We start from the raw sequence: 271,679 nt of genomic DNA, 5'->3' as shown, positions 1-271,679 counted from the left end.
TTCCCGCTAGACTTTTTTGGACTCGTTTAGCTTTTAGATTTAAGCTTCTTTTCTGGCATTTTTATGGTCGTTTTAGCGATTTTTACCCATTTTTATTTGTCAGAAAAAAACACTAAAAAAAAAGTGAACTCTCTATTTCACTAAAGCCATATTAACTTTATATTAGTTCATAGAATCATTATGTTTGGAAAAAGTTTATTTTAGTCAAATAATTTTTTGCGTATGTTAGTTAAATGAACTAAAAAACGGGAAAAAGTTATACACAAATAAAGCATAAAGATTTCCTAATTTCTTATTTCTTACAAAATAGTTCATTATTTCTTTAAATTTGTAAATTTGACCAAAAATGTGTCCATCGTGAACTTCGTATGTCACTAAAGACATTCTTGCAATTTTGAACTCCAAGATTTCTCTTAAAACTACAAAATTTTCTTTAACTACTGAAAAAATTTAGTTATGTCTAATAAATTTTCTTGAATTTGTCGAAAAATATTTACTTATTTTTGCCATATCGGAGTGATGCCAGCGCTTGTAATACCGTTTAGTTAAAATTTTCTAAAAAAGTTCCAAATTTTCTAAAATTAATCGAAAGTTATCTTTCCTGGTGGGTTCACTGTTTTTTCAGTGAACGTTTTCAAGATATTTCAAAGCTGAATGCAAACATTAATAATAATTCCCGCCTCTACACCCAAAGAAAACATGTAAACAAACGAAATTCTCCGTTTCTCCGTGTGGAACGTTTGACATCAAATATTTTAAAAAATTGGCCATTTTCTAGATATAATATAATAATTTATTCTAGATATAATACAATTTTTATCATTTTATTAATTCTGAATATATTTTTAACCTATTTGAAAGAAAAAAAATTAAAATTTCCATTACAAAGGCGGGCATGTTAACAATTGTATATTGCTACAATAAGGCATTCGCATACATTTCTGCTAACTTTAGCAAAGAGAGAAGTGCACAAACATACCTATTATTGACCAAAGTATAAATAACAGCCTTAGCATTATCTAACAAACAAAAAATGTCATAAAGCAAGGGCTCCTTAACCCCAGAGGAAATTTGGAAAACTGCAAACTCTAATTAAACTGCATTGCTACACTACTAAAGTACTTTTTAAGAAAAATAAAAACACACACATACACAAATTTCTATGCCTGGAACAGAACAGATTTCTCCTATAAAATACATGACAAAAAATAAATAAATATGTAAAGCCATGCATACTAATTATGTAGTAAGTACGGCAGCATGACGTCACAAAAGAAACAAATTGCATTGATGCTTTGGGCCTTAATGAGATCAAACTATTGCACTCTATTTGCAAATACTACAACTACTACTATAATACTACTACTACGATGATTTCTATATGTACACATCAATGCAGTTCAATGAAAAATGTAGCTACGGAAGGGACCGAATACGAGAGAGCCTAATAGAGTTGACACATCACAACTAGGTAGTATCTCACGCCCAAAACAATGCAATGCGCACGTAAACGAGGGCCCGATAGACAGCGAAGCCGGCCGACATTCACATTTATTGGTGAATGTGAATGCTAACGAAGGAAAAAAAACGTTACAGGAATTTCGCAGCATAACAATTCCAAAGTCTTTTGGGGAATACAATCGTGACGACGCCAAAATATAAAGAATCTAGCAGAAACCAAAAACTAGAATAACTGAAGGAATAATATAAAAAAAAAAAACAAAAACAAAAAAACGGAACACACTGAAGTTACAACATTTTACTGCAAAACAGGGATGAGAACCATTTGGAACACGGAACTTTTTTCCGTACTTTTCAAAACACTAAAAAATACACCCAGAAAAAATGAGCCCATCATGAAAGAAAATGTAGGTATATATTAGAAACATTTAACTAAAATATTTGAGTACTTAATTGAGTATTAATACAAAATGATAATTTTTGTGAAATTGAAGAAAATTTATTAAAAATATTAAAACTAATTAATAAATCTTTTGTTTAATAAAAATTATATATTTTTGAAGAAAAAAATGGAATTAAACATTTTGAAAACGTCTTTAGGGCTATATGAAGTTTAAGACACAATCTAATAAAAATTTACTCATTTGAGAAACTCATGAACTCAATTTAATGCTTTTCCTCCGAAAAAAATATATACACACAACAACAAAAAAATGATTCAATAGCGAAATTAATTGATCAAATTAATTTTTTAATTGAAATGTCTTCAATCACAGAAATGATATTATCAATTAAAAATTAATTGAAGGGAAATTTAAAAATTAATTGATACCATTATTTTTGTGATTGATTTTTGTTTCAATTACAAAATTTGTTGATTCAATTAAATTTTTAAATGAGTATTTTTTAAAACTCAATTAAAATTTTAATTTGAAAATTTTTCGCGCAATTTTTTTCTGTGTAATATGCAAAATGGTAAATAATGAAAATCTGCATACCACATTAAAAAAAAATTGTGTGTTTTTAATAGTGTTTGTATCTTAACAAATACGTTGCGAATTAATCTAAGTTTTTATTTGGAAATGGACAATAACAAACTTGATTTCATAGAATTCGGTCAAAATTTTAAGAATTTTTTTCTGGTTGTATCTTAAAAGATACAGTTTGCATTTAAGTTTTGAACTTCACATGAATAAAACATTTTTAGTTCGCTACTTAATCGAAAATTTCTCGAATTCTTCCTAGTAACCTGCTTATTTCAGACTTAGATTCAGCTCATTTAGAGAACATTTCATCAAAAAACTACCAACCAAAAAATCTTATTTTGCAAATTTTTTTTCTATAGAAAATTTTGTCAAAATTTTATTTCTACGCACAAAAAAACAAAATCTGGTTCAATCACGAAATTAATTGATCCAATTATTTTTTTAATTGAAATGTCTTCAATCACAGAAATGATAGTATCAATTAAAAATTAATTGAATGTCAAGAAATTAATTGATACTATTATCTTTTGTGATTGATTTTTCTTTCAATTAAAAAATTTGTTGAATCAATTAAATTTTTAATTGATTTTTTTTAACTTAATTAAAAAAATTCTGTGTATAGAACATTTTGTCAAAATTTTATTTCCATAAAAAATGTTGTCAAAATTTTATTTCTATAGAAAATTTTGTCGAAATTTAATTTCTATAGAAAATTTTGTCAAAATTTAATTTCTTTAGAAAATTTTGTCAAAATTTTATTTCTATAGAAAATTTTGTCAAAAGTTTAATTCTATAGAAAATTTTGTCAAAATTTTATTTCTATAGTTTTGTCAAAACTTTATTTCTATAGAAAATTTTGTCAAAATTTTATTTATATAGAAAATTTTCTCACAATTTTATTTATATAGAAAATTTTCTCAAAATATATGTTTTTTTAGAAACTTTTGTCAAAATTTTATTTCTATAGAAAATATTGTCAAAATGTTATTTTTATAGATAATTTTGCAAAAATTTTATTTCTATAGAAAATTTTGTCAAAATTTTATTTCTATAGAAAATTTTGTCAAAATTTTATTTTTATAGAAAATTTTGTCAAGATTTTATTTCTATACACGGATAAAAAAGACTGTTTTTCATATGTTTGGCTATAAACATTATATGTTTGGAACACTAATTTTTAAACACAATATTTTTGAGTGCAAGCATATAATGTTCATAAACCAGCATAACATGTTTGGGACATATATGTTAATATGTTAGAACATATTATGTTTGGAACATAAAATGTTTGTAAATATAATATGCTTGGATGCAAACATATATTAATTTAGAAATAGCCTATAAACATATATGTATTTAGTAGCTTGGAGCGCTATTTAACAGGGAGCGATATTGAATTAAGTTGGTGGTTGTTGCTTGTTACTACAAAATTAACATTTTATTTTTCCTTGGGCAATTGATCAGCTACTTCTTTGATCCTTACAAACTGTGTGGTCCGCTGTTCGAATCCCCGTCCGGCAAAAGGTAAAATTAAAATAAATAAAAAAATCATACAATTGAATAATTTCTTCTACAATGTTTGTATTACAGAAAAAGGTGCTAAGAACTAAAAAATCTCGTGGAAGTGAGAAAGATGTGGGGGAATATACAATTAGGCAGAAACAAAATTTTGAGCATTCAGGTCGAAAACCTATGTTGTTAGTTCATAATTCATTATAATTGTAAATATATAAATAAATAAATAAAATTTTGAGCACAATATTGTTTGGGAGATTTTTTTAAGCATATAATATTTTTGGGTGCAAAATGCTATATTATATGTTCACATAATAACATATTGTTTTTTGGAAGACAACATTATTGAATTTGGATGCAAAAATACAAAATGTTTGGAACTTAGACTACCCAAACATATATTGTTTAGACCAATATGCTTTCAAACATATTATATACTGGAAGAGATCAAACATATAAATGTTTGGGCAATACCCAAAAATGTATATGCTTGAAGCAAAATATGTTTGGGAGTATATGTTACAGAAGCGATTTTTTGTGAGCGTGTAGACAATTTTCTCAAAATTTTATTTCTATAGAGATTTGTCAAAATTTTATTTCTATAGAAAATTTTGTCAAAATTTTATTTCTATAGAAAATTTTGTCAAAACTTTATTTCTATAGAAAATTTTGTCAAAATTTTATTTCTATAGAAAATTTTGTCAAAATTTTATTTCTATAGAAAATTTTGTCAAAATTTAATTTCTTTAGAAAATTTTTTCAAAATTTTATTTCTATAGAAAGATTTGTCAAAATTTTTTTTTAGAAAATTTTGTCAAAATTTTATTTCTATCGAAAATTTCGTCAAAATTTTATTTTTATAGAAAATTTTGTAAAAATTTTATTTCTATAGTAAATTTTGTCAAAATTGTATTTCTATAGAAATTTTTGTCAAAATTGTATTTCTTAGAAAATTTTGTCAAAATTTTATTTCTATAGAAAATTTTGTCAAAATTTTATTTCTATAGAAAATTTTGTCAAAATTTTATTTCTATAGAAAATTTTGTCAAAATTTTATTTCTATAGAAAATTTTGTCAAAATTTTATTTCTATAGAAAATTTTGTCAAAATTCTATTTCTATAGAAAATTTTGCCAAAATTTTACTTCTATAGAAGATTTTGTAATAATTTTATTTCTATAGAAAATTTTGTCAAAACTTTATTTCTATAGAAAATTTTGTTAAAACTGTATTTCCATAGAAAATTTTGTCAAAATTTTATTTCTATAGAAAATTTTGTCAAAATTTTATTTCTATAGAAAATTTTGTCAAAATCTTACCTCTATCGAAAATTTTGTCAAAATTTTATTTCTATAGAAAATTTTGTCAAAATTTTATTTCTATAGAAAATTTTGTCAAAATTTTACTTCTATAGAAGATTTTGTAATAATTTTATTTCTATAGAAAATTTTGTCAAAACTTTATTTCTATAGAAAATTTTGTTAAAACTGTATTTCCATAGAAAATTTTGTCAAAATTGTATCTCTATAGAAAGTTTTGTCAAAAGTTTATTTCCATAGAAAATTTTGTCAAAATTTTATTTCTATAGAAAATTTTGTCAAAATTTTATTTTTATAGAAAACTTTGTCAAAATTTAATTTCTATAGAAAGTTTTGTCAAAATTTAATTTCTATAGAAAATTTTGTCAAAATTTAATTTCTATAGAAAATTTTGCCAAAATTGTATTTCTATAGAATGTTTTGTCAAAATTTTATTTCCATAGAAAATTTTGTCAAAATTTTATTTCTATAGAAAATTTTTTTCAAAATTTTATTTCTATAGATAATTTTGTCAAAATTTTATTTCTTAGAAAGATTTGTCAAAATGCTATTTCTATAGAAAATTTTGTCAAAATTTTAATTCTATAGAAAATTTTGTTAAAGTTTTATTTCTATAGAAAATTTTGTCAAAATTTTATTTATATAGAAAACCATCTTAGTTGAAGAGGAAGGAATATTTTGCAAAAATACAAAACATCAAGAATTCTACCAATCTACCAAACAGTAAAAAATCTACCATTTTTGTAGAATTCTACCAACTGTGGCACCGTGATTTTAACCTCCAGTTTTTATTAACTTTAATTTTTCCTCTGTTCAGTGCATTGCAGAGCTCTGCTAAAAATCTGTTTATGTTAACAGAGCTATGTTCAGTACGAAGGTAATGTTAACATACATTTTAAATTTAACTTTATTTTCACGGACGTTGAAAAGTGTACATTTAATCCACATGCCACACCAAATAAATTTTGGGAAATTGAGAAATACATCTTGACAAATTTAGGGATGGTTCCGACTAAGAACTTGTTCGAAAACTCAACTTTTTACTAGCATTGTTAAAAATTTTACTTAAATCGAGGTGAATATAATTTCACTATAATTGCTAAAGAAATAAGTACAACTAGCAACTAGGTTTCGAAAAGGCCCTAAGTTGGCTTTTGGTGTTTTTGAAGATCCATTAATCGGTATTTAATGTTGCCAAACAGCCGAACGAAAATTTAAAAAAATTAGATCAAAAATAATTCGTGGATTTTGAAATTGCCTCATCAGCACAAGAAAACATATCACTCATTTTCTGTCTACTCCACACCATCTCATATTTTGAGATGCTTCAGCCATTTCTCAAATCTTCCTAAATCTAATAATTAAGTAGAAGTATAGAGAAATGCATTATTATGAACTAAGAACTTTTCAATCGACCTGTTAAAAGTACAAATTTGCGTTCCATCTCTGTTAATGAAAGTACGAGATGGCAAACGGTTAGCTCATTGGCATGAAACCGGTGACTGTTGCAGCATGCAACACGAAGAGAATACGAGTTGTCTTGTTTTCATACGAATGAACGAATTTCTCTGTATGGCCAGTCTCTCTGCTCTTGCATTCATCGTCTGTCCCATATACATACATATATACGAATGTACAACACATGTGACGCATTCACTCAATGATTGGCGTTATATGAAGGTATGAATGCATGCATACACGCTGTTGTTGTTGTTGCTATTGCTATTACTATGCCATGTTTTTATGTGTGCATGCATGCAATGCATATTTTGTTGCAATGCAATGCAGAGAACCAGAGCATAGTGCAATGTAATGTGCGCAATAAGCTCTGCCATACATTTTTTCGTTTGTGTGTTGCAGATAATGCATTCCATTGTTGGTGATTCGTTGTTATTTTATCTTTTCTGTTGTTGTTGTTGGTTTTAGTTGAAGCAAACATTACTTGCATCAAGTTATGCCTTGTGGTGTTGTGTTCATTCGTTGGTTTTGTCGTCGTTTGGCTAAATATAGAATATGGGATTTTTCACAAAAATTATGCTGCGAGTGGTGAAGTATGAGAAATACCAATGGACACAAAACACAAACATTACGATGGCAATAATATCAGAAATTTCTGTAGCAGGTGATGCCAGAGGGTGGATGATTGTAATATGCAATGGACTTTGCGGTGAGGAAGTAATATGCCACACAGTGATTAAAAAAAAATAAAAATTGCTTCAATGAAATGATAAACGCCCAGAGGTTTTTTATTCCTTTTTAATCAAAATGGGATTTCCTTATTATTTAACATCGATATATATATATATATATATATATATATATATATATATATATATATATATATATATATATATATATATATATATATATATATATATATATATATATATATATATATATATATATATATATATATATATATATATATATATATATATATATATATATTATATATATATATATATATATATATATATATAATATATATATATATATATATATATATATATATATATAATATATATATATATATATATATATATATATATATATATATATATATATATACATATATATATTAAAAACCATCTCCCAAAATTCTATCACAAATCTACCAAATTTTAAAAAAAATCATTTCGAAGTTTTTGATCAAATATTGGAGGATGACTTGTGGAAAATACTTTTCTTCCAAAGAAATATTTTATGAAATCAATAGACATTTCAAAAATTTTAGAATTTTATTAACTTTGAAATTTTAGTATATTAGCAGAAAACTATAATTTCTGCTTAAGATTTTTTCTCCATTAATTTTAAGTTTGGTTTATCAAAAAGGAAAGTTACTATTTCTACAAATGTTACCAAGTGTTATCACAATGGACATTGATAGTCTTTGTTTTTGGTATCAAATGTGAACCAAAATTACCTAGCATCGAAAATTAGGATATTGATTAATATTGCCATAATTCAGGAGATCCCGAATAAAGCACTGCATAAATACAAGACCCACTTTGTAGTCTCAAACAAAAAATATCAATTCTCATGTACCTCCGTTAGGCTTTAACTGACACAGTAAGAAAAATGGAAATATATTTTCTCGGGTTAATTTTAACTGAAAATTTTTCGGCAATTATGTTCGTAACTGACAAATGACGGATTTCACTGTAGTACGGTTTTAATGTTCGTTAGCTAACGTAGCACTAACAAAGCTTCATAAAAATGGGGGTGAGAATTTCAATATTATTTGATTTTTATATTTTTTGTACACATTCTATTGACTTTTCCCAATAAGATTGTTGTAGGCTAAATCATATAAGGAAATATTAACCCATGGTTTGCATGCTCACCTTTCATACACAAGGTCGTGGGTTCGATTCCTGCTTCGACCTAACACCAAAAAGTTTTTCAACGGTGGATTATCCCACCTCAGTAATGCTTGTGACATTTCTGAGTGTTTCAAAGCTTCTCTAAGTGGTTTCACTGAAATGTGGACCGCCATTCGGACTCTGCTATAAAAAGTAGGTCCCTTGTCATTGAGCTTAGCATGGAATCGGGCAGCACTCAGTGATAAGAGAGAAGTTCACCACTGTGGTGTCACAATGGACTGAATAGTCTAAGTGAGCCCATATTGACCCAAACTTCGATTTTTCGAACAATATTTAATACCTAAAATATAATAAAATTGTGCTAAAAAGTCATAGTAATGTGTCTATTACATACTTGGTAAAAATGCTAAATACTTCCAGGTTTCTCGATTATTCTAACAAAGTATATCTCAAAAACTAAAATTTTAAGAAAAAATCTGATGCCAGATTTAAAGATTTTGGACCAAATCACCAGAGTATACGAAAAAATCGAGAAAAAAATTCAGCGCCACAGTACGTAAAAAGTTATGTATGTACGAACACAAACATTTATATGCTATTTAATTTTCCATAGAAATTAGCACAAACGGGAAGACAGAAAAGCCACATATTAACCAAAGATACACTGAAGCGATAGCTTTCGACTGATATAATAAAGAAATGTGGACATTGGGTAGAGGACTAAAAGATGCCTCGACTTTTCCAGGCTCCCAGACTCCCAAATACATTTTGCAATATCCATTTTTTGCCATTGGATAGAGGACGAAAAGATCTATCTTTAACACATAAATCTGAATTTCCATATTTTTCCATTTAGCCACAGTGGACACATTTCTCTTAAGGAGTAGTGTCTCCACATTTTTCCAGGCCATATTTTGGGACTCTCAAACACATTTTGCAATATTCATTTTTACCGTCGGATAGAGTACTAAAAGATCTATATTTAACACGTAAATATGAATCCCTATATTTATCCAATATATTTTCGGTCAAAATTTTATCTCTTTCCATTTGGCCAATTCATGCCAATTTCTATGGATGATCTACAATACTGGTTTGTATTGTATTTACATGGCGCAGAACCGTATGATCGTACCCGCAAGACCAGTGTTGCCAGTATTTTTCTGGCCCTTGGACACTTTTGTCCAAAAATTCCCAGATTGAATTAAAATTCCTCACAAAAATCCCCAATACATTTTGGACAATTTTTATGAAAAAAAAAAGAAATAGGCTCGTAGAAAATCAATAAAAACTTAAAAATTGAAATTGACATTGAATTGAAATAAAATTTGTGTCGTACCAGCTTGCGACACACGACATCAGGAGACCGGTGATCCTTTTCCAAATTTGCTTTTATAGTTTCAAGTAATAAAATTGGGTGGTAGATCAATTTGTAGTAGAAACATTTCACCGTTTCTACATTTGAGGGATATATTGTCCAAAGCAGTACACGTACACTTACACTGATGTGACAGCCGCTAGCCGATGAGTTGGACCCATCGGGTCAATCCGGTACAGAGAACCCGCCGCCGTGGGATTGGTCCAAAGCAGTGATAAACACTGGTGTGGAGGCAACATTTAGGCCCGAGTGCTCACGAAATGACTTCACAATTGTAGAAAAATATCTTAGCCAAACTGAGTAAATAAAATATAAATTAGTGATTGAGTTCCTATAATAAAATCCTGTGTATGTTTTTAGTCCAAACTCTCGATTCATATGGCGTAGACACAAAGTTTTCTTTTCAAAATTGCTTTTAATAATGTAGAAATAAAAATTTCATGTAAACCAATATTGTAAACCTGATTTATTATACTGAAGCGTATTCGAAAAAAATTCCCACAAAAATCCCCAAATTAAGTAAAATTCACCACGAAATCCCTTAGGGGTTATATCTCTCTCTCTCCAATTTTTTATAATTTAAAATTTTATATAAGCCAATAAACTAAAAAGAAAATCCCTATGTCGACTTAGCATACTATGAAATTACCAGGTGGTATCGATATCTAATGTGAACCAATGACGTTGAATATATCAGAGATCGCGCAACCCATTCCACATTTTAGTACTTTTCTTATATTCAGTTCACATACGAGCTAAACAAGCAATGGCAAAACGATTGATATACAAATATTTACTCATACTTTATGTGCGATTTAACGTCTGCAAATGATAAGGCCAACAATCTTCACTGAATACTTTTTGGGCACAATTGCGATGGCAGAATTGCTTGAATAAGTTGTGTTAAAGACAAATAGAGAGATATCAATATGCTTATATAAAAGTTTACTGTGTTCCACATTATCTTGTTGTGTGATTGTCTTAAAACATTTTGTGAAGCCAAATAAATTTATATTAAAATGATCAAATAACATGAGCTTTAATTCGAAAGAATAAAATATTTATCATTTCTTATATTTTATAAAAAAATGGCAACAGTAGTATGAAGAATATGAAGCGTAATTGTTTTTGTGTTCTCTGCCGTTTATTTTTTATTTTGAATATATAAGTCTCAGAGATATGGACTCAATATTCAGATCAAGTTTACATGGGAAGAGAATGTAATGTTACATTCTGTGCTTATATACCTGCTCGGTGCAATGGTTAGCATTAGGAATTGATAATTAAAAAGCCGATTTATCACTTTTCATGTTAGCCTGATACCGAAAGAAGCGATCAACGTCTTAATGGATGATTTAATTTATTTATTATTTAATTTTATTATTATTTTGAGCTATATGGACAATGAATATTAAGGAACTTGCTCAATTGAGTCATGGGAAAGAAAACGCCAGATACTTTTCGCCTTATGCAAACTTACGATAAGTCGAGTTAATTTTTTTTAATTTGTTAAAGTCATCATATTTAGGATTGTTGAGAACGCTACGAAGTAGGCAAAAACTATCCCATCAGTTTAAAAAATGAGAGTTTCCAATTTCTTGGATTGAATTTGATGGAATTGTGATCCACATTGATTTCCTTAACAAGGATAAAACTATTATGGGATCATACTATGACAAATTATTGGACGGATTCATTATTCCATCAGTTTAAAAGATGAGAGTCACCAATTTCTTGGATTTATAAATTGTGATGCACATCGATTTCCTAAAGAAGGATAAAACTATTATAGGACCATACAATGACAAATTAGTGGACGGATTCATTTTCCCATCCGCATTTCAATGTATACTAATGTCTTTAGAACAAGATGCACATCGCCGCCACGGATTTCTGTTTTGGAATTCTCACGAAAGTTGCTGGACATAACGTATCGAGTTAAAAAGGAGACTATTTATAAAAAAATGCTTGTCGAAATTAATATTTCGAAACGGTACAAATGGAGGATGGTATATAAAATTTCCCCTCCGCATTGGATTAGGTTTTAGTGGCAAAACTGTTACCTCATAACATATGTTTCTATTACATATATTGTACATATATATTATATCGTAAGCGATATTTTGAATGTTATCAAAGCTTCTCTAAGTTGTTTCAAAACCGTTCGGTCACGGCTATAAAAAGGTGGTCTTTGAGCTAAACATAAATTCGGGCAGCACTCACCGTTAATAAAGGAATTTCGCCACTTGTGTAATCACAATGGGGTGAATAGCGTAGGTGAGCCTAAAATAAAGTACTGCCACTATGTGTTTAAATCATTTGTCGAAGTACTTTTGCCACTCTGATTGAGGTATCTGCAAAACATGCATTCTGGACCGACCGCTTCTTGTGGTGTTGAGCAGTCGTCTGCTGTTTACTTTGGGGCCCACATCACCTGTCATGATGGCACAGACCGCGATCGTATTTTCGGAGCATTTCTTTTGACCAATCGACTCGAGCCGTTTTTGGAAAGATAGAAAAATTGTGGGAATCAACGGGAATGAATTTTAACGGTCTAATGTTCATGTAATATTGAATGTATGCTATTCCCATTAATGCATAAGATTGTCGCAATCTCACCATAGGTCACATGACGATTTTGTAATATCAGTTGGCGCACAGAATCAATGGTTTCCGTAACAACAACTGATTTTAGGCGACCTTCACAAAGTTCGTCTTGAAGTGACCTAAGCTATCGGTTGAATCTACCATATCATCGATAAACACTGTACTTTGATGGAGTTTCATCGCCAAAATTGAATTAAGTTATTCCATGCATTGTTGTTGAGTTAATCCACGTCCAAAATTGTAAAAAATAAACGCACGAAAATAATGTAATTCCATTTTCTGCGAGATAAATAATTTAAGTTGCTGTACGCTACACAAATAGAGCTCGCATGTCAACACGTCCTGTGTACGTATGTCGTCAAAAATGTCCAGCTTTACGATAGAGCTTGGCAGATTGCAAGCATAGGTTGCCCAATCCCCCAAATTTAAAGGTAACCCTCGTATCTACCGTAATCTTTTGATCGAGACATAGAGGTAGAAATCGAAAAAGTTTGGAAAATTTTCAATTTTTTTTTCGAATAAAATCCGATATACTAATATAGCATAACATCTAAAGAATTAATGAGAAATCAATGCAGAGAAAGCTTAGAAAATTGTTTCTGATCAGGATCCCAAAACAACATTAAGATTGCTTTTTTGGCTACCTTTTTATTGCTGCAAAACCACAGTACCATTTTCCTACCCCTTTCTTCCTTATTGAGCTTTAGCTATAGCCCCGAAAATCATATTTTATGAAACTAAGAGATCGATATGTCTAGGGAAAACAAATACTTGTGTAATGCGCTCTCTATTAGTCTAACCCAAATTGAGTACACATTTTTATTCATTTTTTCCTACCGCCAGCACCTGATGAAAAAAGATTTTTAATAGCTAATTATTCCACTGCTATTTAATGTCCCAAAGGATAATATGCCATCTATTGTTTTATATAAACCCTCACAAATTAGAGCTCTTAGTATTATGGCGCTAGATTAATTGTTCTTTTTACCATCAAGGTCATCATTGCAAATTTTTCCATATAATTCTATGGGGATAGGCAGACAACCGAGAGACAGGCAACGACAACAAATTGTCCTGATTTTCCTTTAAAGTAGTGGTAGGACCAACAACAGCAGCAGAATCAGCAGCAGTATTAAGAGAACAACATAGAATTGTTTACATTGAAACATCTTTTGTATACATGTTTTTATATTGGGTGCGTCCCTACCAGAAAGGCAAAAACAAAAAAAAAAAGGAAAGACAGGAAAAATATACACAAACATTGTTAAGAAGGACACGAAGAAAACCGCACACACTAGAAGCAGATAGAGAGAGCAAATGAGTAAATGAGAATAGCACAGTTTCCAACAAGAAGAAGGAAAAATGTCCTTCAAATTAAGATGTGTACTGCTGCTATGTGGGTGTTGCAAGAGTTATAGATGTCTTGTCTCATACAGACAGGCGTGTAAACATACTACTACTCAATATAGAAACTCGATGATATTATCTCCCAAAGAAAGGAAGTAAGGAAGAGGAAGTTTATGCGATAACAAAACCAAAAATAGCAACAAAAACCAGATGCAAAGTTAACACCAAAATAATACAGCAATCGTTTCAGCCAGAGTAAGAGACACTCTACATTTAAACACTGATATTTGTCAAGGGGGACCAGAAGCATCATCAGCATCATCGACAACACCGCTGCCGTCATCGTCGATGTAGATTCTCCCATAAGCACATTGCAGTGCAATATCATTGGCTTTGTGTAGAATTGCTGCTGCTGATGATGCTGCCGAGGTTGCTGCTTGGCCAAGTTAAAGCAAAACGATAGATTTTTGATCCATACATATGAATATTGTGCATTTGTGTAGCAAAACCCCAACCCTACTCCCCACCAAAAAATCGGCAAAAAGAAATACAACTTGACCATATTTAAATGACCAATTAATAATAACACAAAAAAACACAATTTTGTGTATGAATAAATGAAGCTCACAACACGCAAGCACCATTAGTGTGTCTCCCGGTTATTGACAGGGCGGCAACGGGTGGCTGGCATGTCATAAAATGTCGTTGTGCACAGGTGTAAAAATAAATATTTTATTGCGATAAGCCTGACAAAGCTCAGAATCATAATGAAAGAATGAAGAAAAAGTGGCAGTATTTTCCAATCACTAGTATTCTCATACAAAGAAGATACCTAGAGTTGGCGACAAAAAATACAATCAACCCATACACCTGACATGAGATAGCCTGACATAGATAGCTCTCCTTGCCAGTTGCCCAAGTCATAAAATCTATAAGAAATCAACCATCAAATCAAGAGAAAAGATCCTCTGGTGTTCAATATTTTGGGCAAGGTTGTCGAAATAGTCACTTCCCAAACTCCCCATTCCATTTGCTCCCGCTGCTGTGGGCTGGCTACAGTATTACTTACCTATTGTAATTCACAGTCCTCTTCCTCCTTCTTAATAGTTTGCCATCCGTCTGGTTTGCGCTCTGCTTCCACTTTTTCGTTGTAGTGGTCTTTCCGCCGTTCACTCTATATGGAGATACTTGAATGAATTTGACGATTATGGTGGTGTTCAGATATATTTTTTTTATTTGGTCATATCTTTCTAGACTTTTTTTGTTTTATTTCGCTTTTTTGCGTTTGTTATTATTTTGCAATGAATTCGTATTTTGTTCCCTTGCTTGTTTAGTTCACATGGCTCTTTGTGATTTAATTTGGGGGGAATTTTCAAAAGTGGAATATATTAGCTCCAACAAATATTGTTTTATTTTCGTCGTTTGTTTTCTCGAATTTTTTCACTTTACATGCACACACACTCTCACGCTCACTCACGTTCGTACACACACACACATCTATATAAATACAAAAATTCCTCTTTTTCTTTTGCTTCCTCGCTATTTCTATTCATATGACAAGATTTTTAAATACATTTTTCACATTTTAACTACACAATTTCCACTTTTATTTATGTAAATTTCATTTATATATCATTTGATCTCTTGAATTTTTGTAAAATATTGAAATTTATTATAATAGAAGTGATTATTTTTTAACAAATTACTACAGAGTAGACGTCGCCACACACAGAATAAGTCGACACAAAATTCCTGTGATTACGCCGTCAATACCATTGAAAGATGACGGCTTCGCAAAGCATGGCCCACCCGATATTATATGATGACGGCGTTTAATAATGTGTTTACCTATGTGAACTATACACGAAGGGATTATTAGTAAGCTGTGTTCAATAACACACCGAGAAAAAAAAACTGCTGAATTTATTTGAAAAAAAAAACCATTCCAACGTTTTTCGTTTTCGGATATGGGAACTCAGCTGTAAATCTGATGGGAAGAACGGATTTACACTCATAAATGAAAATGCAGGTTTATATTGGTAAATTTAAACTAAAATATTTTGCTAATTGCAACATAATACAAATAAATTAACATTTTTTTTGTCAAATTGAATTAAACTAAAACTAGGGAGTCACCGTGGTACAATAGTTAGCATGCCTGCCTGGCATACACAGTGTCGTGGGTTCAAACCCATTTTCGACCAAACACCAAACAGTTTTTCAGCGGTGGATTATCCCACCTCAGTAATGCTGGTGGCATTTCTGAGTGTTTCAAAGCTTCTCTAATGCGCTTTACAGACTATCAGTTATTCCCAAAGATTATCTATATGCTTCCTCTTTTTTCCAATAGGCTCATGAGTTTAGGTTCATACATGTATAAAGCTCCGTGAAATTTGTTCCAACATGTATGAATTGGTTGTATTGGACTTCGGCATGATATTTACGAAAGAAGGGAGAAAGGAAATGTTATGATAATTTGTTGAGGAAACAATATAAAAGTAGCTATGTTCCCCACTGTTTGTGGTAAAAACGTTAAGACATCTTTAAAGGAAATGTTTTATAGAATAGTATTCTTTCGTCAGAAATGAGACTGAAAACCACGTTTGGCACGGCTTGTACAATTCTACCAAAAATGGTAGATTTTTTACCGTATTATTTCATACATATCATGATTATATTGTAAACTCAAAATTGTTAAAACTGATTTCCGAAAGAAACACGCAATCGGCTTCAAATTTTGTAGTACTTATTGTTAATGCAAAAATTGGCCAATATCGATTCATAATTATTTAACCCCGATATAAAACTTTCCCCCGATTTCACCTCCGGAAGATGCAAAATAACAAATTTCAAATACAGCCGTGTTGAATTTAGGTTAGGTTAGGTTAGGTTAAGTTAAAGTGGCAGCCCGATTAAATTTCAGGCTCACTTAGACTATTCAGTCCATTGTGATACCACATTTAACTAAAAGTACCTATTACATATGGGCACTTCTAGTCTTAACCACTGAACCTTCTCTATTATTTACTTTTTTGGAACCAACCAGATTGTTCCAATAGTCATTATACTTCGCACATATAGTTTTTGCAAATTCGCCTATCAGGCAGCGACCCGTTATAGCAGATATCAGGAGTGCTATCTGACGCCTTGAGAACACTAGCATATCTAGTGTGCGGTTTAAGTTTAAATGGGGCCATATTTGCTTGGTGTCGTTACAACCCTTGCAATTTTTCCATCGAATATTGGCCATCATAACAGCCTTCTCACGCAGTAAGAGCTTGCAGGTGGCCAGAGGCATACCAACAGATTCTAGTTCCCCTGGAATATGTAAGGTAGTACCTACACGGATGAAAAAGACTGTTTTTCATATGTTTGGCTATAAACATTATATGTTTGGAACACAAATTTTTAAACACAATATTTTTGAGTGCAAGCATATAATGTTCATAAACTAGCATAACATGTTTGGGACATAAAATGTTTGTAAATATAATATGCTTGGATGCAAACATATATTAATTTAGAAATAGCCTATAAACATATATGTGTTTAGTAGCTTGGAGCGCTATTTAACAGGGAGCGATATTGAATTAAGTTGGTGGTTGTTGCTTGTTATTACAAAATTAACATTTTATTTTTCCTTGGGCAATTGATCAGCTACATCTTTGATCCTTACAAACTGTGTGGTCCGCCGTTCGAATCCCCGTCCGGCAAAAGGTAAAATTAAAATAAATAAAAAAATCATACAATTGAATAATTTCTTCTACAATGTTTGTATTACAGAAAAAGGTGCTAAGAACTAAAAAATCTCGTGGAAGTGAGAAAGATGTGGGGGAATATACAATTGGGCAGAAACAAAATTTTGAGCATTCAGGTCGAAAACCTATGTTGTTAGCACCTATATTACCTGTTTATTTTCATAATTCATTATGATTGTAAATATTTAAATAAATAAATAAAATTTTGAGCACAATATTGTTTGGGAGAATTTTTTTTAAGCATATAATATTTTTGGGTGCAAAATGCTTCCAAACATATTATATGTTCACATAATAACATATTGTTTTTGGAAGACAACATTATTGAATTTGGATGCAAAGATTATATATTAAGGAAACAAATAAATATTTTGTAATTATTTATATAATATATACTATATCAATCAGTTATTTAATTCTATAAATATTTTTTTTTATTATGTATAATAATGTTGCCGCTTGCCTCTACAATGCCTACTTGGCGCTGAGGCCATTAAAAGAATGAATTTAAATTTATGTAGAAATAAACTTACAATAAAAAAAAAAAAAAAAATACAAAATGTTTGGAACTTAGACTACCCAAACATATATTGTTTAGACCAATATGCTTTCAAACATATTATATATTGGAAGAGATCAAACATATAAATGTTTGGGCAATACCCAAAAATATATACGCTTGAAGCAAAATATGTTTGGGAGTATATGTTACAGAAGCGATTTTTTGTGAGCGTGTAGCCTTGCTAACACATCAGCTTCGCAGGTCCCCGGTATCTTCCTATGGCCAGTCACCCATATTAGGTGAATATTGTACTGCTCTGCCATCTCGTTGAGAGATTTGCGGCAGTCTATGACCGTTTTTGCGGCAGTCTATGGCCGTTTTCGAGTTGACTGTCTGAGTATATATTAATGCCAATATTTGTTGGAACATTACTTCTCAGCCAATTCACCACCTCTCTTATTGCCAATATTTCAGACTGAAAAACACTACAGTGATTAGGTAATCTTTTCGCTATTCGAATTTCCAGATCTTTAGAATATACTCCGAACCCCACTTGTTCATTAAATTTGGAGCCATCAGTATAGAAATCTATATATCTTTTATTCCCCGGGGTCTGTGTACACCACGCCTCACTGTTGCACGCTCACAAAAAATCGCTTCTGTAACATATACTCCCAAACATATTTTGCTTCAAGCATATATATTTTTGGGTATTGCCCAAACATTTATATGTTTGATCTCTTCCAATATATAATATGTTTGAAAGCATATTGGTCTAAACAATATATGTTTGGGTAGTCTAAGTTCCAAACATTTTGTATTTTTGCATCCAAATTCAATAATGTTGTCTTCCAAAAAACAATATGTTATTATGTGAACATATAATATGTTTGGAAGCATTTTGCACCCAAAAATATTATATGCTTAAAAAAAATTCTCCCAAACAATATTGTGCTCAAAATTTTATTTATTTATTTATATATTTACAATCATAATGAATTACGAAAATAAACAGGTGCTATATATATAACAACATAGGTTTTCGACCTGAATGCTCAAAATTTTGTTTCTGCCTAATTGTATATTCCCCCACATCTTTCTCACTTCCACGAGATTTTTTAGTTCTTAGCACCTTTTTCTGTAATACAAACATTGTAGAAGAAATTATTCAATTTTATGATTTTGTTTATTTTAATTTTACCTTTTGCCGGACGGGGATTCGAACAGCGGACCACACAGTTTGTAAGGATCAAAGAAGTAGCTGATCAATTGCCCAAGGAAAAATGAAATGTTAATTTTGTAATAACAAGCAACAACCACCAACTTAATTCAATATCGCTCCCTGTTAAATAGCGCTCCAAGCTACTAAACACATATATGTTTATAGGCTATTTCTAAATTAATATATGTTTGCACCCAAGCATATTATATTTACAAACATTTTATGTCCCAAACATAATATGTTCTAACATATTAACATATATGTCCCAAACATGTTATGCTAGTTTATGAACATTATATGCTTGCACTCAAAAATATTGTGTTTAAAAATTTGTGTTCCAAACATATAATGTTTATAGCCAAACATATGAAAAACAGTCTTTTTCATCCGTGTGGGAATTAGAGTTTCAAACTTTTTGTCGAAAAGTGGTTTTGCCAGGGTGTAATCCACTACGTTAGTCACATCTGGCATTACTTTGAGGACCGAACTATGACCGTACATTTTTTCCGACCACAGCGATAGCTCGCGCAACCGCACAGCCGTTGTTGCAGCTGACTGTTTGGCCAAAATGTCTAAAGGCAATAGATGCAGTGTGACATTAAGGGAGTTTGTTCCTGTCTTGCTGAATGCACCTGAGATACACAAGCACGCCATACGCTGAACTTTGTCTAAACTTGTCGGCTGGTGAAGTGCCGGCCACCAGACTACAACACCATATAGAATTATAGGTCTAACCACTGCCGTGTATAGTCAATGTACAATTTTTGGTTTTAGTCCCCACTTTTTCCCTATTGCCTTTTTGCACGAGTATAAAGCTACCGTTGCTTTCCTCGCCCTTTCTTCAATATTAAGCTTAAAGTTCAGCTTGCTGTCCAAAATAACGCCAAGGTATTTTGCACACTCCCTAAACGGAATTTCAATACCCCCTAAGGAAATGGGCCTAACCGTGGAAGTTTTGCGATCTTTGCAGTACATGACTAGTTCTGTCTTTGCAGGATTTACCCCAAGACCATTATCTTTCGCCCATTTCTCAGTCATCCGGAGGGCTCTCTGTATAATATCTCTAACTGTTGATGGGAATTTTCCCCTGACTGCTAGCGCCACATCATCTGCGTATGCCACCACTTTTATCCTTTCTTTTTCTAGGGAAACCAGAAGGTTGTTTATAGCAACATTCCAAAGAAGAGGTGATAGAACTCCTCCTTGGGGAGTGCCTCTGTTCACATACCTTTGTATGTTTGCTTGCCCTAGCGTGGCTGAAATACGTCTCTTTATTAGAAGTTCGTCTAACAGCCTAAGTATACCTGGATCAACATTCAGAGTTGTCAGTCCATTTAATATCGAGCTCGGATGGACATTATTGAACGCCCCTTCGATGTCTAGAAACGCCACGATTGTGTATTCTTTGACAGATAGTGAGCTTTCAATAAAGCTGACTAGTTCATGCAATGCGGTCTCAGTAGACCTGCCCTTCGAGTATGCATGCTGTCCTTTCGAGAGCAAACTTGAATCCACGCTAGTTCTAAGATAAATGTCTATCATCCTCTCCAGGGTCTTAAGTAGGAATGATGATAAGCTGATTGGTCGGAAATCCTTCGCATTCGAGTGAGAGGCTTTTCCTGCTTTAGGTATGAAGACGACTTTTGTTTCCCTCCACTTTTCTGGAATATATGCTAAGTTGATACATCCTATATATATCGCCGACAACCAGGGGATAATTCTGCCAGCCACCGCTTGTAACTCCGCCGGAGTAATTCCATCAGGTCCGGGGGATTTGAATGATCCAAAGCTATTTAACGCCCATTTTATTCTAGATTCTGATACAATTTCCTCGAAAGGAAACGAACGCTGAGCCACTGTGGCACTGCCAGTGCATGGTCAACCGTCTGATTTCAGGGAAAATGTGTGTCCAATAGTACCTCCAGCGTCTCCTCACTGGACGTTGTCCAATTGCCCTCCGATGTTTTAATGAAACCTGGAGCGGAGCTCGTGGATGCTAACATCTTCCGTAGTCTGGAAGCCTCGGACGTATTCTCAATGCTGCTGCAGTAATCATTCCAAGAGTTATGCTGAGCTGAGCCTTTCTCAGTTCTCGCTCAGATTCTTCTTGTAGCGTCCCAATCCACAGGAGCTCTGGTGGACTTTGCTTTGTTAAAGAGCTTCCTGCACGATTTCCTCATATTACCTAACTCCGTAGACCACCATGGTGGTCGATTTTTCCCCCTTGGCTTCTCTTTAGGGCATGCAGCTTTCAGTGAAATGTTGAAGGCCTTAGTAATCCTCTCCACTGCGTGTTCGATAACTTGCACAGTGCTCATATTTGTCTCTGGTATTTCCGGTATCATCATATTGAACGATTCCCTATACCTATTCCAGTCAGCTTTCCTAACATTTGGCGGAAATATGGTCTTGGTGGTATGAACATCAAATTTGAAACTGATGTAGCGATGATCTGAGAAGCTGTGTTCACTTAAAACCTGCCACTCAGATATCATTTCATTCAGTTCTTGCGAGGCCAAGGTGATGTCCAAAACCTCTTGCCTGTTTTTAGTGACAAAGGTTGGGGCATCTCCCTTGTTGCAAACTACCAGATTAGTACGCAAAATAAACTCTATTAGCGACTCTCCCCTTGCATTAGTATCACTACTTCCCCATATACTATGATGCGCATTCGCATCGCATCCCATAATGAGTTTCGTCTTTGTTTTCAGTGACTCCTCAACTAAGGTCTTAACGGCACATGGAGTCATCTCCCTGTCATGTCCCATATAGACCGAAGATACCCAATATTTGCATTTGGCTATTTCTAAATTGGCAACGACAGTGTCTGCATTGCACATTGAAGGAAGCAGAAACAAGTTAAGCTCGTTTTTAGCAATTATACAGGATCGAATTGCATCATTACCAGTATACTGCAATAGTTTGAACCCCGGAGTACTTTTTCACATATTTTGTTTCTATAAACATATGGTTCTTGAATAAGAACTATGTCTATGTCCCCTTTCATCAGGAGAACTTTTAAGGCAGCACATGTAGCCTTACAATGATGAAGATTTATCTGGAGGATCCGTAGGACCATCGAGATTTTCAACAACCGTCACATCAGCCGCTTCAATCGAGTCATCAAGAATGTTGTCTTCAGAGATCTCGGCGACTCTCGCAATAACCATAGGTTCAACTTTGGTGAGTTCTGAGGCAATAGAAACCTCCTCTCGCATACGGTGTCTATCCATGTCTTCAACTTTGGTATCTCCCTCGACTTCGCAAGAGGATCCGCTTACTTCTGATTCAGGCAGAGGATTGTCCATTTCTGAATCCTTTAGCTGATCGTTTTTATATATCTTCATTTGGATATAATGAAAACCATAACATACACGGCCCTGAGACTTTGCTAGATGTTGCAAAGACTGATGGTTCAATAAAAACACTCCATGCCGTCTTGGCCCATCCACTTCATCCAAACGGCCAACCTTCCAATCAGCTGTTGGAAGATCTGGATTGCATTGTTTCAGTCTATTTAAAATAGATTCAGGTATCAGAAGGGTTTGCAGGTATCCACGCATGTGCTCTTGGTCTAGCCGGTATGTCTTTCTTCTCGACTAACTCTAGAGCAGCTCCTTCCCAAACTTCACCAATTAGTATCAGAGCAGCTTTAAAACATTCTATAGACCTCTGGTCCTCAAATGCGACTAGCTTAAATCGTCCTTGATACCAACCAGCCTCTTGGTGTCGAGGATCTGGGCCGGGAAACTTTTCCAGCACCTGTGAGTAGACGCCAGACAAAGCATTCTCAATTTCCCCCCATTTTTGCTTTGGAACCATACCGTCCAATGCTCCTTTATTTATGATAGCCATCACAAGGCTGTCTTTAGCAACTGAGGCAAACGATCGTTGATCCCTTTTGGAGGATGGCAGCTCATCCGGTGATCGTTCCCGTGTTCCAGCCTCTAGAATTCCTTGAGCCCATTTTAAGGAATCGCTTTGTTTAGCCGACAGCGTGCTTGGGTCGACTGATCCTAATTTCTTTAGGATAAACAAAGCATATCTGCGTTCCTTGAATCTCTTTCGTGAGGGATTACCTCCTTTTGATGCCGTAACCTTGGAAAAGGTTCGACTTGTCAAATTGTCGCCACCTGTCGACCCGTTTACAGGTCGACTAATTGGGCCTAACTCTTGGTCATTGCCCAAATTTATAACTCCAGTCGATACCCGTCCACTGGGCCCTGAAGTTAGCAACCCAGTGGATGTCTTTGAATTTCTCTGCATGGTGGCCTAATATCCCACCACACTTGAAATTCGTAGTAGGTACTTATTACGATGATTTTATCCGCTATTAAAAAAACACGTCCGTTCCGTTCGACGGTTGAAATATCCGCGTCCTTCCATGAACAGAGCAACCCTTCACGAATTCCTTGAATCCATTTAATTCGCATAACTTATTATTCATACGCGATATTGGCCTCTTCATAGGATTACTATGTCCGAAGGAACTACCATTGCTCAGATCGAATCCGTCATTAAACCGACGTAGAAAATCGGCTGTGGATAGAGCACTTTCTTTAACAGCTGGAATGCTGTCAAAGTTACCTGCTAAATGCATGGTCTCTATCCCCGCACTTGCTGTCCGACTCATCACATGGGCGAATTTTTTTACACTCATTTCATGAAAATGGGGAAGGTATACGTTCTTTGGTTAATTTAGGAGCTAACCGTGAAGAACCGGACTTGGTGATAAAATTCTTTAACCACGTTCCAACTCACATTTCCAAGGGGGGACTGAACATCTCTTACTAGAAGTTCATTCCTAACTCCCTTGAAAATGTGTGGAGGATCGTGAAACATATAAATTCTTTTATCAACATTCATAAAATAATGTTTGCTTGAGGAACCGGATAATTTCACAAACAAACTTTCGTTAAATTTTACTTGATCCCCGATGAGGCACACGATTTGTATGCCACATTGTTCCTAAAGCACACGTATGTTTTCCATAATTATTGGGAGAAACATGCTGGAATTAAATTGTCCGGTTGTGAAATAAAAGCTAAAAACTAATTTCCATGCACGCGAAGCTCCTTTAAACATAAGAACCAGTACCTTACTCGCTAATTTTTTTTGAACGATTTCCACGTCCATCATCTTCTAATCCTACATACGCGTCTAAAGTAATATTATAATCCATTTCGTACTTAATGGACATTTCATCGAATACCAACATGGCATTCCGATCTTTTTTTATCCATTTGATATGCGAGATCTCTTAAGCCTTCAGCTACAATAGGATTTATACCTGGAAGAAGTTGTCTTATGGGGATCCATGATATTATTGTACTTCTTCCAGGTAAATTGCATTTGGACTCATCCCGCAAAAACTCTATAGCTTTAGGACATGCAAAATGTAAATTTAGAAGAAAGTTTTTTTCCTCCTCCAGAAACGTTTTCCCCTTTCGCTGGCAAATTATTTTTGCAAATAATTTTGCCTGCTCTGATGCATCTGTCGCATTCATGCTATATTTATTGATATTCTGGAGTTGGTTCCTCAGCAATGCATAATCTGCTTTAAGTTTTTCCATTTCTTGAAGCAGTAATGAATTTTGCTTTGTACTTTCTTCTAAATCCTTTCGCATGCCCTCCTTTTCTTCCCATCTTATCTTCGATTCATGGATACACTTGTCTATTAAATATCTTTCCCTAACTGTAACTCTGTATTCGCTCGAGGTTCCTAGCCGAACATCTAAATCCTCCATATTTTTTATATCAGCTTCATTTTGAATTTCTTTTACCATGTCCTCCATTTCAACTATTTTTGGCCCCAAAAAATAAATGGGGAAGGCATTGTCTTTTAAAAATTTGTTCCCAATCATTTCTTTTGTGAAATGTCTCGAACATATTGCTAAATTTTTAAAGCACTATTCTTGAATTTGCACACTCCAACCCATTCAGTGCGTTTTTTTTTTTTCATCACTGGGTACCGAAAATATTCTAGTATGTTCAGATGTTGCATCGCACCCCTCTATGCACATTTTGGGTCTTGATTGTTCTTTTTTTCGGAAAAGGACGGATGCTCAATTTCATCCTTATGACCTATACAAATAATGTTCATTTATAGCTTTTGTCAATCAATTTGGTGAGTGTGTGCAGTGTTTTTGTGTTCGTTTGTGTTAGCTATTCAGCTTAACAAAAATTAAATTCAACATAACCTTTTTTCTATTTTATGATAATTGGATTCAGATTGCAATCCCTAATTCTAGTGTAAAGGTGGGTATTAAGTAGGGCTGTCATTCGGAATCAATTTTAGAATCACGGGATTCCGGGATTTTTTTGGGATCCCGAAATTTTCGGGATTCTTTAAATATTTATGTAACAACAATCACAAAAAAAAATTGTACATTAAACTAATTTAGTTTAATTGAATTTTATTAACAAACAAGTAAGGAAAGTCTAAAGTCGGGTGGGCGACTATATTCTACCCTGCACCACTTTGTAGATCTAAATTTTCGATACCATATCACATCCGTCAAATGTGTTGGGGGCTATATACGAGTATAAAGGTTTGTCCCAAATACATACATTTAAATATTACTCGATCTGGACAGAATTTGATAGACTTCTACAAAATCTATAGACTCAAAATTTAAGTCGGCTAATGCACTAGGGTGCAACACAATGTTAGTAAAAAAATATGGGAAACATTTAAATCTGAAGCAATTTTAAGGAAACTTCGAAAAAGTTTATTTATGATTTATCTCTCGATATATATGTATTAGAAGTTTAGGAAAATTAGAGTCATTTTTAAAACTTTTCGACTAAGCAGTGGCGATTTTACAAGGAAAATGTTGGTTTTTGACCATTTTTGTCGAAATCAGAAAAACATATATATGGGAGCTATATCTAAATCTGAACCGATGTCAACCAAATTTTGCACGCATAGTTACAATGCTAATTCTACTCCCTATTCAAAATTTCAACTAAATGAGTGTAAATTGGGCGAAAGCTATATATGGGAGCTATATCTAAATCTGAACCGATTTGGCTGATATTTTGCAAGTTTTTCGAGACTCATAAATTATTCGGATGTACGGAATTTGAGGAAGATCGGTTGATATACACGCCAATTATGACCATATCGGTGAAAAATATATATGACAGATATATCTAAATCTGAACCGATTTTTTCCAAAATCAATAGGGATCGTCTTTGAGACGAAACAGGACTCTATACCAAATTTTAGGACAATCGGACTAAAACTGCGAGCTGTACTTTGCACACAAAAATACATCAACAGACAGACAGACGGACATCGCTAAATCGACTCAGAATTATCCCACCTCAGTAATGCTGGTGGTATTTCGGAGTGTTTCAAAGCTTCTCTAATGCGCTTTACAGACTATCAGTTATTCCGGACCGAACGTCGGTGTTTGTAAAAAATCTTACAGTGTGTCGGATCGATACGACTTGTCGGCGATGACTAAATAATCGGTAAATGTGTTATCGATCCATTAACATGCAGCAGTATCGATTATGCTTTCGGACTTAACTTATAATGTGCACAATATATGGGATATGTTCGACACGAGCACTATCGTCCGGAATAACTGATAGACTATAAGTTGTTCCGGACGACAGTGCTCGTGTCGAAAATATCCCATTATTGTGCACATTATAAGATAAGTCCGAAGGCATAATCGATACTGCTGCATGTTTATGGGATCGATTTACCGATTATTTAGTAATCGCCGACAAGTCGTATCGATCCGACACACTGTAAAATTCTTTACAAACACCGAAATTCCGTCCGGAATAACTGATAATCTGTAAAGCGCATAAGTGAGCCTGACATAAAGGGCCAACGATTATCTGATTTAACAAGATGTGTGTATGCTTCCTCTTTTTTCCAATAGGCTAATGAGTTTAGGTCCATACGAATCTAAAAAAGAAAAGAAAATTAAGAATTTTCAATTTGGTTAATAGGCCTGTTTCTGCACTCTTTTCATTCAACATTTATGCCAAAAGAAATTACTTCAAGTAAATTGTGATTGATTTTATTTTGTTGTGTCTTTATTGGTACCGTATCTTTACAAATTGCATTGCCATACAAGACATAATGACTAATATGGTTTATTTATAATTATATGATGATAAAAATGGCAATTTTAAAGGCTAAACTGGAATTTAATACCCACCTTAAGTCATTACATCATTAAGGATGTCTATTATGTTCCCTGGTGTTCTTTCTGCGTTAAGTTTTGTACAGTTTTTTTTCTGAGAAAATAGGAATTTTTACTTTACAGTTTTAATTTCGGAAACACGCACTTAGTAACGGCCAATTCAAAATGTTTCCCTCTTTTAACTTCTTTATTTGTCAATTGTTGTTTTTTATCTCTTTTTGTTCTGGTTCAAGGCATATTAATTAATTTTTAATATGCCTTGGTTCGTGTTTTTGTCTAAACCAAAAATTTTAGTCACAAATTATTATACATTATTGGTCCCCCGAACAAAGCTATTTACACACATGATTGCTACGAATACCATTTTAGGCTGAGTACTATGTTCACTTTTCAAGCTGAAAACCAGCTTGTTTTCACGGTTACTTTTTTTTAAATTAATTAATTTAGATATATAAAATTATTTGCAAACAATACCTGGATCCTTTCCATCCTATATTTGGCAAGACTTGATCAAAATATAATCGTCTTCATAAATATATGTGTACTTTTAATTTAGTGTTTTGGTGAAAAAGCCGAACATAGTACTCACCTTTAAAGAGGAATTGGAGAAAATGTTGCAAAGAAACCTGCCAATAAGCAAAATAGATAACGAACATGTGTGAACCTAAAGTGCACTTTTATCTATTCAAGAACAAGAGGCAATTTGGACATCTTGTTATAATTACAAAGTCTTTGGATCCTATTGTCGTAACGGCAGTAAAAAATGCCAATGAATTTCATATGGGTAGCAGAAATTTCGCTATAGTTAAGGTCATGCTTACCATGTAGGCGGTAAACATTTTGTTAGAGGCCCCCGGGCTTTCACTATTGATGGAAAACTGTCTTATCGACATTCAAAGACAGTTTTTACTGGAAATGCTTCTGATGCCGTAGCACTGTGCAACGCAGTTACAAAATTTAGTGGCTTTGTGGTCAATATCAGATGGTCGTATACAGAGAATGAAGCCGACCCATTTTTGCCGGCGGCGGCTAACACTAATTTTTTGCCTCCGGCGGCGGCGGCTTGATGGCTAAGCCGATATAAATTCGTCTATTCGGCGGCGGACAATTATCCATTATAAAATCGATTTGAAGTAATCCGAATGGTAATGAGATTAGTTGTACAACCAAACTTACAATCAAATTTTCATTTCATTTACATTTTCTGAGCTAAATGGTTGCAAAGCTATTGTAGAAACATGATACTGATGGATTTTGGGTTGAAAGTTAAACATTTTAACAAAAAATACAACAATTATTAATAAATTTTTCTGATTTAAATCAATATTTTTGATTACTTGGCGGCTAATTATGAGTCGAGATGAGTCGATATATTCGGCGGCGGCTTCGGCTGGAAGAAACTGGTCGGCGGCGGCTAAAATCGGCGGCGCGACTCGGCGGCTTCATTCTCTGGTCGTATATTGTTTATACACGTGCGACATTTTGTTGTAGATTGTTAACAGAATAGAAAATAAAATGCGTAACTTAAAGTTAAAATATTGTCAATCCTTCAAGGAGACAGTTAAAAATCCAAAGTTTCTTTTGCTAAATCAGAATGTACACAAATCGTCAATGGAAGCACAAAATAATGAAATTTACATTGTAACCCAGTCTCAGCTGTTTTCCCATGTCCCAGGATCACAAAAACAGCCACAACTTTTGGCTGAAGTACCCGATATTGTGGGAGCAGAATATTTAGCCTTGGAAAATGGTATATGTTTGGCAACCAGTGTTGGAGAAGTGCTATTGGTTAACCCCGAAACACAGCAAATGAATGAGGGGACATTTTGTGATGTGGGTATAGAATGTATGGCTTGGAGTCCCGATCAGGAAGTTGTTGTATTCGTAACAAAGGAGCATAATGTTGTAGTTATGACCTGTACATTTGACCCCTTAACCGAACATTCATTGGCCGATGAAAATTCCGAGGTAGAAGGAGAATTTGTCAATGTTGGTTGGGGTAAAAAAGAAACGCAATTTCATGGCTCTGAAGGAAAGGAAGCTGCAAAGCGGAAACAAAGTGAAGAGATTGCTGTTAATCTAGATAGTATAGCCAAGGTAAGATGATTATTAGTGCCGTTGGTTGAAATTCGTGTTTGTATTTAGTTTTTTTTCTCTATTTAGGATATCGTCATTAGCTGGCGTGCTGACGGGGCTTACTTTGTTGTGTCCTATGTTAGCCAGTCCCGTGGTAGAACCTTTAAAGTTTTCGATAAAGAAGGCAAATTACAATTCGTGGGAGAGAAACAAGCCAATCTCTTTCATCCTACGGCCTGGAGACCTTCAGGCACCTGGATTGCTATACCCCAGCAATTGCCCAATAAGAGCACAATTGCCTTATTTGAAAAAAATGGACTTAGGCATCGTGAAATTCCATTAACTTTTGATTTACAAACAGAACCTGTAGAGGATATTAAATGGAGTTCAGATTCGGAAATCCTTAGCATAAAAACTGAGAAGAAAATTTACTTGTATACCATAGGAAATTATCATTGGTATTTGAAACAAGTTTTGGATATTGAAAACCAAGGTAAAATAGCCTCGCTCTATTGGGATAATCGTATTGGTGAAGAGAAAACATTGCACATTTTGTTCGAAACTGGCAAATATTTAATATACAAATGGTTTTGGGATATTGATCGCCTAAATCGTACTGGCTTGGTGGGTGTTATCGATGGAAATCGCCTACTCTTCACGGATTTCTCGAAAGCTATAATACCACCACCTATGTGTACAAAAACATTGATAGTGGGTAGCGATGACAACGGAGATTCCTACATAACAACATTGACCATGGCAAAGGCTCAAGATGAAATACATTTGTGTGTTTATGATTCCAAAAATAGGATACATTACTACAGAGCCAATTGTAGCAATCCCACAGCATTTTCAGTCTTAGGATGTTTGCAATTAAATCCCATCATCAATGATCTTATACCTCTACAATATGGCAACTTGCAGTGGTTTGAAAGTTTTGAAGATACCTATTTGGTGACCAGCTATACGGAGGACAACACTAGTCATATCCATTTTATTGCCGTTAATGTTCCAGACACATATAAAGTCATTATAGATGTCCCCATAAAGGGCTGTACTATATCCGCCTTGGTTCCTTCGGGCAAAGAACAACCATGTGAATTGTTTTATCAAACTCTGGAAGATAATCGTATAACTCAACTGGTCTTTGATGTTGATTCGGAGCGTGAAACTTCTAGACGCCTTCATCTGGAACTTAACCAAAACATTGATCAAATGGAGACATTCGTTAAACCTAGTGATGCTGAAACCTATACCATTTGCTTGAGTAATAATCAATGTTTGTTTGTCAACAATGAACGCATCGCCACCGATGTCACCTCATTTTGTATGGCTGGAAATTATTTGGCTTTTACCAAATTAACTTCTTTGCATTTCTTACGATTGGCCGATATGCGTTTAGTCGATGAACGTCGTTTAGAGCGTGGAGCTAAACTGGTAACAACTGTATCTGAATCAGATCGTACTGTATTGCAAATGCCACGTGGAAATCTTGAAGTTATTTCGCCTAGAGTTTTATCTTTGGAATTAGTGGGTGCTTTACTCGAGGCCCAAAAGTACAATGCCGCCTTTTCGATATTGCGTAAACAACGTATAAACCTCAATATTATTTGCGATCATAATATGTGTGATTTTGTCAATAGATTGGATGTCTTTTTACAACAAATAGACAATCCGAATTGGTTGAATTTGTTCCTCAGCGATTTACAAAATGAGGTGAGTATCACAAATCAGTTGTAAAATGTAAATAAAAAACTTTACTGGAAGCGAGGTGCCTCTTCTGGTTGCGTACAGAGTGAAGTAGGTTTGAGGTCTGTCGGATTTGCAGGACATAGATGTCTCGCGATGTAAGGCGAATTACCCACACTTCGGCCATACATTTTGTATTGCTGGAAACTGTTCAGATACCTGGAGCTACCAAATCATAGCACCAATCTGTTCCGTTTAGTACAAAGCTGTACTGGTAGGAAGACATACCATTTTGAAACACTTCTGTGTGCGCCACCTTTAATGTCGCCGATTAGGTGATTGATTGAAATCGAACCTTGTTTTTTTCAGAGTTTGTCCTTTTAGAGGTGGTATGGTGTGAAGTTCTCAGTGTTGACTCACCGAAAGCATTAAGGATTGGTGCTGCAAATGCTCCTTAGCTTTCTTGGAGATATGGAGTGCTAGCCAGTCTGACGTACAGAGGGGTTTCCATTTGGTATCGGCAATACTCGGAGTCCAAATGCGGCCGCATATGGAGACCCCCAATGGACTTGAAATCAAACCTTGGTCCTTTTCCATTGGTTATCGCTAATAGAGTCCACACGGGGCCGCATCGATAATCGATATGGGTACGACCAATGATCTTGGTTCTTTTAGAGGGTCCGCTCTTAGAAGTGGCATGTTCCATTGGTTATCGTGTGGAAGGGGAGTCCACTCTGGGGCCGCATAATCGACCAATGAACTTGAAATTGGTTTTTTAAAAGGGTCCGTTCTCCTATAGTTAGCACGGTGAGGAGTTCACAGTGTTGCCGCGTAGAAAGCATTAAGTATTCGTGCCGTAGTATTGGAGTGGCCGCCAGCCTAAAGGTTTTTCCATTGGGACTCGCTAATACTGGGAGTCAAAACGTGGACCGCTTTCCAGTCCTGAATCTGGAGGATTTTCCATTGGGTTTCGCTAATACAGGGAGTACAAACCGGGCCACATAATCTATGTGAAAATACCCAATGGTCAAGAAATCGTAACTTGGTACTTTTAGACTGTGCTCTTCTAGAGATAGCATCGCGAAGAGTTCACAGTGCTGCCTCACCGAAAACATTCAGAACTTTTGCTGGAGATGCTGTTTTGGTCTATTGGAGTCTGGAGGTTTTTCCATATAGTCTCGCTAATACTGAAAGTCCCAATAGGGACCGCATAATTTTTAAAGCGACAGAGCCACGAACAGATCTCCATGACGCTTTAGCAGTTCCGGTATGGACGGTAAAATTACGCATTAAGAAGTTTGCGCATCTCTTTGGCTCGGTAAAAGTCGAAAGTCGCTAGTATTCCTATTTTTCAATGGTGATATTTCATAGTTTGCTAAATCTGCCTTAACTGTCACGCCATTGGTACTGTTATAAAAATCAAGTCCCTTGTCAGTGATCTGAACATACCGGAGGTTGATCTGCAGTCTGGAGATTTTTCCATAGGGTATCGCTAATACTAAAAGTCCAAACGGCGACCGCGTAATCGATAAGGACAAATCTATGAACGGTAAAATTCCGGATGAAGAAATTGGCGCCCTCTTTGGCTCGATGTTGCACTGATTTTGAGACCTGCCCTAAGTGTCATTTGGGACTCTGGTATAAAAACCAAGTTCCTTGTCAGTGATCTGAACATACCGCATCATTTGATAAGAGAGAAAAAATTCACACTGGTTCCCAATGAGCTAGTTAGTCTCACAACTTACCGATCCCAGAGGTGGTACATTTGTTTCTGACTGACTTGTTATGGCCTTAGTCTGGGATTTTGCTCTATATCGGCTCTTAGGGATCCACCTCCTCCCAACATAAAAATGGGCCAACCCGAACATGCATCTGATGGAGCCAATGTATCCACATCACAGTGATCTCTTGTTCGTTGTTGATGGTCTTGGGTTTCATGTGGTGATCGGAAAGAAAAAAGAAAAGGAATTAAAACGTAAAAACAAATTTTAGAAGTTCGAAGTTGACTGCTTGATTCAACAGTGGAAAAAGTGAGTGTCTAAGTGTAAATGGTATTTTTGGTTTATGTGGTATCATTTGGGAATAAATTAAAATGGGACTCTGGTATAAAAACCAAGTTCCTTGTCAGTGATCTAAACATACCGCATCATTTGATAAGAGAGAAAAAATTCACAATGGTTCCCAATGAGCTAGTTAGTATCACAACTTACCGATCCCCGAGGTGGTACATTTGTTTCTGGTTCTGACCCTAGTCTGGGATTGTGCTCTATATCGGCTCTTAGGGTTCCACCTCCTCCCAACAAAAATAAAAAAATGGACCAACCCGAACACGCATCGGATGGAGCCAATGTAACCACATAACAGTGATCTCTTGTTCGTTGTTGATAGTCTTGGGTTTCATGTGGTGATCGGAAAAAAAAGAAAATAAATTAAAACGTAAAAACAAATTTTAGAAGTTCGAAGGTGACTGCTAGATTCAACAGTGGAAAAAGTGAGTGTCTAAGTGTAAATGGTATTTTTGGTTTATGTGGTATCATTTGGGAATAAATTATTCAAGTTAGCTTGAAATAAAAGCAGGATGCCACATTTTCCTAAATTAACTACATGAAAATTGATCTTGAGAAACTTCTGCAATAGGCGTAGAGGCTAAATACGAACATGGGTCTTCCTGGCAAAAGTGCTATCTTTTGATTTATTATCCTGACCGTCCGCAAAGCGATTTTTGGTCCAATTTGTCTAAAATATATACGCCGCCTTTATATATGACCGTATATTCTATTCCATATTATTCATCTTTTACTTAATCTTTCCTAATTAATCTGTTTTACTTTGTGAAAATTTTCCTAATTAATTTCCTTTATTTTACAGGATTTTACGAAAACCATGTATGCTAGCAATTACAAGGAAGATTCTCAACGTTATCCGGAAAGTTTTAAAATCGAAGAGAAAATCGTTTATGTGTGTAAAGCAATGTGTGTACGCATGGAACAATCGAGTGAAAAACGATTCCGTTTACCCATAATTACAGCCTATGTAAAACTGAAACAATTGGAAAAGGCTTTGGAATTGATATGGGAAGAAAAGAAAAAGGAAAATAATGCACAATCTGCTGGTGCTACGGGAGCTGAAGAAGCTCTAAAATATTTACTCTATTTGGTTGATGTTAATGAATTGTATAATGTAGCGTTGGGAACCTATGATTTCGGATTGGTTCTTTTTGTTGCACAAAAATCACAAAAGGATCCCAAAGAGTTTTTGGCTTTCCTGAACGAATTGAAGGGCTACGAATTGAATTATCGTAAATTCAAAATTGATGAACATTTGAAACGCTACGAAAAAGCTTTGTATCACATTGTGAACTGTGGTAAAGAGAAATTCGAAGAGGCTTTGGATTTTATTAAACGTCATGAATACTATGCAAAGGCTTTGACCGCCTTTAAAGATGACAATGATTGTTATCGTCAAGTGTGCTTGGCATTTGCCGATCACCTTAGGGCAAATGGTAAATTGGAAAATGCCAGTATTCTTTATGAAAGAGGAGGTAACTTACAACAGGCTTTGTTAAGTGCCAAACATACTTTGGATTGGCAGAGGGCTTTAATGTTGGCCAAGCAAAGTGAACAAAATGTGGAACAAGTAGCCATGTAAGTGTGGCATGAGATCATTATAGCATTCAATATATACGTATACTTGATATTTGGTTTTCTTTTTAGGTCTTTGATAATACCTTTGCAAGAACAAGGACGATACGAGGAAGCATATGAGCTATCCAAAAACTATGGCAACAATATCCAAGAATCTTTACAGTGTTTGATTAAAGGCCATTTATTTGTAAAAGCCATATTTGAGGCCCAAATTAGACAGAGTGCACAAGAAGAAAATCTCTTGGAAAATTTAATTATTCCAGAAATAGTTTCATACCAAAATGTCCTAAAGTCTTCAATAGTAGCCGATGAGGAATTGTTTAAGACCCATAAGCAACGTTTGATTCAGGTTCGTCTTAATCGTGCTAAACAATCACAGTTGGTTGATGATCATCAAGCGGATATTGATGAATGTGATTTAATATCGGATACTACAAGTCTACATTCTTCCCGTTATACTGCTAGCTCCAGGGGCACAGGGTAAATATAAATAAAATAATTTTTAGGACTTTCACCACATAATGCATACGTCGTTGTATCACAATCACAGTTGCCACAGTTGGAAGAATTCTACCAAAAATCGTAGATTTTTTTACTGTTTGGTAGATTAGTAGAATTCTTGATGTATTGTTAGATTTTCACAAATAACATTTTGAGAAAATTTTCTATAGAAATAAATTTTTGAAAAAATTTTCCATAGAAATAAAATTTTGACAAAATTTTCTATAGAAAACAAATTTTGAGAAAATTTTCTATAGAAATACATTTTTTGGAAAATTGTCTATAGAAATAAAATTGTGTATAAATTATCTATAGAAATAAAATATTGACAAAATTTTCTATCAATATAAAATTTTGAGAAAATTTTCTACAGAAATAAAATTTTAAGAAAATTTTCTGTAGAAATAAAATTTTGAGAAATTATTATATAGAAATAAAACTCTAAGAAATTTTTCTATAGAAATAAAATTTTGAGAAAATTTTCTACAGAAATAAAATTTTAAGAATATTTTCTGTAGAAATAAAATTTTGAGAAATTATTATATAGAAATAAAACTCTAAGAAATTTTTCTATAGAAATAAAATTTTAGCACCATTTTCTATAGAAATAAAATTTTGCGAAAATTTTCTATGAAAATAAAATTTTGAGAAAAATTTCTATAGAACTAATATTTTGACAAAATTTTCTATAGAAATAAAATTTTGAGAAAATTTTCTATAGAAATAAATTTTTGACAAAATTTCTTAGAAATAAAATTTGTAAGAAAACTGTCTATAGAAATAAAATTTGTAAGAAAACTGTCTATAGAAATAAAATTTTGAGAAATTTTTCTTTAGAAATAAAATTTTGACAAAATTTTCTATAGAAATAAAATTTTGGCAAAATTTTCTATAGAAATAAAATTTTGACAAAATTTTCTATAGAAATAAAATTTTGACAAAATTTTCTATAGAAATAAAATTTTGACAAAATTTTCTATAGAAATAAAATTTTGACAAAATTTTCTATAGAAATAAAATTTTGTGAAAATTTTCATAGAAATAACATTTTGAGAAAATTTTCTATAAAAATAAAATTTTGACAAAATTTTCTATTGAAATAAAATTTTGACAAAGTCTTTTATAGAACAAAATTTTCTATAGAAATAAAATTTTGACAAAATTTTCTATAGAAATAAAGTTTTGACAAATTTTCTATAGAAATAAATAATAGATATAAAATTTTGAGATAATTTTCTATAAAAAGAAAATTTTGACAAAATTTCTATAGAACTAAAACTTTAAAAAAATTTGCCAGAGAAATAAAATGTTGATAAAATTTTCTAAGAAATAAAATTTGTAAGAAAATTTTCTATAGAAATAAAATTTTGACAAAATTTTCTATAGAAATAAAATTTTGACAAAATTTTCTATAGAAATAAAATTTTGTGAAAATTTTCTAGAAATAACATTTTGACAAAATTTTCTATAAAAATATTTTGACAAAATTTTCTATAAAAATAAAATTTTGGCAAAATTTTCAATAGAAATAAAATTTTATATAGAAATAAAATTTTATATAGAAATAAAATTTTGACAAAATTTTCTATAGAAATATAATTTTGACAAATTTTTCTATAGAAAAGTTTTGCTGCAAGAAGAGGATGCTGATGAGGAATGTGGTAATTCCGAAACGTGCGTCCATCCAACCATCTTGCAGTTTATAGGGCTTTGCCCAAATAAATTTGACAAACATTCTTTTCCTCTGTTGGTTAAGCTACACTTGTAGTTTAGTCAATGTATGGTTTTAAGCTGAAATAAAAAAACAACAACAATGCTTAAAGAACAAAATCAACAATAACAAAACAAAACGAATGGAAATAAAATTATGTGAAAATTTTCTATAGAAATAACATTTTGAGAAAATTTTCTAATGAAATACAAATTTTATAAAAATTTCAATATAAATAAAATTTTGATAAAATTTTCTATTAAGCTAAGTTTAATTAAGTTTAAGTTAAAAGAGGAGATTAAGTTTAAAAGAGGACAATTCTTCTTGTCTCATATCAAATGACAAACAACTAAACCCGTATTCATGACGTTTTAAATTTTTTTGTTAATTTTGGGATAGACTTGAGTCATTATTAATTTACAATTCTCGTTTATTTTTTTTCAGCAAAACTTTCCGTTCCAGCAAAAATCGCCGCAAACATGAACGTAAACTTTTAAGCCTTAAACCGGGTAATCCTTTCGAAGATATTGCTCTAATTGATGCCTTATACAACCAAATTATGCGATGCTTTGGTCAACAACAACATATACGTGATACATGCAAAGCTTTACTGCAATCACAACAGGATACCTTCGCTCTCGATTTACAAAATTGCTACAAACATTTGTTGAGAATTATGCAAGAATCGCTGGATGAAATTTGGATTGAAGAGATGTTACAAAGTTGTGCCCAACAATTTTTGCAAGGACCAAATATTGATTACACTCAATTGCAGAATGAACAACGTTATGCTATGATAAGTAAGTAATTGGTGAAAGCAAAAATGCTAGACTCATAAAAAAATTGTGCTGTCGTTGTGTCGTTGTTTGCTGTTATATAGTGCCACTGGGTTGCTTATAATTTCTAAACAGCTCGTCTGACAACTGAAAAATTTATTTCTGTGATAGTTCATCTTATTATTTACAAGCTTGTCACAGCATTTTGATCTAATTGTTTTCTCACCTTCGATTGGACACCTAACCGCTAGGTTAGGTTATACCATTCAGGGCATTGTGATACCACAGGTTGTGAACATCTCTCTTATCAATGCTGTCCGATTCTATGTTGACAAGGCCCTCCTTACCGCGGAGTCCGAACGTCGTTTCACATTAGAGAAGGATTGGTACACTCAGAAATGTCTACCGCTTAAAATATTTGGTGTTCAGTGTTTCTATAGAAATAAAATGTTGACAAAATTTTCTATTGAAATAAAATTTTGACAAAATTTTCACCAGAAATAAAATTTCGATAAAATTTTCTATAGAAATAAAATTTTGACAAAATTTTTTATAGAAATAAAATTTTGACAAAAATTTTTATAGAAATAAAATTTCGACAAAATTTTTTATAGAAATAAAATTTTGACAAAATTTTCTATAGAAATAAAATTTTAAGAAAATGTTCTAAGAAATAAAATGTTGACAGAATTTTCCATAGAAATAAAATTTTGAGCACAATTTCTCTAGGAATAAAATTTTGAGAAAATTTTCTATAGAAATAAAATTTTGACAAAATTTTCTATAGAAATAAAAATTTTGACAGAATTTTCTCTAGAATAAAATTATGACAAAAATATCTATAGAAAACATTTTTGACAGCATTTTTTATAGAAATAAAATTTTGACAAAATTTCTATAGAAATAAAATTCTGAGAAAATTTTCTATAGAAATAAAATTTTTGACAAAATTTTCTCTAGAATAAAATTATGACAAAAATATCTATAGAAAACATTTTTGACAGAATTTTTTATAGAAATAAAATTTTGAGAAAATTTTGTATAAAAATAAAATTTTGACAAAATTTTCTACAGAAATAAAATTTTGAGAACAATTTCTCTAGGAATAAAATTTTGACAAATTTTGCTCTAGGAATAACATTTTGACAAAATTGACAAAATTTCTCTAGGAATAAAATTTTGACAAAATTTTCTCTAGGGATAAAATTTTGAAAAAAAAATTTTTAGAAATACAATTTTTGACAGAATTTTCTATAGAATAAAATTATGACAAAAATTTCTATAGAAAAAAAAATTTGACAGAATTTTCCATAGAATTAAAATTTTGACAAAATATTCTATAGAAATAAAATTTTGACAAAATTTTCTATAGAAATAAAATTTTGACAAAATTTTCTATAGAAATAAAATTTAGACAACATTTTTATATAAATAAAAAAATTGACAAAATTTTCTTTAGAAATAAAATTTTGACAAAATGTTCTCTAGGAATAAAATTTTGAAAAAAAAATTTCTATAGAAATAAAATTTTTGACGGAATTTTCTAGAGAATAAAATTATGACAAAAATTTTTACATAAATAAAAAATATTGACAGAATTTTCCATAGAATTAAAATTTTGACCAAATTCTTTTTGAAATAAAATTTTGACAAAATCTTCTATAGAAATAAAATTTTGACAAAATTTTCTATAGAAATAAAATTTTGATTAAATTTTCTATAGAAATAGAATTTTGACAAAATTTTCTATTGAAATAAAATTTTGTCAAAAGTTTCTATAGAAATTACATTTTGCATATATATTTCAATAAAAATAACGTTTTGACAAATATTTCCATAGAAATAAAAATTTGAGAAAATTTTCTATAGAAAAAATTTTTGACAATTTCTATAAAAATAAAATTTTGACAAAATTTTCTATAAAAATTAAATTTTGACAAAATTTTCTATAAAAATAAAATTTTGACAAAATTTTCTATAGAATTAAAATTTTGAGAAAATTTTCTATAGAAACAAAATTTTGAGAAAATTTTCTATAGAAATAAAGTTTTTGACAGAATTTCTCTAGGAATAAAATTTTGACAAAATTTTCTCTAGGAATAAAATTTTGACAAAATTTTCTATAGAAAAAAAATTTATCAGAATTTTCTATAGAAATAACATTTTGACAAAATTTTCTATAGAAATAACATTTTGACAAACTTTTCCATAGAAATAAAATTTTGACAAAATTTTCCATAGAAATAAAATTTTGGGAAAAATTTTTCTAGGAATAAAATTTTGATAATTTAGCAGGGATGTTTTTCAAAAAAAAAAAAGTTTGCTATTTCGGCAGAGACAACTAACCGCTGATTGTTGCTATTAACAGCAGTCATTTTTCTATGAGTGAATATCATGCATATCTGTTCAATATTTAATAATTTGATTTTTATTATATATTTGATTTCAGGTCCCATAAAACGCTTTAAGCCTCAATTAAATCTTGTGGATTGGGAACATGATATATTGCAGTAACTGCCTTATATATTTATTCTCTTACATTTTAATTATCTGTTAATTTTCTCTCCTTTCAAAAATATGTAATTAATTATGTTTTAATAAACCAACAAAAACAAAAATACATTAATTTATAACAAAACATTTTCTCTAGTATTCAATTAAATATTTTTGCATTCTTGCATTACAGAACTGCATGAAATATTGTTGTTCACTTTCATTTTCATTGTAGATGGTTATTGTTTTTCTTTTCTTTTGTTTTTTTTTTTTTCTATTCAATTATGCAAATACAAAGTGTGCTTATTTAATTATGTATTTGAAATTGGCTGCTCCAACGCACGATTGAATGAATATTTTAATAAGTTTTTCTGCTTTGTTTGCTTTTTGGAATAATATAAATCATCGTCATCGAATCACCCACCACCACACCACAAGTGTAGTATGGTATCAGCCAACTTTAAACTCCCAAGAGTTATTGATCATGCGATGGTGATTTTGGTGTTTTTTTTGTTTGTTTTGAAATTGTATACTTGTTCAATGTAGCGTGTGTTAAGCCACCGATGCTGATCATAATTATCTTTAGGTGAAAAAAATTAAGTTATTTTCTGATCGATTTTGTATTGTTTTTGTTTTTTTTTTACTTTCACTGTATTTGATATTTATGAACAATTAATTTTGTTTAAGTGATTTGCAATTATTTTAACATTTACACACCGTTGCTGCATGATTACATTACAATATGCAACAAATTAAGAAACAATCGAATGATTAATCCTTTTATATAGATTACGAACGTGTATTTGGATCAAAAAGGATATAAGGTGTTTTTATTATATGAGGGCAGGCTGAAAACGATTATACCTAGTGTTGAGAATTGGGAAGGAGGGACGCATACATTTTGGAGACCTGAATATTTATACGGATGGATCAAAACTGGTTGAAGGCACTGGCTGTGGTATTTACTCCAAAGAGTTAGGGATTAGAGATTTATATAAAATGGATGGCGGATGCAGCATTTTTCAGGCGGAGGTATTTGTCATTGCAAAAGCTGCAGAACTACTTACCGTTGATGAGGCCGATATTCAGAAGCAATATCAGCTTCTTCACCGACAGTCAGGAAGCAATAAATGCCTTGGGTAATCCGAGCTAACAGTTTTTATTTATAAACTTGAGAAAGAAATCGAGGAGATTGTACAATGCAGCTTGAAAAAATACAATATAATAGTTATGGAACGAATATATGCCTGAATGAGTATGGGTATATACCAAAGGTTTGACAAAGGGTTAAGGTGATTCTCTTCACAAACACACAGCCAGAATGGGGATTAGAGAGTCATATAAAATGGATGTCGGATGCAGCATTTTTTAGGCGGAGGTATTTGTCATTGCGAAAGCTGCAGAACTATTGTTGATGAGGTCCATATTCATAAATAATATCAGCTTCTTCATCGACAGTCAGGCAGCAATAAAGGCCTTAGGAAATCCGGGGATAACGTCGAAGGTAGACAACCGGAAGGCAGATTTGTTGACTAACATCGTTACGGATGATTTTCGCCGCTATCTTTATATATGGCTTAACGATATCTATAGATGGTGTCTAGACCAGGAGGTAACGAAAGACTCCAACCATTTTCTATGTCAGTGTCATTTAGAAGATAGAAGATACTGGGCTCCTTCTTCTTTCAGGATATTACCGATGTACGGAACCGAATATATTTGCCTTCATCAAGGCTTCTGGATGGAAGATCGAGAAAACTCGTAAACGCAAAAATGATGGGATCAATCCTGATGTTGGAAGATAGATGATGAAGAGGAGAGAAACAACTATCAGGAATCACAATGGACAAATATGGTCTAAGTGGTCTTCTTTTGCTACGCATTGCTGTTATCCTCTATACCTAACCTAACTCTTTCACTACCGAATTAAATCTAATGTTGAAAACTTTTTTTCAATTTTTCTTTTTTTATGTGTACTAATATCTGATAGATATCCCTGCTGGTGACATTTCAAGGCTTCTCTAACCGTAAATGTTTAGTTACATACCATGCGTTAATGCTTCCGTTGGTTGAAGAGTTGAATTTGCTCTTTGAAAACAACAGTTTTGTTAGAGTGCTTCAAACTGGAAAATATCAACCCTTCCATCAACGCACGAATTAACGGATTAACGCATGATATGTAACTCAACCTTTATATGAAAAGCCATTCGAACACGACATTAAAAAAGAGGTCCCTTATCTTTAAGCTAAACTTAGAATCGGGAAACACTCATTGATAAGAGATAAGTTCACCATCTGTTGTACCACAATCCAACGCAACCTAACCTAGAGACTTATCCCATAATAAGAATATAACTTCTAACCCAGAAGAATCAGGGATATGTTGGTCCAACTGTGATCCAAAACATTTTGATCGGTCTAACTCTAGAAGGATTCCAATTTCGGAAGAGTTGCTCTAAGTAGCTGCAGCACTAAACAATTTGTTTGCAGAGTCCTTTTGCGGGAATTGTAGGAGTAGACTCAATTATTCGTTTATCACTCCACTTGGTTTTTTATTCTATAATAAACTGGGTGGGTGTTGAATTATTATGAGTAAAACGAGTAAAATGATAAATGCCAATACAGATACAATAAGAGCATTAAATATGTACTACTTTCCACATCAAAGAAAGAAGGGGCGTTTGTTATTTCTAAATTGAATTATCATAAATAATGTATTAAAATACATTGAATGGTCACTTAACCCCGTAGCAAAGCATACATCGATTCGATTACATTGTCCATACTTTCTAAAACGCCTTCCATTTACAATTCAATGATCATAATAGATAGAATTGAACAGGCAAAGTATGTGTTAATTATCTTCCGGCTATATTACATCACGATATAAATTTACTGTTGCTCTAGGTCCTAGTATTCTGCATAGCATTGATTTGGTGTTGTTGTAGCCGTTGGAGATTGATGTAAACGATCTCCAAGGGCTACAACAGTAGTAATGGGAAAGAACGGAAAGAAGTTACCCCGAACAAAATAACTCTTTACTCCGAAAGGAAATATTAGTACAATGAAGTTTCCTTTTATTGCTAAAGTTGTCTCTTTGAAGGCAAATAATTCATTGTTTATGGTACCCGTGACCATGTTTGTCTCCAATGAACTTTGTTAATCCTGAAGGAAGCAACATCAACAAAATGGAAAACTTCGCTGGTCTAATAATTATTTCGGAACGAGGAAGTAAGGTGGCTCTACTGAATGCCTCCAGAGTGATGTTGATTTCAGCTCTGTTGCGTTTGCGAACTCGAAAATAGATATCTCCCAGCAATGTAAGGCAAGTGGTTGCATTTCAGGTATTTAACCTGAATTGCTTAAATTTGGAGAAGTAGATGCTAAGAAACCTAGATAGAACTTAGATATCATAGACAGTCGTCTATCTTCTCCACTGAAAATGGATGGTGACCTTTTACTCATTTCAATACTCGACAGCGAGGAAGAAAAAGTTCTGAATAGTTTCGTCGATTTATAGTTTAGGTCCAGGGTTGATAAAGTTGACATTTTTGTGCTTTTTTTGATACATTTCTACTGTCAAAAACACCGTGGCACGACGGCGAGCCATTTGGTACTTTTTCATCACAATTACTCTATATAGAGTTATTCTGCCCTAAATTTGAACGTTTCTTAGATATCAACTGAATTCTAAATATTATAAATAGCGGACATTGAAGAAATTTTGGTATATTTTGCAAAGAGGTACCTTTTCATAAATTTTATAAACTTTAGACAAAATTTTCTATATGTTAGAAATTAAATTTTGCCAAAATTTTCCATAGAAATAAAACGTTGACAACATTTTTATTAGAAATTAAATTTTGACAAAATCTTCTATGGGAATAAAATTTTTCCTATAGAAATAAAATTTTGTCAACATTTCCTATAGAATAAAAATTGGACAACATTTTCTATGGAAATACAATTTTGACAAAATTTCCTATAGAATAAAAATTTGACAAAATTTTCTATGGAAATAAAATTTTGACAAAATTTTTAATAGAAATAAAATGTTTACAAAAACGATGGTTTAATTGCCGAACGGCAACATTTACCACCTGTGGAACCTCTTGACAAATGCCCATAGAAGGTTTGCCTTAGCCTTTGACAAAATTTCCTATAGAATAAAAATTTGACAAAATTTTCTATGGAAATAAAATTTTGACAAAATTTTTAATAGAAATAAAATTTTTACAAAAACGATGGTTTAATTGCCGAACGGCAACATTTACCACCTGTGGAACCTCTTGACAAATGCCCATGGAAGGTTTGCCTTAGCCTTCTGCCTGGTGAACCACGAACTGGAGGTACTCGATAATGGGTTCCAGTAGACATTCGCTTAACTTGAATCCTACGGATATTACGCTCCAAAAAAAAAAATCATATGTTTTCTAAACATTTAAGGTCTGCGCATTTCCAAAACTTCGATCACATCTGCCCTTATTCAAAATCGGAATTTCCTAGGTGGTTGTCCCAATTCTCTTCTTCTAATCCCTCTTATCATCACATTTTGATGCTTTTAAGGTTAAGTTCGAACAGTTGTTGTTGTATCTAGAGATTAGAAATAAAATCTTCTATGGAAATAAAATTTTGACAAAATTTTTCCTATAGAAATAAAATTTTGTCAAAATTTCCTATAGAATAAAAATTGGACAACATTTTCTATGGAAATACAATTTTGACAAAATTTCCTATAGAATAAGAATTTGACAAAATTTTCTACGGAAATAAAATTTTGACAACATTTTCTACGGAAATAATATTTTTACAAAATTTTCTATAGAAATAATATTTTGACAAAATTTTCTATAGAAATAAAATTTTGACAAAATTTTCTATAGAAATAAAATTTTGACAAAATTTTCTATAGAAATAAAATTTTGACAAAATTTTCTATAGAAATAAAATTTTGACAAAATTTTCTATAGAAATAAAATTTTGACAAAATTTTCTATAGAAACAAAATTTTGACAAAATTTTCTATAGAAACAAAATTTTGACTAAATTTTCTATAGAAATAAAATTTTGACAAAATTTTCTATAGAATAAAAATTAGAAAAAAAAAATTCTATGGAAATAAAATTTTGACAAAATTTTTTATAGGAATAAAATTTTTACAAGAATTTGTAAAAATATAGAAATAACATTTTGCAAAACAAGATTTTTAGAAAGTCTAAAATAAAATTGATCAAATCGGTCTAGATTAAAATATACGTATACTTTTACAACAGAATTTAAATTGGATATTATGTAATTTTAGCACCTTTTGGCTTCGAAAAGTAAATTTTTAATACATTTTTAGTACTTCTCCGTCAACATCATTTATCATCCCTTGTTTAGGGCAGTTGCTACAAGCCTCCTGGATCTGCTTTCCCTGTGGTTGGCAACCACATCTGACCAACGACGAGGATATTGAGCACCTAGTTCATTTCTTAGCCCAACGTGAATCTCATGTTACGTCCTGATGCCACTGTCGAACAGAGGTCCGCATCTATTTATCAGGTGGCTGATCATGCTGGAACCCTAATCAAAGGATCCAGGAGAAGGAAATTTATTCAATGTTTTTTCTTGGTGGCAACTTTTTTGACGAGAAATCCTAGTTGGAAATCCCACATAGTTAGTAGGGAGCCACAGCGGTGCTGTGGTTACCATGCCCGTCTTGCATACCAATGGGCATGAGTTCTATCGAAGTATATACCACCAAAAAGTTTATCAGCAGCGGTTTATCCCTTCTCTTATACCAATGCTTCTCTAATGTGAAACGCCCTTCGCTGCTCGGTTATAAGAAGGAGGTCCCTTATCAACGAGATTAAGATAGAATTGGACAGCACTCATTGATAAAAAAGAAGTTCGCCACCGTTGGTCTCATTGCTGTAGAACGGATAGAAGATTCCAAAATATTGAAAATAGGGTGGTGCGATTTTCCTTGGCAAGGCTTTTGGGAAAGTACTAAGCGAGGCTACCGTTTAGTATATAGTTCATCAGCTATGTTATTAATTATTCATTCACATAGAGCAGTGTTGGTACAATCGTCCGAACAAAAAAAAAAATGCTTACAAGAATGGTAGAAGAATTGCTTCCATAATTTTCGTCACAAGAAACAGAACAATAACCGGCCAATTGCAGAATCTCAGTATTTCCGATATTCTAGGTGATAACCTTCCCTATTTTCCAAAAATCTGGAATTTCATAAGAGATGAACGATGATTTAATTGCCGAACGGCAACATTTACCACCTGTGGAACCTCTTGACTAATGCCCATGGAAGGTTTGCCTTAGCCTTCTGCCTGGTGAACCACGAACTGGAGGTACTCGGCAATGGGTTCCAGTAGGCATTCGCTTAATTTGAATCCTACGGATATTACGCTCCAACAAAAAAAAATCAGATGTTTTCTAAACGTTTAAGGCCTGCGCATTTCCAAAACTTCGATCACATCTGCCCTTATTCAAAATCGGAATTTTCTAGGTGGTTGCCCCAATTCTCTTCTTCTAATCCCGCTTATCATCACATTTTGATTCTTTTAAGGTTAAGTTCGAACAGTTATTGTTGTATCTAGAGATAAATTATACGCAGAGAAGGAATATGATCACCTCTTAGAGCAAAATATTATTTTTGGATAGGAAAATAACACTTTTGGTGCAAAAATGTTTCCTTCTCTGGGTGTAGTTAGTGAGTTATAGATCTGTGGAGGACATTTAACAATGCTTGCAAAAGAAACGTCAGCCATGAGGGCCTTGGTTACATCTCAGACATACGTCACGCACCTATAAATTCCGAATAAGTAATTAGGAGTCAAGGCAGCCTCCTTGCATGATCTTAGTAGACTGTATCTTCCCGAAACTTATATGAGAAGTTACAAGAATAGGATTAGCATTGTAGTTAGTAGTGAATGCAGTGATTCACCAGAGTAGCCTGATGAATCAAGTTCTGATATGTTGCTTGATCTAGATTCTCTTACTTATAATTCTGGACCTTTAGATAGCGAAATTCGACCTGATTTTCCTGGTGTAATGATAGTGGTTTTAATGTAATCTAGGGGATTAACGATATTTAATTACGTCTTCCCGTAGCGAGGAGTTTGGTCTCTATATGAATATGTTGGGGTGCATTTTCACCAGTGATGCTTATTAGGTACTTTTTGATTTCCATAAAGCACCAAATTGCTTTTTTAGTGACTTTTTAAAAAAATTTCTATAGAAATAAAATTTTGACAAAATTTGCTATAGAAATAAAATTTTGACAAAATTTTCTATAGAAATAAAATTTTAACAAAATGTTCCATAGAAATAAAATTTTGACAAAATTTCCTTAGAAATAAAATTTTGACAAAACTTCCATAGAAATAAAATTTTGACCAAATTTTCTATAGAAATAAAATGTTGACAAAATTTTCTATAGAAATAAAATTTTAACAAAATTTTCTATAGAAATAAAATTTTAAGAAAATTCTCTATAGAAATAACATTTTGACAACATTTTCAAAAGAAATAAAATTTTGACAAAATTTGCTATAGAAATAAAATTTTTACGAAATTTTCTATAAATTCAATATAAAACGTTTGTTTGGAATAAAACATTTTTGTTAATATACTAACCACAAAAATTTGATCAACATCATCAATTTGTTTTTTGGTAGATTTTTGGTAAAATTGTCTTCAAATTTTGGTGGATTATTTTTGGCACGAGTGACAACCGTTATACTAAAGGGTGGTTAAAATTTCAAGGGCCGATGTTGATTTTGAATAAAACACAAACTACTTAGGAAATTATTGTAATTTTATTTTATTATGATATATTGGTATTACTCAATTATGTATGGAACAAAATATCGGCCAAATGGGCGCCGCGACCTCGGTGGCACACCTTCATCCGATGGTCCAAATTTTCGATGACGCTGAGGCATAATGGAGGTTCTATGCCGTTAATGTGCCGAATTATCTCATCCTTTAGCTCTTTAATTGTTGCTGGCTTATCGACGTACACCTTTTCAAATAACCCCAAAGAAAAAAGTCCAACCGTGTCAAATCACATGATCTTGGTGGCCAATTGACATCGCCATTACGTGAGATAACACGGCCATTGAATTTGTTGCGCAAAAGAGCCATTGTTTCGTTAGCTGTGTGGCAACCACATATCGTCCTGCTGAAACCACATATCGTCCACATCCACATCTTCTAATTCGGGCCATAAAAAGTTCGTTATCATCTCACGATAGTGAACACTATTCATAGTAACTGCCTGACCGGCCTCATTTTGGAAAAAATACGGCCCGATGATGCCTCCAGCCCATAAACCGCACCAAACAGTCACTCTTTGTGGGTGCATTGGTTTTTCGACAATCACTCTTGGATTCTCATTCGCCCAAATGCGGCAATTCTGTTTATTGACGAATCCACTGAGGTGAAAATGTGCCTCATCACTGAAGATGATTTTCTTTGGAAATTGATCATCCATTGTTGCCATTTCTTGGAACCATTTAACACGTTGTTGGATTGTGTATCTCTCCATGGTTCGAATTGAGTAAGTCTGAAATAGAGAAATGTCAAATAAAATTCGGAAAAAAACTTGGCGTTTAGGTGTGGTTTACATTCAACATCGGCCCTTACAATTTAACCACCCTTTAATACTGTAGATGTAAAATGTGGTATAGCTCCTACATATATGAAATTTTTAGCAAAAACTCTCTTTTGCTCGAGCTAATATCGTCATTTTGAGGCAAAAATCGGAAAATCAGCGTTTGTTATTTTTTTAGTAAAAAATCGTCAAAATGTCGATAAATCGCCCTGATTGTACTGCTTGTCGCATCATTTGTTATTATATCTCTTTATAAAATCATCATATTAGCTCTCTGCTCTCTTAACATTTTCATACTCTTACAATAGGATTTCTCTTCAATATGCACTTATACAAGATCAATGTGTCGATAATATTCACTATTGGTTTCTCCCCTAAAATGCTCTTTATCATTTGGCATCTCTTTATCATTCTTTGTGGTTAAAAAAAATGGTATTGGTAGAGAGAAAAAATAACATCTGTAATTTATTGCAAATCTTTGAAGTGTTGAAATGCGTAAAACAGACATTTTGATCAATAGCTTTATTTACTCTATCCAATGATTGACTGACTGAATGGCTGCATGGTGAGTGTTTGCCATACGGTGTTTGTTCGATCTCTGTCTCAACGAAACCAATTCAATCTGGCCGTCTGGGCTTCAAATATTTACAGAGGGCAAACAGGTTTTTCTTTTGTATTTGCTGCTGTAAAGCAAATACAATTTATTGACCGGATGTCTGGGAGAGAAGCAAAAGTAAAAAAAGAGAATTATTTTTGAGAGAAGAAAACGATTTTCAAGATCATATATCAAAAAATGATTAATTTAAATCATAAAACGCATCATACGAGTACGATAGCACCCTATATAAAAGATGAATGTCTGAATAGGTGTTAGCTTATTTGAAATTGGTGTTACAGCATTTGAGCTTGCAGCTTTTGTTTAGATAGGAGGTCAGTCCGATAAGAGCGGTCTATGAAAATGAATCATGACACATAGTAAGGAATTTCGATTAACAAAAATGTGAATAAAGTTCACTGTGCAGTATTTATAATGGGAATTCAAAAATTCAATTTTTATGATTTAAAAGAAAGATCGAAAAATGTATAAAGCCTTAAATAATGGTAATAATTTTGCTTACAGGATAAAAAAGGACCACATGATTCATGAATGATTAAAGAATTGATTATATTTTATTCACACAACATGACAATAAAATGGTATAGGTCAGAATTGAATAAATATTTTTCACGCATAACATTTCATGTCAAAGACATCTAAATTAAATACAAACAAATATCATAAGTATATTTTAATCAAAAAATCTAGGATGGGTCCTTAAGCTTTTGCATATAAGCTTCCTATGCTTCTGCAGGTTGTTACCCTTTTATGTCCATTTACGAATTTCTCATTCCACACCCAACATAAATAATAGAATGGATATGAATCTCAATGTTATTAACCCTATTCCAACATAATTAATATCCTTATAACATTTTACATGCAACTATGCTTATTTCACTCAAATACCACTCCTCTTTGTTCACCAACAAATAAGGGAAAATTATATATCATCTATTTCATCTATTCTATTCCATATTCACACAAATAAACGAAATAAATAATAAAGATCCTAATATAGTCTTAGATTTAAAATGGATATGGAACACGGTTGCCATTCAAGCCAAAAATAATCTTCCAAAATTTGTGGAACGTTTTAAAAAAAAATCTTATTTTGTCAAAAATGTTATTTCTATAGAAAATTTTGTCAAAATTTTATTTCTATGGCAAACTTTGTTAAAAATTTTATTTCTATAGAAAATTTTGTTGGATGGTTTCTATAGAAAATTGTTTCAATATTTTATTTTTATAGATAATTTTGTTAAAATTTTATCAAAATTTTATTTCTAAAGCATATTTTATTATAATTTTATTTCTATAGGAAATTTTTTCAAAATTTTATTTCCATAGAAAATGTTTCCAAAATTTTATTTCTATAGCAAATGTTGTCAAAATTTTATTTCTATAGAATATTTTGTCAAAATTGTTATTTCTATATAAATTTTTTTCAAAATTTTATTTCTATTGAAAATTTTATCAAAATTTTATTTCTATAGATAATTTTACTTTTAAAGAAAATGTCAAAATTTTATTTCTGTAGAAAATTTTGTCAAAATTTAATTTCTATAGAAAATTTTGTCAAAATTTTATTTATATAGAAGGTTTTGTCGTAGTTTTATTTTAATAGAAAAATTTGTCAAAATTTTATATCTGTAGAAAATTTTTGCACATTCTCAAAATTTTATTTCTACAGAAAATTTTGTCAAAATTTTATTTCTATAGAAATTTTTGTCAAACTTTTATTTCTACAGAAAATTTTGTCAAAATTCTATTTCTAAAATTTTGTCAAAATTTTTGATAAAGGTGTCAAAATTTTTGTCAAAAATTTATTTCTATAAAAAATGTTGTCAACATTTTATTTCTATAAAATATTTTTTCAAAATTTTTATTTCTATATAAAATTTTATCAAAATTTTATTTCTATTGAAAATTTTATCAAAATGTTATTTCTATAGATAATTTTGTCAAAATTTTACTTTTAACGAAAATGTTGTCAAAATTTAATTTCTATAGAAAATTTTGTTTCTATAGAATATTTTGTCAAAATTGTTATTTCTATATAAATTTTTTTCAAAATTTTATTTCTATTGAAAATTTTATCAAAATTTTATTTCTATAGATAATTTTGTCAAAATTTTACTTTTAAAGAAAATGTTGTCAAAATTTTATTTCTGTAGAAAATTTTGCAAAATTTAATTTCTATAGAAAATTTTGTCAAAATTTTATTTATATAATTTTAATTTTAAATTAATTTTAATTTTATTATTTATATAATTTTATTTATATATTATTTCTATAGAAATTTTTGTCAAACTTTTATTTCTACAGAAAATTTTGTCAAAATTCTATTTCTATAGAAAGTTTTGTTAAAATTGTATTTTTATAGAAAACTTTTTTTTGACAAAATTTTTGATAAAGTTGTCAAAATTTTTGTCAAAAATTTATTTCTATAAAAAATTTTGTCAACATTTTATTTCTATAAAATATTTTGTCAAAATTTTTATTTCTATATAAAATTTTATCAAAATTGTATTTCTATTGAAAATTTTATCAAAATGTTATTTCTATAGATAATTTTGTCAAAATTTTACTTTTAAAGAAAATGTTGTCAAAATTTAATTTCTATAGAAAACTTTGTCAAAAATTTTGTCAAAATTTTATTCCTATAGAAAATTTTGCCAACATTTTATTTCTACCGAAAATTTTGTCGGATGTATTGTTTCAATATTTTATTTTTATAGACAATTTTATTAAAATATAGAAAAGTTTATTAAAATTTTATTTCTATAGCTAATTTTATCATAATTTTATTTCTATAGGAAATTTTGTTAAAATTTTATTTCTATAGAAAATGTTGTCAAAATTTTATTGTTATAGAATATTTTGTCAAAATTTTATTTCTATAGACGATTTTGTCGTAGTTTTATTTCAATAGAAAAATGTGTCAAAATTTTATATCTGTAGAAAATTTTTGCACATTCTCAAAATTTTATTCCTATAGAAAATTTTGTTGGATGTATTGTTTCAATATTTTATTTTTATAGACAATTTTGTTAAAATATAGAAAATTTTATTAAAATTGTATTTCTATAGCAAATTTTATCATAATTTTATTTCTATAGGAAATTTTGTCAAAATTTTATTTCTATAGAATATGTTGACAAAATTTTATTCCTATAGAAAATGTTGTCAAAATTTTATTTTTATAGAATATTTTGTCAAAATTGTATTTTTAAAGAAATTGTTGTCAAAATTTTATTTCTGAAGAAAATTTTGTCAAAATTTAATTTCTATTGAAAATATTGTCAAAATTTAATTTCTATAGAAGATTTTGTCGTAGTTTTATTTCAATATAAAATTTTGTTAAAATTTTATATCTGTAGAAAATTTCTGCACATTCTCAAAATTTTATTTCTATAGAAAGTGTTGTCAAAATTTTATTTTTATAGTTTTTCAAAATTTTATTTCTATAGAAAATGTTGTCAAAATTTTAGTTCTATAGAATATTTTATCAAAATTTTATTTCTATAGAATATTTTCTCAAAATTTTATCATCACTATGGAAATTCGGCTTGGCCAACGATGAAACATGTGTTTAGTCCGGCTTGTGGAGATTGGTATCTGGCATTTTCCAATATCTTAATAATACCAATTCCATAATTTTCTTGTCCAATAAGCTTGTATTGGAATTGTAATAATATGAAAATCAAATAATTTTTGCTGTAATTAAAAACAATTTTTGGTTTATTTAATTAGAAAATTTAAAAAAAGAATATTAATTATTTCAATTAATATTTTAATTTAAAAAATACATATATTTCTAAAAAAATATTGAAAATTTTATTCGGAAATAATTAGTTTCATGCTATTAAATTTTGATTCAAATATGAAGAAAAATCCTACTATTGTTTATAATCGGAAAACACTTAAGAAAGTATAAACTCTTGTAAAATTGCAAGAAAATTATTTCATCTATATGAAAAATATTTATAAATAAATAAAGAAAAAATAATTGATTGCCTCAATTAAAAAATTTATTGAGTTTTTCCATCAAAATCAATTCAATTTTTAATTGAACTAACTAAGCAAATTAATTGAAAGTGCCGGAAGAAATCAATTAATTTTTTAATCAAGTATATTTCTTATTTCTAATTAATTTTGTGATTGATATTATTATTTTCGTGATTGAAACACGAATTATTCTCTGGGTAAATAATTTACTTCAATTATATCGAAACTAAGAGAAGTGAACCCATCAGGACACAAATTCTAAGTTAATTTTGGAAATTTTTCTCTAAGCAGTTTTCGACAAATCCAAGATAATTTATTTAATATAATTATTTTTGTTAAATAAAATTTCATGTCTTGAAGGAATTAAAAAAAGTTGAAACTTTAGTAAAATTTACAAAGTTTTCCTAAACTGATCGATTTAAATACATAGAAACAGGTGATTTCTGGTTATAAGTTCAGCTGTTTGTTTCCATTTCAGTCGATCGAAAGAGCTCGTTCGATATACAGAAACAGGCTGATAATTTTCCATTTTCCTGAACTAAAATAGAGTTAAATTGGCTTTAGCCAGAGAGTCACTTTACAGTCTTCTTATTGCTGTTACTCTCCCATCGCTCCATAAGAGCTTTACACACATTTTCATTGACAATTTTTATTAATAGTATGAACTATTTGACTCAATTTTAATAACACATTTAGTTAATATAACGAAGCTTTCTATGTCAGTGTATTAATGCGAATATTTTTTGAGTTACCCTGTATTTATTTATTGAAAATACCATCATTCCAATTACACTGATCAATATGAAAAATAAAATAATGCACTTAGTTGAGCGATGATGGTTCTCTGCAGGAGTGCTACACTCAGTAGAAAAAGAAAAACAATAACAAATAATATATGAGTGGGTGTAGGCGTTTGCTATGTGTTGGGTAGAAGAAATCAAAGCAAGCCCCAAAACAAGTTATTGGGGATATACATGTGAGTGTGTGCACATTATGCATATGCGATGTTAATAATACAGCATGTGAGAAAGATATATGAATTCACAGCTTCACTAAGGCCCAACTAATTCTCTTTGTTTCATCATTCTCCCATACTCTCTTAAACACTCTTTAGTGAACAAAAGAGTTTCTGGCTATTACTACAGTAACGTGAGTTTATTGGGCTTATTGGGCGGCAAGCGAGCCATGTCAAATGGAATTTCTTCACATTCGAGTAACAACTTTGAAACAGGTTGGTCGTATGGCACGGTGTATTCTGTACGTGGTCGCGTTATATGTGAGTGATTTAAATTCTTTGCTTCTTTTTTGTTTTTGTTGATGTCGAGCCGTTAAATACATTGGGTCGATCGAAACATAAATGACGGATTCGGCAAAAAATAAAAAAAAAAATCCGATCATCACAGAGGAGGTGGTGTTGTATTGTTTTCGTAGTGTGTTAAAAGGGAAAAACAAGTTTTTATTAGTTTCTTTTTTTTTGTTATTGTTTATTATTAAATGTTTAAAATAAAGAGTGAGTGTAAAAATACGAGAAAAAAAATTACAAAAAGAATTTACAGAAATGTTTATAAATAAAAAGAAATTTTGTTTTAGAAAATAATAAAAATAAAATAAATAATAGAGCTAACGAAAGTTATTGAAATATTGCTATTGATGATATACAAAAAATCCATGCATCTTTGCCAATTTGCGGTGTGAATGTTTGCCTTTATTATGGCTAGCTAGTTTGGCTGGCTAACTAGTTTGGGCCTGTTTTATAGCATGCTTTATTGAAAGTGATACGTTTTTTTTGCAATAACAACAACTATAGCAACTACAATAAAATAATTTCCGCAACATGAGAAAAATACTCGATATTTAAAAATATCCATAATATATTTGTTTATCTCTCTATTTATACGCTATTAACATAATTAAATACGGAACTTTTTGGAATCTTATGAACCGGTACCACAAAATATAAAAAATCACCGATTTAAATCAAAATTTTTTTTAAATCTATTATAGCAATAGACACACAGATATAAACTCTGTTAATGCCATAAGTATCCCTTGCATCAGTGATTGTGAGTGATGGTATGTGTGAGAAAGAAAAAGAGAGGAGAAGTACGAGAGAGCATACAAATGAAAAGCGTTCAAATATATTCCCAATATTAACAAATTAACCACAAAACTTGGATTTTGCAACAGTGATACGAAGTATAGCATCCATCAAACATCAAGCAAATAATTCAGCAAAACAACAGTGTGAATAAAAAAAAGAAACCTTCGAAAAACTTTAAAAATCAACAATAACTCATCATAAACAACTAAATGAGGTAAAGGTTTTCCGTTTCATTTTAACATAAATAAATAATAAAACAAAAACTAAAATACCAAAAAATTTTTTGCAATGAATGGCCGTTATACATTTGTATGGTAACGTTAAGCATATTCATTCATTTTTTTGCGCAAAAAATTCGTGCATCTACAGTAGTGGTCAAATTTGTAATGGTTATATTTTGAAACAGTATCACCACAAAATTTAAGAAAATTAGATTTGTAACAGGAAAAATCCATTTGAATGAATTGAATGACCCAGAATAGTAAATACTAAAACTTGAAAGGGGAATATTATTAAATATGACTATTTCTCCCACTGTAGAATATTTTTGAAAATATTATTTCTATAGACAATTTTGCCAAAATTTTATCTCTATAAAAAATTTTGCCAAAATTTTATCTCTATAGAAAAATTGCCAAATTTTTATCTATATAGAAAATTTTGGCAAAATTTTATCTCTATAAAAAATGTTGGCAAAATTTTATCCCAATAGAAAATTTTGGAAAAATTTTATCTCAAGAGAACATTTTGGAAAATTTTTATCTCTATAGAAAATTTTGGCAAAATTTTTATATCTACAGAAAATTTTGGCGAAAATTTATTTCTATAGAAAATTTTGGACAACATTTAAGTTCTATACAAAATTTTGGAAAATGTTAATTCTATATAAAATTTTGGTAAAATGTTATCTCTATGGAAAAATTTGGCAAAATCCTCTCGCTATATTTTTTCAAAAACTGTATATCTGTAGAAACTTTTTTTTCAAAATCTCTATCAAAAATGTTGCAAAATTTTATCTCTATATATTTTTCTTTTGGCAAAATTGTAGTTCTATAGAAAATTTTTTCACAAATATTTTACAAAATTTTGTTTGTATAGAAAATGTTTCTGTAGAAAGTTTTGGCAAAATTTTATCTCTGTAGAAAATTTTGGCAAAATTTTATTTCTGTAGAAAATTTTGACAAAATTTTATTTTTATAGAAAATTTTGACAAAATTTTATTTTTATAGAAAATTTTGACAAAATTTTATCTCTGTAGAAAATTTTGTCAAAATTTTATCTCTGTAGAAAATCTTTGCAAAATTTTTATTTCTATAGAAAATTTTGTCAAAATTTTATCTGTAAAGGAAATTTTGGCTAAATTTTATTTCAACGGAAAATTTTGTCAAAATTTTATTTCTATCGAAAATTTTGTCAAAATTTTATCTCTTAGGAAATTGTGACAAAATTTTGTTCTTTTTAGAAAATTTTGGCAAAATTTTATCTCTGTAGAAAATTTTGACAAAATTTTATTTCTATAGAAAATTTTGTCAAAATTGTATCTCTAAAGGAAATTTTGGCAAAATTTTATTTCTACAGAAAATTTTGTCAAACTTTCATTTCTATAGAAAATTTTGTCAAAATTGTATCTCTTAGAAAATTGTGACCAAATTTTGTTCTTTATAGAAAATTTTGGAAAAAATTTTTTCTTGACAGAAAAATTTGGCAAATTTTTATTTCTGTAGAAAATTTTTTCCAAATATTATTTCTATAGAAAATTTTGTCAAAATTTTATCTCTAAAGAAAATTTTGCCAAGATTTTATTTCCATTGAAAATTTTGTCAACATTTTATCTCTTAGAAAATTGTGACAAAGTTTTGTTCTTTATAGAAAACTTTGTCAAAATTTTATTTATATAGAAAATTTTGCAAAATTTTATATCTAAAGAAAATTTTGTCAAAATTTTATTTCTATAGAGAATTTTGTCAAAATTTTATTTCTATAGAAAATTGTGACAAAATTTTGTTCTTTATAGAAAATCTTGGCAAAATTTTATCTCTGTAGAAAATTTTAGCAAAATTTTATCTCTAAAGAAAATTTTGGTAAAATTTTATTTCTATAGAAAATTTTGTCAACATTTTATCTCTATAGAAAATTGTGACAAAATTTTATTTCTATCAAAAATTTTGTCAAAATTTTATCTCTATAGAAAATTGTGACAAAATTGTGTTCTTTATAGAAAATTTTGTCAAAATTTTATCTCTATAGTAATTTTTGCCAAAATTTTATCTCTTTAGAAAATTTTGTCAAAATTTTATTTCTATAGAAAAATTTTGCTAAAATTTTATTTATATAAAAAGTTTTGCCAAAATTTTATCTCTATGGAAAATTTTGCTAAAATTTTATCTCTATAGAAAATTATGCTAAAATTTCATCTCTATAGAAAATTTTGTCAAAATTTTATTTCTATGGACATTTTTGCAAAATAATCATCAATTAGTAATTTAGTAGTGACAAAGAAATCGGTGTTGAATGCTTCCAATTACTTGTCCAGTAGTGACAATACCCTAAAGGCATTTTCAAATGTGGTAGCAAAAATTGTCATTTATTGCATACAAATAAAACGATTGCGGTCAAATCTCTAATTGTGTTACAATTTAACCTAATTCAGTAATTAGTCACCATATTTTATGATTTTTTTTGTTGGGCTTACAACATTTACCATTATGACCAAGTTAAGTGAATGTTGCTGTATTGTTCATTTTACACCATACACCAAAGTTCGTTCGCGATTTTTTTTATTTAATTAAGGCACATCTATGTTTTGTTTCCCCAACTTTGAAAAAAATAGCAAATTGTTTATGCGAAAACTCAAACGCTGAAAGGAAAAACAGAGCAATTAAGTCAACAGTGAACGAGACCACAGTGAAAAAACGCGATTTCAAAAAAAGTGGCAAAACGACTTTCAACATCGAAGCTAGGTTTTTTTTATAGATATTTTGTCATTGTTTTATGTTTTTTTATTCGGTGTTTTTTTTCGCATATTCACTATATTTCATTAACTGAATTATGTTTTCCTTGGTCTATTCGTGGTTCTTACACTCTAACAATTATAAATACTAAGGCGATTTCTAGAATTTTTATTTTAATTGTTTAGATGGATGGAGTGGATGTGACTTTCAACATTAAGAAAAGATTAAATGTTTTTTTTTTGTATGTTTTAGAATCTGTTTGTTTTTTGATGCTAATTATGAGTTAGTTTTTTGTTCCTAATGGAGGGAGTTGATTAGTCATTCTTCCAACTTTAATAATGTTTATGAGTGGCTTTTTGGAGGAGATGGGAAAAAATTAGTCAGACTTATTAAGATTTATTTAAGGAATGTATTTTCTATTTTCTAACGATGGAGAGTTTTTCTTTGACCTTAAATTAAAATAACTTTTTTTAATGTGGATTGTTAGGTGATGGTGATTAGTTTTTAATTTCCATAAACCCTGCATATGTTGGCCACAACCAAAGACTATTTGAAAATTTTTGGGATTTCAATTATTTTTCTTTTTTCGGATTTTCTAATGAGAAGTTTAGAGAAGACTAATTGCAAAAGTCATTAATATTGAGATTTGAAATGTGTGTGGGAAAATAAATTCGAATTCAAAATTTTATACAGAAATCTACTTAAGATAGAGAGTCATATGAAAAAATAAGAATCTCTCAGGCAATTAGAGGGTTCTTTTTTAATCACTGAAAAGTTATCTGAAAGTAAAGTTAGGTGAGTAATAAATAATGTTCACGAACAGAATCACGCTGAAGCGAAATATTCACCACGTGTCACAATGGACTAAATAGTCTAAGTAAGCCTGAAATAACGGAATACCAATAACGCCGATTACTGCATTATGCTCGCCAGGGAACGTTTTTAACCCTTATTCGCGACATTTATGTACGTTAGTGTTTCTTCTGGTCGTGAGTATGTCATTAAGTTTCATTCAAATATAAATGAAATATAACCGTCATTCAATATAGTTTCCTTAAAAGCTTCATATCTCATAGCGGTTCGGATACTTTTAAACTCTGCTCGTAAGTGTGAGTCTTTAAAACTTTTTATTACTATAGAAAATTTTGTAAAAAATTTATTTTTATAGACAATTTTCTCAAAATTTTATTTCTATAGAAATTTTTCTCCAAATTTGTTAATTCCGAATCGTGCGTCCATCCAACCATCTTGCAGTCTATAGGGCTTTGCCCAAATAAATTTGACAAAAATTATTTTCCTCTGTTGGTTAAGCTACTAAAATTTCTATAGAAATTTTATTTCTACACCGAAAAAAAGTAAACTGTTTTATAGGAAGAATAAACTAACTCGTACGAAAATTGAACTAAATTTTACTCCACATTTTGAGATTTCCATAAAGGGTTGTTAAAACCAGGAAAATGTAATGAAAGTACAACACTATTTAACTGCAGTTCTTGAAATTACACCTTCTCATAGTAGAAGAAATTAACTAAATTAAAGAAGAAAATCATTGGCGCCAACTCAAGACCATTTTAACCATACAGTAGCTCATTCTTACTATTTTTGGGAATCGTACGAAAATTTTCATTTGCTTTAGTTCATATTGAACTTATGTGTACGGTCATTGAACTTTATACTCACGTTTAGTTCTTAAAATGTTTGAGACATACTTAAAATAACGAAATTTTCATTGGGCTGTGGAAAATTTCGCAAAAAATAATATAATTTAACTTCAAACAATTATTTTTTTTTGCAATAAAAATAAGTTTAATTTAACGTTAGTTTAACTACGGACATTTTTTCTGTGTATAGAAAATTTTCTCAAAATTTTATTTCTATAGAAAATTTTGCCAAAATTTTATTTCTAAAGAAAATGTTTTTAAAATTTTATTTCTATAAAAAATATTGACAAATTTTAGTTTTGTCAAAATTTCATTTCTATAGAAAATTTTGTAAAAATTTCATTTTTATAGAAAATTTTGTCAACATTTTATTTCTATAAAAAATTTTGTCCAAATTTTATTTCTATACAATTTTTTAAAAATTTTTTTCTATAGAAAATTTTGTCAAAATTTTATTTCTATTGAAAACTTTGTCAACATTTATTTGTATAGAAAATTTTGTCAACATTTTATTTCTATAGAAAATTTTGTCAACATTTTATACCTATAGAAAATGTTGTCAAAATTTTATTTCTATTGAAAACTTTGTCAACATTTATTTGTATAGAAAATTTTCTCAAAATTTTATTTCTATACAAAATTTTCTGAAAATTTTATTTCTATAGACAATTTTCTCAACATTTTATTTCTATAGTAAATTTTCTCAACATTTTATTTCTATAGAAAATTTTGTAAAAATTTATTTCTATAGAAAATTTTGTCAAAAATTTTATTTCTATAGAAAATTTTGTAAAAATTTTTATTTCTATAGAACTAAAATTTTGTCAAAATTTTAGTTCTATAGAAATTTTGTCAAAATTTTATTTCTATATAAAATTTTATCAAAATGTAATTTCTATAGCAAATTTTGTCAACATTTTATTTCCATAGAAAAATTTGTCAAACATGTTTTTCCATAGTAAATTTTGTAAAAACGTTATTTCTATAGAAAATTTTGTGAAAATTTGTATTTCTAAAGGAAATTTTGTCAAAATTTTATTTCTAAAGGAAATTTTGTCAAAATTTTATTTCTATAGAAAATTTGGTCAGAATTTTAGTGCTATAGAAAATTTTGTCAAAATTTTATTTCTACAGAAAATTTTGTCAACATTTTAATTCTATAAAAAAATTTGTCAAAATTTTATTTCTATACAATTTTTTTCAAATTTTTTTTTTTCTATAGAAAATTGTATCAAAATTTTATTTCTATAGACAATTTTCTCAAAATTTTATTTCTATATTCAATATAATTTCCTTAAATGGAAATTATATCCCCATATCTCATAGAGGTTCGGATACTTTTACACTCTACTTATGAGTGTAAGTTTTTCGTGCGTTGGTATGGATTTTCATTTCGTGATTATGCATGAATCCTAGCAAATATATCTACCCAATTTAAAAACAATGTTATTTTGAAAGAAATTTCCAAATTTTATTTCTATAGAAAATTTTGTGAAAAATTTATTTCTATAGAAAATTGTGTCAAAAATTTGTATTTCTAAATGAAATTTTGTCAACAGTTCATTTGTATAGGACATTTTGTCAAATTTTTATTTCTATAGAAAATTTGGTCAGAATTTTATTGCTATAGAAAATTTTGTCAAAATTTTATTTCTATAGAAAATTTTGTCTAAATTTAATTTCTATAGAAAATTTTGTCAAAATTTTAAAATGTTGTTCAAATTTTATTTCTATAGAATATTTTTTCAAAAATTGTATTTTTATAGAAAATTTTGTGAAAATTTCATTTCTATAGAAAATTTTATATCTACAGAAAATTTTGTTAACATTTTGTTTTTACAGAAAAATTTTTCAAAATTTTATTTTTGTAGAAAATTTTGTGAAAATTTGATTTCTATAGAAATCGATTAATTGTTAATTGAGCAGTTATTCCAATGCAATTAAAATTTAAAATAAAAAAATATTATAGATATATTGTTCTTTATGCGACAAAGAACCACTTCTTACAAGCTTTTGTTAAGTCTAATCATTATATTTGTGATAACATTTTTGAAATATCATTATAATTGTTATAATGAAGATAATATTTATTATTATTTTTTTTCACTACAAACTACCGGTTTTTCTCTTTCTTTGTTATTTTTATTTATCTTTGGGTGGGTTTTTGTTTTTTTCAACGTGTTTTGGACAATTGAAATACGGCACTGGCCGTATTTATTGCAAATGTACGTGATTGGATTCTAAAATTTAACAACATGAGAATTATTTTAGATATAGCCTCCTCCAAATGGAATACCACACTTCGCTTCTATTACACTCTATTACCCATAGACTAACAGAGATCCCAATGGAATTTCGGTATTATTAAATAATTTTTCATTTACAGAATGTTAACAAATCAGGATTGTTTGTGAGGCATAGTAATGGACAACGGATGGATTTTTGGAATCAAACGGCATTTATTTGATATTTATCTCATGAATAATTATAAACAGTTTGATACTTGGTTAATGGTATTTCAACAATGATTATTCACATTTCCGTTCAAAGTTGTAGTTGTTTTTTTTTGTCTTTTAATTCTTTCTTGTGAAGATTCTTAAAGAGTTTGGCTACAGCCACAGAAGAGGTGGAAAAAATTGTTAACTTACCAACGAAAAAAAAAAAAACATTATCGTAAATAACCAGTTTTCCGTCTGTTGTGATATAAGCCCATTATTGTAAGTAGCCATACAGCCATGGTCAAAAGTGTAATACTTCATCAGATATTGTGTGGAGGTTGAGATTGATAACTGAACGATAAGTAGATCTGAAGACTTCTTAAGTCTTAGCTTCCCGAAAGCTATAAAATAACATTAAGATATTTGTAATCTGTAGTGAGGAAGTAACCCCAAAAGAAGAAGTAGATAATCGAAAGGTATTCTTTTCTCAATTACACGCCCAGAAGGAATATGATCACCACCTACTAGACCAAAATGTTATTTTTGCATAGCGTTTTGCCGCAAAATTTTTGTTTTCTCTCCAAACATAAAATGGTTGTCGAAATCATATACATAATGTCCGAGAAAATAACATGGTTGCGACAATCATGTTATATGTAACATTTTGTTCTAGGTGTTGATCATATTCCTTCTCTGTGTGATCCTGTTGCAGCCCAATTATAAGAGGACACTTCTTACAGCCGAGTCAACCAGTATTTCATGCAATATGCGCCTTGACTTTTAAGAAGTTTTTTAAGACGGTAATAGTCTCAGATATAGTGACAGTAGTTTTTGGTACTGTTAGAGTGATGGGTGCCGCCTTTTTTTTACCAGGGAAATAAATCCAACGTTGAAAAGTTGATTTTTGCAAAAGTCTAATAGTTAAATACAGACTTTTTCAAATTTTAAAAATCTAAAAAAAAATTTTTAAATATATATAAAATTCGAAAAGACGAGAAAAGTGAAAAAAGTGATTTCATCAGAAGTCGAATATTCGAATTTTTCAAATTTGGACTTTTGAAAAACTCAAAAATTTTAACCGTCGAAAAGTCTTCAAATTTAAAAAAGTTGGGAAGTCTATTTCGGTATCAGTCGAATACTCGAATGTCAAAAGTTGACCTTTTCAAAATTTGAACAAATCTAATGCCCATATTCCCAAATCCACTTCCAGGTGAATGTGAATCAATTCCACGATTTTCGTGTCCTACAATCCACTTTCACCGGAATTTTCGTGAAATCAATTAACTTGCAAAAGCCTTGGTGAAAGTTGAATTATGTCCAAGTTGGGTGTATTTCCGATTAAAAAAAGTACTCGCCGAGAAAAATTGAAATGTTTTATATTTAATACATGAGTTTTATTAAAACTGCGTCATTTTTAATTAAAAAAAATAATAAATTATAATAAAACTATTGATTCCACTTATTTTGATTTCCGCCTTAGTGAATTTTTGGGTGATTTGTGCATCCCAACTGGTTACAGAAAAGTTCAAAAAAGAGCGTGGAATTAAGAACACCAAATTTTCACGTTCGTGGATTTGACGTGAATAGTGGAAGTGGAATTGAAGTGGATATCGGAACATGGGTTAAAATGTTCGACGTTTTCAAAAAGTTGACTTTTGAAAAAACCTAAAACTGGAAAAGTCAACTTTTTCATATATTTAAAATGCAAAAAAACAACCTTTGACGAAATTTTGTTAGTGGAAAAGTTGACTTGCAAAATTATAATAGTCAAAACCGACTTTTTTTCAAATTAAAAACAAAATTTTTGAAAAAAAAAATCGATTTCGGCAAAAGTCGAGTACTCAGAAGTCAATTTGAATTTGAAAAAATCAAAAATTTGGAGAACAGAATTTTTAAAATTTTGATAAAGTCAAAAATTTGACTTGAAAAAATCTAAAGTCGACTTTTTAAAATTTGAAAAAAAAAAGTCTGAAAGTGGAAAGTTTACTTTTGTAAAAGTGTAATAGTCAAAAGTCGAATTTTTCAAATATTAAAAACTAAAATTATAAAAAAATTTATCGACCATTGACACTTTCAAATTTAAAAAAAAATCGATTTCGGCAGAATACTCGAAAGTCAAAAAGTCGACCTTTTAAAATTTGAAACAAATATAAAATTCGAAAAGTCGACGTTTCACTTTTGGAAAAAGTCTAATAGTTGACCTATGCAAAGACTGATTAGTCAACTTTTTTAAAATTTGAAAAAACTAAAGTCGACATTTTCGATTATGAAAAAAATTAAGTTTTCTACCTTTTCAAATAAGTAAAAAGTAGTTTTTTTGGAAAAAGTCGAAAAGTATACTTTTACAAAAGTTGAAAGTCGACTTTTATAAATTTTGGAAAAACTTAAATTTCGAAAAGTTGATTTTATTTTTAAATTTGGAAAATTTTGATCTGATTTTCTCATCCACATCGATTATCAGGGTAAAACGATAAGTTAACTCCAGGAACCGGATTAACTTTGTAGCCAGTTCCATCCTCAAGAGTCCTTTGTAGACCTGTGTGTTTTTCGAACGATCCCATCGCCCACTTTCCCTGCCCTTCCGGCCGTGAGTATCTCGTCCCCATAACGTAGGGACAGCCTACACTCTAGATAGAGGATGAAAGGACTCTGTCCAGACTGCACAATTGTGGGCTTGTGGGTTAATTTGATGTCGGGATTAATGATACTATTGACGGTATCTAAAAAAGCTGTATCCCACATTCTAAAGAATCGATGGATCGAACCAGACTTTCCTGTCTTTCCCTATGCCTGGAAGATTTGTATATTATTCCACTACGTGTCGCTTGTCCCTTTGGTTAACCCCACTGGCTAAGGTTAGGTTAGCTCAGATGTAGCCTGATTCAGAACATTGTGATACCACAGTTGTGAAATTCTCTCTGTTTTGCTCCTTTTTATAGACGAGTTCGAAGAGCATTTCACAATACGGAGACTGGGATTGAACCCATACAAGACGGACATTCTAACTATGACCTCACGGTGGCCCCCGTGGCATAAAGACATTATTTCTATTAGAGAGCTTATCACCTACACAGAAAAAGATTTCACGAAAATTTTTCCAATTAAAATCTTAATTGATTTTTAAAAAATATTTAATTAAAAATTTAATTGATTCAACAAATTTTTTAATTGAAACAAAAATCAATCACACAAATTAACAGTATCAATTAATTTTTTAATTGGATCAATTAATTTTTTAATTGATACTATAATTTTCGTGATTGAAGACATTTCAATTAAAAAATTAATTGGATCAATTAATTTCGTGATTGAATCATAATTTTTTTTGTGTAGAAATGGTTTGAGCGAAATTAGAATTTTGGGTTAATTTGTGACGCTACCTTCGTACTTCTGCTGATCATGTGGCGAATACTAAAGATGTCGCTTTGGCGACAGATATACTCCAAACATTTCTGTGACGAACTCGGCCGATGAGCTATACCCACAGTGATGCAGTGGTTAGCATGCCCGCCTCGCAGTCGTTTTTTAGCGGTGGAGTAACACCTCTCAGTATTCCTGGCGACATTTCTGAGTTTTTCAAAGCTTCTCTAAGTGGGTTAACTGCGAAACGCGGTTCGGATTCGGCTATAAAAAGGAAGTCCCTCGGCTTGGAATAGTGGGCTGCCACTATACATAATCTATGCTATACCTTAGCCCACGGGACAAAGCGGTCGTTACAAACCTAACGAGGCCAGGATTGTGACGCTTCGCTTCCCTATCCCCTCCATCTTACTCGGGATGCACCTTTTCGCATCAGACACCCTCACATACACCAAAAGTGGCTGAAGTCCAGTATTTTCTTCTGCCGCGTCCCTTCTGCTCCAGAACTTACCTTTACTTGGGCTTGGGTTACATTGCTTCAGATGCTCTAAACATGTGATCCTCTTGTAATCATGAATTTCTATCAATACCGTCTTAACTACCGAATACATGATCTAATGACCGTATCATTGCACGTGACCAAAGACTGTACATACATGGTCATATACCTGACCTATGCGTCCCTGTATTTAGATATTTTTTTTAATGTTTATTTGTTTGTTGTTATTTCTTTCTCTCTTTTGCCAACACTTACTTCATTCCTGTCTACCTACCTGGTAGTTAGATTCATTTTTTGTCTGGTTTTACCCAGTTTTATTTTTTTTTGTTTGTTCATTGGGAGAGTATCGGTTGTTCTTGTTATTTTTTTTCTTACAATGCTTCAAGCCATTGGTCTCTTGATGCCTTAGCAATGTGTGTTGTAATACCACTCCAAGTACCATCGAGGTTATTGTTTAGGCCAGGTTTTGTTGTATTCAGTTTAACTTGGGGTATATATCCCTCTTTGTAATTTGTAATGACTTTGTTCTGTTTAGCGCTTAGCGGTTTTACAATCGCTGTGGTCGTACGTAGCTGATGCAATTAACTTCATTGCTATTGCTGCTAGCTCTCCTCCATGGGGAGGAATCGCAGTCTTTGGGAGGGAAAAAGGTTATGACTTTTGCATCTTTGAATAATTTATTGGCTATTATGGTTAAACAAAAAAGAATAGTTGTGCAAAATTCATGCCATAACATACTGACAAGCAGCAAAAAGCGATCGAGGGCAAATACTGCAAATGCCAATAATAGTTAATGCCAGAGGCATTGACTGCCAAGGTGCTATGGCATGTAGCCTGAGCGTAAAATGAGAAAGGGGAAATAGAAAGGAATGGAGATGGATATTCTAGGCTAGGTTAGGTTAGGTATAGTGGCGGCCAGATATTTCGGGCTCACTTAGACTATTCAGTCCATTGTGATACCACAGCGGTAAACTTCTCTCTTATCACTGAGTTTTGCCTGATTCCATATTAAGCTCAATGACAAGGGACCTCCTTTTTATAGCCGAGTGCGAACGGCGTTCCACATTGCAGTGAACCCACTTAGATCAGCTTTGAAACACTCTGAAATGTCATCAGCATTACTGAGGTGGGATAATCCACTGCTGAAAAACTTTTTGGTGTTTGGTCGAAACTGGGTTTGATACCACATCCCTGTTGGTGTCCTAGATCCAAACCACTTGAGGATTGAGGCCGATCTGGACAACTTCGATCCTAATTCCTAAAGTGGGATGGCCTCATCGGATTCTTACCTCGCCTCCCTGTTTCACTTTTGACTCAGATTTCTTTTATTACCACTAATCTGGACTTATAAGAGGAGTCCTCGCCTATGGAAAGTATTCAGTGGCGAATCGTATAATGATAAATGAAGAAATAGAAAGTAATGGAGTTGAATGGGTAATACAGGAGCTTTTGTAACCAAAATTTGGCCTGACGGCATATTGTGGATCTTTTGGCTCAGATTTCTTCTATTACGACTTATCAGAGGAGTCCTCGCCTAGGAAACATATTCTGTAGCGAATCGTATAATGAAAAATGAGGAAATACGAAGAAATAGGTAATACAGGAGTTTTTGTAAAGACACCGTGGTGCAATGGTTAACATGCCGCCTTGCATACACAAGGTCGTGGGTTCGATTCGTGCTTCGACATTTCTGAGTGTTTCAAAGCTTCCCTAAGTGTTTTCACTGCAATGTGGTACGCTCTTCGGACTCGGCTATTAAAAGGAGGTCCCTTGTCATTGAGCTTAATATGAAATCGGGCAGCACTCATTTACCACTGTGATACCACAGTGGTGAATGTGGTATCACAATGGACTGTATAGTCTAAGTGAGCCTGATACATCGGGCTGCCGCATAACCGAACCTTGTAAACTAAATAGGGTCGAACGGCGGATTGTGGATATTTTGACTCAGATTTCTTCTATCACTAATAAGGTTGACTTATCAGAGGAGTCCTCGCCTGTGGAACTTATACCGTGGTGAATCATATACTGAGAATTGAGGATATAAAAAGAAATGAAATTGAAACTAAATTTGGTTTAACGGCGGATTGTGGCGACTTCAGTAGCCTGATTCAATTCATAAGAGCTTTAACTGCCTAATTGCTCTTCCTCATCTCCCTCTTCCTATTTTTCTCGGATTTTGTTTGACAAGCTGAATATTTGTCCAGGGACTGCCTAGCGGATTTTAGAAATCTGTTTTGTTGCATGTATGGAAAACCCATCATGGTAACCCCAGTTTGCCAGCATGAAAACGTTCGTCCGAGAATACGGGGAACTATTTACGTTCGTCCCTGTAACTCAAACCAACTTGGAAATAAGATAGTCACAATATTAAGTAATAAGTATAAAGTTGATAATGATAGTTCTCAGTGGAAAGGCATTATATTCCATTAGAAAAACCTAAATTGAACTACACACAAAAAAAAATTCACGAAAATTTTTCCAATTAAAATTTTAATTGAGTTTTAAAAAATATTCAATTAAAAATTTAATTGATTCAACAAATTTTTTAATTGAAACAAAAATCAATCACAAAAATAATAGTATCAATTAATTCTTTAATTGGATCAATTAACTTTTTAATTGACCTTCAATTAATTTTTTAATTGATACTATCATTTCTGTGATAAATGTCTTCATTTCAATTAAAAATTAATTGGATCAATTAATTTCGTGATTGAATCAGAACAATTTTTTTTGTGTGTATGAGAAGGCGAGAGAAGGGAGTTTTAATTCAGATTCCCCAAAACATTGTGAAACTTAGACCAAAAACCCAGGAATGGCGTGAAAAATAGATTTTTTGGCTACATTCTTGGAAATCACCGCCTTACATACACAATTAATCCCTGCTTTGACCAAAAACAAAATTTTTTTTCAGCGGTGCATTATCCCCTCTCAGTAATGCTGGTGACATTTTCTGAGCGTCTCAAAGCTTCTCTAAGTGACTTCAATGCAATGTGAAATGCCGTTCTGATTCGGCTTAAAAATTGATTTCCCTGAGGTCATTGAGATAAACATGTAATCTGGCAACACTCAGTGATAAGAGAAAAGTTCACCACTGTGGTATCACGATGGACTGATAGAAGTGAGCCTGAAATATCGGACAGCGACTATATCTAAACCTAAACTAACCTTGAATAGTCTCCTTCGCCAGTTAGGGAACCACCGCGGGGCAGTGGTTAGCATGCCCGCCTTGCATACAAAAGATCGTGGGTTCAATTACTGCTTCGACCGAAAACCAAAAGGGTGTTCAGCGGTGGATTATCCCCTCTCAGTAATGCCAGTGGCATTTCTCAGTGTTTCAAAGCTTCTCTAAGTGGCTTCACTGCAGTGTGGAACGCCGTTCGGATTTGACTTTAAAAATGAGGTCCTGTGTCATTGAGCTAAACATGGAATCGTGCAGCATTCAGTGTGTTCAGAAGTGAGCCTGAAATATCTGGCTGCCACTATATCTAACCCTTAGCTAACCTTCTATAGATTCCTTCACCAGTTTGTTCACCACTGTGGTCTCACAATAGACTGATAGAATTGAGAAATATCAGGCTGCTCTAACCCTAATCTAACCTTGACTAGATTCTTTCATCAGTTTGTTTACGGGCCCCGAGTGTTTGGCGAATAGATGATTTCATTAATTGTCTATCAGACGTTGGTACCTCAGTGAGTATGCTGGGAAAAAATTGTAGTGAATTAGTTGACAAATTGGACATTCGGATCATTCCTATCTCGATCTGGGTTTCCTTAGTATGCAGAACACAAGAACCCTATATTCTTGTACCCTAATTGGGAACAAAACCTACATAATGATACGCGATCTGCCTTTTATTTGGGTATTGGGCAACTCTAGTAATGCAACCTGCCAAGCGACAGCTTGACATTTTTGAGGTTATACGTATTCAGAACGTTTTGACATACAGCAACTTAAGAGATTAATCTTGCCCAAAAATGGAATTAAATCGTGAACATTTTCGTGTGATTCAATTTTGGGCGATGAAACTCTGTCAATGACCAGTGTTTATCGGTGATATGGTGAACCGAGGTCGTAGTTAACTTCAAGACGATTTTCGTCGTCTAAAATCAGTTGTTGTTCTGGAAACCATTGATGCTGTGCGCAGAACAGTCAATTCTGAGTGATGCACAACCATTTGTTTGCTAGTTGTCCTCCAAGAAATCAGGAATCCCAAACACCGAAGACTGATCACTCTTCACCGCGACAATGCCAGCTCTCACACATCGGCTCAAACAACTGAATTTTTGAGCTTAAAACATCGATGGGTCATCCTCCAACTTGGCACCGAAAGACTTCCTTTTATTCCCGTAAGTAAAAAAGGTCAACGTTTTTCGACACCTGAAGAACCCGTTGATGCGTTCAGAATGCATGTTTTAGAGATATCTTACCCCAAGTGACAAAAATTTGTAGATCTTAATATTTGGCATATCCGAAATAAACGTACAAAAGGTGTATGAGGAAATGAAAGGTCGAGCTAAGTTGGCTGCAATGTTGGCATTGGGAGCCACGGTGGTGCAATAGTTAGCATGCCCGCCTTGCATACGCAAGGTCGTGGGTTCGTGGAGGTCCCTTGTCATTGAGCTTAACATGGAATCGGGTAGCACTCAGTGATAAGAGAGAAGTTCCCCACTGTGGTATCACAATGGACTGAATAGTCTAAGTGAGCCTGATACATCGGGCTGCCACATAACCTAACCTAACCTAACCTAACCTAACCTGTATTGACAGATAAAATCGTTCAGAGTGTAGGGCTAACTGAAAGCGTCCCGCGGGGCGTAATATAATGTGCGTACGGATAAATAAGGCAATGTTTTGAGTTCAGTGTTGACGGGATGAGAACTTCGCCCAGGGAAATCTTTGTAGTTAGCCGAACAGGCAAACTGAATGTCGTATAACCGAAGTGTGTTATTGTTATTTCCTCGGTGCTGTAATTTGCTTGTCCTCCCAGAAATCTGCGTTCCTCTTCTTTTCCCACAGGAGTAGAAGGAGTCTTTATCTGTTTTAGCACTTTCAAATACAACTCCTGTATGTTGGACATCCATCTTCCGCAATGTGTGAGATCATATGTTTCTCTATGCTTTCAAACTAAATGACTATAGTTCTTCTATGGACGGTGCCCATAGTTGGCTATCGCTGACGTAAAGTAACATGGATGACGAGGTTTGGAACTTTCACCTATAGATAGATCCAAATATGGCTAAAGCAAAATCAAAACGATAAGAGTGGACGGCTCTTAGCCGACCAAACGCGATTTGGAAGTGGCTGAAGTGTCGGGCTTTCGTCCGGGGCTTGAGATTTTCTCCTATGAAAAAGGTCCAAAGTGGCCTAATTTCTAATTTCCAAGAGATTTGTACTCGCCCTACATTTGGGGACCTGTTTCATTTGGATTTTGGGGCTTATTTTTCTGGGGTCAGTTTTAGTTTTTTAATTTTTGCTATTTTGGGACGAGGAATACGAAGCAGAAGGAATTTATCGGATATTTGTTGCAACTTGCTAATACTTTCGGTATTTTATAATGAAATGTAAATATCAATACTTCTTTGGATACACTTGTTAAAAACTTCCCACCAGTCGGAATTCTCGACATGAAATTAATCCCGTAATAACTCCCATAATGAAAATTTCACACAATTGCTTCATGGGATCCCTCGGGTGATTGCAAATTGAATCAATTGAATCTCTGGATATTCGATGACATGGATGCTAATCTGTCTTCCCATTAACCAGTCTAAAAATAACGAATCACATGCAATTGAAATTTGTCAATTGAAGATAAGCGGACACTTGTCGCACTATTCATGCAGCTAAATCACATCATTGACATATCGCAACAGAAGAATCCAACAGAGAATATCCATTAAAATCTTGAATATTAAGAAAATTATATTTTCCTTCCTTCAACAAAGCGATTATCATGCAGGCAAACAAGTCCATTAAGTATTACATTGATGAAAATTTACATCTATATACTTTTAAAAGGGGGAGAAAAAATATAGAAATTACAAAACCTAAACATTTCTCCTCTTCAAAATGATCTCCTTACCCCAATTGCCTATTGTTCCAGTGCTGAGATTGCCCATGCATTGAGCAGACATGAAAAATTCAACTTCACCCAACGACATCGAGAGACCCAGTTTGGGTCATTTGGTGATGCCCCCTTCGAAGCAGCAGCTGTCATCTGAAAATTCAAAATCAAAACTGAATTGACAAAAAAGAAACGGATTTCTTTTGTTAATTCAATTACATTCAATCAATGCTCAAGTGTTATTCTCTGGTTGATTACAATACAGTCGCGAATAGCACAGAAACTAACTCAGCCTAATTTATTATGTTTTCCCTCTCGAGCTGTGGCCACATCTTCCAATTAAATCTGAAATCTGTTTGCTTTGTCATTTCGTAATTTCGTTTTTTTTTCAGATTTCCCTATTTTTTGTGTATTTTATTTTCTAATTCGGTTTAATAACTGCCATTGGAAATCTCCCAGATGTTTAATGGATGTAAAACGACGGTATTTGATTTTTTTGGGTGGATAAAATTATATCGAAGAAATTTATGTGGTAAAAGTAGGATTGCAGTTTACTTTAACTTTTTCCATATTGAAAATGCCTTTTTTTGGATCCACAATTGATCCAGAGACAATGAAGTTTACATGAGATTGCCAAAGGGCAAAAGTTATCTTTTTAGCATACGCTGCTTTGATTTCTTCAAATGTGATTCTATATCAGAATTTCGGATTCCATTTAGAAAATATGAAAAAAGTAAAAAAAAATAATTTTTATGGCAAATTTCTACACAAAAAAAAAAAAAAAATCACGAAAATTTCTCCAATTAAAGACTAAATTGAGTTTAAGAAAATATTTAATTAAAAATATAATTGATTCAACAAATTTTTAATTGAAATAAAAATCAATCACAAAAATTATTAGTATCAATTAATTTTTTCATTGGATCAATTAATTTTTTAATTGATACTATCATTTCTGTGATTGAAGACATTTCAATTTAAAATACCTTGGATGGTGATTAAACACAAAAAATATTTTTTTTGTGTGTAGGAATGATTCGGTACACTTTTCAAATATTTTTTTTATACCGGGTTTTATACCAAGTAAAATTCAGAAATTTTAAATTATTTCAAAAATGTAAATAAAGTAAATAAATTTGTATATCTTACCTCAAAAGAATTTCTTGTGATGTACATCTTTGGAATAGAATTTGTGGAGGTACATTGAAAGGAAGAACTTTAAATTTTTTTGATGAGCACTGATATGAAGACGCCTGAAAATATGAAAAAGAATTTTTACTGTAATAGATAACCGGATTCTTTCCTTAAATGTTAATGCAATCGCGAGAATTTAGTTTTCTTATAAAGAAAAAAATTGAGATACTATCGGGCTTAAAATCAATTTGTATTTGAGCTTCTTATCAAAAAGAACTATGTTGCCAAAATTTTGCAATTCCGAATATCGGAACATACCCCAATCAGGGATGAAAAATACAGTACTATAGTACTTTTTTCAATACTTTTTCAGTACAGTAGTATCCCCGCGAATGATTTAGTACCTTTGAGCCGATATCAGATTTATGGTACAATAGTTTTGACAAAATATTTTAATATTTTGAGAAAGTCTTTAACAAACTTATTTGGTAATAGTCTTGTACAAATTTGGCAAAACAGACAAGTTCATGCGGGAAGAAAACCTCGATTTCGTAAAAGCCATGGTCAAAAACACGATTTTATTGAATTTCAAGAATGTTTTAGTCGAGAAAAGCAAAATACGCTTCAAGACGAACACTTTCTAGATGAGAAGATATTGATAGCGTACTAAAATAATACAGTCACGGTCGAAAATAAAGACAAAAATACTCTACCAATATTTGCAGAAAATCTTTCCAACAAAATATTATTTTGCAAACATTTATTTTTTCAGAAAACTTTATTTCTAGAGAAAATTTTGTCATTTTTTTCCTTTGGAAAATGTAAAAATTTTATTTTTTGCCAACATTTTGGTTTCTATAGAAAATTTTGTCAACATTTTATTTCGGTAGAAAAGTTCACTTTTATAGAAAATTTTATCAAAATTTCATTTCGGTAGAAAATTTTGTCTGTGGAACAGGGGGGATGAACTTCTCAATGACAATGGACCTCCTTTTTATAGCCAAGTCCGAACGGCGTTCCACATTGCAGTGAAACCATTTAGAGAAGCTTTGAAAAACTCTGAAATGTCACCAGCATCAATGAGGTGGGATAATTCACCGCTGAAAAACTTTTTGGTGTAAACTGTGTTTGAACACACGACCCTGTGTATGCAAGGCGGACATGCTAACCATTGCACCACGTGGCTCCCGTGGCTCAGGGTGATATACGTTAGTGCCTATGCTTGCAACACCCAGAAGGAGACGAGATAGACAAAAGGTGTCTTTGGCAAAAATTATCATGGTGGGGTCCTGAGTCGATCTAGCCATGTCCGTCTGTCTGTCTGCGACCACATTTTTGTGATCAAAGTCTAGGTGGCAGTTTTAGTCCAATCGACTTTAAATTTGGCACAAGTATGTTTTGGGTCAGAATAGAACCCGTTTGATTTTGAAAGAAATCGGTTCAGAGTTAGATATGTACTTATATGGCTCCGAAAGCCAGAGTTTTATCCTAATTGGCCTGAAATTTTGCACAAGGAAACAATTAGTACTTTAGTCAAGTAAGTAAATTTGATTGAAATCGGTTCAGATTTAGATGTAACTCCCATATATATCTTTCGCCCGATGTGCACTAATATGACCACAGGGGCCAAAATTGAACTCTGATTTACGTGAAATTTTGATTTTTTCCCACTTCCGATCCAGTCCTTTTGGACAAGTGCACAAACATTTCTTCTAAAGCGCATCTTGGGATCCCCCAATGATTTTTTTTCTACTTCCGATGCAGTCCTTGTGTACATGTATTAGAAAGAAAGCAATCAGGCTATTTTAAGTTCAAATTTTGGACAATTAAATTTTACAAACAAATAGAAGACTAATAAAAAAATAGAAAATTAATAAAAAGTAAAAAAATAATAATAAAAAACAAATTCCATCCCCGCTGGGATTTGAACCTTTGCCGTTTTACTTTTTCGCTTCCATGGAAGTTCTTTTGAGAAGGTTTTGCAAATTACGAGATTTTTTTTTTTTTTGATTTTTAATGAAAAAAATATATTTATACGAAAATATATGCCGAAAATAAAAAATAAAAACAATGCATAACATAAAAAATATTTTTTTAGAAAAATATTTGATAAAAAGGTTGCCGCTGGTGCGATTTGAGCATGCGTTTTTTATTTTTTCGTTCATACTAATAAAGAACATCTCGAGAAGCAATTAGAATGTTATTCCTTGGTGTCGTATTACGATCATATCACAAACATTTGAATTGACCTTTCAATGCTTTATGTTCAATGGCGTTTGTGGCTGAGTGTGCTAAGGCGTTCTGTTATGGTGCCAGCAAACCCCTGGTCGGAGCGAAAAAGTTTTTCAAATTGTAAAAATTAGATAATAGGAAAATAATTGTGTATTAAAACATATGGTTGAAAAAAAAAAGGTGAATTATGTTGAAAATTTTTTTTTCGCTTTCTAAATTTCTTCATTCAAATTAACTTCCAGGGCACAACTTCTAAAGCAATGCAAAGGATCCAAAAAGGGAGTACTTCCGTCCTATGACAAGCACATGTAAAATTCATTGGAGATGATCCAAGTTTGCACTACTTTCGGGTCACAGATTGGATCCCCAATCTGTGACTGTGATTTGGAAGCTCTTTTTTTTGCTGGGTTCTAATACATATCTATCGACCGATAAATCATAAATAAACTTTTGCGAAGTTCCCTCAAAATTGGTTCAGATTTAAATGTTTCCCATATTTTTTTACTAGCATTGTGTTCCACTCCAGGACATTAGCCGACTTAAATTTAAAATCTATAAATTTTGTAGAACCCCAACAAATTTTGTCCAGATCGGGTCAGATTTAAATATATGTATATGGGAACATAAACCGTTATATATAGAAGCCAACACATTTGACGGATTTGATATGCTATCGAAAATGTGGATCTACAAAGTGGTGCAGGGTATAATATAGTCGGTCCCGCCCGATTTTAGACTTTCCTTACTTGTTTCTTTACAAAAAGTGACACTTTTTGTGCCACCCCTTTTACAGCAAGTGGCACTTTTTGTGCCACTTTATAGAAATTTTTTACCGTATAGCTGTTCACTAACATGAACCGCACCCTTACAAAAAATCGCTTCTGTAACATATACTCCCAAACATATTTTGCTTCAAACATATACATTTTTGGGTATTGCCCAAACATTTATATGTTTGATATCTACCAATATATAATATGTTTGAAAGCATATTGGTCTAAACAATATATGTTTGGGTAGTCTAAGTTCCAAACATTTTGTATTTTTGCATCCAAATTCAATAATGTTGTCTTCCAAAAAACAATATGTTATCATGTGACCATATAATATATTTGGAAGCATTTTGCACCCAAAAATATTATATGCTTAAAAAAAATTCTCCCAAACAATATTGTGCTCAAAATTTTATTTATTTATTTATATATTTACAATCATAATGAATTATGAAAATAAACAGGTAATATAGGTGCTAACAACATAGGTTTTCGACCTGAATGCTCAAAATTTTGTTTCTGCCCAATTGTATATCCCCCGACATCTTTCTCACTTCCACGAGATTTTTTAGTTCTTAGCACATTTTTCTGTAATACAAACATTGTAGAAGAAATTATTCAATTTTATGATTTTTATTTTATTTTAATTGTACCTTTTGCCGGACGGGGATTCGAACAGCGGACCACACAGTTTGTAAGGATCAAAGAAGTAGCTGATCAATTGCCTAAGGAAAAATAAAATGTTAATTTTGTAATAACAAGCAACAACCACCAACTTAATTCAATATCGCTCTCTGTTAAATAGCGCTCCAAGCTACTAAACACATATATGTTTATAGGCTATTTGTAAATTAATATATGTTTGCATTCAAGCATATTATATTTACAAACATTTTATGTCCCAAACATAATATGTTCTAACATATTAACATATATGTCCCAAACATGTTATGCTAGTTTATGAACATTATATGCTTGACCTCAAAAATATTGTGTTTAAAAAATTGTGTTCCAAACATATAATGTTTATAGCCAAACATATGAAAAACAGTCTTTTTCATCCGTGCGGCGACTCTTAATATTTCATACTTTTTGCAAAACTTTTTATTAGAAAATATTTTTATCTTTTCCACTCTACGAAGTCATGAATATGAACTTTATATTAAAACATACCAAGAATTCACAAATAAACTAAAACAAAGCAAAAGAGAATAATGAAAACAACGAAGAATAAAAAACATTAATATAAAACTTAGTCAGAAGATAACTAGCCACCACGACATAACATAACTCTTCCACATCTAAAACAAAAAAACATACCTCTTCTGTTAACTTGGTTTGACTTTATATTCAGACCAACAAACCAATGACGAATGCAAAACAACATTTAGCCATAAGTTGAGCTGCATACCAACTATTTCCAGCCACTGAGAGCTAAGCTTGTTACTGGCTTATGAGTCATCCAAAGGCAAAACAAAAAAATCCATTCGTATGTCTTATAACCACAAACACTCAGCTCTAAGAAGAAATCGAAGACTTTAGGTCTTGCAATTTGTAGGTGTGCTGTTGTTAGAGTTAGTGCTGGAATTATTATGAAATTGGGTTGAAACAAAAAAATCTCAAGAAACCACAACAATACTCGTAACATTTTAAAAATATTAAAAGCTTTTGACATTTTCCATTTGAAACGTACGAAGGATTAGATCACCCTTTAGACGAAAAAAGTCAATAAACTATGTGGAATATATGAAATAGATGGTGTATGGTAAAAAAAAAACTATACAAAATACTGAAAAAATTGTTAAATATTTTTAAATATTTTTTTTTATATATAATTACTATAATTAATAGTTAGTTAAATGCTTTGTTCCACCCTCGCCAATAATGGGTTTTCCACAAAGCGAAGTTAAAATTAGACAGCAGTAAAAGTATCATAAAAATTCAAAAAAATAAATTTCAAAGTTTCAATGCTAACGACCGCAGAATGTCTATTTCCTCTCTCACTCTCTATCTCTCTTATGCATGCCTCTTCTTCTTCTTCTACACAAGATCTTAAGGAAAATGTCGTTACACTCTTTGCCAAATACTTTTACTTTTCTCCACTATTGAAACTTGTTTGCCATAGCCGCATAGATTGAAATTTTCTTCTTCTTCATCTTCTCCAACCCACTCCACTCTAATTGTTTCAACACCCTCTGTTATCTTGAGCTCGTGTTAATTTGCCATTAGCCACTGGCATATGGTTTCATTCATTTTCTGATATAAATGTTGTAAGTTTTCTATTATCGTTTGGGCTTATTTATGGTGGTGATCGTATTCCATTTCGATATATACATATTTTATTTTTAATACACGTGGATAGATGAAGAATGTTTGGTATTTTCTATTAGCAATGCCAATTTGAAAATTCCAATCGAAATCATAACCGGTTGTTAGGATGGCATGCTTTTAAAGGGTGTTGCAATTGGGAAACACAAAATTTAGAAGGTGTTGTAACACAGAAGAATTTTTTTTATCCAATTATGAAATTAATTGATAAAATCAAATCTTTAATTAAAAATGTAAAATCCAATTTTTTAACCTACTCCAGAAATTCCATTCAATTAAGGTAAGTAATACATATGGACTCTTGCTGCTTTAGTAGGTTTTGCAAAATATTTATTTCCACCTAAAAGGTACTTCACAAATTTTCTTTAGAAATAAAATTTTTAAGAAAATTTGCTACAGAAATAAAATCTTGCCAAAAGTTTCTATAGAAATAAAATTTTGACTAAATTTACCATAGAAATAAAATTTTGACAACATTTTCTATAGAAATAAAATTTTGACAAAATTTTCTATAGAAATAAATTTTTTACAATATTTTCTATAAAAATAAAACTTTGAGCAAATTTTCTATAGAAATAAAATTTTGGCAAAATTTTCCATGGAAATAAAATGTTGACAAAATATTCTATAGAAATAAAATTTTGACAAAATTTTCTATAGAAATAAAATTTTGACAAATTATCTATAGAAATAAAATTTTGACAAAGTTTCCTATAGAAAAAAAAATTTTTGATAAAATTTTCTATAGAAATAAAATTTTAACAAAATTTTCTGTAGAAATAAAATTTTCCCAAAATTTTCTATAGACATAAAATTTTGACAAAATTTGCTATAGAAATAAAATTTTGACAAAATTTTCTATAGAAATAAATTTTTGACAAAATTTTTTAGAGAAACAAAATTTGGATAAAATCTTCTAAAGAACTAAAATTTTGACAAAATTTCTATAGAAATAAAATTTTAGCAAAATTTTCTATAGAAATAAAATTTTGACAAAATTTTCTATAGAAATAAAATTTTGACAAAATTTTCTATAGAAATAAAATTTTGACAAAATTTTCTATAGAAATAAAATTTTGACAAAATTTTCTATAGAAATAAAATTTTGAAAAAATTTTCTAGAGAAACAAAATTTGGAAAAAATCTTCTAAAGAAATAAAATTTTAGCAAAATTTTCTATAGAAATAAAATTTTGACAAAATTTTCTATAGAAATAAAACTTTGAGCAAATTTTCTATAGAAATAAAAGTTTGACAAAATTTCTATAGAAATAAGATTTTGACAAAATTTTCTATAGAAATAAAATTTTAGCAAAATTTTCTATAGAAATAAAATTTTTATAAAATTTTCTAGAGAAACAAAATTTGGATAAAATCTTCTAAAGAAATAAAATTTTGACAAAATTTCTATAGAAATAAAATTTTTACAAAATTATCCATAGAAATTAAATTTTGACAAAATTTTCTATAGAAATAAAATTTTGATAAAATTTTCTATAGAAATAAAATTTTGACAAAATTTTCTATAGAAATAAAACTTTGAGCAAATTTTCTATAGAAATAAAACTTTGAGCAAATTTTCTATAGAAATAAAATTTTGACAAAATTTTCTATAGAAATAAAATTTTAGCAAAATTTTCTATAGAAATAAAATTTTGACAAAATTTTCTATAGAAATAAAATTTTGATAAAATTTTCTAGAGAAACAAAATTTGGATAAAATCTTCTAAAGAAATAAAATTTTGACAAAATTTCTATAGAAAAAAATTTACAAAATTTTCTATAGAAATAAAATTTTGATAAAATATTCTATAGAAACAAAATTTTGACAAAATTTTCTAGAGAAACAAAATTTGGATAAAATCTTCTAAAGAAATAAAATTTTGACAAAATTTCTATAGAAAAAAAATTTTACAAAATTTTCTATAGAAATAAAATTTTGATAAAATATTCTATAGAAACAAAATTTTGACAAAATTTTCTAGAGAAACAAAATTTGGATAAAATCTTCTGAAGAAATAAAATTTTGACAAAATTTTCTATAGAAATAAAATTTTGACAACATTTTCTATAGCACAAACTTTTTCAAAAATCTTCTAATGAAATAAAATTTTGACAAAATTTTCTAATATTTTGACATAAGTTTTTATAGAAATGAAATTTTATCAAAATTTTCTATAGACATAAAATGTTGACTAAATTTTCCATAGAAATAAAATGTTGGCAAAATTGTTTACAGAAATAAAATTTTGACAAAATTTTCTATAGAAATAAAATTTTGACAAAAATTTCTAATATTTTGACATAAGTTTCTATAGAAATATAATTTTGAAAAAAAAAAAATTATAGAAATAAAATTTTCTATGGAAATAAAATTTTGTCAAAAATAAAATTTTCTATAGGAATAAAATTTTGACAAAATTTTCTATAGAAATAAAGTTTTGACAAATTTTTCTATATAAAAAAATTTTGCCAAAATTTTCTATAGAAATAAGATTTTGACAAACTTTTCTATATAAAAAAATTTTGACAAAATTTTTTATAGAATTAAAATTTTGACAAAATTTTCTATAGAATAAAATTTTGACAAAATTTTCTATAGAAATAAAATTTGGACAAAATTTTCTATAGAAATAAAATTTGGACAAAATTTTCTATAGAAATAAAATTTTGACAACATTTTCTATAGAAATAAAATTTTGACAAAATTTCTCTAGAAATAAAATTTTGACAACATTTTCTATAGAAATGCAATTTGTACAACATTTTCTATAGAAATAAAATTTTAACAAAATTTGCTATAGAAATAAAATTTTAACAAAATTTGCTATATAAAATTTTGACAAAATTTTCGATAGAAATAAAATTTTGACAAAATTTTCGATAGAAATAAAATTTTGACAACATTTTCGATAGAAATAAAATTTTGACAAAATTTTCGATAGAAATAAAATTTTTTATATAATTACATTTTGTTGCCATAAATTTTTCTTATTTTGTGCAAATTTACCGGAACCTGAGGTGGGTATTTTTTTAGCCGTCTTTTCAGAATCGATTACGTTATTTTATAATTTTCATCGGAAACAAAAATGTACGGAAGAAGTACTTATAACTTCATAGCATTATAGATTTGCCAATTATTCTAACTTTTACATTTTTTTATTAATATGCACAGCAGTTTTGTTAGAATTTCGTAACGAATAAAATGCAAAAAGAAAAATTGAATTTAGGTCGTATTGTTTATAGACACATCAACTCAAAAGTATAAAATATGTGCTCAGTTTTACACGCTACTGTATATGTACTGTAAATGGTAATCCATTACGAGGATATTAAATTGAGGCAATAATTTTTTTTATATTATTATTTCAATTTCAATTATCTTTTTCTTTTATTTTTATATGAGCTCATATGATTTAACACTTTCTTTTGTATTATCCGATTATAATTATAATTGGACTTTCTTGGTATTTGTTTTTAGTCAAAATTTGATGAACCGATGAATAGTATGTTTACAAAAACGACACAGACAAAAATAAACTTCAAGAACGAACTATGTCGTGCGAAAATTGAACTAAATTATACTCCATATTTTTAGATTTCCATAAAGCGTTATATAAACCAAGAAAATTTATGTGTACGGTCATTGAGCTTTATGGGCTATGGAAAATTTCGAAAAAAAACATAAAATTAAACTATATATAATATCTCTTTTTTTTTGCAAAAAAAAAATAAGTTAAATTTGGCGTTAGTTTAACTAGGGAATTTTTTTCGGTGTAATTTCTTCCGAGCAAAATGTTCAATTATATTTTTTTATTTAATTAATTAATTAGTATTTTTATTAAGGCCTCCAATATCCCTTCTCATATGTTACATAAGACATTAGCACACATACCTGTCCATGATTTGATTGTGTTTACGTATGTCAAATTTTTTGTCTAAGCGGCCTGGGAACCCACGATATTCAGAGAGAAATGTGGTAAAATTAATAACAAACGGTGTAAAAAATGCATTTTCATTACAGAGAGTTATGAGGAGGGGGTTGGGAGAGTGTGGCATTTTTCCCCCACACTCTCACTGAGGAACAAAAGTCTAAAGCCATTGGCCGCTGTCGTTGTGCTTTCGCTGTCATCTTCCTTCATCTATGCGGTTGATGTAAATGCTAAATGCTTCTGTGTTGGTGGCTGCATTTAATTTGATTAAGCCTGAGATTTTGTTATCCCACTTAGGTGTTATGTATTTGTTGTGAATTGTTTTATTATTGTTGTTGTGTAGTTTTCTTAAATTATGCAATTATCATGGGATCGTAGATCTTAGATGGTTAGATGGTGTGTGTCTGCAGTGTGGGGTAATATCGTGTGGTGCACCGATATAACATGTGATGAAAGTGAAATTGTTTTTGTACCTATTTTTCCGTAGGTGTTAATGCTATCGTTAATCGCTTTCTACTCGTGTTTGTATGGATATTTGTTAGTGGTAAATTAATTGCAGTCTTTTTCAGGGTCGTCTTGTTTGGAGATATGTGATTAGTAGTTTTTATTTTAAATTTAAATTAAAAAAAAAATAAGTTAAATTAAATTCTCCTTTAATTTATTAAAAATAAAAAGATTTGCGTATTTCATAAATACGTATTAGTAAACAACTTCTTTTATTTTTATTCTACAAACATTGTATTTTTTTTGTATAATAAATTAAGCAAAAATACAAATCTTGTAAACAAAATCACGAGCTTTTTAAAACTTGATATTCTCCAACTTTTTATAATTAAATGTAAATTTTTTATATGTGCATTTCACAGATTGAAACTTGTTTTCACAGTAAGTTTGTACAAAAAAAAAAAAAAAAACAAATATATTAATATTCCTAATTATTATGGCAAGTAAATGCAAGCTCAACTGTTGGAAACGGGTAAACAAATTCTGGGAATTTTGATGGGGAACATGTTTTCAATATAAATCTGAATTCTAATTAATTAATTTGCAATACGATTTTGAGTTTTTTTTTATAGTTATAGGTTTTGTTCATTAAAAATCCATTGAAATTAATATATTTTCAAAGATATTATTTAATGGGGCAATGCTTGCATTAATTTGAATTTATAAAAAAATAAAATTAATTTTTGCAAATCCTTTATTTGTATTAATTTTTTTTTTTATAAAATTTGTAACTTAGACTGTATGTCTTCTGTTTTTTCCAGATTCCTATGCCCACGTGCTGTGATTTAAAACAAAAACTGATGTTATGAAATGTGAAAATTGGTAAGTAAAGCTATCATTTAACACTGTTGCGCTTTTACTAAGGCATGATTGTTTACATTTCTTCCATAACTTTTTGGCATATGGAAGTTTTTGTTTATTTTATAAATTAACAAAGCTCAAATGTAGCGTAAAAAACAATTCATATACAATACATATTTAAAAAAAAATATGTATATAGAAGGTAAACAATATTTTAGAACTATTAAATATTACCTATCTGAGAATAAGCCCACTTCATAGTTTGTTGGCTTTAGTTATTATCGTAAAATATGCTAAAATACAATCTTTTAGCACTATTTTCAATATTCAAAAAATTGGAATAAAATTTTGAAAAATTTTTCCATAGAAATAAAATGTTGACAAAATTTTCTATAGTTATAACATTTTGACAAAATTTTCTATAGAAATAAAATTTTTATTGTTGTTTTTGATCTCAGCTTAAAGCCATGCAAATTTATTTGGGCAAAGCCCTATAGACTGCAAGATGGTTGGATGTACAGCTGTTTCGGAATTACCAGATTCCTCATCAGCATCCTCTACTTGCAGCAAAACTATCAACCAATTATCAGAATAAATTCGGGTAATTCACTCAACCCAACGTGAACTACACTTGAACCTCCCGAAAAAGGGTTTGATAGTCGGCTACTGCCTAAACAAATTTGCCAGCATATCTCTTTTCCTTTGCCAAACTCAAATCATCGATTTGAATGTATTTGGCTGGGTTTGTTTTTGAGCGTGCTTCCTCTATCTTCATTCGTTTTGTTTGTTATTGTTGGCTTCTCTTCAATCGTTATTGTTGTTTTTTTTATCTCAGCTTAAAGCCATGCATTGACTAAACTACAAGTGTCGGGAGGTTCAAGTGTAGTTCACGTTGGGTTGAGTGAATTACCCGAATTTATTCTGATAATTGGTTGATAGTTTTGCTGCAAGTAGAGGATGCTGATGAGGAATGTGGTAATTCCGAAACAGCTGTACATCCAACCATCTTGCAGTCTATACGGCTTTGCCCAAATAAATTTGACAAGCATACTTTTCCTCTGTTGGTTAAGCTACACTTGTAGTTTAGTCAATGCATGGCTTTAAGCTGAGATCAAAAAAAAAAAAAACAACAATAACGAAATAAAATTTTGACAAAATTTTCTATAGAAATAAAATTTTGGCAAAATTTTCTATAGAAATAAAATTTTGACCAAACTTTCTATAGAAATAAAATTTTGACTAAATTTTCTATAGAAATAATATTTTGACAAAATTTTCTATAGAAATAAAATTTTGACAAAATCTTCTATAGAAGTAAAATTTTGACAAAATTTTCTATAGAAATAAAATTTCGGCAAAATTTTCTATAGAAATAACATTTTGACGAAACTTTCTATAGAAATGAAATTTTGACAAAATTTTCTATAGAAATAAAATTTTGATAAAATTTTCTATGGAAATAAAATTGTGACGAAATTTTCCATAGAAATTAAATTTTGACAAAATTTTCAATAAAAATCAAATTTTGAGAACATTTTCTATAGAGATAAAATTTTGACAAAATTTTCTTTCGAAATAAAATTTTCTATAGGAATAAAATTTTGACAAAATTTTCTATAGAAATAACATTTTGACAAAATTTTCTATAGAAATAACATTTTGACAAAATTGTTTATCAAAATAAAAGTTAGACAAAATATTCTATAGAAATAAAGTTTTGACAAAATTTTCTATAGAAATAAAGTTTTGACAAAATTTTCTATAGAAATAAAATTCGGACAAATTTGTTATAGAAATACAATTTTGAGAAAATTTTCTATAGAAATAAAATTTTACAAAACTTTCTATAGAAATAAAATTTTGACAAAATTTTCTATAGAAATTAAATGTTGACAAAATTTTCTATAGAAATAAAGTTTTGACAAAATTTTCTATAGAAACAAAATGTTGATAAAATTTTTTATATAAATAAAATTTGACAAAATTTTCTGTAGAAATAAAATTTTGAGAAAATTTTCTATAGAAATAAAATTTTGACAAAGTTTTCCATGGAAATAAAATTTTCTATAGAAATAAAATTTTGACAAAATATGTTATAGAAATAAAATTTTGTCAACATTTTCTATAGAAATAAAATTTTGACAAAATTTTCTATAGAAATAAAATTTTGACAAAATTTTCTATAGAAATAAAATTTTGACAAAATTTGTTATAGAGATAAAATTTTGACAAAATTTGTTATAGAAATAAAATTTTGACAAAATTTTCTATAGAAATACAATTTTGACAAAATTTTCTATAGAAATACAATTTTGACAAAATTTTCTATAGAAATGAAATTTTGATAAAATTTTCTATAGAAATAAAATTTTGAGAACATTTGCTATAAAAATAAAATTTTGACAAAATTTTCTTTAGAAATAAAATTTTTTATAGGAATAAAATGTTGACAAAATTTTCTATAGAAATAAAATTTTGACAAAATTTTTTATCAAAATAAAAGTTAGACAAAATTGTCTATAGAAATAACATTTTGACAAAGTTTTCTATAGAAATAAAATTTTGACAAAATTTTCTATAGAAATAAAGTTTTGACAAAATTTTCTATAGAAATAAAATTTTGACAAAATTTGTTATAGAAATAATATTTTGAGAAAATTTTCTATAGAAATAAAATTTTGAGAAAATTTTCTATAGAAATAACATTTTGAAAAAAATTTTCTATAGCAATAACATTTGGAAAAAAATTTCTATGGAAATAAAATTTAGAAATAGAAATAAAATTTTGACAAAATTTTCAATAGAAATAAAATTTTGGGAAAATTTTCTATAGAAATAAAATTTTGACAAAATTTTCTATAGAAATAATGACGAAAGGTTTTTTCTTTGGATTTTTTTTTTGGTAAAATTTTCTCTCAATTTTGGGAGATTATTTTTGGCTTGAGTGGCAACCTTGCCTTTGGGTCGTATATACTTGTTTATTTATTTTTTTTTTTTTTGCCAATAGTAAAAAATTCTCTTGTATTTTCTTTTTATAAAATGACCATTGGTGAAACCTTCATTATATTATAGAATATTTACGAATTTTGTTGATACCCACAATTTTTTTTTACCAAGTCAATGACTCCACTTAGCAGTAATGTCGATTTGTTTTTTTGGCAATTGAAGTAATGGCTCCAGACATTAAAAACAAACTCTCTGAACAATTTTTTGCTTGGGGTTTCATTAAAAAGAAAGGAAAAAAGCATGGAATAGGCATTCACATACAGAGGCCATTAAGAAGAAACTACAAAAATTATGAAATTAGGGTATACAATTTCCCATGAAGTTTCACAAAAAAAAAAAAAAAAATATGGAAATATCGAACAGCATAATAAGAAATAAATTGGAAGCAAAAAATTCAATTACAATTTATGCTCATTAACTTTCATTGATTCTAAAAAAAAAAAATAATTTGTCAATGACCTACAGACTAAATCAGATGAGGTAGAGAGGCATGAGTTGAATATCTAAATACCAAACAGTTTTGTTTTTTTTTTTGGGTTTTTATTTAATTGTTATAGTTTATTCACACGGTTGGCAGTGAGACCATATTATGCTGGTTTGGTTTTTTGTTTTATCTTCTATTCAACACCTATTATAAATAATCGAAGTTCGAATTCGAGTATTCGCATTGAGTGAACCAGAATTATTGATGGCCTTGTTTAACAGAGAGTTGAGTGAACTGTTTTCAAAGCAAATAGAAGGAACTAAAAATTTTCTTAAAATTGTATTTTATTATTCAAAACAAATGTGACAGTTAATTTAGAGATAACATGACCTTTTGGAGTACTATGAGTACTATTATTGAGTAAGCTTGAAGCGAGTTTATTGCACTTTGGGTGAACGAGTTCATTTTTTAAAAGGATTATGTTTTATCTATAAATAATTTAGAAATTTAAAATTAAATTTGAATATTATAATAAGGAAACGGAAGTAAAAAATTAGATTTTAAAATCATAGATATATGGGGGTAAAATTTCAGGTTTTTGACAATGATAAATTGCCAGAAATGGAGTAAGTCGAAGAACCAATACGCACGTGTTTTCTAAGCAATTAGTGATACTCATTCTCATATCAAAAATAGCCCCTTTTTTCTTTTAATACAAATGTTTACAACTTGTGTGACTAGCCCATAATACTATAATTAAAATCCATGCACATTTTTAGTTATTCTATTGTACTTCTAATTTTCCTCTTTTTTTATTATTACCAAATTTCTCTTTGTTGAATTACCAATAGCAAGAGCGAAAACAATCACTAGACCATAGATTTTTAATAATTCTAAAATACAAAAAGTGTCATATTTTTAAAAGTAGTTTGACGTTCAATGGATATGCGGACTGTAAATCGGAGAAAAAAACTTCAAGTAAGCCATGAACAAAATGTTGACCCAGAAATAACATCAATTAAAATTAATATAATTGTTTTTTTTTTGTTTTTTCCAAACGTTTCCTAATATTACGAGTACAATAACAAAAACCACAAGCAATAATACTTTGGTTTATACTAAAATGATGTCGGCGTAATTAGGGGGATCTTATGTATTAGGGCCTCATTATAAAAATGTCTATTAACATTTTTTGATGTATTTTTTATACACGGACGAAAAAGACTATTTTTCATATGTTTGGGTGTAAAAATTATATGTTTGGAACTCAAATTTGTTAACACAATATTTTTAAGTGCAAGCATAGAATGTTCATAAACTAGCATAACATGTTTGGGATATATATGTTAATATGTTAGAACATATTATGTTTGGGACATAAAATGCTTGTAAATACAATATGCTTAGATTCAAACATATATTAATTTGGAAATAGTTTATAAACATATATGTGTTTAGAAAGGGAGACCTAGAGAGTATGCTGCAAGTAAAATAATGGGAGTAACCAATTGGCGCCTTAAAAATATAAATTTCATTAAAATTTTTTACTACCAGTGTATGCCTTAATTCTATAGAAAATTCTCTCAAAATTTTATTTCTATAGAATTTTATCTCTATAGAAAATTTTGTCAAAATTTTATCTCTATAGAAAATTTTGTCAAAATTTTATTTCTAGAGAAAATTTTTGAAAATTTAATATTTATAGACAATGCTTGCAAAATTTTATTTCTATAGAAAAGTTTTGCAAAATTTTACTTCTATAGAAAATTTTGTCGAAATTTTATTTATATAGAAAATTTTGTCAAAATTTTATATCTATAGAAAATGTTTGCAAAATTTTATTTCTATAGAAAATATTTTCAAAATTTTATTTCTATAAAACCTGTTTGAAAAATTTTATTTCTTTGGAACATGTTTGAAAATTTTATTTCTATAGCAATTTTTTGCAAAATTTTATATTTATACACCCTCAAAAAAAATCGCCTCTCTAACATATGTTCCAAACATATTTTGCAGGAAGCACATATATTATTGGATACTGCCGAAACATTAATATGTTTGTTTTATGTGAACATATTCTATTTTTGGAAGCATTTTGAGCCAAAAATATTATATGCTTGGAAGAATTTTCCCCAAAGAAGATTGTGCTCATTCCCTAACATAATTTTCACTTCCACGAAATTTTTTAGTTCTTGGCACCTTTTTCTGTAATACAAATAATGTTGAAGAAATTATTCAATTTTATAATTTTTTTTAAATTTTACCTTTCGCCTGGACGGAGAATCGAACCGAGGACCATACAGTTTGTAAGCCAACACACTACCACTGAGCTACGTAGCTGTTATAGTCACCAGAAGACAATTATCGTTATAAGTTACATTTATATAGCATAGTTTGCAGCGCCCACGAGCCCATGCAAACATAACATTATTTAACAGAAACATACATGTGTTGGCAACGTGGAGCAGTGGTTAGCATGTCTGCCGTACATGCAAAGGGTCGTGGGTTCAATCCCTGCTCCGACCAAACACCAATTGTTTTTTTTTTTAATTTACACATTTATATTTATACTATATTAAATTTTTATAATGAAACTTCGAAATGTGGGTTATTAAAGATTTACAGTCAGAAACAGTGCTTGATATAAACGAAATGGACTGAGCTTTTGGAATGAAATATTATTTTTTTGTTGCAAAAATAACAATTTTGTAATAAAAAACTGGTTTTGGTATAAAAGTTTGATATTTTGGAAGGAATTCAAAAACTCTAACAAAGGAAGAACGTGGGGTCGAGTATAAACATACATAAATAATTTTATAATATACACAAATTAAATAATATTTAGACTTAAATTAAATAATATTTAGACTTAAGCGTATAAAATTTTTGGCCTTATCATAAATCAGTTTCCGAAACAACATATAAGCGGTTTCACAGAAATTGCTCTCTTTCGATTCTCTCGCTGTGTTAATTTGATATCTTTCGTCAACCCTCCCGGTTTTTATCTCTATTTCTTTCTCTATACTCTCTCTCTCTCTCTCTCTCTCTCTCTCTCTATCGCTCTCTGAATAAAATATCACAACATATATATGTTTACTCGAAATTTGTAAATTTATATATGTTTACATTCACACATATAATTTTTATGAAACATGCATGCCCCAAACATAATATATTCTAACATATTAACATATGTGTTCCAAACATTTAGTGTTAGTTTGAGAACATTAGATGTTTGCACTTAAATATATTGTGTTTAAAAATTGTGCCCGAAACACATTTTGTTTATATCGAAACATATGAAAAACATATTTTTCTAACAGTGTAGAAAGTTTTATTTCTATAGACAATTTTGTCAAAATTTTATTTTTTGTAGAAAATTTTTTCAAAATTTTATTTCTATAGAAAATTTTATACCCTCATACAAAAGGCCCTTTATTAAAGGGCCTTCCCTCCACTTCTGACTATATGCTGAGAGCAAACCATATTCGGTTGCTGTATACGGTAATGGCGAGGTAATTAAGTATTGCCCAGCGTGTTGTTTTGTTTACTTTTTGTTAGTTCACGAAAAACACCAACATTTGATAGGTTTTTCTGTGTAAACAATCTTTGCTCCTAGTGGTGCAGCTGGTGGTTGCGATGGTGTCAATGATCATCACCATTATCAACATTGAAAATGGATTCTCACTTTAGTGGACAGACACATAGACGGCGGACTGTCATGGATCTACGATTTACCACAATTGAATCAAATTATACGCATAGAGAGAAAAACCGACATCACTCCATGGTACTCCACATTTGAATGAACGACGCAAACAAAAAAAAATAATTTTATGTACTCACAAATATGACAATGCCAACTGGCTAACAAAAGAGGCCATTTAAATATGCTTCAAAGTTTATTTTTAGTTTAATGGACTGAGGTCTAATGTTTTCCTATTAAGTTTAGTGCATAACAAAGACTTCAAGAAAATTATGCAAAATGTTCAAAATTTATTTGTATATACAAGCTTGTACTAAATTTTATTTCTATAGAAAATTTCATCTAAATATTATTTCTGTAGAAAAATTCCTTATATTATATATATTATATTCCTTATATTATATATATATATTTTTTTATATATTATAAATTTTTTTCCACATTTTATTTCTATATCGTCGAAATTTTATTCTGTAGAAAATTTCTTCAAAATTTTATTTCTATAGAAAATTTTGCCGAAATTGTATTTCTATAAAAATATGCGTCATAATTTTATTTCAATAGAAAATTTCATAGAAATTTTATTTATATTGAAAATTTCGTTGAAATTTTATTTCTACAGAAAAATTCCTTTATAGTTTATTTCAATAGAAAATTTCCTCAACATTTTATTTCCATACAAAATTTCTTCGAAATTTTATTTATATAGAAAATTTTGTTAAAATTTCGTCCAACATTTTTTTAAAAGAAAATTTTGTGAAATGTTATTTTCACAGAAATTTTATTGATATAGACAGTTTCGTCAAATTTTATTTCTATAAAAATTATCCTCCAAATTTTGTTTCTATAGGAAATTTTCTTCGGAATTTTATTTCCATACAAAATTTCGTCGAAATTTTATTTATTTATTTCTATAGAAAAAATTTTGTCGAATTTTTTTTTTAGAAAATGTCGCCAAAATTTTATTTCTATGTAATATTTTTTCGACATTTTATTTCTATAAAAAATTTCGTAAAATTTTCGTTCTATATAAAAATTCGTCAAAATCTTATTTATATAGAAAATGTTTACAAAATTTCATTTCTTTCGAAAATTTTGTCGAAATTTTTGTTCTATAGAAAAAGCCATCAAAATTTTATTTCTATAGAAAATGTCGTCGAAATTATATTCCCACAAAGAACGTCTTCTTAATTTTATTTCGATAGAAAATTTCTTCAAAATTTTATTTATATAGAAAATTTTGTAAAAATTTTATTTCTATAGAAAATTTCGTTAACATTTTATTTCTACAGAAAATTTCGTCAACATTTTATTTCTATAGAAAATTTAATAGAAATTTTATTTCTATAGAAAATTTCCTATATAGTTTATTTCTATTGAAAATTTCTTCAAAATTTTAGGTCCATACAAAATTTCGTCGAAATTTTATTTGTATAGAAACTTTTGTAAAAATTTCGTCGACAATTTTTTTAAAAGAAAATTTTGTGAAATGTTATTTTCACAGAAATTTCATTGAAATTTTATTGCTATAGACAGTTTCGTCAAATTTTATTTCTATAAAAACTTTCCTCCAAATTTTCGTCAAAATTTGATTTTCATAGAAAATTTTGTCGAAATTTTATTTATATAGAAAATTTCATCGAAATTTCATTTCTATCGAAAATTTTGTCGAAATTTTTGTTCTATAGAAAATGTAATCGAAATTTTATTTCCATAGAAAATGTCATCGAAATTATATTCCCATAAAGAACGTCTTCTTGATTTTATTTCGATAGAAAATTTCATTGCAATTGTATTTCTATAGAAAATTTTATTTCTGTAGAAAATTTTGCAGAAATTTTATTTCTATAGAAAATTTCGTCAAGATTTTATTTCTATAGAAAATTTCGTCAACATTTTATTTCTATAGAAAATTTCGTCAACATTTTATTTCTATAGAAAATTTTGTCAACATTTCTATAGAAATCTCCCCGAAATTTTATTTCTATAAACAATTTTGTTGATATTGAATTTCATAGACAATTGGTCGAATTTTGATTTCTATAGAACATTGTGTGGAAATTTTATTTATATAGAAATTAATTTGATTAATTATTAATTATTAATTTAAGTTTGATAATCTTAAATTTTATTCATTTACTTAAATTGCCCTTCATCAAATTTTATCATATTTTTTCTACGGAAAATTTCGAATTTCGAAATTTTTTCTCCAATAGAATATTTCGTCGAAATTTTAATTCTATAGAAAATTTCTTGAAAATTTCGTTTTTTAAAGAATGCATTGGAAATTTTATTTCTGTAGAAAACTTTTTAGAAATTTTATTTATATATAAAATTTCTTGGAAATTTTGTTTCTATAGAAAATTTCTTGGAAATTTTGTTTCTATAGAAAATTTTGTCAAAATTTTATTTGTTTAGAAAATTTTATTAAAATTTTATTGCTATAGAAAATTTTGTCAAAATTTTATTTGTTTAGAAAATTTTTATTTAGAAAATTTCGTCGAAAGTTTATTCTGTAGAAAATTTCTTCAAAATTTTATTTCTATAGAAAATTTTGTCGAAATTGTATTTCTATAAAAATATGCGTGATAATTTTATTTCAATAGAAATTTTCATGGAAATTTTATTTCTATTGAAAATTTCATTGAAATTTTATTTCTAGAGAAAAATTCCTTTATAGTTTATTTCTATAGAAAATTTCCTCAACAATTTATTTCCATACAAAATTTCGTCGAAATTTTATTTATATAGAAAATTTTGTTAAAATTTCTTCGAAAAATTTTATTTCTATAGAAAATTTTGTCAAAACTTTATTTCTATAGAAAATTTTGTCAAAATTTTATTTCAATAGAAAAATTTATTAAAATTGTATTGCTATAGAAAATTTTATTAAAATTTTATTTTTATAGAATATTTTATTTCTATAGAAAATTTTATTTCTATAGAAAATGTCGTCGAAATTTTATTTCTGTATCTCTGATAACCCACATTAAAACTTATTTAATAGCAAATGTTCAAATGTTAAATGACTCATACTTGCTTATTTAGTATTGCACTAATAATTTGTGACTTATACTGATTTGCATTTGAAAGTATATGCATTTATTCTAGATATTCTAGTGTATGTAGAGCAAATATGAATATGAGTTGATGTTCTTTGCATATCGTTTTTCCTTTTCTTAAATAGGCAATCAAACCACTTTTATTGCCAGTGAAATTTATAATCAATCAATTTCTTCACTTTTTCTCAATTTCTTTATGTGCCCGGCTATATTGAATATTTTCTGTGTTAGTTGTTGAATATTTATTGTGGTATTCCTCCATCTCAACTATTCGACGTTAGACTTTTCAATGGAAATTCCATCAATCGTTTGAGCTGGTAGTATTTTATGCTGTATTGGACTATAAGTGGATGAAAGCTTTGTTGTTATTAGAATGTAGAAATTAGATTTAATGCGGTATTAGAATTTGTTTTATGGTATGAAGAAAATGAAACTGCCACAATGTGTAAGTTAATAAAGATGGATTTACTGCAAATTCTTTTTGTTTTTAATCCTATAGTTGCTAATAAGCTTAAATTGTCAAGAATTTTAGTAACTATTATTGAATCTGAAGACATTAAATGTTATTCCAGCTCAAACGGATTAAATTTAAACTAAAATTTCATTTAGAACTGTAGTTTTACACTTAAACGATTGGTAGTCTGATGGAAGCCATTTGCTTTTCTAAAACATCAATAGGTGCTCTTAACGCATTATAGGAAATTGCCTTTTGATGTTATGGGAACTAGGACCTAGACTCAAGGTGTAAACTTGATTATCCTTTTGAATGATCCTCTCCAATTTATTTCAAATCAGTTATATGCATATGGGTCTTTTCGGAGGGCATAAAATATGCTCCTAATGTCATATTGCATTTTATTGCTCTTAAAGTAATACTGTATCTGTATCTGCCTTCTAATTATGAGCAAAACATCTTTCTCTGAAATTTCATGTGCATTTTATAATTACCCAAACCCAAAGTGGTCCTCAGAGGATTAAAATTCATTATTCGATTTTTATTAAAGAACATTTAAGTATGCTTTACCTAAAAGATAATGAATTGTTGTCCATAAAGCAAAAACATTTCCAAACGTGCATGACAACATCAACGATTTATGCATTAGCCCACTCAAATGTACGACATAACCGACATTTAATCCATTTGGAAAAAAGGGTCAATTGAATGAGGCTAAGCTCACGACCATAGCCTTAATGTATTAGACTTTGATATCTTTTATGTGAATGCACTTACAACATTGTGCAACTCTAAGCCATAATTGTGTAGTGGAGGGTCATTTGTGGGTTTGTCCGTAATCTACCATATTGGAAAACAATTGGCTTTTGAAAAGTACATCGAGAAAAATATGTTGTAACACTGATATAGATTATACTGATATTTAATAAATTAAATGTTGACGAAATTTTCTATAGATATAAATTTCCAAGAAATTTCCGAAAGAAATAAAATTTCCAAGAAAATTCGTATAGAAATAAAATTTCCAGGAAATTTTTTATAGAAATGAAATTTCGTTGGAATTTTCTATAGAAATAAAATTTCCAGGAAATTTTTTATAGAAATAAAATTTCGTAGGAATTTTCTATAAAATAAAATTTCCAAGAAATTTTCTAGAGAAATAAAATTTCCTAGAAATTATTGAATAGAAAGAAAATTTCCTAGAAATTATTGAATAGAAAGAAAATTTCCTAGAAATTACACTAGTTTACAAAATATTTGTTTTTCATGTACATTTGATGAGATGTGTCTTTTCTTGTGTAGTTTGATCTGCTGAATTCGAAAAAAAATTTAAAAATTTTTTTTATGGAACAGTTTTTGGGATATCCCGTTACTTTTAGTTTTTCGCACTTTTTTATACCCACCACCATAGAATGGTGACGGGGGTATAATAAGTTTGTCATTCCGTTTGTAACGCATCGAAATATCGATTTCCGACTATATAAAGTATATATATTCTTGATCAGGGAGAAATTCTAAGACGATATAACGATGTCCGTCTGTCCGTCTGTCTGTCTGTCTGTCTGTCTGTCTGTCTGTCTGTCTGTTGTAATCACGCTACAGTCTTCAATAATGAAGCAATCATGCTGAAATTTTGCACAAGCTCGTCTTTTGTCTGCAGGCAGGTCAAGTTCGAAGATGGGCTGTATCGGTCCAGGTTTTGATATAGTCCCCATATAAACCGACCTCCCGATTTGGGGTCTTGGGCTTATAGAAACCGCAGTTTTTATTCACTTTACCTGAAAATGGAAATCTAGAGGTATTGTAGGACCACAAATACGTGTGCCAAAAATTGTGAGTATCGGTCCATATTTTGGTATAGCCCCCATAGAGACCCATCTCCCGATTTTACTTCTTTGGCTTATAGAAATCGCAGTTTTTATTCAATTTACCGGAAATTGGAAATCTAGAGGTATTGTAGGACCACAAATACGTGTGCCAAAAATTGTGATTATCGGTCCATGTTTTGGTATGGTCCCCATACAAAACGACCTCCCGATTTGGGGTCTTGGGCTTATAGAAACCTTATTTTTTATCCAATTTGTCTGAAATTGGAAATCTAGAGGTATTTTAGGACCATAAAGAAGTGTGCCGAAAATGGTGAGGATCGGTCCATATTTTGGTATAGCCCCCATATAGACCGATTTCCCGATTTTACTTCTTGGGCTTCTAGAATCCAAAGTTTTTATCCTATTTGCCTGAAATTGGAAATCTAGAGGTATTTTCGGGTCATAAAGAGGTGTGCCGAAAACGGTGAGTATCGGTCCATATTTTAGTATAGCCCCCATAAGAACGATCTCCCGATTTAACTCCTTGGGTTTCTAGAAACCGTAGTTTTTATCTGATTTGCCTGAAATTGTAAATATTCTGGTATTTTAGGCTCACAAAAACGTGTATCGGATTAGGTTTTTATAGGTCCATTTGGTAATGCCTCCATATAGACCGACTTCACTTCTTGAGGGTGTAGAAGGCGCACTGATGATGAAAATTGCTTGAAACTCAATGTAAAATTTCCAGATTTTACTTCTACAGATTTAAGATTTCAAATCAAGACGTTATTTTATAATTTTCTTGCACACTTACAAGAGATGTTAATGATTCCTCTAAAACTCAAACAAAAATGGTTCTTATAAATCCAGAATCTGATATAGTCCGCATGGATGAAATCTTTAAATTTATCTTCGGGAAGTGTCCTCAAGTCCTCAAGCCCTCCTGAAATTTCAAAGGAAACCCTAATATTTGGTTCATGGTGGTGGGTATTTAAGATTCGGCCCGGCCGAACTTACTGCTGTATATACTTGTTCACTAAACAAATTATATCTCGTGTTAGGAATATCCGATTATATCGGATTTGTTCACTCAGTTGCTTATAACTTTGCCATTTTTCGGTCGTTTTTCTCCAAGTTGGTCTTATTACTTACGTTAGAGTATAATCTATACGACCATGGAGAGCAATTTTTTTAATTATATGTACTTTTCCGGCGGAAAAGTGTTACTGTAAAACAAGATTTTTTTGTTGAAAATTTGCACTTTTGGCATCGATATTTTTTGAACCACTTGATTTATCATAGATCGAATTATACACGATTATTTGTCATCTCAATACCTTTCATTTAAGTTCCAAAAACGAGATATAATTTTTTTTAGTAAAGAAAGAGCGAAAAAGTAACAAGTATATACAGTACTAAGTTCGGCCGGGCCGAATCTTAAATACCCACCACCATGAACCATATATTAGGGTTTCCTTTGAAATTTCAGGAGGGCTTGAGGACTTAAGGACACTTCCCGAAGTTAAATTTAAAGATTTCACTTATGAGGACTATATCAGATTCTGGATTTATAAGAACCATTTTTGTTTGAGTTTTAGAGGAATCATTAACATCTCTTGTAAGTGTGCAAGAAAATTATAAAATAACGTCTTGATTTGAAATCTTAAATCTGTAGAAGTAAAATCTGGAAATTTTACATTGAGTTTCAAGCAATTTTCATGATCAGTGCGCCTTCTACACCCTCAAGAAGTGAAGTCGGTCTATATGAAGGCATTACCAAATGGACCGATGAAAACTTAATCCGATACACGTTTTTGTGAGCCTAAAATACCAAAATATTTACAATTTCAGGCAAATCAGATAAAAACTACGATTTCTAGAAACCCAAGGAGTTAAATCGGGAGATCGTTCTTATGGGGGCTATACTAAAATATGGACCGATACTCACCGTTTTCGGCACACCTCTTTATGACCAGAAAATACCTCTAGATTTCCAATTTCAGGCAAATAGGATAAATACTTCGGATTCTAGAAGCCCATGAAGTAAAATCGGGAAATCGGTCTATATGGGGGGCTATACCAAAATATGGACCGATACTCACCATTTTCGGCACACCTCTTTATGGTCCTAAAATACCTCTAGATTTCCAATTTCAGACAAATTGGATAAAAACTACGGTTTCTATAAGCCCAAGACCCCAAATCGGGAGATCGGTCTATATGGGGGCTATACCAAAATATGGGCCGATACTCACAATTTTTGGCACACGTATTTGTGGTCCTACAATACCTCTAGATTTCCAATTTCAGGTAAATTTAATAAAAACTGAGGTTTCTATAAGCCCAAGAAGTAAAATCGGGAGATCGGTCTATATGGGGGCTATACCAAAACATGGACCGATACTCTCCATTTTTGGCACACCTCTTTATGGTCATAAAATACCCCTAGATTTCAAATTTCAGGCAAATTGGATAAAAACTACGATTTCTATAAGCTCAAGACCCCAAATCGGGAGGTTGGTTTATATGGGGACTAAATCAAAACCTGGACCGATATAGCCCATCTTCGAACTTGACCTGCCTGCAGACAAAAGACGAGTTTGTGCAAAATTTCAGCACGATTGCTTCATTATTGAAGACTGTAGCGTGATTACAACAGACAGACAGACAGACAGATAGACAGACGGACAGACGGACATCGTTATATCGTCTTAGAATTTCTCCCTGATCAAGAATATATATACTTTATATAGTCGGAAATCGATATTTCGATGTGTTACAAACGGAATGACAAACTTATTATACCCCCGTCACCATTCTATGGTGGTGGGTATAAAAATAACGGGATATCTCAAAAACTGTTCCATTTTTTTTCGAATTCAGCAGATGAAAATACATAAGAAAAGTAACCTCCCATCAAATGTACATTTTCTGTGTAAACTAGTGTTATTGAATATAAATAAAATACCCTAGAAATTTCATAGAGAAATAAAATTTACTAGAAATTATTGAATAGAAATAAAATTTCCAAAAAGTTTTCTATAGAAATAAAGAAATTTTCTATAGATATAAAATTTCCAAGAAATTTTCTATAGTAAAAAAGTTTCGAAGAAATTTTGGTATAGAAATAATATATCCAAAAAAAATTTATAGAAATACAATTTCCAAAAAGTTTTCTATGGATATAAAATTTTAAAGAAATTTTCTATGGAAATTTAATTAAATTAATTTAAATTCAATCCATTTATTATAAAATTAAATTAGATTGAATTTAACCTAATTATTTAAATAAAATAAAAGGATATTCTAATTCAACTTAAATTTTAATTCAATAAATCCTAAGCTAAGCATTGTGTCAGTCATTACTCATCGCCATACGCAAAGAAATTTTCTATAGAAATAAATTTTCCAAGAAATTTTTCTGTAGAAATAAAACTTTCAAGAAATTTTGTATCGAAATAAATTTCAAAGAAAGTTTTGTATAGAAATAAAATTTCAAAGAAATTTTCTATAGAAATAAAATTTTCAAAAAATTTTCTATAGATTTTTTTTTGTCATGAAATTTTTGTATACAAATAAAATTTTCCAATAATTTTTGTATAGAAATAAAATTTTCCAATAATTTTTGTATAGAAATAAAATTTCGAACAAATTTTTGCCAAGAAATTTTCTATAGAAATAAAATTTCCAAGAAATTTTCTATAGAAATAAGATTTTGACGAAATATTTTATTGGAGAAAACATTTCGACATTAGCAATTTTTCTAAAGAAATAAAACAGAAATAAAATTTCGTCAACATTTTCTGTAGCAATAAAAAATTTAACAAAATTTTCCATAGAAATAAAATTTTTACCAAAATTTCTATAGACATAAAATTTCGACGAAATTTTCTATTGATTTAGAATATCGACAAAATTTTCAATAGAATTAAAGGTGTGACAAAATTTTCTACAAAAATAAAATTTTGACAAAATTTTCTACCGAAATAAAAAAAATATAGAAAACAATTTCGACTAAATTTTCTTAGTTTGTAGACATTTTCTATAGAAATAAAATTTCTATAGAAAATTTCTTTGAAAATTTATTTCCATAGAAATTTTCTATAGAAATAAAATTTCCAAGATTTTTTTTTTTGTAGAAATACAATTTTGAAGAAATTTCCTATAGGAATAAAATTTCCAAGAAAATTTCTATGGAAATAAATTTTCAAAGAAATTTTCTATAGAAATAAAATTTCCAAGATTTTTTTGTGTAGAAATAAAATTTCCAAGAAATTTTCTATAGAAATAAAATTTCCAAGAAAATTTCTATGGAAATAATTTTTCAAAGAAATTTTCTATAGAAATAAAATTTCCAAGATTTTTTGTGTAGAAATAAAATTTCAAAGAAATTTCCTATAGAAATACAATTACCAAGAAATTTTCTATAGAAATAAAATTTCCATGGAAATAATTTTTCAAAGAAATTTTCTATAGAAATAAAATTTCCAAGAATTTTTTGTGTAAAAATAAAATTTTAAACAAATTTTTGTATAGAAATAAAATTTCAAAGTAATTTCCTATAGAATCCAAGAAATTTTCTATAGAAATATAAAATTCCCAAGAAATCTCCATTTCAAAGAAATTTTCTAGGCGGGTTAGCATGCCCGTCGAACCCAGTTTCGACCAAACACCAAAAAGTTTTTCAGTGGTGGGTTATCTACCTCGTTAATGCTGGTGGCATTTCTGAGCGTTTGAAACGTCGTTCGGAATCGGCTATAAAAAAGAGGTCCCTTGTCATTGAGCTTTACATAAAATAGGGAAGCACTTAGTGATAAGAGAGAAGTTCACCACTGTGGTATCACAATGGACTGAATAGTCTAAGTGAGCCTGAAATATCGGGCTGCCACTATACCTAATCTTCTATAAAAAATAAAATTTTCAAGAATAAAATAGAAATAAAATATCGAAAAAAAAGAATTCTATAGAAATAACATTTCCAAAAAAAAAAAATTATAGAAATCAAATTTCCAAGAAATTTTCTATAGAAATAAAATTTCCAAAAAGATCTATGTAAAGAAATAAAATTTCCAACAAAAATTTTCTATAGAAACTTTCCAAGAAATTCTTGTACAGAAATAGAATTTTCAAGAAATAAAATTTCAACATTCGAAATTCTCCACAGAAATAAAATGATAAAATTTGATGAAGATCATTAGAAGTAAATTAATAAAAATTTAACTTAGTTTAAAATTAAATTAATTTCAGTTAATTTCAATTCAGTTAATATAAAATTAAATTATATTAAATTCCCAGTAAAAAAAATTTGGAAGTTCTTCTGAAGGCACGACTTTAAAATCACTTCCAAAAATGTTCTCCCAAGGGTGTTCTTCACTTTAACTACACCGGAAGTTCTTTTAATTCAATTTTTTTTATAACTCGATTTTTTCATATTTTAATGCCCAATTATAACCTTTTTTCTTTTAAATATGTTAAAAACAGACAAAGAATTAATGAAATGGTAGAAATTATTCAAATTATTCAATTATTCAATCGACAAAAATGATAAATCCATTGTAGAAAAATTTCAAATGTTTGAAAATATTTGAGGACAAACGTTTCACACAAGCGTTAAAATGCATTAAAAATTATAAAATATTATAAATTTTTTTTTTGGCAAAATATCACAATATTTTTTTATTTACATACAAAACAGTTAAACCTAATCACATCTTAAGAAGTGATACGAATTCAGTACAACGGCTGTTGAAATGGTGGGCATCCGTCCTATAACAACCCAGTAAAAAAAGCGTCGGCAAAAATGTAATGAAAATGTTATTTTTGGATCCGGAAGTGGTGCAAAATTTACGCACAAGCGATGAATTTAACATGGGCTTATCATAGGACGGAAGTCCTCCATTTCAACATCCGTTGCACTGAATTTGCATCACTTCTTTAGGTTTGATCCGAATTCAATGTTTTGGATGTAAATTAAAAAATTCTGTGATATTTTGTCAAATAAATAATTTTTATAATTTTTAATGGATTCTAACGCTTGTCGGAAACGTTTGACCTCAAATATTTTCAAAAATTCAAAATTTTTTCAGATTGGATTTAACATTTTTTTGGACAAAATTTATTTGAAGCAAAAAACTTAAAATTACCCATTAAAAGTATGAAAAAAAACAAGTTATAAAAAATTGAATTAAAAGAACTTCCTTGGTAGTTAAAATAAAGAACACCATTGGGAGTGCATCTTCCGGAAGTGCTTTTAAAGTTGTGCCTTTGGAAGAACTTCCAAATTTTTTGCTGGGAAGCCCATGTTAAATTTATCGCTTCTGCGTCAATTTTGCACCACTTCCGGATCCAAAAAGAACATTTTCAGTACTTTTTTGCCGACGTTTTTTTGCTGCATTAAATTTAACTTCATTAATGAAATAAATTAAAAGGATATTTTATCGTCATACCCAAAGTCAGATGTTATATCAAGTGTGCTAAGATGAGATAATTTTTGTAGAATTGAATAAAGGGCCCAATGATTAATCCATGCTTATTTACACTTTAAAAGCAAGTCATTATTTAAAAGTGTCATTTTATTTGGTTAATTTCCAACTTTATTGTTGTTGTTGTTTTGTAGTTTAAACAACTGTTTATGGTAGCTAATATGAAACGAAATATTTTTGTTTCAATTTAATTCTATTTGGTTTCTGTTGGTATGACGAACGTTTCGAGTAAAAAGCAAATAAAAAGCAAAAAAGTAAATTCTTTGCTTCCCATTTCTTAAGATCTGTGTTTTGCGATGAAAATCATTCAACCAAGAAACCTAAATAACTGTTCTAAACTACCGAATCAAATATAGCATTTCTTTATGGCTACAGTACACTGAGAAAGGTAAACGAAATAAGACTGAGAGTTAACACGATGGGTTTTTTGATCGGCAATCTCTGTGTGTCATCCAATGTCGTATTCGTAATTCAAACTAAACAATTTTTTATTAAATTTCAGACGTTTGAAGAATACTCTTGGTTATGAATTCAACCAACTGAAGTTTGATTCAAACTACTGAAGCTTTAATCAATCTGCTGAGTGGTGATTCAAACTACTGAAGGGAGCCACCGTGGTGCAATGGTTAGCATGCCCGCCTTGCATACATAAGGTCGTGGGTTCGATTCCTGCCACGACCGAACACCAAAAAGTTTTTCAGCGGTGGATTATCCCACCTCAGTAATGCTGGTGACATTTCTGAGGGTTTCAAAGCTTCTCTAAGTGGTTTCACTGCAATGTGGAACGCCGTTCGGACTTGGCTATAAAAAGGAGGTCCCTTGTCATTGAGCTTAACATGGAATCGGGCAGCACTCAGTGATAAGAGAGAAGTTCACCAATGTGGTATCACAATGGACTGAATAGTCTAAGTGAGCCTGATACATCGGGCTGCCACCTAACCTAACCTAAACTACTGAAGTTTGATTCAAACTACTGAAGTTTTAATCAAACTACTGAAGTTTGATTCAAACCACTGAAGTATTAATCAAACTACTGAAGTTTGATTCAAACCACGAAATTTTTAATCAAACTACTGAAGTTTGAAGCAGTTTTGATAAAAGTGGTGAAAATCAGAAGTTCGGTTCTATATGATCCAAAGCTGTTGAACATGGATGCATTGGCTATTTCAGAGAACATAGAAGGGATTCGGTGTATTTTGTTCTGTTCTTTTTTACTTCGGTGAAGAATGAGCCCCATAGTTTTTTCAAAAAAATCTAAGTGGTATAAACGTTTCTTTCTATGTTGCATTAAATTGACCATATCAGGTGCAGTGTAGTAGTAACATTCACACGCAGCACATTTCTCTGCATATGTGTGGTTACTAGGAGTTTATGTTCTTGAGTAAGAGTAGAGGAAATCACATTCACCCCCATAACGAATAGCATATTTTGCAATTCCATTTATGGGGCATGAAAAATATGTTATCGTTCACAATATTTAATTGTTTAATTCCATAATTTTAATACCTAACATACAATACGCAGAAATGGTAAATAGTTTTCTGTGTTCGTTATGTACCCAATAATATTTGGACATGAGGCAATTATGATTTCTGTTGTAATACATGCAACATGAAAATAATAAAGGAAAAAAAAAAAGAAAACATTATTTGCTGTTACTTCTTTGCATGTATCAATGGAAAAAAAGGAAACTGTATTTTTTTTACCAAGAATGAACTACCTCGTACGAAAATTGAACTAAATTATACTCCACATTTTGAGATTTCCACAAAGCGTTGTTAAAACCAGGAAAATTTAATGCTCTAGTGTACTTATTAACTACAACTCAGGAAATTACACCCTCTCATAGAAGAATTTTTTTTTACTATTTTTGGGAATCGTATGAAAATGTTCTTTTGCGTTAGTTAATATTGAACTTATGTGTACGGTTATTGAACTTTATACCCACGTCGAGTTCATAAAATATTTGAGACATACTTAACAAAAGGAAAATTTCATTGGGCTCTGGAAATTTTCGAAAAAAATAATACAATTTAACTACTAACAAATATTTTTTTTCCAATAATAAAAGTTAAATTCAGAGTTAGTTTAATTACGGATTTTTTTCCGGTGTACAGTGTGGCTGAAATGTATTGCAACCAACTTCAGCTTGCTATCATTCCTAAACCGCTCATCCAACAACTGACTGATTTATTCAATTGACACTTAATTTTATTGTGATGATAAAGTGATTTTATATACACTCAAAAAAAAAGTGAACTCACTATTTCACTAAAGCCAATTTAACTATATTTTAGTTCATGAAATTATTATATTAGGAGAAAGTTTCATTTACTCTAATATTTTTTTGCGAAAGTTAGTTAAATGGGAAAAAATTATACACAAATTAAGCATAGAGATTTACTAAATTCGTATTTCTCACAAAATAGTTCATTATTTCTTAAAATTTGTAAATTTTACTACAAAAGCGTCCATCATGAACTTCGTATGTCACTAAAGACATTCGTGCAATTTTGAACTCCAACTTTTTCCTTCAAACTACAAAATTTTCTTTAAAACGTGAAAAAATTATGTATGTCTAATAAATTTTCTTGAATTTGTCGATAAATATTTACTTATTTTTTGTGATATGGGTGTGATGCCAGAGCTTGTAATACTGTTTAGTTAAAAATTTCTAAAACTATTAAAAATTTTCTGAAATTAATCAAAATATGTCTTCCTGGTGGGTTCACTGTTTTTTCAGTGTATGGTTGCAAATCAACAAGGCGTTGTCGTTAGAGTCTTCCAGTATTCAAATTTGAATAAATCTTGTTCTCTTACTATTGCTATTTACCGTGATAATGGCATTGGTGCATCGCGTCAAAAAAAAACGTTATTTAGCAACATCAGAAATGATCCGAAAAATAAAAACTCGATTTGATCGAAATCCCCGCCGCAGCTGTAGAAAACTGAGCTGAACATACCTCTAGAAGATGGCCAGTTACCGAATTTGGTTTTCTTCATTCCAAATTGAACAGTTTATAAACAAACAAAATGATGGGGTTTAGTTGCCACAAAAGTTAGCTGAAAATTTACACATTCGATTGGTCACCAGAACTCATGGTATGTAATGGATGGTAATGGTGCAGTCCGCCGTAACGGCTGATGGTCGCTCCTCGCTCGTATCCATAGACCGAGGGATAAAAATAAATGGCGAATATTATTGGGAAAATGTCCTAAACCAGTATTGAAAAACCTGTGCCGACAAACATTTTTGCCGTAGACCATGGATATTCTTCAAAAGGAGTTTCTTAGGTTCCTTTCTAATGTTGGACTAGGTCTAAAAATACCAAAGTATCGTCGTCTATGGGCCAAAATAACGCAGATCCATCTTCGTTCAGTGTAAAGGCCATAATTCATGCTACACAAAAAAAAATTTTCCGTAGTTAAACTAACGCTAAATTTAACTTATTTTTATTGCAAAAAAAAAAATATTTGTTTGTAATAAAATTTTATTATTTTTTGCGAAATTATCCATAGCCCAGTGAATTTTTCGTTTTTTTAAGTATGTCTCAAGCATTTTTTGAACTAAACATGGGTATAAAGTGCAATGAGCGTCCACATAAGTTCAATATGAACTAATGCAAAAGAAAATTTACGTACGATTCCCAAAAATAGTAAGAATGGACTACAGTGTGGTTACAATGGTTATGAGTTGGCGCCAATGATTTCGCTCTTTACTTTTAGTTTTTTTTTTTTTTTTTTATATTTTATTCACAATTTTAATAAATTCACAAAAAATAATGGCCTCAGCGCCAACTATAGGCATTGTAGAGGCGAGCTGGCAAAATTAAACTTATGTCTTATGAAAATACATTTCTAGTTGAATATATACCATATAATGTGATTCCAAATATAAATCCAACAGTAAAAGAAAAAAAAAACTACAAAAGGAGCGTTTCAATATTTTCACATAAATACGACTTGCATCTTTTCTTAAAAATTGAAATTCTTCGAGTATTTTTGATTTCGGGGGGCAAGCTATTAAACTTTAATCCTCCAATATAATCAATACGTTGCTTGCACTTTTCAAATCTACATCTACACTGATAGAAAAATATGTTTTTGATATGTTCCGATATAAACAAAATGTGTTTCGGGCACAATTTTAAAACACAATATATTTAAGTGCAAACATGTAATGTTCCTAAACTAACACTAAATGTTTGGGACATCTATGTTAATATGTTAGAATATATTATGTTTGCGGCATGAATGTTTCATAAAAATAATATGTGTGAATGTAAACATATATAAATTTACTAATTTCGACTAAACATACATATGTTGTGATATTTTATTCAAAGCGACAGAGAGAGAGAGAGAGAGTATAGAGAAAGAAATAGAGATGGAAACCGGGAGAGTTGACGAAAGATATCAACATAACATAGCGAAAGAATCAAAAGAGAACAATTTCTGTGAAACCGCTTGAATGTTGTTTCGGAAAACTGTTTTATGATAAGCCCAAAAATTTGATATGCTTAAGTCTAAATATTATTTAATTTGAATAAAGAGAATAGACATTCGGAACCAAGAGAATAGATATTTGAAAAACAAACAGCATATGTTTTCGCCTTGAGAGCAGCATTTTATGTATGTGTGGACATGTGTTTTGTTTATCATTTTGGCATTATGGGCACAATTTTTTTCTCGGTTCGTTAAAAGAAATCAGGGGTCTTCATAAAAATAACGAAAGGGCACTATACTCTTTTTAGAGTTGGGACAGTAAAATGAAATAAGGAGGAAATAGTGAAAAATTACACAGTAAAATGTATAATAACAAAGTTTAGTTCCTCTTTATTAATAAGTAGTCTACGAGGAGTTGACGGACACCTTCAAATATAAAAGCGGGCATTAAGTTCGAGTTTTGCAGCTAAAGCAATTTAAAAACTTCATTTTATTTAAAATGAATTATTAAAGAAAAATAAAAGGCATTTTAGACCGATGGTGTTAAATGCTAGTAAAAAACTGTTCACGCCTAAATAAATGTTTATATTATAAAATTAAAAAAATGTTTATATTATAAAATTATTTATGTATGTTTATACTCGACTCCACGTTCTTCTTTTGTTAGAGTTTTTGAATTCCTTCTAAATTTTAAAGTTTTGTACCAAAAACAGTTTTTTGTTACAAAATTGTTATTTTTGCAATAAAAAAATAATATTTTATCCAAAAATCAGTCAATTTCGTTTATATCAAGCACTGTTACTGACTATAAATCTTTAATAAGCCACATTTCGAAGTGTCATTATAAAAATTTAATATAGTATAAATATAAATGTGTAAATTAAAAAAAGTGATCGGTCGGAGCAGGGATTGAACCCACGACCCTTTGCATGCAAGGCAGACATGCTAACCACTGCTCCACGTGGCAAACAAATGTATGTTTCTGTTAAACAATGTTATGTTTGCATGGGCTCGTGGGCGCTGCAAACTATGCTATATAAATGTAACTTATAACGATAATTATCTGCTGGTGACTATAACAGCTACGTAGCCCAGTGGATAGTGTGTTGGCTTACAAACTGTATGGTCCTCGGTTCGATTCTCCGTGCAGGCGAAAGGTAAAATTTAAAAAATTTATAAAAGCGAATAATTTCTTCAACATTATTTGTATTACAGAAAAAGGTGCCAAGAATTAAAATATTTCGTGGAAGTGAAAGTTACGAGTATGTTAGGGAATGAGCACAATCGTCTTTGGGAAGCAAAGCATATAATATGTTTGGGCTCAAAATGCTTCCAAACATAGAATATGTTCACATAAAACAAACATATTAATGTTTCGGCAGTATCCAATAATATATGTGCTTCCTGCAAAATATGTTTGGAACATATGTTAGAGAAGCGATTTTTTTTGAGGGTGTAGGAATCCTCAGGTTTCCTTGGTTTCTTGTGACAAAGTGAGATTGGTTTTGAACATAATCTATAGTATGATGTCCAATTTTATACAAATTTTTAAAAACAAACGTTAAAACTTGATTGTCATATGTACCGCGTATTGGCAAAATAGTTTTACACACTTCACTATAAAGAGCGATCGAAGGATACGTCAGAGGGAGATTATACACTAGTTTTAATGCCTTATTTTGCATTCGTTGCAAAGATTTTAATACTGCACCATTTCCGTTGCATGCATAGCAAATTGCCATATAATTCAAGTGCGATTGAACAAGTGATTGATATATCAATAATTTTGTCTTACAGCTCAGTCTCCTACTAAACTTGAACAAAATTCCGATCGCCGGAGCTATCTTTTTCTTCACATCCTCAATATGCATATTCCACGATAGGTTACTTTGCAAAGTCAATCCTAAATATCTAACATAATGCGATTCGTGAACACGTTTCCCATCTATATGCACATAAAAATCATTATTTAAGCTCCTAGAGTTAGGCTTAAACCTAATAAGCTTTGTTTTCTGGGGGTTAATTATCAACCTGTTCAGCCTAGCAAACTCAAAAATTAGCGCCGCATCCCTCTCCATGGAAGTCCTAAGAACAATAGCATCCCTGTATGGATAGAATAAGACATTCTTCTTCTATGAGAGATTCATTTCTTCTTCTATGACAGATAATTTTGTGAACTGCTTTAAAAACGTTTTGTGTAAATCTCAAAATGTGGAGTACAATTTAGTTCAATTTTCGCACGAGTTCATTCTTCCTAGAAAACAGTTTACTTTTGTTTGGTTTAGTGATATCCAATTCGAACAAATCTAAAATGTTTGTAAAATGTAATGTTTTTTCCTACATTTTTTGCTTTGAATGATAAAATTAAAAATAAATAAATAAAAACCAGTAAGGAAAGTCTAAAGTCGGGCGGGGCCGACTATATTATACCCTGCACCACTTTGTAGATCTAAATTTTCGATACCATATCACATCCGTCAAATGTGTTTGGGGCTATATATAAAGGTTTGTCCCAAATACATACATTTAAATATCACTCGATCTGGAAGAATTTGATAGACTTCTACAAAATCTATAGACTCAAAATTTAAGTCGGCTAATGCACTAGGATGGAACACAATGTTAGTAAAAAATATGGGAAACATTAAAATATGAAGCAATTTTAAGGAAACTTCGCTAAAGTTTATTAATGATTTATCGCTCGATGTATATGTGATAGAAGTTTAGGAAAATTAGAGTCATTTTTACAACTTTTCGACTAAGCAGTGGCGATTTTACAAGGAAAATTTTGGTATTTTGACCATTTTTGCCGAAATCAGAAAAACATATATATGGGAGCTATATCTAAATCTGAACCGATGTGAACCAAATTTGGCACACATAGCTACAATGGTAATTCTACTCTCTGTGCAAAATTTCAACTAAATCGGAGTTAAAAATTGGCCTCTGTGGTCATATGAGTGTAAATCGGGCGAAAGCTATATATGAGAGCTGTATCTAAATCTGAACCGATTTCAACAAAATTTGGCACGCATAGCTACAATGCTAATTGTACTCCCTGTGCAAAATTTGAATTAAATCGGAGTAAAAGATTGGCCACTGTGGTCATATGAGTGTAAATCGGGCGAACGATATATATGGGAGCTATATCTAACTCTATACCAATTTAGCTGATGTTTTGCAGGTTTTACGTGACCGACAAAACATTCAGATATACGAAATTTGAAGAAGATCGGTTCATAAATACGTGAATTATGATCACATCGGTGATAGATATATATGGCAGCTATATCTAAATCTGAACCGATTTTTTCCAAAATCAATAGCGATTGTCTTTGACCCGAAGAAAGATCCCATGCCAAAATTGAGGACGATTGGACTTAAATTGCGAGCTGTACTTTGTGCACAAAATTACATATACAGACAGACGGACAGACAGACAGGTAGACATCGCTAAATCGACTCAGAATTTAATTCTAAGCCGATCGGTATACTAAAAGATGGGTCTATGACCACTATTTCTTGGCGTTACATACAAATGCACAAACTTATTATACCCTGTACCACAGTAGTGGTGAAGGGTGTAAAGATTTAAAATCACACAAATATGTTTCCCTTTCTGTTATTAAAAATTCTTCACCTAATACACGCATATAACATTTCTATATGCTGTTATCAATTTCGTACAAATAAGCAGCTGTAATGTAAATGTTATTTTAACATTGTAGACAAAAGCCTAAAAGTATGCTTTACTTCTATTTAAGATTGAATTTAAAATGAATCAGATTAAACTACCTACAATCATCAAATGATACATTTTCGTTAAGATTGAAATAATTTGATATTATTACTATTTTAAATAACTATGTATACTATGGTTGGACTTAAAAAAAATCGTCCACCCTACAAAGTATTTTTATATGTTATCATATGTCAATTTATTTAAATTGACTGCAAACATAAAATACCACCCCGTTTTTTCACAGGAATTCACATCGTTATCCTTTATTCAACTGAAAAATGTTTATATTCTTCCCATTTATTATAGGCCATTGAACTTTTATGTCTATCATTTGTTGACAATCATATGTAGTAAAATTATCACTTGCATGCATTATTCTGCTGTATTCTGCTTGTCAAACCATCCATGTGTAAATAAATTGCTGGGTCTCTTCGTTGCACCCAATGGGAAAAAGCCTCAAACATGGAATATCATATTGGCCCAATCAACTTTGCGAATATGAAAAGTTTTGTGGGGAAACTAGGAAAGGATAATTTATCAGTAGACATTGTATAGCATACGGCACGTCATATTCTATGTAAACGAAAAAATATATGGGGAATTTTGCAATAAATTGGAAAAGCATACTTAAGGTATTTTCCGGAAAATAAAATGGTTCGGGTTAAAATTATTTTGATCTCCATAAAAATGTGCTTGTTTAATATTTTGGAACTTGTTCCGGTTATACACGCTCACAAAAAATCGCTTCTGTAACATATACTCCCAAACATATTTTGCTTCAAGCATATACATTTTTGGTAATTGCCCAAACATTTATATGTTTGATCTCTTCCAATATATAATATGTTTGAAAGCATATTGGTCTAAACAATATATGTTTGGGTAGTCTAAGTTCCAAACATTTTGTATTTTTGCATCCAAATTCAATAATGTTGTCTTCCAAAAAACAATATGTTATTATGTGAACGTATAATATGTTTGGAAGCATTTTGCACCCAAAAATATTATATGCTTAAAAAAATTCTCCCAAACAATATTGTGCTCAAAATTTTATTTATTTATTTATATATTTACAACCATAATGAATTATGAAAATAAACAGGTAATATAGGTGCTACCAACATAGGTTTTCGACCTGAATGCTCAAAATTGTGTTTCTGCCTAATTGTATATTCCCCCACATCTTTCTCACTTCCACGAGATTTTTTAGTTCTTAGCACCTTTTTCTGTAATACAAACATTGTAGAAGAAACTATTCAATTGTATGATTTTTTTTTTTTAATTTTAATTTTACCTTTTGCCGGACGGGGATTCGAACAGCGGACCACACAGTTTGTAAGGATCAAAGAAGTAGCTGATCAATTGCCCAAGGAAAAATAAAATGTTAATTTTGTAATAACAAGCAACAACCACCAACTTAATTCAATATCGCTCCCTGTTAAATAGCGCTCCAAGCTACTAAACACATATATGTTTATAGGCTATTTCTAAATTAATATATGTTTGCATCCAAGCATATTATATTTACAAACATTTTATGTCCCAAACATAATATGTTCTAACATATTAACATATATGTCCCAAACATGTTATGCTAGTTTATGAACATTATATGCTTACACTCAAAAATATTGTGTTTAAAAATTTGTGTTCCAAACATATAATGTTTATAGCCAAACATATGAAAAACAGTCTTTTTCATCCGTGTAGTGGCTATAATTGCCACGGTATTATTGCTCTTAAAGAAAATTCTTTATAACAAAGGAGATTTTCCTTTGTCTAAAATTTCGTTCCGGAGGAAATAATTTTTTCTTTGGTTGTAGACCAACATCCTAGAAAATGTTATCAGATATAAAGGAAAAAATCATAAAATTTATAGAAATTACAGGAATCAGTTTTTTCCGATATGGTTGGTAGCCATTTTTCTTTAGTTTGAAGAAGCATAAATAGTCACTTGCATGCAATCTGACATGTATTTGACATTTGATTGCATTGAGCATTTGGAAAGAGGGAAGTAGATATGTCCTATGTATCCACGAAGCCTATTTCAATCATAGATTAGTTTATGTTGATATTTACTTTACAAGATTTTTGCTTTTAATTTATAGCGCGTGTCAACAATGATGAAAACTATGCTCCCCCCGATATTTACTTTACAAGATTTTTGCTTTTAATTTATAGCGCGTGTCAACAATGATGAAAACTATGCTCCCCCCGAAGCACGTGTTTGATATTAATGATAAGAAAAAGCGTTTTTTGTTCTGGGGGTAGATCCATTTCCCATAGCGGAGCTGCTACTCTATATAAACTAACTTTTAACATAGGTACCTGGAAATCCCAGCAAAAAAAAAAAATGGAAGTTCTTCCAAAGGCACAACTTTAAAAGCACTTCCAGAAGATGTACTCCCAATGATGTTCTTTATTTTAACTACCCAGGAAGTTAGTTTAATTCAATATTTTGTTACTTGTGTTTTTCATACAAATCAATCATGGTGCAAATCATTTAAATTATGTCGGAGAAAATGCTAAAGCCAATCTGAAAAAATTGTGAATTTTTTAAAATATTTGAGATCAAACGTTTCCGACAAGCGTTAGAGTCCATTAAAAATTATAAAAATGATTTATTTGACAAAATATCAAAAAATTTTTTAATTTACATCCAAAAGATTGAATTCGGATCACACCTAAAGAATTGATGCAAATTCAGTGCAACGGCTGCTGAAATGGAGGACTTCCGTCTATGACAAGCCCATGTTAAATTCATTGCTTCTGCGTCAATTTTGCACCACTTTCGGATCCAAAAATAACATTTTCAATACTTTTTTGGCTACGCTTTTTTTGCTGGGATAGAATATGTGTTTCCAAACATTTGATGGAATCTAAATATCTTGGAAATGCCGTACTTTGTTGACATTTCCGAAGGACGTAAACCATTTTCCCAATCGTCAAATATTGACGATTTTTTGTTGTTAATTTTCTTAAGATTAAAAGCGTTTTCGTTAAATCGAACGTAATTTTTGCTCATTCGTTCGTTATTTAGAATACTCAATGTTAGGAATTTGGAGTTCGTTAAATTGGATTTTCGCTAAATGGGGCATTCGTTAAACAGAGCTTCGACTGTATATCGAATTGAAATTTCTTTTTAAATGGTCAATTTACATAAACGCAAAGAAAATACAAGTAAAAAAAGTCTAAAGTCGGGCGGGGCCGAGTACACGCAAAGAAAAAAACGTTTGGAAAACGTGTACCGAAAACGTTTTTCTTTTGTTAGAGTTTTTTGAATTGCTTCGAAAAGTATACACTTTTATCACCAAAAAAATTCGTTTGTTAAGGTTAGGTTAAAGTGGCAGCCCGATTAAGATTCAGGCTCACTTAGACTATTCAGTCCATTGTGATAAATTCGTTTGTTACAAAATTTTTATTTTTTCAATTAAAAAAGTTATTTTTGAACCAACAACACAGTCAATTTCGTTTATATCAAACACTGTTCTTTTCTGACTTTAGGTCTTTAATAAGACACATTTTACAGTTCATAGTAAAAATTTTAAATAGTAGAATGTAATGTTGAACATTTTTTCGGAATCTTCCGACCATATCTGTAATATATATATATATATATATATATATATATATATATATATATATATATATATATATATATATATATATATATATATATATATATATATATATATATATATATATATATATATATATATATATATATATATATATATATATATATATATATATATATATATATATATATATATATATATATATATATATAAAAAAAGCAGGGACCGAACCCACGACCCTTGGCATGCAAGTCGGACGTAGCAACCACTGCTCCACGGTGCCCAACTAAATGTATTTTTCTGTTAAATAAACTTTGTTTAATCGGCTCGTGGGCGCCGCAATCTATACTGTATAAATATAACTTATATGGGTAATTGTCTATTGATGACAATAACGGCTACATAGCTCAGTGGATAGTTAGGTTAGGTTAAAGTGGCAGCCCGATTAAGATTCAGGCTCACTTAGACTATTCAGTCCATTATGATACCACATTAACTAAAAGTACCTATTACATATGGGCACTTCTAGTTTTAACCGTTGAACCTTCTCGATTCTTCTGTTTTCTGTTGAACCAACCAGATTGTTCCAAAAACATTAGCAGACTGCTTAAGTTAACGTTTTCCAAGTCCGCTAGTAATCTGAAGCTATATGCCCCTAAAATTTGCTTACGCCTTACACAAAATGCAGGACACTCACACAAGAGGTGTTTTATTGATTCCTTTTCCTCCGCATCATGACAGCTCATACAATAGTCATTATACTTCGCACCAATAGTTTTTGCAAAATCGCCTATCAGGCAGCGACCCGTTATAGCAGATATCAGGAGTGATATCTGGCGTCTCGAGAACACTAGCATATCTAGTGTGCGGTTTAAGTTTAAATGGGGCCATATTTGCTTGGTGTCGTTACAACCCTTACAATTCTCCCATCGAACATTTGCCATCATGACAGCCTTCTCACGCAGTAAGAGCTTGCAGGTAGCCAGAGGCACACCAACAGATTCTAGTTCTCCTGGAATATGTAAGGTAGTTCCTAGCCTTGCTAGCTCATCTGCTTCGCAGTTCCCCGGTATGTTCCTGTGGCCAGGCACCCATATTAGGTGAATATTGTGCTGCTCAGTCATCTCATTGAGAGATTTGCGGCAGTCGATGGCCGTTTTCGAGTTGAGGAACACAGAGTCCAAGGATTTTATTGCAGGTTGACTGTTTGAGTATATATTAATGCCAATATTGCTTGGAGCATTACTTCTCAGCCAATTCACCACTTCTCTTATTACTAATATTTCAGCCTGTAAAACACTACAGTGATCAGGTAATCTTTTCGCTATTCGAAGTTCCAGATCTTAAGAATATACTCCGAAACCCACTTGGCCATCCAATTTGGAGCCATCAGTGTAGAAATCTATATATCTTTTATTCCCCGGGGTCCGTGTACACCACGCCTCACTGTTGGGAATTAGAGTCTCAAACTTTTTGTCGAAAAGTGGACTCGCCAAAGTGTAATCCACTACGTTAGGCACATCTGGCATTATTTTGAGGACCGAACTGTGACCGTAACTTTTTTCCGACCACAGCGATAGCTCGCGCAACCGCACAGCCGTTGTTGCAGCTGACTGTTTGGCCAAAATGTCTAAAGGCAATAGATGCAGTATGACATTAAGGGAGTTTGTTCCTGTATTGCTGAATGCACCTGAGATACACAAGCACGCCATACGCTGAACTTTGTCTAAATTTGTCGGCTGGTGAAGTGCCGTCCACCAGACTACAAAACAATATAGCATTATAGGTCTAACCACTGCCGTGTATAGCCAATGTACAATTTTTGGTTTTAGTCCCCACTTTTTCCCTATTGCCTTTTTGCACGAGTATAAAGCTACCGTTGCTTTCCTCGCCCTTTCTTCAATATTAAGCTTAAAGTTCAGCTTCCTGTCCAAAATAACGCCAAGGTATTTTGCACACTCCCTAAAGGGAATTTCAATACCCCCTAAGGAAATGGGCCTAACCGTGGGAGTTTTGCGATCTTTGCAGTACATGACTATTTCTGTCTTTGCAGGATTTACCCCAAGACCATTAACTTTCGCCCATTTTTCAGTCATCAGTGGATAGTGTGTTGGCTTACAAATTGCATGGTCCGCGGTTCGATTCTCCGTCCAGGCGCAAGGTAAAAAAAAATTTTAAATTTATAAAATCGTATAATATCTTCTACATTGTTTGTATTACAGAAAAAGGTGCTAAGATCTAAAAAACTTCGTGGAAGTGAGAAAGATGTGAGGGAAAATGCACTTAGCCAGAAAAAATTTTTGAGTTAGTCTTTATGAAATTGTTTTTACATCCTGGAAAAGAATAAACCTTTATCACAAAAAGTATATACTTTTCTTCCAAATACATTTCCTTTCAACGAAAAGCAAATGAGAAACGAACTTTGTTTGTCTCAAATTTCGCTTGGGAGGAAAGATTTTGATAAAATTTGGCAAACATTGCTAAAATTTTAATTGAAATCTCAGTACAAAACTTCAAAATGTTCGAAATGTGACTTTGGCTTCCGCGGTCATATGAATCTAAATCGGGCGAAAGATATATGGGAGTTATATCTAAATCTGAACCGAATTTTAACAAATTTGTCATATGTATGTTAGTCCTACTCTCTGCGCATATATATGGCAGCTATAATTAAATCTGAACCAATTTCAACTAAATTTGGCATGCATAGTAAAAATATTATTTCCATTCCTTGTGCACTTTTTTAAGTAAATCGGCGGGAAATTTTGATCTACGGTAGTCATATCACTGTAAATACACAGAAAAAAAAGTGTCTCGTAAAATTAAGAAGATTTTTACAATAATTTATTACAAGAATTTTCCAGAATTTTAGTTCATTTTTCGTATCTTGAACGAAAATTAACTACTCGAAAGGAAATTTTACAAATTCTAAGTAGCAATCGTTTAGTTCATGGCCTACAAAATACGATGGAAATTTCCTAAAAAAATTTCTTAACTGGTAGTTAAAAATTCGTTTGTCATGCTATAAAACTACTTGTGAAATGTAAAGTATTTTCTAAATAATAAGTGCAATTTACTATAAGATTTTTTTGTATGAGAAAATATTTTTTTACGAAAAATGAACTTGAAAGTGGATAGAAATTTCTTACTGACTATTCCTATAGTTAATAATTGTTGGTAAAAAATTACACAATGAAATATTTTTAGTTCACATGTAATTAAATTTATAGACATTTTCGTCAAAAATGGTAGATAACATTTCATGAAAATTTTGCAAATTTTAAGTTAAACGTTTCATCGCTCATAAACTGGTGTGCCTTTACGAATATTATTCTTAGAGTAAATTGTCAGCAGATGCGATGAACTAATGCATAGTACAGAGATCTTTATCGGAATAGTGGAATGTGATTAATGTAAAGATGATGTTACTTGAGTTTTGTTGTGTATACATGAGCGTGGGGTTCTTTTTATTTTTGTTCATTTAGTGGCTTGTGTGTGTGTGTTTTGTTATTCGTTGATGGTTTTTGGCTGGATGAGGTGTTGTTTTCAATAAAGGCACATGTGTTTTTGTTGTTGTAGGAATGTTTTGGCTTTGCTTGGTTTTGTTTGGCATGCTTCAGTTGTATAGTTGGCGTTGGCGTGGGCTGTTGCATCTTTTAAGTAGGTATGCAACAAGGGAATATAAAGGCATGGAATATTTTGGATTTTTGAGTCATATATTGGTGTTTGTTTATTAAACCTTTTAAATGAAAGTTATTAATATTTTATCGGTAGGTTAGAAAAAAGTTATTAAGAATATTTAGTAAAATATGTTGAAATTGAAAGTGTATTGAAAATTTCTTTATTCAATGTAAAAAATTAATATTCAATTCCAGATGAATTTGGAAACTTTTTGTAATATCTCAGCGTATAGTTTATTCATAAATTGGTAAGTATTTTTTTAATATGGCTTTCTTTTGAAAAGAATATTTTTTATGAATATTATTATTTGTTAATTATTTTGTTTTGGAAACCAGTTTAATGTTTTTCTTTGTTGTAAAAGCGATATTTAATTTCAGAGCAACTCCAGACGGATTCAAACAAATTTAAAAAGGTAGAGAATTGGTAAGTTTTCTTTTAAAAATTGGCTTTCTTTCAACTAGAATATTTACGTTTTTATGACCTTTTTATCATCAAAATTACAGGTTTTTAATACCTTATTTTAGTATTTCTTTAATTAATTTTTTTTGGAAACTAATGTAATATTTTTAATGTAAAAATAAATATTTAATTTCAGAATAACCCCTTAAAATTTGGACAAATTTTTAGAACTCCTTTGCCTGTAATTTAATAGTGAATTGGTAAGTTTTCTTTAACTTTCTTTTAACCCTGGACAGCCATCCTTATTTTTTGTACATTAACGTCATCCTTCGTCATTTTGACTACGGCTGATTTCAAGACGATATAATTTTCATCGTGAGCGAAAAAGTGAACCAAACTTGCATTTATTTTCTTATTCAATTTGGTTTTAAGTAGTATAAAACAAAAAAACATAAAACGGTCGAATTAGTATAACTTAAATTTACCATTTCCCAATAGACTAAAATGCATTTTAAATCGAAAATTAAATTACGTGTCGTCATTTTGATGACTGTCTAGGAATATCAAGAATATTTGGTTTTTATGCATATTATTATTTTTTTCATTAGATTTTTTGAAAAGTTATTTAATAATTTTATTTAATATTTAATTTCAGAGTAACCCAAATAAATTTGGACAACTTTTTATATTTCCCCTCAGCGTACAATTTAATAGAGAATTGGTAAGTTTTATATTAAAACTTTGGCTTTCTTTCAACTAGAATATTTATTTTATTATATCTTTCACATCGATAACAACACAGTTTTATGAGTTTATTTAGAATACTTCATTATTTCTCTAATTGTTTCAGGTACAAATTTTATGAGATACGTTTTCCAAAGAAAAGTTGAATTCCTTACACCATTTGATAAAATGCCCCAAATATGGTAAGTTACAAGCTAAAATGAAGAATTAAAAATTATATTTCATTACATGGTATTAATTTTTATTAATTTTCATTATTGTTTCCATTTTTTTCTAGCAAGATATGTGAAAAAATTACCTACGATGAATAAAAAAAGGATAAGTCAAAATGTCCAAACAGCGGGTTCAAATGAACTACTCTCTTTCCATGTGGTCATAATTTTTATTCACAAAAAACATTGTATTAAGAACTTTCATCATAAGTTTTTATAATAAAGTACTTTTGCTTAAAGATAGTTTAATTTTAATGTATGAAAATTCTCATAATAGTAAAACGGTTTGTTGTTCCTTTAATTATTTAATTTCTCTATACTGTGGAATGATTGATTTAAAAATAGTCTAGTCGTCGACATTTTAAAGAGACTGTTAACCAAATTTTATTATCGGGTTTCCCACAAAATAAGCAAGTAAACCAAAATAATACTGACTTTTTAACTTGGTAGGTGTATATAAATCTTATGGTGTTGTAAAAATGAACTAAACTACAATGTTATAGATGAACTAAAATTTAAAAAAATTATAAACTAGACAAGTTGAAAAAAATCTTAAGGGCTAAATCATGGTCAATATTACTACAGTTTAGTTCATTTTGCAATGGAAAAGGGTTCACTGTTTTTTCAGTGTATAACGAAAGATATATGGGAGCTATATCTAAATCTGAACCGATTTCTTCCAAAATCAATAGGGTTCTATCCTGACCCAAAACAAAAACTTGTGCCAAATTCAAAGTCAATTGGATTAAAACTGCGATCGGGACTTTGATCACAAAAATGTGTTCAGAGTCGATCTAGCAATGTCCGTCCATGCGTCTGTAGAAATCACGCTAACTTCCGAACGAAATAAGCTGTATACTTGAAAAAAGTTGTTGTTATTGATGTAGGTCGAATGGTATTCAGGGATGGAAAATACACTTTTTAAGAAAGTACAAAAAAGGTATTTTTTGAGCGAAAAAGTACTGTTCACCAAAATCAACAAAAATTCCATTGGAAGATTATTGACAAGAGCTCCCTTAGACTGAATTTTAAAGAAAATATATTAAATTTTGTTGAGTTGAGCCCAACTTTAAATATTTTTTTGTTTTAGTTTTATATCCGCCTACATTGTAATCACGGTCGCTACAGTTGGTAGAATTCTACTATTTGGTAGAAATTTTATTTCTATAGAAATACAATTTTGAGAATTTTTTTATAGAAATAAAATTTTGACAAAATTTTCTATAGAAATAAAATTTTGATAAAATTTTCTATAGAAATAAAATTTTGACAAAATTTTTTATAGAAATAATCTTTTGACAAAATTTGCTATAGAAATAAAATTTTGACAAAATTTTCTATAGAAATGCAATTTTGATAAAATTTTCTATAGAAATAAAATTTTGACAAAATTTTCTATAGAAATAATATTTTGACAAAATTTTCTATAGAATTAAATTTTGACAAAATTTTCTACCGAAATAAAATTTTGACAAAATTTTGTACCCAAATAAAATTTTGAAAAAAATTCTATAGATATAAAATTTTGACAAAAATTCTATAGATATAAAATGTTGACAAAATTTTCAATAAAAATAAAATTTTGACAAAATCTTCTATAAAAAAAATTGACAAAATATTCAATAAAAATAAAATGTTGACAAAAAAAAAAATTCTACAAAAATAAAATTTTTATAAAATGTTCTATAGAAATAAAATCTTGACAAAATTTTCTAAAGAAATAAAATTTTTTATTTATTCAATAAAAATAAAATTTTGACAAACAAATTTCTATAAAAATAAAATTTTGATAAAATTTTCTAAAGAAATAAAATATTGACAAAATTTTCTACAGAAATAAATTTGGACAACATTTTCGATAGATATAAAATTTTGACAAAATTTTCTGTAGAAGTAAAATTTTGATAAAACTTTCTGCAGAAATATATTTTTCGTTTTGTTTTGTTATTGTTGGTTTTGTTCTTTAAGCATTGTTGTTGTTTTTTGATTTCAGCTTAAAACCAAGCATTGACTAAACTACAAGTGTAGCTTAACCAACAGAGGAAAAGAATGTTTGTCAAATTTATTTGGGCAAATTTATTTGCAGTCTATAGGGCTTTGCCCAAATAAATTTGACAAACATTCTTTTCCTCTGTTGGTTAAGCTACACTTGTAGTTTAGTCAATGCATGCACACAAAAAAATTTTTTTCTGATTCAATCACCAAATTAATTGATCCAATTAATTTTTTAATTGAAATGTCTTCAATCACGAAAATGATAGTATCAATCACAGTTTTAATTGGGCATAGAAAAAATTCTTGATTAAAAAATTAATTGATTTTTTAGCAAATTTCAATTAATTTTTTAATTGATTCAATTAAAAATTTAATTGATGTTGATTGCAAAACTCAATTAATTTATTTTAAACTATTTTTAATTACTTTCTGAATTGGCTTCGAGTTTTTATTTGGATTAACAAATGTTTGTTTGAAATACATTTTTAATTAAAAAAAAATCAGCACTTTTTAACTGAATTAGTCTTCCGAATTTGATTAAAAAGTTAATTGTATCAATTAATTTTTTAATTAAAATTTTTTAAATTTTCAATCATTGACTTAATTAACTTAATGTTTCTATCATGATTAAAAAGTTAATTGTATCAATTAATTTATTAATTAAAAAAAATTTCAACTTCAATTAACTTTTTAATTGGAAATATTTTGGTGATATTTTTTTCTGTGTGGTTTTAAGCTGAAATCAAAGAAATATATTTTTGGAAAATAATATTTTTTGGTAGTATTTGATAAGATTTTCTCCAAGTGTTGGTAGATTATTTTTGTCTCAAGTTTCGACAGTGACTGTAATGGTTTGCATTATTTTAGTATGCCATCGATAACTTCTTATCTAGAAAGTGTTCGTGTGGAAGCGTAATATAGAATCACATAGTTTTTTCTACTAAAACATTCTTCAAATTCAATAAATATTGTTCTATGGCGTTTACAAAATCGAGATTTTCTTCCCGCATGAACTTGTCTGTTTTGCCAAATTTGTAAGAGACTATTAGCAAATAAGTTTGTTAAAGATTTTCTCAAAATATTAAAATATTTTGTCAAAACGATTGTACCATAAATCTGATATCGGCTCAAAAATGTCTACACAAAAGGTACTAAATTATTCACGGGGGTACTACGGTACTGACGAGGATGAAAAAGTATTGAAAATAGTACTATAGTACTGCATTTTCCATCCCTGATGGTATTGCAAATGGGACAAACCAACACCAAGATTTGGCTTGTGGAGCCTCTTAGAGAAGTAAATTTCATCTGATCCGGTTGAAATTTGGTATGTGGTGTTAGTATATGGTCTCTAACAAAAGTGCAAATATATCGGTCCATAATTATATATAGCCCCCATATAAACCGATCCCCAGATTTGACCTCCGGAGCCTCTTGTAGGAGCAAAATTTATCCGAGCTGGTTGAAATTTGGTGCGAGGTGCTAGAAAATGGAAATTTATACTGTTAAGTTAATGGAAAGAAAGTGTCACAAGCCTGACTATACACATGTTTCATCGCTGGCTAATTCGAATTTCCATAGCCTTTAGTATAGAACTGGTGGGCGGAGATGATTTATTTTGGATCTTATATGTTAAATTCTTGCGGAAATTACATACGCAAATTATTCTTCCCAAATTGAACAATTTTTCACGACTACTGTACATACTCTTCTCATATAACTACATCCCTTAATATTTTAGTATTTCCGTTAGTTACTGTACTAATGCAACAAGAAATCGGAAAATCTTTAAATGTAGGTTAAAAACTTCAAGTGACATTTTATTTTCAGTGTAGAGACATTTTTATTTTTTTCCAGCAAATCCATGTCACACTTAATAGTTATAGAAATAGAATTTACGACCATTATTTGAAAGTTTATCATCTACCTATTTTCAGTTTAAATTCATTCCATAATTATTTTTGTGAGTTCTTATCAATGATGGAATTTTCTTATTCAATAATATCAAGCAATTAATTCACAGTTCCCTAAAATTTGTAGGTCATTTTTGAGATAATTCATATGCAATAAATGACTGACGTCGACAGCCCTACCTAACCCATGAAGGTTATGGTTACAATGTCACGAGGAGATTAGATAGTGTAAACTTTTAACCGATAACATTTTCTACTTAACATATTTTTGTTTACTATAATTTTCCATACCCCCCGAAAAGAGTCAATGAACATTTTTAAAGACAAATTTATTTTTTTGGGTTTTCAAAAAAAAAAAACAGAGTAATGGGAAAATTTAAATACTTTATGTGAAAATGTATCTAAATTGTATACGAGGATTTTCAGTTGCCTTTATTTGCCAACACACACTAAAAGAAGAGTCTTCTTTTCTGAGAAACGAAATTTTAGACAAGCGAAGTTTTATTATGTCGGAAAAAAAATTCTTCAGAAGCAAATAATAACTGCACCCTCAAAAAACATTTTGCTTCAAGCACATATATTTTCAGGATTGGTCCAAACAAAATATTGTTTGCATTGTTCAAACATATTATGTTTCACCCTAGGCCAGGGATGGGCAGAGAGAATTTGTGTTTGTGTGCGTATCCAATTGATCGCTCTCTTCTTGCACTTCGAGAAATGCTACTTGACAATAATATTGAGTTAGTTTTTTCATTATTTTTTAATTAAAGGCTTTGAAGCAATATTTTCGTTATTAATAATGAATTTTAATGAAATTAATTTTTTTAATGAAACAAATCATGATTAGTTTCATATACTACAAAGAAAGACTTTGATCAGAAATATTATTTACATTATTTACACTATATTTTTAATGGAACAACTCATTATTTGGATTTAAAAAGGCACAATGGAAATTTGAAATATTATTTACATTATTTACACTATATTTTTATTGGAACAACTCATTATTAGGATTTCTAAAAAGGCACAATGGGAAAAATTCAATTATTGAAAAAACAAAAAAATATTTGTTATACACAGTTATTACAATAAAGAGTTGATTTCAAATGAAAGTTATGAACAGTTAATAAGTTCCTCAATATTTATTTCATATGGACAACATTTGATCCTAAGGAGATGTTCAAGATGTTCATCTGTAAGCCTATTCCTGTTTTTATTTTTGATCAGATTTAGGAGAGAAAATGATGACTCACATAAATACGTGGACATCGCATATAGCTTTAAAATTTCTTGTTTTGTGTGGGGGTACGTACACTCAGGAAAGTGTTTCCAAAATTCCGATCCACTAGCAATAGGTAATGTTATGTCCATTCGTAGCCTTCTAAGTTCTTCAGCTAATTCTGGTCGTTCGCTATTAATCTCACAGGAATATGGATTGTTATGTATTGCAATTATACAGTCAAGTTTGGAGAAGTCCTTAAATCTGTTCTTATAGTTTTGTAAAATCTCTTGTAGTACGTTTACATATGAAATAAGCTTGACCTGGTTTGAACTTGAATTGAAGGCTTTATTTAGCCTTGGGAAACTAGTTAAATTATTTTCTATTATTTGCGCAGGTAAAATATCAAATTTTCGTAAAAAATTCTGTACAGAGTTGATCAAGTCAAATATTTTTTTGTTTTTACCCTGTAATTGTAAATTTAATTGATTGATGAATATTGTTGTATCAGTTAAAAAAGCAAAATCTAAAATAAAATCAGGATCTTTCAAATATCGTAATAGATCATCAGTTTCTACTGATGGCGTTGCCTCAAAGAACAATATCACCTCTTCTTGAAGACTAAAAAGTCTTTCTAGACAACGACCTTTACTCAGCCACCTAACATCTGTGTACATCAGAAGATCCCCGTACTCGCTGTTCATTTCTTCGAGAAAATTTCTAAATTTTCTGTGACTTGTCGAGTTATGGCCTCCCCGAATTTTATTCACAATTTTGACCGCAATTTTCATTGTTTCCTGCATGTTAATAAATTTTGTAAATAATGCCTGTTGGTGAATAATGCAGTGAAAGTTATATATATATATATATATATTAAAATTGTTTTTTTATTAAAAATCCAATAAAACCATCTTTTTTACCCACCATCACATTTGCGCCATCAGTACAAACCGATACACATTTTGATTTATCAGCAAACGAGAAAACTTTATCATTAACAGCATCAAAAATTGTTTTGCCCTTAACATTTCCATGAAACGAAACTAAGGAAAAGATTTCCTCATGGGTCTCCAAATTCTCATCTACTGTTTTGACGCAAATAAGCAGCTGTGCTATATCGGTGTAGTCGGTGTATTCGTCTAAACAAATGGAAAAATATTTGCAGTTTATAACACGATTTACTAATTTTTTATATATATACTCACCTATTTCTTCAGTTCGGCGAGTAATTGTGTGCCTTGATAATAGCATTGCCGATATTTTACTATTAATGTGTTCTGCTGTGTTACCGAAGCAATTTAATATATTTAATGTAAGCTCCTTGAAAAAATACCGTCTTCTAAAGGACGGGAATGTTTAGCAAGGGCCGCGGCGACAACAAACGAAGCTTTTTGCGTCTGCTCAGATATTTGTTGTTCTTTTTCTTCTAGCGAATCAAAAATGTATTTTTCATAAAATGTTTTTTTTTTTATTTTTTTAATCCCTTTCATGTCCAATAATATTTTCGTATTCCCTATGTATTACTAAATAACGCCTTTTAAAATCATGGGAAGCTACACGAGATGTTTTTTGGCATATCAAACATTCATATGCTCCAAAATAACTTTCTGAAAAGAAATAATTAGTTTCCCAGTACTCATCCATATTATGTTTCATATAATCATATAACTGAGCGAGAGAACGTTTTGGAAAGTAAGAGCAAAAAGCCGCGTAGTCTCTTTGCCCTTCGCTGCCTTAGGCACACTCTGGTAGAAAAAAATTTTAATGACATTTTCGTTGTGTGTATAAGTTCTTAAGGCGCCAATTGGTTACTTCCATTCTTTTACTTGCAGCATACTCTCTAGGTATGTCTTTCTAAACACATATATGTTTATAGGTTATTTCTAAATTAATATATGTTTGCATCCAAACATTTTATATTTACAAAAATGTTGTGTCCCAAACATAATATGTTGTAACATGTTAACATATATGACCCAAATATGTTATGTTAGTTTATGAACATTTTAGTTATGAACATTTGCATTTAAAAACAATGTGTTAAAAATGTGAGTTCCAAACATATAATTTTTACACCCAAACATATGAAAAACAGTATTTTTTGTCCGTGTAGACAATCGATTCATCGCTTGTCATAAATTCAGATTTATGTGCTCTTAAATAAAATACTTTGAGAAAGCGGATTTTTTTGTATGAAATTTCGTTCTGGTGGAAAGTATTTTTTCGTTGGGTGCAAAAATTAACTTTTTCGATTTTTTTCGCCGCTGCTAAGATATAGAAATATTAAGACTTTAATGATTGATAAATTTAACTAATTATTTTTTCTCTTCTTTTTTCAGATTTCAAACTACAACATTCCGGATACACAAACATTTTATGCATTTAAAGGAGACTTGAAGAAAAAAAAATAAATTCCTAATAAGAACAAAAACGAGGTTAATGCTATGTGGAATGCTAAAATCCCTTCAAATTCTTATTTAATCTTAATCACAGATAATTAATCATATATGAGGAGAAGCAGCATAGACCATCCCAACATTTAGGCTGGACCTAACTACGCAAAGTGCCCTTGTTCCCACAGATATCCACTGCATTTCCAAATGTTCCAAATATTTAGAATCGATAATTCCATTTAGTAGTTAATTAATTTTAAGCACGTTTTAGGTAATTTCTAATCCAAGATAAAAACAAAAATGTACACAAAAAATCTGCCCTCACTGCCTCCGAGCTTTTCGTGTCAAAGCAAGCGTAGTCAACTAAATGCCAAAACAAAGTCAATTATCTTAGCATTATGGGTGATTGTAGCTGTTTTATGCCCACAAACTATAATGGCAGGTGTTATCAAAAAAAGGGAAACTCCCTTTACAAATCACTTGAGGTCACTTGAAGCGGTAACGGAAAATTTGAAGGCATTGGTTGAAGGTACAGCATTGAATGTTGACAACAACCCTGACAATCAAAGAGAGGTGGTCTTAGATAAATTAACGGCAACACTGGCAAATTTAGCAGAGACTACAACCGTTAATAGTATAAGTAGAGTTGCCCAATCGATGGAACAACCGATAACGGAATCTTCTAAGGAATATCAGCTTAATGAAATAGCTTTAAATGATACTATGAAACTTTTGAAAAGTCTGAGAGGTGATAATAATCTTGGAAGTAAGCAAGGTTTAGGAGACACTGTTATTCAAAATCCAGTGACTGAATTAAATAATGTTACTAAGGCAACACTGGAAACTAATATGGCTGCAATATCTGATAAAAAGGAATTGGAAAATGAAAATACAAAGGCAACAATAAAAAGTTCTGGACAAGAAGATGGAATGATGGAGGATATGGAAAAAACCACAGAGTTGGCAAATATTATATCTCAATTGGGATTACATGAACCCTTTAATGAATCCGTAAATAAGAGTATCAAAGTTATTAAGGACTTTGGTAGTGATATAGGGTTAAATCCTTTGAATAACCTTAATTTAAAACTACCCCAAAAGAATATAGGAGACCATGAAAATGTGGTGGAAATCGATACAGCCCGAAAATCGAATATCAAAAAGGTAGATGATGGAAATCCCTTAAATTCAAATACTAAACTATCGTTAGACCCATCAGCTATAAAAAATGATCCCTCATTAAATACTCAAGGAGAATCTATTACAAACGAGAATGGAAGAAATCCTGTAGACCAAATAGAGATCCATAATGACACCAGTATGATCGAGAGTTTAGGAAAACCTTTGGAAAATGTTGAGATCATCAACAGAGAGAGCATAATGGAAAAATCAAATGACTATACTAGCATGGCTAAAAGCGAGTCATCTATCAGTAATCTTCAAAATGAAGACAATTTAAGTGTAAAAATGGACTTGGTAAAGCCCCATAATGGAAGCATGGTCCAGTTATCAACTATCAATCAAGCGAATAAAGACTCCGCTAATGACGAAAATCCCTCAACGAAAGAAGTTGCTTTTAGCAAAGTCGAAGTAACGACCGATAATAATGAAATTAAAGAAAAATCTCAGGAAAATTCAATAAAAGAGGGAAAATCTATAGAAGACCCAAAACTTGAAAATAACAAAATTTCTGAAAATCACCAAAATAATCCAGGACAAATTTTACTCGATATTTCATCCAAAGAAAATATTCTACAGAAATTGGGAAATGAAGAAAAAAATATAAAAGATAAAGAAACTACAAGTGAGGGAAATATACAAATTATTAGAAATCCAGAAAAAGATGATGACCAATCGAAATCAATCACCAGTAATATAAAGGAAACAAACGAGCATGGTAATACCACAAACCTCGATTCTAAATTAACAGCTGATCACAATGAAACTGCTACAGTACATGTAAAAGAAACAGCTGATCATTCATTCAAAGATCAGAGCTTAGAAACAAATCATATTAGTGATAATTCGATAAGATCTACAACAGAACTGAATACAAAAGATTCGAATGCAGAAGCAGTATTCTCTAGAAATTCGAATGAAAATGAACGCGTAAAATCAAATTCTCCTACTCTTAAAATACAAAATGGTCTCGATAGAGATTCTTGGCAAGATGTTAGCAATGATTTACCACAAAATACTACCGAGGTAAACATTATTAATGAAGATTCTGGAGATTCATCTAAAATAGATTATGGACGTTCTATGTTTAAAAATCCGGAGGATGGCAATAACGAAGGGGAAGAAGAAATAACAACACTACCTCCTCCACATATAGCAAATAATATAGATTTTAATGATCAAGATGAGGGGGAAGAACAACAAAAATTGGGAAAAATTAAAAAACCAAAATTCATCAATGACAATTCCACAAATGCCCAGCAAATGAATTTACCCAATACGTCAGAGGCATGGACTTTGGCTGGCCTAAAACCTATGGGTATGCCATCGACTGCAACCATGGAAACAGCGCCGAAGCATAAAGAGGATTTCGAAAAACCTCAAAATGGTAGTGTGGATAAAACAGTGAATACGGTTAGTAAAATTCCACTTCTAAATAATGGAGGACAAAGTGAAAAATACTTATTGGATTGGTCTCATATTATAAACGATAAAGATTTGGTGGCCACCACAGAAGTCAGCGGTATGACTGATACAAACACTAACACCTTATCTGAAATGAACTCATTGACCCATGACACAACAACAATTGGCACTGGTATCATAACATTGGGACCTTCTTTAAATGTAGAAACTAGCACAGCTGGAACAATCACTGCAAATTCTCCAAACACATCCACAATCTTATCGTCAATGTCCGATAACGTTGAAGGAGGAGATAAACAAGACCAGCATGAAAAAACAACACTGACACAGTCTGATGGTGGTGGTGGTGGTATGATAGACGCTGCTACGGGGGAGTCTTCAACTGAGTTCACTACGAACAATAAGGGCATCTCATTATTTACTACTACTACGTCTTCGGAGGAAATTGTGGCAAGCCCCAAAAGTGTTATAACACAAGAGAATCAACAACAACAACGACCTGAGCTAAATGAAATAAACTTGACTTTAAATAAAACGACAACAGCTGTTCTGCCTATGGCTGAGAGAGAAAATAACATAGCAAGCAATGCCAACGCCGACAGCGATGTTAAACTTAATGCCTTTCAAGTAGTAACAGACACCCAAGCAGAGAGAGTAACAGAAACAGCAACAGCTGTTAGTGATGATGAATCGTTGAATACCGCGAAAACTTTATTACAGCAGCAGCAGCCGCAGCAGCAAACGATTATTAACAGTACTCTTGAGACGGGCAAAGTGAATGGAACAACAACGCCGGTTAATGTCGAAACAAATGTGATTTTGGAAAATTCACAAAATTACCAAGAAAATCGTCTAACGGATAATGAAAATAGTTTAAAACAAAACGGAAAATTACAAACAATTGATGCGAAAATAGAGATTACAACATATAAACCAAGTTTTTATGGATTAACCTCGACTACCCATATACCCCCATTACGATTAGAGACAACAACAACAACGACAACTAACAAAATTCCTCTAGCGGAAGTTGTTGACCAAAATGGCAACAATGAAATTAAACAAAAACAATCGATAAATATTGAAACAACAGAGGCTACATTGGACAATACGACAACCGAGTCGGCAGAAGCTATCGGGGCCAGTTTAAATAATTTTTCAAGTACAATTAAAACGCATTTTAATGAACAAGTGTTGCTCGAAACAACTACTGAATCTATAACGGGAACAAATACAATAACAACGTCAACGACGACAACGACGACAGCAACCCCTCAAGATATTCTTGTGGCGACAACGATAGCAACCAATGGAACATCGGAGGAAAAAACTACGTCATCCTCTATAGACGAGATAATAAACGGCAAAAATAACAAAGACAAAGAGGAATTGGAAACTTTTACAAATGAAAAGCCCACGACAACCCCTAAAAGTATAGAGGAAGATGAAAAAGTGACCATCGAAGGCCAAGAAAATTCAATCATAATAATTGGGTCAACGACGTCAAGTCCTCCAACGCCAGAGACAAATACAGAGAAGGAAGTTGAAATAGCAAACACAACAACACCAACAAACTCTCAACAAGAAACACCTGTTGTCCAAAGCTCTCAGAATACCAGCAATCCAACACCAAACATTAACGAAAATTTAATACCCTTAACAACGACAACGACCACAAAAACTCCATTAGTTGAAAAGGAGGGCGAAGAGCGTCAGGAAGAAGAAACAACAACTGAAAGTGTGGGAACTTACTTTAAGTTTCCCATAAAGGGAGGTAATAAAAAGGAGACTACAACAGAACAAGAACCAATAACCGAGACAAGTGACTTTAATAAAACAAAAGACCATGACCAAGAAGTAGAGACATCAACCATGAGTTTACCAGATAATACCTCAGCAACACAAGAAACAATAATAACAACAACAAGTACGGCCAAAGAGGAAACCTATATTAGTCTATTGGATGAGTCAACAACGACAACAAGCACCACAAATGCCCCACCATCTCCCACCACAACGACGATTCCTATAATAGCAGAAAATCCTTATCACATCACAACAACCAATGAGGGTATAGATATTAGCAGTAAAATAGAAGAAATCTATAAAGTGATTACCAGCAGCAGTACTACAACAGAATCCATACCGACAACTACACCAATTAGTATAGAAGAGACATCTATATTACCACCCACAACAACAACAACTTTAAATACATTATTCATAGATTCCACATCAATAAGAACCAATCTAAATATGTTACCATCCACAACATCGTCTACCACACCTGCACCCACAATAAACACTGCCGATATTGGTGGTGGTATTAATTCATTACCGCCTCTAAACTCTATGTATCCGAAAAATACCGATGCCTCAGGAGAAACTGATGTTAATGTCATCATAGCTATTACTGTTAGTGTTATTGGTGTTGTTGCACTTATACTCTTGGTGGCATTCCTTTATCTGATGCGTAAACGTCAGAAACAAACATCATACGGTGGTCGTTGTCGTCCCGTCAGTTTGGATGAATATACCATAGATAATGGCTCCATAGGTGCCAGTATGCGCAAGGGCAGTGTTTTACGTTCGTCGAAGCGTACCTATGGTAATTTGGCCTTTGATGATCCCTCGATAAGACACAATGCCATGGGTTTGCATGAGCTTAGTAAATTTGCTGCTGAAAAATTACGCATATTTGAGGAATTCCGAGATGTGCCACAGATAACAGCACGTGAAGATGAAGTTCCTCAGGGATGTGAAGATAAAAATAGGTATGTATAAAAATAGTAGTATATATAAAATTGTAAGGGAATACGTAATGCTGAACCTCTTCGGAAATGAAATATTGCGTTGCCACCACGGTTACCACAGTTGGTAGATCTCTACCAAAAATAGTAGATTTTTTCTGTTTGATAAAATTCTTCATCTTTTGGTAGATTTCTCTCCAACTAAGAAGTACTGCATTTTTTATATAAATGAAATTTTCTACAGAAATAAAATTTTGAGAATATTTTCTACAAAAAATAAAATTTTGACAAACTTTCTTTTACTTTTTTGTAAAAATTTTATTTCTATAGAAAAATTTGCCAAATTTTATTTCCATAGAAAATTTTGCCAAATTTTATTACTATAGAATATTTTGTAAAAATTTTATTTCTACGATATAGAAAATGTTGTCAAAATTTTATTTCTGTAGAAAATTTTGTAAAAATTTTATTTCTATAGAAAATTTTGTAAAAATTTTATTTCTATAGAAAATTTTGTCAAAATTTTATTTCTATAGAAAATTTTGTCAAAATTTTATTTATACAGAAAATTATGTCAAAATTTTATTTGTACAGAAAATTATGTCAAAATTTTATTTGTATAGAAAATTTTGTCAAAATTTTATTTCTATAGAAAATTTTGTCAAAATTTTATTTGTATAGAAAATTTTGTCAAAATTTTAAGTGTATAGAAAATTTTGTCAATTTTTTTCTCTATAAAAAATTTTGTCAAAATTGTATTTCTATAGAAAATATTGTCACGATTTTATTTCTTTCAAAAATTTTGTCATACTTTTATTTGTATAGAAATTATGTCAAAATTTTATTTGTATAGAAAATTTTTCAAAATTTTATTTGTATAGAAAATTTTGTCAAAATTTTATTTCTTTAGAAAATTTTGTCAAAATTTTATTTCTATAGAAAATTTTGTCAAAATTTTATTTCTATAGAAAATTTCGTCAACATTTTATTTTTATAGAAAATTTTGTCAAAATTTTATTTGTATAGAAACTTTTTTCAAAATTTTATTTCTATAGAAAATTTTGCCAAAATTTTATTTTTATAGAAAATTTTGTCAAAATTTTATTTCTATAGAAAATTTTGTCAAAATTTTATTTCTATAAAAAATTTGGTCTAAATTTTATTTCTATAGAAAATTTTGCCAAACTTTATTTCCATAGAAAATTTTGCCCAATTTTATTACTATAGATTATTTTGTAAAAATTTTATTTCTACGATATAGAAAATGTTGTCAAAATTTTATTTCTATGGAAAATTTTGTCAAAATGTTATTTCTATAGACAATTTTGACTAACTTTTATGTTGATAAAAAATTTTGTCAAAATTATATTTCTATAGAAAATTTTGTCAAAATTTTATTTGTATAGAAAATTTTGTCAAAATTTTATTTCTATAGAAAATTTTGTCAAAATTTTATTTGAATAGAAAATTTTGTCAAAATTTTATTTGTATAGAAAATTTTGTCAAAATTTTATTTCTATAAAAAATTTTGTCTAAATTTTATTTCTATAGAAAATTTTGCCATATTTTATTTCCATAGAAAATTTTGCCAAATTTTATTACTATAGAATATTTTGTAAAAATTTTATTTCTATAGAAAATTTCGTCAATATTTTATTTGTATAGAAAATTTTGTCAATTTTTTTTTGTCTATAGAAAATTTTTGCAAAATTTTATTTATATAGAAAATTTTGTCATAATTTTGTTTGTATAGAAAATTTCGTCAAAATTTTATTTCTATAGAAAATTTCGTAAAAATTTTATTTCTATAGAAAAGAAGATTTTGTCAAAATTTTATTTGTATAGAAAATTTTTTAAAAATTTTATTTGTATAGAAAATTTTGTCAAAATTTTATTTCTATAGACAATTTTGTCAAAATTTTATTTCTATAAAAAATTTTGTCAAAATTTTATTTCTATAGAAAAGTTTGTCAAAATTTTATTTCTATAGAAAATTTTGTCAAAATTTTATTTCTATAGAAAAGTTTCCCAAAATTTTATTTCTATAGAAAATTTTCTCAAAATTTTATTTCTATAGAAAATTTTGTGAAAATTTTATTTTTATCGAAAATTTTGTTAAAGTTTTATTTCTATAGAAACGTTTGTCATAATTTTATTTGTATAGAAAATTTTGTCAAAATTTTATTTGTACATGCTAATCGGATAAAAATGGGGGTGTCTAGATGCTCAAGAAGTCAAATAGGGTAATCGGGTCATATGGAGCCTACACCAAAACAAAAACCGATTCACACCATGTTCGGTATACCTATTTATAGACCTAAAATGATTTTAGATTTTTAATTTAATGCAACTCGGATACCAATTGTGGCTTCTGTAAGCCCAAAAAGTCAAATCGGGGCCTATATGGGGCTATACCAAAACATTATCAATATGCACACCTTTAGAATAGGTGGGCCATATTCGGCACACCTCTTCTACAGGTCTGGATATAAATTTTCAGTCAAATCAGATAAAAATTGTGGCTTCTACAAGCGTGGGCCTAACATACATCTAGGTTTCTAATTTCAAGCAAATTGGATAAAAACTACAGTCACTAGACGTCCAAAACCACAGCGGTTTATATGGGGTCCAGATCAAAACGTGGACTGATGTAGCCCATCTTGGAACCGGACCTGCTTGCGACCTAAAACGAATCTGTGCCAAATTTCAGAACGATAGCGACTTTATTGAAAGCTGTAGCGTGATTACAATAGACAGATGCACTTGGTCTATCGTCTTAGAATTTATCGCTGATCAAGAATATTTTAGAATACATTATATAGTCGAAAATTAATATTGCATGTCTTTTAAAGGGAATGACAAACTTATCGTACTTACCATACTTTTGACACTGCAACGTCTTCAATTGAGAAACCTCCTCTAAGCTTTTCTTGTACACCCACACCATGCCACGTCTTCATCAAATGTACAAAGGCACACTTACAGTTAACTGCAAATAAAAGAAAATGAAACAATTTAGAAAAACAATACACAGAACGAAAAAATAATTTTAATTGAAAAAAAATACGAAGATCGAAATGAAATATTTATCAATTTGCCTGCGATAAACCTTTTTAAAGATTCAACATCCAGAATTATAGGTTTTTTATCGATAGTATTTTCTAGTTTTAACTGATAAAAAATCCGCTATTCAACAAAAAATATCGTAGGCAATTTAACACTTACAACATTTATGAAGAAATCCACTACCGATAAAAATTGATAAAAATATCGTAAGCAATTTATCAACATTAAGTTTATAAAAAAATCCACTATTTAATAAAATTATGGTCAAGTATTTGTCATTTCACCCTGACTTTAAATCGATAAAAAAATGTACTTTCGATACAAATGTCGTAAGATTTTTATCTTTTTTTTTTCTTAATTGTAGTTAAGGAATATATCCGTCATTTAGTAAAAATGTTGCCATCATCAGTTTATGAATATTTAGCTCATCTTCGAACCTGACCCGCCTACAAACAAAAACGAATCTGTGCTAAATTTTAGGACGATAGCGTCTTTATTGAAAACTGTAGCGTGATTACAATAGACGGACGAAGTTGGTCTATCGTTTTAGAATTTCTCTCTGATAAAGAATATTTTTGAATACTTTATATAGTCGGAAATCGATATTTTGATGTGTTTTAAAAAGAATGACAAACTTATTATACCTCCATCAATATTCTATGGAGGTCGGCATAAAAAGTCCAATTTATTACTGCAAGAAGTTGCAGTCCAATGTTGCAATTTCAAAAAAGGCCATTGACCATAGTAATCAGGCTTTATTATACTAAGCTAGATTTTCTTACAAATTAACTATAGTAACAGGTTGGCTGATAAGTCCCCGGTCTAACAATGAAAAACACATTTTTTTGTCAAAATTCGTTTTTATTATTCAACATAGTTCCCTTCAAGAGCGATACAACGATTATAATGACCTTCCAATTTTTGATACCATTTTGGTAGTACTCCTTCGGTTTTGCCTCAAAATAGGCCTCAGTTTCGGCGATCACCTCTTCATTGCAGCCTTCGAGCATCCTTTTGAGGTCTGAGAACAAGAAAAAGTCGCTGGGGGTCAGATCTGGAGAAGACGGTGGGTGGGAACGCAATTCGAAGCCCAATTCATGAATTTCTGCCATCGTTCTCAATGACTTGTAGCGCGGTACGTTGTCTTGGTGGAACAACACTGTTTTCTTCTTCATATGGGGCCGTTTTGCCGCGATTTCGACCTTCAAACGCTCTAATAACGCCATATAATAGTCACTGTTTTGCACAGAGCTTCCGCATATCCAAATATTGATGAATGATATGACCAACACGTTCCTTTGATATCTTTAAGGCCTCTGCTATCTCGATCAACTTCATTTTACGGCCATTCAAAATCATTTTGTGGATTTTTTGATGTTTTCGTCGGTAACCACCTCTTTCGAGCGTCCACTACGTTCACCGTCCTCCGTGCTCATTTCACCACGCTTGAATTTTGCATACCAATCAATTATTGTTGATTTCCCTGGGGCAGAGTCCGGAAACTCATTATCAAGCCAAATTTTTGCTTCCGCCGTATTTTTTCCCTTCAGAAAACAGTATTTTATCAAAACACGAAATTCCTTTTTTTCACAATAACAAAAGTTGCTTCACAAAAGACGCTCTATCTCACAAACTAATTGACTTACAGACGTCAAATTTTGACACGAATCATTTGAAGGTTGGTACTATAAAAAAATAATATGCATTAATACTAGCGACGCCATCTATGTGTCAGACCGGGGACTTATCAGCCAACCTGTTAGTTTTTGCAAGTATTTTCAATACATTATTTCTACGAAATTGCTAACAACTCTTCTTAAAATTAATTATAATTTTGGAATTTCAACTTGACAGTCTGAAAAAAGAACCCAAAGTTGATAGGTGAAAAATGACCCGAAGGATCAAAATCTCTGATTTTCTTTAATTTCATCGACAAGAGACATCAAGGCAAGGTTCCTCATGTAGAAAATTTGTTACAAATTTTCTATGAGTGGTAGTTAGAGTTTTGAAAAAATCTTTTAGTACTTTCTTAGAGCTTGCGATTGGACCCAGAGCCTCAGCGTGCACTACAACAGTCAATGAGGGTATAGACATTTCCAGAAAAATAGAAGAAATCTATAAAGTGATTGCCAGCAGCAGTAGTAGTATAGACCCATTACCGAACACTACACCATTAAGTGAAAAAGATATACCTACATTCGCACCCATAACAACCACAACACCAACTTTAAGGACATTATTCACAGATTACACTGCCACAACACCCACTCTAAATATCCTATCATCCACAACATCGTCTAACACACTCGGGCAAACCATAGACATTGCCGATATTGGTGATGATATTAATTATATATATTCCAATTCGAAAAATGCCGATGCCTCAGGAGAAACTGATGCTAATGCCATCATAGCTATTTCTGATAGTCTTCTCGGTGTTTTCGCTTTTATATTCTTGGTGGCAATTCTTTATCTAAAACGAAAAACTCAGAAACAAAAATCATATGATGGACATTGTCGTCCCATCAGTTCGGAGGAAGATATAATAGATAATAACCCGATAGGTGTCAGTATGCGCAAGGGCAATGTTTTATGCTCGCCAAAGCGTGCCTATGGAAATTTGGCCTTTGATGATCCCTCGATAAGACACAATGCCATGGGTTTGCATGAGCTACGTAAATTTGTGGCTAAGAAACTGTGTATATTTGAGGAATTCCGAGATGTGTCACAGATAACAACATGTGAAGATGAAGTTCCTCAGGGATGTGAAGATAAAAATAGGTATGTAGTAAGATTATATACAAAATCATCATACTATTATAATCAGGCTTTATTATACGAGCAAAAAAATTTTTTTGACTTCAATTAACGAATTATAAAAATTTGGCCTTATTAGATACTGATAGTTTCCAAATCGTGGTGATAAAGAAATTTCATTCTCATTCATTTGTACTTTAATCAAATTGAAAAGAGATTTTCTAATGGAATCAAGCTACGAGAGGATAGATATGAGAAAAAAGTACTTGTTGTTAGATCAGAGAAATAGGGAGACTTTTTTGAACACATTTAATAATAATGATCTTTTTTTAGTATATCACTATTTTTTTTTTGGTTACATACAAAAAAAAAATTCTGGTTCAATCACGACATTAATTGATCCAATTAATTTTTTAATTGATATGTCTTCAATCACAGAAATTATAGTATCAATTAAAGAATTAATTGATTCAATTAAAAAATTAATTGATACTATTAATTTTTGTGATTGATTTTTGTTTCAATTAAAAAATTTTTTGTATCAATTAAATTTTTAATTGAATATTTTTTAAAACTCAATTAAGACTTTAATTGGAAAAAGTTTCTTGAAATTGTTTTCTGTGTATGGAATAATAAAAATGTCGTTCAGAATGGTTGGGAAGACAGCAGTTTTGGATTCCCACATCCCCCATCAGTTTCCTTTATTGCACGATCTATGTTACGATTTCAATTATTAGACTATTTGTAAAACGATTTTCTATTTCTTGGGATGGGGCATTTGTTGGGATTGGGGACACCTCCAAGACAAGAAACTGAGTAGAGACATTTTCAATTTCGGTCCGCAATTAAATTTCTATTAAATCGGCATTAATATGAGCATTAAATGGCTTATTTCAGACCAAATTTTGAATAAACTAAGGATTGTTGCTCCCAGTGATGCCAACTCCCGAAGGGCAAAAAGCACCATAAATATATTATAAATTCTAACATACCAATTCCCAGCATTAAAACTACTTCAGCCAGCTAAAATTCAATGTACTACAAAAAAAAAACTTCCAAAGATGTATTTTAGAAATCTTGGGTATTGATTTGAAGAATTTTTAATTTTATCTATACATGTGTACAGCTTTATAATTGTTAATGCTTATTTTACCTTCATTCAATTCATTTTGATCAGTAATGTCTTTGAAATTTCACAATATGTTTTTTCAGAGGAGAAAAAAAATTTGTCCACATTAAATTTGGAAATATTAATATTTGGAGGGAGTCTATTTCTTATTTTAATTATGAGTGCTTTTGTGAATTTAATACAAACGTTTTTAATACAAAAGTTTTTTTCCAACAAAAATTGGAAGTTCTTGCAAAGGCACAACTTTAAAAGCACTTCAAGAAGATACACTCCCAATGATGTTCTTTATTTTAACTACTCAGGAAGTTCTTTTAATTAAATTTTGTATAACTTGTTTTTTTCATACTTTTAATGGGTAATTTTAACTTTTTTGTTTCAAATACGTTAAAAACGAAGTAAGAATTCATAAAATGGTACAAATCATTTACATTTTGTCGAAAAAAATCTAAATCCAATCTGAAAAAATTGTGCATTTTTGAAAATATTTGATATCAAACGTTTCCGACAAGCGTTAGAATCCATTTAAAATTATAAAAAAGTATAAAAATTATTTATTTGACAAAATATGACAGAATTTTTTAATTTACATCCAAAACATTGAATTCGGATCACACCTAAATAAGTGATGCAAATTCTGTGCAACGGCTGTGTCCCTGTTAAATTCATCGCTTCTTCGTCAATTTTTCACCACTTCCGGATCCAAAAAGAACATTTTCATTACTTTTTTGGCGACGCTTTTTTTTTGCTTTTTCATCAAGTTCAGAAATTCTGCACTCGTCGCTAGACTTTTCAGAAGAATACCCTAATTAACAATAGTGATTACAAAAATGATCAATACCATCTTCATAACAAATTCTATATTTCACAATATAGTTGAGTTTCTTAAGCTTTTGGCAGTCTAATCAGAAGTTTTGTATGAAAAGATGTCGTCAATTAAACTCAATACTGTTCAAATTGTAAAAGCACTAAATGAAAAAGCTTGAAAGCACCAAGTTGGTGTTTTTTTTTTTGTTTTTGAAAAGGCACTAAAAAGGCAATTTGGTGCTTTTGTGAAATCAAAAAGCACTAATTTTGTTGCTAAAAGCACCAAATTGGCATCACTGGTTGCTCCAATTCAGTATTGGCTTACTTAACCTTGGAAATTCATCCTTATTTTTTGTACACTAACGTCATCCTTCGTCATTTTGACTAAGGCTTATTTCAAGACGCTATAATTTGCATAGTGAGGAAAAATAAGAACCAAAATTGAGCTCATCAAAAAGCACTAATTTTGTTGCTGAAAGCACCAAATTGGCATCACTGGTTGCTCCAATTCAGTATTGGCTTTCTTAACCCTGAAAATTCATCCATACTTTTGACACCGCTACGTCTTGAATGGAGGAATCTGTGCTTTTTTTCTTTGTGTATACACCATGTCATGTTTTTATCAAATGTACAAAGGCACACTTACATTTAACTGCAAATAAAAGAAAATGATACAATTTAGAAGAAAAAAAAAATGCAGAGAAAAACAAAACAAAGAACAAAAAATAATTCTATTTGATAAAAAAATACGAAGATCCAAATGAAATATTTATCAATTTGCCTGCGATAAACTTTTTTAAAGATTCAACGTCCAGAGTTGTGCACTAAAAAAACAATGAACCCACCAGGTAGAAAAATTTTGTTTAATTTTAGAATATTTTGATTATTTTTAGAAAATTTTTACTAAACAGTATTACAAACGCTGACATCACGCCGATATCACAAAACAAGTAAATATTTCTCGACAAATTCAAGAGAATTTATTAGACATAATTATTTTTTTCGCTTGTTATAGAAAATTTTGTAGTTTGAAGGAAAAAAAATGGAGTTCAAAATTGCAAAAATTTCTTTAGTGTCATACGAAGTTCGAGATGGGCTCATTTTTACAAATTTACAAATTTTAAGAAGTTCTGAACAGTTTTGTGAGAAGAATTTAGTAAATTTTTATGCTACATTTGTGTATAATTTTTCCCCCTTTTTTATTGAAGTCAAGAAAAATTATCTCAAAACATAATAATTCCATAAACTAAAATAGAGTTAAACTGGCTTTAGTGAAATATAGGGTTTACTTTTTTTGAGTGTATGACCTCAATCTCAACATTAGGATTTTTTCCATTTTTACTATATTATTTTTTTCCATTTATAAAATGCACAGTATACATGCTACATACTTTTATATGGTAAATTATTTCTGATTTATAAAGAAACGTTTTTTTGTTCTCATATTTTAACAATGAAAGCACCTGAATCATATCATAATAATATTTAAATGTCTTTCTTATTGATTATTTTCTTTTGTCTAGCAGAGTATTTTTATAACATGGTATTATCACGTTGTTGCACGCTCACAAAAAATCGCTTCTGTAACATATACTCCCAAACATATTTTGCTTCAAGCATATATATTCTTGGGTATTGCCCAAACATTTATATGTTTGATCTCTACCAATATATAATATGTTTGAAAGCATATTTGTCTAAACAATATATGTTTGGGTAGTCTAAGTTCCAAACATTTTGTATTTTTGCATCCAAATTCAATAATGTTGTCTTCCAAAAAACAATATGTTATTTTGTGAACATATAATATGTTTGGAAGCATTTTGCACCCAAAAATATTATATGCTTAAAAAAATTTTCCCAAACAATATTGTGCTCAAAATTTTATTTATTTATTTATATATTTACAATCATAGTGAATTATGAAAATAAACAGGTAATATAGGTGCTAACAACATAGGTTTTCGACATGAATGCTCAAAATTTTGTTTCTGCCTAATTGTATATTCCCCCACATCTTTCTCACTTCCAAGACATTTTTTAGTTCTTAGCACCTTTTTCTGTAATACAAACATTGTAGAAGAAATTATTCAATTTTTTTTTATTTTAATTTTACCTTTTGCCGGACGGGGATTCGAACAGCGGACCACACAGTTTGTAAGGATCAAAGAAGTAGCTGATCAATTGCCCAAGGAAAAATAAAATGTAAATTTTGTAATAACAAGCAACAACCACCAACTTAATTCAATATCGCTCCCTGTTAAATAGCGCTCCAAGCTACTAAACACATATATGTTTATAGCCTATTTCTAAATTAATATATGTTTGCATCCAAGCATATTATATTTACAAACATTTTATGTCCCAAACATAATATGTTCCAACATATTAACATATATGTCCCAAACATGTTATGCTAGTTTATGAACATTATATGCTTGCACTCAAAAATATTGTGTTTAAAAATTTGTGTTCCAAACATATAATGTTTATAGCCAAACATATGAAAAACAGTCTTTTTCATCCGTGTGGATATATATTTTTTTATGAAATATTGTTAAGAAGAAACCTATGTGGTCTATATTAAATTAAATTGTCTTACATTAAATTAGTGGTTGTTGATGTAATAGTGTGTTGTATTTTAATCGATTTTTGTGATGCGCTTTTGATACATCATCTTGCATCCAGATCGAGTAAACCTGCAACTAAGGTGTACTTCTTTAAATAATGTCAGTGCATATAACATGTAAATAATATTGTTATAAACCGGGTTTATTATTCTGAAAAAATTTCGAAAAATCCCCAAGTACTTGAAAATTTCCCATCAAATCCCTCATTCCCCAACTCAAAAATTCCATTCCCATTCCTGAAGAAAATTTCCCAATACTGTTCAACACTGGGTATAATCACAGAAAATAGATTTATATAAGTATCTAAAAATTCCCCATCAAATCCCGCATTCCTCAAATCAAAAATTCCATCCCAAATTTTTTTTTTCATATATCCATAATATAATGTACATATATTTTTTGTTGTTTTTTTTTTTTTTTTCAGATATGCCAATGTCCTACCTCTTCCAGAAACTCGCGTCATTTTACAGCGTCTCAATGATGATGAGAAAACGGAATACATCAATGCCAATTATGTCACAGTAAGTTTATCTATCCTTAACATATATGAAGTTTACAAAAATATCTAGCTAGTAGAGATATTTCAACATTTAAATAAATGTAATGCTTAATTACATACAATTTGCCTACATATATACCAATTATGCCAAATAAGTCTGTATATATGTGTACATGCAAAAACAAATCACGTATATATGTATGCATGATCTCTTCCGTTCTTCTGTGTTGTCATCATCGTTATTCACCTACGCAAAATTTCATTCGCATCTCACTTCGTTATGCTCAGTGATTCTCTTGAAGTAAGCCATACACATACACAGACACACAGACTTGCTACCAGACTTGGTGCTGCTCTAATCACTGGGATCATGTAATCATCATATAAAACGCAAGTAAATTTAAAAAAGCCACCATCATCATGCTGCGAATATAAATTATTTGTTAGTGTTTCAATTTTGCAATAAAAGAAAGCCAAAACAAACTGAATTACCCCAGTCAGAAATAGATAAAAAAAAACATCAAACAATAGATAAAGTCGACAATCTCTGTACCGAAATACGACGATCTTTCATAGATAATAGTAAGCATTAGACTCCAAAGTGTACATACTTGTAAAGCTATAGTGCGTTACTAATTTAGAGGAAACAATTTAGTTATAGAGATAGAGAGTGGTAGAGAGAGAGAGAGAAGAGGAGAGGGGGTGATAATTGCCAAGAGATCACAGTGCATTTGTAGTTTAAATTACTTTTCAACCTTTGTTCATGCATATATTGAGAGATCTAGCCATGGGTTTATATTCATACAAACGTATTTACATATGTATATGTAGTATGTATATGATTTAGATGGCTGTGCGTATACTATGCATAGAAATTACAACAATAAAAATATAAAAACAACGAGAAAGTCAGTCCCCCTATTACACCCATCAAGCGTAATGACGAGCTTTAAGTTGAGTACACTTACATTATATGTCATGCACTTACTATACAAACCAGCACTGGCAAAACATTTGCATTCAAAGGCAAATAAAAATAAATACAAAAACAACAAAAAAGACAACTACAATATATAAAAAAACTTATGAACTGTTTATATGCGGGTGAGAATGAATGAAGAGAGTTACGGGGGATAAGATAAGAATTTTATGAACAAAACCCATAACCGTGTCTGGCTGCCAACGTACTTGAGAGAAGCAACAACAACAGCCGATATTTAATTTTATTAAAAATATTGTAATGAATCATAACATTGATGACACAGTGGTTTACAGGCAGAAACTGGTAATGAAGACATAAACTATTTATAATTGAGGTAAAACGATAATAGAACCGATCTTAGTTATTCAATAGAAAAAACATCACCAACATGTTCCCTATTATAATTTTAATTGAATTTTAAAACATATTCAATTAGGCATTATATTGATTCAAACACAGAAAAAATATCACTAAATTATTTCCAATTAAAAAATTAGTTATTTAATCAAATTAAAAAATAAAATCAATAAAAAAATTAAATCATCAATTATCCCAATTAACATTGCAATTCAAAATATAAAAAAAATAAAAATATAAAAAATAAAGTAATTATTATTATTATTATTCTGTAAATAATTTTTTTAAATTAAAACAGAAAATCACAATCACAAAAATTAACTGTATAAATATTTTTTTAATTGGCTTTGGTAATTGGTACAATCATTTCTGTGATTGAAGAAGCGTAACATTTACTTAAAAATCTTATGACCATTTCTTATCCTCCGATTAGTACTTAACAGGAGGATAGGTTAGGTTAGGTTAGATGGCAGCCCGATGTATCAGGCTCACTTAGACTATTCAGTCCATTGTGATACCACATTGGTGAACTTCTCTCTTATCGCTGAGTGCTGCCCGATTCCATGTTAAGCTCAATGACAAGCGACCTCCTTTTTATAGCCGAGTCCGAACGGCCATCCACATTGCAGAGAAACCACTTAAAGGGTGATACGGTCAAAATTTCAAGGGAAAACGGGTGTAAATCGGTGAAATCGTTTATTTAAAAAATCAAATTAAATTTCTTTTTCAAGTTCAATTAGTATAAAATTCAGGAAAAATATTCAGTTAGGCTTTCGCTTTTCCAAATCCGAATTGCCGGGCCTCACGCTTGACACCTGCCATCAGATTTTGTACAGCCACCTTGTCCACCTTCTTCGCCGCAGAAAACCAATTTGCCTTGAACTGCTCCTCGTCCTTAGCAGTTTTTTGGTCTTCTTTAGGTTCCGCTTGACAATAGCCCAGTATTTCTCAATTGGGCGGAGCTCTGGCGTGTTGGGAGTGTTCTTGTCCTTGGGAACCACCTGCACGTTGTTGGCGGCGAACCACTCCATGGCCTTTTTACCGTAATGGCAAGATGCCAAATCCGGCCAAAACAGTACGGAACAACCGTGTTTCTTCAGGAAAGGCAGCAGACGTTTATTCAAACACTCTTTCACGTAAATTTCTTGGTTGACAGTCCCGGAAGCTATGAAAATGCTGCTTTTCAAGCCACAGGTACAGATGGCTTGCCAAACCAGATATTTCTTTGCGAACTTTGACAGTTTTATGTGCTTGAAAATATCTGCTACCTTTCCCCTTCCTTTTGCCGTATAAAACTCCTGTCCCGGAAGCTGCTTGTAGTCGGCTTTGACGTAGGTTTCGTCGTCCATTACCACGTAGTCAAACTTCGTCAGCATCGTCGTGTACAGCCTCCGGGATCGCGCTTTGGCCGTCGTATTTTGTTTATCATCGCGATTTGGAGTCACTACCTTCTTGTAAGTCGATAGTCCGGCTCGTTTTTTGGCTCGATACACGGTTGTAGACGATACACCCAGCTTATTTGCGGCATCTCGGAGAGAGAGGTTAGGGTTTCGCTTGAAACTACCGGCAACTCTCTTTGTCGTCTCAGCGGCTTGCGGTTTTCGTTCCCCAAACACTTTAATTACATTTGTAACGGTTGATTTGGCAACTTTTATCGATTTTGCCAGCTTTGCGTGCATGTAGCTCGGATTTTCGCGATGCGCGAGCAAAATTTTGATACGCTGCTCTTCTTGCTTGGACGGCATTTTGACAACTGAAGAGTGAATTCCAAAATCAAAATAGGAACAACATTCTACACACACTTTCAAAATGAGGGGTGTTCAGGTTTTTTAAATGCAAAATTGAAAGAAATACGTCAAGTTTATATTGACCAAATTTTGACCGTATCACCCTATAGAGAAGCTTTGAAACCCTCAGAAATGTCACCAGCGTTACTGAGGTGGGATAATCCACCGCTGAAAAACCTTTTGGTGTTCGGTCGAAGCAGGAATCGAACCCACGACCTTATGTATGCAAGACGGGCATGCTAACCATTGCACCACAGGAGGATAAACCAGCGGTTAATACAATTTTAGCATTGAGAAACCAGTCCTTAGTGTGTAAACACAATCCTAGGGATTAACGTTAGGTAAAAACTCGGTTTCTTGTATACCAAAATACACGCCGGTTAGCGGTGTATTGTGGAATTAACCCTCTAATGCCCCAATTTTTTGCCAGCTGATTAAATTTTCAATGTTAATGAAACAAAAGCAAGAAAACTAAACAAGAAAAATGTATACGGTAAAATTCAGTATATGCTGCAAAGCCTCTTGAACAGTTTCAACTGAGTTTTCTTTTTTACCCATTTTTGCTGTCTTAAGGTGTGTTTTACTAAAAGCTTGCTTTTTAAATGAAACCCGCCTAAAGGCGGGATTGGGCATTAGAGGGTTAAAATCTACAGGGTAACGAAGTGTTACCAAGTTCACATTGGTATATCTGTCATCTAGAAATTACATTAAAAATGTTGTACCCTACCATTCCTCATATTTCTGCCAACAAACGGACACAAACACATCAATTGAGATCGTTACAAAGCTCCTGCACAGAAAAAAAGTAAATTGTATAGAAAAATGAACTACGTCATGCGAAAATTGAACTAAATTCTACTCCACATTTTGAGACTTTCATAAAGCGTTCACAGAAAAAATATCACCAAAATATTTGCAATTAAAAACTTGATTTATGTTGAAATTTTTTTCAATTAATAAATTAATTGATACAATTAACTTTTTTAATCAAGATAGAAACATTAAGTTAATTAAATTAATGATTGAACATTTTAATATTTTTAATTAAAAAATAATTGATACAATTAACTTTTTAAACAAACTCGGACGACTATGTTAATTAAAACGAAGTGATGGAAATTTTTTTATTTTTAACTATAAGTTTATTTGTGACAATCAATTATTTGATCAACCTATTTTTTTTAATCATATTCCATTGGAGAACACTGTACGAATATGTTTTTTGTTATTGACGATGAACTTGTTTCTGATGCAATCAATAAAATGTCTCCGCAAAATTAATGAGAACTTTGCGATATTTCAAATTTATATGATATATAATATCTTATAATATAAATACATCTGTGTATAATATAAGTAATTATATGGGTTTGTGAGATTTATTGTATATTCGTTTTTATTATCTTTCATGTTGATATATGAGCGAGAGTTCATCAAACAGACAACTGGAATGAGCTACAGGCATAGGAAGTATGAATGTAATTTTGTTTGTTTTTTTTGTTTTTTTTTTTTTTTGTTTTGAATGGGTGCAGTAGCTTTTGTTTTAATTTTCGGAATTCGTGCTTTTGGTATTTGCAAAGCAAGAAAAAAAAACCCATATAAATAAATGTGTAATAATAATAGCACACTCAATTGTACAATAGGTAGCATAAAGTTTTCATACATTTTCATACACAAAATACAAATTACAATATGGCCTTGTGTCAATTGATAGCTTTTTACAATTGTGTGATGTCAATTTACTAGAACTAGAAAAATTCAGTTGTTAAATTGTTACTAAAAATAACTTAAGTTTCTTGCAAAAAAAAATATTTTTTTAGTTTATTTTAAATTTTTTTTTAAAGAACTTCTCCAGTCCAATGTATATTTTTTATTACAAGTATGTCTGAATTTAATGACCGTTCACTCCTAACTAAATTCTTGAAAATTGTAAAAACTAACTACAGCGTAATTAATATGGTAATTATTGCTAATTAATTACCATATTAATATGGTAATTATTTTTTTATTTAATTTTAGTTAATTTTTGCATTTATGGGAGGGAATAATTTTATAAAAAACCAATAGTGTCCGTTAGTTGTAGTTACAATAAGGAAATCCCAACAAAATGAAATACAATTTAATTCAATTTTCGCACGAGAGTGTTAATTTTTCTCATTAACCCGTTTACTTTTTATTTATTGCACTGAGGCTAAAATTTAATATAGCGAGTTGTAATATAAGATTATTTTGCTTTGGTTGTAGCATAAATTCGTCTAAGTTTAAAAACAGCGAATTTAAATAATTAAAGCATGCATTAAAGCAAATTATTTTAGTAATGGAGATTGGTCTAATATACACGGATGAAAAAGACTGTTTTTCATATGTTTGGCTATAAACATTATATGTTTGGAACACAAATTTTTAAACACAATATTTTTGAAGTGCAAGCATATAATGTTCATAAACTAGCATAACATGTTTGGGACATATATGTTAATATGTTAGAACATATTATGTTTGGGACATAAAATGTTTGTAAATATAATATGCTTGGATGCAAACATATATTAATTTAGAAATAGCCTATAAACATATATGTGTTTAGTAGCTTGGAGCGCTATTTAATAGGGGGCGATATTGAATTAAGTTGGTGGTTGTTGCTTGTTATTACAAAATTAACATTTTATTTTCCCTTGGGCAATTGATCAGCTACTTCTTTGATCCTTACAAACTGTGTGGTCCGCTGTTCGAATCCCCGTCCGGCAAAAGGTAAAATTAAAATAAAAAAAATCATAAAATTGAATAATTTCTTCTACAATGTTTGTGTTACAGAAAAAGGTGCTAAGAACTAAAAAATCTCGTGGAAGTGAGAAAGATGTGAGGGAATATACAATTAGGCAGAAACAAAATTTTGAGCATTCAGGTCGAAAACCTATGTTGTTAGCACCTATATTACCTGTTTATTTTCATAATTCATTATGATTGTAAATATATAAATAAATAAATAAAATTTTGAGCTCAATATTGTTTGGGAGAATTTTTTTTAAGCATATAATATTTTTGGGTGCAAAATGCTTCCAAACATATTATATGTTCACATAATAACATATTGTTTTTTGGAAGACATCATTATTGAATTTGGATGCAAAAGTACAAAATGTTTTGAACTTAGACTACCCAAACATATATTGTTTAGACCAATATGCTTTCAAACATATTATATATTGGAAGAGATCAAACATATAAATGTTTGGGCAATACCCAAAAATGTATATGCTTGAAGCAAAATATGTTTGGGAGTATATGTTACAGAAGCGATTTTTTGTGAGGGTGTAGCAAGTGCAATTTATGAATGGATAAATTGTTATGCATTAAGACCCACTGGGGAAAGTCGAGTGGCGTCGACTATATTATACTCTACCCCACCGATACACCAAAAACCAATATTTAGGCACCATAAAGTTACTAATAATTTATATAAAAATATTTTCTATTAATTTAAATGTTTGGTAATAATCTAATGGGGATTTCGATTGGTCAAAAATGTGTTGGTTATTCGATTCGAAAATCCAAAATGGGCACGTTTGATTGACGGGGTGCAACAACTGTTGCTAATCGTGCCAAAAATAATCGAACAAGATTTGCAAAAAAAATTTACCACAAATCTATAAAATTTAAAATTTTTTTGGGGTTATAAATATGGCGAATTTTAAATGATTTTAGCTTGCACCAAAGGGAGAATTTACTCAGATTTTGTCAAAATTTATTTATGTAGAAAATTTTGTCAACATTTTATTTCTGTAGATTATTTTATCGAGATTTTATTTCTATAGAAAATTTGGCAAACTTTTATTTCTATAGAAAATTTGGCAAACTTTTATTTCTGTAGAAAATTTTGTCAAAATTTTTATTTCTATACAAAATTTTGTCAAAATTGTATTTCTATAGAAAATTTTGTCAAAATTTTATTTCTATAGAAAATTTTATCATTTTTTAGTTTAAAATAATATTTCTCTTCAAAACAACTCGTTGCTCAGACAGATTTATAATGGCATAATATTTATTGAACTGAAGGCATAACCTTCGAAACGGAACGTTATTTGTATAATCTGATCTATAATACGTAATTTTGAGCGGTTCAAAATTCCTGCTAGATCTAACAGGTATGTTAAAAGACAGTTCGTTCAGAAGAAACTCAGAATCAATTTCATCTTGAATTATATTCATTATGAAAGAAATATTGAATATAGTTCTACGACTTCGCAGTGAGTGTAATTTTATAAGATTTAAGCGAAATTGATACGATGGTAAAGACTGGCGATCCCAACCTCTGTGTCGAAGACAGAATAGAAGAAATTGCTTCTGGACGGACTCAATCTTATTTGAGTGGATGGTATAATATAGAACCATACTCAAGGTTGCTTCGTACTAATGAAGTGTAAAGTATCTTGGTAATTGAATAATCTCTAAATTCTTTACTCCAACGTTTTGGGAGCCACCGTGGTGCAATGGTTAGCATGTCCGCCTTGCATACACCAGGTCGTGGATTCGATTCCTGCTTCGACCGAACACCGAAAAGTTTTTCAGCGGTGGATTATCCCACCTCAGTAATGCTCGTGACATTTCTGAGGGTTTCAAAGCTTCTCTAAGTGGTTTCACTGCAATGTGGAACACCGTTCGGACTCGGCTATAAAAAGGAGGTCGCTTGTCATTGAGCTTAACATGGAATCGGGCAGCACTCAGTGACATGAGAGAAGTTCACTACTGTGGTATCACAATGGACTGAATAGTCTAAGTGAGCCTGATACATTGGGCTGCCACCTAACCTAACCTACTCCAACGTTTCATGAATCCAAGAGTAACAACTACTTCACTGATGGCCATAGAGATGTGTTGACGAAAGTTCAGACGCTGGTCCAATAGCAATCCAAGATTCTTGAAAGAATCGACTGCTTCCAGCTCGTTAGTCCCGATAGAATAACTCGACTCGAATACAGTTCTTCTCGAAAAGCGCATTAATTTACATTTCAAGATATTTAATTCCATTAAATTTATCTCACACCAATCGTAAAGTTATCAAGGTCGAATAGAAGATACCTTCGTTCTATAGAAAATTTTGTCAAAATTTGATTTCTATAAAAAATTAAAGTATCTCTTAGTTGGAGAGGAATGTTTTGCAAAAATCTACCAAAACATCAAGAATTTTACCAATCTACCAGAGAATTTGGTAGTATTCTACCAACTGTGTCAACCGTGGGTGTTGGCAAAGTAACTAGTCTACGGTGGGAAGCCACCGTGGTGCAATGGTTAGCATGCCCGCTTTGCATACAAAGGGTCAAGTATTTAATCCCAGTTTCGACCAAACGCCAAAATTTTTTTCAGCGGTGGACAATATCCTCTCAGTAATGCTGGTGAAATTTCTAATTTCTGGAACGTCGCTCAGACTCGGCTATAAAAATGAGGTCCCTTCTCAATGAGCTAAGCAACACTGTGGTACCGCAATGGACTGAATAGTCTAAGTAAGCCTGAAATATCGGGCTGAACATATGTTCGGAGATCCCACTCCTCTCTGGTTGACATCATCTTCAAGGGATCTGATATGTGTGTTGGTGCTTACACGTCTTTTAAACCGCCGGTCCTGTACGGCACAGAGGTGCCCTCAACTCTAGGTATCCGGTCATGATTACTACAGCTTTTTTTACACAGTGGTTTTGCAGCCTTTTCTCGTATGTTCTCAGTCCTCTCATCGGTGTAATAGCTATTGAACTCTGATATATGTTCGGCATTCCCACTCCCACCGGGCCATTTTTGTTGTTGTCGTGATCTTCAAGGAATCTGATATGTTCGTTGGTCCTCTCGGTTAAGTAACCACGACCATTTCGGGAGTTTAGGTATTACCCAATTGGACAATTTTTCTTCGAAAATTCACAATGTTGTAAAAGCATAGAGTTTGGTTCTCTCAAGCCTAACTTTTTTATGTTATTTTGGTTTAAGATAGTTTGCCCTTTTCTTTTATTTCCTTAAATTCGAATCTTAACTCAACAAATCATTCAGATGTTGTTCCAGTGTTATTGTACCACTGCCATAGTGTTTAACAATGCTACCTGTATCATTATAACGATTTGTCTTTCGAGACAAAAGCATTTTGTTCGAGCAAGTTAACACAATCGCCATATTTGGTTTCCTACCAAATATACTGCAATCACATAATTACTGCGTATAAAAAATTAATGTACTTCTATTTTAATATCCGCCTACTTATAAGTCATTTTAGAAGAACATTCCAAAGAAATATTCTCATTTAAAAGAAACCGTATATGAATTCCATTACTCATCATCATCAGCATCTTCGTTGAAAAAGTAAATCTATATTAAATGCTCGCAGTCATACACTTGTCTTAACCATATTTGATATTATCAAATTCGATAATGCATTTATTTTTCGAAATTTAATCATGCATTTATTTTCAAATTTATTTCTTTCAAGGGTCCCAAAGATTCTCCAAATTATTATATAGCCTGTCAGGCTCCCATGGACACAACAGTTGAAGATTTCTGGCGTATGATTTGGGAACAACAATCTCGTGTCATCATACAAGCTACCGATCTCATTGAGAATGGTGTGGAGAAATGTGCGGAATATTTACCACCATCTGTGACATTGGATAATCATTGTTCATTTGGTGATTTCCAAGTCACTTTGCAAAATCGTGAAGTCAAAGATAAATATGCCATTTCGACAATACTGCTAAAGCATACGGGTGAGAATGTCTCACGTGAATTGACACATTATTGGTATAAATGGCCCGAAACGGGTGTACCCTCGGAGGAGGCACCCATTATAGCAATGCTATTGGAGGCACGTTCTTCTCTCATTAGTTATGCCATCGAACAGGCTAATGAAGATAAGGATAAGGAGAAAAGTTCAAGTGCTACGCTTAAATCAGCAGAAGAGGGTACAGCAAATGCCATGGTAAATGGTGGGTCATCAGGAAAGGAAGGAACCGATGTAGATGGTAATGGTGAAATAAATGGAAATATTTCCATGGTGCCGATTAAAAAGACTGCAAGAAATCAGGGGTAAGTAAACAATTTATAAATATGTGTTTTCAGTTACATTTTGACTTAAGAATCACAATGGTTTGGAAAGTGGCCAAATTCCATTGCTACTGAAGAAAATGCTTCAACAGTATCATAGGAATATGAATGCTTCAGTATCGTCTTGGTGTAGATTCAGAATTCGGAAATAGCCAAACCTTCAAATGAGCCAGGAATATTTAATATGCGAAACCGATAGAGGGTGGATACACGCAACTCTTCCATAGTGTCGGGTAGTGGTGCTCCTCACATGACGTCGCTCTGTGTTCCACCAGTGCCCTTTCCACCAACTTAGCCCACTAAGGATACTGCACTATCAGCACTATTATAAGGATACAAATGTTTTAGTATCGTCTTAGAGTGGATTTAAGATTCAGAAATCCAATCGATGATGATCCAAGGCGATGATGAAGAGTGGATAAAAGCAACTCTTAAATGGTAGGATGACGTCGTCCCATGTTCCTCAAGTGCCCTTTGTTCTGGATATTGCGTTCTTAAAGTCCTCATATATTTGTCTCCTACTGATTAGGATCGCATACCTCGTAACGGGAGCCTCTTTGATGCAATGATCGTTATGCCCGCCTTGCTTCAAAAGGAGTCATGGGCACGGTTGCCACTCGAGCCAAAAATAATCTACCAAAATTTGGAGAAAATTTTACCAAAAAGCTACCAAACAAAAAACTCATATTTTGCAAAATTTTACTTCTATAGAAAATTTTGTCAACATTTTATTTCTATAGAAAATTTTGTCAAAATTTTATTTCTCTAGAAAATTTTGTCAAAATTTTATTTCTATAGAAAATTTTGTCAAAATTTTATTTCTATAGAAAATTTTGTCAAAATTTTATTCCTATAGAAAATTTTGTCAACACTTTATTTCTATAGAAAAGTTTGTAAAAATTATATTTCTATAGAAAAGTTTCCAAAAATTTTGTCAAATTTTATTTCTATATAAAATGTTATGAAAATTTTATTTCAATAAAAAATTTTGTCAAAATTTTATTTCTATAGAAACTTTTGTTAAAATTTTATTTCTATAGAAAATTTTGTCAAAATTTTATTTCTATAAAAAATTTTGTCAAAATTTTATTTCTCTAGAAAATTTTGTCAAATTTCATTTCTATAGAAAATTTTGTCAAATTTCATTTGGTCTGCGGCCAAAATGTTTGTCTGCTCAGGACTTCAGTACTATATTTAGGACACTTTTCCGATAATATTCGGCATTTAATTTGATCTCACGGTCGAGAAGCCATCGTACAGTGCTTCGATCCCATACAATGAATGGACAAACATAGAAGGGGACATCATAGGAAAGCGAAACTTTAAAGGGCCTTGTTGATGATAAAAACTAAGACAAATGGGAAGTTTGGTTTTGATCAGACCACTCTTCCACGTACCTCCCATACAAACTGATCAAAAGTATCTGATTGCATAAAAGGGTGAGATAACACAAATAGCAAATGGGGAACGGTTACAGTTCCTTTTTTGAAATTTTGTATGGTCAAAGCCGAGATATTGACCAAGTAGTGAGCCATATTGACTATAGAAAATTTTGTCAAAATTTTATTTCTATAGAAAAATTTGTCAAATTTCATTTCTATAGAAAATTTTGTCAAAATTTTATTTCTATAGAAAATTTTGTCAAAATTTTATTTCTAAAGAAAATTTTGTCAAAATTTTATTTCTATAGAAAATTTTGTCAAAATTTTATTTTTATAGAAAATTTTGTCAAAATTTTATTTCTATAGAAAATTTTGTAAAAATTTTATTTCTATAATGAAATTTGTTAAAATTTTATTTCTATAAAAAAATTTGTTCAAAATGCTATTTCTATAGAAAATTTTGTCAAATTTCATTTATAGAAAATTTTATTTCTACAGAAAATTTTGTAAAATTTTATTTCTTTAGAAAATTTTGTCAAAATTTTATTTCTATAAAACATTTTATTTCTATAGAAAATTTTGTCAAATTTCATTTCTATAGAAAATTTTGTCAAAATTTTATTTCTACAGAAAATTTTGGCAAAATTTTATTTCTATAAAAAATTTTGTCAAAATGTTATTTCTATAGAAAATTTTTCAAAATTTTATTTCTGTAGAAAATTTTGTCAAAATTTTATTTCTATAGAAAATTTTGTCAAGATTTTATTTCTATAAAGAAATTTTTTAAAATTTTATTTCTAAAGAAAATTTTGTCAACATTTTATTTCTATAGAAAATTTTGTCACAGTTTTATTTCTATAGAAAATTTTGTCAAAATTTTATTTCTATAACGAAATTTGTTAACATTTTATTTCTATAGAAAATTTTGTCAAAATTTTATTTCTTTAAAAAATGTTGTCAAAATTTTATTTCTATGAAAATTTTGTCTAAATTTTATTTCTATAAAAAATTTTTTCTAAATTTTATTTCTATAGAAAATTTTGTCACAGTTTTATTTCTATAGAAAATTTTGTCTAAATTTTATTTCTATAAAAAATTTTGTCTACATTTTATTTCTATAGAAAATTTTGTCAAAATTTATTATTATTTCTATAGAAAATTTTGTCACAGTTTTATTTCTATAGAAAATTTTGTCTAAATTTTATTTCTATAAAAAATTTTGTCTACATTTTATTTCTATAGAAAATTTTGTCAAATTTTTATTTCTATAGAAAATTTTGTCAAAATTTTATTTCTATAGAACATTTTGTCAAAATTTTTTTTCTTTAGAAAATTTTGTCAAAATTTTATTTCTATAGAAAATTTTGTCAAAATTTTATTTTTATAAAAAACTTTGTCAAAATTTTATTTCTATAGAAAATTTTGTCAAATTTAATTTCTATAGAAAATTTTGTCAAAATTTCATTTCTGTAGAAAATTTAGTCAAAATTTTATTTCTACAGAAAATTTTGTCATAATTTTATTTCTACAGAAAATTTTGTCAAAATTTTATTTCTATAGAAAATTTTGTCAAAATTGTATTTCTATTTTGTCCAAATTATATTTCTATTCGTCAAAATTGTATTCCTATAGAAAATTTTGTCAAAATTGTATTCCTATAGAAAATTTTGTCAAAATTTTATTTCTATAGAAAATTGTGTCCAATTTCATATCTATAGAAAATTTTGTCAAAATTTTATTTCTATAGAAAATTTTGACAAAATTTTATTTCTATAGAAAATTTTATCAAAATTTTATTTCTATAAAGAAATATGTTAAAATGTTATTTCTATAAAAAATTTTGTCAAAATGTTATTTCTATAGAAAATTATGTCAAATTTCATTTCTATAGAAAATTTTGTCAAATTTCATTTTTATAGAAAATTTTGTCAAAATTGTATTTCTATAAAAATTTTTGTCAGAATTTTATTTCTATAGAAAATTTAGTAAAAATTTTCATTTCTATAGAAAATTTTATTTCTATTTTGTCCAAATTATATTTCTATTCGTCATTCTTGTGAATAAAAAAAGAATGAAAATTATTATTTATAATTAAGCATGTACCTAAAGTGATTGTTTTGTGATTGTATACCTTCATGTTTATTTGTATGTTTTCTCTCTCTCTTTTTTTCACCCAAAACATTTTTGCAGTCCCTTAACTGTCCACTGCTCTCCAGGTACTGGTCGAACGGGTACAATCATCGCCTGTGATATTGCCATCCGAAGTTTGGAAACACCTAAACGTACCGTTGATATACCACACATTGTCTATTATGTGAGACGTGGCAGAGCCAGTGCTGTCTTGACCAAGGAACAATATGAATTTATCTACAAAGTGGCTAATATGTATGGAGCCAAAATATCGAATCCAACCAATTACAATTGAACAGGACACCAGAGGTCGAGCAATGAAAGCCACAAGTGCCTTATCAATTTAGGGAATTTATTTTAGAAAAAAAAAATTCTGAAAAACAAAACACAACAACTCATTTGAAAAAGAATCGCGAAAAACCTGTTTTAGTCATTACAAATATTGTATTTTATTATTTTAATTTGTTACCATGTACATAAAATACACAATTATGTGTATATTAGAATGAAAATGCAGCTTTATCTAATTTGGTGTGACAGCTTTATTTAATTTTTTTAACCTATGAATTGATGAATACGAATATGTCACCCTTTGAAAAAAATAGATATTTATTATTATTTTTTTATTTTCTATGTAAAGATTTGCAAAAACTATTGTTATGTATTAATTCCTCCTTTTTGTGATATTATAATTATGATTTAATTAAAACAAATGAGTTAAAATTGTCATTATCGTCTTCTGTACATTTATTTCGTCTTTCTCTTTCTTTTGTATTATAAAGAAGAAAAAACAAACAAAAATTTCGATATTTTATTTTTAGTTTTCTAAGCATTAATTTTTTATTTGTAAATAATTATAAATACTATATTTAGAAAATATTTATACTATATGTACACACACTATTGTAATGGTCTATTAATAATGATAATTAAACAATTATTTAATATATATTTACAATAATTGCGTTTTAATATCATAGCGTTGCCATTAAGGTGTGACAACAAGGTGGTACAACAGAGTCAGCTGATTAGAACAGAATTATCTTGACATGGAGCGATACACACCATATTCGGCACAACTATTTATGGTTCTAAAATAGCTCCAGATATCTATTTTCAGTAAAATTGGATAAAAGGTACAGTTTCTAAAAGCCCAAAACTCCAAATCGGGGGTCGGTTTACGTACATGGGGTTTATATCAAATTACCATTCTATGGTTGTGGGTATAAAAATATATATGACAACGATAAAATTTTTTTCCAACGCATAATATTTGTATCATTTCGTCTTTTCAAATTAATAAATTCAAAAAATTAACCGTGGTTACCGATGCGGAATGTCCAATAATTAATATAATAGAATCGTAATATGTTAATATGTAAAAAAATCTTATTTTGCACGCTTTTTTATCAAATTTTTGAAGTTATTATGAAAAAATGTTTCTTTGAAAGGAATGACTTATTATTTTATTTTCGAAGTTTATTTATTATTTTACTCGTAAGATCCTAATAGCGACAATTTGTTTAGCTGTACACCTTGAATTATAAATGTGTCGAAGTTTTAAATATTTTTAGTCTACACACCCAGGGAAAATTGCTACTTCTACAAAAAGGAAGATCTTACCCGCAATGGACTTTGGGAAATTTTATGATTTTTTTCACTTGAAAATTTTGTGAAAATTTTATCTTTATAGAAAATTTTGTGAAAATTTTATTTCTATAATAAATTTTGATAAAACCTTACTTCTATCGAAAATTTTGTCAACATTTTATTTGTACAATTTTTTTCAAAATTTTATTACTATAAAAAATTTTTCCGAAATTTTAATTCCATAGAAAATTTTGCCAAAATTGTATTTCTATAGAAAATTTTGTGAAAATTTGATTTCTATAGAAAATTTTGCCATTTTTTTTGTACAAAGAAAATTTCAAAATTTTATTACTACAAAAAAATTTTCCAAAATTTTTATTCCATTGAACATTTTGCCAAAATTTTATTTTTATAGAAAATTTTGTCAACATTTTATTTTTATAGAAAATTTTGTCAAAATTTTATTTCAATAGAAAATTTTGTCAAAATTTTATTTCAATAGAAAATTTTGTAAAATTTTGTTTCTATTGAAAATTTAGTCAAAATTCTATTTTTATAGTCAATTTGTCAAAATTTTATTTCTATAGTCAATTTTGTAAAAATTTTATTTCAATAAAAAATTTTGTCAAAATTATATTTCAAAGAAAATTTTGTCAAAATTTCTATAGATAATTTTGTAAAATTTTATTTCTATTGAAAATTTTGTAAAAATTTTATTTCTATTGAAAATTTTGTCAAACTTTTATTTCTATAGCAAATTTTTTCCAAAATTTTATTTCTATAGATTTTTTTTTTCTATAGTGGAGAAGAATGTTATGCAAATGCGAACAGTAAAAAAAAATATTTCTGTAGAAAATTTTATTTCTATAAAATTCTTTTCAAAATTTTATTTCTGTAGAAAATTTTGTCAAAATTTTATTTCTATAGAAAATTTTGTCAAAATTTTATTTCTATAGAAAATTTTGTCAACATTTTATTTCTATAGAAAATTTTGTCAACATTTTATTTCTATAGAAAATTTCGATAAAACCTTATTTCTATAAAAAATGTAGTCAATATTTTATTTGTATAATTTTTTTTTTTCAAAATTTTATTACTATAAAAAATTTTTCCGAAATTTTAATTCCATAGAAAATTTTGCCAAAATTGTATTTCTATAGAAAATTTTGTCAAAATTTGATTTCTATACAAAATGTTGCCAAAATTTTATTTGTATAAAAAAAAATTCACAATTTTATTACTACAAAAAAAATTTCCAAAATTTTTATTCCATTGAACGTTTTGCCAAAATTTTATTTCTATAGAAAATTTTGCCAACATTTTATTTTTATAGAAAATTTTGTCAAAATTTTATTTCTATCGAAAGTTTTGTCAAAATTGTATTTCAATAGAAAATTTTGTAAAATTTTATTTCTATTGAAAACTTTGTCAAAATTCTATTTCTATAGACAATTTTGTCAAAATTTTATTTCTATAAAAAAATTTATCAAAATTATATTTCAAAGAAAATTTTGTCAAAATTTTATTTCTATAGAAAATTTTGTCAACATTTTATTTCTATAGAAAATTTTGTCAAAATTTTATTTCTATAGAAAATTTTGTCAAAATTTTATTTCTATAGAAAATTTTGCCAAAATTTTATTTCTATAGATAATTTTGTAAAATTTTATTTCTATTGAAAATTTTGTCAAACTTTTATTTTTATAGAAAATTTTGTCAAAATTTTATTTCTATAGAAAGTTTCGAAACATTCTTGTGAAAAAAAAATAATGAAAATTATTATTTATAATTAAGCATGTACATAATTTCTATAGAAAATTTTGTCAAATGGTTTTCTATAAAAAATGTTGTCCTAATTTTATTTCTATAGAAAATTTTGTCAAAATTTTATTTCTATAGAAAATTTTGTCAAAATTTTATTTCTATAGAAAATTTTATCAAAATTATATTTCAAAGAAAATTTTGTCAAAATTTTATTTCTATAGATAATTTTGTAAAATTTTATTTCTATTGAAAATTTTGTCAAACTTTTATTTTTATAGAAAATTTTGTCAAAATTTTATTTCTATAGGAAACTTTTATGAAAATTTTATTTCTATTTCCAAAATTTTAATTCTATAGAAAATTTTGCCAAAATTTTATTTCTGTAGAAAATTTTGCCAAAATTTTATTTGTTGTTGTTTTTTTTTTATTTCAGCTTAAAACCATACATTGACTAAACTACAAGTGTAGCTTAACCAACAGAGGAAAATAATGTTTGTCAAATTTATTTGGGCAAAGCCCTATAGACTGCAAGATGGTTGGATGGACGCTCGTTTCGGAATTACCACATTCCTTATCAGCATCCTCTACTTGCAGCAAAACTATCAACCAATTATCAGAATAAATTCAGGCAGTTCATTAAACCCATCGATGAACCACACTTGAACCTTCCGAAAAAAGGTTTTGTATGATAGCCGGCTTATGCCGAAATAAATTCTTTCTGAATTTTATTTCTGTAGAAAATTTTATTTCTATAAAATTCTTTTTAAAATTTTATTTCTATAGAAAATTTTGTCAAAATTTTATTTCTATAGAAAATTTTGTCAAAATTTTATTTCTATAGAAAATGTTGTCAAAATTTTATTTCTATATAAAATGTTATCAACATTTTATTTCTATAGAAAATTTTGTCAAAATTTTATTTCTATAGAAAATTTTTTCCAAAATTTTATTTCTATAGAAAATTTTGTTTTGTTTCTATAGTGCAGAAGAATATTATACAAATGCGAACAGTAAAAAGTCTACAATGTCTGGTAAAACTCTACCAACTGTGGCAACCACGTGCGGAAACCGAACATAGTACCCACCTTAACAACGTTTACCTATGTCCCAAAGTTTAAATCACATTTCAGAATTTTGGTATTTGGCAACTCTTTAAACCGTTACTTTGCCGTTGACATAGAGCTAGCCATTAATTTTAATAACAATTGCTTTAAAAGTAATGTATATCTTTAGGCGTCTTTTAATATGATTGATGAATTAGTGTTGCCATTTTGGTTCGATCGGATCAAAATTGATTAAAAAAATATTCAATTTTTAACTTTGGTACATTTTCATAAATTTTGACAAATATTTAGCCTTTTTGGTGTTCGCATCAGGTTTAAGATATTTTTGCAGCATATTAACGTCTATGCTCGTATGTGCACGAATAATTGGCGTATTGAAGCTATATGAGAGCTATATCATAATATGGTCCGATACACTGAAAGAAGAGTTTTCTGAGGAACGAAGTTTTAGACAAGCAAAGTTTTCTTTTAACGGTAAAACATTTTCTTTAAAGGCAAATAAAAAGAATTAGAGACAATCGTTGAAGTGCATATCATAAATTTAGGTTTGTTGAACCTAACAGCAAATACATTATAAGAAAGGAGAATTTGGTTTGTCTAAAATTTCGTTTCTGAGGAGAGTATTTGTTGTTTTGGGGGTACAAACCCTGGATTCTATTCATCCAAAAATTCAGGAAATCGGTATTCATGGGGGCTATACCCCAACATTGACCAATACAAACTAAACATACCATGCGTTAGTCAGTGTGTTGATGGTAGGTTTGTTTTTTATCGTTGAAGCACCCTAACAGAGCTATTGCTTTCAAAGAGTAAATTGAACTCAACGTACGCATGGTATCTAATTCAATTTTAAAGAAAAAAAAAATAACGCAATCTATTACCACATAAATGGATTTAGTTTTACTACATCTAATATATTGAGCTGTTAGTAGCATATATAGGGTGGCTGATATGTAATGTAATAATATAAATATTTTTAATTTTTTTGTAAATTTTATTGTTCAAAAGAAAAATATCAAATTTTGCAATCCGTTTAAATTTATTCGAATTGCCTACCTTTTGTTGCCTTCAAACAGCAAAAAACACGAAAGTGGCTCTGCGGTCATATGAAGGCCACTGAGAAGCAGAAATGAAGCGGGCATCCCCATTTTAAGCCATTCTTGGTTGACGCTTGCTGAATGCGATGGTGTTGAGTCCTCTTGGAATGTTCATGCTCTGCGGCCGAAATGATTGTCTACCCAGGACTTCAATACTCTATTTAGGACATTTTTCGATGATATTCGGCATTTATTTTGATCTCACGGTCGAGAAACCATCGGCCTACACCATTGCCATTGACGACGCTTGCGTTTTGGTGGCCAATTGAAGGGGTACATTTTCTGCTCGCCTCTTTGGGAAACAAACCCGATCATTTTTATTCACAAACTCCTAACTTTGGAATGGCTTCGACCCGTTTTTTGCAAGCGAAGCAATGCCTTGGCTCTTTCACAGAAAAAAAGTTTATTGTAAAACTGATGCTAAAATAAACTAATACTTATTGCAAAAATTTTATTTTGTTTTAGTTTATTGTTAAAATTTTGTAAGAAATTTTCCTCAGCCCAACGATGTTTTCTTTATTCCAAGTATGTCCCTATTTTATGAACTAAATGGCAGTAAAATTTCAATGACACACAAATTAGTTCAATTCTAACAGAAGAAGGTTTTCGTACACTTCTCAAAAATAGTAAGCGTGTTTAAAATTGGAATGATCGGGCGCCTACGATGTTTTCTTTATTTTTAGTTCATTTTTTCTTTTCGAGAAAGATGCATTTCGTAAATGGTAATTAAAAATCCAAAAATGTCGGAAAATTTTCGTTAATGTAATGAATCTCAAAATTTGTAATACAATATAGTTCAATTTTCGCACGAGATAGTTCATTTTTCCCATAAAGTAGTTTAGTTTTTTTCTGTGAATTCCAATGTAACTGTTTTTCGTACATCGGTGCACTTTTTCACTTTCTGAAACTTGAATGGCTTTAGTCCAAACTGATACCTCAACATGGTTTGCATCCATTGTCGCGATATGTTCAGCTGATGAGCATGTTTTCTACCACTGTGTCGAGGATTTCACTCATATATGGCCTTGACTTTTTGGATCCGTTCCGTTTTTTCGTCCACTGCTCTATTGGGAATGGCTCTTCATCGTAGATAATCAGATTCTTATGGAAATTGGGGTTTTTCCGGCCATTTTCGTGCAAGCAAAGCATCTCCTTGGAAATTGGATGTAATTTTTTTGTGCACTTTTTGGAACTTCAATGGCTTTAGTCTAAGCTCATTTTCCAATATGTGTTGAATCCATTCTGGCGAAATGTTTAGCTTACCAGCAAGGTTTCTACCAATGAGGCGTGGATTTCGCTCAAATCTGGCCTTCACTTTTTGGGATGTTGTTGTTATTGTTGTAACAGTTTTTAATGTAGTTTCATCCATTTTGTTCTATGCTTGTGTAGTTCAGCTGGTAGCCAAATCAAGGAACTCTGCGACAAGGATGGGGTGTGTCCAGAGTGATCTGGTAGTCAGACGGGTAGGTGACGAGTGTCATGTGGCCCTTGATTACAGATGGGACACACGTCAGCTAGGTTAGGTTAAAGTGGCAGATTCAGGCTCACTTAGACTATTCAGTCCATTGTGATGATCTTAGTTGGACCAAAACTACCCTTGTCTGCCGTGGGAGGTCTCTCTCCTCCGGTGCTATGGGCGGCGGTCGGACTCCGAGAACAGGATTAACCTTGTGGCTTCTCACCGCTTCAGCTACAGCATCCTCATGAATCCTGTTCAGGCCTGTCTGGTATGCTGCCTGATCTAGAGGCTCTCTTTTGTTACGCTGGATCTCGGGCTCTAGAAGGTGAAGATCAACCCTTACATTCTTGGGTGGAGGTTGTCTATCCACAAGATTGTGATTCAGATGACAACTTCGATGGTAACCCAAGAGGTACTGCTTTGACAACATGTAGTTGCGTCGTCGCACTGGCCGTCCATAGCACCGGGGGTCTCTCTCCTCCGGTGCTATGGGCGGCGGTCGGACTCCGAGAACAGGATTAACCTTGTGGCTTCTCACCGCTTCAGCTACAGTATCCTCATGAATCCTGTTCAGGTCTGTCTGGTATGCTGCCTGATCTAGAGGCTCCCTTTTGTAACGCTGGATCTCGGGCTCTAGAAGGTGAAGATCAACCCTTACATTCCTGGGTGGAGGTTGTCTATCCACAAGATGGTGATTCAGATGACAACTTCGATGGCAACCCAAGAGATACTGCTTTGACAACATGTAGTTGCGTCGTCGCACTGGGATGATCTTGGTCTCCGCTTAAAGGTGATCCAGGGGTGTACTGCGGAGACATCCTGTTGCGGTTCTAAGGGCAGCGTTCTGACAGGTCCGTATGTTATTCCACTGCGTATCGCTCGTTTGAGGTGTCCACACTGGCGCTGTATAGTTTACCACTGACCGGCCAATTGCCTTATATGTAGTTAACAAGGTTTCTTTGTCCGCATCCCAAGTGCTGCCGGCAAGCGACTTGAGGACCTTGTTTCTACCGCGGAGCTTATCACAAATTGCAATGGCATGGGCGGGCGACTTATAAAGGCTGTCGAATGTGATCCCGAGAATCTTGGGGTAATTTATTGTCGGAATTGTTTCGCCATCGACTCTGACATTCAATTGCCTGCGTACTTCCGCCGTCCATGTAGTGAATAGTGTGGCTGAGGATTTGGTGGGAGATATCCTCAAATTTCTTGCAGTGAAATAACTGGTAGACGTTTAAACGATCGCATATGTCATCACCAATGGGCCCGGATGCCATGATTGTACAGTCGTCCGCATATGATACAATCTCGACGCCGTCAGGAGGGGGGTGGAATCGAGGACAGGTAGAGGTTAAACAGTGCCGGAGATATCACCCCGCCCTGGGGAACTCCCTGTTTAACTCTACGGGGGTTTGACTTCTTGTCCCTGAATTCCACGTACGACTGGCGTCCACACATATAAATCAAAACCCAACGCTTCGTTCCTGCCGGTAGGGACGTGTTCTCGATGTCCTCGAATAAAGTGGCATGGTTGACCGTATCGAACGCTTTCGATAGGTCAAGCGCCACGAGGACCGTCCTATGACACGGCTTGGGCTGATTAAGTCCCCTATTGATATGTGTCGAAATGGCATGTAAGGCTGTCGTCGTACTGTGTACCTTACGGAATCCATGTTGATGGTGGGCAGCAGGAAAATTCTCCACAAGGCTGGGGAGGAGTAGTGCCTCAAGTGTCTTGGCTCACTTTTTGGGATAATATCTGGCGTTGTTAACAATTTTTTCGTCCACTTTTTGGACGCGATGCACAGCTCCTATTGCATTAAAACATCACTCTATATTAACAGGTCTCAATTAATATATTGTTTCGCGTTCTGCATCATGTCCATCTTGGATGAAAAATTGGAAAACGTGGACTTCAAAAGTTGCATCAAAAGGAATATACAGCTGTCACGCAGAGATGTTTACCAACTCAAAAGATCAATTCTTGCTTTGTGACCTTATGTTTTAGTGAGTCAGATGTATGGAAGTTATTTAATTTTAGAATCTGTAACTAGGGTTTTCTTTTTTCCCGACTTTTTCCATTCCCGGGAAAGCGGGAATTTTTTTCGAATTTCCCGGGATCAAAGGGAAACCTGCTTCGATGTGGCACATATTTAGACATTTAAATAAAATTAGAAATCACCTAAAGCTACTGTTATAAGGCGCTGTCTGCAAAATTACCAATGTATATTATGTTAATCTCTTCCATCAGCCATAAATCTTACTAAAATAAGAAATATTTTCTAATACACAAAATGCAAAAAACACTTTTACAATGGTTAGGTTAGGTATAGTGGCAGCCAGATATTTCAGGGTCACATAGACTATTCAGCCCATTATGATATCACAGTGTTCTTCTTCACTCTTATCACAGAGTGCTGCCTAGTCCGAACGTTTACAATGGATGCAATGGAAAGTATTTTCCGGTGTAGTGGAATTTTTTTGTAACATTAAAAATTTTATAGAAATGATGGAAACTTATTTGGATTTCAGTCACTATATGCACATATTCAGTCTATATTCACAAAAAGAATACATCATCTAAATTTGAAATTAAAGTAACTGTCCAAAGTGTCCATTTTCAAAATTCATAAACACATCCCTTCAATAATTATGAATATATTTTGAAATTATGCAATTGTAAAAGTGTTTATATAACGTAAATGACCCATTCTTTATAAAGGTTTATTTAGTCTACCAGACTATGAAATTTCGGTTTGCAGAAATATGACGATAATAAATTTGGAAGATCAACCTTCTTTTAAACTATTTGGAGTCCGTTAGAATCTGGGCTAGAACCCACGACTATTTATATCGGACAAGGAAACTATTACTATAATCATTTTTGAATATGGTACAAATAGGATAATTGACTCAAAATCTACTAAAATTGGATTTACAAAGAAAATGACAGTTGAAAAAAATTTAAAGTTGATTTTGCAAGTGTAATGGTGCTAAAAATAATGTTTTTACAGAACTTATCCTTTCATTTCATATAAGATATTATAAAGAAAAATTCCCGGGAATTCCCGCACTTACTTCCCGGGAAAGCGGGAGCGACAAAATAGCGAATTCCGGGAAATCCCGGGATCCCGTTCCCGGAAAAAACCCTATCTGTAACTCTTGCTCGGTATGACGACCTTTAGCCTGAATCAAGTTGCACGAATGGAATCTGCCTGTATTTTGGGCTTACTTGTATATATTTAGACCTGCATACTGACATATTTTTAGACCTTACCATCGGATCCGACAAAATGTATGGCTTCTTTTTTATACCCTTCACCACTACTGTGGTACAGGGTATAATAAGTTTGTGCATTTGTATGTAACGCCAAGAAGGAGTAATCATAGACCAACCTTTTAGTATACGGATCGGCTTAGAATTAAATTCCGAGTCGATTTAGCGATGTCCGTCTGTCCGTCTGTCTGTTGATGTATTTTTGTGTGCAAAGTACAGCTAGCAGTTTTAGTCCGATTGTCCTAAAATTTGGTATAGGGTCCTGTTTCGGCTCAAAGACGATCCCTATTGATTTTGGAAAAAATCGGTTCAGATTTAGATATAGCTGCCATATATATTTTTCACCGATCTGGTCATAATTGGCGTGTATATCAACCGATCTTTCTCAAATTCCGTACATCCGAATATTTTATGGGTCTTGAAAAACTTGCAAAATATCAGCGAAATCGGTTCAGATTTAGATATAGCTTCCATATATAGCTTTCGCCCGATTTACACTCATTTGCCCACAGAGGCCAATTTTTTGCTCCGATTTAGTTGAAATTATGCATAGGGAGTAGAATTAGCATTGTAACTATGCGTGCCAAATTTGGTTGAAATCGGTTCAGATTTGGATGTATCTCCCATATATAGCTTTCGCCCGATTTACACTCATATGACCACAGAGGCCAATTTTTAACCCCGATTTAGTTGAAATTTTGCACAGGGAGTAGAATTAGCATTGTAGCTATGCGTGCTAAATTTGGTTGAAATCGGTTCAGATTTAGATATATCTCCCATATATAGCTTTCGCCCGATTTACACTCATATGACCACAGAGGCCAATTCTTAACTCCGATTTAGTTGAAATTTTGCACAGGTAGTAGAATTAGCATTGTAACTATGCGTGCCAAATTTGGTTGAAATCTGTTCAGATTTGGATATATCTCCCATATAAAGCTTTCGCCCGATTTACACTCATATGACCACAGAGGCCAATTTTTAACTCCGATTTAGTTGAAATTTTGCACAGAGAGTAGAATTAGCATTTTTGCTATGCGTGCCAAATTTGGTTGAAATCGGTTCAGATTTAGATATAGCTCCCATATATATGTTTTTCTAATTTCGACAAAAATGGTCAAAATAGCAACATTTTCCTTGTAAAATCGCCACTGCTTAGTCCAAAAGTTATAAAAGTGACTCTAATTTTCCTAAACTTCTAATACATATATATCGAGCGATAAATCATAAATAAACTTTTGCGAAGTTTCCTTAAAATTGCTTCAGATTTAAAAGTTTCAAATATTTTTTTACTAATATTGTGTTCCACGCTAGTGCATTAGACGACTTAAATTTTGAGTCTATAGATTTGTAGAATTCTGTCCAGATCGAGTGATGTTTAAATGTATGTATTTGGGACAAATACATACATTTGACGGATGTGATATGGTATTAAAATTAAGATCTACAAAGTGGTGCAGGGTATAATATAGTCGGCCCCGCCCGACTTTAGACTTTCCTTACTTGTTTTCTTTCTTTTTTATTGGGAACACCTGTCGTCACAATGTCCCTTTTTGACTCGTTTAAAATCAAAAAAAAAAAAGCTGATTATACATACGATTTTTCACCTGATCGTCAATGTGTGATCAGTGATAAAGAAACTACCTCTCTTTAAAATTCTTCCGATTAAAAATTACCCCCTCTCCGCCTAATTTGTATGAAAGAACATTATTTCACATAAATATGTTACGAATCATTTTCACCATACTCTCATACATATAAAATTCATTACTAATACCCTTCCTTATCGGTAATATTAACGCCTTACTGTTGCACGCTAAGATTTATATAAAAGGCGCTCAAGTTATGAATGTTTAGTTCATTTATTGACTGGAGTAAGATAAGATATCGTCCATATATATATATATTGATACACATGTATTTACAAACCTTTGGGTTCAATTCAAATATTTTCATACTTTGTAAAAATACACACAAATTGTTTATACTTTTTATTCATTTATTAAGAATATTATTAAAAAAAAAAAAAAAAAAAATATATATATATATATATATATATATATATATATATATATATATATATATATATATATATATATATATATATATATATATATATATATATATATATATATATATATATATATATATATATATATATATATATATATATATATATATATATATATATATATAAAAATATAATCGTTAGAGTTTTGTTCTCCAATATTTAGTGGGATTGCGATTAAAGTTTGTTATTAACATTTGGTCATACATTTTTCATAGAAAATCAAATAGTGATTAAAAATTCCATAGATTCCCCTCCCCTATGAACTAACTTTCTGCCCTAGATATTTTTTCTGGGAGTTCTGCTGGCTTTGAGCCAATTCAATTTCAAAACCTAATAAAAATGTGGCTACGCTCATAATCGGTTAGATATGCTTCTCTTTCTTTGCTAGTTGTCCAATTAGTTCGTAGGGGAATTTTTTAATTTTTATTGCGATTAAAGTTCTTTATTTACATTTGGCTACATATTTTCCATAGCAAATCAAATAGTGATTAGAAGTTTCGTTGATGCCTCTTCCCTATATTTATTGAATTAACCATCGGTACTGGATACTTTGTTCTGGCAATTCTCCCGACTTCGAGATAACTTTCTATACCCAAATGAAACATGGGCTTCGGGACAAAATTCCTCTTGAAAATTTTGAGGTGTAGCGCCATAATGTCTCGACTTGGATGACAATTTATGTATCGACATATTTTTGGGACCACTTTTGGGTGGTAAACCTATAAAATTTCAGCTGGGATTTTTCTGACATAAGAATTCATAATTTTTCAAAAATATTTTGCCTTAGTCTCTGTTTTTATACCCTAAACCACATAGTGGTCAGGGTATAGTAACTTTGATCTGCCAAAAAATGTGCCTACCACACCCAAAAAAAAGTGAACCCACCATGGAAGAAAATATAGGTTTATTTTAGAAAATTTTAACTAAAGGGTGATTTGTTAAGAGCTTGATAACTTTTTTTAAAAAAAAAAAAAACGCCTAAAATTTGCAAAATCTCATCGGTTCTTTATTTGAAACGTTAGATTGGTCCATGACATTTACTTTTTGAAGATAATTTCATTTAAATGTTGACCGCGGCTGCGTCTTAGGTGGTCCATTCGGAAAGTCCAATTTTGGGCAACTTTTTCGAGCATTTCGGCCGGAATAGCCCGAATTTCTTCGGAAATGTTGTCTTCCAAAGCTGGAATAGTTGCTGGCTTATTTCTGTAGACTTTAGACTTGACGTAGCCCCACAAAAAATAGTCTAAAGGCGTCAAATCGCATGATCTTGGTGGCCAACTTACCGGTCCATTTCTTGAGATGAATTGTTCTCCGAAGTTTTCCCTCAAAATGGCCATAGAATCGCGAGCTGTGTGGCATGTAGCGCCATCTTGTTGAAACCACATGTCAACCAAGTTCAGTTCTTCCATTTTTGGCAACAAAAAGTTTGTTAGCATCGAACGATAGCGATCGCCATTCACCGTAACGTTGCGTCCAACAGCATCTTTGAAAAAATACGGTCCAATGATTCCACCAGCGTACAAACCACACCAAACAGTGCATTTTTCGGGATGCATGGTCAGTTCTTGAACGGCTTCTGGTTGCTCTTCACTCCAAATGCGGCAATTTTGCTTATTTACGTAGCCATTCAACCAGAAATGAGCCTCATCGCTGAACAAAATTTGTCGATAAAAAAGCGGATTTTCTGCCAACTTTTCTAGGTAATAAAATTCAATGATTTGCAAGCGTTGCTCGTTAGTAAGTCTATTCATGATGAAATGTCAAAGCATACTGAGCATCTTTCTCTTTGACACCATGTCTGAAATCCCACGTGATCTGTCAAATACTAATGCATGAAAATCCTAACCTCAAAAGAATCACCCTTTAAAATAGTTTTCTAATAGCAACATGTTACAAATAGGTTAATACTTTTTGTCAAATTGAGAATTTTTTTAAAAATAATTAATTTGTTTCTGTTGTTTAAGAAAATTTCATATGTTGAAAGAAAAAATTGGATTTAAAAATTGTTAAAATTTCTTTCTTTAGTAAAATTTTAGTAAAATTTACTCATTTAAGAGACTTATGAACTCAATTTAAGCAAACTTCTACCATTTTAGGAAAATATGAACTATTTTATTTTTTAGTAAAACTGTGCACTATATTTGTATACAACTTTTTTTCTTATTTTTAGTTCACGTCATTAAATTTAGCAAAAAATTATTCAAATAAGGAACATTTACTCATATTGTGCAAAATTTAACTAAAATCTAGTAATCTTCATGAACTCAAATAAAGTCTAGTTGGCATTAGAGCCCCTTTTTTCTAGACCCCATAAAATATATACCGATCGACTCAGAATCACCTCCTGAGTCGATCTAGCGTTTGGTGTCCGTCCGTACGTCCATGTATTTGTTGTTCGCAGGATTCCGGTCGCAATTATTAACCGATTTTGATGAAATTTGGTATGTTGCGTTTTTTTTTTTTGGTACAGAGACGAACGCTATTGAATTTGGATCAAAATCGGATCAAATTTAGATATAGCTCCCATATATATGTATCATCCGATTTCGATAAATGGGGTCAGATTGCGTTTATTTACTAACCGATCGTCGTCAAATTTGCCACAAAGTAATCCAATTGGCCACCATTTAGATATAGCTCCCATATATATATGTACACGCAAAGAAAAAAAACGTTTGGAAAACGTGTACCGAAAACGTTTTTCTTTTGTTAGAGTTTTTTTAATTGCTTCGAAAATTTTAAACTTTTATCACCAAAAAAATTCGTTTGTTACAAAATTATTATTTTTTCAATAAAAAAAGTTATTTTTGAAACAACAACACAGTCCATTTCGTTTATATCAAACACTGTTCTTTTCTGACTTTCGGTCTTTAATACGACACATTTCACAGGTCAAAATTTAATATTCTACAATGTAATGTTGAACATTTTTCGGAATCTTCCGAACATATCTGGAATATATGTTAAAAAAAAAAAAAAAAAATAAAACTTTGGTCGAAGCAGGGATCGAACCCACGACCCTTGGCATGCAAGTCGGACGTAGCAACCACTGCTCCACGGTGCCAAACTAAATGTTTGTTTCTGGTAAATAAACTTTGTTTGCTCGGTTCGTGGGCGCCGCAAGCTATGCTATATAAATATAACTTATATGGATATTTATCTATTGATGACCATAACAGGTACATAGCTCAGTGGTTAGTGTGTTGGCTTACAAAGTGCATGGTCCGCGGTTCGATTCTCCGTCCAGGCGAAAGGTAAAAAAAATTTTAAAATTTATAAAATCGTATAATTTCTTCTACATTGTATTACAGGAAAAGGTGTTAAGAACTAAAAACCTCGTGGATGTGAGAAAGATGTGAGGGAAAATGCAATTAGCAAGAAAACAATATGTTTTTTTTTTCTTTGGAGTTTGTCTTTATGAAATTGTTTTTACATCCTGGAAAAAAATAAACGTTTATCAGAAAAAGTATATACTCTTCTTCCAAATACACTTCCTTACAGCGAAAAGCAAATGAGAAACGTACTTTGTTTGTCTAAAATTTCGTTTGGGAGGAAAGAATTATTTTTTTGCGTGTATCACCCGATTTTCCCAAATTTGGCCATAAGTCCCTTATTTATCAACCGATCCGAAGTTGGCCAAATCTAGTTTTCTATAGCAAAGTTGGCCAAATCTAGTTTTCTATAGCACTTACTATATGTGCAAAAAATCATCGAAAGCGGTTCAGATTTAGATATAGCTCCCATATATATGTATCGCCCAATTTTCACAAATTTGGCCATAAACCTCTTATTTATCAACCGATCCTACTCAAACTTGGCTTACTCTAATCTTCTATAACACTGATTCTATGCGCAAAATATCATCAAAATCGGTTCAGATTTAGATGTAGCAGCGCCCATATATATGTAGCACCCGATTTTGAAAAATTTGCCCCTTATAACCTTATAATTGACCATAGTCATTTATTAACCGATCTTACTCAAATTTAGCACAAGGTAATCCCCAGTAATATCAACAAAACCTGCAAAATATAATCCAAATTGGTTCAGATTTAGATATAGCTCCCATATATGTATCGCCCATTTTTTAAAAATTTACCCCTTATAACTTTATTTCTGACCATAATAGCCTTATTTAATACCCAATTTTACTCTAATATAGCACAAGGTAGCCTTCTGTGGTATCAACCAAATCTGGAAAATATCATCCAAATCGGTTCAGATTTAGATATAGCTCCCATATATGTATCGCCCGTTTTTCAAAAATTTACCTCTTATAACTTTATTTCTGACCATAATAGTCTTTTTTAATACCCGATTTTACTCTAATATAGCCTTCTGTGGTATCAACCAAATCTGAAAATATCATCCAAATCGGTTCAGATTTAGATATAGCTCCCATATATATGTATCGATCGATTTTCCCAAATTTGGCCATAATACTCTTATTTATTAACCCATGTTGCTCAAATTTCAAATGTACATGTATTAGCCGATCGTATTTTGACTTAGCTTTTACATAAATCTTTTGCCCTATTTTCAGAAATTTTGATTTATTGCCCACATTAATTTAGCGATTTCCTTTTTTTTAATAATGGACTCAATATTGGCTATGACTCAACAGTGGCAAACTAACTAGGTAGGCTCAGAATCAACTATAGCACCTAATATCAGACATTTCTGTTCAGACTGTGATTAAACTCCCATTCCCCATTCTTAAATATGGAAATGCGGTTTTCCCCAAACCTATACCATTGATGAATTTTACATGGGCTTGTCATTCGATACATGTCTACCATTTCAACAGCCGTTGCACTGAATTTGCATCACTTCTTAAGCTGTGATACGAAATCAGTGTTTTCGATGTGAATTAAAACATTTTGTGATATTTTGATAAATAAATATTTTTTAACATTTTTTATGATCTTTGATGCATTATACGGCTTTTCTGAAACGCTTGACCACAAATATTCTAGTAAATTCCCAAATTTACAAGAATGGATTTACAATTTTATTAATTCTTACTCTGTTTTTAACCTTTTTTAAACAAAAAAGTTAAAATTACCCTTAAAAAATATGAATAAAGCAAGTTATAAAAAAATTGAATTAAAATAACTTACTGATAGTTAAAATAAAATAATCCTTGGGAGTACATTTTTAGATGTGTGAAGTAAAAACTGAACATTGGTAATTGTTTTTAAAAGTTCCAAAAAGGGACCCAAAAAATATTTTGAATAATTTGACGTTTAATTTTCTCTTGTTTTTTTTTTTGGGTTTTGACAACATTTCCTATGGAAATGAAATTTTGTAAAAATTTTATTTCTATAAGAAATTTTGTCAAAATTTAATTTCTTTATGAAATTTCGTTCAAATTGGATTTCTATAGGAAATTTTGTTAAAATTTCCTTTCTATAGGAAATTTTTTTAAAATTTAACTTCTATAGGAAATTTTGTCAACATTTAATTTCTATAGGAAATATAGTAAAAATTTCATTTCTATACGAAATTTTCCCAAATTTCATTTTTTTTTGCCTAAATTTCATTTCTATAGGAAATTTTGTCTAAATTTCATTTCTATAGGAAATTTTGTCTAAATTTCATTTCTATATGATTTTTTTTCAAAATTTCATTTCTATAGGAAATTTATTTAAAATTTAACTTCTATAGGAAATTTTGTCAACATTTAATTTCTATAGGAAATCTTCCCAAAATTTTTTTTATAGGAAATTTTCACAATATTTATATCAGAAATTTTGTCAAAATTTAATTTTCTATAGGAAATTTTCTCAAAATTTCATTTTCTATAGGAAATTTTCTCGCAATTTCATTTTCTAAAGGAATTTTTCTCAAAATTTAATTGTTGTAGGACAGTTTTTCAAAATTTAATTTCTATAGTAAATTTTATCAAAATTTCATTTCTGTTGGAAATTTTCTTAAAATTTCATTTCTATAGGAAAATTTGTCTAAATTTCATTTCTATAGGAAATTTTGTTAAAATTTCATTTCTATAGGATTTTTTTCATAATTTAATTTCTTACGAAGGTTTTTCAAAATTTCATTTCTATAGGAACTTTTGTTAAAATTTTATTTTCTATAGGAAATTTTGTCAAAATTTCATATCTATAGGAAATTTTGTCAAAATTTCATTTCTATAGGAAATTTTGTCAAAATTTCATTTCTATAGGAATTTTTTCATAATTTCATTTCTATACGAATTTTTTCAAAATTTCATTTCTATAGGATATGTTTTCAAAATTTTATTTTCTATAGGAAATTTTGTAAAAATTTCTTTTTTATAGGAAATTTTGTCAAAATTTATTTTTTATAGGAAATTTTGTCAAAATTTATTTTCTATAGGAAATTTTGTCAAAATTTAATTTTCCATAGGAAAATTTGTCAAAATATAATTTTCCATAGGAAATTTTGGCAAAATTTCTTTTTATAGGAAATTTTGTCACAATTTCATTTCTATAGGAAATTTTGTCAATATTTAATTTCTATAGGAAATATTCTCAAAATTTCATTTCCATAGGAAATTTTGTCAAAATTTCACTTTTTATAGAGGATTTTATCAAAATTTCATTTCCTATAGGAAATTTCCCAAAACTTCATTTCTATGGGAAATTTTCTCAAAATTTGATTTCTAAAGGAAATTTTCTCAAAATTTTATTACAATAGTGAATTTTGTTAATATTTCATTTCGATAGGAATTTCGTTAAAAATGCATTTCTATGGAAAATTTTGTAAAAATTTTATTTCTGTTGGAAATTTTGTCAAAATTTCATTTCTATAGGAAATTTCATATCTATAGAAAATTTCTTATTTATCTATAGGAAATGTTGGCAAGATTTCATTTCTATAAGGCCAGTGCTAAATTTAAATAAACAAAACTATTTCTGGAAACTAGAAGTCCTTCCAATGGCTAATGTTCTATAGTCTAATTGTGGAATATTTGAAATCCATTGCCTTAAACTTTATATGAACCTCTAGTGAAAATTTCATTTACATGACAAAATATGGAAAAAATATAAACATTATGGGCTTATATTCCGATGGATATTAAAAATTCCGCTAGAGAATATTTTGTGAAAATTCCCTATAAAAATCTATGAAGAAAACGCAATACTTTCAAATAGTTTAAAAATATTGACAGCATTTTGATTTAACTGTACATTCATTAATTTAATAATCAGACGGCAACAATATTTTTGTGCGACGTTATCTAAAGGTCAAGTTTCTTTTATAGTTTCAAATTTACGATGAAATTAACAAAATTTGCTCAGTTGATTCATTAAAATTCAATACATAGAAAAAAAATTGTTTTTTTTTTCTGGTTAGCTGAATATGATTGTGTTATATTAACAAATCCCTCAAAACATGGTAGTAAACATAATGCTCTTAGGGTCGTTTTTTCCATCTCCACTTTTAATTTATATTTTCGATAAAACATCTGATAAATAAGATAAAAACATCATTCTCCGACGGTGGGGAAACACCGCTTATCACATTAAAACTATTTCACAGTAGATTGGGATTACCAACCGCGTGGTATATGATATCACTGAGCTGTCAATATTTTTTTCTTGGCGCCAAGCTATAAAATAAAAAAAAAATATAAAAAGGGTTATTATCCCAAGGATTTAAATTTCCAAATTCCAGAATAATACAAAAACATTAATTTATAAATATATATCATATATATCACTGAGTGGTTTTTTTGTTTGGCGTCAAGCTACGAAAAAAACTACAAATTAAGAAAATTGGCATTATGCCAAATTCTAGAATAATATCACTTGTTCATTGCCGTTTTGGAGGTTAGAAAATACACATGTTTCGAAATAAAGTTTATAATTATTATGTAAAGATATTGATATCTCTTACTAAGATGAATATTTTTTGGATTTTATAAATCCTTCTACAGGATGTATTAATTAAATATTGTTAGTTCAATTAAAGATGATGTTTGATGCATATTGAAAGTAGAATAGAAGAATCTCACAGATATCAAAGTTTTTGAAGAAGACATGTGATGAGCCCCCTACTCTACTCACCCTGTAGCACCAAGAAAAATAATTTAATCGGTTGCACCCTTTTCAACATACGCACGCACACACACATACACTCAAGAGAAATCCATACACATATTTTTACATTATATAAAATAATCCTTGTTTCGCATGATTTATAATTGTTCTATTCAATAATCATTCTTTAATTTATTTTTTTTTTAAGAAAAAAATCAATACACCACCGACATAAAAAAATTTAGTTCACACTTTGCTGTTCGATTACCTAATGATGACAAATCATTTTACTGATATTGCTTTTATATGTTAACCGTTATCTATCTGTAGGTTTACTATATTCACCATTCGCTCTGATATCGCCAATGTTCTACGCGGGCTCTCTCTGTCTCTCCTTCATTTCTACGTATCCATTTGAACGGATTGTTTTGCTTATTTGCTGAATTTACTTGTGAGTGTGCGTACATGCATGCATATGGTTGAAGAGTTGTGTCAATACCTCAAAATTTCAGATATGAGCGAGTTTTAAATAGGGCTTCTTCACCATCCATCCACCCATTCATTCATATCTGTGTTTTTCTAGTTTCGAATATGTTTTTGGGATTGATATTTGTATTTATGGATTTAAGAGACCTTTATCGTTTCCCGGTTGCACTATGGTTTTTTCTTCACTTACATAAATATGTGGTAGTGATGGTGGATCTAGTGAAATTGTTTATTTAAATTATCGAATTTTTCCTATCACAATCATACCTGGCACTATTACCAACCACAATGCAATCGATACTCATCGAGATTTCTTCATTCTTGTCCAAAAGAAATGTCAAAGAACGGATATATGTATGAGTACGAAGTCAAGGGAAGTGAATCAAGCGACAAAGTATTTTATTGACCAATTGATAAGAACTCAGATCTTTTTTTCTAGCGACAAACGAAGGAGTTAAGTAAAACACTTTATCAATCGCAGAGTTCCCACGTAAATGAATAGAAATAGAATTTTAAAATAATATCCTATAGAAATGAAATTTTAACAAAATTACCATTAGAAATGAAATTTTGAGAAAATTTCCTACAGAGATGAAATTTTGAGAAAATTTCCCATAGATATTAAATTTTGAGAAAATTTCCTATAGAAATGAAATTTTGGGAAAGTACTCAATAAAATTGGAATTTTGAAGAAGTCTCTCATAAAAATAAAATGTACAAAATCCTATAAAAATGAAATTTTAATAAAATTTCTTATTTTTAGAAAATTTTTCGTAGAATTTCCTATAGAAATGAAATTTGGACAAAATTTTCGAAAATTTCTTACAGAAATGAAGTTTTGAGAAAATTTCCTATAGAGATTAAATGGTCACAAATTTTCCTATAGAAATTAAATTTTGACAAAAACATTTCTCATAGAAATGAAATTTGGTGAAAATTTCCTATAGAAATGAAATTTGGTGAAAATTTCCTATAAATGAAATTTTGAAAAAAATTTCTATAGAAATAAAATTTTGACAAAATTTTCTATAGAAATAAAATATTTACAAAAAAAATCTATAGAAATAAAATTTTGACAAATTTTTCTATAGAAATAAAATTTTCTATATTAGTAAAATTTTGACAAAATTTTCTATAGAAATACAATTTTGACAAAATTTTGTATAGAAATAAAATTTTGACAAAATTTTCTACAGAAATAGAATTTTGACAAAATTTTCTATAGAAATAAAATTTTGACAAAATTTTCTACAGAAATTAAATTTTGACAAAAAATTTCTCATAGAAATGGAATTTGGTACAAATTTCCTATAGAAATGAAATTTTGAGAAAATTTCCTACAGAAATTAAATTAATTTTGACAAAATTATCTATAGAAATGAAATTTTGAGAAAATTTCTCATAGAAATGAAAATTTGAGAAAATTTCCTATAGAAATGAAATTTTGAGAGAATTTCCTATAGAAAAGAAATTTGGACAAAATTTCCTATAGAAAATAAAATTTTGACAATAACATTTCTCAAAGAAATGAAATTTGGTGAAAATTTCCTATAAATGAAATTTTGAGAAAACTTCCTATAGAAATGAAATCTTGAGAAAATTTTCTACAGAAATTAAATTAATTTTGACAAAATTATCTGTAGAAATGAAATTTTGAGAAAATTTCTCATAGAAATGAAAATTTGAGAAAATTTCCTATAGAAATGAAATTTTGAGAAATTTTTCTATAGAAATAAAGTTTTGATAAAATTTCCTATAGAGATTAAATGGTGACAAAATTTCCTATAGAAATTAAATTTTGACGAAAAAAAAATCTTATAGAAATGAAATTTGGTGAAAATTTCCTATAGAAATGAAATTTTGAAAAATTTTCCTATAGAAATGAAATTTTGACAAAATTTCCTATAGAAATGAAATTTTGACAAAATTTCCTATAGAAATGAAATTTTGACAAATTTTCCGATAGAAATGAAATTTTGAGAAAAATTTTCTATACACATGAAATTTTGACAAAATTTCCTATAGAAATGAAATTTTGACAAAATTTCCTATAGAAATGAAATTTTGACAAAATTTCCTATAGAAATGGACTTTTGACAAAATTTCCTATAGAAATGAAATTTTGACAAAATTTCCTATAGAAATGAAATTTTGACAAATTTTCCGATAGAAATGAAATTTTGAGAAAAATTTTCTATACACATAAAATTTTGAGAAAATTTCCTATAGAAATTATATTTGGACAAAATTTCCTATAGAAATGAAATTTTGACAAAATTTCTTATAGAAACGAAATTTGTAGAAAATTTCCTACAGAAATGAAATTTTGAGAAAATTTCTATAGAGATTAAATGGTGACAAGTTTTCCTATAGAAGTTAAATTTTGACAAAAAAAAACAAATTCTCATAGAAAGAAATTTGGTGAAAATTTCCTATAGAAATTACATTTTGAGAAAATGTCCTATAGAATTGAAATTTTAAGAAAATTTTCTACAGAAATTAAATTAATTTTGACAAAATTTCCAATAGAAATGAAATTTTGACAAAATTTTCTATAGAAATAAAATTTTGAGAAAACTTCCTACAGAAATGAAATTTGGACAGAATTTCCTATAGAAATTAAATTTTTAGAAAATTTCCTATAGAAATGAAATTTGGAGAATTTTTCCTATAGAAATGAAATTTGGAGAAATTTTCCTATAGAAATGAAATGTTAAGAAAATTTCGTACAGAAATAAAATTTGGACCAAATTTCCTGAAGAAATGAAGTTTTGAAATAAGTTTCAATAGAAATTAAATTTTGAAAATAGGAATGCAATTTTAAGGAAATTTCCTAAAATGAAATTTTGACAAAATTTTCTATAGAAATGACATTTTGACAAAATTTTTTATAGAAATGAAATTTTGACAAAATTTCTTATAGAAATGGAATTTTGACAAAATATCCTATAGAAATTAAATTTTGACAAAATTTTTCGATAGGAATGCAATTTAGACAAGATTTCCAATAGAAACGATTTTTTTTAATTTCCTATAGAAAGAAAATTTTGTGAAAATTTCCTATAGAAATGAGATTTTGAGAAAATGTCCTAAAGAAATGAAATCAAATTCAAAAAATTCTTGTAGATATAAATGGTAACTCTGACCTCGATAGAAATGAAATTTTGACAAAATTTTTGATAGAAATGAAATTTTGAGAAAATTTCATATAGAAATGAAATTTTGAGAAAATTTCATATAGAAATGAAATTTTGAGAAAATTTCATATAGAAATGAAATTTTGAGAAAATTTCATATAGAAATGAAATTTTGAGAAAATTTCATATAGAAATGAAATTTTGAGAACATTTCCTATAAAAATGAAATTTTGAGAAAAATTTCTATAGAAATAAAATTTTGAGAAAACTTCCTATAGAGATTAAATGGTGACAAATTTTCCTATAGAAATTAAATTTTGATAAAAAAAATCTCATTGAAATGAAATTTGGTGAATATTTCCTATAGAAATGAAATTTTGAGAAAATTTTCTACAGAAATTAAATTAATTTTGACAAAATTTCCTATAGAAATGAAATTTTGAGAAAATTTCTCATAGAAATGAAATTTTGAGAAAATTTTCTATAGAAATAAAATTTTGAGAAAACTTCCTACAGAAAAGAAATTTGGACAAAATTTTCTATAGAAATTAAATTTGGACAAAATTTCCTATAGAAATGAAATTTTTAGAAAATTTCCTATAGAAATGAAATTTGGAGAAAGTTTCCTATAGAAATGAAATGTTAAGAAAATTTCGTACAGAAATAAAATTTGAACCAAATTTCCTATAGAAATGAAATTCTGAGAACAGTTTTTATTGAAATGAAATTTGGATAAAGTTTCCTATAGAAACAAAATGTTAAGAAAATTTCGTACAGAAATAAAATTTGGACCAAATTTCCTATAGAAATTAAATTTTGAGAAAATGTTCTACAGAAATTAAATTAATTTTGACAAAATTTCCTTTAGAAATGAAATTTTAAGAAAATTTCCTATAGGGATTAAATTGTGACAAATTTTCCTATAGAAATTAAATTTTGATAAAAAAAATCTCATTGAAATTAAATTTGGTGAATATTTCCTATAGAAATGAAATTTTGAGAAAATTGAGAAAATTTTCTACAGAAATTAAATTAATTTTGACAAAATTTCTTATAGAAATGAAATTTTGAGAAAATTTCTCATAGAAATGAAATTTTGAGAAAATTTTCTATAGAAATAAAATTTTGAGAAAACTTCCTACTGAAATGAAATTTGGACAAAATGTCCTATAGAAATGAATTTTTTAGAAAATTTCCTATAGAAATGAAATTTGGAGAAAGTTTCCTATAGAAATGAAATGTTAAGAAAATTTAGTACAGAAATGAAATTGGAACCAAATTTCCTATAGAAATGAAATTCTGAGAACAGTTTCTATTGAAATGAAATTTGGATAAAGTTTCCTATAGAAATGAAATGTTAAGAAAATTTCGTACAGAAATAAAATTTGGACCAAATTTCCTATAGAAATGAAATTTTGAGAAAATGTTCTACAGAAATTAAATTAATTTTCACACAATTTCCTATAGAAATGACAAACTTCCTACAGAAATGAAATTTGGACAAAATTTCCTATAGAAATGAAATGTTAAGAAAATTTCGTACAGAAATAAAATTTGGACCAAATTTCCTAAAGAAATTAAATTTTGAGAAAAGTTTCTATAGAAATGAAATTTTGAAAATAGAAATGCAATTTTAAGGAAATTCCCTAAAATGAAATTTTGACTAAATTTCCTAGAGAAATGAAATTTTTTGGTCAAAATGCAGTTTAGACAAAATTTCCTATGGAAACGATTTTCTTTTTGAAAATTTCCTATAGAAATGAAATTTTGAGAAATTGTCCTAAAGAAATGAAATCGAATGCTCAAAAAATTCTTGTAAAAATAAATGGTAACTCTGACCTCGACGTCAGTATGGTCGATCGATTCTTGATATCGTCAACAGGTAGTTTTGTCCATCGCATTTATTAAGCAATGATCGTTGCTGTTGGTATTATTAATATTGATAAAATTCTGTTATTTTCTTTCTTCGTACATTTTACTACCCCTTTCTACCCCGATAAGATAGTCTTGAGGAATATTCATATGGAAGCGGTATTGGTAATAGAGGAAAACTACTTAACTTTTATAAAGAAGTAGTTAGAAATTCATGTAGTATGAATGGTGGCAGATAGTACACCAAAGTCATAGCCGCTCCAATTTCTTAGTCGTCGTCGATCAAAATTCCTTATCATTATGAGAATGGAAATGGGCAGGTATGACCAAAGGGAAAATATGTTGGAATGTTATAACCCCATATAATCACCGTTGAGTATTTTAAAAGTTATGCCACATGGTTTGACTTCCATTGCTACAGATATTTAATAGATTTTTTTAAATGTATATGTTTGTTGTAATGAACGGAAACTTCATCCGAAATTTAGGAAATTATATACAGGGTGGCTGATATATATTGCAACTAATGTCGCCCTCGTCGTAGTCGTAGAAAAACTAATGGAAATCTCCAAGAAATATTTGAAAAGTGTACTGATTAATTTCTAGACAGATGTGGAATTTGCGCTGAAATATTTGCTAGTGTTATTCAAAACGTCTGTACGCAGAAATACAAGTAGAAAAATTTTCGTGTTTTCTTATGTTTTCCTCACTTATCACAGTTGAAGAATTAATGCGAAATAAAAAAAGGATGACTTCTTCCTATGACAAGCCCATGTAAAATTCATTACTTCTGAACCAATTTTGCAATGTTTTCCCGGACCCAAAAAGAACATTTTCTTTGCTTTATTGACTATAGCACAGTGCCACTAAAATCTCAAGATCTCAATCGGTTGGACTTTTGCGCCTGCGACATTTTGGAGAGTAAAGTTAACACTAAAAATATGGAAGTGGTGGTAATCTCAACAGTGCGCTTTGGGGAGAATAGGCCAAAGTATCGTGGAACCATAATTCTTGACAAACTTAACCAATTCGAACAATTTATTTCTAATCTGTTTTTAAAATTTAATGTTATTTTCCACATTTTTGCTTTTGAACAATAAAATTTAATAATAAATAAAACATATAGCGATTTACTTTGTTGCATTACGAAACAACCACTCAATAAAGAAAAGCTTTCGAAACTTTTTAAATGGTACTTAAAAAATCGGCTTCGTCCTTGGCCGAATATTGCCTTTCGTTCCAATTCATAGCAAAAATCCCCAATTTTTGATAGAAGTCCCCAATACTTGCCACTCTGGTTTAATCTTTGCTCTATATTAGGTTAGGTAAAATGTAAGTGGCAATATACTCACGGTTGCCACTCGAGCCCAAAATAATATACCGAAATTTAGAGAATATTTTACCAAACAGAAAAATCTTATTTTGCAAAATTTCATTTGTATAGAAAATTTTGTCAAAATTTTATTCTATAGAAATTTTTTTCAAAAATGTATTTCTATAGAAATTTTGTCATAATTTTATTTCTATAAAAATATTTTTGAAAGAATTTCCTATAGGAATAAAATTAAAAAAAAAAATCCATACACTGTTAGAAAAATATGTTTTTCATATGTTCCGATATAAACAAAATGTGTTTCGGGCACGATTTTAAACCACAATATATTTAAGTGCGAACATGTAATGTTCCTAAACTAACACTAAATGTTTGGGACATCTATGTTAATATGTTAGAATATATTATGTTTGGGGCATGAATGTTTCATAAAAATCATATGTGTGAATACAAACATATATAAATTTACAAATTTCGACTAAACATACATATGTTGTGATATTGTATTCAAAGCGACAGAGAGAGTATAGAGAGAAATAGAGATGGAAAACGGGAGAGTTGACGAAAGATATCAATATAACACAGCAAAAGAGTCAAAAGAGAAAAATTTCTGTGAAACCGCTTGTATGTTGTTTCGGAAAACTGTTTTATGATAAGGCCAAAAATTTGATATGCTTAAGCCTAAATATTATTTAATTTGAATAAAGAGAATAGACATTCGGAACCAAGAGAATAGACATTTGAAAAACAAACAGCATATGTTTTCGCCTTGAGAGCAGCATTTTATGTATGTGTGGACATGTGTTTTGTTTATCATTTTGGCATTATGGGCACAATTTTTTTCTTGGTTCGTTAAAAGAAATCACTTTTTAGAGTTGGGACAGTAAAATGAAATAAGGAGGAAATAGTGAAAAATTACACAGTAAAATGTAAAAAAACAAACTTTAGTTCCTCTTTAGTAGTCCACGAGGAGTTGACGGACACCATCAAATATAAAAGCGGGCATTAAGTTCGAGTTTTACAGCTAAAACAATTTAAAAAGTTTATTTTCTTTAAAATGACTTATTAAAGAAAAATAAAAGGAATTTTAGAGCGATGGTGTTAAATGCTAGTAAAAAACTGTTCACTCCTAAATAAATTTATGTTTATATTATAAAATTATGTATGTATGTTTATACTCGACTCCACGTTCTTCTTTTGTTAGTTTTTGAATTCCTTCCAAATTTTAAAGTTTTGTCCAAAAACAGTTTTTTATTACAAAATTGTTATTTTTGCAATAAAAAATAATATTTTATCCAAAAATCAGTCAATTTCGTTTATATCAAGCACTGTTACTGACTATAAATCTTTAATAACGCACATTTCGAAGTTTCATTTAAAAAAATTTAATATAGTATAAATATAAATGTGTAAATTAAAAAAAAAAACAAAAAAAATGTTCGGTCGGAGCAGGGATTGAACCCACGACCCTTTGCATGCAAGGCAGACATGCTAACCACTGCTCCACGTGGCAAACAAATGTATGTTTCTGTTAAATAATGTTATGTTTGCATGGGCTCGTGGGCGCTGCAAACTATGCTATATAAATGTAACTTAAAACGATAATTATCTACTGGTGACTATAACAGCTACGTAGCCCAGTGGATAGTGTGTTGGCTTACAAACTGTATGGTCCTCGGTTCGATTCTCCGTGCAGGCGAAAGGTAAAATTTAAAAAATTTATAAAAGTGAATAATTTCTTCAACATTATTTGTATTACAGAAAAAGGTGCCAATAACAAAAAAATTTCGTGGAAGTGAAAATTACGAGTATGTTAGGGAATGAGCACAATCGTGTTCTGGAAAAATTCTTCCAAGCATATAATATTTTTGGCTCAAAATGCTTCCAAACATATAATATGTTCACATAAAACAAACATATTAATGTTTCGGCAGTATGCAATAATATATGTGCTTCCTGCAAAATATGTTTGGAACATATGTTAAAGAAGCGATTTTTTTTGAGGGTGTAGAAATAAAATTTTGCTAAAATTTTCTATAGAAATGAAATTTTGAGAAATTTTTGTAGAAACAAAATTTTCTCCAAATTTTGGTAGATTAGTTTTGGCTCGAGTGGCAACCGTGATTGGATCCCACACAATTTGTCAATCGCTCAAAAAAAGACTCGTGTGGATTGGTCGAATGATATGCCCCAAAGATACGATCGAGGTGCTTTGACATCGTGACAGGTAACGAACCATGGATTAGAGGTGTGCACGTGAGTAATATTTTGCCCACGCACACTCACGACGGAAAAATCTTATTCACGCACGATATTTTTTGGTAGGACTCACGCTCACGCACACTCACGAAAAGAAAATTTGTACTCACGCACGAAAATCTAAATGTCGTGACTCACGAAAAATGTCGTAACTCACGAAAAATGTCGTGACTCACGAGGTTTTTCGAACCTGACTGAAAACATGAGTATGGTTAAAATCGAGTGCGTTATAAAACTTTTACCACCTAGGATGTCACTAAAATTATAAATGAGTTCAACTTGTAAGCATTTTATGTTCGCAAGCGGGATTATTTTCGTGAGAGTGTTTTCCGAAATTCGTTACTCACGCACACTCACGAAGATATTATTTTCGTGACTCACGCTCACGTACGACATTTGGTTGGTTAATCACGCTCACGCATACTCACGCCGTTGCCGTTAGCGTGAGTCACGACAATTTCTTGTCACGTACACACCTCTACCATGGATTTACGAATCTCAGTCCGAAAGTTGACAGCAGTTGATACCCAGCAAAAAATACTTCAGCAGTAAGAGTTTAGTTGAGCTTTTTGATATGCGATAAAGTAGGCAGTGCCTCCACACTGCATGAATCGGTAGCAATAACGTAAACGAGTAATCAAACTGGTTTATGATCGTTCGTTTACTTTATTGCAAACAATTCAAACAGTATAGATGCTTGCAAGGTAGTGCAGTTTCCCTTCACTCCAACAATGCTATACTCAAGATTATATATCACTTCTGAGCAATACTTCTATTAAAATGAGCAATTATATCAGCGCTTTGTAGAAGCTGCTCTAAATCGGGACATCGCCCACAAACATCAGCAATGATTCGGTTGTTTTGTAAGCAGTTGGTACTGCTTCCCTTACAATCACTTAGACTATTCAGTCCATTGTGATACCACATTGGTGAACTTCTCTCTTATCATTGAGTGCTGCCCGATTCCATGTTAAGTTCAATGACAAGGGACCTCCTTTTTATAACCGAGTCCGAACGGCGTTCCACATTGCAGTGAAACCACTTAGAGAAGCTTTGAAACCCTCACCAGCATTAACAGGTTGGCTGATAAGTCCTCGGTCTAACAAAGAAAAACACATTTTTTTTGTCAAAATTCATTTTTATTATTCAACATAGTTCCCTTCAAGAGCGATACAACATTTATATCGACCTTCCAATTTTTTGATACCATTTTGGTAGTACTACTACGGTTTTGCTTCAAAATAGGCCTCAGTTTCGGCGATCACGTCTTCATTGCAGCCAAATTTTTTCCCTGCGAGCATCCTTTTGAGGTCTGAGAACAAGAAAAAGTCGCTGGGGGCCAGATCTAGAGAATACGGTGGGTGGGGAAGCAATTCGAAGCCCAATTCATGAATTTTTGCCATTGTTCTCAATGACTTGTGGCACGGTGCGTTGTCTTGGTGGAACAGCACTTTTTTCTTCTACATATGGGGCCGTTTTGCCGCGATTTCGACCTTCAAACGCTCCATTAACGCCATATAATAGTCACTGTTGATGGGTTTTCTCTTCTCAAGATGATCGATAAAAATTATTCCATGCGCATCCCAAAAAACAGAGGCCATTACTTTGCCAGCGGACTTTTGAGTCTTTTCACGCTTCGGAGACGGTTCACCGGTCGCTGTCACTCAGCCGACTGCCGATTGGACTCAGGAGTGTAGTGATGGAGCCATGTTTCATCCATTGTCACATATCGACGGAAAAACTCGGGTGTATTACGAGTTAACAGCTGCAAACACCGCTCAGAATCATCAACACGTTGTTGTTTTTGGTCAAATGTGAGCACAGAGCTTCCGTATATCCAAATATTGATGAATGATATGACCAACACGTTCCTTTGATATCTTTAAGGCCTCTGCTATCTCGATCAACTTCATTTTACCATCATTCAAAATCATTTTGTGAATTTTTTCGAGGTTTTCGTCGGTAACCACCTCTTTCGGGCGTCCACTGCGTTCACCGTCCTCCGTGCTCATTTCACCACGCTTGAATTTTGCATAATAATAATCAATTATTGTTGATTTCCCTGGGGCTGAGTCCGTAAACTCATTATCAAGCCAAGTTTTTGCTTCCACCGTATTTTTTCCCTTCAGAAAACAGTATTTTATCAAAACACGAAATTCCTTTTTTCCATTTTTTTCACAATAACAAAAGTTGATTCACAAAAGACGCTCTATCTCACAAACTAATTGACTTACAGACGTCAAATTTTGACACGAATCATTTGAAGGTTGGTACTATATAAAAATAATATGCATTTAATACTAGCGACGCCATCTATGTGTCAGACAGCCAACCTGTTACTGAGGTGGGATAATCCACCGCTGAAAAACTTTTTGGTGTTCGGTCGAAGCAGGAATCGAACCCACGACCTTGTGTATGCAAGGCGGGCATGCTAACCATTGCACCGCGGTGGCTCCCTTGGAGATACTTTACATGCCACACATGCAAAAGTGTATAGATCTTAATGGGAAATATTTTGAAAAACCAAAAAACAAGTAAGTAAAGTCTAAAGTCGGGCGAGGCCGACTATATTATACCTTTCACCCCTATGTAGGCCAAAATTTGTGGTACCATCTCAACTACTTCACATTTTCTGAAAGCTATATAAAGGAGACAATTTTTTTACTTCTACAAAATCTCTAGAATTAAAATTTAAATCGGCTAACGCTATCCAGTTAATTGGAGGAAACTTCCATTGAAAATGGGTCTAAAATGTGTGACAGTCTACCATATTTCCCCAACTCTGGTGTACGTATATATGGGGGCTATATATAATCTGAACCGATTTTGACTAAATTTGACATGTCTAGTTAGAATAATAATTCTGCTATCTATGCGGAATTTCACGTAAATGGGAGTATAACTTTGGCGCCCCTGGTCATATGAGTGCAAATCGGACGGAAGATATATATGGGAGCCATATCTAAATCTGAACCTATTTGAACCAAATTTGGCACAATTACCGATACTACTAAACGTAATTTGAAGCAAATCACTGCAAAACCCTGGATTTTGAGGCCATATAAGTTCAAATCGGACGAAAGGTATGTATGGGAGCTATATCTAAATCTGAATCGATTTTGACCATATTTGGCACATACAATAGTATCGTTAAAAGTACCGCTCGTGCAAAATTTGTAGTAAGTCACGGCAAAACTCTGGCTTTTGAGACCATATAAGTCCAAATCGGGCGAAAGATATATATGTGAGCTATATCTAAATCTGAACCGATTTTAACAAAATTTATACTATTAAACGTACCCCTTGTACAAAATTTGAAACAAATCACGGCAAAACTCTGGCTTTTGTGGCCATATAAGTTCAAATCGGACGAAAGATATATATGGGAGCTATATCTAAATTTGAACCGATTTCAATCAAATTTACCACGCATTGGTAGAATGTCAATTGTACCCTCTGTGCAAAATTTCACGAAGATCGGTAGTAAACTTTGGCCTCTGTGGTCATATGAGTCTAAATCGGACGAAAGATATATATGGGAGCTATATCTAAATCTGAACCGATTTGGCTGATATTTTGCAAGATTTTCGAGATACATAAAATATTTGGATGTACGGTATTTCAAGAAAATCAGTAGATAAACACGCTAATTATTACCAAATCGGGGATAAATATATATGGCAGCTATATCTAAATCTGAACCCATTTTTTCCAAACCCAATAGCGACTGTCTCTGTCCCAAGAAACGGCCCTATGCCAAATTTGAGGACGATCGGACTTAAATTGCGAGCTGTACTTTGTGCACAAAATTACATATACAGACAGACGGACGGACAGACAGACAGACGGACATCACTAAATCGACTCTGAATTTAATTCTAAGCCGATCGGTATACTAAAAGATGGGTCTATGACCACTATTTCTTGGCGTTACATACAAATGCACAAACTTATTATACACTGTACCACAGTAGTGGTGAAGGGTATAAAAAGATTTGCAATGGTTAATATGTGTTTTTGATCTTTAATCCCTTAAAATTCATCGGGCTGTCCAATATAACTCTGGGGTATTTTCTACAATTAATTAATTTTGAATTATTTGCAGTACATGACTAGTTCTGTCTTTGCAGGATTTAATCCTCAGACCATACACTTTCTCCCATTTATCAGTCATCCGGATATCTGCAATAGTAGATGGGAATTTTTCCCGGACTGCTAATGCCACATCATTTGCTTTTGCCACCACTTTTATTCTTTCTTTTTCTAAGGATATCAGAAGGTTGTTTATAGCAACATACCAAAGAATAGGTGATAGATCTCCTCCTTGGGAGGGGGAGTTTCAAATTTCTTTTCCAAAAAGGGCAGTCGTGACATTCTGGTAGTGCTGGTGGAATAGCATACATACACAGTCGTGACATTCTGTTGGTGCTGGTGGAGTAGCATATACTCCAGTGGAGCTAGGCGCATAAGCGTAGTAAGGCCTCTGGGGGGAAGGGCTTAGCCCCCACCAGAAAAAAATTAATCCCCCTAGAATGTGAAAACCTATATATGATTTTCCATTATATATTGTTGCTGTAGTACAGATAGGGGGACTATAGCCCCCTGGTTAAATGGCTAGGCAATATATGCAATATTACATTAAAAAATATTAACCTTTTGATTGTGGTTAATATTCCAAAGTTGGAAAAAATTCTTTTTTTTTTCATTTATTTTAGCTAAATTAAATTATTGGCACTATTATGGCAGACAATAATGCATGATTGATATTTTAGCCAACATCTTGGTATTTCAACAAACTTGTCTGCTGTTTCTATGAGAATTCAATTTTAGTTGATAACTAAACCTAACTAAAATAAGTTAACAAAAATTCTAATTTTTTCCCAATCAGTCCAAATGACCTACATAGATTTTGATAATTTAGTTTTTTGGTATGCTAAAAACAAAATTTGGTTTTTCTATTGTTTCTTATCTGGTTCTATATCATACCAAGAAATTTACTAGTAGCATATTATATACAGCAGTTTATATGATGGAAAACGTGGAACATATGTATGGTATGGGCAAACATGTGTAGTTTCTCGTATTTGTCATGGCAATAATCAAAATTTCCTTTAAAAGAAACTCTAGCTTATATTTTTGTTTTTGGTTTCTATGTTTGTGTGTGTGTGTGTTTTTTTTTTTGATGGAAGGAATACACCTTGTATACCAGGTTCTTGAAATTTATGATCCATTTTTTTGTTATCTATGTCATCAACACCATCGCCACCACCACCCATCTATCCATTCAATAATCCATTTATTTAACATGAAGAAGTGCATAAGTTTATATATAAGAAATATTGTGAAAACTAAAAGGAAATAATAATGGTAACCCTTTATTGATTTAGTTTTTTTTAACTCAATGAGAACTGTTTGTCGAAACTATTATGTACATCGATAAGATCTAATAAAATCTATTGAGATTAGATTAAGTTCGAAATATTTTGTAAACAGTCAAAAGGCATTGAATGTTTCTGTCAGGTATTTTTTTTGTGTTTGAAACATTTCCTATTATAGGTTGAGAAATTTCTTTGGGAATTTGGAATGGCATAAGAATATTGCCTCAATTCGTAATCTACACTATCGACATGTTTATTCAGAAAACAAAAATTACGAAGAGAACCAAACTATTTTAACCGAATGGTCATTGAAGTCAATTTATATTTTTGAGAGAATTGAATAGTAGAATTTTCTTTGCAAACTCTGGTTTACATATTCTAATATAAACCTACACTCAAAAAAAAAGTTTACTGGGAGCCAAAGATTTTGACATTCCCTTAAGGATTTTGGTAATGATTCCGATGATGTGGCATCTTTAAAATAAAGACATTTTTTAGCGACATTTCTGGCTTTAAATATAGAATCAATTAAATTAAAATTAGTATACAGGATTTATGGAATTTTCATTCTCTTTTTGCGATATATTAATAAAGCTATTGACATATAAACAAATAACAGTTTAAAAATGCAAATTATAACGGAATTGTTTTCTTAATTTCAAAAAACACTTTAAAATCCTCGAAATAGGTCTTAGTCCATATTTTAATCTTTTTATACCCTCCACCATAGGATGGGAGGTATATTAGCTTTGTCATTCCGTTTGTAACACATCGATATATTTATTTTTTTTTTATTTTTATTTTAATTTTTTATTTAATTTGTTTTTTTATTTAATTTGTTATTGCTGTAGGTCGGATGCTATTGCAAATGACCCATATAAACCGATCCCCATATTTGGCTTGCGGAGCCTCAAAGACAAGCAAATTTCATCCGATCCGGCTGAAATTTGGTACATGGTGTTAGTATACGGTCTCTAACAACCATGCAAAAATTAGGCCACATCGGTCCATAATTATATATAACCCCCAAATAAACCGATCCCCAGATTTGGCTTGCGGAGCCTCAAAGAGAAGAAGATTCATCCGATCCGGCTGAAATTTGGTACATGGTGTTGGTATATGGTCTATAACAACCATGCAAAAATTGGTCCACATCGGTCTATAATTATATATAGCCCCCATATAAACCGATCCCCAGATTTGGGTTTCGGAGCCTCAAGAGAAGCAAATCTCTAACAACCATGCAAAAATTGGTCCATATTGGTCTATAGTTATATGTAGCCGATTGCCAATCACACAAAAATTTGTCCATATCGCCAAAAAATAATCTACCAAATTTTTATTTAACTAGAAATTTTTTTCAAAATGTTGTTTCTATAGAAATTTTTATGAAAATTTTATTTCTATAGAAAATTTTGTCAAAATTTTATTTCTATAGAATTTTTTTTCAAAATTTTATTATGTTATTCCGTTTGTAACATATCGCAATATCACTTTCCGACTATATAATGTAATAGTGTCTATCGGGCCATGTTTTGGTATAGACCCCATATAGACCGATCTCCAGAGTTTATTTATAGGGCTTCTAGAAACCGCATTTTCAATCCAATTTGCCTGAAATTTGAAATCTAGAGGTATTTTAGGACCGTAAATAGGTGTGCCGAATATGGTGTGTATCGGTCTAGGGTTTGCTATAGCCCCCATACGATCGTATGGACTGATCTCCTGAGTTTACTTCTTAGGTTTCTAGGGCTTCTGAGTTTACTTGTTGGGCTTCTTGCCTCCATATTAGAGGTGTGCACGTGACACGAAATAGTCGTGACTCACGAAAAATACCGTGACTCACTAAGTGAGCGTGATTACAAATTTTCTTTTCGTGAGTGTGCGTGAGTCCTATCAAAAAATATCGTGCGTAAGTATGATTTTTCAGTTGTGAGTGTGCGTGGGCGTGAGTAAACTATTACTCACGTGCACACCTCTACTCCATATAGACCGATCGTACTTCTCGTAATCATTTTAATAATAAGGGTATAAATCTTCAGATTTTAGATTTCAAATCAAGGCGTCATTTCCTCATATTTCTTGCACACTTACACAAAACTCAACCAAAAATGGTTCTCACAAATCCAGAATCTGGTCTAGTCATCATAGGTAGTATCTTCAAATTTCTCTTCGGGAACTGGTTGAACTGATCTGCTTCGGAGAATATCTGATCAAACCTCCTGAAATTCTATACATTATCAAATAACCCGCTACGACTAAGAGTTTTCGGCGGAAACTATTATATTTGATTCATTAAGATTCGGCCCGGACGAACTTACTGCTGCATATACTTGTTTTAATTAAACATTTTTTCCGTTACTCTAAGGAAAATTTGCCTTTATTCAAAAACATACGATCCTGACGGTGGGTAGCAAATTTCTAAAAATTTTGTCCTAAATTTAATAAAAAATATTTTTTAAAACAAAGATTAAAAATTTTCTTTTAATAAAAAAGTAAATTAATTGATATAATTAACTTTTTAATAAAATTCGGAAGACTAATTAATTTTTTAATCAAACTAAAAACACTTACCCCCATTTTCATAAAGCTCCGTTAGTGTTCCGTTAACTAACCAACTTTTGAACTGTATTATGGACGAAATTGTCATCTTGCATATATATTCCATATGCCAGTTAGGAACTTAACTGACGAAAATTTTTCAATTAAAGTTAACTGGAGAGAAGATATTTGCAATTTACTTTCTGTTAATTGGCAGAGCTACATGAAAATGGCCGTAAGTCAGTTATGTTTTTAATGAAAAAATTATGTTTTTAATGAAAAAATTTATTGAGTTTTTCAGTCAACATGAATTAAATATTTAATTGAATTAATTAAAAAATTAATTGAAATTTGCTAATGAAATCAATTATTTTTTTAATCAAGTATTTTTTAATGTCCAATTAAACTGTGATTGATGTGAGAAGTTCACCAATGTGGACACAATGGACTGAATAGTCTAAGTGAGCCTGATACGTCGGGCTGCCACCTAACCTAAACTAACTGGGATTGATACTATAATTTTCGTAATTGAAGACATTTCAATTAAAAATTTTTGTGTGCGTGTATTGATTCCGAGCCAAAGAAACTGCTTCTTTAAAATAAAGACATCCCAGTAAAAAAGCGTCGCCAAAAAAGTAATAAAAATGTTATTTTTGGATCCGGAAGTGGTGGCAAATTGGCCCAGAAGCGATGAATTCAACATGGGCTTGTCATAGGACAGATGTCCACCATTTCGACAGCCGTTGCACTGAATTGGCCAAAATAAGTTTTTCATATGAAAATTCATATTTTTTTAGGATTTCGACGGATTTTTCAATTTTTGTGAATTGAATTCACGAATTAACCTCCTTTTCGCTTAGTTTAGGAGATATGGCCAAAAGAAGTGTTTCATATAAAAATTTCAATTTTTTAGGATTTGGATGGATTTTTCAATTTTTTGGAGGTGATTACGAATTAACCTCCTTTTCGCTCTAGGGCGCATATTTAAGGAGATATGACCAAAAGAAGTTTTTCATATAAAAATTCCATTTTTCCCGATTTGGATGGATTTTAACCTCCTTTTCGCTCTAGGACGCTTAGTTTAGGAGATATGGCAAAATAAAGTTTTTCATATCAAAATTTCAAGGTTTTTAGCATTTGGATGGATTTTTCACTTTGTTGGAGGTGATCACGAATTAACCTCCTTTTCGCTCTAGGATGCATATTTAAGGAGATATAGCCAAACGAAGTTTTTCATATCAAAATTTCAATTTTTTTAGGATTTGGATGGATTTTTCAATTTTTTGGAGGTGATCACGAATTAACCTCCTTTTCGCTCTAGGACGCTTAGTTTAGGAGATATGGCCAAAAGAAGTTTTTCATATAAAAATTAAATTTTTTTTTAATTTGGATGGAGTTTTCAATTTTTTGGAAGTGATCACAAATTAACATCATTTTTGCTCTGGGAGATATGGCCAAACGAATTTTTTCATATAAAAAATTTACATTTTTTTAGGATTTGGATGGATTTTTCACGTTTTTGGAGGTGATCACGAATTAACCTCCTTTTCGCTCTAGGACGCATATTTAAGGAGATTGGCCAAAAGAAATTTTTCATATAAAAATTTCAATTTTTTTAGGATTTGGATGGATTTTTCAATTTTTTGGAGGTGATCACGAATTAACCTCCTTTTCGCTCTAGGACGCATATTTAAGGAGATATGCCCAAAAGAAATTTTTCATATAAAAATTTCAATTTTTTTAGGATTTGGATGAATTTTTCAATTTTTTGGAGGTGATAACAAATTAACCTCTTTTTCGCTCTAGAACGCATATTTAAGGAGATATGGCCAAAAGAAGTTTTTCATATAAAAATTTAATTTTTTTTAGAATTTGGATGAATTTTTCACTTTGTTGGAGGTGATCACGAATTAACCTCCTTTTCGCTCTAGGACGCATATTTAAGGAGATATGGCCAAAAGAAGTTTTTCATATAAAAATTTCAATTTTTTTAGGATTTGGATGGATTTTTCAATTTTTTGGAGGTGATCACGAATTAACCTCCTTTTCGCTCTACGACGCATATTTAAGGAGATATGGCCAAAATAAGTTTTTCATATAAAAATTTCAATTTTTTAGGATGTGGATGGATTTTTAAATTTTTTGGAGTTGATCACGAATTAACCTCCTTTTCGCTCTACGACGCATATTTAAGGAGATATGGCCAAAAGAAGTTTTTCATATAAATATTTAAATTTTTTTAGGATTTGGATGGATTTTTCAATTTTTTGGAGTTGATCTCGAATTAACCTCCTTTTCGGTCTAGGACGCTTAGTTTAGGAGATATGGCCAAAAGAAGTTTCTCATATAAAAATTTCAATTTTTTTAGGATTTGGATGCATTTTTCACTTTTTTAGAGGTGATCACGAATTAACCTCCTTTTCGCTCTAGGACGCATATTTAAGGAGATATGGCCAAAAGCAGTTTTTCATATAAAAATTTCATTTTTTTTAGGATTTGGATGGATTTTTCAATTTTTTGGAGGTATTCACGAATTAACCTCCTTTTCGCTCTACGACGCATATTTAAGGAGATATGGCCAAAAGAAGTTTCTCATATAAAAATTTCAATTTTTTTAGGATTTGGATGCATTTTTCACTTTTTTAGAGGTGATCACGAATTAACCTCCTTTTCGCTCTAGGACGCATATTTAAGGAGATATGGCCAAAAGCAGTTTTTCATATAAAAATTTCATTTTTTTTAGGATTTGGATGGATTTTTCAATTTTTTGGAGGTATTCACGAATTAACCTCCTTTTCGCTCTAGGACGCTTAGTTTAGGAGATATGGCCAAAAGAAGTGTTTCATATAAAAATTTCAATTTTTTTAGGATTTGGATGGACTTTTCAATTTTTTTAAGGTGATCACGAATTAACCTCCTTTTCGCTCTAGGACGCATATTTAAGGAGATATGGCCAAACGAAGTTTTTCATATCAAAATTTCAATTTTTTTAGGATTTGGATGGATTTTTCAATTTTTTTGAATTGATCACGAATCAACTCCTTTTCGCTCTAGGACGCTTAGTTTAGGAGATATGGCCAAAAGAAGTTTCTCATATAAAAATTTCAATTTTTTTAGGATTTGGATGAATTTTTCACTTTTTTAGAGGTGATCACGAGTTAACCTTCTTTTCGCTCTAGGACGCATATTTAAGGAGATATGGCCAAACGAAGTTTTTCATATAAAAATTTAATTTTTTTAGGATTTCGGTGAATTTTTCAATTTTTTGGAGGTGATCACGAATTAACCTCCTTTTCGCTATAGGACGCATATTTAAGGAGATATGGCCAAAAGAAGTTTTTCATATAAAAATTTCAATTTTTTTAGGATTTGGATGAATTTTTCAATTCTTTGGAGGTGATCACGAAGAATTAACCTCCGTTTCGCTCTAGGATGCATATTTAAGGAGATATGGCCAAAACAAAATATAAAAATTTGATTATTTTAGGCTTTGGATGGATTTTTCACTTTTTTGTAGGTGATCACGAATTAATCTAGGACGCATATTTAAGGAGATATGGCCAAAAGAAATTTTTCATATAAAAATTTCAATTTTTTTAGGATTTAGATGGATTTTTCAATTTTTTGGAGGTGATCACGAATTAACCTCCTTTTCGCTCTACGACGCATATTTAAGGAGATATGGCCAAAAGAAGTTTTTCATATAAAAATTTCAATTTTGTTCGGATTTGGATGGATTTTTCAATTTGTTTGGAGGTGATCACGAATTAACCTCCTTTTCGCTCTACGAAGCATAATTAAGGAGATATGGCCAAAAGAAGTTTTTCATATAAAAATTACAATTTTTTTAGGATATGGATGCATTTTTCAATTTTTTTGGAGGTGATCACGAATTAACCTCCTTTTCGCTCTACGAAGCATATTTAAGGAGATATGGCCAAAAGAAGTTTTTCATATAAAAAATTGAATTTTTTAGACTTTGGATGGATTTTTCGATTTTTTGGAGGTGATCACGAATTAACCTCCTTTTTGCTCTAGGGCGCACATTTAAAGAGATATGACCAAAAGAAGTTTTTCATAAAAAATTTCAATTTTTTTAGGATTTGGATGGATTTTTCAATTTTTTTGGAGGTGATCACGAATTAACCTCCTTTTCGATTTTTCAATTTTTTGGAGGTGATAAAGAATTAACCTCCTTTTCGCTCTAGGACGCAAAATATTTCCAATTAAAATGTAAAGTTTTCTATTGAAACATTAATTATATCACTTTGTAGATTAAATAATTTAAATTAAAAATATTATTGAAACTTGTGTTCGGAATTAATTAGTTTGTATATAGTCATAGAATTAATTGGTTCACTAATTTCGACTCATACCCAAAGAAGAAATTTCATAAGAAAGTATAACCTCTTTTTTCAAATAAAAGCCGGTATTAAGTTGCCATTATGGCGCTAATGTAGGTTAGGTGGCAGCCCGATGTACCAGGGTCACTTAGACTATTCAGTCCATTGTGATATGGCGCTAATATAGCCATTTTATCACGGTTATTTATCTTTACTAATATATTTTAAAGAAAATAGACCTTTTTCATTGGTGCTTGGGATCATTCCCCACCAAGTTATAATAATAATTTGCCATAATAATAATTTGTTATTCTGCTTTCACAGATTTTTTTATTTAAGCAGCGAAACTCGAATTTAGTTAATACCCACCATTAAGGTAAATTAAATTTAAGTAAATAAATAAAATACTATAAATGACTGAATGCTACAATTAAAAAATAAATTATTGTTTCGTGACCAACATCAATTAAATTTTTAATTGATCCAATTGAAAGAGTCAAAGAAATCAACTAATTCCTCAATCAAGAGTAATTTTTAGTGCTAGTTAATTCTGTGATTGATGTTTTCATATTGCTGATTGATTCAATTTCAAGATCTACGGGACTTTGTACCCTTTACGAATCCACTCACAGTCTACTTTATTCTATATTCCTATATGATTGAGTTGAATCCCCATATTACAATTTTGTTAAATGAAATGTTAACTTTTCGGTTCTTATTTTTCCCCTCTCTATGAAACATAAATTATTCAGGGTCTACCAATCAAATTTTCATTATAATTGTAGTTGTATAACAAAAAGCTTGAAATAATTATTTAACATTTGAAGGATTTCTCATTAAAACGGGTATCAATAACACCCATATGGTATAAAAACCCCGAAAGGGTTAGGAAACAATAATTCCATATCATTCCTTGTACGAAAATATTTTAAATGCATTGTGCGATTTTTTTTTTATAAAATTGATTATTGTTATTATTATAAGTTCTATCTGATGTTATATCTAGTTTCTTATAATCTAAAAGAAGTATTCTACCATTCCTTGAACATTGAGGCAGTTTTAAATGATAATAATTCAATATTTCTTAATAGTTTTTCTTATCAATGCCAAACGTTGTTTGTGGGCTTCTGTTATGGCAGCACGCTTATATGGTCTCAATTCATCTGTGCCAAATCCAGGAATCCACATATTCCATTTACGCTCTAAATGTAATTGGACATCACGAACCTCGACTTTTGATACTTTACGATGTTTGGCAAAAGCACATGTGGCCTTGACAGCATCCTCGACAAAATCATCAGCAATTTGTAATAGCAACTCTTCTACATCTTCATCTAGTTGCGCTGTGGTATCAACTTCTCTTACTAATTCCAAAAGACGGGGTTTTGTCAATATCTGAAGAATACAATAAGTGGGACATAAGTCGTTTTATTTGATTAAGGTATTTATAACTCTTACCGGCTGACTTTCTGCACCTGAAGAGGATTTTGCATTCGAATTTATTGTATTACTACTGCCCGAAGTGGCAGCTGTTGTATTATTTGTTACTGTCTGTGATGAATTTATCACTCCAGCTGAGTTCGAATTCGAATTATTTGCCATAGGGCTGCTCTGAGATGGTGATGCCATCAGTATGTCCTGAGAATCGTCACCACCTGCACCGTTACTATCAAAACTATTAAAAATATCTGACATTGTTGTTGTGCAGGAATTATAAAATTTCTAAATGCCCAAAACCTTTTTTATTTTTACAATTATTGATGATAAAATAAACCAAAGAAACCAAAGAGCAGAAAAACCAAAATACCAAAAAAATAGGAATTGGAGTGTGTTTTGTTGTGTTTATACAGGTGGAGAACTTTTGTGGTGGTGGTGGTGGTTGGTAGGTTGTAGTGGGTATTATATTAAGTGGGAGTTGTTCAGGTGATCATATATAGAAGGAGATGGGACCATAGTAGATAAAACAGAAGCTTTTCGTTTTGTTTGTATACTCTTGGAAAGAAATTTGACCATACCCTAAGTTATGTTACACACTTGATGCCGTTCAGACAAGCCGATAAATCCAGTATCACCGTGCAGCGTTCTCTGTTGGTTATTCCTAGAGTTCCAAAGACACCATTACCTTTCACTGAAACACTTTTTAAGTTGCTAGCGTTCCAATGGTGGCGACTAACAACAATTGTTTTTAATATAAACTTTCCTGAATACAATTTACTAAATCGACATTCACTGAAAATTACCAACACACATTGCAGTGGTACCAGATATAATAGCGTGGACAATGCTACCAAGTTTTTTTTTTTTTTCATTTTAGTATTAGTAGTTGTGTTCCTTTACTTCTCTCGTAGAATAGTGGTAGTTTAGAGAAATTTCATAAAATTCTCTGAGAATAGAATTTGGTTAAAGGTAATGGAACGGAAATGGTAAATGACGAATGTAAACAAAACGATTTATCGGTAAATGTAAAATGTTTTCAATTGAGTGATTCTTTAAATACATACATAGTTGTATTTCCCATGGACAAAGTTTATCTTTTAACAATATCCTCATTCCCTAATTGTTATGAAGAAAATTCATAGAGTTTTTATAATTTGAATTTTGAATACAAACCGTTAATTTTGTTTTCTTTTGTCGTTAATTTGAAGAATGTCGATTTGTCGAACGATACGTTTTATGTAAAATTTTGTTTTAATTCACGTCATTTCCGATTGCTATATGAATTACTTTTGTAGTAGCATTTTCGTTACCGGTTATTTTACGTATTTATGTATGTATGTATTAGTAATCCTGAATTTACAGGGATTCGCCAAAATTTTTAGCCGGATTTAAATAGAATTAAGTAAGTTTTTTTTTTTTATTACATTCTTTATATACTTTATGTAAAATCATTTTATTATTTTAGATAATAAAACTCCATTCTTTTGTATTCGCTACGTGCGATTTCGTTAATTGGCGTTTTTATTATAATTCAATTTTTTTCAACGTGTTACAGCCGTAACACAACAGTTGCTGCCGCAACATTTTTTATTATTTAATTCTATGCCCCTATGGCAAGAATTTCGTTTTTGATTTAATGCCCCGCCGAAGTTCTCGTTTGAGAGAAAAGATGTCGACGAATACTAAGATGATAACTTTGCCGAATCCTGATGAAGATGCCTCCGGAGCCACCGGATCATCAGACAACGAAAACGAAAAAACTATCATTCAGGTTGATTTGGTTGCCGAGTTAAAGGAGGAGATTCGTACGCTGAAGGAATCATTTAAAATGCTCACCATGACTACTGCCACGTCACAACCACATCAACAAGCCTATGCCCACCAGTTGCCCACTGGAACAACCGAGAATTTGCCGAATAATGTCGCCATACCTGCCACTACTACGGACAGTAGTTATGTACATGCGTTGCCGCCTGATAATAATAAGATAAGTATTTCACCATTTTCTTTGCCATCCTCGTATATGCCTTATTATTCTAATGTACAAATGCCACGACAATATGTGCCCTTAAGTACGCAAACGCCACCTTTTAATCACATAGCCCAATCTATACTCATGCCACCTCACACAACAACGACTGTGCCATCACAGACAAATCAAATGTATAATTATTCGCCATACATGCCGATCAACCATTCGCAGACAAACACAACAACATGCCCAACATCGTCAACAACACGCCCTGTAAGCACGACGGCTGCTACGAACTGGACAATGCCTCGCCAAGATTACCAGCCATTCCGAAAACTTTTTGACCTGCCAGAGTTCAACGGCCAGCCTGAGCAATGGCCAATGTTTTCTGTGTCATATAATGAAACAACACAATACTACGGATACTCAAATCTAGAAAATTTATTTCGTTTACAAAAATCTTTAAAAGGAGATGCTAGATCCAAAGTGGAAGCATATCTTATTCATCCTGAGAGTGTTGAACAAATAATGAAAACTTTGGAATTCCACTATGGACGGCCACACATTATTATCCGAAGCCAAATAGCTAAAGTAAGAGGCTTTCCTGCTATTTCTGGAAGAAAAATCTCAGACATTATAAATTTTTCTACGATGGTTTCAAATCTTACAATGTTTTTGGAAAATGCCGGCGCTACACCACATCTTTGCAATCCGACACTTGTGGATGAACTTGTCAACAAGTTGCCGTTGACAAAACGAGAGGAGTGGGTGAAATACTCAATGTGTAATTTAGACCAATATCCAAGTGTGCGGCAATTTAGCGAATGGCTCCAAAACGTTGCCACATATATTTCGTTAGCAGTAGAAACTGATGGAAGCACTGAGGACTTTTCAAAGAATATACGTGCTAGGACAAAACAATCTTTTGTAATCGCCACTGATGATCGTCCACAGACAAGTTGTGTTAATTGCCAAAACAACCACCATTTAAGTCAATGTTCCAAATTCAAGAATGCAGCGACAGCAGAACGATGGAAAATCGTAAAAGACAATCACCTTTGTTTTTGTTGTATGAAAACAGGGCACACAGCATTTAAATGTACCAATCGTCGCCAATGTGGCATTTCTAATTGTCTTAAATTTCATAATCGTTTACTCCATGAAAATAAAAATGTAAACACTGCCGAAGTTAATAAAAATAAACAAACGAATGAGTCGGCTAGGGATCATACAGAATCGATTACTTTGAATGTAGTTGATATCGATGAAAGTTCTGTAAGCACTATAATCGATAACGATTTAAATATAAAATCATTGTTTAAGTTTCTGCCTGTAACTTTAAAGGGACCAAAAGGTACACAACAGATAATGGCATTTATTGATGATGGGTCTAAAGTTTCACTTTTGGAAGAGGACGTAGCTAAGGAACTAGGGTTCCATGGACCAAAAAATAATTTGACACTTGGATGGATAGGCGGTAGAAAATCTATCGAAACGTCAATGACAATAAATTTGGAAATAGGTGGTACATCTGAAAGGGGTAATTGTTTCCAACTGAGAAACGTTAGAACAACATCAAATTTGAAGCTGCCGCCACAGAGTTTACAACTTGATAAGTTTAAGAAAAGGTTTCCTCAGCTGCAGAAAGTATTTATTGAGGATTATGTAGGTGTCACACCGAAGCTTTTAATTGGCCTGCCACATATAAAATTAGTTCGTCCACACCAAGTGATTAATTTAGATGAAAACTTTTCAGTTCATATGACGAACTTAGGAAATATCTTGTTTGGTTCAAATGAAGAGGTCTATGAGCACAGTGTTTTTGTTATTGAATACAATGTTTTGGACGATATAAAGCAGCACATTTCAAATTATTTTTCTTTGGAAAGCTTTGGTATGAATGCAGCAGAACCGGTTATGGCCGAAGCTGATAAAAGGGCTGCAAATATCCTTGTGAGCACAACAAAAAGAATTGGAAACCAATATGAAACTGGTCTGCTATGGAAGCAGGATATATTTGAACATAAGAAAACTTATTACGCTGCCTTTAAGAGACTTCAAAACGTAGAACTGAAAATGAAAAAAGACAAAGAATTGGCTGAGTGGTACAACAATAAAATTGAGGAATACGTTTTGAAAGGGTATGCCAGAAAACTTGAGCCAGCCGAAGTTTCTATCAACACCGACCGAACATGGTATTTGCCACATTTTGTTGTGGTCAACGTCAACAAAGGGAATAAACGGAGGTTAGTATTTGATGCTGCCGCAAGAGTAGAAGATGAATCATTTAATACGAGGTTGCTGAAAGGGCCGGCCGAATACCAGCCAAAACCACTTTTATCAATTTTATTTAAATTTCGCCAAAGAAAATATGGAATATGTGGAGACATTAGAGAAATGTTTCATAGAGTGCGAATTCGTGAACAGGATCAGCAGGCACAAAGGTTTTTGTGGCGATCGGGTGAGAGCGATAAACCTCCGGATATTTTTGTGATGCAGGCCATGATATTTGGTTCAGTGTGTTCACCATGCTCTGCTCAATACGTGAAGAATTTGAATGCAAAGAGGTATGAGAAGACTGATGCTAGAGCATATCGTGCTATAGTGGATTGTCACTACGTCGATGACTACGTAGATAGCTTTGACACAATTGAGGAGGGTATTACTGTAACCAAAAATGTCTTAAACATTCAAAGAGAGGCAGGCTTTGAGCTCAGAGGCTTCATATCAAACTCAACGGATTTGTGTTGTGCCTTACAAGATGTAGATGTCGCCTGTGAGCTAAAAGATCTTTGTAAGAGCGAGAATAACGCCGAAAAGGTCCTGGGTCTATTTTGGTCTCCTGAAGATGACACATTTCGTTTTATATTGAAATTTTCTCATATTCCTGAAGCTGTTCGTGATGGTAAACAGAAACCAACAAAAAGCCAAGTCCTTAGTATGGTTATGTCAATTTTTGACCCATTTGGGTTTCTGGCCAATGTTGTCATAAGGTCAAAATTGATACTTCAGGAAATATGGAATTACAATGTGGACTGGAATAGTCCTATTCCTGATGAACTTTATCAGAAGTGGCGTGCGTGGTATATAGAGCTCCAGAATGTGAAAGATTTCAAATTTCCTAGATGCTATGATAAAGCATTTTCAGATTTGTCAGCCTCAATTGAATTGCATATTTTTGCGGATGCAAGCGAGTTGGCATTTGCTGCAGTCGGGTATTGGAGAATAAGCCATAATGACAATATTAAAGTTGTATTTATAGCCGGAAAATCGAGATGTGCCCCACTGAAGCCCCTTTCGATACCTCGGCTAGAATTACAGGCTGGAGTTCTAGGAGTCCGGTTAAAAGAAGCAATAATTTCTAGTCACGATGTAAAACCTAACAGAATAGTATTTTGGTCAGATTCTAAGACAGTGATTAAATGGATTCAGTCGGACAGCCGAATTTACAAACAATTCGTGTCTCACCGAATAGGAGAGATATTGGAATTTTCAGAAGTAAGCCAATGGAGATGGGTTCCAGGATTGCAAAATCCAGCAGATGATGCAACACGACCTCAATTCTTTTCTGGTAAAGTAAAGGAATCGAGATGGTTACATGGACCCTGTTTTTTGAAATGTAATGAGAGTGACTGGCCGATATCACAGGGTGATGCTGACAAACAAATTTGTGATGCTGAATTGAGATCAAAATTTATATTATCGATCGCTGAATCTGATCATTTTATTCCATATGAGTCAAGATCTAAATATAGAACTTTACTTAGAGTGACCTGTTGGGTGATACGAGCAGCACGAATTTTTAAGACTCTGGGAAAGAAACTGGACAAGTCTACTCTAAAACTTCCGTCGTATCTAACATCTGAGGAAATTAAAGAAGCTGAGGTTTTTTGGTGTAAAAAGGCTCAACAAGAAGATTTCAAATCAGAATACGATATTTTGCTGTCAGAAGGAACCGTTAATTCGAAAAGTCATATTTATAAGTTGAGTCCTTTTTTGGGAGAGGACGGACTTATAAGGATTTCTGGTCGTATTAACAATGCACGTTGTGTTGAAGAGCCCACAAAGCAGCCAATTATATTGCCTAAGAGCCATGTAATTACGAGAATTATTGTTAATCAGTATCATAATGATTTTCGACACCAAAACCAGGAATCAATATGCGCAGCTGTTCGTACAAAGTTTTGGGTGCCATCATTGAGACAACTGGTCAGATCCGTAAAGAAGAGTTGCCAGGAGTGCAAGAATAGAAGCGCTGTAGCCATGCCTCCATTGATGGGACAACTACCAGTAGATCGCATCAGTCCTTTTGTCAGGCCGTTTTCTTACACTGGTATTGATTATTTAGGCCCATATTTGGTATCAATAGGACGGCGAAATGAAAAGCGCTGGGTGGCACTTTTCACCTGTATGACTACACGGGCTATTCATCTTGAGTTGTCAAGGGACTTGTCTACCGACGCCGTTATTTTATGCCTGCGAAACTTCATTAACAGACGTGGCGTGCCAGTTCGTATAAGAAGTGACAGAGGAACTAACTTTATTGGTGCCAGCAAGGAGGAATTTGTTTTGAGTGAGGCAGGATTGGCAGATGAGTGTACAAAACGTGGAATAGAATGGGTATTCAATGTTCCGGCTGACCCATCGGCAGGAGGCGCATGGGAAAGAATGGTTCGTGCAGTTAAAAATGTATTGTCTTTCACTCTAAAGGAGAAATGTCCACAAGTCGATACATTGAACAGCTCATTGATTGAAGCGGAGAATTTGGTTAATTCACGACCTCTGACTCATCTCCCAATCGAAAGTGTGGATAGTGAACCACTTACTCCGAACCACTTCTTGCTTGGGTGTCCCAACATAGTACAAACTCCAGCGGTAGGTGAAAAGGTCGTTCTTAGAAAACAATGGCATATTTTGCAACAAATAAAACAAACTTTCTGGAAAAGATGGGTGCTGGAATACCTTCCAGAATTAACCAGACGTACAAAGTGGCATAAACGAGTTAAACCGCTGGAAGTGGGCAACGTCGTGGTGATTTGTGATGAAAATGAGGCAAGGGGGCAATGGAAACGTGGTGTGGTTGTGAGAACTTTTCCAGCTGCGGATGGGCAAGTGCGATCAGCGTTGGTGAGAACATCTGTTGGACATTTGAGGCGTCCTGCATCCCGACTTGCTGTTCTTGACGTATGTAGTGAGTCTCCCTGATCGACTCACGGGGGCCGGAGTGTTATGAAGAAAATTCATAGAGTTTTTATAATTTGAATTTTGAATACAAACCGTTAATTTTGTTTTCTTTTGTCGTTAATTTGAAGAATGTCGATTTGTCGAACGATACGTTTTATGTAAAATTTTGTTTTAATTCACGTCATTTCCGATTGCTATATGAATTACTTTTGTAGTAGCATTTTCGTTACCGGTTATTTTACGTATTTATGTATGTATGTATTAGTAATCCTGAATTTACAGGGATTCGCCAAAATTTTTAGCCGGATTTAAATAGAATTAAGTAAGTTTTTTTTTTTTATTACATTCTTTATATACTTTATGTAAAATCATTTTATTATTTTAGATAATAAAACTCCATTCTTTTGTATTCGCTACGTGCGATTTCGTTAATTGGCGTTTTTATTATAATTCAATTTTTTTCAACGTGTTACAGCCGTAACACAACAGTTGCTGCCGCAACACTAATTATGTCGACTACAATTATTTTGGTGAATATTCAATCCAAACAAAAAATCTTCTACTCGAAAAAAATATACTGTCAACTAACACCCTGCAGGTAAATTTCATTCTTAAGTTCGGTATAAAGTTCACATTATCGCGCTAAAATAGCAAATGGCAAGAAAAGTAATCGTAAAAGTAAAAGTAAATTTTTCTTTAATAATTCATTTGAAAGAAAATAAAATTTTTCAATCGTTGCTTTAGACCATTTATGTTACAATAAAATTTGAGAAAAAAGTTACAATTTCGTTTTGTTTTTACAGATTTGATTTCGGTTTTACTTTACGAACTTATTACCCACCTTTAAGTAGCACTATGTATAACGATTGTCAATTGTAATGGAGAAATGTACCACGTTGCAAAAGCATTTTGCCACCACTATTAATAAAAGAGCCATTTTGATATGTTGTGAAACAACAAGCGTGCTCATGACTCAATGTCTATTTGAAGAACGAGAATTGTCATACAAATCAGTCAATTTGCACTAAAATCAATGATGTGGATGCACATAATTTTAAAATTTTTAACAATTTTTTTTATAAAAAAAGAACAAATTAAAAATTACTCATTTGCAGAAGAAAGTGCCATAAACGGTGTGCCGACACTGCTTGGTCTATGCTAAAATGTCAAAAACAGTTGATTTTTTATTTTTTATAAATTCAGCTGTTTTGGATATCCCAGTTGAAGGAAAGCCTTCGTTTCAGACATGACCGCCGTGGTGCAATGGTTAGCATGCCCGCCTTGCATACACAAGGTCGTGGGTTCGATTCCTGCTACGACCGAACACCAAAAAGTTTTTCAGCGGTGGATTATCCCACCTCAGTAATGCTGGTGACATTTCTGAGGGTTACAAAGCTTCTCTAAGTGGTTTTACTGGAATGTGGAACGCCGTTCGGACTCGGCTATAAAAAGGAGGTCCCTTGTCATTGAGCTTAACATGGAATCGGGCAGCACTCAGTGATAAGAGAGAAGTTCACCACTGTGGTATCACAATGGACTGAATAGTCTAAGTGAGCCTGATACATCGGGCTGCCACATAACCTAACCTTCAAACATGACCGTTATCTTCTGGGAATTTGAAGGTTGACATTTTATGAAAGTCTTATAGAGAGAGCTTACAAAACGAACTTTTGAATCGTCAACGTATAAGTACCACGATTGCTACAGTTCGTACCAAAAATGGTAGTTTTTACTGTTATTATGTAAAGATACTTACAAAATTTTCTATAAAAATAAACTTTTGAAAAAACTTTCTATAAAAACAAAATTTGGACAAAATTTTCTATAAAAATAAAATTTTTACAAAAATTTCTATAAAAATAAAATTTGGAAAAAAATTTCTATAAAAATAAAATTTGGACAAAATTTTCTATAAAACTAAACTTTTGACAAAATTTTCTATAAAAAAAATGTTGACAAAAATTTCTATAAAAATAAAATTTGGACAAAATTGTCTATAAAAATAAAAAAAACTTTCTATAAAAATAAAATGTTGACAAAATTTTCTATAAAAAAAATTTGACAAAATTTTCTATAAAAATAAAATTTGGAAAAAATTTTCCTATAAAAATAAAATTTTGACAAAATTTTCTATAAAAAAAATTAACACAATTTTCTATAAAAATGAAAATTTGACAAAAAATTGTGTATAGAAATTAGATTTTGACATTTTCTATAAAAATAAAATGTTGACAAAATTTTCTATAGAAATAACATTTTGACAAAATTTTCTATAGAAATAAAATTTTGACAAAATTTTCTATAGAAATAAAATTTTGGCAAAATTTTCTATAGAAATAAAATGTTGACAAAATTTTCTATAGAAATAAAATTTTGACAAAATTTTCTATAGAAATAAAATTTTGACAAAATTTTCTATAGAAATAAAATTTTGACAAAAATTTCTATAAAAATAAAATTTGGACAAAATTGTCTATAAAACTAAAATTTGGACAAAATTTTCTATAAAAATAACCTTTTGACAAAATTTTCTATAAAAAAAATTTGACAAAGTTTTCTATAAAAATGAAAATTTGACAAAAATTGTGTATAAAAATTAAATTTTGACATTTTCTATAAAAATAAAATGTTGACAAAATTTTCTATAGAAATAACATTTTGACAAAATTTTCTATAGAAATAAAATTTTGACAAAATTTTCTATAGAAATAAAATTTTGACAAAATTTTCTGTAGAAATAAAATTTTGACAAAAATTTCTATAAAAATAAAATTTGGTCAAAATTGTCTATAAAAATAAAATTTGGACAAAATTTTCTATAAAAATAACCTTTTGACAAAATTTTCTATAAAAAAATGTTGACAAAAATTTCAATAAAAATAAAATTTGGAAAAAAATTCTATAAAAATAAAATTTTGACAAAATTTTCTATAAAAAAAATTGACAAATTTTTCTATAAAAATGAAAATTTGACAAAAATTGTGTATAAAAATTAAATTTTGACATTTTCTATAAAAATAAAATGTTGACAAAATTTTCTATAGAAATAACATTTTGACAAAATTTTCTATAGAAATAAAATTTTGACAAAATTTTCTATAGAAATAACATTTTGACAAAATTTTCTATAGAAATAAAATTTTGACAAAATTTTCTATAGAAATAAAATTTTGACAAAATTTTCTATAGAAATAAAATTTTGACAAAATTTTCTATAGAAATAACATTTTGACAAAATTTTCTATGGAAATAAAATGTTGACAAAATTTTCTATAAAAATAAAATTTTGACAAAATTTTCTATAGAAATAAAATTTTGACAAAATTTTCTATAGAAATAACATTTTGACAAAATTTTCTATAAAAATGGAAATTTGACAAAAATTGTGTATAAAAATTAAATTTTGACATTTTCTATAAAAATAAAATGTTGACAAAATTTTCTATAGAAATAACTTTTTGACAAAATTTTCTATAGAAATAAAGTTTTGACAAAATTTTCTATAGAAATAACATTTTGACAAAATTTTCTATAGAAAAAAAATGTTGACAAAATTGTCTATAGAAATATAATTAAAAAAACATTTCTATAGAAATAAAATTTTTAAAAGATTTTCTATAGAAATATTTTATTTAGGTTTCTATAGAAATAAATTTTGTAAAACTTTTCTATAGAAATAAAATTTTCTAATTTATTAGATTTAAAAAAAAAAAAATTCCTTCAAATCTAGGTAAATTTTTTTGGCACGAGTGGCAACCGTGATATTTATCCCATTCTGCCTATTATAAAGGGTGATTCTTTTGAGGTTAGGATTTTCATGCATTAGTATTTGACAGATCACGTGGGATTTCAGACATGGTGTCAAAGAGAAAGATGCTCAGTATGCTTTGACATTTCATCATGAATAGACTTACGATCTGCCACAACGTCGAATTTTCAGTGAATGGGCCCTAGAAAAGTTGGCAGAAAATCCGCTTTTTTATCGACAAATTTTGTTCAGCGATGAGGCTCATTTCTGGTTGAATGGCTACGTAAATAAGCAAAATTGCCGCATTTGGAGTGAAGAGCAACCAGAAGCCGTTCAAGAACTGCCCATGCATCCCGAAAAATGCACTGTTTGGTGTGGTTTGTACGCTGGTGGAATCATTGGACCGTATTTTTTCAAAGATGCTGTTGGACGCAACGTTACGGTGAATGGCGATCGCTATCGTTCGATGCTAACAAACTTTTTGTTGCCAAAAATGGAAGAACTGAACTTGGTTGACATGTGGTTTCAACAAGATGGCGCTACATGCCACACAGCTCGCGATTCTATGGCCATTTTGAGGGAAAACTTCGGAGAACAATTCATCTCAAGAAATGGACCGGTAAGTTGGCCACCAAGATCATGCGATTTGACGCCTTTAGACTATTTTTTGTGGGGCTACGTCAAGTCTAAAGTCTACAGAAATAAGCCAGCAACTATTCCAGCTTTGGAAGACAACATTTCCGAAGAAATTCGGGCTATTCCGGCCGAAATGCTCGAAAAAGTTGCCCAAAATTGGACTTTCCGAATGGACCACCTAAGACGCAGCCGCGGTCAACATTTAAATGAAATTATCTTCAAAAAGTAAATGTCATGGACCAATCTAACGTTTCAAATAAAGAACCGATGAGATTTTGCAAATTTTATGCGTTTTTTTAAAAAAAAAAGTTATCAAGCTCTTAACAAATCACCCTTTACATTCACACATGGATGTTAGTAACTAGAGATTGTAATGAGAATCAAAGTCAATTTTAATCTTTTTCAAAAATTGGAGCAAAACGACTCTAGACTACTCGACTGTTACAAGTCAAAATAGAGTAAGTCTATTTTTAGACTTTACCATTATTGAAAGTCCACTTTAATCGATTTTGGTCACTATAAAAAGCTGATTAGTCGATTTTGACCAATATCGATTAGCCGATTTTGACGATTACAAAAAAATTATTTTCGAATACTTTCGAATGTATCCCTACACACAAAAAATTATCACCAAATTTTTTTCAATTAAACACCTAACTGAATTTGGAAACGGATTCAATTAATATGTTAATTGATTCAATTAATTATTTAATCAAATCCGAATGAAAACCAATTAAAAAAATGATTGATATTTGTTACGTTTCAAATTAAAATATTAATTGATTCAATCAATTTGTTAATCAATTCGGCAATAATTTTGAATTACAAACGTGATTGAAAATTTTCCCGTTTCCAATTACACATGTGATTGATCCAATCACCTTTGTGATTGAAATTGAATAATTTTAAGCAATGGAAAGAGCGAAAAGAGAACAAGAGAATGGGTATTTATTCAACAATGTATGATGGAGAGATCAGTCTGTGGAAGTAACTCGTAACGAACGGTTGGGTTTTTGTTTTTCGCGTAAATTGAAAAACATGATTAGCGACATTCTGTCTGCTGCATTCAAAATGTGTGCATAAATATTTTGAACGCAACAACAAATCATAGCAAAGGGTTGAAATAAATAAAGTGTGCAACAACACACGGCCACGTGGTAAAGGTTTGAAAAAAATATATGAGAAAATGCATTTAAAATTACCATTGTTTGTGTTTTGTGGTATTGTAAAAATGGAAAACAATCTACGTTTATTGGTAAGAAATTGTGAAATGTGAATACCGTTTTCCATTGAAGCCTGTTTACATTAAACGGACTAAAATAATATATTTTTTTATTCATTTCTTTTAGTGACCAATTTTATTTCGTGAAATTTACCAATCAATCCAATCAAATCCCTCATTTTATCAATTATAATATATAAGAATATGTTTGCAATAAAAAAGTGGGTACCGTATTAATCTCTTAAAATTATAAATTTTTTTCACTCCTAGTTCTTAAAACCAAGAGCGGTATGGGTTTGTTGGAAGATTCACCTTGAAGTTGCGAAGTTGCGTTGGCATTAAATTGCATTTTTGTTTTACCTGCTTTTTCAGTTTGAACCCAAATAGAGAGCAGTATATCTGATATATAAACTAATGAGCTGAATTATGTAATGGTAAAAAAGTTATTTCTTTTGGATTTAAAAAAATGAAAAATATCCGAAAATAATAAAAATATGTATTTTCCATTTATATTTTTGCTATTTCCAGAATTTGCAAAGTATCATCAATATAATACCAAATATTACATTGCTTTCCCATTATTTTTGTCTTTGAGTGGTTCAAATTTTAATAGACGATTTCAATGTGTGGACATTTTGGAAAGGAATTGTTATTAAAAATAAATTACCGAGCTCCTTTATACACCTTTTTATGCTAAAAGACTACCACTGCAAAAGAAGAATATAAATCTGCAACCTGGAACTAAGAATTGAACTTGATATTCTATGCAGGTAATGTTTAACAAAATTAACTTTTAATTGAACAAAATTAAATTCGAATTATTTTGTTTACTTTCAGAAAAACTAAGGCTGCTGATTTATTGGAAATCTAGGCGCATTATTATAAGGAAGATAGTGATTTATATAATTTATTTTTTCACCCTATAGTTGTTATTGATAGTAATTGTGTTTGTAAGTTATGTTAGAACAAAACACAAATGACAAGAACCAAATTTATTTGTCTATTGCATAATTCAAAAAATAATAAAATATTAAATATGTTTTATGAGAAACACACATTTTCTTTTATTTCAAATAAAACTAAATACGATTTTGGGGTCGCAATATATAAATTTGTTGATCGAAATTTATAGCCAATTTCAATTAATTATTTAATTGAATGAATCAAATAGTTGATTGATTTTTGTCGCGAAATTAATTAAAATTTTAATTGATTCAATTAAAACTGTGATTGAATTTTATGTTAAAAATCAATCACGTTTTTAATTGATTCAATCACACAATTAATTGATTCCGTGACAAAAGTCAATTAAATTTTTAATTAAAAATCGTGTTGGTTTTCAATCAAAATGGGTGATTGATACTATCATTTTCGTGATTGAAGACATTTCAATTAAAAAAAAATGATTGAATCCGAGATTTTCGTGATTGAAATCAAAAAATTTTTTTTGTGTGTATTGAAAAATTAACTGCTTTTTTTAGTTAAACACGCCCAAACATATTTACTTTTACATAAACAAACAGATTTGAGTTTATTTAAAACATGATCAAATTATAAAATTATTAATACCACAAACTATTTTTTAATATGCATTTCTAAATAAATTAAAATATGTTCTTTCAGATGAGTTAAAATAATTACTTTACATTAGTAAAGATTCTTGCATACTTCCATTGTATCACATATAAGCATATCATTTTTGCCCTCAACGCCTGGCTAATTTTATGGCAAAATAGACGCTGACAAAGAAGACAACAACTATAGCTAGCTTTTTTAAATTTGCACGATTAACTCCTTTGATGGAACGTACAACATCACTGTTAAAGAGAAATACATTTTTGCTCTCTTCTATAAAATCAGCTTTCATTTTTTCATCAAATTGTCCATAGTTATCATTGAGAACTTTTCGCAATTTAGATTTTAGTACTGCAATTTTTTCCGGGAAATAAGTAGCCGAACAACCTTCCGGACAAATTGATACCTGTATTGGCATTGGTCGAGTTGTTAAATCATCAGGATTTGTTGGCTCCTCGGATGGCATTTGTTGTTCATCCTCTTCCTTGGATACACCATTAGATCCCGGCCACATTTTACGAGCAATCATACGTTTCCTTTGCAACAATTGACCTCCAGACATTAAAGCCATATACATCTGATAAGCGTAGGCAAATAGTAGAAGCTTGTCTTTTTTGTTGACTTCTTCCAAATGTTCAAGATATTTAGCCACTGAAGGACGTATTTCATAAGTCTCCCTCCAATTCTCACCATAAAAGAAGTCAAAATCTTTCTCGAATGCTTCGGTGCGGTGTAACTCTTTCGGTAATAATTTATCTGGCAAATTACGTTCTAAAAATTTATAAATCTCATAGAAGCTCAGAAGACCATCGTACCACACAGCATCATCAGATAAAGCTGGAAAAATACTTATTAATTTTATTTTGCCTTTCTTGTGTTATTGCGCCTTGTATTTACCGAAAGCAAATTTCGCATTAACTAAAACGTCACTAATCTTATGGACATCCTTTGTCGCAGCCCTTAATTCTTTCGTAAACGTCATATCCTGATCCAAATCATCCTTAGCAGCTTCAGAAGCCATTGTTATCTTTATTGCCCACAAAAGTGTATTGCCAAGAGTAGGTTTTCTTACTGCAATGCTTGTTACTTAATAACGACTGATATCACACTCCAGTTTTTGTTTTGCACATAAAGAAAATTATAAGTCATTGACCCAAATGGAAATTCAGGAATTTCACACAAAAACATATGCTATAATGCACAATAAGTTACAAAAGTTCTGATCAGTGTTGCTAATTTGGTGCTTTTAGCACCAAATTTAGTGCTTTTTGATTTCTAAAAAGCAACAAATTGCATTTTTAGTGCCTTTTCAAAAAAAGCACCAACTTGGTGCTTTCTGGCATTTTCATTTAGTGCTTTTGGTGCTTTTTTTATTTTGAACAGTATTAAGTTTAATTGATACAAAAATTTTGACTAGACTTTCAAGAGCCGAAGAAACTCCAATTTATTGCCAAATATAGAATTTGATTGTTATGAAGTTGGTATTGATTATTTTTTAATTAATATTGTTATTTAGGGTATTCTGTAGGAAAGTAGAGCGATGAGTATCGAATTTTTGAATTTGGTAAAGATGTCATTAAAAACGTTTGTATTAAATTCACAAAAGCACGCACAACTGAAATAAGCAATAAACTCCTTCCATATATTAATATTTTGAAAGTTGAAAAACATCACTGATCAAAATGAATTGGACGAAAGCATTAAAACTGATCAAGGTGTATACTTGAATAGCGGTTCATAATGGTGAGTACTAAGTTAGAGTTTTGCCGCTAAAGTGAAAACTGTCTCAGTAAAAATGGGCATAAAATTATGCATATTTGCTGCAAATTTTATTATAACTTGATGGGGATACTGGATGATAGCCAAAAACAAATTTTCACAAAGTTTGTATTCCTTAAAATGATTTATTAAAGAAAAGTAATTGTGAAAAAATGACTATTTTATATTTTAGCGGCTAAACTCGATCTTAATACCCACCTTAACTTCTTGAAATTCAATTCACAAAAGTTCTATAATACATCTTCAGAAGTTTTTTTTTTTTTTGTTTTTTAGTAAAGGGTGATTTGTTAAGAGCTTGATAACTTTTTTTAAAAAAAAAACGCATAAAATTTGCAAAATCTCATCGGTTCTTTATTTGAAACGTTAGATTGGTCCATGACATTTACTTTTTGAAGATAATTTCATTTAAATGTTTACCGCGGCTGCGTCTTAGGTGGTCCATTCGGAAAGTCCAATTTTGGGCAACTTTTTCGAGCATTTCGGCCGGAATAGCCCGAATTTCTTCGGAAATGTTGTCTTCCAAAGCTGGAATAGTTGCTGGCTTATTTCTGTAGACTTTAGACTTGACGTAGCCCCACAAAAAATAGTCTAAAGGCGTCAAATCGCATGATCTTGGTGGCCAACTACCGGTCCATTTCTTGAGATGAATTGTTCTCCGAAGTTTTCCCTCAAAATGGCCATAGAATCGCGAGCTGTGTGGCATGTAGCGCCATCTTGTTGAAACCACATGTCAACCATGTTCAGTTCTTCCATTTTTGGCAACAAAAAGTTTGTTAGCATCGAACGATAGCGATCGCCATTCACCGTAACGTTGCGTCCAACAGCATCTTTGAAAAAATACGGTCCAATGATTCCACCAGCGTACAAACCACACCAAACAGTGCATTTTTCGGGATGCATGGGCAGTTCTTGAACGGCTTCTGGTTGCTCTTCACTCCAAATGCGGCAATTTTGCTTATTTACGTAGCCATTCAACCAGAAATGAGCCTCATCGCTGAACAAAATTTGTCGATAAAAAAGCGGATTTTCTGCCAACTTTTCTAGGGCCCATTCACTGAAAATTCGACGTTGTGGCTCGTTAGTAAGTCTATTCATGATGAAATGTCAAAGCATACTGAGCATCTTTCTCTTTGACACCATGTCTGAAATCCCACGTGATCTGTCAAATACTAATGCATGAAAATCCTAACCTCAAAAGAATCACCCTTTAGTAGAGCATTTAATATCCGATTTTGTGGTGGAAGGTGGTATGTTAGAATTTATAATATTTTTTTTTTGTGATTTTGGCCTTGGGGAGTTGGCAACACTGGTTCTGATATGTTTTTGAATGGGTAAACAGTGTTACCATTTCGCGTTAAAATAAATTGTAGCAGATTTTTTTTTGCGTTTCTAGTGAAAATCCAACATTTGGTGAATTGCTTTTTGAATCATTTAATCCAATAAGGCCGGTATGCACCTCTAGCGAAAAATTTCATTCCCATAAGAAATGCATTGCTATTTATGCTAACGAAATTTTCGGTAGCGTTCAATTTCGTAAGCTGGTACGCACCTCTAATGAAAATAACAGGGTTGTCAAAAGCATATTTTGGCAGCAAACATTTAATTTATTACAATCATTGTGTGCGTAAAAGTTTTAAAAGGTCTGTAAATAATAAACAATTTATTTGAGGAATATTTGGAACATATATTAACAATTTTTAAAAGCGATTACCTGGTTTAAAATTTGTGTACACAGCCCTGTTTTTTTGTTGTAGACTTAAATGAATTTTTGCTACCGAAAATTTCGCTAGAGGTGCATACCGGCCTATAAGCTGAGTACTATGTTCAGTTTTCAAGCTGAAAACCAGCTTATTTTCACGGTTACTTTTTTTAATCAATTAATTTTGAAATATTAAATGGTTCGCAATCAATACATTGGATCTTTTCCATACATAATTTGAAGAGAGTTGATAAAAATTTTATCGTCTTCATATATATTTTTGCACTTTTAATTTAGTGTTTTTGGTGAAAAACTCGAACATAGTACTCACCTATATATAAAAAAATATCCATTTCACAATTTTTTCTCTTTTAGTTTTGATTTTTTTGAGAATCAAGAACTTAGTTCTGGCCTTTAAAAATTATAAAATTAAATATGATGGAAAAAAGACAAACTACCAAATAGTAATTGGGGCAATCGTGTGAGAAGTGGTAGATGTAGTAGAAAGAAATCCATTATCGTATGAGGTAACTATAACCGTTGAATGCAAGGTTCCTGACACCATAGTAATGGCCTTTGGAGTTTGGGAGCCGCAATCAGGAGAACAGGACTGGATGCTTATGTCATAAAGAGCAGCATTGTTCTTTATGAACTGACTCTTTACGAAAAAATCAAAACGAGATGTCAGAAAATTAATTTTTGGAACTGACACATTTTTTTTTAAGAGACACATGGCCTATCTAAAGGGTGATTCTTTTGAGGTTAGGATTTTCATGCATTAGTATTTGACAGATCACGTGGGATTTCAGACATGGTGTCAAAGAGAAAGATGCTCAGTATGCTTTGACATTTCATCATGAATAGACTTACGATCTGCCACAACGTCGAATTTTCAGTGAATGGGCCCTAGAAAAGTTGGCAGAAAATCCGCTTTTTTATCGACAAATTTTGTTCAACGATGAGGCTCATTTCTGGTTGAATGGCTACGTAAATAAGCAAAATTGCCGCATTTGGAGTGAAGAGCAACCAGAAGCCGTTCAAGAACTGCCCATGCATCCCGAAAAATGCACTGTTTGGTGTGGTTTGTACGCTGGTGGAATCATTGGACCGTATTTTTTCAAAGATGCTGTTGGACGCAACGTTACGGTGAATGGCGATCGCTATCGTTCGATGCTAACAAACTTTTTGTTGCCAAAAATGGAAGAACTGAACTTGGTTGACATGTGGTTTCAACAAGATGGCGCTACATGCCACACAGCTCGCGATTCTATGGCCATTTTGAGGGAAAACTTCGGAGAACAATTCATCTCAAGAAATGGACCGGTAAGTTGGCCACCAAGATCATGCGATTTGACGCCTTTAGACTATTTTTTGTGGGGCTACGTCAAGTCTAAAGTCTACAGAAATAAGCCAGCAACTATTCCAGCTTTGGAAGACAACATTTCCGAAGAAATTCGGGCTATTCCGGCCGAAATGCTCGAAAAAGTTGCCCAAAATTGGACTTTCCGAATGGACCACCTAAGACGCAGCCGCGGTCAACATTTAAATGAAATTATCTTCAAAAAGTAAATGTCATGGACCAATCTAACGTTTCAAATAAAGAACCGATGAGATTTTGCAAATTTTATGCGTTTTTTTTTTTTTTAAAGTTATCAAGCTCTTAACAAATCACCCTTTATATAACATCTATTGTATTGTAAATGTTTTAAAACAGCGTACACTTAAATTAGTGTGCCCTTGTTTAAAACACAAATTGACAACACTGGCTGTAGTTAAATTCGATCAGCTGTTCGTTATACTAAACTAATCCTGGCAAATTTAGAAATCAACAACAAAGTTTTCGTATAAGAAATGGATAATACTCTGGAAACATGCCGCACTTGCCTTCGTTCAATTGAAGATAATGACTTGGGCCATATGACGAATATTACAAGCTATTTTCAACCAAATAAAAGATATGTGGACATCATAGTGAATTTGGCAAATCTGAAGGTATGAATAGGAATTTATAAAAATTATACTTATCTCTAAATTTTTCTACTTATTTATTAGATTAATGAGGAAAACGAAGGTAGCATGCCTCAATATTTATGCTCAATATGCTGCGAAAAGGTACGTGATATGTATTTGTTTGTTGAGCAAATCAAAAACTCCAATGCTAAGCTATCGCGGCAAAATCTATGTAATGAAGCCGACATATTAGGATTTCCACAAGAATTGGAAATAAATATTAAAGATGAACTTCCTGGTGAAGAGAATGAGCATCTCAATGAATCTTATGAAATGATTTATGAGGAGTTACCTGTGTCTGCCGAGTTATTAGGAGACAATGAAATCATATCGGAAAATGAGGAACCAGCCGCCAACTATTCATTTGATGTTTTGGAATTGGATGAACAAGAACAAAAGAGTGAAACAATTGGGCTAAGGAAAAGAATCTATGCTTGTGGCAGTTGTGCTCAAAGCTTTAACTCTGTGAAAAGTTTAAACGAGCATCAGGCACAACTACATGTCAAAGAAAGGACCAAAACACAAGGATCTGAAAATATGCCATTTACTTGCGATGTATGCGGTCACTCGGTGGGAACTTCTGCTGCATTACACTTTCACAAGCGATCGAAGCATGGCACTGATGAAGATAGAGTAAAATGTAAATTTTGTTCATATGAAAATATTAAGAAATTTGACATGCTTTTGCATATTAAGAAAATGCATCCATTGGAAATAAAAATGATGAGAAAAAGGAGTGAAAATGAGGCCAGGTAAAAGAATTTAAAGGGAAAACAATTCGATTTTTGGGAAAAAGCCCCAGAGGCGAATATCGACTTTCTGATTTCATAAAAATATTTCTTTTCTTTTAGAAAAAAATTAGAAAAACTGGACGATAATATCAATGATGATGATCCTCTAGAGAAAACTGAAGCAAATCACAACGATGTATGGTCCAGTGGTGATGAAGACTATATACGGCAAATACTAGACATGAAAAAGCGGGCCCCTAAACAATCAAAGCGCAAAGCGAACAGATACAAACATCAAAGGATTAAAATCAAAATTACGGAACCCACTTTCAGCGCAAAAGAAGTGTCCCACATAGACAATGCAGATAAGTCAGAAATTAAAAATTCATTATGTGGAGAAGTCATAACATCAAATGATTCAATTCCACAAGAAACCGTATTTAAGGAAACTAATGAGTTGGAGAGTGGAGAAGAAAGTTCGTATGCGTGTGACCAGTGTTCATCAGATTTTGAAAATAAAAACTCTTTGAAACAACATCTCTTAGAAAAACACAAAATAGGTTTAGAAAAACCAAAACCTACATCAACAATGGAAAAACGAAAAATTGTAAAATGTCGTCTCTGTGAGTACACAGCAAAATCCTATGCTGGTCTCAACTATCACATGAAATCAAAACATGGCAAAATAGACGATAGATCTAAATGTAGATTTTGCCCGTACACTTCTATTAAGAAATTTGATTTATTACACCATACGAAACGAGAACATTTGGTTATAGTTAAAAATATAAAAAGTAAATATAAGAATTGTAAAGAAAACACACAGTAAGTACCTCAAATTCTTATTAATTATTAAATTGACAATGCATTTTTAATTCATATTTTTAGAGATACTCCTGTAGATATGGAAAGTCTAGTTCGGGAATTTCAAAACTCTTCCGCTGTCACATGCCCAGAAACTGATGACTCAAGTGTTGAAGTCTCAAGTGGCGATGAAGATACCATAAGAAGTATTCTGGACCTAAAAAAACGAGTTCCCAAATCTCAATCAAGTAATTGGTTTGCCAGACGTTGTGAGGAATGCGGAAAAGTGTATAATAATAATGTTGCATTAAGAGTGCACAAGCGTTTAGTTCATAGAATACGAGCCTATAGCAAATGTCCCCATTGTGATCGGCAATATAAAAGGGCTCATGACTTACGAATGCATATTCTAGACAAGCATACTCCCAAAACCAATAATAATACATCCAATGTAGATGTTCAAGATAACATTCCTTCCGCAACGCATATAAAGCCTGCTAAAAAGCAACAACGTCCAAAACGATTTATGTGTACCCAATGCTCATATGTATGTACAACAATTACATGTTTAACCATTCATACCCATCGTCACCATACCGGTGAAAAACCATATCAATGCGAATTTTGTTCCAAGGCATTTATCGTACCGGCCGATTTGAAAAATCATCGTTATTTACATACAGGCGAAAGACCTTTCAAATGTCCAATGTGCTTAAAAGGTTTTCGTAGTAAGAATGCAATGACTCGACACATTCGTACACACAGTGAAAATAAACCATATAATTGTGAAGAGTGTGGCAAGGGATTTTCGAAAAACTATAACTTAACAATACACAAGAGGACACACATGAAAAAGGATCAAACAATAAAATGCCTAGTTTGTGGAAAAGTTTTCACAGACAGAGCCCAGCTAAATGTACATCAATTTAGTGAGAATCATCACCAAGAAGTTGACGAATGTTTATCCCTTTAGTTTTAAGTACTGATTTGATAGAATATGGTTAATAAGAAATTAATATTGAACTAAAACTTTAATTAGGATGGTTTTTATTCTTCGAAATTACACTAAGTAAAAAAAAGTGCCCGATCAAGTTCAATATAGCATGGTGGGAATTGTGTAAGTCAAATTAATATTTCCATTCTGACTGGACAAATTTCGAAAGATTTTTACGAACTGACCCAAGGCCTAAAACCAACATACCAATGAATATGCCTCAGTGAAAATAATAAGGTCTGTTTCTGAATCGATTCAATTCTATCATTGTGTATCACTGTGTCATATTTCAGTACCATATTGAAGAAATGATCTGATAAGAGAGATAAAAGTCCACTTGGTCCTTATTTTTTTCCTTTATTCATTCCACTTGGGAACATAGGGCATTTACAAGTGAATTCCATTGTATTCAATTTCCGCTGATTTTCTTAATTTCTTCCCATGACGGCCGGGTCATCTGGAGCCTTGGGGGTTCCAATCCTAGGGCAGATTTGGCTATGCTCTCAGGACCTTTTCTAAATGTGTGGCCTATCCATTTTCTCTTTGTAATTTGGCGCTCAATGGGTTCTTCGTTCGTTTTGTTCCACAATTCCATATTTGATATTTTGTTCGGCCAATATATACGGCAAATTATACGCAGACATTTATTTATGAAGACTTAGGTTATGTTAGGTTAGGTGGCAGCCCGATGTATCAGGCTCACTTAGACTATTCAGTCCATTGTGATACCACATTGGTGAACTTATCACTGAGTGCTGCCCGATTCCATGTTAAGCTCAATGCCAAGGGACCTCCTTTTTATAGCCGAGTCCGAACGGCGTTCCACATTGCAGTGAAACCACCTTGTGTATGCAAGGCGGGCATGCTAACCATTGCACCACGGTGGCTCCCTTATGAAGACTTGGAGTGTCTGAACGATTGATATTGATAACAACCAAGTTTCACTTCGGTATAGCAATATAGATTTGACACACGCGTTGAATATATTTTCATACGGCCAAATGCGGACCTAGTCAGTCTATTTTTTAATATCTTCTATTCCTCCATCTGCACTCTTGAAACATCCTAGGTAGCAGAAAGATTTTACATATTTTAGGGGTTCGTTGCCAATCTTTAATTGATTGTCAAATGTATTATTTATACGCATGGCTTGGGGTCTTTTTTATACTTATGTCAAGTCCTACTTCTTTTGCTCGAAGTACGAGGTCGTTTAATTTGTCTTGCATGTCGAAGTCTAGATCTTCCAAATGACATTGGATGTTCCATACTATTCCTCTCTTTTTCTTGCAGATCCTATCCATTACGTCGTCGAGCACTATTGCAAATAAGAGTGGAGATAGAGGACATCCTTGTTTTACCCCCCGCGTTCGCCGTTAAAGGTTCGCTCATCATTCCGCTATGTTTGACTTGTAGTGTTTTGTATTGCTGTACATTGCTTTTATGATGTTTATGGACCTTATTCACCCTCGTATTAATATGGTTATTAAAATTTAGTTTTTGATCCATTAAAATCCAATGGTCAACAATCAACGAAGGTCAAATTTAGTTTTTGATCAATTAAAATCCGAAGGACAAAAAATGAATCCACTTCTTACACAAGAAAGACACAAATATCAAATCTAACATTGATAGGCCTTAGTCTTGAAGAATCGCATAAGTTTACGTTTCCAAACTATTCCCAAAACTATTTAGGTCATCACGTAGGAAATGAGACTCATCTGAGCCATCAAATGAAAAGTAAATCTTTTCATCATCCGCATACCGTAAAATCCTAGAAAAAAAGGTAATCTATAAGCAATAGAAAGAGAATTGGTCCCAAATGACTACCCTGAGGCATACCAGATGTACCACTGAAACACCTCGAATATGACTCCCCAAAGGATAGATTTTGAATACGACAATCCAGATACACATAAAAATATCACTTTAAATATCGCTTTAAATTATAAAGTTAATTGAATTGAAGCTGAATTAAAAAAATGATACAATTATTTTTTTTTTTTTTTTCAAAATAAAAACACAAAGTCAGTTACGAAAGTGATTGAAAATAGTTTTATTTAATTAAAAATTAATTGATACAATAATTTTTTAATGAAACTTAGAACACAAAGTTAGTTGATAAAATGAGTGAACATTTTCTTGGTTTTTATTAAACAATTAATTGTTCCAATTAATTTAATAAATAATTAAATAAATTGTTTATGTTGACTTCAAAATCAACATCCATTGAATCAATTAAATAAAAAAATAATTGTTTCTTCATTAAAATTGTGTTTGATTGATACTATCGTTTTCGTCATTGAGGACATTTCATTTAAAAAATTTATTGAATCAAATAATTTCGTGATTTAATTCATATTTTTTATGTACCCAGCAAAAAATCTCATTACCCGGTAAGCTTGTACACACGCATGTCCTAGGAGGAAAGTACTTCTCCCCAGGCATATCTTCGGCCATGAAATAAGTAGTGCTTTTAAAGCATATAATCACATAATATGTAATCACTTATTCGTAGATATACCAAAAATTGCAAATCTCGAAAATATTGACTTCTCTAGCCGATTACAATGGATCAAAATATGGCGAGTAATGCTGTAATATGAACACTACTTGAATAGAAACGAATATTGCAGAAATAAACAAAAATGTAACAAGTCATTTAAATAAGATTACACGCAAATTAATTTCACATTTAAAATAGGAATAAAAGTGGGTTGTTTAAGGGAGTTTGATTCGTGTTATACTTTATAATAAACCTAATAGACCACATTAGGTTCGAAATCTACTAAAGGTGGATTTTATTGTCATTACAAGTTAGTCATTATAAATCATCGCAATGTAATGCAATGTGTAATGACAGCTTTACTCCTGGTAATGTCAATTGTAATGAGATATGGTTACATAGTTTTCGTTGGGTATGATTAAATACAGTTAATAGGTGAAATAAATGATCAATCTAAACCTATTCAACTTCTGCCATAAAAACTTATGATAAAGTCTTACTTGACAAACAAAGTTTTATTGAAAATGCGATCAAGTGAATGGAGAAATATCAAAAAGGGGAACATAAAAATTATTTAATCAACCAAGGCTCTTAATAGAATTTAGTACAATTCAGGGAAATTGGCTTAAAACTAACTTTTAACATATACCGGCGCATAACCTTTTGATAAAAATTATGTTTAATTTTCAGCCCTACAAAGAACATTCAATCTTTATTTTGCAAAGTTTAAAGTGCATTTTTTAACAATTTTGAAAATTCTATATTTATGATTGACAAAATTCAATTTTCCAAATTTTGAAAAAAAAAAAACGATTTTTTGATGGAATAATTGATAATTTTTCTAATAATTTTGCCTGTTGGGTTGGGTCAAACGAATTTTACAGCTGCTACTTCTGTGCTACTATTGCATAGTGAATTTCATTTCAATAAACAAAAACAATTTTTTGGAAATCGCCTTAATATCGACAATAATGGATAATATTGGTGTTCCGATTATTGATTATGGAACTTGCCGAGCTTGTCTCAAATCTGAGGGAAAATCAATACCACTTTTGGAATTTGCCACCAATTCTTGTCCAAAGAAAACCTATGCTCAATTACTAAAAGAACATGCCCAGTTAGATGTAAGAACAAAATTTATAGTGATTTGTACATGGTCAAGGATTTTGTCCTCTTTTTATCTACATTTTTATAGCTTTCCAATGAATATGAGTGGAAAATGCCACAAACCCTTTGTTCTGTATGTTGCGATAAACTGAGAAGTATTCATACCTTCATAGGACAGACACATGAATGCAACAAAAAACTATTAAAAATGGTCCAGATGCCTCAGCAGGAATGTTTAGAAGAAGTCCCAATAGATTTGCCATTGGAGGAGGCAAAATGTTGGCTTGACTCAAGAGATGGAAACAACAAAACTGATGATACGTATTTGGACTTTTGTAATTCTATCACAAAATCTTCCATTAAGGCAAACGATAATACAGGGAAATTGGATGAAACTGTAATAGATTCGGACGATACGTAAGTACATATATCTGCCGTTTACAGATTTTTTGTTATAACCATTAACCAGCTCTTTAATTGCAAATTCTTACTAAATTTCACAGCGTTATATTTCCAACACATACAGATAAATTTACAACTAATACCTCTTCTAATACACAAACACCCTGTCCGATTTGTTCAAAACCTTTGAAAAAAGCATACTTTCTAAAACATTTAAGAAAAATGCATAACGTCCAAAACCCAAGTCAATATTTAAAACTTCAACAAAGCAAATCTGTATCGACAGATGAAAATGATTTAAAGAAAGTTTTCAAATGTGATCAATGTAATTATACGGCTAAAAGTAAAGCTGGCCTAAATTATCACAATCGTACAAAACATACCACTGAGGAGGATAGATTTAAATGCAAATTTTGCTCGTATACATCTTTGAAAAAATTGGAGCTGGTGGATCATATTAAAAGTGAACATAAAACAGATATTAGAGCTCTTAAACGGAAAGAAGACAAAGGAAGAAATGATGGGTGAGAGAATTAAATTTTTCTTTTACAAAATGGGATGTTAAAACAAATTTGTGTTTTATTTCTAGCAATATGACAGAATCAGAAGGCGATACAGAATTGAATGAACAAAATTGGACGCCTGAAGTCAGCAATGACGATGATGACTTTATAAAAGAAATGATAAATGTAGATAGAAAACTTTTGAAAGCTAAATATGTAGATGGTGAGCGGTATAATTCGTTGCCAAGAAAATGCGATGAATGTGGTAAAGTTTACAAAGATTTCTCTTCGTTGTATGCTCACAAACGTTTTGTACATATTAGCGAAGAGATGTACAGTGTTTGTGTACATTGTGGCAAGAAGTATAAACGCAATAAAGATCTTCGAAATCATATCTCACAGGTTCATACTATGGAAAAGGATGTAATGGATTCGGAAGTATCCACTGTTGCGGTTACAGGTAAACGTTACGTATGTCCCGAGTGTGATTACGCTACTACAACTAGTACCCATCTGAAACTTCACATAAGACGTCACCATACTGGCGAAAAACCCTATGTATGTGAAGTTTGTGGTAACTCATTTCTTACATCCTATGACTTGAAGAAGCATTTTTATTTGCACACGGGCGAAAAACCATATAAATGTTCTATATGTCCGAAATCTTTTCGAGTTAGTTCAAAACTGACTAAGCACAGAAGGGTTCATAGCGGTGATCGTCCATTTAAATGTGCCATATGTGGAAAAGGGTTTACCCAAGAATATAATCTGTCAGTGCATAAACGAACCCACACAAAAGAACGTAAGATAAATAGTCTTCCAATGAAGTAACATAATAAATGTATTGAAAAGAAGCAAAAATTAATTTTTACATACTATTGGAAGGACTATTTTTTGGTGATGGTGTCGAGGAACCGGAAAGACATGAATCTAATATAAGCTTAGTACAGAGTATCGAACAATCTGGACATCAGATTGCGAAAACCTTCAACAACTCCTTTTAAACAGTATGCCAGAGAGTAAAACCAATCGACCGTATAAGGTGGTAAGTAATATAAGGAAGGAAATTATTCACAAAGCTCTTTAGCATATCCACCAAGTCATATCCACCAGAGCTCTTGTGTTGCAATAACCGCTATATTGATTTTCTTGTTTTTTGAGCGCTCATAGAAAAGTCAGAAAAACAGCAGCAATGGTGAATGTTGGCTTATTGTAGCAAAAAGCGGTGAATGGGTGTGACAAGTTTTGGTGTCTATTCAAAAGACCTGGAACTTACTACCGCACACAGATATTACCTAATCATTGTACGTTTTTTCATAACCGAACAAAGCGAGGTGACAAACTGTCAATTAGCAAATTTGTTTGCTGTGTCTAAAAACAAATTTCTTTGAGTGTAGTTATTACGGAAAAAAACAATACCCCATAGTTAGATACAAATGGTCTTTGTGGGTATTTAATCGTGCGAGAGCAAATTTCGAAACTTTTTATCTATACCGAAAAAATATTACCAAAATATTTCCAAAAAGTTTTAATTAAACTATGAAAAATAATTTAGTTTGGAAAATTCTTAAGAATTTTTACTTTTTTAATTAAAGTATGAATTTAATTAAATAAAAAATATTTCAAATTAAAACAAGTAAGTAGAGTCTAAATTCGGGCGGTGTTGACTATATTACCACTATGTACACCAAAATTTGTGTTACCATCTCCTTCAAATTTGTTTGCAGTTATTATGAAGGTTTATATTCTCATATTCAAATATTTATATCTTAACCGATTTGAAGATATGTGGTCAATTGTAGGTTATAATATATTATTTCGCCAAGTCGGGCGAAATGTCCACAAGTCTGAGCCTTATTTAAAACTCAACCATTCTGTGGAAAGTCTGGCATTACAGTGTGTAGGATATGATTACGATATGGAGAAATGATCACAGAATTTTGTGTAAAATGTGGGTATTTTGGCCATATTTGTATAAAGCGGTAGAACAACTATATTGAGGATTGAGGATTTATTTAAATCTGTACCAAATTAGATCACACTTGACACACTTAAATAGTGTATTAAATATATTCTCTGTGGAAACTATCAAGTCAATTGGAGGAAAATCCCATTAAAAATGGTATTAAAATATGAAATATTCTACCATATTTCTCTAACAACTCTGGCATACATATATATGGGAGCTGTATCTAAATCTGAACCGATTTTGACCAAATTTGATGTGCATAGTTAGAATAATAATTCTGCAATCTCAGCAAAATTTCACGTAATTGGGAGTATAACTTTGGCCTACGTGGTCATATGAGTGTAAATCGGGTGAAAGATATATATGGGAGCTATATCTAAACCAGAACCGATTTCAACCAGATTTGACACAATTAACGATACTATTAAACGTACCCCTCGTGCAAAATTTAAAGCAAATCAGGGCAGATTGAGACTGATTCATTTGCCTACTCTTAGGAGCCGACGGACGATGTTGGGCTCCATGATTATGTATAGGCTAGTTTGTGGGGATATTCCATGCTCTGAATTGATATCTAGGATTAGGATAAAGGTTCCTTTTAGGGCATCTAGGAATTACCAGTTTCTTTCCATTGATTTTTAACGTTCGAATTATGCTTCTGTGGGGCCTATTCGTAGGATGTGCAATTATTTTAATTCAATTTATCATCTAGTTGACAATAACTCAAGTATATAAATGGTGAAGTCCAGAATTTTAGCATATTTGGATAACTAATACATTTGTTTTATTGAATAACCTAATATTTGGTCTTGTGTTGTAATATATCCGGCTAATGAGTGCTTCTCTGTAGCTGGTTAAATCCCTCTGCCTCCACCCCGCCATGGTCCGGATCATGGTGTGTACGCTGTCCCTACGTCATGGGGACGAGGCCCTCACGGTCGGAAGGGGCAGGAAAGTGGGCGATGGGACCGTTCGAAAAAAAGTCTAGCTTTTGAGGTCATATAAGAGCAAATCGGACGAAAGATATATATGGGAGCTATATCTAAATCAGAAACGATTTCAACCAAATTTTACACAATTAACCATACTATTAAACGGAACTCTTGTGCAAAATTTAAAGCAAATCAGGGCAAAACTCTGGCTGTTGAGGTCATATAAGCGCAAATCGGACGAAAGATAATGTGGGAGCTATATCTAAATCTGAACCGATTTGGCTGATATTTTGCATATTTTACGAGAGCATTTGGCTGTGCTAAATTTTAAGAAAATACGTTGATAAATACGGTAATTGTGACCAGATCGGTGATAAATATATATGGCAGCTATGTTATATCTAAATCTGAACCGATAGCGATTGTCTTTGAGCCAAACTAAAACACTTAGCCAAATTTGAGAACGATCGGACTTAAACTGCGAGCTGTACTTTGCACACAAAAATATACAGACAGACGGGCGGACAGACAGACGGACATGGCTAAATCGACTCAGAATTTAATTCTAAGACGATCGGTATACTAAACGATGGGTTAAGAAAGTGCTCTATCATATGAACTCTTATAAAATAGCAAGAAAATAAAAACATGAAATAATTTTAAATAAATAATACTATACAACAATAATTGAATACCTTTCAGTTTAAAAAAATTATTGAGTTTTGATGGCAAAAATAAATTAAATTTTTAGTTAAATCAATTAAGAAACTTAATAAAGGTGCAGAAGACTTTAATTGATACTATCAATTTTATTAAAAAGTAAAAATTAATTTCGTGATTGAATCATGATTGAATCTGTTTATGTTATGGGAATATTCCTAATGCATTACTCATCAAATGTCGAAAAATTGCGTACACCAACAGTCGGCCATGGTAAAATGTTGAAATAGTGTAAAAAGTCAACTTTTGCAAAAGTCGAGAGCCGATATATTCAAATTTTAAAAATCAATTAAGCCTAAAGGTTCGAGTTTAGCCTCTAAAATTGCCATTTTTCACGATTACTTTTCTCTAATAATCCAATATAAATAGTATAAACTGTGTGAAAAGTTCCTTTGGCATATTCCCCATCAAGTTTTAATAAAATTTGCATCAAAGAGATATAATTTTATGCTGTTTTTACAAATTTATTTCCGATTTTAGTGGCTAAACTCGAGCTTAATACCCTCCTTAAAGCCGACATTTCCATATGTCGAAATTCTATTTTTCGCAAATTTCGAAAACAAATCTAAAAAGTCCAAACAGCTGATTTTTTGTTATAAATTATTTTCTGTTGTACAAATTACGTCACTAAATTATTAAATACCATTTTATTTGTAGTACAGAAGAAAAACATTTCCATTATTTAAAAAAAAATTCACTAAAACGAAAAGTTGCTTTTTTGTACATGGATAAAACGCCGAGTTGGCAACCCTACTTGCCGTTTTAGGATTGGCAAAATAGTTTTTGTGCACAGGAAGGAAGTAAATACACCGAAAAAGAGAATATTAAAACAAATTGTTTCTTCAAACATGACCCGTATTTGCCGCACTTGTTTTGATCCAGGAGAAAAATTGATTGAGTTGGAAGATATTGTCTGCGATTCTAAGAGTTTCTTAGATTTACTGAAAGATATAGCAAACTTGCAGGTTGGTTGTGTCTTTTGTCTGTCCTATGAAAACTAAGTTTAATATATATGTCCAGGCAAACAAAGATATGCTAGTCTTTTCATAAATATTAAACATTTCTAATGGATTGCCCCCTTTTAGATTTCAATAAATGATCCATTACCGAAAACAATATGCACAAATTGTTCCACCAGCCTTAAAAATGCCTATGACTTTATAACACGGGCCCATGAAGTGAATGAGAAATACCTAAAACTTTTCGTAAGTGATGGCGGTGGTGGTGATCCCCTCGAAGGAAATAATCCACTTTCTGATTGTTTGGAAGAGTCTGCCATAGATATGCCAGTTGATCAATATTTGGGCGATATCAAATTGGAAGTTGTAGGAGATCAATATGGAGGAATGCTCTTATTGGATAAAGAGACAACCGTAGCTGGAGACCAAGACCCAGCAAAGGACACAACAGATATTGGTAAAGTATAAAACATCATTGGAAATTCTAAAGGCCGCAATATTATCCTTACGAGTTTTTTTTTATGAAAATTGAATGCATTTGAATGCATTCAATCGTAATAATGTGATCCGATGAGTACTTAGACTCATCGCAAAATATATCGGGTTGTGATTTGATTCTTAATAATTAGGGGTCTCGCATGTTTTCGGTATCTGCAGACCTACAAATTGAGAAAAATCGGTCTGTGTTTCGATTCTTCTTCTTCTGAAGGAAAAGCCCACAGCGAATTCAAAAAAGGTTTCAATATTATGCATGATTACACTTCTCCTTCGATTGTGTATGGTGGACTCTTCTCCTTCAACAAAAATTGTTACTACTGAGAATAACTCCAAGATATCGTATGAAAACTGTCGACAATAAGCACTTCGGTCAAAAAGAAAAATCGTGAGAAGATTTTAGAACAGTATTTGACAATATTTAATCTTGTTGTTACATACCACAGACTAAGGAACATTCAAAACAATGGACTGCCCTCGAGGTTTTCTGGGATCCACATCGACAACGGGGAGGAGGGACAAACAATCATAGGTCTGTACGGCTTTCTGGAAATCACAATTTATGAGCCACATTATTATTCCGGATTAAGTCTGTACCAAATTAATGACCGCTTAGCCGCGATCAAATCGATCCAAAAGGGCTACATATTGATGCCCCTAATTTCGACCCATGCCTATTATTTTCATTTCCAAACTGAAAAAAGTTGCTCGTTTCGGTCATCCATATCAGTCAAAGAAGGATTTCAAAAGATGACTCCTGTTTATCTTTCAGACGGCTTAAAAATTTTAGAGCATCGATTGGCCCAGTGTATCGAAAAATAAATAGCCACTTTCCGAAATGATTCTTTTTGTAGGCCACGTACTTATCGGGTCACCCTATAATTAATGTATGCAAGTTTTATCTCTAGTGGATACTTGCATATAATTTAATAGTATTATACGTATTTCAATAAATTTATTTTAATTATTTTCTATTTAAGGAAGTGACAATGATGAAGTTCCTCTTATCGTTCGCCTTAAAAAGTCTAAAAATGCAAAATTACTGCAAGAAAGTTATTCCAAAGAGAATTTTAGGCGAGATGACGGAAACAAGTGAGTTATGAATTATTTTATATGTCATAATTTGTTTTTAGTAAAATAAATCTTATTCTAGTTTTATGGATATTAGTGGAGATTATGCTAACGAAGAAGACTATGATGATGATGGTGGCGGTGTATACAATCAGTTTTCATCTGATGACTCTTATCAACCAACAAAGAAAATAAAGACTGAATCTGATGGGTATAATATGAAAGAACTTTTTTTTTTTAAATGGTTTATTTTATTGATTTTGATCTTCTAGGAATAAACCCTTAAAAAGGCGCAGAGTGCGACGAAAACTTCCCGAATATTATGAGAAAATCAAAGAACTTGGAGATAGATATGGTTGTTTCATGTGTGATAAAACATTTTCCCAGCGAAAAGATTGTGGCCGGCACATAGCTTCAATACATTTAAAAGAAAGTATATTCCTTTGTGAATACTGTCCTGAATATTTTAATCGAAAGGATAAAGTTCATCATCACATGAAGCGGGAGCATCCGGAAAAACCAAGGTATGTGCGGTCATATTCAGCACTGTTTCCTACAGATACGAAACAGTACAGTATATTAACAAATATTATTTACAAGCTCTTGTTATGCAGTTGAAGGGAAAAAGTGTTCTTTTCATGAATTGAGTTTTGCCAAAAACATTCAATTTTTCTTTAAAATTTTGTTTCCACCTTGTTTAAGTAAATATTTAAACAATATCAGTTCTAAATCCACGAACATTAAACAATATCAGTTCTAAACCCAATGCCTGTTTCAAAAAAAAAAAAAAATTGGCCATTATATGTTAAATTCAGTACTACACTAAAGTTATATACCCCAGAGTACGCTTTCGCCTTACAAACAGAATGCTTGTCTGCTTCTTTATTATACGCCTTGTGGAAGCGGCTACAACTACTTCAGATTAGGTTTAGTACCTGTGAAATATGGTATTAGTTCTAGGCATCAACCATATTTATATCGATCAATTTAGAATTACCTCCTGAGACCGTCAGACTTATCCCATTTTCAAGAGATAGAATTTTTTTCGGTACAAATATAAAAGCTATTGAATTTTAAAAATTAAGTATTTTGCAACAAAGGTCTTTATGTCTGAGGCTAATCAGTATCATATCCCTCGTAAACTCATGAAGAAAACCAATATCGGCATTTTCTAAATACTGCATCGATCAATAATGTAAGCAGAGTATTGTTTTTATAGGTCTTATCAATCAGTCCGATTTATATCACTGTGTGTACATTTCCACATGATTAACCACAGAGGTTTTAGTGCCCAAATTCCGGTGTCAGCCATCATCACATCAGTGTACAGTGATCAAAAAACGGCATTTAATCGTATTTTTCTCTGCTTCTCTGTCTACTACGTTCTTAACCCTGGACAGTCATCCTTCGTCATCTTTAAAATAGGTACACGTAGTCTCTTTTTAATATGGGAATGCTTAAAATAAATAGTTCATATTCTCCTGGGCTGGCTAAACCTCTCAATGTCATAGATTTCTTTGCTTCCATCTTTCTTATTTTGCAACTTGATTGTAATGGTTTGCTTGAAATGCAGCTCTTAAGTATTTATCTGACAAATCTGTCAGATCTGGAAATAACGTCAGATAATCATCCTTATACCTGAAGTCGCCCTCGCTACTAATTGGTATTCCGTTCGTCGATATATTCTGCTATCGAATAAAATCGGTATTCCTGGTGTCGCTTTTTGTCTCTTCAACAATTACAAAAAAATTGGGGAAAAATCAGTATATATAGCAGTTATGGTCATCACATCATATAAAAGAACACTGTACAATTAAAGCAAACGTGTTGATTTTCAATTCCATTTATTTTTAATGGAAACCCTTCAAGGCCAATGTATTTTATTTAGCACCAAACTTAGATAACAATTGTGTCCTTCACGAACTTTGAATGATCCTTGGACGCAATTTTTATAGTTTTGGAAGCTTTTACTGTCCTTGAATATATATCCATATTTTTTCCGCGTCAAAATAAATAATTTTCTTGATTTCCGACATAAAATAAAAATATTTTAAACCGAAAAAATTAAAATTAACTTTTTGCACATCAGCTGATTGTTTTCTAGTGATATCGGCCATTTATTACCGAGTATTGTAATTGGTGCAAAAAGTAATCGTCGTCGTCGCCACTTCACGGGAATACCAATTCAATGACTAGACGACTTAAAAGCGACAGACGACAAAAAGCGACGGCGAGAGAGAGAGGCCAAATTCAGGAATAAGGGTGAATAGAAAAATTAATAATGTATAATATAATAAATTCCTTAAACAGATTTTACCTATCATAGCCGCAAATATCTAGGCCTTCCTCCTTTAAATTAACCAGTAGTCCCTCTAGCCAATTTCTAATGTCCACCGAACTCTCCACAGGATTCATCGGCATCCTTAAATTCGTGCAATCTAAGATACTCACTAAAATCTGTCCTCTCTATTTTTATACAAATTCGATTAATTTTCAATATTCTTTTAAAATTTCTTTTGAACATATTAATTTTTTTACAGCTGTCAAAATGTCTACCCATCAAACGCAAGTGTAGACCATTTGTTGACTATGTCACCATAATAGTTGACAAAAGTGGTTACTTTGAGACACTAGACCCCAGTCTTCCTACAGGGTAACTGCCTATATTTGGCATTAAATTGTCAATTTCCAAATTTCCTACATGTTGATATATTATTGATTACACAAGGGAACAATGGTTCTTTTGATCAAGAACTGAAAATCGTTTATTTGCGACGCTGAATCCAAATCTGCACTTGGTTTTTTTTCTATCAGCTCGATTTTTCGAGATGTACCGTTATGTTCAAAATTAAGGCACTTCCGCTACATATATTGGCATAACTGGAAAACGCTAAATAAAAAAAAAACATATTAAATTAAAAACCGAAAATTCCAAATAATATTCTCTTTAAGCCGTCTTTACATTGTTTTTCAATTTTCCAAGTAGTTTTAGAGATATCGTTCAAGTTTTGAAAAATTGAAATTTAAAAAAAAAAAATTGTTCTTTAAAAGTTCCTAAAAAATAAAAAAAATCACTGTTTTGGTCCAGAAACAATTATTTAAATATATTTCGAATAAAATGATGGTGATTCGGATGGCAACTATGATAACAACCCAAGAAGTACTGCCTTGACAACATGTAATTGTGTCGACGCACTGGGATGATCTTGGTCTCCGCATAAAGGTGATCCAGGGGTGTACTGCGGAGACATCCTGTTGCAGTTCTAAGGGCAGCGTTCTGACAGGTCTGTATGTTATTCCACTCGCCCGTTTGAGGTGTCCACACTGCCGATGCATAGTTTACCACTGACTGGCCAATTGCCTTATATGTAGTCAACAAGGTTTCTTTGTCCGCACCCCAAGTGATGCCGGCAAGCGACTTGATGACCTTGTTTCTACCGCGGAGCTTATCACAAATTGCAGTGACATGGGCGGACGACTTAAAAACGCTGTCGAATGTGACCCCAGGAATCTTGGGGCAATTTGTGGTCGGAATTATTTCGCTGTCGACTCTGACATTCAACTGCCTACATACTTTCGCCGTCCATTTAGTGAATAGTGTGGCTGAGGTGTGGTGGGAGATATCCTCAAATTTCTTGCAGTGAAATAACTGGTAAGATCAGCGAGATAGACGTTCAATCGATCGCATGTGTCATCAACAATGGGCCCGGATGCCATGATTGTACAATCGTCCGCATATGATACAATCTCGACGCCGTCAGGGGGTGGCATCGAGGACAGGTAGAGATTAAACAATGCCGTAGATATGACCCCACCCTGGGGAACTCCCTGTTTAACTCTACGGGGGTTTGACTTCCTGTCCCAGAATTCCACATACGACTGGCGTCCGCACAGATAATTCAGAACCCAACGCTTGGTTCCTGCCGGTAGGGAAGTATTCTCGATGTCCTCGAATAGTGTGGCATGGTTGACCGTATCGAATGCCTTCGATAGGTCAAGCGCCACGAGGACCATCCTGTGACACGGCTTGGGCTGATTGAATCCCATATTGATGTGTGCTGAAAAGGCATGCAAGGCTGTCGTCGTGCTATGTACCTTACGAAATCCATGTTGATGGTGGGCAGCTGCAAAATTTTCCACAAGGCTGGAGAGGAGTAGTGCCTCAAGTGTCTTGGCTACTGGCAAGAGAAGGGATATCGGTCTGTACGATTCTTTGCTCGAGTCTTTGCATGGCTTCAGTAGTGGAATCACCCTACCCATTTTCCAGACATCGGGTATAATGAGTGAGTATTCCCAGATGCTTCAGCATTAACATTGAAATTCCGTCAGGCCCAGCGCCTATGATTGTTTCCCGCTGTTGATGATATTAGTAATTTCGGCTGCGGTGAATTGTGGAGTGTCGTCGGCTCGGAGACCACGTATGCGACGAGTGGCTCTCCTTTTCGCTCTATCACTCTCGGGATGCTCGAGAAATTGCCGGTCGCCAAAGGTGACTGCGATTCCATCATCCCTTGTGGTGGGGTTCGAGAGGGCTCTCGCTGTTGACCACAACAGTTGGTTCGTCCGTATTTTTTTTTTTAATTTAATATGGTGAACCTTTTTCAAGTTATTCCAATATACGTAGCAGAAGTGCCTTAATTTTGAACATAACGGTATATCTGGAAAAGTCGAGCTGATAGAAAAAAACTAAGTGCACATTTGGATTCAGCGACCTCAAATTACTAAAAATTTTCTATAAATTTCAAATCAACACAAAGAAAGTTCAATTTTGTTTCCCCCTTTTGTTATTTATTTTGCTGGCGCTCTATATTTGAATTACAAATGTTTTAATGTTGTTAATTTTTTGTTGAAAGTATATTTTTGAAGATGTTTTTCTTAGTGTAGGCTATTTTATTTTTATTTTTAAATTTATATTTTCGCATTTTATTGTTAACAAATAAAAAAAGAATTTTGCAACTACAACATAAAAATGCAAATTTAAATGCTGAATCTGAAAATATTATATCTACTATAAATAATTAAAATTAAATTGTTTGCGATTGTAAGAAATATCTGTTATTCTAACTAAATTTGCTATTTTTAGTTACAGAATATGCAGTAGTTTTAGTTACAGAATATGCAGTAGTTTTGGACCTAACTATGTTAACGAAATTCTGAATAGTTTCTTTTTCGGTCCAATGATGGGTGTTGATGAAGTAATGGCGTATGAATGTCGTCTTGTTCTCAAACGATAAAGACAACACCAATGCTGCCTACACCATAGCATTAGTATAGTTTATTTCCAACTGTGATCGTAGCCATAAGAAACAACAACTGTGATAGCTTAGGTTAACTTTCGTATTATTTGTGCAATTATTTGAAATTTGTGTTTAATGTTGTGCTGTTATAGTGACGTTATACTTAGAATAATAATTCATACAATATGACGAAAGATTAAATATTTCAATAAAGTAAATCCCTGAGGAAGATGGAAATCCCTATTGAAACGTAGGATAAAAATATGAAATAAATTATCTTTTATTTGCATAAACTCATGACCTTGAAAGCCTGACTAGAAACTCTAGAAATCTTAAAAAAGATTTCCGTTAAATTTCGTTACAGAAAAGGCTGTAGAATAAGCAGTAATTTGTAAAAACAAAAATTAGGCATCTGACCTTCTTCGAATAAAATTCGAAATTATCAAAATTCGAAAAATCAATTTTTTCATATGGAATTATGGAAAAAAAACTAATATTAATTTAATCAATGTATTTTGTAAATAAACCCAAAATTTTTCTGTTAATATTTTAAGGTGAGTACTATGGTCGGTTTCCGAGTTATTTTCGCGATTACTTTTCCTGAAATAAATAAAATTATAAATGAAAACGTATTCCCATAATGTTTTGCCGAAATTTAGAGGAACAAGAAACTGCGCATCAATTGAGTTAATTTGCCTGCTTTATATTGAACTGTTTTAATAAAGTAACCGCGAAAATTTCAACTCGAAAAGCGAACATAGTACTTACCTTTATGCTTAAAAATGGTTTTAACAATAGAAAAATGTATCTATTTTAATTAAACAACCCCTTTCTTTCAATATATAGGTCTATGGATATAGAAGAATTGGCTAAACCAAGCAAGGACGAAGAATCATCTTCAGAAGATGAAGCCAAACATAACATGATTAATAAAGATGGTAAACCACCGGGGTATGTTATGTAATAACGAATAAGAAAAATATAGTTTAAAATTAATATAAATAAATAATATTTATTTATATTTATTTTATAATTTTAGACCACTTAGTGGCCGATTTATACAATGAGCTACTAAATATTTATTTTTTTTTATTTTTATATAGAAAACGAAGAGTTGGACGCCAAGCACCGGAATACTTTAATAAAATTAGACAAGTCAATGATCGATTTGCCTGTATTATTTGTGAGAAGACATTTTCATTGCGAAAAGATTGCGGACGGCACATAGCTTCGATACATTTACGTGAAACAACTTTCGCGTGTGAATTTTGTGGCCAGCATTTCGGTCGAAAGGATAAAGTACGTCATCACATAAAACGTGTACATTCCGATAATTCTGTTTACCCCAAGGGTAAGCGTAGAGAGTGGTTGTTTGGTGATCGACTCTATAGCAAACCCTCAAAATGGTTACATGTTGAGTGTAAACTATGTAATATACAATTCAACACAACCAAAGAATTAAGAGCCCACATGGGAACACATAGATCAATTGATTCTCTAATCCATTTGAAAATGGATAGCGAAATTGTAAATCATTTGTTTCCAAATGTCATCAGTCTGCTAAGCGTTAAGGAAAATATATGCAAAGATATTGAAGAACACAATTGGTTTAAATACTATGCTGTTCTAAATGAACATTCGTATGAAATGTCTATAAGTGATACCGAAGTAGAGGATTTATATACGCAAAATAGTGCAAATAATGTTCACAATTACAAATGTGAATTATGTGGATTAGAATTTCGTTTCCAATATGAGGCTTTTAATCATCTCAAAGAAGCTCACGGAGAGGATGAAATGCCATCTAAATGCGGCCTTTGTAAATTAGAGTTCATATCATCGAAAATGTATGATCGTCACTCTGATGTCCATTGTCGAAATCGAAATAAAGTATTGCTGTGCAATAATTGTCCTGCCAAATTTGTTTGGCCTGAAAATATGAGAAATCATAATTGCGCCACAAAGCCTGAGGTCCTAATCGAAAGAGAAATATTAAAATGTCATATCTGCAATCGGCCATTTGAGGTAAAAACCAAATTACTAAAGCATTTAGAAAGGCATAGTCTGGAAAATAACCCAACAAAACCTATAATACGATGTGGCCTGTGTGTGCAATCTTTTGATAAGTTGAAATTACTACGTGAACATATGCCACAACATTCCGATGGTGTTACTGGTATAGACTTCGAAAATGGTATTTATTTTAAGAGATTTGAGAGATCAAAAACCCATGACAGAGCCCTAATACAACAGGAAATTAAAAATGCTTTTGAAAAATCCCAAATTAGCCGCTTTTATAGAGCCCTTGACAAAGATGGCATGGAAAAGGACATAAATGATTCGGATAGTGGATCTGAAGAGGATTCAACGAAATATAAATGTGAAATCTGCTTGGCTACCAATGGCAGAAGAAAACAATTGTTAAAACATCAATTTGAAGTACATAGTGATGTTCCTCTTCCATATGCTTGCAGAGACTGTACAAAACAATTTGTATGTGATGATCTATTGCAGCAACATTTATACAGAGATTGTTGGAATGAACACAGACGAATGGCTCAACAGTGTGAATATTGTAATGCTCGTTTTATATGGCCCAATAATTTAGTTAAGCACAAGGAAATTAAGGTAAGAATAATTGTTGGTTTAATTTGATTAGTTTTAGATAAATTCACTTGGTCTGATAAGTTGTTAGCCTTAACATCCCCGAAAAAAACTCTCATTACCAAATAATCTGGTATTCAGCAATTGATATTAAAATGAAATCTTGTTTACTTCGGCAAGGACATGTTCTAATAGAAAAGTACTTCTCTGCAACATTACCAAGCTAAATTCTTAGCATGGAAGATATATGAACAAAATAAATTGCAAGAATTTAACAACAAATGCATGTGTGGTAGTACTCATGAAAAACTGATATGGTAAGTCATTGTTTTTTGAAGCAATACGTTCTTGATGGGGTATAGCACAAATGCTCTTGGTAAACTGTTTTTCACTACCTACCGAATTTTTGATGGGACCTAATGCAAGAGCAAATTATTATTGTGTTTGGTTTTTTGCAAACGAGGACTGTTGGAATTTCAACCGTTACATGTGAATGAGGAATGCAGAAAAAACCGAGCAGTAAAATCAAAGAACATTTATAGCAGATGGGTGCTTTCCGTTCAGATGTCTCAAAAAAGAGTAACATGAAGGATAAAAACACAAAAACCAACGGATTATTCAATAACTAAGGACAAACGTGGACGAACCACGTTCAGGGCGAACCAGCGTCTTCCATTCAGGACAAACAATTTGTGTGCAGCGTATGAGCACTACAGACAAATAGCGTTACAGTGGACCATTTCAGAGCAGCGTTTAATTCGAGAGAATGCGTTTTCGCAAAGAATGTCGGATAATCGACTGTTGATGTTTTTAGATATTAGCTATGATCGACTTTTGATATTAGACAAAATCGTCTAATGGACTTTTAACAGTGACCAACAACAATTAATCGGTTTAAAACGACAAAAAGTGTGGTAGTGTAGACCCTTTTATGATGACAATTTATCAAAAAATGGAAAAGTCACAAAGTTAAAAAGTCCTATACCCCAAGAAGTTCGTTAATATACACAACAGAAAAGTCTGCTAAACCATCAATAAGACCGCAGGGTCAAAGCAGTCACTGTTGTCTAAAATTGAGAAATTTTCTCAAATTAGTTAATGCATAACAGCTGATTGCTTAGAAGCTGTTAAGAATATTGGACATCTGGAATATATACAAAACTGGTTAAAAGATTTATACCTAGAACATTAGAAACTCTGCCGATTGGTGGAAATTGGCGAATAAATTAAGAAACAGGCCCCTCGGTATAGGTTATGACTTAGATGCAACGTCCTTCCGTGAATATTTTAGTGAATTGCTAGCTGACAATTTAGGTACGTGTAACATAGATTGGTGTATGCCTTACCAAGTGGACCCGTTCCTAGATAGCCCTTTTGATATGTATGAGCTAAAGTTTGTACTTAGAAATACTAAGAATAATAAAACTCCAGGACTGGAAATAATTCCTTTCGAATTTTATAAACATGCTCCTTTATCATTCTTGCGGGAATTCCTACACATACTACATTTAATCTATTTGCGTGGATGATGTTAACGAAGTGTCGAATTATCGTGGGCTGTCACTTTTGGACACTTTCTATAAAATATTTATTGGCTTGTGGGTTATACGGAATGATATATTGAACGAATTCCAGGTCGGTTATAGACAAAGTTATTCAACGGTAGACAATATCTTCAATCTGATGAGCACTATTCGTTATCAGAGCCATTCGCGTTTACGAAGGGAGTGCGACAGGGCTGTAATAGGACAGGAGAGAGATCTATACAACGACAGGACACTGGCTTCTCAATTCCATGAGCACTATCCGAATCAGGGTTACTCATAAGTTATTTAATATACAGCATTAGATACGGGAAACTTATCATGAATGAATTTGATGCATAGGAATACGCAGAAGCAAACTGTCTTTTTTTATTATACCTTTCAAACATACTGTTTCACATATTTAATCCGATAGTGCCGATCTGACACACAACAAAATTGTTGTGTCATATAAGATTCTCTTTAATAATTGTTAAGTAATTTATCTCATGTAACTGAATTTTCAATAAAATCTTTTCTTATCTAATCTATACCTAGAACAAGTGTATTTTGAAAATTGAATCGCCACTTTTCCAATAGATTTACTTCTTATTTATAGGCTAAGCATTTATCGGACCTACTTGGTATATTCATAATGCAAAAATCTTTAGTTCCTAATCATCTTATGAACCTCACCTCTTTATCTAACACTAACTCACATAATTTTGCTTCACCGTTTTCAGCATAAACATCAAAAACAACCTAGACCCAAACGTGCAAGCACTTTAAAATGTGAATACTGCGAAAAAGTTTTCATATGGCCAAAAGATTTGGTTCGCCATAGAAAAACTCACACAGAGGGGAAAAAGTTCGCATGTCCCCATTGTGAACGTAAATTCCAGCGCAAAGATAATCTGCTGGCACATATACGAACACATGATCCCGATGCCGTAATGTTGCCCATTAACTCAACCAAAGGTGTTGGTCACATTTTACCCAAATTGATAAATCCCCATGGTTGTAAACGTATTAAATGTATGATATGCTATTCTGAGCATAATCGAATCTGTGATTTACGTTCCCATCTACGCTCTCATCAATATTCCATTAATTTCGATAAAAGAAAAGAGACTGAAGATATGACATCAATATCCAAACAACTTTATCCAGAAGAATTAGCTATGGATGAAGATCTATTAAATAGAAAAATTTCATCTGATATTATTGCTGAACGTAATTTGGAACGATTTTATTCGATTACCAATGAAAATGGTTTTGAAGTTAGTCTGGACAGTTCAGAAACTGAAAGTGATTCGGAAGATGAAAAACCAGATGATAAGAGTGTGAATATTGAAGAACATTTACAAAATAAAATCAAGATTACAAAGCCTAGACGCACCTATACTTGTGATCTATGTCCACAACTGGTATTTAATCGAAAATATAAAGTTTATGAGCATCATCATAATATGCACAAGTGGGAAGACGGCCGCCATATTTGTATTCATTGTAATGGAAGATTTTTGTCATCACATATGTTGGAATTGCATCAGAAAAGTCTTTGTAAAAATACGAAAAAACGTCATTTCTGTAGACAGTGTCCTCTACGTTTCATGTGGAAAAATAATCTTAAGACGCACATTGCAATGGAGCACTCACAGGATACTACAAAAGAGGTATTACTTTTTTGTGTAAATTTACGCAAATGTTTTTTATTTATTAATTTTCTTTTTCAGGTGGAAAATCGTTCATCGTTTAAAATTTGTTACTTTTGTGATAGTAAATTTTGCACAAATAAAGAACTTCGAACACATATGACTTTAAATCATCCCACAGAAACTGAGTTGCGATACTGTTTCCTATGTCCAAAAACCTTTTACAAAGTCGATCATTTAAACGAACATTTATCCCGGCAACATAATATACCTTTGGAATATGTAAGATCTGTGGAGAGTATAACTCAATCACTGTGTTCTAATGGAAAGAAACAAATACAATGTAAAATATGTACCCTAGAGTTCCCAACGATGTCTGCTTTAGCGGCACATTTTTCAAATCCCGATAATATATGCTCCGTACAACATTCAATATCAAATTACTCAGTAACAAATCAGAAGGGTTTTGAATTACACTTGGAGTTGGATTCAGAAACGGAAACAGAAGAAATTCTATTAGATATCGGTGAAAAGGGACACATGACGAAGACTTGCAAGCCCTATATCTGTTCCATATGCAATGTATCATGTGATCGTAAATATCAAATGGTTCACCATCAAAGATCTATGCATAGCTATGAGCATTTAAATCTCAAATGCGATAATTGTATTTTTAAAACATCGTGTCAGGTAAGAACTCTACAATTACATTTGGTTTAAAGTAAACCATAGTATATGGTTTACTACTTTAAAAACTAGGTTTGGACCTCACTATGCCATAGGAGAATTAATGTTAAGAATATGTACTATAGTTTTGGAACATATCACTAAAAAGATTCAAGTTGAGTTTTAGGCACATTGAGTAAAAACAAAATTTCAAAACTTTTGGATATATTTAGTAAAGAAGTTTGGGCCGGAGACCACACCGGATGTTGTTGACCTTATTTTATGGACTCAAAAACTATATTCGGTAATATGGGAATTATGGATTGTAATCACGATTGCCACAGCTGGTAGAATTCTACCAAAAAATGTTTTACTGTTTGGTAGAATTCTTGACGTTTTGGTAGATTTTGCAAAATATTCCTCTTTACAAATGTTCTTTAAAAAATAAATTTTGATCACATTTTGTATAAAAATAAAATTTTGACAAAATTGTCCATAAAAATAAAATTTTGACAAAATTTTCTATAAAACTAAAATTTTGACAAAATTTTCTATAAAAATAAAATTTTGACAAAATTTTCTATAGAAATAAAATTTTGGTGAAATTTTCTAAAGAAATAAAATGTTGATAAATTTTTCTATAGAAATAAAATTTTGATAAAAATTTCTATAGAAATAAAATTTTGAAATATAGAAATTAAAATTTGGTTTAAATAAAATTTTCGCAAAATTTTCTATAGAAATAAAATTTTTGCAAAATTTTTTATAGAAATAAAATTTTCGCTAAATTTCCGGTGGAAATAAAATTTTGACCACATTTTCTATAGAAATAAAATTTTGCAAAATTTTCTATAAAATAAAATTGTCACAAAATTTTCGCAAAATTTTCTATAGAAATAAAATTTTTGCTAAATTTTCTGTAGAAATAAAATGTTGACAACATTTTGTATAGAAATAAAATTTTCGCAAAATTGGCAGAATTCTTGAAGTTTTGGTAGATTTTGCAGAATATTCCTCTTCACAAATGTTCTTTATTAAAAAATAAATTTTGACAAAATTTTCTATTAAATAAAATTTTGACAAAATTTTCTATTAAATAAAATTTTGACAAAATTTTCTATAAAAATAAAATTTTGACAAAATTTTCTATAAAAATAAAATTTTGACAAAATTTTCTATAAAAATAAAATTTTGACAAAATTTTCTATAATAATCAAATTTTGACAAAATTTTCTATAAAAATCAAATTTTGACAAAATTTTCTAAAAAAAAATTAAATTTTGACAAAATTTTCTATAAAAATAAAATGTTAAAAAAATTTTCTATAAAAATAAAATTTTGACAAAATGTTCTATAGACATAAAATTTTAAAATACAGAAATTAAAATTTGGTTTAAATAAAATGTGTGCAAAATTTTCTATAGAAATAAAATTTTTGCAAAATTGTCTACAGAAATAAATTTTTTGCTAAATTTTTTGTGGAAATAAAATTTTGACAAAATTTTCAATAGAAATTAAATTTTCGCAAAATTTTCTATAGAAATAAAACTTTTGCAAAATTTTCTATAGAAATAAAATTTTCGCAAAATTGGCAGAATTCTTGACGTTTTGGTAGATTTTGCAAAACATTCCTTCCTCTTCACAAATGTTCTTTAAAAAATAAATTTTGACAAAATTTTTTATGAAAATAAATTTTGACAAAATTTTCTATTAAAATAAAATGTTGACAAAATTTTCTATAAAAATAAAATTTTGACAAAATTTTTTATAAAAATAAATTTTTGTCAAAATTTTCTTTAAAAATAAAGTATTGACAAAAATTTCTATAAAAATCAAATTTTGACAAAATTTTCTATAAAAATAAATTTTTGTCAAAATTTTCTATAAAAATAAAGTATTGACAAAATTTTCTATAAAAATAAAATTTTGACAAAATTTTCTATAAAAATCAAATTTTGACAAAATTTTCTATAAAAATCAAATTTTGACAAAATTTTCTATAAAAATCAAATTTTGACAAAATTTTCTATAGACATAAAATTTTAAAATACAGAAATTAAAATTTGGTTTAAATAAAATTTTTGCAAAATTTTCTATAGAAATAAAATTTTTGCAAAATTGTCTATAGAAAAAAATTTTTTGCTAAATTTTCTGTGGAAATAAAATTTTGACAAAATTTTCAATAGAAATTAAATTTTCGCAAAATTTTCTATAGAAATAAAATTTTCGCAAAATTTTCTATAGAAATAAAATTTTGACAACATTTTCTATAGAAATAAAATTTTCGTAAAATTTTCTATAGAAATAAAATTTTCGCAAAATTTTCTATAGAAATAAAATTATCACAAAATTTTCTATAGAAATAAAATTTTCGTAAAATTTTCTATAGAAATAAAATTTTGCATTATAAGATTTTTTTGGTTGGTTGAAAAAAAAAAATTCGCAAAATTTTCTATTTCTATTTTTTTTTATTTTTGCCCAACTAATTGTCGACTAACCGACTTTTGATGTTGCCAGAAAGTTGGTTTTAAATTTAAAGGAGAATATGGTGTAGAACTATTTTTTGTGGTAGCTAAAAGAAAAAGGATATTTTTTTAATTGAGCAATTCTCCTTCATACCTACCAATGATTTTTATGGCTCATAAAAGGTAACCTTCACCATAAAAAGTTAGAAGCAAAAGCAAAATTGTTATTTGTTTTAATGGTTGTTATTTCAGCAACAGAAAATGCTGACTTCGGAAAATTAGCTGCGGAATTAGTGAACATTAAAAAGTAATATTACATTTAATTTTTTATTAAATGTATAAGCATTTATATATTTTTTATTTATTACTCCTGCTGACTTCTTTGATTTTTTTTCTTATTTTAGAAATTACTATACTATCATGTTACAACCCAATGTTTCAATGTGGAAAAACAATTTCAATGCGAGGTTTGCAAATTCAAATTCATGTGGCAGGAGAATTTACAAAATCATGTGAATATGTTCCATCAATCAACCGCTATGGAAGGAGATGAGCAAATGGATATTAAACCACCAGAATGGATAGATGGCAAGAATGAAACAAATATATTTGAATGTATGGAATGCCATCGACGTTATAATCGAAGGGATAGATATAAAGCTCACTTTAAAAAATTCCACAGTAATGAGGCCGCTGGCCAAGACGATTCCATTAAGTCAAAGGATCGAGAAAAACCGACACCAAGTAAAACTAAAAATTTCTTGTGTGCCTTTTGTGGTGTGTCCTTTTCAAATAACTCAAATCTCACTGTCCATATGCGACGTCACACAGGCGAAAAACCATTCAAATGTGATCTATGCCAGATGGCATTTCCAAGATCGTCAGATCTACAATCTCATCGTCGGACTCATACAGGCGAAAGGCCCTATCAATGTGTACATTGTGAAAAATCATTTTCAAGACAATACAAATTAAACGTTCATATGCGCATTCATACGGGCGAACGACCTTATACTTGCACATACTGTGGAAAGAGTTTTACCCAATCCAATGATTTGACACTTCATCTACGAAGACACACAGGCGAAAGACCTTATGTTTGTGATATATGCGGTGAAGGATTTATTTGTGCTACATCATTGAAACAACATAGAAATTCCAAAGGTCATTTGGAACATGCAGTTGAACCGGAAGAAGGGAAACCCAAGGCATTGCCACATTTTGAAATGAACTTTTAAAGTTTGAATAGGGTGAATCGCTTAACTAAGCAGATCATCATAATTAAATGAATGCAGTTGATACCTTAGCGGTAAACGAAAATTAAAAAAAATCATAATCATACAAATACATACATATTATGTATATATTACAAAATAATGTAATATAAATTGATTTTTTTATTTTTAAAGTAAAATTTTTGGAAATTTTGGAAAATATCCCTTTTTCTGGATATTTAAAGAATAATTGTAGAAAAGAGTTTGATTTTGTCAGTGATAATTTTTTGTATCGTTTTTATGATCAAATTATCCTTAAAACTTCTAACATTAGTTCTAACTTATTTTCAAAAAGTATTTGGTATTTATTAATTGGTCCTAGTGGTCATTAAATATATATAAAACTAATGAAACAATATATTCATATTTTCCATAGCTGGATATAGTGCACATATTGATTACTACATAATTTTTAAGCTATTTATAATAAACCTTAAGATTTATTTATAATTGCAATAAATACTAAAAATATTTCTATATACATTTGTATATATAATAAAACTTTATCCAAAAGAAACTTGGTTATAATATTTCTATACAAATTTGGGCAAAATTTTAGGCTTAGCTTTTCTATTGGACATTTAACATCGCTATAGGAGTATTTTCCAAAAGCGGCATCTAGATTTGTGAATGTTGTTTTAATTAGTTGACCTTTAAACTTTTAATTATATTTGCTTAGTTCGGATTGAGGTCATGTGAATAAAAACAGATGTTGTTGTTTTTTGAGTTGTATTTTTATATTTAAAATTTTCCAATATTTCGAGACATCTCCGATGCTCGTCTTCAGGGAAATTACTTTAAACAAAAAGAAAAAAAAACATTTAACACATTAACAAAAAATATATCATTACATGAAAAACACAGATAATTACATTTAAATTTAAAGAACAGTGAACTTCTTTACAAGGGAGTATATTTACAACTAAAAGCTAATCTGTCTTTCTATTTTTTTGTACAATATTTCTATAAATATGTGCACAATGGTCCGCATCAGTCTTAAAATTCATTCGTCTTTCTGCAGGTACATTTATAATATGTAGAATCTCCAGAGTAAATCTCCTTTTATAATTGGTTTCTTGCGTCAAAATTTGAATTTTGTGAATTTTAAAATTTAAATTAAATCTTCGTGGGCTTTACATTAGATTGATTTAGAAAAAAAGCAATTGCGAATGGATTTTGATATAGCCACCATATAAACTAATTGATTAATATGACTATGGATCGCAATTTCTATTCCATGGGCTTAAAATTTATCTTTGCTTTTTATTGGGCCAACCATATATGTGTTATATGAGGATCGAATTAGTATAAACAAACATTGATCTCGCATTGTTATGGGTTTTCCACAAAAATTCTAAAAATAATCAAAAAAATTAGTAAAAAAACGCTTATATTTATATCAACTGCTTTTAAATCACGAAATTAATTGATCCAATTAATTTTTAATTGAAATATCTTCAATCACAGGATCAATCACCGAAGTCAATTAAAAAAATAGTTGATCCAATTAAAAAAATAATTGATACTATTAATTTTTAATTGATTTTAGTTTTGACTAAAATATTTATTGAATCAATTAACTTTTAAATAGCATATTTTTGAAAATTTAATTAAAATTTTAATTGGAAATTTTAGATGCATACATAGATGTAATTTCTCCAAATTTGGAAACCGATGTAACTGACCACAAATGATTGTTTTTTTTTATATAATAACTTTCGATTTTCTATCCCCATCGCTTAAGTGACACTATGAACTGTGATGGGAAATGTACTAAAAAAATTTGAAAATATTTTGCCATCACTAATGTGAGAAGAATCTTTTTGAAAATAAACAAAAAAAAAACAACATTGTTAACACTCTTAAATTTGAAAGGAATATGGGTGAAAAAGTTGGCGAATTAAAGGTGAGTATTAAGTTCGAGTTTAGCCGCTAAAATCGCTAAAGTGAAAACTAAATCAGTAAGAAAAATGCATGAAATTATACATATTTGTTGCAAATTTTATTATAACTTGATGGGGAAAAGCCCAAAGCAAATTTTCACAAAGTTTGTATTCCTTAAAATAGATTATTAAAGAAAAGTAATCGTGAAAAAATGACGTTTTTAGCGGCTAAACTAGAACTTTATACCCACCTTAAGGCTATATTTTTTCAGATATTTTTCCAAATATACACAGGAAAAAATTTCACGAAAAAAAAACATAAATCAGTTCGAAAACCTATGTTGTTGTTAATAACAGGTTGGCTGATAAGTCCCCGGTCTGACACATAGATGGCGTCGCTAGTATTAAATGCATATTATTTTTATATAGTACCAACCTTCAAATGATTCGTGTCAAAAATGGAAAAAAGGAATTTCGTGTTTTGATAATAATTGATTGGTATGCAAAATTCAAGTGTGGTGAAATGAGCACGGAGGACGGTGAACGCAGTGGACGCCCGAAAGAGGTGGTTACCGACGAAAACATCAAAAAAAATCCACAAACTGATTTTGAATGACCGTAAAATGAAGTTGATCGAGATAGCAGAGGCCTTAAAGATATCAAAGGAATGTGTTGGTCATATCATTCATCAATATTTGGATATGCGGAAGCTCTGTGCAAAATGGGTGCCGCGAGAGCTCACATTTGACCAAAAACAACAACGTGTTGATGATTCTGAGCGGTGTTTGCAGCTGTTAACTCGTAATACACCCGAGTTTTTCCGTCGATATGTGACAATGGATGAAACATGGCTCCATCACTACACTCCTGAGTCCAATCGACAGTCGGCTGAGTGGACAGCGACCGGTGAACCGTCTCCGAAGCGTGGAAAGACTCAAAAGTCCGCTGGCAAAGTAATGGCCTCATTTTTTGGGATGCGCATGGAATAATTTTTATCGATTATCTTGAGAAGGGAAAAACCATCAACAGTGACTAATATATGGCGTTATTGGAGCTTTTGAAGGTCGAAATCGCGGCAAAACGGCCCCATATGAAGAAGAAAAAAGTGTTGTTCCACCAAGACAACGCACCGTGCCACAAGTCATTGAGAACGATGGCAAAAATTCATGAATTGGGCTTGGAATTGCTTCCCCACCCACCGTATTCTCCAGATCTGGCCCCCAGCGACTTTTTCATGTTCTCATACCTCAAAAGGATGCTCGCAGGGAAAAAATTTGGCTGCAAAGAAGAGGTGATCGCCGAAACTGAGGCCTATTTTGAGGCAAAACCGAAGGAGTACTACCAATATGGTATCAAAAAATTGGAAGGTCGTTATAATCGTTGTATCGCTCTTGATGGGAATAATAAAAACGAATTTTGACAAATAAATATGTTTTTCTTTGTTATACCAGGGACTTATCAGCCAACCTGTTAACACATTTGCTGCACTCACCCTACCTGTTTATTATCATAATTCATTAATATATAAATAAATGATTAAAAATTTCCCAAAAATTCTTCAAATTAAAGTCTTAATTGAATTTTAAACAAGTATATACGGCTGTAAGTTCGGCCAGGCCGAAGCTTATGTACCGTCCACCATTGATTGCGTAGAAACTTCTACTGACGGCTGTCATCCACAATCGAATTACTTGGGTTGCGGTAACACTTGCCGATGGCAAGGTATCTTAAAACTTCCTAATACCGTAATATATACCACGTAGTCCATACGTGGTATATATTAAACTAAAAAAGGCCGATTAAATACGTATGTATATAATTAAGTTTAACAAAATTTTCCACAGAAATAAAATTTTGACAAAAGTTTCTATAGAAATAAAATTTTGACAAAATAAAATGTTGACAACATTTTCTATAGAAGTAAACTTTGGATAAAATTTTACTTCTATAGAAATAAGATTTTAACAAAATTTTCTATAGAAATAACGTTTTGACAACATTTTCTATAGAAATAAAATTTTGATAAAATTTTCAAAAGATTTCAAATGTTGACAACATTCTCTATAGAATTAAAATTTTGACAACATTTTCTATAGAAATAAAATTTTGCCAAAATTTTCTATAGAAATAAAATTTGACAAAATTTTCTATAGGAAAAAAATTTTGACAAAATTTTCTATAGAAATAAAATTTTGACAAAATTTTCTATAGAAATAAAATTTTGACAAAATTTTCTATAGAAATAAAATTTTGCTAGGTTATTTTTGGCTCGAGTGGCAACCATGATTATGAACCGATATAGACCAACTTTTGTGTTATTGGGGATCGGCTACATATAACTATAGACCGATATGGACCAATTTTGGCATGGTTATTAGCGGCCATATACTAACACCACATTGCAAATTTCACCCGGATCGGATGAATTTTGCTCGTCCAAGAGGCTCCGGAGTTCAAATCTGGGAATCGGTTTATATGGGGACTATATATAATTATGGACCGATATGGACCAATTTTTGCATGGTTGTTAGAGACTATATACTTACACCATGTACCAAATTTCAGCCAGATCGGATGAAATATGCTAAGCCAAATCTGGGGGTCCGTTTATATGGGGGTTATACGTAAAAGTGGACCGATATGGCACATTTGCAATACCATCCGACCTACATCAATAACAACTAGTCTTGGGCAAAATCGTTCACCGTAGTGATTCGGACTCATCGTTCCTTTAGTACAAAGGAACTAGTTCCTTCAAATCGTTCCATCGTTCCTTTTCGTTCCGGACTTGTATATTTGTCATCACTGTCATCTACTAAATACAGACATTACATTGTTTGTTTATTTTGTGTAACGAAGTTCGTGGTCAATTGAAAGATACAAAAATATGGAAAAATTGAGTGAAATTACTTCAAATAGTTTATAGTAATATAAAAAAACTTAAGTTAGTAACTAAATTCAGGAAGCCAAGCTCTTTGGATGGATTTTTGAATTGAATAATACTATACTCTATGCAAAATTATTCATTGCAAGAAATTACGATTTTTTTGTCGTTTGTGAAGAGCCCGAGATGGAATTAAAGATTCTATTAAATAGCAGCATATCAATCAATGGTTTAAATACATACGCGCCAAAATGTATGAATTGGCAAATGGCTCAAACAGAAGTAAAAAAATCAAACTGCGATCCGAGGAACGATGGAGCGTAAATTGAAAATAAAACTAAATGACAAAAGGAACGATGAGAACGAAAGAGATGGAACTAGTGACTGTCGTTCCTTTTAGTGAACCGTTCATTGGAACTAGTTCGTTCCGGAACGACACAAGACTAATAACAACTACTTGTGCCAAGTTTCAAGTCGATAGATTGTTTCGTTCGGAAATTAGCGTGATTTCAACAGACGTACCGACATGCTCAGATCGACTCAGAATTTCACCACGACCCAGAATATATATATACTTTATGGGGTCTTAGAGCGATGTGTTACAAACTGAATGACAAAGTTATTCAGTATAAAAATATTCAATTAAAAATTGAATTGATTCAACATTTTTTTTTTTAATTAAAAGAATCAATTTCAAAAATTAATAGTATCAATTAATTTTGTAATTGATACTATCATTTCTGCGATTAAAGACCTTTCAATTAAAAATTATTTGGATCAATTAATTTCGTGATTGAAGAGGAAAAATATTTTTTTGTGTGTACTGATACGTTTTTTGCGGTTACTTTGAACATGGTGGTGAGATCCCTAAGTGTCTTCAAATCCAAATATGTCTGCAGGGATTTGGTTTTTTCCCCATGAAAAGAAGCATCAAGACCAACATTTAGTTCGAATGTGAGTTCAAATCATAATATGCCGGCAGAGATTTGGTTTTTTCCCCATGAAAAGAAGCATCAAGACCAACATTTAGTCTGAATGTGAGTTATGCTTTGTCAATAAATTTCTAGTTCAGTCTACAGAGAGAAACCGCACAAGGATTGATTATAGCACTTTCGAAGTGGTGTTTGCATTTTGAACTTTTTCATGAACGAAACTTGGCAACCCTTAATCATTGATTGTTATCAATTTACTGTGAATTTCGAAGTAGCTGTCAATTTGTAATAAATAAAAAATTGTGTATTTCTGGGTTTGATGGATTAAAATCAGCTCCAAAATGAGCCATAATAGAAACAAGAAATGTCGAACGTGCCTCAAAGGCAACACAAAACTAATATTAATAAATACAAAACCCAAAATGCCAAAAGTGGACAAAACCTATATGGAATTGATAAATCATATAGCCCAAGTTGAGGTAAGAACTGATTGAGGCGACTTGATCAACGCATTGACTGACTCCTGTATGTGCAACACAACAGTAATGTCGACGACCTGCTTTGTTCCTTTTTTGTTTCTTTACATTAGTTTGATACCGAGGACGAGTATAAAATGCCACAAGGAATCTGTTCCATTTGTAGTAAAAAGGTACGCGAGTCGTACACGTTTATCAAACAAGTGAGAAAATGCAATACAATTTTTCTGAAAGACACAATAAATATTACCGATGACCATTATCCATTGGCGATGGTCGATGAGAAGGCCTTTGCAACTGAAAGTATTGTTTTGGAAGATTGTATCGATGATACAAGTATTAAGAAAGAAGAAAATCCCTTCGATGATGATGAAATGAAAATAAGCGAACCCAAGGAGGAGCAGGATTCTGATTCCAGTAGTTCCAATGACAATTTCGAACCAATGCCGCCGGATGATGACACAAACGATAGCAAGCCAGAAGAGACCAGTGATTGCCCCAAGAGTCCAAAAGAACCACCAGTTGAACTTCCTCTTCCAATTAAAGAAGAAACAAACGATCAAAAGAATGAACAATCCGAAATGTAAAAATAATGAGTTTTTCATTTTTCTGAATTTTTAATTAATTATGCAAAAATTTAAGGTTTCCCGAATGCGTCTTAAATGAGCCCGTATTCTCTGATGACGATTCTTTAAGTGGAGATTCTGCTAAATGCGAAGATGATCCATCATATGACCCGCTGGACAGTAAAACAAAGAAACGCCATAAAGACGTAGACGACGATGACAAAAATTTACCAGTGCCCTGTGAAGATTGTGATCGTGTCTTCCAAAATGCAAATCAACTTAAACGTCACAAAAAAGATACTCATTTACCGGATGAACTGAAAGTACAATGCCCCAATTGTCCAGCCAAATTTAGTAGACGTCACAACATGTATACCCATATGAGGACTTTGCACAAAATAGAGCCGGTATTAGAGCAAAAAGTTCAGACGGGAAAAGCAAAGAACACGGTGACTTGTGAACATTGCCAGAAGAGCTATTGCAACAAATACAAGCTGATGGCACATGTAAAGAGCAAACATGGCCCTGACAGTAACCGCCCCAAACCGGAGAAAATCAAGCAACCGGCAAAACGTTTCCTCTGTGCTTTATGTGGTTTCACATGCAACAGTCAACCTAATCTGGATGTCCATTACAGAAGACACACAGGGGAAAGACCATTCAAATGTGACCATTGCGATCGTCGTTTTTACCGCATGTACGATGTCCAAATGCATAATCTTTCACACACAGGAGAAAGGCCTTTCAAATGCACAGTGTGCGAAAAGGCTTTCCGGCGTTCCAGCAAACTGAAGATTCATATGCGGACGCATACCAACGAAAGACCCTATAAGTGTAAAGAATGCGAAAAGGCATTTAAACAGTCAAAGGATCTAACAGTCCATAGGAGAATTCACACCGGCGAAAGGCCATATAAATGCAATGTATGTGAAAGTACATTCATCCAGAGTAATTCGTTGAGATTACATCAGACTAAAACAAAGCACTTCGATACGAACAGCATAAGTAATTCAAATAACACACCTCATCCCAATACAGTTCTTCTTATTAATAATCCCAATACGAATGCCAATTTGAATTCGAATAGGACGACCTTGAATACGAATACAACATTGAATGCAAATCCTAATTCAACTTTAAATTCGAATGCAAACTCTAATCCCTCATTGAATTCGAATATGAATCTGAATACAAATCCAACACCAATTTTGAATGCAAATTCGTCTATAAGCGCAGTTACCAATAATCCAACAAATAATATCAGTGGCGGTAGTGGCCATGAAGAAACAAAATATAATGACATCCTTATGAATAAACTACTGTAGATTTTAGCCTATGTATGTTTTGTAATAATATAGTTTTTTTTTTTTAACTTTTTTTTTTTTTTTAAACATTCATTTATAGCATGTATTCAAGAATCAAGCTTATGGTTAAGTTTATATAAGAGGAAAAAGATTGTTTTTGATGTATGTTTTGTAAAAAAGTTTTTTTTTTTTTTTCGATTCTTTATAAATTATTATACAAAATTTTGTGTTCTATGTTATTTATTAAATTTTATTTATTTTGGAGTTTTATTAATCTTCTGTGTTACAATTTGTAATGGTCCGCATGTATTTACTTACACATATTTGCGATTATGTTTTTAAATATTCATATACGAAATCATATAATCTAAATCATAAGCTTGGATTTTTTTCATAAGAAACATAAAAATATGCATACTTTCGATAAAATGTCATATGAAAACTTTCAAGAAAAGTTTTAAAAGCAACAGCAAATATTTTTTAAGCAAACATCAGAAAAATTGTGTAGTTTAAGTTTGCTAAAACTCAATATCCTAGAAAAGGATGTACAAAAAATTGTGCAGATTCAGAAAATAAGAATTTTTTGTTTAAACTTTAAAAAAATCGCATTTGCATTAATCCAACAAAACTACTCGAGAGATTTTGAACTGCTTCATATATCATATAAAAAGGAAAACCCATCATACCTTGTACACTCCAATATATATTATACGGATATATTTTTTTAATCCACTTCAAAGTACTGGATGCTAAGTATACATACTAAAAGTGGATAATAATTACCATATAGGAACGTAAAATAAATTCGCAAAACTTAAATATTTGTTTGTTTTCTTTTTGGTAAAAATATATACATATTTAGGATTATACATCGACTTTTGACTTTCCATTTTTTTCAAAAATTTAGAAAATTTATCTTCAAAATTCAAACACACAAAATTTTTTTCTGATTTTTTCCATGTTCGCAAATCCACTTCCAGGTGAATGTGAATCAATTCCACGATTTTGGTGTCCTACAATCCACTTTCAACGAAAGTTTCGTGAAATCAATTCACTTGCAAAAGTTTTGGTGAAAGTTGGATTATACCCAAGATAGATGTATTTCCGTTCAAAAAAGTATTCGCTTAAAAAAATGCGTCATTTTTAATTAAAAAAAATAATAAATTAAAATAAGTCTATTGATTCCACTTATTTTGATTTCCGCCCAGCTGGTTACAGAAAAGTTCAAAAAAGGACGTGGAATTAAGAACACCAAAATTCCACGTTCGTGGATTTGACGTGAATAGTGGAAATGGAATTGAAGTGGATATCCGAACATGGGTGTCAATCTCGAAATTAATTGATCCAATTAATTTTTTAATTGAAATGTCTTCAATCACGAAAATAATAGTATCAATCACAGTTTAACCTGGGAGGACATGACTTTGAGCGTCGATTATACATTATCTTTGTAGGCTTTATTTAAAATTTTTGTTGGATTATGTTAAGGGTGTCCTTCTAATATTAATTTACCAGTTTTATATAGTTGAACACATGGTTTCTTCAATTTGATACAAGTATTTTTTCTATGGAAAAAATGAAATCCCATTTTTTATCATTTCTGATATTGCCCTTGAGCAATATCTATAGTATACAATTGTTGATTTTTTCTGTATGAGAGGAAGTGTCATGTAACTAAAAGGTCATAAAAAATTGAAAATTGGATGTACGGTATATACCGGGTAAGTCGATTAAGTCATATCCTCTATAGTGGACATCGGTAGTTAAAGGTTGCAAAATTTATACAACCGTTTAAAGATTATTAGATTAAAAATGTTATATGCAAAAAAAAAAGAGATTGCATGGGGCTCTGTAAATTCCATAGCAGTTTGAAAAATATTTTCACGACTTTGAGACTTGAAATAATTCATACACTGAAAATTTCTAAATTTTCTAGCTAACCGGTTCGTAAAATAAACAAATATTGATCATATGTATATCATATATAGCAAATTCAAAGGAGTTTTAATAAAGGATTTAATACCCAATTTGCGTTTTTGAACTCGTAAACCAGAACTCGGATAAAAAAGTTGTCAAAACTAAGCTTTCGATTATTCATGAAACAAGCAATTCTATCGATGGTTACATATCGGATCGTGTATTATAATGGGACTCAAGTAAATGCTGAATAACATAGCACAAAACATAAAATGTTTATTAAAATGGAAATTTGGGAAACATGAATACATTTTAGAAGTCGGGTTACGAAGTCTGTCTATAAGCTCCTATAAGTATTTTGAAAAATACTTCAAAAAATATTGTTTTTGACAATGCTACTTATTTTCAAAACAATATCTACATACTATTACATATCATACCAAAAGTGCATGCAAAAAAAAAACACAAATTTTTAACATAATTGAAGGTCATATATTAAAATGTGTTTAAGTATATTTAGGTGAATTGACTACCAATGTCCACCTAGGAGGACATCTTGCTACATCCATGTTTACATAATTGTGCTTCCAAAATTTGTGGCTTTGACTCTATAGCACTAGAATACACTAGTTCTGAAGAAGAAATAATTTTGCAATGGCTACTTTTAATTCGGTGGTGAAAGGATTAAATTGGACATTAAAAAAATACTTTAATATAAAAATAATTTATTTCATTAGCAAATTTCAATTAATTTTTTAATTGAATTTTTATACCCACCACCGTAGAATGGTGACGGGGGTATAATAAGTTTGACATTCCGTTTGGAACACATCGAAATATCGATTTCCGACTATATAAAGTATATATATTCTTGATCAGGGAGAAATTCTAAGACGATATAACGATGTCCGTCTGTCCGTCTTTCTGTCTGTCTGTTGTAATCACGCTACAGCCTTCAATAATGAAGCAATCGTGCTGAAATTTTGCAAAAACTCGTCTTTTGTCTGCAGGCAGGTCAAGTTCGAAGATGGGCTATGTCGGTCCAGGTTTTGATATAGTCTCCATATAAACCGACCTCCCGATTTGGGGTCTTGGGCTTATAGAAATCGTAGTTTTCATCCAATTTGCCTGAAATTTGAAATCTAGAGGTATTTGATGACCATAAAGAGGTGTGCCAAAAATGGTGAGTATCGGTCCATGTTTTGGTATAGTCCCCATATAGACCGATCTCCCGATTTTACTTCTTGGGCTTATAGAAACCGCAGTTTTTATTCAATTTACCTGAAATTGTAAATCTAGAGGTATTGTAGGACCACAAATATTTGTGCCAAAAATTGTGAGTATCGGTCCATGTTTTGCTATGGTCCCCATATAAAACGACCTCCCGGTTTGGGGTCTTGGGCTTATAGAAACCTTAGTTTTTATCCAATTTGTCTGAAATTGGAAAACTAGAGGTATTTTAGGACCATAAAGAGGTGTGCCGAAAATGGTGAGTATCGGTCCATATTTTGGTATAGCCCCTATATAGACCGATTTCCCGATGTTACTTCTTGGGCTTCTAGAATCCGAAGTTTTTATCCTATTTGCCTGAAATTGGAAATCTAGAGGTATTTTCAGCCCCCATAAGAACGATCTCCCGATTTAACTCCTTGGGTTTCTAGAAACCGTAGTTTTTATCTGATTTGCCTGAAATTGTAAATATTCTGGTATTTTAGGCTCACAAAAACGTGTATCGGATTAAGTTTTTATCGGTCCATTTGGTAATGCCTCCATATAGACCGACTTCACTTCTTGAGGGTGTAGAAGACGCACTGATCATGAAAATTGCTTGAAACTCAATGTAAAATTTCCAGATTTTACTCCTATAGATTTAAGATTTTCAAATCAAGACGTTATTTTATAATTTTCTTGCACACTTACAAGAGATGTTAATGATTCTTCTAAAACTCAAACAAAAATGGTTCTTATAAATCCAGAATCTGATATAGGCCTCATAGGTGAAATCTTTAAATTTAACTTCGGGAAGTGTCCTCAAGTCCTCAAGCCCTCCTGAAATTTCAATGGAAACCCTAATATTTGGTTCATGGTGGGGGGTATTTAAGATTCGGCCCGGGCGAACTTAGTGCTGTATATACTTGTTTTTCAATTAAAAATTTAATTGAGTTAATTGCAAAACTCAATTAATTTTAATTAAAAAAGTAACTAATTTCAATTACTTTCTTAACTGACTTACCCCCATTTTCATGAAGCTCCGTTAGTGCTCCGTTAACTAACGAACTTTTAAACCATATTATGGACATAGCTGTCGTCTTGCCTATATATTCCATATCCCAGTTAGGAACTTAACTGCCGAAAATTTTTCAGTTAAAATTAACCGGAGAGAAGATATTTGCAATTTACTTTCTGTTAACTGGGAGTTAAAGCTTAACAGAGCTACATGAAATTGGCCGTAAGTGTTTTTAGTTTTATAAAAAAAAATGATTGTTTGAAATAAATTTAAGTTCAAAATTAAACATTTTTCCATCGCTTTTTTTAAGTGACTTTTTTTAGTTAAGTACTTCTTTATTGAATACAATAGTTATCTTCAGTTATACAATTGTTTAGGAACATTTATACATAATATTCAATTTAAGAAGATTTGTTATATATTTGCGACTATGTAAACAAAACAACTACGTCAGTCGCATAGCGTATTAATATTGTAATTCATTTTTTTTTAAATGATATTCATTAATCAAAAATTGCCGATATTTACAGCAGATTTGTAGGTAGTTTACTAGTTTATCCCAGTCTCCTTCGCCATCTCCATCAAGTATTTTTATAATTTCCTCCATGTACACCGTGGGTTTCCCAAATATGACAGATCTATATTCTCTGAGGACAGGACATATTCCCAAGAAATGTTGAAGAGTCTCAATCTCACGCATATTGCATAGCTTACATATTCTGTTCTGTTCGCTAGTATCAAATTGGTTATATCCAAGAGGAATCATTCCACTTCGAGCTTCATATGAATACTTTTCATTTAAATAAATGTGAGCCTTGCTTGAGCTCAAATATTTATATAACCTTAAACTTTGACTATCCTGTTTTCGGTTCAGTCTTTCTTCATTCTTCTGCTGTTTTATGCTACTTATTAAATTTTGTGCGAATAATTTCCAGTCCGATAAAGAGGATACATTTGGCCATGGCAGATTAAAGGTTTGTGACAGTGTTTTTAATTCTTTTGCCCAGAAACAAGCTTGATGGAATACTATCTCAGAAAGTCTATTTGGGAGTCTTTTTTGTGAGTAATGGAACAGGGTATCTTCTATATATTTCAAATGAAGTCCCAGTGTATAAATTTGGGTGTCCTCCACTTCCGTTTCAAGCATTAATATATAATTTGGGGTATGACTTGGTAAAGTGGTTAAGTGACTTAGTCTTCCGAGTTTGATTAAAAAGTTAATTGTATCAATAAATTTTTTAATTAAACATTTTAAAATTTTCAACCATTGACTTTATTAAATTAATGTTTCTATCTTGATTAAAAAGTTGATTGTATCAATTAATTTATTAATTGACATTTTCAACTTTCAAAAAATATCACCAAAATATTTTTAATTGGAAATATTTTGGTGTTATTTTTTTCTGTGAAATGTGGAAAATTCGACTATTTGAAAATTTTGAAAACACGCCTTGCGTGGTACGCAACTTTTTGGAACTGTATGTATTGTATTTTTTCCTCGTAGATTTTTGCTTATAACATTTTGCTTATAACACCTGCATTTGCTTTCATAAATTGCCAATACTAATGAATTTTGTATCCAATCGAGTTTTAATATTGACTAAAATTTTTCTTGGATTATAATGTTATGTAGACATAACATTTGTTTTAAAATTGATTTTAAATGGGATACAGACATAATGTGGATATGAGATTATAAAATTATCCAGCAAATCAAAAAATTTAAAATATCAAATTTTTTTACTCAAATTTTAAAATATGGCAAAAAGTCGAATTGTCCAAATTAAAAAAAGTCGAAATATCGAAAAATCAACTTTTTCAAATTTGGTAAAAATTGAAAAGTGGAAAAGCCGGTTTTGATGCTCTATATTATATGAAGATCACACAATAGAAAAAATTTAATTGTGGTAAACTTCTCTTTTCTACTCTTCCCACCACCTTTTTATAGTCGAATCCGAAGGGCTGTAAAGAGGGAGTACCTTTGAAATACTTAGAAATGTCACCAGCTTCACTGAGAGGCGTTAATCCACCGCTGAAAAACTATTTGCTGTTTGGTGGAAAAATAAATTCATATTGCTACTCAACAAAAAATTTTAAGGATTTTTCTTCTTTTACTTAATGGTTTTAAGTAACCTTTGAAAAATATCAAGGCATACTAGGTTTCATCAGATATACGAGATCTTATCTTATTGCAGATGAAATACATCTCTCACAGTCGACACTGGTCTAAGTGTCATTTATACTGAAGGAAAACACCAATTTATTAATAAAAAGCCACAAATATAACAAACATGGAAAATTTTTTCGGGATACCGAAAAATCTGGGGATTTGAGATAAATCCCGTCCCGCAAATCCCGGGATTCATCCCGAATGACAGTCCTAATATCGACCATTATAAAATTGTAAATATGACAGATATTTAGAAGCAATTGTTTGAACGCAACTTTCAGAATTTTTATATAAATATTCGATTTTAGTCCACATCAAAAATCGTTTCAATTTTCAAAAACATTGAATGCGATCAGCAAGTATTTTGTTAGGTTTTTTTGTGTTATGATAGACCCTTATTCGGGTTTTGGTTATTTTCAGAGGACCTAATTAATCTTTTACTGCAATCTAGTATCAAAAATGACGTACAATGTTTACCATTTCAGTCGACAGTGACTACTTCCCATTTTTTGCAGTTTAAGCAGATTTCTAATAACAAACTTATTTGGGTGTGTTAAACTTGCATATACAAATAATAAAATATTTTTCGGTATTTTATACATAAAAGTATATTTTTACTACCAACGAATCATCTTTAACAAATGGATTTAGAGCACTATTTGGAATTAGGAATCCAGAATCATGATTATCAAACTCTTGTGAAACAAGATCCTTGCCACCACGCTGAGCATTCTGAAAATGTGGGATACATATAAAAAGGGAATTCATTAAATTATTTCGAAATATGTATATGCATGTACCTGATCAATGACGGACATCTTGTATTTTAAATGACCATTTTGAATTTCCTTAAATAGCCCAGCTGTATCCAAGATAACACTATTTCCTGATGATGTATGTAAGGAGGCGGACATATCTACCAGTTGAAGGAAAAGAAAATCTCTATGCATATGCTGAAAAGAGGCTTTAACCCGAAGCATTTTATCTGAAAGTTAAATTCATACGAGTTAAAAATAGTCTTTGGTGTGTTATTTCTGGTGCAAAGTTTAAACCTTTTATTGAAAATGTGGGGCTAATTTGCGTGGATATGCCAGTGCTGTTTTCCAATTTCTTTGTAAAATTTTCAATTTTCCAAAAATATGTAAATATTTTCTGGTCTTTTTCGTTAGACATAGTACTGTTGTTGGTCACAATTTCTTTTGAACGATGTGATGGCAGTGGTGGTGATGGTGATTTTGTATGAATTTTTGACTTCAGTTTTGGGCTATTATTATGACCAATGTCATTATTACTATTCGGTATTGGCTGTAGTAATACAATCGATTTGCTTGGTACACCGGTATTTGTAGTATTACATGCTGATATACTTGAAATCATGGATTTTATCATTTCTAATTCCTTTGCCAACCTACTTTCCATATTTTCCAATTCTTTTATGAATTTACTCTCTAAATTATTGAAAGAATTATGCATTTCTTTTGTACCACAAACACCTTTTAAAGCTTTTGTTGTCACTGCTTCTGCACTTGCCCTCACATCGCCTGCTGTCACCGTACATACCGCTTTTTGAACTTCACTGGGATTTGAAAAGTCTCCACCATCTTCTAATGGGGTGCGAGTGATACTGGTTTCGTTCAATGATTCTGGAATAGATTAGCTCATTAGTGCTACCCTTTTGCCAGAGGTCATTGTCTAGATATTCACCAACCATATAGAGATCCATTTCTTGTTGTATTTTCCAAAAACTCTAATTCCTTTTGTATCGGCCTTGTATCGATCAAAGGAAATATGAACCAAACCAAAGCGATTATAATAACGGCTTTTCTTACTCCCATATTATTTACACTTGCCTACTAGTACCGCAACAAAATTGTATCATCCAAGAAGAGATACATTATTCCGCTCCACACGGTAAGAAAGATTCGCATTCACTAAATCATTTTATTTCCTCCCCATGTGGTCCTCTCATTTTCTCTCGAGTAATGTTTTACTTTAAAAAATATATACGACATATCTGCTGTTTATAAAATTTATTATCAAATAAGTCAAAAAAGCAATGTTGTCGTGTGTTAACGATTAAAAATAGACCCAAATGTCGTCCTTACTTTAATTATGTGTCATTTTTTGGCTATGTAGTTTTGATATGTCCATAATAACAGAAGACATATAGTAGTGTTTTATATTTATCACTACCCCCCACCTATAGGCAAACAATCTCCTTCAAAGTAAAAAGCATGTTGTTGGCGCCTCCAAATTCTGATGTCTTTTTTTTTAATGAGGATCATATACAAATATCAAATGTGTGTGTTGTTATTAGTATTTAGCGGAGATGATATTTAGTCGCGTGCTATGAGCACATTCTTATCCATGGCTAATTTAATAATAGCATATTATTGATGTTTTATTTGCCTATATTTATGAAATTCCTCTTTAAGAGCCACCTGTAGATTGTTGTCTGTTCTACATTTATTCATATGCAGGGAAATTAATAGCGTATATTGCAATTTTATTCATAATACATAATAAAGTTAATTTTAAAGATCATGAATAGAATACGAATATAATTTATCTTGGACGTTTACTAGAATTTTTATATTGACCAACAAAATCGTCTTTTAAAAATCGATATCCTACTTTATGGACAGGAAAATTAAAAAAAATGCTTATCCCACCAACCTATGATTACGGCATATTTTTCGAATTTCATGTTTACTACAACCAGAGAAATTTGTTAGTAGATATAGCAGAACATTCTGCAAAAGCAGCAAAATATCTGTTGGAAAAAGGAGGAAGCAAAAACTAGGGGTTATCGTAATACAATAAAAACATTATATTAGGCATATGCATGCCACTGTACTTTCTCAAACATTTTAAAAAGTACATTTGGCAAGACTGAATCGTATGTACCCTCCACCAAATTCAATCACCTTACTTAGGATGTAGTAACAATTGCCGATGACAATGATTTTTAAAACTTCTTAAGATTGTCTATAAGATGTAAATTTTCCATTTGGAGTTTATGTTGGATAAAAAAAGGCAGATTAAGACATATACTGACATCACGTTTCAAATTTCAACCCTATGAAATATTTCTTCCATGATAAGTCATTCTTATCGGGGCTATATATAATAATTAGCCACAACAATTGACTGTTTTAAAAAATATACTCACATCGTTTCGTTCAAGTTTCAAGCCGATAGCTTCTTTCGTTCTAGAATTAGTGTGATTTCAACAGATGGACGGACGTCCATTTAGCACTCAGAAATAAACTAGGGCCAAGAATATATATACATTATGGTGTTTGAGATGAACATTTCGATACGTTATAAACGGAAGGACAATGTAAGCACAACTCCCACTCTAATGAAAGGTATACAAATTCGACTTTTCACAAATTAAAAAATATGTCGTTTCGATTCTGAGTATACTTTTTCTTATGACTAAAGGTGAGTACTATGTTCGGGTTTTTCACCAAAACACTAAAATAAAAGTACAAAAATATGTATGAAGACGATTATATTTTGATCAAGTCTTACCAATTAATGAAAGGAAAAGATCCAAGGAATTGATTGCAAATAATTTTATATTTCTATATTAATTAATTAAAAAAAGTAACCGTGAAAACAAGCTGGTTTTCAGCTTGAAAACTGAACATAGTACTCAGCTTAAGGTATTAACAACAGACCAACCGTGGTGCAATTGTTAGCATGCCCGCCTTCCATACACAAGGTCGTGGGTTCGATTCCTGCTTCGACCGAACACCAAAAAGTTTTTCAGCGGTGGTTTACCCCACTTCAGTAATGCTGGTGACATTTCTGAGTGTTTCAAAGCTTCTCAAAGTGGTTTCACTGCAATGTGGAACGCCGTTCGGACTCGGCTTTAAAAAGGAGGTCCCTTGTCATTGGACTTAACATGGAATCGGGCAGCACTTAGTGATAAGAGAGAAGTTCACCATTGTGGACTGAACAGTCTAAGTGAGCCTGATACATCGGGCTGCCACCAAACCTAACAACAGACCCCGACGACTGTTGCCTTTTGTGTATTTTAAAATTGCTATCCTTTGTACCAGAGCAGTAAGATAATGTGTAATATAGTTCCACGAAACTAATTAGTGGACACAGCCGAAAAAAGAGCATAGCAACTCCAAAAGAAAAAGCTCTTACTGTTTGCTAATTTAGCAATTAAAATTTTGCGTTTTAAAAACGGCACCGCCACAACTCATTCTCAAAATAAAACAAAAAAGCATTGGTAAAAAAAAAAAACAAAACTATATAATGGAAATATGTTTTCTTAGAGAAATTTCAATTTCAATTTCAATTTTTTCAATTTATTGAGACAATACAATAAGCCAAAACGAGGCCAATAATAGTGTACTGCCATCCACACAAATAAATATTTTTCGTCCTCAATCACGAAATTAATTGGTCCAATTAAATTTTAATTGATATGTCTTCAATCACAGAAATAAAAGTCAATTAAAAATTAATTGATCCAATTAAAAATTAATTGATACAACTAATTTTTGTTTGAACATTTTTTTAAACACAATTAAAATTTTAATTGGAAAATTTTTCGTGGTATTTTTTCTGTGTTGGATTTGCTCTGACAAAAAAAAAGAATTTGCTCTCACGAAAAAGAAAATAAAATGTTTGCACCTATAGCTTTAAAAATTAGAAAAAGTAACTGCAGGTACCGTGGATTGTTTTCTTTTTTTACAAAATTCGAGTATCTTACAAAAAAAAACTAAAAATTACTTATATTTCATAAATATTTTAAAAATTCAGAAAGTAGAGGTTTCTGTAAATTGTTAGCGTGGCAAATTTACCACTTTTTCTAAGTGGTGATAATTTTGTGCCACTAATAATCATAACTTTAACATTCTGGTGTCACCTTTTTCTCATGTTTTGCCACTTTTTATTTAATTTCCCCTATATTGTAATATATTTTGGTACATTTTAATCCTAAATCCATTTAAGATTACGAATGTAATTGGTGCCTTAACAAATAATCTCGCTACCAATAGTATACTAGTGATCACTATTTCCAAGCGGACACATGTACCTCCTAAAACTATGCAACGATAATTATCTAAAACGTATACTCCTAAACAAATTAAGTGCTAATTTTCAATTATATCGAGATATAATTTAAATTTAATTTGAAACAAGTTCTTCAGATTTGATCCCTAAAATATAGATTTGTTCTTAAAATTTTTGATATTTATCTCTACATGATGACGTTTTTAATAATCTAGCCAATATATCGAATTCCAAGATTTTTATACATCACCTCAAAAGAACTTCTTGTGAACTAAAATATAAGAAGAGCATTTTTGGATGTACATTAAAAGTAATGACTAAGGGGGGCCTTTCACATTTTTTCAATTTAATTCATATACCTTAAACTTACCCAGCAAAAACTCTCATTACCCGGTAATCTTGTAGGTAAGCCTGTTTAAAAATGAATAACCACTTATTAATTGGCATCGCTCCGGATTACATTTATATACGCATGTCCTACGAGGAAAGTACTTCTCCCCAGGCATACTTTCGGCAATGAAATAAGTAGTGTTTTTAAAGCATATAATCACCTAATACGTAATCACTTATTCGTAGATACACCAAAGCTTGCAAAATAGCCACTTATTCAGGCAACCAAATCTCGAAAATATTAAGGATTTTAAGCCCCTTTTTTTATAAGGCAAATGGCATTTGAAATCTAGTTTAAGTGCATTTTGGAAGTGTAATATGAATGAGGTATAAGAAAACATTTATTTAAAACATAATATGATAACGTCATTTATTTAAAACACAATTATTATGAATTATTTGTGATAAAAATTTCTTAACGGAAAAATCATCAGCATTAACGTTACATTATTACATATTCTTTTTGATTTTTTAAGTAAATGCTCAATTATGTGAATAATTATATCTAATGGTACCGTCATTTATTCCATTTTATTAAGTCATTAACAACCAAATAACAATTCAAAATAACAATTCAAAAATTACCGAGAAGTATTTTTTTTTTTTTTTGTCATTACAAGTTAGTCATTATAACTCACCGCAATGTACTGCAACGTGTAATAACAGCTTTACTCCTGGTAATGCCAATTGCAATGATATGTGGTTACCTAGTTTTTGCTGGGTTATATTCTTTTGAACAAAAGCAATTCTTGCAGTGTATCTGTTTTTGGCAGGAAATCATTCACTGTGAATACCTCAACAACAAATGTCAATGGCTAGGAATAGAACAACAATTAACTAAAATAAATAAAAATCCTACAGGATGAGCGTCCATAAAAACAAAACATGTCGAACTTGTTTAAAAACCAATGTAAATTTAAAATTGTTAAGCACAAAGCCCAAATTATTGAAAGCTGGCAAAACGTATGTGGAACTATTGAAATTTATAGCCAATGTTGAGGTAAGAATTTCGAATTGTATCGTAATATTGCATCTATAAGATACATTCGTATTACTTCCAACAGATTGAAGCGGACGATGGCAAAGGCAATAATAAATCACCATCACAGGGCATATGTTGCACCTGTTGTAAAAAGATACGAGACTCATATACTTTCATTAAACAAGTTCGTAAATGCAATAAAGAGTTCTTAAAGTTTACACAGAGACCAGAAGAAGATGATCCATACGAAAAACCTTTGAAAGAGGGGGATGTGGCAAGCGGTAAAATTGAAAAGCCCTATATTAAAGAGGAAGACGAAAAAGTGGAAGACATAATAGAGGGTATATCGTATCCGCTCTCAAAAGAAGAGAAGGTGGACCAAAATTCCCATTGCTCAAGTTCAAGTGATGATTTTAGCAAACAATTTCCAGCACCGGCCGACACCAGTGACTCAGACACTCAAGAAACTCAGGCGTATAAAAATGTGGCTGCGGCAGAAGTTGACGTTTCCATAAAATCTGAATCAGAAAATGAAGACGATGCTCAAGAATTGTAAGTTATAACTTATACTATTCAATCGCCTTGATATTCATTTTTCTCTACATAGTCTTCCCGACAATGCTTTGAATGAACCAGCATTTGTGGACGAACAAATTAGTGGGGATAATGAACAATGTAAAAAACCCGAAGAAAACAGTTCTTACGATCCCTTAGATAGCAATGAGGAGGCAGCAATCGACAATGACGAGGAGGAAGAAGAACCCGAACCACCTGAACCCATTGACGATAAATTACTTCCGGTGCGTTGTGACGAATGCGAGCGCGTTTTCCCCAATTCCATACAATTGAATCGCCATAAAAAAGACACGCATATACCGGATGAATTGAAAATACAATGTCCCAATTGTCCAGTTAAGTTCAGTCGTCGTTACAATATGTATGCCCATATGAGAACATTCCACAAAGATGAAACTGTTAGAGAACACCAAATACAGCCTAGGAATTTAACAAAAACAGATGTTTGTGACCAGTGCAATCGAGCCTACAGCGATAAATACAAACTAATGGCCCACATTAAGAATAAACACGGCCCAAATAGTAAACCTAAAAAGGAAAAACAACCACCGAAACGTTATCTGTGTACACTGTGCGGTCTAACATGTAGCAGTCAATCCAACCTGGATATCCACTATAGACGCCACACTGGTGAAAAACCTTTTAAATGTGACTTTTGTGGTCGAGCTTATGCGAGATTATACGATGTGCAAGTACATCGCCGTGTACACACAGGCGAGACTCCATTCAAATGCACCATATGCGAAAAGGCTTTCAAAAGATCGAACAAATTGAAAATTCATATGCGTATTCATACCAATGAAAGGCCCTATAAATGTACGCAATGTGAAAAGGCCTTCAAGCAAAGTAAGGATCTGAATATTCATAAAAGAACCCATACGGGCGAACGACCATATAAATGCAACGTGTGTAATAGTACTTTTACCCAAAGTAATTCATTAAGACTGCATCAGACAAAAACGAAACATCATGAAGTTATACAAAATCCGGAGACAGAATTTACTGATATTGCTAATAATGCTACATAAACTATTTTCGATATACATATAGC

The 271,679-nt window shown here is 31.2% G+C and overlaps 9 protein-coding genes and 1 long non-coding RNA gene across 15 annotated transcripts in view; 7 read left to right on the top strand and 3 right to left on the bottom strand.

The window, feature by feature from the left end:
• The first annotated feature begins 29,045 nt into the window (after window positions 1-29,045).
• Window positions 29,046-40,621, top strand: Elp1 (elongator complex protein 1). The gene is made up of 6 exons (XM_075290203.1): window positions 29,046-29,683; window positions 29,750-31,378; window positions 34,220-34,995; window positions 35,065-35,475; window positions 37,652-38,007; window positions 40,433-40,621. Exons 1-6 carry the CDS (start codon window positions 29,102-29,104, stop codon window positions 40,495-40,497), a joined length of 3,819 nt encoding a protein of 1,272 aa, XP_075146318.1. The 5' UTR covers window positions 29,046-29,101; the 3' UTR covers window positions 40,498-40,621.
• A 14,298-nt stretch (window positions 40,622-54,919) lies between these two features.
• On the top strand, window positions 54,920-158,671 carry LOC142220837 (uncharacterized). 3 transcript variants are annotated; one of them, XM_075290204.1, is made up of 7 exons: window positions 54,920-54,978; window positions 55,707-56,017; window positions 84,447-84,507; window positions 127,700-133,131; window positions 143,918-144,014; window positions 153,588-154,180; window positions 157,771-158,671. In XM_075290204.1, the coding sequence occupies exons 4-7, from the start codon at window positions 128,054-128,056 to the stop codon at window positions 158,003-158,005; spliced, it is 6,003 nt and encodes a 2,000-aa protein (XP_075146319.1). In that variant the 5' UTR covers window positions 54,920-54,978; window positions 55,707-56,017; window positions 84,447-84,507; window positions 127,700-128,053; the 3' UTR covers window positions 158,006-158,671. The 3 variants fall into 3 exon arrangements, with proteins under 3 accessions (XP_075146319.1, XP_075146321.1, XP_075146320.1); XM_075290206.1 differs by having other exon boundaries at window positions 54,926-55,212; window positions 157,797-157,964; XM_075290205.1 differs by lacking the exon at window positions 54,920-54,978 and having other exon boundaries at window positions 55,288-56,017.
• A 41,034-nt stretch (window positions 158,672-199,705) lies between these two features.
• Taf12 (TATA-box binding protein associated factor 12) lies at window positions 199,706-201,655 on the bottom strand. 4 transcript variants are annotated; one of them, XM_075290199.1, is made up of 3 exons: window positions 201,421-201,655; window positions 200,864-201,080; window positions 199,706-200,800 (listed from the first exon to the last, which is right to left on the bottom strand). In XM_075290199.1, the coding sequence occupies exons 2-3, from the start codon at window positions 201,032-201,034 to the stop codon at window positions 200,480-200,482; spliced, it is 492 nt and encodes a 163-aa protein (XP_075146314.1). In that variant the 5' UTR covers window positions 201,035-201,080; window positions 201,421-201,655; the 3' UTR covers window positions 199,706-200,479. The 4 variants fall into 4 exon arrangements, with proteins under 4 accessions (XP_075146314.1, XP_075146317.1, XP_075146316.1 ...); XM_075290202.1 differs by having other exon boundaries at window positions 200,864-201,071; XM_075290201.1 differs by having other exon boundaries at window positions 200,864-201,060.
• A 324-nt stretch (window positions 201,656-201,979) lies between these two features.
• On the top strand, window positions 201,980-208,119 carry LOC142220838 (uncharacterized). The gene is made up of 2 exons (XM_075290207.1): window positions 201,980-202,244; window positions 202,308-208,119. The coding sequence occupies exon 2, from the start codon at window positions 202,479-202,481 to the stop codon at window positions 208,017-208,019; it is 5,541 nt and encodes a 1,846-aa protein (XP_075146322.1). The 5' UTR covers window positions 201,980-202,244; window positions 202,308-202,478; the 3' UTR covers window positions 208,020-208,119.
• A 132-nt stretch (window positions 208,120-208,251) lies between these two features.
• On the top strand, window positions 208,252-223,237 carry LOC142220842 (uncharacterized). The gene is made up of 6 exons (XM_075290217.1): window positions 208,252-208,320; window positions 208,384-208,596; window positions 220,480-220,649; window positions 220,710-221,419; window positions 221,519-222,223; window positions 222,287-223,237. Exons 3-6 carry the CDS (start codon window positions 220,509-220,511, stop codon window positions 223,173-223,175), a joined length of 2,445 nt encoding a protein of 814 aa, XP_075146332.1. The 5' UTR covers window positions 208,252-208,320; window positions 208,384-208,596; window positions 220,480-220,508; the 3' UTR covers window positions 223,176-223,237.
• LOC142220834 (uncharacterized) lies at window positions 213,229-214,657 on the top strand. The gene is made up of 4 exons (XR_012717918.1): window positions 213,229-213,637; window positions 213,875-214,038; window positions 214,133-214,374; window positions 214,442-214,657. It is a non-coding gene; the product is annotated as an uncharacterized LOC142220834 (long non-coding RNA).
• Ho (Heme oxygenase) lies at window positions 215,105-216,393 on the bottom strand. The gene is made up of 2 exons (XM_075290197.1): window positions 216,077-216,393; window positions 215,105-216,016 (listed from the first exon to the last, which is right to left on the bottom strand). The coding sequence occupies exons 1-2, from the start codon at window positions 216,198-216,200 to the stop codon at window positions 215,310-215,312; spliced, it is 831 nt and encodes a 276-aa protein (XP_075146312.1). The 5' UTR covers window positions 216,201-216,393; the 3' UTR covers window positions 215,105-215,309.
• Window positions 223,238-226,573: 3,336 nt separating the features above from the next.
• Window positions 226,574-271,679, top strand: part of LOC142224821 (uncharacterized) — a 57,501-nt gene continuing 12,395 nt past the window's right edge. Inside the window, exons 1-18 of the mRNA XM_075294606.1 lie at window positions 226,574-226,823; window positions 226,895-227,223; window positions 227,310-227,732; window positions 227,798-228,538; window positions 228,720-228,756; window positions 232,043-232,297; window positions 232,418-232,748; window positions 233,767-233,878; window positions 233,940-234,068; window positions 234,130-234,381; window positions 239,941-240,045; window positions 240,198-241,722; window positions 243,965-244,897; window positions 244,958-245,566; window positions 248,412-249,239; window positions 269,921-270,070; window positions 270,135-270,604; window positions 270,660-271,655. Of these exons, the coding sequence (XP_075150721.1) occupies window positions 226,671-226,823; window positions 226,895-227,223; window positions 227,310-227,732; window positions 227,798-228,538; window positions 228,720-228,756; window positions 232,043-232,297; window positions 232,418-232,748; window positions 233,767-233,878; window positions 233,940-234,068; window positions 234,130-234,381; window positions 239,941-240,045; window positions 240,198-241,722; window positions 243,965-244,897; window positions 244,958-245,566; window positions 248,412-249,239; window positions 269,921-270,070; window positions 270,135-270,604; window positions 270,660-271,655 (8,378 nt within the window). The 5' untranslated portion in view covers window positions 226,574-226,670. The remainder of the gene's footprint in view (window positions 226,824-226,894; window positions 227,224-227,309; window positions 227,733-227,797; window positions 228,539-228,719; window positions 228,757-232,042; window positions 232,298-232,417; window positions 232,749-233,766; window positions 233,879-233,939; window positions 234,069-234,129; window positions 234,382-239,940; window positions 240,046-240,197; window positions 241,723-243,964; window positions 244,898-244,957; window positions 245,567-248,411; window positions 249,240-269,920; window positions 270,071-270,134; window positions 270,605-270,659; window positions 271,656-271,679) is intronic.
• LOC142220844 (uncharacterized) lies at window positions 255,252-258,145 on the top strand. The gene is made up of 3 exons (XM_075290219.1): window positions 255,252-255,459; window positions 255,570-256,039; window positions 256,099-258,145. Exons 1-3 carry the CDS (start codon window positions 255,322-255,324, stop codon window positions 257,345-257,347), a joined length of 1,857 nt encoding a protein of 618 aa, XP_075146334.1. The 5' UTR covers window positions 255,252-255,321; the 3' UTR covers window positions 257,348-258,145.
• LOC142220848 (uncharacterized) lies at window positions 264,223-265,631 on the bottom strand. Its single transcript, XM_075290225.1, has 4 exons — window positions 265,349-265,631; window positions 264,693-265,283; window positions 264,441-264,625; window positions 264,223-264,372 (listed from the first exon to the last, which is right to left on the bottom strand). The coding sequence occupies exons 1-4, from the start codon at window positions 265,473-265,475 to the stop codon at window positions 264,235-264,237; spliced, it is 1,041 nt and encodes a 346-aa protein (XP_075146340.1). The 5' UTR covers window positions 265,476-265,631; the 3' UTR covers window positions 264,223-264,234.

This window comes from Haematobia irritans, chromosome 1, assembly GCF_050003625.1.
Source record: "Haematobia irritans isolate KBUSLIRL chromosome 1, ASM5000362v1, whole genome shotgun sequence".
Lineage (NCBI taxonomy): Eukaryota > Metazoa > Arthropoda > Insecta > Diptera > Muscidae > Haematobia > Haematobia irritans.
Note: the sequence above shows the minus strand (reverse complement) of the source record. Positions and strands in the feature narration are given on the sequence as shown.

Excerpts from the sequence above, each read along its gene's own strand:
- LOC142220848 (XM_075290225.1), bottom strand. The coding sequence starts at position 265,475 with ATGGGAGTAAGAAAAGCCGTTATTATAATCGCTTTGGTTTGGTTCATA. Across the intron at positions 264,626-264,692 it reads CCCCACATTTTCAATAAAAG|ATAAAATGCTTCGGGTTAAA; the intron begins GTTTAAACTTTG and ends TTTAACTTTCAG. Across the intron at positions 264,373-264,440 it reads AGATGTCCGTCATTGATCAG|AATGCTCAGCGTGGTGGCAA; the intron begins GTACATGCATAT and ends CCACATTTTCAG.
- Elp1 (XM_075290203.1), top strand. The coding sequence starts at position 29,102 with ATGCGTAACTTAAAGTTAAAATATTGTCAATCCTTCAAGGAGACAGTT. Across the intron at positions 31,379-34,219 it reads TCAGCGATTTACAAAATGAG|GATTTTACGAAAACCATGTA; the intron begins GTGAGTATCACA and ends TTTATTTTACAG. Across the intron at positions 38,008-40,432 it reads ACAACGTTATGCTATGATAA|GTCCCATAAAACGCTTTAAG; the intron begins GTAAGTAATTGG and ends ATTTGATTTCAG.
- LOC142220837 (XM_075290204.1), top strand. The coding sequence starts at position 128,054 with ATGTACACAAAAAATCTGCCCTCACTGCCTCCGAGCTTTTCGTGTCAA. Across the intron at positions 133,132-143,917 it reads GGATGTGAAGATAAAAATAG|ATATGCCAATGTCCTACCTC; the intron begins GTATGTATAAAA and ends TTTTTTTTTCAG. Across the intron at positions 144,015-153,587 it reads TCAATGCCAATTATGTCACA|GGTCCCAAAGATTCTCCAAA; the intron begins GTAAGTTTATCT and ends ATTTCTTTCAAG.
- Ho (XM_075290197.1), bottom strand. The coding sequence starts at position 216,200 with ATGGCTTCTGAAGCTGCTAAGGATGATTTGGATCAGGATATGACGTTT. Across the intron at positions 216,017-216,076 it reads TAATGCGAAATTTGCTTTCG|CTTTATCTGATGATGCTGTG; the intron begins GTAAATACAAGG and ends GTATTTTTCCAG.
- LOC142220842 (XM_075290217.1), top strand. The coding sequence starts at position 220,509 with ATGGATAATACTCTGGAAACATGCCGCACTTGCCTTCGTTCAATTGAA. Across the intron at positions 220,650-220,709 it reads TGAATTTGGCAAATCTGAAG|ATTAATGAGGAAAACGAAGG; the intron begins GTATGAATAGGA and ends CTTATTTATTAG. Across the intron at positions 221,420-221,518 it reads AGGAGTGAAAATGAGGCCAG|AAAAAAATTAGAAAAACTGG; the intron begins GTAAAAGAATTT and ends CTTTTCTTTTAG.
- LOC142220838 (XM_075290207.1), top strand. The coding sequence starts at position 202,479 with ATGCCCCGCCGAAGTTCTCGTTTGAGAGAAAAGATGTCGACGAATACT.
- Taf12 (XM_075290198.1), bottom strand. The coding sequence starts at position 201,100 with ATGTCAGATATTTTTAATAGTTTTGATAGTAACGGTGCAGGTGGTGAC. Across the intron at positions 200,801-200,863 it reads CAGGTGCAGAAAGTCAGCCG|ATATTGACAAAACCCCGTCT; the intron begins GTAAGAGTTATA and ends TGTATTCTTCAG.
- LOC142220844 (XM_075290219.1), top strand. The coding sequence starts at position 255,322 with ATGAGCCATAATAGAAACAAGAAATGTCGAACGTGCCTCAAAGGCAAC. Across the intron at positions 255,460-255,569 it reads ATCATATAGCCCAAGTTGAG|TTTGATACCGAGGACGAGTA; the intron begins GTAAGAACTGAT and ends TCTTTACATTAG. Across the intron at positions 256,040-256,098 it reads AAGAATGAACAATCCGAAAT|GTTTCCCGAATGCGTCTTAA; the intron begins GTAAAAATAATG and ends CAAAAATTTAAG.